Source organism: Moschus berezovskii, chromosome 1 (genome assembly GCF_049115385.1).
Source record: "Moschus berezovskii isolate FMDL1 chromosome 1, NW_MosBer_1.0, whole genome shotgun sequence".
NCBI classification, from domain to species: domain Eukaryota; kingdom Metazoa; phylum Chordata; class Mammalia; order Artiodactyla; family Moschidae; genus Moschus; species Moschus berezovskii.
Window position 1 is genome coordinate 95766609 of NC_142460.1, and position 288358 is coordinate 96054966.

General features: G+C 40.6%; 2 protein-coding genes across 16 annotated transcripts; one reads left to right on the top strand and one right to left on the bottom strand.

Moving 5' to 3' along the window:
* Positions 1 to 13545: 13545 nt before the first annotated feature.
* ATP13A5 (ATPase 13A5) lies at positions 13546 to 138399 on the top strand. Of its 2 annotated transcripts, none has more exons than XM_055407746.2 (30): positions 13546 to 13776; positions 34860 to 35033; positions 35725 to 35871; positions 36234 to 36304; positions 36410 to 36490; positions 45649 to 45718; positions 48417 to 48551; positions 61952 to 62024; positions 62944 to 63072; positions 70716 to 70886; positions 73670 to 73827; positions 76492 to 76680; positions 80520 to 80581; positions 85009 to 85159; positions 89183 to 89272; positions 89927 to 90083; positions 92557 to 92674; positions 96311 to 96435; positions 97220 to 97380; positions 99681 to 99806; positions 100920 to 100999; positions 103294 to 103336; positions 105216 to 105325; positions 108280 to 108376; positions 110366 to 110438; positions 125567 to 125741; positions 128098 to 128300; positions 133868 to 133956; positions 136106 to 136186; positions 137818 to 138399. In XM_055407746.2, exons 1-30 carry the CDS (start codon positions 13714 to 13716, stop codon positions 138076 to 138078), a joined length of 3663 nt encoding a protein of 1220 aa, XP_055263721.2. In that variant the 5' UTR covers positions 13546 to 13713; the 3' UTR covers positions 138079 to 138399. The 2 variants fall into 2 exon arrangements, with proteins under 2 accessions (XP_055263721.2, XP_055263729.2); XM_055407754.2 differs by having other exon boundaries at positions 13549 to 13776; positions 89186 to 89272; positions 137818 to 138398.
* On the bottom strand, positions 99800 to 168314 carry PLAAT1 (phospholipase A and acyltransferase 1). 14 transcript variants are annotated; one of them, XR_016037883.1, is made up of 8 exons: positions 168167 to 168314; positions 160525 to 160658; positions 159786 to 159924; positions 149048 to 149316; positions 118114 to 118211; positions 114968 to 115017; positions 112384 to 112458; positions 99800 to 105975 (listed from the first exon to the last, which is right to left on the bottom strand). XR_016037883.1 is itself a non-coding variant. In XM_088838153.1 (6 exons), exons 2-6 carry the CDS (start codon positions 160585 to 160587, stop codon positions 105939 to 105941), a joined length of 558 nt encoding a protein of 185 aa, XP_088694279.1. In that variant the 5' UTR covers positions 160588 to 160658; positions 168167 to 168314; the 3' UTR covers positions 99800 to 105938. The 14 variants fall into 14 exon arrangements, 4 of the variants coding, with proteins under 4 accessions (XP_088694279.1, XP_055263756.2, XP_055263742.2 ...); XR_016037890.1 differs by having other exon boundaries at positions 114968 to 115747; XR_016037879.1 differs by lacking the exons at positions 112384 to 112458; positions 118114 to 118211 and having other exon boundaries at positions 99800 to 101381; positions 105829 to 105975.
* Between the last annotated feature and the right edge of the window lie 120044 nt (positions 168315 to 288358).

Sequence of the window (288358 nt, forward strand, 5' to 3'; positions counted from 1 at the left end):
TCTTGCATTTGTCTTCATAAAGACTAATCTACATTTTTTTTCTGCCATCTCCCGCAGTGTTGAGATATTTTGTGGCATGTTTCCTTTGGAAATACTATGTCACTGCTATATTCTTGACTCTGTGTTAAAAAGCAGTTCCTGGTGGGAAGAAAGCCTGTTGACAGACTTCTCTCCTTTTGAGATGAGCTCATTTATCCCTGCTCTTTGTTAGAGTACTAAGTACTCCATTCTTGATAAAACAATCACCTGCTGGCTAAGTTCAGTGGGAGAGCATTGCCACTAATCAAAAGCAAAAATGTAGAATGGTGTTTAATACCTTGCATTCTTGAAGTTAGTTTGAAAATATATGTAAAACCTCATTCCTTAAGGTATCCAATCTAATCCATCCTTTAGATGAGGAAGAAAAAGAATAACTGATCCTGGACCATGCCCAGATCTGAGTATACTCATCTCTCCACCCAGGTTAGATCATCTAGAATTGATTAATAAGGAATCAGTTTGCTTTAGGACATGAATTTAGAGGGTTATATTCTTCTTAGGGTAGATCCTGGGGCCCAGCTCACTTTAGAATGTCTAAGTCCATTTCTCATCTTTGTAACCGTCCCATATCATCTCAGCTGTTTTCTTTCTGGGAAGCCTCTTATATTGACAAATGTTATTGAACCTCTGTTCTTTGAGCAGTGACAACATCAATTTTAGAAATGCCATTGTTCTTCTGGTCAGTATCTTTATTTGGTCTCAGTGGTCAATAACATTTTTAGCTGCGAGGGGAGCAGAGATACGAGTTTAGTGTTCACCAAGATATTGATCTTGAAACCACAATTCTTGGATGGGACTTGAACCCAGGCACACCTCAGATAGGGGATTGAACCTATGACTCCTGAACTTAGAAAGGGACTTGAAACCACTGTCTTTTAATTAAAACAATTCATCTAGTGTCAGGACTTACTGACACTCAGGTTCCTTTGTCTTGGCCCAGAAAGAATTTAGCAAGAGGCAAAGTGATAGGTAAGAAGTGGATTACATAGTATAGGATGCTTAAGAGAGATACAAATGGGCAGGCAAGAGAGTGCTGCTCTGAGAACTGAGAACTACAGTTTCATAATCAAAGGAAAAGTTGGGAGGAGGAGGAGATCACTTTTTTACTCATTCTTCAGTAGACTTTAAACTTCCAGCATCAGCTCCTCCTCCACACTGGGTGGGGGAGTTTTCTGTTGTACATGGTCAACCTGGGACTGTCATCAGTTCAGTTCAGTTCAGTCGCTCAGTCATGTCCGACTCTTTGCGACCCCATGAATCACAGCACGCCAGGCCTCTCTGTCCATCACCAACTCCCGGAGTTCACTCAAACCCATGTCCATCGAGTTGGTGATGCCATCCAGCCATCTCATTCTCTGTCGTCCCCGTCTCCTCCCACCCCCAATCCTTCCTAGCATCAGACTCTTTTCCAGTGAGTCAACTCGACGCATGAGGTGGCCAAAGTATTGGAGTTTCAGCTTTAGCATCAGTCCTTCCAATGAACAAAAAGCCTCTTGATGAAAGTGAAAGAGGAGAGTGAAAAGTTTGGCTTGAAGCTCAACATTCAGAAAACGAAGATCATGGCATCTGGTCCCATCACTTCATGGGACTGTCATGGAGTTATTCAAATCAGTAGAAAGGTGGTAACATATGCTAAAACATTGCAAATCATCTTTAAGTTTCAGTGTAATGAAGATTTTCTACTTTTGAATGTCACCTTTCCCCTATATTTTTGTTTTTAGTGTGTTCAGAGAGCATGTTCTAGGAATCATTAATTTACTGACCTCAACCACAGGATACAGGCGTCATTGACTTGTTCTATAGTTTTGTTGTTAGTTTCGTTGTTAAGCAAGCCTGCTTAGTTTTGTTGCTAAGCAAATCTGTTTTCTTGAATGATCATTAACTTATAAGGGTCGTCCATACTTCTCTCTACTTATGATCCCCCAGTGAGATTATTTAACCAACTACCCTGTCCCTTTATTCTGTCTCTGTCAATCTCACAGCACTGGGATATCTTTTTGGCCACTAGTCAGACACTGGTAGGTGACTTAGCCTGACAAATGCAGTTAGCAGTTGACAATCATTCTCACTGACATTTCCAGTAGTCAGCTGACAAGCCATGCACCTGGCAGTTTGTGTAGATTTGTTCTTGCGGCCAGTCATCTGGAAAGCCCTCCAGAATATGAAATTAAACAGACATTCTGGTCCTATCCTGCTACTAAACACACAGAGGGCTGGGACAATGTGGCTTAAGCTTAGCCAGGCCTAAAGTCCTTGACAAGAGTCAATACATTTCCAGAAGCATAAAATGAGCTATTGAGTTCTCCTGGAACAATCTTAATACCTTAGGCAGAAAGAATGGCTAGACCAAACTCAGAGAAGTTGAATGAAAAATTTTAAATTAGGGAGAGAACAGGTTTTGAAGTGAGGTATCAGGAACTCCGGGAGTTGGTGATGGACAGGGAGGCCTGGCGTGCTGTGATTCATGGGATTGCGGAGAGTCGGACACGACTGAGCGACTGAACTGAACTGAACTGATTAGGTAAGAGCCAAGTGAAAGAAAACAAAGATGAAATCTGCTTATCAGTGAGTAATTCCCCATCTCTTCCCAAAAGAAATGAGTTCCTTGATAGATCCAGAATAGGGGTTACAATATTAGGAACCCTTAGCTCTTTTCTGGAGTTGAACTCCCCAGAAACAGACACTAAGCCATGGATTCATATGCAAATATTTTATTAAGGAAGTATTCCCAGGAGAAACTGGTGAGGGAGAAGATAACACAAAGGAGAATGTTATTTTTGGCAAAGTCTTAACCTCAACCCGATACTACCAGGCAGCTTTAGAATGTAAACTTTACCTCTGTGTGCCAACTCTTAGCGAAGAAGAAGAGCTTCAGGCTTCAGCCTTAGTCATTGGTCAGGGCTGTTTGGGCCAGGTGGGTATGGGGAATAAACTCCAGGTACTTTTGTTTCTTTGCTGCTGCTGCTGCTGCTAAGTCACTTCAGTCGTGTCCGACTCTGTGTGACCCCATTGACGGCAGGCCACCAGGCTCCCCAGTCCCTGGGATTCTCCAGGCAAGAAACCTGGAGTGGGTTGCCATTTCCTTCTCCAATGTGTGAAAGTGAAAAGTGAGAGTGAAGTCGCTCAGTCATGTCTGACTCGTAGTGACCCCATGGACTGCAGCCTACCAGGCTCCTCCGTGGGATTTTCCAGGCAAGAGTACTGGAGTAGCTTGCCATTGCCTTCTCCGTTGTTTCTTTGCTAGGGCAGGCTAAAGGGTTCAAGGGCAATCCTCTGCATAGAGTTGCAGGTACCTCAGAAGAAAACACATAAATGCATTGAAGAACATTCAAGGGGATTTAGACAGACCACGGATATCTCCTATAGTTCTGTTTTCCACTCTGCCATTGACCATCCTAAAGGGAAAACTCTGTAAGCATCCACCTAATCTGAAAAATACAATAGTATAAAGCAGTTTCCCCAAGCAAGAAAGAGTGATTTATTCATCTACAGTATTTATTGAATGCTTGCCATTTCTTCCACTCCCTGAGCTAAGTGCTTGGATTTGAAGATGAATGATTCTTTCCCTTGAGAGTGTTAAGAGCCATTATTGACTTATGTATAAAATGCTATGGGAATAGTCCCCAAATCAAAGTCACTGGACTCGAGGGCAGTGAGGGCCACCAAGCCTGGGACATATAAAGCATTAGGAAAATACTAGAGTATAATAGAGTAAATAATGTAATAAATAAATGATAGAGTAAATAAATAGAGTAAATACTATATAATAGAGTAAATAAATGAACACATTTAATGACTGAAGAGACAACATTTTAAAAATCTCAAACAGGAGCAATTAACTACAAATTTAATGCTTCAGTGATCCACAGAAAATCACTGTACCTGAACTGCATAAAGTAAGTTTTACAATAAAGAAGAAGTAGAGCCTTGCATTAGATACAAATTCTCATACTTGACTCCCACGAGGGCCATGGAAGAACTAGGTCAGCTACCTGACTTGTTTCTCTGCCTTTACAAAGGGCAGATGGAGGGGCAGTAATGCCTAAAATAGGAACAGAAATGAGAACCCCAGAGAAAAGCCATTAACAGAAGAGGAGGAGCCTTTTTCCAGTTGACCAGGTCACAGCAGTAAGTGGTCAAAGTGGAATATTTCTTTCCCTTTTGATTCAAATGTTCTAATCAGAAGTCCCTGGGGTGCCTTGTTCTATTACAAGTTCAGATATTCCAACAATCAATCATTTTCAAAAGTCACAACTTCTGTCAATAGATTCTGAACTACCTAGTTTCTATAGGAGGTAGATACCTCAAACACTCCAGCTAAGCAATGGATGGTTTACGCATCCAATGACAAGCTAAATTTGAGCTTGTCCATGAGAGATGAGTTCGTCAACACTCCCTGGGACATGGGTCCTAAGAGAAACTGGAGGGAAGTGGAGAATATGGAAGATTTTGGTTCTAGAGCATGGCTCCAGTAAACTGAGCTCAAGGACAAGGCTCCAATCTCAGTCATGACGATTTTCATCTGAGGGCCTAGAACAGTGCTTTGCATGTGGCAGCTATTTATACATGTGGGCAGAATTGGGTTGAGAAGAGCTTAGGAGGTTGACGAGCTACGGTTACAACTCCAAAGGCTGCTTTTTGCCAACCATGTAAATCCAACTTATTACCTAGAGAGTTCAGATTTCCACCCTTGGGCTTTAATTTGTGTGCTTAGTCGTTCAGTCATGTCTGACTCTTTGTGACCCCATGGACTGTAGCCCACCAGGCTCTTCTGTCTAAGGAATTTCCCAAGCAAGAACACTGGAGTGGGTTGCCATTTCCTCCTCCAAGGGATCTTCCAGACCCAGGGATCAAACCAGTGTCTCCTGCATTGGCAGGCAGATTCATTACTACTGAACCACCTGGGAAGCCCAGGAATATTGAAGTGGGTATCCTATCCCTTCTCCAGCTGCTTATCCAGTTTTTACTTCCTCAGTTTTTCTTCAAAAAGAATAAAACAGAGTGCACAATGCAAACTGAAATACTGTGTTTGGTAAGTGCAAATTTTAGTTTATACTTGAAATATTTTACCTAATTTGAATATCCTTAAAATCAAATTTATTTTTCTTTTCAATTCTCAATTGTTCATTATAAAACTAAAGAGTGGGTCAAGAAGATAAAATTTTACATCACATGGAACAGTTTGATAATTACCCAAATTTTACCTTTCACGGCAGTTTTGGTTTTATTAAAATTCATGTATTAGTTAACACAATATCACTATTAATTACATGAATTTTTTCTTTTGTAAAAATACATTAATAAAATTTTAAAACATATTCTCTCCTCATGCACAGTAATATTTATTTATTTACTTTAAAAATGCTTTACTTGTGTAATTACATATACAAAATCCAATACAATATTATGTTGGCCTCTGTGTTTATTTTCTGTTTGTTGTTCTCACAAGTGAAAATCACTTGTCACATAGAGGAGGAAGCAAAAAGAATGAACTGCTCAACAAGGACAAATATGTTATAGCATCACTTATATGTGGAATCTAAAAAATACAACAAACTTGTGAAAGACAGAAAAGAAAAACACTCTCAGATACAGAGAACAAACTAGTGGTTGTCAGTGGGAAGAGGGAAGGGGAAGGGGCAACTTAGATGAGTAAGAGGTACAAACTATTAGGTATAGAACAAGCTATAAGGATGTATTGTATAATACATGGATCAGAGTCAATATGTTATAATGACCTCAAATAGAGTATAACATTTAAAAATTGTGAATCACTGCATTGTACACCTGTAACATATAATATTGTACAGCATCTATACTTCCAGTAAAATAAAATAAAAAATAAAAACTATCTGCTCTAGGTGCCAAATACACCAGGCCCCCAGTACTGCATCTCTACCTCCTGTCCCATGGCCCTGTCCCTTGTAGAAAGAGGGCTGGGCACACTGACTTCCTTCCTGGCACCCAGCTTAAGCATTTGGACACTTGCTATTCCCTTTACCCAGAGCTCTCTTGGCCCAGATAGCCATATGCCTTCAGTTCAGTTCAGTTCAGCTCACTTGCTCAGTCGTGTCCAACTCTTTGTGACCCCATGGACTGTAGCATTCCAGGCTTCCCTGTCTATCACCAACTCCTGGAGCTTACTCAAACTCTTGTCCATTGAGTCAGTGATGCCATCCAACCATCTCATCCTCTGTTATCCCCCTCTCCTCCTGCCTTCAATCTTTCCCAGCATCAGGGTCTTTCCAAAAGAGTCAGTTCTTCATATCAGGTGGCCAGAGTATTGGAGTTTCAGCTTCAGCATCAGTCCTTCCAATGGATATTCAGGACTGATTTTCTTTAGGGTGGACTGGTTGGATCTCCTTGCAGTCCTAGGGACTCTCAAGAGTCTTCTCCAACACCACAGTTCAAAAGCATCAATTCTTTGGCTCTCATCTTTCTTTCTTTTTTTTTATATAGTCCAACTCTCAAATCCATACGTGACTACTGGAAAAACCATAACTGTGACTAGATGGACCTTTGTTGGTAAAGTAATATCTCTGCTTTTTAATATGCTGTCTAGATTGGTCATAACTTTCCTTCCAAGGAGTAAGCGTCTTTTAATTTCATGGTTGCAGTTATCATCCACAATGACTTGGAGCCCCAAAAATAAAGTTTCTCACTGTTTCCATTGTTTCCCCATCTATTTGCCATGAAGTGATGGGACGAGACGCCATGATCTTAGTTTTCTGAATGTTGAGCTTTAAGCTGACATTTTTACTTTCCTCTTTCACTTTCATCAAGAGGCTCTTTAGTTCTCCTTTGTGTTCTGTCATAAGGGTGGTGTCATCTGCATATCTGAGGTTATTGATATTTCTCCCGACAATCTTGATTCCAGCTTGTGCTTCATTCAGCCCAGCATTCCTCATGATGTACTCTGCATATAAGTTAAGTAAGCAGGGGGACAACATACAGCCTTGACCTACTCCTTTCCTAATTTGGAGCCAGTCTGTTGTTCTATGTCCAGTCCTAACTGTTGCTTCTTGTTCTGTATACAGATTTCTCAGGAGGCAGGTCAGGTGGTCTGGTATTTCCATCTCTTTCAGAATTTTCCACAGTTTGTGGTGATCCACACAGTCAAAGGCTTTGGCATAATCAATAAAGCAGAAGTAGGTGTTTTTCTGGAACTCTCTTTCCATTTTGATGATCCCATGGATGTTGGCAATTTGATCTTTGGTTCCTTTGCCTTTTCTAAATCCAGGTTGAACATCTGGAAGTTCACGGTTCATGTACTGTTGAGGCCTGGCTTAGAGAATTTTGAGCATGACTAGTGTGTGAGGTGAGTGCAATTGTACGGTAGTTTGAACATTCTTTGGTATTACCTTTCTTTGGGATTGGAATGGAAACAGACCTTTTTCAGTCCTGTGGCCGCTGCTGAATTTTCCAAATTTGCTGGCATATTAAGTGCAGGACTTTTACAGCATCATCTTTTAGGATTTGAAATAGCTCAAGTGGAATTCTATCACCTCCACTAGCTTCGTTTGCAGTGGTGCTTCCTAAGGCCCACTTGATTTTACATTCCAGGTTGTCAGGCTCTAGGTGAGTGATCACACCATCGTGATTATCTGGGTGATGAAGATCTTTTTCGTATAGTTCTTCTGTGTATTCTTGCCACCTCTTCTTAATATCTTCTGCTTTTGTTAGGTCCATACCATTTCTGTCCTTGTCACCTTGTCAGCATATCTTCCCTGCCCAATTTATTTAAAATACAACTCCACATCTCCTTCTGTTTTCTGCCCCCTCACTCCAGATACCTCTGACATGCCTAGTCCCATTTTAACCTTATTTCCCTCCACAACCATGTCACTATTTTCCCATTTATGAATTTTACTCATTTACTTGTGTTGTCAATCTTTTCCCACTGTACTGTCATCTCCTTGGGCAGTGACTTTTGTCTGCTTTGACCCCTACTGTCCTTCTAACACCTTGAACAGGACCTTTTAGAAAGGAAGCCCCCAGTCAGTATTTGTTTAACAAATTCATGAAATATGAAATAAAGCGATGGACCTGATAATGGGTAGGTAAATCTGATGTAAGTAAAATTTTATGCATGTGTATAGATAGATGTATTATTCTTGGGAGGAGAAAAGTTTTGTAATTCTCAAAGTTCTCTGTAACCCCACCAAAGTGAGTAAGCTCCCGGACGAAAGATGTTTGTCATTCCTTTGCTTTCAAGGATTCTGAACTCTTCTCACTTTTCCAGCCATTTCTCCCTCTGTCCCCTCTGGCTTATTTCATGTTTTCCCCTAAAGCAGAGTCACATTTTTGACTCTTTCTTTACAGGACTGTGAACTCACTAAGGACAGGATTGTGCTGCGTGCTCAGTCATTTAGTTGTGTTTGACTCTTTGCGACCCCATAGACTGTAGCCCACCAGGCTCCTCTGTCTATTCCCAAGCAAGAATACTGGAGTGGGTTGCCATTTCCTCCTCCAAGGGATTGTCCAGACCCAGGGATCAAACCCATGTCTTCTGCATTGGCAGGCAGATTCTTTACCATTGAACCATCTGGGAAGCTCCAAAGACAGGATGAGAGTGATTCATTTCCACTCCTCCTTCAATCCTAACCCTGATCTGAGTGCTCAGAAGCTGTTTTCTAAATGAATTAACAGGATAGAGAGAAGCTGAGGGGTAAAAAGGGAAGGTCCCTTTTTACAGTTTGGATTCTTTTTTTGTCCTCAGATAAGATACAATTTTATTTCTACTCATCTAAGTTTTGACACAATCACAAAATTCTTTATTTGCTGATGATCTCTGAATAGAAATTTAAAGTAGAGAGTGGGAAAGAGAAAGCATACCTTCACCATATTTGTGTTTCCTAAACAGAGCTCCCTCTGCCCTGATTTGTTCTATGGGAAAAGTGTGGGTTGTTCTGGTAAAGTGAAGGCTGGGCGTGGAAGGAGCAAGTTTAGGGAAGGTCTGCCTCTCAGCAGACTGAGTGCAGTTAGAGTGGACATTTGCCTACATTCTTCAATCTATATTTCAGAGAGCAGATTAGTCATGTACAGAAGTTCAAGTATCTTCTTAACGTTGTGGTCATAACAGAGTGCTTATAAGGTCCCTTAAACAGATATTATGTTAATAAGATTAGAACTAGTAGCAAGACCCCTGAAAAGTCTAGTTGTGTAATAGGGATGAAATGGAATTTTTTTGGTGTTGGATGAGATTTCCGTAGGTTGTTGGAGCCTGTTTTGTGGAGGAATCATAGGGTGTGGCGTGTCCTGTGATATAATATAATGATAATAGGGCCTCTTATGTGTGCTCCTCCTTAGTCTTCAATAACCCAGGCCACTGTCACTTCTTGTGTTGCAATCATCTCTACATGGCTTTGCCACTTTCATCAGACTCTGAGTTTTCTGAGGAAAAGCATCTGATCTGATCCACCCCTTTATCCCTCACTGGGATCATCACAGGATCTATGCGGAAATCTTAGCTCTTCAAAGACTGCTGGATGACCACCAAGTTCATATTTTCTTCTTGGCACGTAGGTAGACCACATACCCTAATCACCTTGCAGTTAGGTGTGGTCATCTGACCCAGTTCTAGCCTATCTTTTGGCATAAGTACAAAGTATTTCTTCTAGGACTAGTCCATAGACACCTTCATTAACTCTCCCCCATCTTTCATACAATCATAGCAGCCTCAGACAGCTTGTGTTGAAGATGGTGGAGATGCAGGATGGAAGAACCCAGCTTTCAGAATCATTGTTTGGAGGAGACCCCCCCTTGATTACTCCACCAATGCCCTCCCATTATTATAGACTTAGACCTACACTTCTGCTGTGTTAAACCACTGAAAATTTTTACAGTTGTTGTCATTATAGCAGTCACGGTTTTACCCATGTAGGTGTCCAACAATGTTTGTGCAATGGGATGCTTCAGAAAGGCTCCAGTGCAGTAGAGAAATCTAGATAAAACATCTAAATCTGCACTAGTTTTCCCTCTAGGTCATGCAGAAGTGGGGGGAAGGAATCTTGTCCCTGCCATGTAGGAGTGTGATGCATGGTTCTAATACATTCCACTCTGCCTGTTGCTTCTTCATTTCTAGGCTTCATGGACTAGAGGCGGAGACATTTCCTCTACCTTAATCCATGTAATCCCTCATGTCCTTCACCTCTCCAGAACCACGGCAGAGTTCTAGAGAAAATACAGCATTAAAGGAGGAAGCATTGTATTTCCTGGTTGAAATAAACTGGACTAGAACCAAGAGACCTGGCTCTGTGTCCTGGATCTGCCAGTATTTTGCTGTGTAGCTTTGAGCAAACAACTTCCATCTCTGTGTTTCTTATTCATTTTCTGGAAATTGTGTTTTGAGTTAAGGATTGTCCAGGGAGATATTCTCTCAGTCATTTACTTCCTCTGGCTTCACTCTGAACAGAAAGACCCCTTGAAGAGCTAAGACTTGTCTTGAAGGGCGTTAATCACTTCCTCAGGTCCTTGTGTGAAGTGAATACTTCACTCTATTTTGCTTCCTCCTTTGGCTCTTCCTTTTCTTCCTGTCTCTGGAGTGAGTGAGTGAGTGAGTGCTATGTTGGTTCAGTCGTGCCTGACTCTTTGCGACCCCATGGACTATATAGCCCATCAGGCTCCCTTGTCCATGGAATTCTCCAGGCAAGAATACTGGAGTGGTTGGCCATGCCCTCCTCCAGGGGATCTTCCCGACCCAGGAATCAGACCCAAGTTTCCTGCAGCTCCTACACTGCAGGTGGTGTGTCTGGAGGGCCCTACCTTACAGAATGTGATGCTTACAACTTCTCATGAGTAGGAAGTTTGCCTTTTTGGTTCATCAGGATGACTGCATTCTGCTTCCAGTCACAGGCAATCAGGAATCTGGCCTCTCCAGATGGAAAAGATTGGAAGAGTGTCAACTTAAGTGGCAACCTCTACCTCCTCAGCTCCATGACTAAACAACCCCTAGGAGGTCCTCCCACCATGACTGAGTCAACTTCCTTGCTATCCTCACCCCCACACTACTAGCCGCCACGCCCCACAAGTCTCTTTCTCTCATGGGCCTTCAAGGAGCTGGCTAAGCTACTGAGGTGTGACTGGCTCTCTCTTGCTTATGGGCGTCTCTCAGCAGATCCTTTAAGCTTTAATATCTGTTGCAAATCCTCCAGGAGGTGGGATTTAAACCAGGAGTGATTATTTTCTTACAGAGCATGTCCTCTGGTGGCTGAAGCAAGGGCTCAGTATTTATCGAACTTCATGATCAACTAGTTTAACTCGGTTTACAAGCTCTTCGTGGCAGGCACATCTGTTTTCATTCCAAGCTTATTGCCCAATATTCTTCCTCATTCCCTTGGTTCTCAAGCCTTACTTTGATATCTCTTGGTACCCCCAAATAAGCTATATTTTCTCACCTCTCTTGAACATTTTCACACGTTTTATGCTTCTGTCTCTGGTCAAGAGTGTACTCACCATCCATTACTATCCCCTATTCCTTCCACCTAGTTAGCATGTGCTCCTATTTGAGATGTCAGATAGGTGTCACTTCCTTCAGGAAGCTGTTATTATCCCATTAAGCCTCAGTTTGATGCCCTTCCTATTTAGGAGGCTGTTTACTTGCCTGTACCCCAAGCAACTGTAAATGCCCTTGGGGTGGTGACTCTCTGCTTTTCACCACTGACTCCCAAGAGTTCAGCACAATGTCTGGAATATCTGTTGTTCAACTCAAAATTGCTGAATAAAAATTGAATGGAGCTGCTATGAGTGTTATGTTTTGTATCTTTGGGCTGTAACAGAAACAACCAATGGTGAATTTTTGGGAACATTTCATTATATGTTTAACAAGGTGTCTAGAGCTAGGTGGTCCCAGGGTAGCACTGTGGCTCAGTGAATTGTAAGGATCTAATCTCTGGATGGCATCACTGACTCGATGGACGTGAGTTTGAGTGAACTCCGGGAGTTGGTGATGGACAGGGAGGCCTGGCGTGCTGTGATTCATGGGGTCGCAAAGAGTCGGATACGACTGAGCAACTGAACTGAACTGAAGCTCTTTTATCCTTTTCTCTACCATCATTAACTTGACTATTTTCATCTTTTTCATGATCTAAAGATGGCTGTCATGCATGGAGTACTGCATTCTCATGTATCATCTTTAAAGGAAGGAAGAAAAAAGTTCTCTCTCTTTTCTCAATAGGACATTCTTTCCCAGAAGGCTCCAGCTGTCTTTCCCTTGTATTTTACTTGAGAACTGGGTCCTGTGCCCATGCTAAGACACGTCCTGACTCATCGTTGGTGCCTTTACCTGAAGTCATGCTGCCTAGAGTAGGACAATTTCTAGCCAAATATATGAGTAGATAACAGATCAGTAAGAAGTGAATGATGACTGTCCTTCAAGTCTTTCACTAGGTTTTACTAAAATGCTGGGCTCTTTTTTCTGAGTCTGAGCTCTGCTTTAGATTGGTGTCACTTAAAATACAACACCTGTGATGGCAAGTTCTTCTTTCAGTAGCCCCTCTGCCATGAAATATTATACTTGTCTGTTTATTCTCATCAGCCACTTTTTTCCTGAGGCAGAAAACATATTGACTTCTCCTGAACTTCAACGTGGGCAATGGTGCCCCCTCAAGGCAATCAACAATTATCATCTTCCAGTAGTGTTCATTCCTAGAAAATTTTCTTCCATGGCCAAAGCTGCAAGAATTTTGTTCAGTTATTGCATCCTGATATTATTGCACCAGGACTAGATGGAACAAAAAAGCAATAAGATGATAAAAATTTTTATTGTGAGCAAATTAACCAATTCCTGAATAGATCACAATGAACCTAATTTTTTGTTAAAATATAAAATTCAGGGGTGATTATACAATTGTTGAAATCTAGATGACATTCCCAATATTTAGCCTTTCTAGATCCATCTACTTTTTTTAATCTGTAAACTTTTTAAACTAAAAAGTGAAAGGAATATGTTTTATTATCACAATTTACTTTTAGAAAGTTTGTTTCTTCTTGGTTAGTGTGACTATGATGATCTCTTATGGAGTGTGACACATGCTATAGCTGGACTTTTATCAACATTATCTTAGATCTTCATGTCAACTCTATCCTTCCTGTTGACATGATATATAATAGAAATCTACACTTCAGATTTTAAGTGATTTGTCCAGAGTCATCAGGAGAGCAGGGATTAGAATTCAGATTTTCCCGATTCCAAAATGATCCCTACATTCCCTGTCAGGAACCAAAACCCGTTCCTTCAATTTTCATGGTCACAATACGCTCATTACTTTCCCAAAGTCCATAAGGTTTTCAGTCACCTGTCACTGGTTAATCCTTCTGTCTCAGGTTTTTGGCAAAGTGACCATTCACATTCATTGGCTGAGATATTTATGGACAGCACATAAAATGATTTATCTTCCTAGTTCAACAATTTAAGTCTGGAGGTGCTTATATTTAGTTCGGCAAGTAAATACTAAGAATTTAAAAAAAAAAAAAAAGGATAGATGAACAGACCAATCCTGTGGCTGAGGAAAGTATTTCCTCTCTTTCCTTTGTTAGTCTAATAGGTAAGGCGTGTGCTAAGAGATTTTAAAAGCGCCTGAGAACAGCAATGACAATTAGTGGTTGTTCTGAGTTCACTGAAGCCCTGGCGGGTTTGACATTTCCCCAGGGAATTAGTTTGGCTGTCCTGTTCAGATGGAGGAGGAGAGTAGAAAGGGCCATCGGGCTTTGCTCAACCCAGGAGAGGAGAACGAACTGGTGAGTCTTCTCTTCTTTTTATTATAGTTTCTCAAAAGTGTCTGAGCCTGTAGGCTACTTGGGGTGGTGCTGACTTTAGGAGCTGGAGAGGTTGAAGTCTGATAAGGCTCCTGGAGATCCACAAGGCACACTTTTACAGCAGGGGAGCCTTCAGGGGAGAGAAAGTTGTGTCTTCTAGATGATGACCACGTGTCTTTTAGCTCTTGCCATCCTGATGTGCTTTGATTGGACCCGTCGAGTTCCCTCCTCAGACATTTTGCAGAGTAATGGTTGTACACACCCACAGGGTACTCATGGAGGCATTCCCACTTATCATCTGGCACTCTATATAATTAGACAAATGCAGGCAAAAAATGAAACTCTTTTTTTAAAAAATTTCTTTTATTTTTAGTGCTCTGGGCTGAAATCATGCCTTAGAAGAGCCAAGAGAGAGATTTTAAGTACCAAGTACTGAAGAAAGACTAGAGTGTAACCATATTAAAAACTAACAAACAAACAAAAAACAGTTCTCACTTCTTTGATTCTTTTTCCCCACTGCCCCTTCCACCAAACACATATAAATCTTGAAAAGTAATTATGAAAAGCTCGAAAACTCCTACAATATTTCTTTGGTACTGAAGAGTTTACATTTATTATTTTATTTGATCCTCAGAACTCATGGAAGGAATTCATCCTATTTCAGAGACAAGAAACATGAGACTTGGGAGGTTAATCAACTTGCCCAAGGTCCTCAGCCTCCAGGGGCCAGCCTAGGAAGCCAGTCCACTCCTCCCCGCTCCACACCCTGTGCTGTTTACACTCTAGCGAGGCAATGAGAAATGGAGATTAAGAAAAAGAGGGGATGGCACAGAGAGGGTGCACTGGAGGGCAGAAAGGAACCCAGAGGACAGGGTTCATATATCCAAAGGGTATCAATTTTCTGCCTGGTTCTTCCGGTTCCCTATGAAATCTGTGGGAAATTCGTATCCACTGTCTCCCCACTTACTGTGTCTGTGAACTTACGGAAAATAAATGATGCCATTTGTACCTGCACTGGCCACATATGGCTTTAGAGAAGTTGATGCTGTTTAGTCTCTTAGTCATGTCCAACTCTTTTGCAATCCCATGGACTTCAGGCTGCCAGCCACCTCTGTCTGAGAGATTTCTCAGGCAAGAATAATGGAATGAGTTGCCATTTCTTGACCCAGGGATTGAAACCTTGTCTCCTGCATTGGCAAGCAAATTCTTTACCACTGAGCCACCAGGAAAGCCCCTTTAGAGAAGTAGCTGATTTCAGCTGAAATGTGCTTTAGTGTGTTAATAAAACTACACATAGGTTTTTGAAAGTTTACTAAAAACAAAGTGTAAAATATCTCATGAATAATTTTTATATTGGTTACACATTGAAGTAACAATATTTTGGGTAGGTTGGGTTACATAAAACATTAATAAAATTAATTTCACCTGCTTTTTGTTTTGTTTTAACTTCTTCAACGTGGTTGCTGGGAAATTGAAATTACAAAAGTGGCTCACATCAGTGGCTTGCATTTTTCTGCCCCACAGATCTTGACAGTGGTATAGTGTTCTAAAATCCTCAGACTGAAGGGATGCAAAGAACTAAAACTTACGTGTGTTCACTGCCAAACAACTCTGTACCAGGTCTGCTGCTTCTTTTCAGTATGTCGATGAGCGTGCAAAAAAAAAAAAAAATCTGTTTTCTCTTCATTGTTCTTTAACTCAGTGCTGTATTTTTAAAGTTTAGAGTCTAGTATTTTACTTCTATTAACCACACAGGGTGCATGGGTATCAAAGGATTAAATAGCAGGAGTCGCTTTTCTTTATTGGTGAAGAAATTGTTTGGTGATCAAACAGTTCTAGTGAAATCCACCAAAAAACACCTCTGTTAGGAACTCCCACTAGGTTTAGGGGAGGGGGAGAAGGAGCAGCTGTTGATCTCTCTTTCATAAATCTTACTCAAGAACTTAGGCAGATAGCACAGATGCAAATCCTATTCAGGTGAGCCAGGAAACTTGGCTAGTAGGCAAGCTACAGGGGTGACCTAGGTCCACAGCTGACAGGAAGCTGCCACCTGCCTCCAGGCAATTGCCATTCTAGATGGCGCAGGCCCAGTGCTGTCAGATCTTTTGAGTTTGAAAAAGAAACCAGATATCTGTATGCTTATGTAAAATAGCCTTATAATAAACTCTAGAATTTTTTCTTTCTTAGATAATCAGTAGGCCAATTCAACCAGGGCCTGGTCTAATCCCAGCCTTTGCAACCTCTCAGCACTTGCTCTTTCTTTCCCAAAGGTTTCCTGGAGCCCAGACTTGACTTCTTGCAGTCATCATTTCCAGTGAACAAGCGCTGTGATTGTGTGAGAGGGTGTGAGGTGGAAACTACCTCCATGGGTGGAGAGGGCCTGTGAGGTGATCCACGTGCAGTTTTGGGTCGCTTTCCTGAGCTCATCTCAGATACGAGGTGTGGCCGGAGTATCACAGCCGAACCTTGCCTTACCATTTCCTGTTCTCCAGCCCCTGCTCCTACCTCCACATGCTTCCTGTGTGGGTGCTGTGCTGGGTGTTTGATAAGCAATATTTCACGTTACCCTCACAACAGCTCATGTGATAGGTACCACCACTGTACCAGCCTTGACTGTCCTCCCCAATCTCCTGCCTCCTGCTCCCCACCCCCACACCACCACCTGGCTCCAGTGGTCTCTTTTTCCTTCACTTTTCCCCCAAAAGCGTCTCCTTTCTTCTGCCCAAGTGTTTCATCAGCCTCTCCATTTGCAGTCAGCTTTTCTTGTCTCCTCTTGTGATCTTCTCAGGACCCCGCCGTTTCAATCACAGCCCACAGCATCCTTCACAACCGCAGAACCTCACTGAGTCTGGAGTCTGCACAGTTCATGCCTAATGGACAGGGATTTGTTCTCAGGCAGGCCTGGGCTTAGATTCTGGTTCTGTTGGGTAAGTTATTTAACCTCGCTGAGTTATTTGTTAAATGAGGCTAGTAATACCAACCATTTGGAATTGTGGTGAGGATGAAATGACATTTCCAAAATATCTGCCTTTCCAAAAATATCTTCTGTTGTACAATATTGTTAATAGTATTTACTATATAAAAACTCTCCCTTATCTCCCTAGCAATTAAGTTTGAGGAAACAGGCTGGCCAACAACTTCAGGGCCTCTCAGCGCCTTCAGTACACTGTGCCTCACTGTGAATCTACACGAAGGGCATTACCGTGTGCTCTCTTTTACACATGCGTACACGTGGAATCCTTTCTTGGGGGGCAGATTCCCTCATAACTACTGTTCCACGGAACCTCTGTAAGCAAGGATGTTGTCAATGAACAACTGGTAGCATTTTAGCATCGTGATTACTGGGAGAAAAATGTCATATTTCTCTTCAGCCAGGTGCATCACGAGGCATAGGAGGTGCATAGCAGCCTCTGTTTTGGGGTCCTCTCGGGCCTCACTTGTTGCATTTACTTGGTGGAGATGAGACAGATTCTGCCCATGAGACAGAAGTGCTGCATGAGTCACATTGGTTGTCAAGCCCAGCCATTCCCTCGGTGCTCCTGTCTGCACAGATGCCCACCACTCTAGTGTCAGAATCACAAACGGGAGCAGCCCAGAAGGCAAAATGGCTGCTTGGAGTGGAGGACACAGGCTTGATAGGAGAGAACTTCCCTGCATGATAACTTTTTTCTGGAAAATAGTGGGGGAGCCATAGACTTAAGGCAGCAGATCTTAGTCAAAGCTTCACAGCTGACTGGGTGGCTATGGACACCTTATGGGACCTTGTTAGTTGTCTGAGAATGACATCAATTACCCCTTCTGACTTACAAGGTTTGCAAGGGTCATGTAGGAAACATGGAAAGTGCTATGAAAATATAAAGAGTAAATTTACATGCAAGGAGTCAGGGGTTCTCACGTGGCTTTAAAAATTACAGAAATAATGTAATAGATGAATTTGATGCTAAGGGTATTTCCTCTTCCTCTGTTTAAACTTGGGGAATGATAATTGTTTGAGGTCTATCATTTGAAAAATAATATGTAAAGAGTTGGTAAGAAAAATCAGAAATTTTGAACATCTGAATTGTTTTAAACACTATCACATACTCCTAATCTTCCATTAAAGGACAAACAAAATAAAACTCAAAGGACTAACTTGGAAACTTTTAAAAGTGAGCCTTACTGTCTCTTTCTTATTTAGTCACCATTTACATTATAGATTGACAAGCTTATCTAATCTTCAACTGGCACCCCATTATGAGGGAGAAAGAACAGTATCAGTGACAGAATCAAGATTTAAAAAGTTCTCTGGGGACTTTCCTGGTGGTTCACTGGTTAAGAATCTGCCTTGTAATGCAGGGAACATATGGCAAAAAGGGATTTACAAACAATAAATGCTGGAGAAGGTGTAGAGAAAAGGAAACCCTCCTAAACAGTTGGTGGATATAACCTGGTATTGCCACTGTGGAAAACAATATGCAGGGTCCGCAAAAAATTAAAAATAAAGATACACAGCTAGAGACAAAAAAAAAAAAAAGAGAAATAGTCACCACATGACCCAGCAATCCCATTCCTAAACATATATCTAGAAAAGATGAAAACTGTAGTTTAAAAAAAATACATGCACCCCAGTGTTCACAGCAGCACTAGTTACAGTCACCAAGATATGGAAACAACCCAAATGCCCATCAATAGACAACTGGTTTAAGAAGACAAAGTATATATGCATATAATGAAATATTACTCAGTCATAAAAAAGAATGAAGCATTGTCATTTGCAGCAACATGGGTGGACATAGAGAATATTATACTAAAGGAAATGTCAGGCAATGACAAATATTATATAATATCACCTATGTGTAGAGTCTAAAAAATAATAAAAATGAATGTATGTACAAAACTGAAACAGACCTAGAAAACAAATCAATGTTTACCAAAGGGGAGAAGGAGGGAGGAATGGGCAAATTAGGAGTTTGGTATTAACTATATATAAAACAGATAAGCAATAAGGATTTACTGTGTAACACAGGAAATTATATTCAGTATCCTACAATAACCTATAATGGAATAAAAAAAAATAACTGAATCAGTTTTTTGCACACCTGAAACTAATACAGTCTTGTAAATCAACTATATTTCAATTAAAAAAGAGAGAGAAAGTATCTGGATAAGCCTGACCTACTCAGGTGAGCCCAGAAAACAAACTGGACATTTTCTGAAGTCAGAGAGATTTAAAGCATGAGAGAGATATGAACAAAGGAGGCTTTACTTTGCACCTTTGAAGATGGAAGTTTCCGAGTAGTAAGAAGATCTTAGTAATCTGTAAGAACTGAGAACTGAGAGTAGCTTTTGGCTGACAAACAGTAAGAGAATGGGGACCTTTGTTCTAAAGCTACAAGCAACTGAATCCTACCAACAACTATGTGATCTTGAATGAAATCTTTGATCTCCAGAAGGTGCAGAGTCCAGACAATACCTTATTTTAGTCTTATGAGACTCTGAGTGGAGGACCCAGCTAGCCAGACCCAACTCATGGACACTGTGAGAGACAATAAATTTGTGTTGTTTTAAGCCATTGGTTATTCAGTGATAGAAAAATGAATATGCCATCACAGCTGTCCAACAAGTGAAGGTGCAACCCTGCCAGGTAGTGAGTAGTCTGTCTTAAGCAGACAATGGATGTTCGTCTGTGAAAGATGGTGTACAGCTATTTTTTTTTCCAAGAGAGAAATTTGAGCCAAATAATTACTGAGATACCCCTCCTGTTTAGTGATGCTCTTACTCCACAAATAACTTTTAACAGAATGTGCCATGTTGCCCCGCGCCTTTGACATAGGGCCAATTTTGGTTCTTAAAATTGCTCCTGGTAATCAGCCTATGCATTTCATTTCCTTTTGATGTGTATTTAGTGCTCTCTAACCATGAGCCTCCTCAAACAAAAGTCCTTAGTTGTACTTTTACTTCTGGGCAGATCATGTGTTTCATTTTTATTTTTCTATTTTGTCAACAGGTCTACATTTCATTTTATTTTGTTGGGGAGAGTTGGCAAAGATTTTTATTTTTGATTATTTATTTATTGAAGTATAGTTGATTACAATATTGTGTTAGTTTCAGGTGTACAGCAAAGTAATTCAGTATATGTATATATGTATGTATATACACATATATATATCAACGCACATATATATATATATATATATATATATCCTTTTTTAGATTCTTTCCCCTTGTAATTATTTGTAAGGCCTCCTCAGAGAGCCATTTTGCTTTTTTGCATTTCTTTTCCATGGGGATGGTCTTGGTCCCTGTCTCCTGTACAATGTCACGAACCTCCGTCCAGAGTTCATCAGGCACTCTATCTATCAGATCTAGTCCCTTAAATCTATTTCTCACTTCTACTGTATAATCATAAGGGATTTGATTTAGGTCATATCTGAATGGTCTAGTGGTTTTCCCTACTTTCTTCAATTTAAGTTTGAATTTGGCAATAAGGAGTTCATGATCTGAGCCACAGTCAGCTCCTGGTCTTGTTTTTGCTAACTGTATAGAGCTTCTCCATCTTTGGCTGCAAAGAATATAATCAATCTGATTTTGGTGTTGACCATCTGGTGATGTCCATGTGTAGAGTCTTCTCTTGTGTTGTTGGAAGAGGGTGTTTAATATGACCAGTGCGTTCTCTTGACAAAACTCTATTAGCCTTTGCCCTGCTTCATTCCATGCTCCAAGGCCAAATTTGCCTGTTACTCTAGGTGTTTCTTGACTTCCTACTTTTGCATTCCAGTCCCCTATAATGAAAAGGAGATCTTTTTTCGGGAAGAGAAGGGGACGACAGAGAATGAGATGGCTGGATGGCATCACTGACTCTATGGACATGAGTTTGAGTGAACTCCAGGAGCTGGTGATGGACAGGGAGGTCTGGCGTGCTGTGATTCATGGGGTTGCAGAGAGTCGGACATGACTGAGCGACTGAACTGAACTGATTCTTGTCACCTCTTCTTAAAATCTTTTGCTTCTGTTAGGTCCGTACCATTTTGGTCCTTTATTGTGCCCATCTTTGCATGAAATGTTCCCTTGGTATCTCTAATTTTCTTAAAGAGATCTCTAGTTTTTCTTATTCTATTGTTTTCCTCTATTTCTTTGCAATGATCAGTGAGGAAGGCTTTCTTATCTCTCTTTGCTATTCTTTGGAACTCTGCATTCAAATGGATTATTTTTCCTTTTCTCCTTTGCCTTTCACTTCTCTTCTTTTCACATCTATTTGTAAGGCCTCCTCAGACAACCATTTTGCCTTTTTGCAGTTCTTTTTCTTGGGGATGGTCTTGATCACTGCCTCTTGTACCATGTCATGAACCTCCATCCATAGTTCTTCAGACACTCTATCAGATCTAATTCCTTGAATCTATTTCTCACTTCCACTGTATAATCATAAGGGATTTGATTTAGGTCATACCTGAATGATCTAACAAAAGCAGAAGATATTAAGAACAGGCGGTAAGAATATACAGAAGAACTATACAAAAAAGATGCTTTCTAAGGCCCACTTGATTTCACATTCCAAGATGTCTGGCTCTAGGTCAGTGATCACGTTATCATGACTATCTTGGTCGTGAAGATCTTTTTTGTACAGTTCTTCTGTGTATTCTTGCCACCTCTTCTTAATATCCTCCAATTCTGTTAGCTCCATGCGATTTCTGTCCTTTATTGAGCCCATCTTTGCATGAATTGTTCCCCTGGAATCTCTAATTTTCTTGAAGAGTTCTCTTGTTTTTCCTATTCTGTTGTTTTCCTCTTTCTTTGCGGTGATCATTGAGGAAGGCTTTCTTATCTCTCCTTGCTATTCTTTGGAACTTTGCATTCAGATGCTTATATCTTTCCTTTTCTCCTTTGCTTTTCACTTCTCTTCTTTGCACAGCTATTTGTAAGGCCTCCTCAGAGAGCCATTTTGCTTTTTTGCATTTCTTTTCCATGGGGATGGTCTTGGTCCCTGTCTCCTGTACAATGTCACGAACCACCGTCCAGAGTTCATCAGGCACTCTATCAGATCTAGTCCCCCTTAGAAAGCATCACTACGAACAAAGCTAGTGAAGGTGATGGAATTCCAGTTGAGCTATTTCAAATCTTGAAAGATGATGCTGTGAAAGTGCTGCACTCAATATGCCAGCAAATTTGGAAAACTCAGCAGTGGCCACAGGACTGGAAAAGTTCAGTCTTCATTCCAATCTCAAAGAAAGGCAATGCCAAACAATGCTCAAACTACTGCACAAGTGCACTCATCTCACACACTAGTAAAGTCATGCTCAAAATTCTCCAAGCCAGGCTTCAGCAATATGTTCACCGTGAACTCCAAGATGTTCAAGCAGGTTTTAGAAAAGGCAAAGGCAACAGAGATCAAATTGCCAACATCCGCTGGATCATGGAGAAAGCAAGAGAGTTCCAGAAAAACATCTATTTCTGCTTCATTGACTATGCCAAAGCCTTTGACTGTGTGGATCACAATAAACTGTGGAACATTCTGAAAGAGATGGGAATACCAGACCACCTGACCTGCCTCTTGAGAAACCTGTATGCAGGTTAGGAAGCAACAGGCAGAACTGTACATGGAACAACAGACTGGTTCCAAATAGGAAAAGGAGTATGTCAAGGTTGTATATTGTCACCCTGCTTATTTAACTTATATGCAGAGTACATCATGAGGAATGCTGGGCTGGAAGAAGCACAAGCTGGAATCAAGATTGCTGGGAGAAATATCAATAACCTCAGATATGCAGATGATACCACCCTTATGGCAGAAAGGGAAGAGGAACTAAAAAGCCTCTTGATGAAAGTGAAAGAGGAGAGTGAAAAGGTTGGCTTGAAGCTCAACATTCAGAAAACAAAGATCATGGCATCTGGTCCCATCACTTCATGGGAAATAGATGGGAAAACAGTGGAAACATGTCAGACTTTATTTTTGGGGGCTCCAAAATCACTGCGGATGCTGATTGCAGCCATGAAATTAAAAGACGCTTACTCCTTGGAAGGAAAGTTATGACCAACCTAGATAGTATATTAAAAAGCAGAGACATTACTTTGGCAACAAAGGTCCGTCTAGTCAAGGCCCTTGTTTTTCCCATGGTCATGTATGGATGTGAGAGTTGGACTGTGAAGAAAGCTGATCACCGAAGATTTGATGCTTTTGAACTGTGGTGCTGGAGAAGACTCTTGAGAGTCCCTTGGACTGCAAGGAGATCCAACCAGTCCATTCTAAAGGAGATCAATCCTGGGTGTTCATTGGAAGGACTGATGCTAAAGCTGAAACTGCAATACTTTGGCCACCTCATGCGACGAGTTGACTCACTGGAAAAGACTCTGATGCTGGGAAGGATTGGGGGCGGGAGGAGAAGGGGACGACCGAGAATGAGATGGCTGGATGGCATCACCGACTCGATGGACATGAGTTTGAGTGAACTCTGGGAGTTGGTGATGGCCAGTGAGGCCTGGCGTGATGTGATTCATGGGGTTGCAAAGAGTCGGACACGACTGAAATGATATGAAAAAGCTATTCATGACCCAGATAATCACGATGGTATGATCATTCACCTAGAGCCAGACATCCTGGAATGAGAAGTCAAGTGGACCTTAGGAAGCATCACTACAAACAAAGCTAGTTGAGGTGATGGAAGTCCAGTTGAGCTATTTCAAATACTTAAAGATGATGCTGTGAAAGTGCTACACTTGATATGTCAGCAAATTTGGAAAACTCAGCAGTCGCCACAGGACTGGAAAAGGTCAGTTATCACTCCAATCCCAAAGAAAGGTAATGCCATAGAATGCTCAAACTACCGTGTAATTGCACTCATCTCACATACTCTCTAAGTAATGCTCAAAATTCTCCAAGCCAGGCTTCAACAGTGCATGAAACGTGAACATCCAGATGTTCAAGATGGATTTAGAAAAGGCAGAAGAACCAGAGATCAAATTGCCAGTATCTGTTGGATCACCGAAAAACAAGAGAGTTCCAGAAAAACATCTACTTCTGCTTTATTGATTATGCCAAAGCCTTTGATGCTATGGATCACCACAAACTGGAAAATTCTTAAAGAGATGGGAATACCAGACCACCTGACCTGCCTCTTGAGAAACCTGCAGGTCAGGATGCAACAATTAGAATTGGATATGGAACAACAGATTGGCTCCAAATAGGGAAAGGAGTAGGTCAAGGCTGTATATTGTCACCCTGCTTATGTAACTTATATGCAGAGTACATCATGAGGAACACTGGTCTGAATGAAGCACAAGCTGGAATCAAGACTGTCGGGAGAAACATCAATAACCTCAGATATGCAAATGACACAACACTTCAGGCAGAAAGTGAGAAGGAACTAAAGAGCCTCTTGATGAAAGTGAAAGAGGAGAGTGAAAATGTCAGCTTAAAACTCAACATTCAGAAAACTAAGATCATGGCATCTGGGCCCATCACTCCATGGCAAATAAATGGGAAAACAGTGGAAACAGTGACAGACTTAATTTGGGGGGCTCAAAAATCACTGCAGATGGTGACTGCTACCACAAAATTAAAAGATGCTTACTCCTTGGAAGGAAAGTTATGACCAACCTAGATAGCATATTAAAAAGTAGAGACATTACTTTACCAACAAAAGTCAGTCTAGTCAAGGCTATGGTTTTTCCTGTAGTCAGGTACGGATGTGAGAGTTGGACTATAAAGAAAGCTGATTGGTTTTCTGTGAGCTGTAGTTTCTGGGAAGTGAGCAGCTCTCATTCCTGTAACTCTTGTAACCCAGTCATTCGTGTGCCTCCTTCATGAGGATTCAGTGCAGCTGTGGTGCTGTTATCCCTCTGATAGGAACTCTAACTCGGTGTAAAGCCCCAAGGATCTGTTACTTATTTTTATTTTATATTGTACTATATTTTATTTATAGTGTTGTGTTTGTTTTAGGTGTATAGCAAAGTGATACAGTTATATATATATATATATATGAATTAACAAAAGCAGTTCCCATCTTTTGATGGGGTGCTCATGGTTTATAACATAAATGGCATTATTTTGAGAGAGGGATAACTTAGGTATGGGTTTTTTTTCTTTTTGCAGCTTGAGGCAGTTGTAAAATAACTTAATGTAGCTTTTTATAGCTGTGTATTCTATAGTATATTTTTATTTGGTGAAATTTTAACTGTTAATATTTTTGGCATTGTGCTTTGTACCATTTATTAAATAAAAATTTAAAAAAAGAAGAAGAAAAAAATAAAATGCTACAAAAAAAAAAAGAAAGAAAGCTGAGTGCTGAAGAATCAATGCTTTTGAACTGTGGAGAAGACACTTGAGAGTCCCTTGGACTGCAAGGAGATCCAATCAGTCCATCCTAAAGTTAATCAGGCCTGAATGTTCATTGGAAGGACTGATGCCAAAGCTGAAACTCTAATACTTTGGCCACCTGACGCAAAGAACTGACTCATTTGAAAAGACTCTGATACTGAGAAAGATTGACGGCAGGAGGAGAAGGGGACGACAGGGGATGATATGGTTGGATGGCATCACCAACTCAATGGACATGAATTTGAGTAAACTTTGGGATTTGGTGATGGACAGGGTGGCCTGGCGTGCTGCAGTCCATGGGATCACAAAGGGTCAGACACGGCTGAGCGACTGAACCGAACTGATACAGTTGGTGCTTGTGGGTCATCTATTTATATATAGTAGTATATGTATGTAAATCCCAAACTCCTAATTTATCCCTCCCCCATAAAACTCAGTTTATCTGATCTATAAATGATAACTTACAAATATTATTATTAATAATACCCATTTGAATACATAATAATATGTATTTCATAGGATTGTTGTGAAGATTAAATGACACCCAAGTAAATGTCCAGAAAGGTTAGTTTTTATTGCCATTTGTGGACAAAAGTGAAAGTACTCATGACATTTTATCCTTACCCAAAGGGTACTCCATGGCATGAATGCAGGACAAAACACAGAAAGCTATAATTAACAATGCTTGGTGACTAGTGATAGCTAACACAAATTACTACATGTGATCACACCAAACCAGTAATAGTAGGATGAGGAACAATAGCCACACGAACATGATTCATTGCCTACAGACAATATTATCGTAACATTAAAGAAAAGAACTTTGAAACATGGCAGAGTTAGAGATAAGAGAGCAGTTTTAAGAATATCCTCCCATTTAACACATAAAAGAGCACAATTTGGCATGTCCAGATAAAGACAGCAAAGGGTGGACTGTGAATAATGAACAGAAACCTGGAGCTGTGATTGTTGTTTTAAGTAAAGAAGATAAAACATGATGAATTCTAGCTTCATAAAAGGACACAGAGACATTATCTCTTTGGCCGTGATTCGAAGGACTAAAAGTTTGAGACCTACAGAGAAAAAACTAACTTACTCTAATGTTATTGAAAAATTCTTACTTACGGAAAAACCTAACTTGTCACAGCAGGAAGCTGGCATTGCCATCCACGAAAGGTAACTGAAGTAATGAGAGTTATTTATGTCATGTCTTGTTTGAATAAATAAATTTGTAACTTTGAGCTGTAATAATCTGGCCTGAATAAATGAGAATGTTATGAACTGTAACCCAAAATACCCATTCCAAAAACCTTGAATCACTATTGTGCTTTTGCATGGTGGTTATGCGACAAATATTTCAGATGGATAAATACATGAATGGTGAACATAATAGACAGTTTACAAAAACTGAAAAAAGACCTGTTCACAAGGCCAGGGGTTCATAAATTCCAGTGCTCCAGATGCAATGAAAATTCCAGAACAAGTAGGAAGGAAACCCTTGGGGATAGTTCTATGAGACAAAGAAGACCCCACCAAAAGGGAATTTGGGAAGAAATTATGTTTAGATGAAGCTGGGCCCTGTAACTCTCCGTTACTAAGTAGCGTGGCCAGTCTTGGTTCTGTCTCTGATGGTACCTACACAAACTACCTGTAAAGAAAAGAAGAGATAATTAACGTCCTCTGTGCTTTAGTGCTTCACCTATGTTCTCACTGAATCCCCATGAGCTCATTACTCAGACACCAGTTTTACAGCTGAGAAAACTGAGCTCAGGGAAGTAAACATATCAAAGATCATATTATGTCAGCATCAGAGAGAGAATAATCTGGTACGCTGTTTACCTCCCATACTATGAAGGGTGACTGTGATGGTGTTTATGTGTGCATTGGGATACTTGTGTATATAGTTACTACACCTAGTGGGTCTTTGAATCAATCTGGTGTTTATCTTTCTCCTAGTCTCACAGATCACAAAGGTGAGCAGTTTTCTCTTTAGCCTGCATTTGATTTCAGTTTTGACAATTTGTGCTCTCTGGAAAAAGCAAAAATTCCACTTAAGCCACTTTTAGAAGCACAACTTATGGTTTTGGCAAATAGCATTTAGCTCTGAATATTGCCTATGGTCAAATCATTTCACAGCCAGTTCAACAAGACTGGCCACTTATAATCCACTGAAATTTTGTTGGATGGTAAATTAACCAAGCTAATGTTTACTCTCAACATATACTGAATGTTCAAAATGTTCAGGAACTGTATTAAGTGCATTGCGTGCATTATCTCATTAGTTATTCTCATAATAACCCAGAAAAATAGTTAATGTTTCTATTTTTATTTATGAAAGAAGAAATTGAATCATCCCAAGTCATGTGGATTTCCCAAGGGTTAAGTGCTTAAGTGATAGAGGCATGATTTGAACTTGGTTTTCTCATGCCCTATCCCCAGCTTTTAACTGTGATGTCAGACAACTTCCATTGTTTTACAACCAGCCACATTTTTCACACAAGGAATCTAAAGTTCAGAGAATTAAATCATTTACCCAGATCACATTAACTGGCAAGTGATGGAGCAAGAAATAGGAGTGAGGGCTTCTAGAAGGTAACAGAGTAAGCTGTAAAGAATAGAGGCTCTGCTGACAGACTTGGATAAGGCTCTAAATTGTGACCTTAGAGAACAACCTCCGTCAAAAGGCACCTGCATACTTCAGTTACTCCTAGTCAGGACAGAGGCTGCCTACTCTGTACTCTGGGTCTAGGAAAGGACATTTAAGGTTGTGCCACCTCTCCTAGTATTTGAAATACAGCATTCTGTTGGGGAACAAAGAAGTGAGGGAACATTACTGCTTCAAGAAACTACAATTCAAGTTTATTCAAAGGTGGGCGCAACCTCTGTGCTATTCAACTCCAGTAATAAGTGGCAGGTCTGGGGTCCTCAGCCAATGGAATACAGCCTGTCTCTATTGCCAAACTTGACTCAGTATATTGTAACTCAAAACTGAGTCACCTCTCTTCCTCCTTTGACTGAAAAGTGGGAGTGTTAATTGCTCAGTCATGTCTGACTCTTTGCAACTTCATGGACTGTAGGCCACCAGGCTGCTCTGTCCATGGAATTCTCCAGGCAAGAATACTGGATTGGGTTGACATTTCCTTCTGCAGGGGATCTTCCTGACTCAGGGATCAAGCCCAGGTCTTATGCATTGCAGGCAGATTCCCTACTGTCTGAGCCACTAGGAACCTATTATCAAACCACTGCTAACACTGACTGAGCACATCCTTTGTGCTCAGCACCTTACACTTCTTGTTTAACCTTCACAACTATTTGTCCAGGTGTGTGTTATTAATATCCCCTAAGTACAGAGATGGAAATTTACAAAACCTCTGCATTCTACTTGTCTTCTGATTATGGCTCACATAATATTCCTGGCTCTCTCATCTAGCCTGCATTTCTTAGTGGATTTTACTAGAACTGAATCAGTATTTAGGAGAAATCTGAGTGAATCTTACTGTATTGAAGAATAATCATTTAGAACAATCAAATTTTAATTGAGATTAATTGGTTAAAATGGAAATATGATAAACTCGAATCACACAAACATTGACAAACCAATTGAGACCAGATTGAAAGAGTGCCAAATAAAGTAGTGATTCTTTTAGCTGAGACCTCAAGTTCCATATCTAGTCACATAAACTCTAGGAAAACTCAGAAAGGATAGAAAGGAATTTTATTAAGATTGATGAGGCCAGTTATCAAGGAAGAAAAAACATTCCTTATGCTCATCTTTGCCCAAGGAGCTACATAGTTCTGAAAGTTACTCTGACATTTGCAAGGTCTTTTATTTCTGTCTATCTATTATCTATTTTTCTACTGATTTTTTTTAATAGATCAGGGAAAAAGTTGTTGATATTGTACTACTGAGCTGTTTCCAGCCATAAGCAATGTTTTTCACAGAAATTTATCTTGGTTATTAGAGATGTAATTTTTAACTCTGCTCCTATGTATCTTGGCACTTTCCAGTCATCCACAGCTCAAGACAACTACTGTCTTCCCGGGTCACCAAACTTCCTACTTTCCGTAGAAATCCTTTCTATGGTCCTTTTCTTTTATCATTCACTTCCCAAATTTTGCTGTCATTCTCTCTTTCTCAATTCAATCACACTAAAGTGAGTAAAGTAACTTCCACCTGCTTGCACATCTAATAACAAACTCAACTTTTGTTTTATTTTTATCGACATATATACATACAGTGATGTCAAAAAGTACACTGATCTTCATTGTACAGTTCCATGAATTCAATCATCAGTTAGTCAAATGGAATTGCTAATGGTTAGTCCTCAAACTTAATAAACCTCTCTATTTGTATCTTTGCTCTCAGTAAAAATATGTAGTTTTCAATTCAGAGGTCCTGCACAATTTTGATAGAACTATTACAGGATAATTGATTTTTTCCCCTTGATAGTACTACAAATGATATTTAACTTTACTCTCAAGTTGTTTGTTACTAGTATATTTCAATACAATTGGTTTTTCTATATTGACACAGTATCCAAAAACTTTGATAATTTCACTTACTAACTCTGATAATTGTTTGCACATTCTTTTGAATTTATGTATGTAATCACATTATCTACTCATAAAGAGAGTTTTACTTCTTTTTTCCAAAGGTATTGAGATATAATTGACATATAAAAATTTGTAGGTTTAAAGTATGCAACATGTTGATTCAGTTCAGTTCAGTTCAGTTCAGTCGCTCAGTCGTGTCCGACTCTCTGCGACCCCATGAATCACAGCACGCCAGGCCTCCCTGTCCATCACCAACTCCCGGAGTACACTCAAACTCATGTCCACAGAGTCGGTGATGCCATCCAGCCATCTCATTCTCCGTCGTCCCCTTCTCCTCCCGCCCCCAACCTTTCCCAGCATCAGAGTCTTTTCCAGTGAGTCAACTCGTCGCATGAGGTGGCCAAAGTATTGGAGTTTCAGCTTTAGCATCAGTCCCTCCAATGAACATCCAGGATTGATCTCCTTTAGAATGGACTGGTTGGATCTCCTTGCAGTATAAGGGACTCTCAAGAGTCTTCTCCAACACCACAGTTCAAAAGCATCGATTAGATATACTTAAATACTGTGAAATGATTACCACCATAATATTAGCTAACACCTCCATCACCTCACAGAATTATCACTTCTCTTTTGTGGTGAGAACATTTAAGACTTCTTCTCTTAGCAACTTTCAAGTATATAATACAGTATTATTACTTTCCATTTATTATTATAAACATTATTTCATTTTATTGTCTTATGCAATGGTTAAGATTTCCAGTACTACATTGTATACTAGTGATGATTGCTGGTAACCTTATTTTGCTTGTCACTTCAAGAACAGTAATATTTTATCATTAAGCATGATCTTAGCTGAAAGGTGTTCTTATCTGTTGCTAGGTTGCTGAGAGGTTTCTTTCCTTTTTAATGTATTGGTATTAAATTTTATGAAAATTTCTCTGTATCAGATTATCATTTTCCTCCTCAAGTTAATTTACCAAAATACATCGATTTTCAAGTTCTTGTAATCCTAGAATAAACTGCATTTGATAATGACACATCACTTTTTAAATAGTTCACTGATTTAGAAAATGTATTTCAGGATAATTTCATCCATGTTTCTTATAAATCCTAGCCTATAAGTTTTTTTTTTCTTATTACATGCCTATCTGATCTTGGTATCTGAATATGCCAGCCTCATAAAATGAGTTGGAAGCATTCCTACCTCCTCTATTTATGACAGTTTGTGAAAGACTGATATTGCTTCTACCACAAATATTTGAAAGGATTCACAAGCCATCTGGGATTGAAGATCTTTTTTTTTTTGGTATTACGGCTTTTAGTTACATATTCATTTTCTTTAATAATCATAAAATATTCAGATTTGAGTTTATCAATTTTATTAACCCCTCTAAGTACAAATCTGGCATTATTGATTTTGTCTATTGTATATCTGCTTTCTATCTTATTCATTTCTCTTCCTATCTTTATTATTTCCTTCTTTATGTTTTAAAATCTCCAATAATGAGAGTAAATTTAAGTTCTATCAAGTATGCTTTACAAGTTTTGAAACTGTGTTTAAAGATGCACAAAATTTTAAGATTGTTATGTCTCTTTGTTGAATGAATCTTTGTCCTTTTTCTCTTATTTGTTTTTTTTAGAGTCTATCCTGTCTGCTATTAATATAGCTTTACTGATTCTCTTTTCTTAGTGTTTGTATGCTATGTTTTCCCCTTCTTTATCCTTTTAATCTATCTGCTTCTTTACATTTAAAGTATGTCTCTTTTAAACAGCATATACTAGATCTTTTATTGTCTAGACTGATCATCTTTGCCTTCAAACATAGAATTAAGACCTTTTGCATTTAATGTAATTACTGATATAGTTAGGTTAAAGTTCATCATGTTGCTATTTGTCATCCATCTATTTTATCTATTCTTTTCTTCACTTAACATTATATCATATATCATATCATGCCCCGGAGAAGGCAATGGCACTCCACTCCAGTACTCTTGCCTGGAAAATCCCATGGATGGAGGAGCCTGGTAGGCTGCGGTCCATGGGGTCGCTAAGAGTCAGACACGACTGAGCGACTTCACTTTCACTTTTCACTTTCATGCATTGGAGAAAGAAATGGCAACCCACTCCAGTGTTCTTGCCTGGAGAATCCCAGGGATGGGGGAGCCTGGTGGGCTGCCGTCTATGGGGTCGCACAGAGTCGGACATGACTGAAGGGACTTAGCAACAGCAGCAGCATATCATGCCCATATTTCTACAATGAGTTCATACATTTTGTTTTAAATGGCTCCACAATAGCCCATTGTTTTGACTCACATCTTATTGAACTGTTAGCTATCATTTATTCCAATAATTTTGCTATTACAGGTAATGCTGTGCTGAAATCTTTATATATATCACTTTCTGTATTATTTCCTTAGGGTGTATTTTTGAGTGTGGAATTACTGATTCAAGGGATAGAAACATCTTTATAATTCTTAATACAATTTATCACCTTGCTTCCTCTAAAGAATTACTCACTTTATAAGGTTATTGGAAGTATGTAGCTGTAGTGATTTCACTGAAGTCTTGATAGCATTGTGAGTTACTTTTTTAACAAACAAATTGTTGTGTAGAAAAGACCTGATGGAAAACCAGAATTATGATTACCAACGCCATTGCTGTATGTAAGTAAATAGAAAAAAGTTATGTTGTCTACAAATGTGCTCATTTCAGCTAAAAGCTGGACTAAAATTCCAAACTCTTCTGCTTCTATTTTGCGTACTCTTGGGCTTTGGAAATAAATCCTGTAAATAACTTTGTGAAAGAATGAATATTGGGCTTCCCTGGTGGTCCAGTGGTAGAAAATTCACCTTGCAATGCAGGGGACAATAGGTCAATCCCTGGTTTGAGAAGATCCCTCATGCCATGGGGCAACTAAGCCTATGTGCCACAACTCCTGAAGCCACACACCTACAGCCTGTGCTCTGCAACAAGAGAAGCTAATGCAAAGAGAAGCCTGCACACCGAAACTAAAGAGTAGCCCTGGCTCCCAGCAACTAGAGAAAGTCACTTGCAGCAACGAAGACTCAGCCAGTCCAAACAAAAAAAAAAATAAATAAATTTTAAAAATTTGAAGCTAAAGCTATTCCATTTTTTAAAACGCAAAAGAATGCATATTTATGACATAATATGTGTACTGGCATATACTTTTTATTTGAGTCTAATAAACCTAATGTAACTGACAAATAAAACCAAAGCAGGTTTACAGAATCAGAGGAAAGATAGGAGAGAGAAAGGAGCTCTAACTGAAAATATGCTTAAAGCAGAGTGAACACATGTTTCTAAGACACATGTAAAGCTTATCGTGAATAATTTCCAAATAGTTGCATCACGAAACTTAATGGATAATTTTTCCCCAAGTAGGTGATCCTATTGAGGAGTAGTGGAAAGAAACTCTTAATCTTGTAATTACTTTGCAGAACACTGAAGGTGACATTATCTCATTTGAGTCCAAGTGCTCTGTAAGGTACATATTTCTAATTGTTTTTGTAGAAGAGTAAATTGGGATTCCCTAGAAATGAAATGATTTACCTAAGTTTACATAGTTGGAAACCAACAGAGTGGTGACTCTAACTCACGCGGAAACCAACAGAGTGGTGACTCTAACTCACGTGTTTGCTTCTTAAGCCTGGGAACTTTCAATACATTTAAGGGTTACTTTCATCAACTTTTATTGAAATCTTGATCTGCCAGAGTTCTTTATTAGAAAATATTAATTAAAATGATTATTTTGAAGATGAAAACTTTCCCAAAGAATTAAGCCAAAAGATTTATTATAAGCATGATGGCTAAGGCGGTAAAGTGTCTGCCTACAATGCAGGAGACCTGGGTTCAATCCCTGGGTTGGGAAGATCTCCTGGAGAAGGAAATGGCACCCCACTCCAGTATTCTTGCCTGGAAAATCCCATTAACGGAGGAGCCTGGTTGTCTACAGCCCATGGGGTCGCAAAGAGTCGGACAAAACTGAGACTTCACTTTCACTTTCTTTTACTTTCAAACTGTTGTAAGGACTTCTCTGGTGGTCCAGCAGTTAAGAATCTGTCTGCCAAGGTAGGGGTTCAATCCCTGATTCCACATAGTGCAGGGCAACTAAGCCTGCAGACATATCTACCAAAGCCCTTGTGTCCTAGAGGCTGTGCTCCACAACAAGAGAAGCCACTGTGATGAGAAGTCCCCACACCACAACTAGAAAAAGCCCACATGCAGCAATAAAGACTCAGCACAGTCAGAAATAAATTTTCAAAAGTAAACTGGCATAAAATTCAGGAGATCCCATCACTGAAAGTGCTGTAGAAAAACCTGCTTTCTTGATATTACACTCCTATGATCTGGACCCTGGATTTCAGTCATAGAAAACACGCACCCCCACACAATAACAGCAGAAAGTAAAATAATGGTAGAGTAACAATGTCACTCATAATCAAGAGCCCTCTGGGTTTTCTAAATACACTAACCATCTAGGTTTTTGAAATTTAAAAAACAATACTGTGAAATTTCATGGTAGGTAGTGGAAACTAGAAATTAGCCTTAATTAAGCAAATCTATTGTTTTTGGCTATTTATCTTCCCCTAAAACTACATCTCAAGTCTTTACGCAATTCATGACAAGTGTTAACTAATCAATTATTAAAAACAGAACTATTTCAGCATGTTACTCTCAGGATAAATACCTATAAGCTGTCTGTTGAAAATCTTTCACATGTACAAATAATCTCTTAGTTTATATCACCCTACTGTTTTACAAAGCAGTACATTTATGTATACTTTCATTCGTAAAACAAGATATGAATCCTATTGGCCATAATTTATCATCTTCCCTCAATAAGTTCACATGAATAATTTTTAAAAGCCTTTTATCTAAAGGAAGTAAATCTGATCTAAAACATAGGTATTTTATATTAGTAAATCTGAGGTGACTCATGAATATTTAGAACCAAAAATAAGTCCACCTATTCCTTGCTCCTAACATTTTAGTTCCATATGCCAGGATAGCAAAATGAGTCCTTCCTTCTTTTCCTTTTCTTATTGTATCAGCTGACAGCTGTAAGCAATGGATCTGATCCAACCAACCAAAACTAGATTCCTCTCCCAACCCAACCTACACCTAAAGTTTGTGTGTCTGGAACAAAATGTGTGTTTATTATGTGGGGAAAAAATAGAGTGATTTTTTATTTACTCTCCAGGAGGTGTTTGGTTACCAGACCCAGAAGCGACGCAGAATTCTCTTCCTTGTGACATCCGTGCTGACCTGTGGGGTCCTTCCCCTGTTATTCTACTGGAAGCCCCAGTGGAGGGTATGGGCCTACTGCATCCCATGCTCCTTGCAAGAAGCAGACACTGTTTTGCTAAGGACAACGGTGCGTGCCCTTCTGTGTTGCATCTAGTGCACAGCCTGTGATGATCAGCATTCCAGAGCAGATCCTCCTCTATTTAAGAGTGTCCCTGCCCCCAGATATGACATGGCAAAACCATCTCTGCCATCTATTTGCTACATCTTATTTTGACCCAGGAATGTAGGACATTTCCTCCACATCTGCCTGGAGAAATTTCTACCATGTCAGGCTAATTGTAAGTGCTCTTAGCCGTAACATGAGCAATGGCTGTCAGTGTTATAACTCTTAAACATATACAAGGGAATTACTGTTCAGTTTTTCAAAAACATGTGTTTTGAGGGATATTATACATTTTAAACACCTAGATGTCATTTTAGGATAGCTGGAGACAATTTCCTGGATATGAACTTTCTTGCAAAGTGTATTTTTCTCTTTTTTCCCTAGCACAGTGGTTCTCAAATTTTAGTGCAATTCAGAATTACCTGGAGGACTCTTTAAAACATGGACTGTTAGCCTCCCAATAATATCTGATCCAGCAAGTTTGGGGTGAGACTAAGACTCTTACATGTCTAGCAAGTTACAAGGTAATACAAATGCTTTTATCAGTAGCCCAAACTTTGGCAACCACTGGTCTAGGACTTGGCAGGTATTTGGTTGACTGAGTGCTTTATGGAATAACACTGCAGAATTTCATGCGCTAAATTGTCTTCTCTAGGATGAATTTCAAAGGTATATGAGGAAGAAGGTAATCTACCTCTACTTATCCACACTGAAGATTCCTTTAAGCAAGAACACAGAAGAACCCCTGGTGGCTGACTGCCACTCAGTCATAAACAAAGCTGTATTGAAGCCAGAATTAAAAGTAAGTGATTTGACTTTAAGAGTACAATGTTACAGCATGTTTTCTTTGCAAAAGAATAATGTATTTATTGGATGAAAGTTCTGAAATTCACACTGCTGGGCTGGAAATTATAGCTCTATGTCAAGAAAAGTGAAAGCTGTTTGAGGACCTGGACTAACCAACCCTCACCTTCCTTAATGGGCTTTACTTTGTGAATGACATCTGTTCTATCAGGGCTTCCCTGGTAGCTGAGTTGATAAAGAATCTGCCTGCAATGTGGAAGACCTGGGTTTGATCCCTGGGTTAAGAAGGTCACAAACAGACACAGCTGAGCAGTTTTACTTTCTTTTCACTTTTCTGTTCTATCACATTTGTACTTACAGTTGCGATGTATCCAAGTGCAGAAAATCAGGTATGTTTGGAACAACTTGGAGAAGAAGTTTCAGAAAGTTGGGTAAGTCTGACTTTTTTCCTCAGCACTCATCAGAATATAAGGGAAGAACACTGATTTGTTAAGTACCATGAATTCACGTAGGTTCCTGTCCTGACCACATCCTAGGTTGCTGGAAGATAGCAACAGCTGCTATGACATCCATCACACGTTTGGACTGGGTCTTACCATTGAAGAACAAGAGATCAGGTAGGGTTCGGGGTACTCCAGAGAAAATTTTTGCTAGCATAAATGGAAATGTTGCATGGCTTAAGATGAGTGAATTGTTGGCATGAGGCTACATCAACTTCATATAACCCCAGTTCATTTACTGGCATCAGAGTGTTCTAAATTATTCTCAATGTAGGCACACTTATTAAAAAGGGAAGACTAAAAGAACAATGCAATCAAATAACATTTGATCTTTTCTCTCAGGATTATAGAACAGTATTCTCTGTGTTGTCTCTTTTCTTTCCTCAAAAAAACTTGAGTCATTTCATAAACATCAGCATCTTAATCCTCCAGGTCCTCTGAGAGACAGAAAGACAATATAATGATTGCATTTTACTAGGAGAACTGGCCCTGGAGATGAGGATTTTGTTTGCTCAGTTAATTATGTCATTCACCACTATTATTTACAGAATCTAGAACAGTGCCTGATTCATGGTAGAAGCTCAATAGACTTGTGTGGAAGGAATGAATAAATAAATGCATTCATTGATCTGTGAACTAAACTCGTCTAATATGCCAGGCATTTTGCAAGGCACTAGGGATCTAAGGATAAATAAGACTTAGTCATGGTCCAAGAGACATTAACTGACGGGTGGGAAAGAGAGACAAAGAATAGAGGTACAGTTGTGAGAATGAGATCTATAAAGGCACATAGGTTAGGAAATGATAGGATAATAGCAGTGCAGGAAATGCTTAGGCTTCTCATTAACTCACAGTGACCTAGAGTCCCTGCTTCACTTATCTGTAATTTAAAACGGTGAATCCTGGTGACTCTGAAAGAAAACCATTGCAAGTTTTCCCAAGAATTTTAATAATCGCCTATATTTCTTGCCCAGTTTTAGGGATGAGAAGAAGGACTTGCCTGATCTTCTTCACACTTGGTCAAAAACACAAATTCTCAAGTAAAGGAAGGAGCAATTCAGTCCTTAAAATATAGGTTCTTGGGTTCTTCTCCATAATTCTGATTTAGTAAGTAGAAGCTAGGGTGGTGGTAAGAGAAAAACAGGATTTTTAGCAAGCATCTCCATGATTTGTATTCACACCAAGCCTATGAGTTATGGATCTATTATTGTTTTCAAGTTTTCCCTCTGTTTGAGCACTATGAAAAATGAACTGGGCATCTAGATTCTGACAATATTCCAAAATGCCTTAGAAACAGGGTATCATTATATAAGATTTCAGATACAATGCTTAAATACTGAAGTACAAAAAGTTTTCAAAGTCATTAAAAAACACATTTCTTTCCTAGCACTAGGCACAAGACATTTAAAGGATTGATCTATTTAGGAAATCCAGTTGATGAATACAGATATACTCAACCTAAGAAACCGTTTCCCCAGATTTCCTGTCCATGTAGCTACCTCATGTTTATTTATTTATCAGGTGCCAAGCTTTAATAAACATCATACATAATTAAATTTAAATTTGGTCCACACAATAAAGAACTTGACAACCTAATAAGCAAGATAAAGTATATAGTTTCCCAAATATGAAGAATAGAGGAGATAATCTACTTAGAAATATATAATCATATTTTATTTTGTGAGTTTTTCCATTTGGAGAGTAAAGAGAGAAAGTAAAATATGGAGCATTCCTCACCCATCCACAGATTTCCCCTTTTATTTTTTTAATGTAAGACTAAACACTTTTTCCAAAAGTTAAATATGATGGATTGGTCAGTTGAGTGATAGCTTAACAGTTTCCTCAGTGAATTTGAGCTTACTTGATGAAAAGCAAGGACCCAATATAAGAAATAAAGAAAGAGGGATACACAAAAATTTCATGAAAAGTCATCAAAAATACAACCTCCTTTTTCAGTCTTCCTAGCAGCCAAGAAAAGAGAGAAAATGCAAAGATGAACATAGTTCTCACTTTTCAGTAGCAAAAAGCAAATGAAGACATCAAGAGTGACACATTTACCCTGGAGAGAAACTGTCAGAGGGTATCAGGAGGATTGAAGCTGGGTCTCTTGCATAATAGGTGGATCCTTTACCGTCTGAGCCACCAGGGAAGCCATCAAGAGGAAAGCAGGAAAATTATTCAAGAAGGTTCCTTGGTCTCACCTTCACTCATCCATGAACTGAACATAACTTGCCATCTTAATGACTGTCCTAGACAGGTACACAGACACTTGGAGTAATTCTCTTACCTCATGGACACAGGGCCCTGTGAAAAAACACACCTACCTCATCCCCCATCCATCCAAGCTGTCTGCGTATTAGAACAGCTTTTTTTAGTTGAGTGATACTTCATCTCCTCACTCAGCCCTCCCTGTCCCTGCCTCCTCTGTTTAGCCTCCTGAAAACATAAGAACTTTCTGGCAGAAGAGATCCAGCTACCTCCTAACTGGGGGTTAGCTCCAGACCAATTACCTTGTTGGTATCCCAGAACTCTGGAAGGAAAAAAACAGAAAAGCTTTGATGGATAGACTTTATCAATTTCTATAATAGGGATACTCCAACCATGGCTGATTCCAGTGTGACATCACTGAATGTGGAGCTGTGGAGTGGTATTCACAATTGGCTTGGTGATTCTGTAGGACCAAACTTAATTCTCAACACTCGTTACACCACGGAGAAAAAAAGGCATGCTTGTTAGTGCCAGAGGAAAGAAATCTGAGTGGACAGCAGCAAAAGAGGATGGGTTTGCCTTCAATGCTCAGCTCCAAGCTGATAGAAGCTTTTCCCAGAGAATAGAGAGAGAAAAAATAAGCAAGGGGAAGGCAGGGGAGAGAGAGATTGGGGTTGCTATGAAATCCTATCCTTTTACTCCTCAGGTCTTGTGAGAAGCCGATGTCAGAAAAGAAATCATATCTATATACCACTACCTTTATCTTCTTGGAAATCTCCATCTTTAGAAATACAACCCAAGTGTAGACACTTGTCCATCAGATCAGTTCTTTGGAAAAGAACAAGGAAGAATTGTTCAGAGTGGAGGAGACAGGCTTCACTCATTGTTCTGGAAGCCGATAAGATTGTCTCAAATCTTAGCATTAGATTAGAAGTCAATAACATACTTAAAAATATAACTCATGTTTCTGTGGTTCTGGGTCCACTGAAAGTATAAAATCACTTAACTCCAATGCTTTGTTTCAGAGCAAAATATTATGAAAGCACAAGTAAGCCTAAGATCCGAATCTCCCTGGTGAAATAGTCCTGGGATTTCTCCACCCCCACCTCCATTTAGATGCCCTCATGGTCCTCTGTGTTCTGGATCTTCGTGCCTGGGAATGCTCTGTGCACGTCCCCACAAACTAATTGAGCAGCACCTCAATTAGCTCACGTACAGGGCATGAAACTCTGCAAGAACTTGACTTTCCCTGAGGTTATCTGGAAACATGCTTTAGGAAATGAAAGAAAGGAACAGGTCACAGATGAAGACTAGTGTGAAAAAATAAAATGACTTTTGTCATTTATAAAATGAATATTCTCTGTATAAATTATAAAGTATAGAAGCAGTCTCTGCACTGCTAAAATGGGGAATTTTTTCCCCTGAAAACAATTTCTCAAAACATGCTAATATTACTTTTATTATTATTTTAAAATGGGAGGGCTCAAAGACTAACATACCTGTTATACTCTACGACATACCCAAATGCCAGCAATTGGATGCCATTTCTCTGCATCTGTGAATTTCTCAGGTTTCCTTTTCTTCTCAGGTCTCTATTAGGAGAGCGAGGGATTAACTAGCAGAATCACCTGGGAACTTTTTTTCAAACACTAATAAAGCTGCTCCCTAAAATCCCAAATTTCATGGAAATGGATCATGCTAGAATCCCCTGGCTTAGTATTAACTCTTTGGAAAACCTCAGACCTCCCTCCCTGCCAAGGACGCTATTGATGGCTTATCAGAATGGAAACAGAGTGATGATATGAAGATGGAAAATGCTCACCAGTGATTCTGACATGGCCTTCCTTCTTCTTTGAGGACTCTCAGCCTAGTCTTCACCATCCGGAGCCTAAAGGGCCCAGCAGACAACATATTCTCGATAATTATTTGGTGAATAAATTGACAAATGAATGAATGAACAAATAGTCATATTGAGAAGAGATATAGACCATTGCCAAAGAAAATATTCCTAATCATTCCTGCTTGGTTTTTAAGAAATAAATAACTTTCAGCACATTTACTAATATCTCATGGTTGAAAGAAATCTCAGTGCTTCTTCAAGCATAGCCCATAGCCAGTGCAGAAATGCCTTCATAACTTCCCTGTTAAGAAACGCTTCAATCTCTTTTGAAGAGAGATCTTCTACATCCAAAGTAATTATTCCCTTAATGAATGGTTCTGAATATTAGGCAAGTCTACTTAATTTCATTTAGACTATTGAGTTTCATGAGGCCATCTGGAATTGTTCTAGGGCTTCCTTTCCCTGCCAGCTCATCAGATTTTTAAAGTCAGGGAATGTCAATTCCTTTGTTCCTTGGAACTTTGCTAATGTGACCCAGCTCAAACCTCATTTCTTCTTCTGGTTTTCAACCAATGATCAATATCCCTGAAAATTCTGTGTGGTTCATTCTGAGATTGAGATGAGTACATGATCTCTAACCACACAATACTTTTTGGCAAGAGATAGTGGGAAAAGTGAAATATCAAGGGGCATGCCAGTTTGTGATTCAAACATGGTTGTTATCTGACAACATAAAAGTTGAGAATCATGTTTTATTTGACAGACATTCCGAGGACTTTAAGCCAGTGAGAGAGGACTCTCAGATCACTCTGAGGGACTGCTTCAAAGAGGTGAGGGGTTGAGGAGCCAGGACATATAGGAATTTTTGCAACAAAGACCAGGTAGTCAGAACTTCAGATTTCTGTTAACTGAAGAAAACCGGAGGTCTCAAGTTTAAGCACGCAGTGCTTTTCTGTGTATGGGAAGATGCAAGAATCTGGGCTCACTGAAATGATTGCTTTGGTATGAATGTTAGCTATCTGGAGCCAGTATCCTGTGTTTGATCATCCTGTCTCTCCTCAGCGTGCACCATCTGAGGTGGCTGCAGCAGTTGGCTGCTACAGGGCGTGCTAAGTCATTTCAGTTGTGTGCGACTTTTTGCGACTCTATGGACTGTAGCCCTCTAGATGGCGGGCATCCAGTTTCTATCCTGAGTTCCCTCGGGATGAAACTTCAGGGTGGCTGTGGCAATGTGATGGTCAAGTGGCTACAATGTCTTTTATTTACTGATATGACAGGCAGTATTTTTTATTCACATTTCCAGATGTCCCCTAAAAGGATCATCACAGGCCAGTATGAACCTACAGGATCTCAGTTCTCATCAGAGCTGGGCACCTCTCCCTTAATGGTAACATTAGAAACTGTCTCACCTGACAAAGAAAAAGGTCATAGGGCACTTGGCTTGCTTCTTTCTAAACTGACTTCCACAGCTGCTATCGTTCTGTAAATTGGGTTTACAGCCTTGTTAGGGGAGACAGTATTCTAGTCATGGTTCATGAAGGTCCTCATTAATTAATTCCAATATTTAGGGAGCATTCTCTGTGACAGATACTGTGCCCCTAGATGTCAGAAAAATAGAGCTGAGAAAGCTACCTCTGCCATTAAAGAGAGCCTAGGAAATTCAAGGTAAAAGACATGTAAATATATGTTACAATTCAAAGAGGTCACTAAGAAATGAAAGGTTATTGGGGACAAGAAAAATAATTAATAATTAATTAATACAGGAATGGAGACTATGTCAAATATAGTTGTTACTTATTAAGGACTTGTCATGTTCTAGGTGGGTTTCCCAGGTGGTGCTGTGGTAAAGAATCCACCCACCAATGTAGGAGATGTAAGAGACACAGGTTTGATCCCTGGGTGGGGAAGATCCCCTGGAGGAAGAAATTGCAACCCAATCCAGTATTCTTTGCCTGGACAACTCCACGGACAGAGGAGCCTGGCAGGCTATAGTCCATGGGGTAGCAAAGGGTCAAACACGACTGAGCATGGTACATGTTTTAGGCACTTGGGCTAAATGCTTATTTATTTATATCTTTTGCTACTAATAACAATTTTATTAGGCAGGTATTATCAACCCATTTTATGGGTAAGAGAACCAAGGCTCACACTTCATTCATCCATTCACTCATTTAACAAATCATTCCTCAGTACATTCTATGAATTAGGCCCTGCTTTAGGCATTCAGAATATACCAGTGACCTCTAGATGCTTATATATTAGTGGAAGATACTCTATTGTTTGCATGCCGATTAACATGTAAGAGATAAGGTATAACTTCAGATTATCAAACAGTCTAAAAAGAAAAATGAGTTAGGTTAAGGAGATAAAGATAATCTGATTTGGTGGTCAGGGTAGCTATTTTAAATAGAATTGGAGAAGAGCCTCCAATAAGAAGATGCCGTTTAAACAGAGGCCTGAATGAAATGAGGGCATGAGCCATGCAAAGATGCGGGGGAAACTGGTTCCAGGTAGAAGCAGCAACAAGTACAAAGGCTTAGCAGTACCCAAGTCTGTTGAATCTCAAATTTCTTAACCCTGAAACCACAGAATACACTTCAGAGCTTGGTGGAGTTCAACCTCGTTATGTCTTGGCTCAGAAAGTATTCAGTGAGAGGCCAAGTGATAGATGAGAGTGAGTTATTAGTACAGGACACTTGTGAAGGATACAAGTGGACAGGGCAGAGGATTCTACATAAGAACTTAGTGGGCTACATTTTTTATAATCAAAGGGAAGTGGGGAGGGGGAGAAGACTACCTTCTTCCTCATCCTTGAGTAGACATCAGGCTTCCCTCATCAGCTCCTCCTCTACATCAGGTGGGGGAGTCTTCTTGTCCCTCCACAGTCAAACCCAGGCTGTCATGGAGCTATTCAAATCAGTAGAAAGGTGGTGGTGGTGGTGGTGGTTTAGTCACTAAGTCGCGTCCGACTCTTGTGGCCCCACAGACTGTAGCCTGCCAGGCTCCTCTGTCCATGGGATTCTCCAGGCAAGAATACTGGAGTGGGTTGCCATTTCCTTCTCCAGGGTATCTTCCCAATCCAGGAATCAAACCCAGGTCTCCTGCACTGCAGGCAGATTCTTTACCAACTGAGCTATGAGGGAAGCCTAGAAAAGTGGTAACATATGCTAAAATATAGTAAATTATCTCAGGGTTCAGTATAAAGAGGTTCTTGTACTATAGAATGTCATTTCCCCATATATATATGGGACATTATCTTACCTCAGCCAGCAAGATGCAGGTGCCATTGACTTGTCCAGTTTTGTTATTAAGCAAGCTTGCTATATTTACAATGTCTGGATTGTTTTCTCAAGTGATATTAACTTACAGTTGTCTCCTGCTGCTGCTGCTGCTGCTAAGTTGCTTCAGTCATGTCCGACTCTGTGCGACCCCATAGACGGCAGCCGACCAGGCTCTGCCGTCCCTGGGATTCTCCAGGCAAGAACACCGGAGTGGGTTGCCATTTCCTTCTCCAATGTGTGAAAGTGAATAGTGAAAGTGAAGTCGCTCAGTCATGTCTGACTCTTAGCGACCCCATGGACTGCAGCCTACCAGGCTCCTCCATCCATGGGATTTTCTAGGCCCCCTAAATTTCCCTCTCTATCTATAATCCCATAGTGGGATTTCTAAACTAACTGTTTGGTTATCCTACTCTATCCGTATCACCACCAAGCTCTATTATCAGATTTAGCTCTCAAAGGCTAAGCAGACCTTAATAAAGTGAAGGATGTGGGGAGGGTATTCCAAGGAGAGAGAGAGGAAAAGCAAGTTTAGGATTCTGAGAAGTTCTGAATACTTGCCAACAACAGGTTATTTTGATGGCTTTTAGAAAAGGATTTTAACCACTAAAGTGGCTTGAGTTATGGTCCTTTCTCAGTGTGAGACTTAGGGACTTCTGAAGTCCCTTATATTAGTACATGCTATTTGACTTCACTGTTTCTCAGCATCTCTGAACCACAGTGTTTTCACACGTGGAGTCAGAAGACCTTGGTTTGAGTCCTTGCAATCCCTTGCAAGTGATATTTGCATTTGGAATAGCATGGCTTAGAAATCAGTCAAACTTGGACTCAGCTGTCTGTCATAGACCAAAGGTCCATCAGGCAGATTTTCACATCCATCTTTACTGAGGGAGAGAGTAAAGTGGAGTCATAGAGACCATGGTGGGAAGCCTGGCTCTGCTGCTTTCTCGCTCCGAGACTCTGGCAATGTTACTTAGTTTCTCTGAACTTCAGTTTTCTTTATAATAATGATGATAATATAAAATCTCACAGGGAAAATGTATACAAATGGTTAAATGCAGTTTCTGACACTGTCATCTCTGCTTAAAAGTTCCATTGTGATGATTAATGTTAGGTACGTGCACCTTTGTCAAAATACCCATATTGAATAGTTCTTCCCATTGGCAAAGTGAGAATATCAGTTCTTTCTTTTTTTAAAATTATTTTTAATTTAACTTTTATTTTATATTGGAGTACAGTTGATTTACAATGTTATGTTAGTTTCAGGTGATTACAGCAAAGTGATTCAGTTATATATGTACATATATTCATTCTTTTTCAGATTCTTTTCCCAGATAGGTAATTACAGAATATCGAGTAGAACTTTAGGTGCTACATAGTAGGTCCTTGTTGATTTCTTATTTTATATATAGTATTATGTATATGTTAATCCCAACCTCCTAATTTATTCCTCCCTTAGGGCTTCTTATTGTAATGTACATGTGTGTGGATTTACAAAGTGTTAGCCATGAAAGCCATATACCATCTTCCACTCCATTGGTTCATTCCTTCATGTATCCATTGAGTTAAAAAACTAAAGACCTGTCTAGGTGCTAGAGATACCAAGGTAAGACAGATATGATCTGCAGCATCAAGGGCAATCTAGAATTCCCAAGAATTCTAGGAACACTGTCATATCTATCTCTTTTTAGCTGCTCTTAGAATATAATCAATTTTTTTTTTAAAGCTCAAAATGCCTTTCTAACTTCATTTTGATTCATGAGTTATACTGTACTTAGGGTGTATTTAACAGAAAAACAACTTGTCCACCATGTGCTTTCATTTACAAATACAGTAGTATTTTGAGATTGGCATATTAATTTTTAATTGAAAGCAAAAAGTCCCTTGAGGGTACTCACTTATTGATAAGCATGTTGGTGTGACACTAATAGATGATCAATCTCCTACAGAAGATTAGTGTGCGGGCCAAATGCCATTGAGGTTGAAATCCAACCCATATGGAAGCTGCTTGTTAAACAGGTAACTGTTTTCATTTATTTTAAAAATAAAATACTGTTTTTTTCCTTTTTCATTTCTAGCACGCAGGGAAATCTTAAAAACATGGATACTTTGACAAGGACAAAAATCTGTATTTTGTGCAACTTTCTTTGGTTATTCCCATTGACTTTAGTTTCTACTTTTCCTGTCTATTGAGGTTTTCTTTCTTATTATTATTTTAATAAATATATTTTTTTATTCCAGGATTTCTAACTGGTCCTTTTCAATAATCACTTGTTCTAAATTCAAATCTGCTTTAAAAAATTCCTTCCCAGTGTGAGGGACAGATTTTCATTTCATAATCTCCTCTTTGTTTTCTTCAGTTTTTTGATGATGGCTATAGTGGGGAGGGGGAAGGTTTGTTATCATTTCATGATCTCTTTGAGGATTTAAAAAGCATTATTTGATCTCTTTTTGCTTTGTTCTATCACTCTATTATATCCATTCTCTTGATAGTGACATCTTTCTTTTTTAGTGTTTCTGTTTGTTTTAAAATATTTTCTCTGTATGCTGTGGAGTTTATTTATTTTAGTAAGCTCAGCTTAGGTGGGACTTTCCTTCCTCCATTTATCCCTCTCTGTGCTCACTTTCCTTCTTTGGGTCATACTGGTCACCAGGGGTCCCAAGTTCAGAACTGGAGCCTGTATTGGAGGTTTGTACTCTGTCCATCATGGATCTGTAGGATGCAGGCCCTGAGTCAGCTTGGTGCTTGGCCAGAGTCACAGCTGCACCACGAACTTGTCTCTCCTATTCCGCCCTCTGCTGCTGGTGAACCCTGGCTGGTTGTGACTTTTCTCAGCCTCTCCTCTGGGGCAGGGCATGTCCAGGAGCTATTGCTGTTATCTTTAGCAAGCCTGGTTATGTCTCCTGCCACTTGTGGGATACTTATTCCCCCCAGCATTGAGCTCCTAACCATTGATCTCCTGTCTTTGTGTAAAACCTAACAGACTGATCAATCCGTCCCCACTCCGTGCTACATGTTTCCAGTCTATTTCTAATTCACAAAGATGGTCATTTTGGTTTTTACATGGCCATTTTTTTTAAATAATTTTTTATTAGACTTTTTTGTTTAGAAGAGTCTTCAGTTCAGTTCAGTCGCTCAGTCATGTCCGACTTTTTGAGACTTAGGTCCACAGAAAGATTGATCGGAATGTACTGAGATTTCCTCTGTATCCCATGCCTCCACATAAGCACAATCTCTCCTACTGTTAAAAAGCAGATTGCTTTTAAAACTTCTTATTCAATTACATTTTCAAATTACCAAAGACTCTTTCAAGTGTCTATTTAGTTTACTTTGAAAAAGTGCTAATATTTCCTGACACTTACTTACTAGGTCTTTAGTAGAAAAAAATAACAAGAAAAACTATGTCTTTACATTTGGTTTCAAAAGAATATTGAATAAGAGAACTAAATTAATTAGGATGGTTTTGTTTCTTCTACAAGAAGTATTTAACCAATTTTCTACTGAGTTTATACAAACTCAAAATCGTATTACTAGAAATGCATAATTTACAATTAAAGCATTTTATGCCAGACAGAAGAGCTATAATTTGTAAGAAAAGCATGTTGCAATGGAAATAATTTAAAAGTTAAGGAACACAAGCTTTCTTAACCAACGAAATACGGCCAAGGGTTTCATAAACTTTTAAGTTATATCCTATTTACTTATGAACGAGATGTCAGTTTATTTTTAGGACTCAGGTAGAAATTTATTTAATATATTAGAAAATTATAGAAGATAGAGGTCAGAAAGAACAGCACTGATTTTAAAAAATATTTCATCTAATTCATAATAATTGTAAAGAGCACTTTACCAAGAAAAAAAAATCTTTGTCCTGCTCAGAAAGTGTCTTTAATTCAAGCTAAGTGTGTAGGTCATGTGACCTTCTCTAGCTTCCTGGGGTTTGCCCTCTCTGCTATTATTATTAATAGTAAAGTCAGCAGGACTAAAATGGGGATAATTGAGGGAGCAAAAAAAGTCCAAGATATTATTAAGAGACTAAAAATACCTGCTTTGAACTGGTGATACATTCTGCAGGTAATTCTCACTGCATCTTTGAATAAGACTTTTCTCTTTCCTGAGTAAGACTATCCCTCCTTGTTTAAGAGAAGGTCCATGCTCTCAGAGGATCTTGCCAAGACCTGTGACATGAGAGTATTATTTTTAAATGAATTATTTGAGTAAAAGCGAAATCTTTCATCTTCATTGCACAACTTGACTACATCTGTAGCATGTGATTACATGAAAAAGAAACCTGCAATACAATGTTCAAATTGAAGTTTGCTGTTAAAAGAGTCTGAATCATGTTTCTCCTCCAATATGGGTACATCTGTTTAAAACAGCAAACTATTAGATTTTGTTATTGGTAAAATATTTTTAAAAGTTCAAAATAAATAAGAAGGATCAATTTGTGAGCATGGTTCTGAACGCCTAAAATAAATTTACTTCTACCATATCACATTCTATGAGCTTGACATTGTCTCTACTGAAATTAATGGAGCTCTAAGGGGTCACACAGAGTTGGACACGACTGAAGTGACTTAGCAGCAGCAGCAGCAAGTGCATTCTATTGTTTTATGTTGCAAAAATGAAAGAAAAAAAATCCTATAAAGAAATGACATCATCTTGACTACCACTAAGGTCCATGCAGTGACCCAGAATCTCTTTTCATACCTGCAGGTTTTAAATCCTTTCTACGTGTTTCAAGTCTTTACCCTCACTTTGTGGCTGTGTCAAGGTTACATTGAATACTCAGTGGCCATCATCATCTTGACTGTTCTCTCCATTGTCTTAAGTGTGTATGATTTGCGACAGGTAAGAACAGAAATCATAGTTGGATTCTATTTAGCCTCAGGCTGCATGAGAAGTCAAACATATGCCATTTCCACTGAGAACAATGAGTTGCTTCGTTAAACATAAGTCATAACAACGCAAAAAGCAAGGGCTTACTAAATCTGGGATCTCAGAAGGAGGGTTTCAGGAATGTCAGATAGATTTAAACATCTTTGTAAACTCTGGTTGTCGACTGAAGGCTGCATTGAGTAACTGTTTAGAAGGACTCTGAGGCTGTGTCTGAGTCTGATAGAAAAATGATGGATTAATGATGACAGTATAGCACCTTTCTGTCATCTTCCATCATTGTTCATCTTATAGCCAATTAAAATCTTCCTTTTAAAGAAAATCAGTCTTATAAATGATATAACAGCGCATTCTGAAGTGGATGGCTTCCCTGGTGGCTCAGACGATAAAGAATTCATCTGCAATGAATTGAGACCTGGGTTCAATAGCTGAGCCAAGAAGATGCCCTGGAGAAGGGAATGGCTATCCACCCCAGTATTCTTGCCTGAAGAATTCCACGGACAGAGGAGCCTGGTGGGCTACAGTCCATGGGATCACAAAGAGTCAGACAAGGCTGAGTGACTAATGCTTTCTGAAGTGGAATCTAGCTGAATATTACTTATAAATCCACAGCCCCTCTAAATCTCTGTTTCCCACTGCACCTTTCAGGAAAATGTTCTGCTACTTTGCTCACGATTCATCAGGCTAAATTATGAGGCAACTTCTCAATATGTCTCAATGTATTTGTTGTATATTTTTGAAAACTTGATTGTGAAATTGACTTTTTAGACATGGGAAACAGTGGTACTTGTATCTGTCAACTCTGTCGAACTTTTAAAATCACCTGGTCTCAAACTTCATCCGTCACCTAGAGAAGAGGAAGCTAAGATACAGGGGGTTGGTTTGTGTCATAAAGTGATTTTGTGACAGAATCAGGGCTTCTGGTCCCCTGTAAATGAAATTCTATTACATGAGTGATATTTCTTTAGCAGAAGATCCTTTCCAATGTAGCACATTGCTGGGGAAGAAAAGTCAGACCTACGTGTGAGAGGAGAGATGCCTTCTAGCTGTCAGAACTCTGGGCACACGTCAGTAAAGCACATCTGGAAGCTTTAAACAAGTCCAATCAAAAGAGATTTTTATTCTTACTCTGTTTCAATCACTCAGCAAATATGAGGTCTAAGATTGGCTTTTTATCAGGTTTTAGATTCTACAAATTTTGAGTTATGAAGTGTTTGATGAGAAATGAAAAAAAGGCAATATATTTAAAGAATTAGAAAGGAGGACTTAAAAATGAAAAGTTAAATGAATGGAGACACTTTGAGCTAGAGAGTGAAGACTCGAGAGGTTTCTTTTGTCTATGGGTTTTTGTTTGTTTTTACTTTTTAAAAAATGAGTGGCCTAGTGTGTTTCTTCATGAGCTAATTTAGAATCACAAAAACTACACAAATATTAATAATGACCAGTAACCTGCCTTTTGTGGTGACAATTTCTTTGTGTCTGGCTGCCAAGTCAAGGAGAAGAGTGACTGTCCTGGTGAACTCTCAGCATGTGAACAAAAGTAGGAAAATAGACACCAGGACAATAAAGGATCTGCCAGATTCTGTTCAGCCACAGTAGGAAACAAATTATAGTTATTTTACTTTTGTCATTTGATAGAGGTATGTAATGTGAAGCCCCAAATCAAATTTCTAGCTCCTGGGTTTTGAGAAATCTTTGTTTAAATAGAATGGATAATTTGATACCTGCAAACCACTCATGTGCTTTCTGGCTGATGTCAAACATCAGTGAATGCAGTTCTTCTGTGTGCTTCCATCTGTTGGGAAGACACATACTCAAAATATACCTGAATATATCATCGCTGACCATCTCAGGGTTCTAGGAAAAATAAAGAAAGATCTGAGGACTTTGGCAGGGAGATCTTTTCAAGTTAAAATCCTCCCTCCCCACACACACTAATCTTATTTGTATTACTTGACACAATTTGTTACTGGACAATTTAGTAGTCAGTTTCATTTTCTGTGAGATGTGTGACTGTGTGTGTTTGTGTTCACTGTTATAGTTAAGTTCAGTTCAGTTGCTAAGTCATATCCGACTCTTTGCGACCCCATGGACTGCAGCACACAGGCTTCCCTGAACATCACCAACTCCTGGAACTTGCTCAAACTCATGTCAATCAAGTCAGTGATGCCATGTATATAGTAGAGAAAGTAAATGAAACAATGCATTTGAATTACCTGTGTTCCTAGTCCATAACAGGCACTCATCAAACGTTACTTTTTGTTACCGCTGATATGGTTGTTGCTGTTTTTACTGTTTTTCTTGGAGTGGAGAAACTAGATTATGGAAAGATGGGAGGCAGCCTAGAGAGGGAAGACAGGTCTTCTAACTTGAACAAGGAAGCAGTGCAGGAAAACCCCGACTGAGCTTCTAACCACTACTGATTCATCCACTGTGACTCTGGAAACTCTTTCTCCTCTCTGGACTCATTTTCCTCAGCTGTAGATCAGTTCTTTTCAGTCGCTCAGTCATGTCTGACTCTTTGTGACCCCATGAATCACAGCACAACAGGCCTCCCTGTCCATTACCAACTCCCAGAGTTCACTCAAACTCATGTCCATCGAGTCGGTGATGCCATCCAGCCATCTCATTCTCTGTCGTCCCCTTCCCCTCCTGCCCCCAATCCCTCCCAGCATCAGACTCTTTTCCAGTGAGTCAACTCTTCGCATGAGGTGGCCAAAGTATTGGAGTTTCAGCTTTAGCATCAGTCCTTCCAATGAACACCCAGGATTGATCTCCTTTAGAATGGACTGGTTGGATCTCCTTGCAGTCCAAGGGACTCTCAAGAGTCTTCTCCAGCACCACAGTTCAAAAGCATCAATTCTTTGGCGATCGGCTTTCTTCACAGTCCAACTCTCACATCCATACATGACCACTGGAAAAACCATATCCTTGACTAGATGGACTTTTGTTGGCAAAGTAATGTCTTTGCTTTTTAATATGCTATCTAGGTTGGTCATAACTTTCCTTCTAAGGAGTAGCGTCTTTTAATTTCATGGCTGCAATCAGCGTCCACAGTGATTTTGGAGTCCAAAAAAGTAAAGTCTGACACTGTTTCCACTGTTTCCCCATCTATTTCCCATGAAGTGATGGGACCAGATGCCAGGATCTTAGTTTTCTGAATGTTGAGCTTCAAGCCAACTTTTTCACTCTCCTTTCACTTTCATCAAGAGGCTTTTCAGTTCCTCTTCACTTTCTGCCATAAGGGTGGTGTCATCTGCATATCTGAGGTTATTGATATTTCTCCTGGCAATCTTGATTCCAGCTTGTGCTTCTTCCAGCCCAGCATTTCTCATGATGTACTCTGCATATAAGTTAAATAAGCAGGGTGACAATATACAGCCTTGACAAACTCCTTTTCCTATTTGGAACCAGTCTGTTGTTCCATGTCTAGTTCTAACTGTTCTTTGTTCTAACTATGTTCTAACTGGTTCTAACTAAGTTCTAACTGTTGCTTCCTGACCTGCATACAGGTTTCTCAAGAGGCAGGTAAGGTGGTCTGGGATTCCCATCTCTTTCAGAATTTTCCACAGTTTATTGTGATCCACATAGTCAAAGGCTTTGGCATAGTCAATGAGGCAGAAATAGATGTTTTTCTGGAACTCTCTTGCTTTTTCGATGATCCAGTGGATGTTGGCAATTTGATCTCTGGATCCTCTGCCTTTTCTAAAACCAGCTTGAACATCTGGAAGTTCATGGTTCACGTACTGCTGAAGCCTGGCTTGGAGAATTTTGAGCATGACTTTACTAGCATGTGAGATGAGTGCAACTGTGTGGTAGTTTGAGCATTGTTTGGCATACCCTTTCTTTGGGATTGGAATGAAGACTGACCTTTTCCAATCCTCTGGCCACTGCTGAGTTTTCCAAATTTGTTGGCATATTGAGTACAGCCCTTTCACAGCATCATCTTTCAGGATTTGAAATAGCTCAACTAGAATTCCCTCACCTCCACAAGCTTTGTTCGTAGTGATGCTTTCTAAGGCCCACTTGACTTCACATTCCAAGATGTTTGGCTCTAGGTGAGTGATCACACCATCATGATTATCTTGGTTGTGAAGATCTTTTTGTACAGTTCTTCTGTGTATTCTTGCCACTTCTGTTAGGTCCCTACCATTTCTGTCCTTTGTTGAGCCCATCTTTGCATGAAATGTTCCCTTAGTATCTCTGATTTTCTTGAAGAGATCTCTTGTCTTTCCTATTCTGTTGTTTTCCTCTATTTCTTTGCATTGATCTCTGAGGAAGGCTTTCTTATCTCTCCTTGCTATTTTTTGGAACTCTGCATTCAGATGCTTATATCTGTCCTTTTCTCCTTTGCTTTTCACTTCTCTTCTTTTCACAGCTATTTGGAAGGCCTCCTCAGACAGCCATTTTGCTTTTTTGCATTTCTTTTCCATGGGGATGGTCTTGGTCCCTGTCTCCTGTACAATGTCACGAACCTCCGTCCAGAGTTCATCAGGCATTCTATCTATCAGATCTAGTCCCTTAAATCTATTTCTCACTTCCACTGTATAATCATAAGGGATTTGATTTAGGTCATACCTGAATGGTCTAGTGGTTTTCCCTACTTTCTTCAATTTCAGTCTGAATTTGGCAATAAGGAGTTCATGATCTGAGCCACAGTCAGCTCCTGGTCTTGTTTTTGCTAACTGTATAGAGCTTCTCCATCTTTGGCTGCAAAGAATATAATCAATCTGATTTTGGTGTTGACCATCTGGTGATGTCCATGTGTAGAGTCTTCTCTTGTGTTGTTGGAAGAGGGTGTTTGCTATGACCAGTACGTTCTCTTGACAGAACTCTATTAGCGTTTGCCCTGCTTCATTCCATGCTCCAAGGCCAAATTTGCCTGTTACTCTAGGTGTTTCTTGACTTCCTACTTTTGCATTCCAGTCCCCTAGAATGAAAAGGACATCTTTTTTGGGTGTTAGTTCTAAAAGGTCCTGTAGGTCTTCATAGGACCATTCAACTTTGGCTTCTTCAGTGTTACTAGTTGGGGCATAGGCTTGGATTACTGTGATATTGAATGGTGTGCCTTGAAACGAACAGAAATCATTCTGTCGTTTTTGAGATTGCATCCAAGTACTTCATTTTGGACTTTTGTTGACCATGATGGCTGCTCCATTTCTTCTAAGGGATTCCTGCCCATCAGTTCAGTTCAGTTCAGTTCAGTCGCTCAGTCGTGTCTGACTCTCCGCGACCCCATGAATCACAGCACGCCAGGCCTCCCTGTCCTTCACCAAGTCCCGGAGTTCACTCAAACTCATGTCCACAGAGTCGGTGATGCCATCCAGCCACCTCATTCTCGGTCGTCCCCTTCTCCTCCCGCCCCCAACCTTTCCCAACATCAGAGTCTTTTCCAGTGAGTCAACTCTTCAATGAGGTGGCCAAAGTATTGGAGTTTCAGCTTTAGCATCAGTCCTTCCAATGAACACCCAGGATTGATCTCCTTTAGAATGGACTGGTTGGATCTCCTTGCAGTACAAGGGACTCTCAATGGTCATCTGAGTTAAATTCACCCATTCCAGTCCATTTTTGTTCACTGATTCCTAGAATGTCGATGTTCAGTCTTGGCATCTCCTGTTTGACCACTTCCAATTTGCCTTGATTCATGGCCCTAACATTCCAGGTTCCTATGCAATATTGCTCTTTACAGCATTGGACCTTGCTTCTATCACCAGTCACATCCACAACTGGGTATTGTTTTTGCTTTGGCTCCATCCCTTCATTCTTTCTGGAGTTATTTCTCCACAGATCTCCAGTAGCATACTGGGCACCTACCGACCTGGGGAATTCCTCAGGGCCAGTTTCTCGTGGCCCTGGAGCTGCCAGCTGTAGATACTGGAGGTTAAACTGTATTTTTAAGTCCCACCATTTTAGGATTCTATCATTTTGTCAGGGCTACCAGCGAGGCACAAATAAGAGCCCTTGAAAACTTGAAACATTAATTAAGAAATTGGCTGGCCATGGGGAATGTGGTGACATGTTCTGTAGACTGGAGTCAATTCTATAGAACCCTGTTAGTTTTAAACTGATTTATCACATAAACTACTCTGTCACGAGTGGACAAATAATAGAAGACCATTTTAATTCCTTTCATCATAAAGGGAATATATATTATAAATACACACCAGTAGCTCATAGCAAATAGATGGGGAAACAATGGAAACAGTGGCAGACTTTATTTTTTTGGGCTCCAAAATCACTGCAGATGGTGACTGCAGCCATGAAATTAAAAGACACTTACTCCTTAGAAGGAAAGTTATGACCAACCTAGACATATTTAATATCTGCAAAAAGCAGCGACATTACTTTGCCAACAAAGGTCCATCTAGTCAAAGCTATGGTTTTTCCAGTAGTCACATATGGATGTGAGAGTTGGACTATAGAGAAAATTGAGCGCCGAAGAATTGATGCCTTTGAACTGTGGTGTTGGAGAAGACTCTTAAGAGTCCCTTGGACAGCAAGGAGATCCAACCAGTCTATCCTAAAGGAAATCAATCCTGAATATTCATTGGAAGGACTGATGCTGAAGCTGAAACTCCAATGCTTTGGCCATCTGATGTGAAGAACTGACTCATTTGAAAAGACTCTGATGCTGGGAAAGATTGAGGGCAGGAGGAAAAGGGGATGACAGAGGATGAGATGGTTTGATGGCATCACTGACTCAATGGACATGAGTTTGAGTAAACTCCGGGAGTTGGTGATGGATAGGGAAGCCTGGCGTGCTGCGGTCCACGGGGTCACAAAGAGTTGGACATGACTGAGCAACTGAAATGGACTGAACTGAGCTCATGGAACCCAAGGACATAAAGCATAGATGGACTTCACCAGGGGGCTGAGCCGAGGAACTTGGGTTCCTCCTTCCAGTCTCCTATTCTATGGCAAGTATGCAATGAAGCAAACATATTTTGGAGAAAATGCTGCACCCTCCCTCCTTTTTTTTCTGAAATCTAGGTGTACCTAGAGCTCTGGCAGCCCACAGATGGTTTGTTCCATGTGGCTTTCTCCTTCCACTGGCACAACTAGTTGGAAAGGGGTCATCTGATCTGGTGGAAGCTGACTGGAATCCTTCTGCCTGGGATCCTGGAATAAAGGCTTGAAGCTGCTGGTCATATTCTGTTAGGAAAGTGATCTATGATGTATAGCTAGGACCAGGGTGGCCACCCTCTATCCCTGCATATGGACTAGCAGAGAAACACACACACACACACACATTTCCTCAGAAAAAGTAGGGGAAAGAGTGAACAAAATACACAGTGAGACATACAGGTAAGCAGTAATCAGTCCAACAGAGACAGAGTAACCTGTTTCTCACAGCGTGTTCCTGTTCCTAGTCTGGAAACTCCCTTAGGAGACTTGGCTGTGCTTCCCACCTTAGGTTCAAGAGACATTTCTGCATCTTCATAAATTCTCAACTTCTGCTTAAACCAGCCTGACAAGCTTCTGTTCAGTTCCGTTCAGTCGCTTGACTTTCTCTAGTTGCTGGGAACAGGGCCTACTCTTCCTTGCAATGCATGGACTTCTCAGTGTGGTGACTTCTCCTATTGCAGAGCACAGGCTCCGGGCACATGGACTCACTCAGTTCCTCCAAGGTGTGTGAAATCTTTCTGGACCGAGGCTCGAACTGATGTCCCCTGCACTGCCAAGCAGATCCTTATCCACTGTGCCACCAGAGAAGTTCCTTGATGAATTTCTTAATTTGTTTTTAAGCAAAACAGAATTGTCCTAAATGAATTAAACTGGAACTGGCATTTTTCTCTTTACAATTTATATAATGGCCAGCCACCATAATAAATAATTCTAAACTATGTCTAAAAATAATGATGTGATATTCCATGGCCTACCATAATTTATTCAACTGCTTTCCTCTTTATGGAAAATAAGGGGTTTCTTCTCTACAACACATATATTGAATTAAAACTAACTACAATATAGTGTATCCTTACATATTAGTGTTTGTGTCTCTTTTTTCAGCAAAACAAAATTTGTATATTTTGGATGTTAATAAATACTGTAGTATTATTTTCCCTAAATGGAATAATTCAGTCTCTATTGGAAACATATGAGAATATCTATTTTCCCAGATCCTGACCAGCATTAGGCGTTATACCTTGGTATTTAAAATTTTCCATCTAATACATTTTTGAAAATTGTGTCTCACTGATGTTTTAATTTATACTTCCCTGATTCCTAGTGAGATTAGACACACTTTCCTTTGTCTAAAAGAGATTTGCACTTTTATTTACTGTCTTTTTATATCCATTATATACGTGAAAAAGTTCTATTTTTAAAATCTTCTTTATCTTGACCTTGACTTTTGCTAGATTTAAAAAATATGTCTATTCAAATATGTTTATTTTTCTTTATTGTTTCTGGGTTTTTGTTTTAAAAGTCTCCTTTTTTTGTTGTTAAAAGTTCTCCTTTTCCAAAATTAGGTATTTTAATTTTTTCTATTTGTCATTTTCTTAATATTTACTTTAACATTATTCATAGAATTTAAATATTCAGATCCTACAACTTAAAAATCCCTGATTGCCTTCCTTTACTCCAAACAGTAGCATGGAAATTTCAGACTTGATGGCAATATTGCAAAAGACTTCTTTGAAATGACGACACTAAGCCTCACTGGAAAAGACTCTGATGCTGGGAGGGATTGGGGGCAGGAGGAGAAGGGGACGACAGAGAATGAGATGGCTGGATGGCATCACCGACTCGATGGACCTGAGTTTGAGTGAACTCCGGGAGTTGGTGATGGACAGGGAGGCCTGGTGTGCTGTGATTCATGGGGTCGCAAAGAGTCGGACACGACTGAGCGACTGAACTGAACTGAACTGAAACCCATTAGCAGTTCAGTTCAGTTCAGTTCAGTTCAGTCGCTCAGTCGTGTCCGATTCTCCGCGACCCCATGAATCACAGCACACCAGGCCTCCCTGTCCATCACCAACTCCCGGAGTACACTCAAACTCATGTCCACAGAGTCGGTGATGCCATCCAGCCATCTCATTCTCCGTCGTCCCCTTCTCCTCCCGCCCCCAACCTTTCCCAACATCAGAGTCTTTTCCAGTGAGTCAACTCGTCGCATGAGGTGGCCAAAGTATTGCAGCTTCAGCTTTAGCATCAGTCCCTCCAATGAACATCCAGGATTGATCTCCTTTAGAATGGACTGGTTGGATCTCCTTGCAGTATAAGGGACTCTCAAGAGTCTTCTCCAACACCACAGTTCAAAAGCATCGATTCTTCGGCGATCAGCTTTCTTCACAGTCCAACTCTCACATCCATACATGACCATGGGAAAAACCATAGCCTTGACTAGACGGACCTTGGTTGGCAAAGTAATGTCTCTGCTTTTTAATATACTATCAAGGTTGGTCATAACTTTCCTTCCAAGGAGCAAGCGTCTTTTAATTTCATGGCTGCAATCAGCATCTGCAGTGATTTTGGAGCCCCCAAAAATAAAGTCTGACACTGTTTCCACTGTTTTTCCATCTATTTCCCATGAAGTGATGGGACCAGATGCCATGATCTTTGTTTTCTGAATGTTGAGCTTCAAGCCAACCTTTGCAGTTAGTTAATAAAAGCTTATCTGACCCCACCTGCAAGGCCTCTTGTAACACTATACAAAAAGGGCCAGTTTCCTGAAACTATTTGTAGTTTAAATCACAAGTCCTCAGCAATTAATATTGTTAATTAGTTGCTATATTATTAATTAATTAAATAGTCCTCAGCTAATCCATTTAGTGCTTTACAATTTGCAGTGGAATCTGACGTTTATAATGAAGGTGCTTGTATGAGGCTTGGCAAACTGTGAAATGACACAAAAACGAGAGGGAGGGATAGGAGCAATCAGGGAGGAAAAGTGATTTAATCACATGCACCCTAGGAAGGGCGGCTAGAGACCTCCATCCCAGGTTTCCTTCATCCCAGGTTTCCTGACTCCAAGTCACTTTCCCCTTGAGCAAAATCTCCAAGTAACTTGTGAGTTTCCTGTGGCAGTAAATGATGTTTTGATAATTTATAACAAAAAGCTGATTTGGGCAGGAGAGCTGGGAGAAAGGGAAGAAAAAACATCTACTTACTGCCATTTCTAAATTATGCTAAATAAATACATGCTTTTGAAAACTGCAAAAGAGAAGAATGTTGTCAAAAGTGGAATAAGAATCCCCGTGCATCCACTCTAGCCACTGACAATGTCGCACAGAGAGAGGTTACCTTGACTAGGCCAAGAAACACCCCAGTGCAACATGGTCCCTTTGTACCACTTTTGACACAGATATGAGCACAAACCTTGGCACCCAATTGCATCTCCATTGAACTGTACTGCACGCTCCACTGCCGGCTCCACGGGTGGCTGCTGTCAATAGCATGGATATAGCTGGCCCATAGTTCTCTGCCTCATTCAGGACTGAGCTGGGCTCAGGAGACACCTGAGTTAATGCCCTCATTATTCATCTCTGGAGGGAATCCAGCCACCGCAAACACAAGGACACACAGCAACAGATGCCGAATAATAACAATATGCAAATTCGTTTTAGAAGCGAATCCTGGTCTCACTGAACAGGGACTGGAGAAACCAAAGGGGACCTAATGAAAATCAGGCAGTGAGCTTGGAAATCATGGCAAGCATCACAGTGCTGGCTTTCTCCTAGCTGGTTGGTTGTCATAGAAACCTGTGTGTGTAGCGTTTCTGAGTACATTAGCTCAAAGAGGATGCTTATATTATCCTACTGCAGAATTGTTGAGCGAAGTAGAATTACTCAGCTTGGTTAAAAAAATATTTGCTGAGGGCCTACTATGCGAAGGCCACAGGGGATACATAGATGAGTATGTAGTCCCATCTTTGAACCTCCTGACTTGGAGGGGAGACCTGACAAGAAAACAGATAGCTCTAGTGGAATGGGATCTATGCGCTAATACAGGAGAAAACACAGAGAGTGGAGCAACTAATTCTTCCTGCGAGTGTTAAGGACTTATGGATTGGAGATAGTTCAACAGGGCTTTATGTACAGGAATAGAAAGAGTTGGCTAGTAGAAAACGGGGGTGAACATTCTAGGGAACAGCTCAAGCAAAGACAGGAGAGCTTGGCAGGTTATGCAAGATGCTAAGTTTGATAAACAATTCAGCATTATGCCTTCATGAGTTTGCAGAATTATAGTCAAGTATTGTTGACTCAGACTTCACCATTTCCAAATGTGTTACCCTCCTCTTAAGCGAAGTTGAAATTGACATCGACTAAAGGAGTTTGCTATGCAAGAAAATAAAGGAATTTGTAAGGAAGGATGTTTCTCTTCTTAAAAGACAAAAGCTGCTTTCAAGCACTTTCAGAGAACATTTTCACCCACAGAAAAGGCTTTAGTCAGATTAACTTTTTGTTGTTGTTGATTTTCATACATAATAAGTGAGTGATTGTGGGCAAGTTACTTTAACATTTTTAAGCCCCTGTTTTTTGTTTTATTGTTTTTGTTTTTAGTTATATGTACACCGGAGGTAATAGCATTTTCATCATAGGATTATCTTGACGATTAAAAAAATCAAGCAACATATTCCAAGTGCCTAAAATAACACCTGGCACTTGGTGACTGAATAAAGTTTTAAACTATTTAAAAACAATAATATGAGTCATTTGTTATACTATGAATATTTCTCCTATGAAGCCTTGGAAGTCTGAATGAATCTTTGATATGCAAAATAAATCAGTATCATGTTTTTGTAGAGCTTGAAGGGAACCTGAAAATGATCCAATTCAATGTTGTCTGTTGACAAAGGAAACTGATACCTTATATGGTAAAATGTGTTATATAGGGGTATCTGATTGGCTGGTGGGTAAGCCTGACCCACCACTCAGGAATCCTGACTGAATCCAGCGGTCTTGCTACCAAACCATGTTCTCACCGTCATCCATAATTAAATGAATGCGCCAACAGGCAAGCCTGAGGAAGTCAATTTAGGCCAATGAATATGTGCCCAATAGTGATATCACTTCTTCCACTCAATTGGCCCAAATGATTGTAGTTTTTCAAGCAAAACTGAAATAAATAATAGATTGTTCTACATGAATATTAATACCAAACTTACCAAACTCACTATGCTCTCTCAAGAGGAAAGTTGCATAATTGTGTGTAATTTTTGTCTAATGCTGGTGACATTTATAACATTAAACATTATCAACAAAACAGACAAAAATAATTTAACATCTAAAGAGAAGTTTTATTATATCTGAATTAGGTAAGCTGTATGCTAAGCTAAACTATAGTGTTTAAGTACTGTTGACAGTATTTAGACCTCTTCTACTTAGAGGTATCTGAGTAACTGACACCCATACAGAGCCTTCCAGGGAGGCTCCGGTTGGTCTGGCATCGCACTCGCCTCTGGCTGGTGGCCTAAGAGTCAGTTTAGATGACTCTGTGGATCACATCCTCTCTCACCTCTGTTTTCTCATCCCCTGAGTTATCCTAGGAGATGCTTCCTCCACTTCTCCAGGCTGCTTCCATTCCCTCCACTTTGCCAGGGTCTTATCTCAATGAATCCCACTTCAAGTGAATTTTTTCAGCTGATGTACTAGAAAAGTGCTTTGTTTTGTTTTTTTAATGACAATTTTCTTATTAATCATCAACACTCATCGAACTCTTACTATAGTAATGAGTACTATCTGAAGTGATAAGTAAAACAAGCATAAAGTAATTTAAAACAACCGTATCAAATAGATACTGTTCTTACCCGTACCTTTAGATGAGGAAAAGGGAGTTAAACAGGCTGAATAACTCAAAAGTGGTAGCACCAGAATTCCAAAGAGAGCAGTATGACCCCAGTCTTCAGAATTATCCAAAATGAAAATCCACCGGTTCATAGAAGAGGTGATGGTTGTTCCACATGCAATCAAAATACAACCTAAATATTCAGAGGCTCTTACAATGGAAACCCCTTGCAGATCAAATTCAGCTTTGCTTTTTAGAGACAGGGCAACAGAGACACAGAGAAGGGGACTAACCTGTTTGTGGTCTTATTGGTTTTCTCCAGTCTAATCATTCATCCTCCGGAAATGAAGTCTCAGTTCCTTAGCTGTAACCCATGAAACAGTGGCTGTGCATCATTTTTACTGGGATTGAAATAGTGTGAAGCTAATGAGCATACTTACTGCTCGAAATAGGGAGTTGAGTGAGGTAGGGGTTGAAACAGGAAAGCAGGAGCTTGGAAAGTAGACTTGAGTCTTTCCCAGAGACAGTTTGACTGTGGCAGCAGGTTCAGCATTTACTGTATTGAGATCAGGTGGTTTTCAGGATATGGACTATCTAATATTGAAATGCTGACTTTAAATTTACAGCAATCAGTGAAGCTGCACAACCTCGTGGAGGATCACAACAAAGTCCAGGTCAAGATCACTGTAAAAGGCAAAGGTAAGTGATGTGTTTTGCTTTCATCAGCATCCTAGTATTTGGAGTGGAGTTGGTCTCATTTGTTTTGATGATTAGTCAGGAGGAAAAGTCTGTTTTGATTATACTGAGGACTGGGGCTGTGAGGCAAACAAGTCATCATAGATTGAAAATTTAAGGCAGCAAGGTTGTGCCTGCAGGATACTGAGAGTGAGCCCCTTGTTGAATTCTGTACCGTAGGTGCCTGGCATGCCTCACCCTGACCCCAGCCCTGATTGAACTGTTTCTCCTCAGTGTCTGGTTTATTTCAAATTCCCTCTGTACTCCATATCTCACTCATTGGAATGTTACCGGGTAAGCCTTCTTAAGGCTTTTTGATTTGCTCACTAACCATCTCAAACAGACCCAGCAGCATGTATTTCTGTTATATGGAAACCAGACCTGTATAATGCTTACGGATGGCTGGATAGACAGTGGGCATTTGCTCCGAGTTACCTGGGCTGAGGTGACCACGGCTCTCAGCAAGAAGTGAGGAACCGTACTCCAGAGCAGTGGAAGTTGTCTGGAGTGTTTACATGGGCCCCGATCCAAGTACTGAGTGTGCTGTAGGGGGTCAGGATCCCAGCTAAAGGATATAAGCAGACACAAAGGGGCACTCTTCCATGGACAAATGCGCTTAAGGGTCTCCTGTGGGCAGAGCGCTGTCCCAGGTACTAGGATCAAGATGGGATCTTATTGCTGAGCAAATCCTTCCCTAAGACCCAGACACCAATTCCCTAATCCTAGTTTTCTGGGAATCTGCAACTGAGTGGAAAGAGGCTGGAGCAGGTGAGCATGCAGGGTAGTTCTTGACCAAAAAGTTGGTAAGAGTTCTCAGCTGTTTTTATTGTTAGGTAAAAACAGGAAAAGTTCATCTGATCATGAAAATGTTGCTCCTGTATAGGTTTGCAAGAGCTGGAATCCCGTCTCTTGGTTCCCGGAGATGTTCTTATTCTTCCAGGAAAGCTTTCATTGCCTTGCGATGCTGTTCTGATCGATGGAAGTTGCGTGGTGAATGAAGGCATGCTCACAGGTAGGCATTTGTCATGAAGCTTCCTCTTTCTTTCCTTCCAACAACCAGGCCAAGTGAGCAAAGCAGATCAGTGTACACTTACCTGCTTTATGGACATAACTTAGTGACCAAACAACAGCAACAAAGGTACTGAGAGAGATGGGGAAGACACATCCAGACTATTCATGTGAATGGAAACAATATATGTAGATAAGAAATTATCAGAATGGAAACCACGATACACATGAAGCTAGAAGAAGAGACTGATACAACTTGGGATTAATTAATTACCCCATGAGTGAGATGAATACGATGCTTTGAGTTCAGAGGTGGGTGAGAGGACCCTACTATTGGATGCACAATCTCTTTATAAATATGAGGATGCTTTATACATCTGTTCGAACAAAACATAGACTAAAACCGTACCTCACAATTGACAGGGCATAGAGATTATATCCAGCCCTGTATTCTGTAGATGGAAAACTGAGCCCCAGTTTTCAGTGGGAGAAAGATTGAGTTGGGTCTTCCAGAAAGGCAGTAAAACAGTTCTGTTCTTTAGAATCGTGTTTCCAGTTGATCTCACTGAGCATAAAACTGGTTTTCTAGTTATGGCTTGAACTGTCCTTGTCCTCATTTGTACTTTGTACAGTCCATTTGAATTTGTGTAATTAGTAAGGCACTATCTATAACATATTCTTTAAGCCAAAAGAAAAAAGAGGAAGAAAATACACAGGGCATCTTATTAATAGAAGGAAAAAACCATATGGAAACACAAAAAATAAATTATTGGTCTTTTGTGTTTACAGTTGGTGCATTTTTATGTTTCCAAATAGTGTAAAGACAAGGAAAAGAAAAAACACATGCACAAAACTTTGTAACATCACCTAAACATAAAGAGAGTCATTCTCTAATTCCTAAATTGTTCAACAGAAGCATATTTCCCATTAAAGATGAGCCTGCTTAATTTAAAACTGAGACAAGAAAATGCAGGAAACATAAATATGTGCAGTATAATTACAAAATACCCCTTTAATGTGTTAAGATCTAACTGCCTTGTAAAGGTAGTGAAGAGGATTTGCATACTGATCATATCTCTCATCCAGAATGTTGCCATAGTACCTCAAGTACAAACCTCACACCCAAGAAAACCGTGCTGTTCACTCAGAGGCAATGACGGTCTCTCATTCCCAATAGCCTCACAACCAAGAACAGTGTCTCTGAAGGCAACAGAGAGCGTGGCAGTGAGAATAGTGAGGGGACACACATCAGGGTTTACTCCCCTGGGTCTACTGACCTGGAGGATCATGTTTGCCTGATTCTTAGGAAAACTCAGTAAGTCCTAGAGAAGCAGCAAAGGCAAAAATGCCACCTTTTAACAAATGTGCAAAGTTGACCTAAAATGACCTCAAATGGTCAGTGGCTTTTCTGAGGGAGTGTTTCAGGAAAAATAAAGTCATCAGCATTAATATCTATGCAGCCTAAGTACTGATAAAGTCAGCTTTAGAGATAAACACATAAAACAGAAATATATCCATCTTTCTCATTAATTTCTTGAAATAGACCTCAGTACCAGCATGCTTTGGATATTTTATTACAGAGCTTGCCTAGATCCTCCCACTCACTATGTATTCCTGGGAAGGATCCTGATGGAGTAATTAGATTAAGGTTAGATTCCTCAAACTGCAACTGTATTTCTTGAGTATGTGTTCACAAATGTGACTCAAGTAATATCCTCCATGTGCAAAAATAATCCTTTACATATACAGAAGTCTTTATGTAAGAAGAGTAGCAAATATTCCTAGCATCTCTATAGCAATTTATACTTTCATAAACGACTTTTATATCTCACTTCATTGTAGCATAAAACAGACTAGGCGCTATTATAATACCCAATTTACAGATAGGGAAACTGAGGTGAAGAGACTAGGGCTGCTCAGCTAATGAGTGAAAGAGTCCGAGTTGGAGGTGCATTGGCTTCCAGGCATGAGGGACCACAGGAGTGAAGACAGTGATTCGAGGATGGGTACAGCTACTGTTTTTTTGTGTGTGTCTCCTTGCCTTTTCCTTTCTCAGGATTAGTCCCATGTATAGCACATGCGCATTGCAGAATTTTCCTTAGCGTCATCTTAACCTCATCCTCTCGGCATAAACTCTGCTATGCAAAAAGCTCAACTTTATTTTATACCTACACTTCATTTTAATTTTGACTTCAAATTTGTTCATTCTTGAAAGTGTGTGGTGTGAAGCATCTGGTATAAGTCAGGTATCCCAGCAGTTAGCAGGAGCTCCGCCCCCGCGCCCCGCATTCTAGTCTGGCCACAGAAGTTGCCCCAGGTACTGGGGAGAGGCCTCTGGTCTGGGACACACTCCTCTCTGAGGTTGCCTCTCGCCACTTAGAGCGTGGGAATCATCGGCGACCTATCTACCAGGAAAATGAGGCAGACCCCGGTGACGTTTGCTCTCAGTTTCCACAAACTTCTAGAATGTTTCCATGTCCTATTTTGGTTCCGGCCCCTTCTCTCATAGACATACAATAGCCAAGCTCTCTTTAGACTTTCTTCCAATTCCTACTCCTTGGATTTTTATTTGGCTAGAAAAGTAGTAAAAGAAAGACATGATGAGCAGAAAAGCTTTGTTCTTACTCTAAGGTGGTCTCTAAAATTCACGGTAAATTTATGAGTGGCTTTGGAAACTCAAAAGCCAGTCCCTTGCTCTTTTCCTGTGCTTCCTGAGACAGTGATCCCCTTCCAGATTGAGGCCTGGCGTACTGTGATTCATGGGATCGCAAGGAGTCAGACACGACTGAGCAACTGAACTGAACTGAAAGGGTCCAGAGGAAAAAGGGAGTACCATGGGGAGAAATTTTTTCCTGGTAGCAAGAGCTACTTTTTCTTAGCTCTCATAAGTATTAGGTGTTATGCTAGCATTTTACACATGTTTTTTTCCATTCAATCCACAACTCTGTAAAGTGGGAGAATCTGAGGTCCAGAGAGGGTGATTTATTTGCCTGAGGTTACACAGCTTGGAAGTGGTAGGGCTGAAGTTAGAATTCATTTGTTTATTCGTTCATTCATTCATCCCACAAATGTGTATTAGCCCCTGCTATCGAGCAGCGGAGAAGGCAATGGCAAGCCACTCCAGTACTCTTGCCTAGAAAATCCCAGGGACGGGGGAGCCTGGTGGGCTTCCGTCTGTGGGGTCACACAGAGTCGGACACGACTGAAGTGACTTAGCAGCAGCAGCAGCAACTATGGAGCAGATGCTCTACTAGGTGCTGGGGAGACAGCAGAGAACCGGCAGATTTCTGCCCTCATGGAGCAGACTCGAGGGGGAGGACAGAAAACATGAAGCTAGATAAATGACACAAATTCCCAATAACAGTAAGTTATATGAAGAAAACAAAATACTTAAACCCGGTCATTTTGTCCCCAGAGCCTACGCTTGCAACTGCCGTTCCTCGTTCTTCTAGGGGTAATTATGAGGGGGAGGGGTAGCTTTCACTCTGCCAGGGTCCCCCGCTCTCCCTCTGCTCATTAGAATTACTGCTCTATTTGAAACGTGTGTGGAGAATCATGTAGTGGAGAATTCCCCTGAGAGGTTATTTTATGTTTACATCCTGTCAGGCAAGCCTGTAGTCAGTGGATAGATCGGATCTTCTCAGCTCTTCCTGTTTTCCTTTCTTCTCTGTCACTCTGTCTTCCTTTCATGTATCCACTCGTTCATCCGTTTACTCACGAAAGTTTCAGAGACGCCTGCTGTGCCTGCTTTGTGCCAGCACTGCGCTCGAATCAACAAGAGAAATGAGAAACTCCCTCCCTCAAGTAGTTTAGAGTCTGATGGTCCCAGACGTATAAATAAACAAGGACCTGACCTTTCAAAACAGTCACCCTGTGGAGACATCTGGCTCATTGTGGACAAAGGAGGGAGTTTCAGTTTCACAGCAGCCAGGATCTTCCGGTCTCAGAAGCCAAGTAAACAGTTGTCTGTGAGTATCTTTCCTTCTGAAACCCTCTCCAGCCTACATAGATCTCCAAACTTTCGTTTGGAGAATCCATCCTTTCCTGGGATCCCTGGGAAAATGCTGAATATAAAAATTTTAAATGTCAAAGTCCTTGCCCTCTGATATTACCTAGATCATGAGAAAGAACCTAAACTTGTATAACTATAATCAGTACAACTGTATTTCCAAGTAGGAAATATGGCATTATCTTGCTAATTAAATAGCAAAAATCTGATGACAGTTTCAACTAATCCTAGTGCTTTTTAAATCTATGAGTTGAGAAGTGTTATTGGCATTTTTATTTTGTCTCTGAAGCTTATTCTTTTTTGAACTCCAAGCTGATTTTCTTTGTATCTGAAATATCTGGTTGTACATTAGGGAAAGTAGAGGAAGAATACTGGCAAAGAATGGGAGTCAGTTATAGAATACATCCATGGCTGAGTTTAGCTGAAGTCTGTGTAGAGTGATAACAGCCACGGATGCTCAGATGGTGGTGGCTCTGACAACCTAGCAGGAGAGTTTGAGGCTTATTAGTAATGGCAGTTGAAAAGGTTGAAGGATTTTTGAGAAAAGAATGAGATAATAAAGAGGCCTCTGTTAGGATTCATCTGGAAATGGTTTGGGAAGACTGAAAGGGGGGTCTGGAGGGGAGGAAGAGTTAGGAGAATGGGAGATACGAGAAAATAGATATATTAGTCTCTGACCCAGTTCCTGGCACAGGGCTCTTGAAACACTTGTAAATTCCTACTTGATAAAAGCACTAGGAGCGTCTCTTGTTCTAATGAGGCTGCTGTTGGTGGTACCTGGATGGCTCCTGGATGGGGGCTGGTTCCCAGAAAAACCAAACCATGATTAGAAATTTGGAATTTTCAACCTCAACCCCCATTCTCTATAGAGGGAAGAAAGGCAATGAAGTTGATAATGAATCATATCTACATGAGGAAGCTTCCATAAAATCCTAATAGTATGGGGTTCAAAGACCTTCCAGGTGAATGAGCATACCCACATACCAGGAATATGATGCACCCAAACTCCAGGGGGACAGGAGTTCCTGCACTCAGAACTCTCCCAGACTGTTCCCCAGGTATCCCTTCACCTGGTTGTCCATCTGTGTCTTTTATAATACTCTTTAGTAAACAGCTAAATGCAAGTAAGTATTTCCTTGAATTCTGTGAGCTGCTTTATAAAATTAACTGAATCCAAGGAAGGGATCATGGGAACCTCAGATTTATGGGTCATGTTTCAGAAGCACAGATAACAAATGGGATTTGCAACTGACATCTGAATGGGGTGGGAACAGTCTTATGGGACTGAGCCCTTAACCTGTGGAATGTGACACTATCTCCAGATAGATGGTATCAAAATTGAATTTAATTGAATTAAATTATAGAACAATCAGCTGATGTCACAGTGTTGCACGTTGTGGAGGAAAAGACCCTGCACATCTGGTGTCAGAAGCTTTGTGAGGATGGTAGTAGGTGCCAGACTGAAGACAAAACAGACAAGGAAGGATTGGAGCTTTTCCTAACTCAGGACTTCAAAGCTGAGATGCTTATTTATAGAAAAGATCTGTTAGTTCCATTGTAGCCTCAGATTACCCAGAGGGTATGTTTGCACTTCAGAGAGCTAAACAAATCACAGCTAATCCATTGTTAATGCAAACACCAAGAACCAGACAGCGACTGCCATGTAAGCCACTGGGACCTAGATGCAAGAGTCCAAGAATGACACTCACAGGAAGGTATATTAGGACTTGGAAAATCCTTCTGTGTAAAGGCAGATTATGGAAAGAGGAGGAATGAAAATGGTTCTGAGATTGTAAACTCAGAATTGAGTTGCTGATTGTGACTCAGCAACAGGGTAAGACCATAAGAGAAACAGAAATCTCAAGAGGAAATCTGGGGCTAAAAATATTGATACAGATTTTAGAAATGCTGGGTTCCAGAGGCTAGTAGAATATCCAGGTTGGGATGAACAGCCAACAACTGGGAAGCACCAAACAAGGGCCCAGGAGAGAGGAAAGATGGAGCTAGGCATTACTGGTATATATTTTTAGACATGCTAATTAATGGAAGTACAGCTGAAGTCATCCAGAAAGAGGAAGAGGAAACAGAGGTCCTATCTTGTTACATTAATTTCTCTTTCACTGCAAGCTCCAAAAAAGATCATGAAGAATTTTTTTTTTTCTTTGAGATTTGAGATGTAATTAACATGAAGCACTGTATAAATGTAAGGTGTATAGCGTGACCTGACTGACATCATGAAATGGTTACAAGTTCAGTGAACATCCGTCATCTCACAAAAAATAAATAAAAAATTAAAGAGATAAAAAAATTTCTTATGATGAGAACCCTTAGGATTTATTCTCACAACAAATTTCATATATAGCATGCAACAGTACTGGTCATATTCAGTGTTAATCATATTTATCATGTTTACATTACATCCCTACTACTTATTTATCTTATTGACAAGTTGGTACCTTTTGATGATCTTCATCCGTTTCCCTCTCCTTCCACCCCAGCATGAAGAGTACTGAGAATATTGTACAGATTTCCTGCAGGCATCATTACTCACCCATTTCTGTACTTCCAGGGCTGCTTTCCTCTATCCCAAACTCATCATTCTGAACACCCTCAGCTGCCATTAATATCCAGAGCACACCATGCTTTTTCTCTTAGATCTCCTAAGAACATGCTCCCCTCCTCCTCAAGCTGACCGAGCTTATTGCCTTTCAGTTGTCACCTGTTACTTGCACACAAAATCTTTCCTGATCTTCCTTTTGGGTTGGATCTTCAGATCACCTGGTTCTGCTACCAAAATATTTATCACACTGTGTTTTAATTATTTACTGATATTTACTGGCCTGGGTCCCTGAGCTTTAGGAGGTCAGAATTTCTGTCTTATTCATTATTACATTGCCAGCATCTAGAGCAATGCCTGGTATGGAATAAGCACTTAGACATCTTTGCCAAATCAATGGATGAATGAACAAATAAACAAGTGAATAAGAGGCAACATTGGAAGGACTGATGCTAAAGCTGAAACTGCAATACTTTGGCCACCTCATGCGACGAGTTGACTCACTGGAAAAGACTCTGATGCTGGGAAGGGTTGGGGGCGGGAGGAGAAGGGGACGACCGAGAATGAGATGACTGGATGGCATCACCGACTCTGTGGACATGAGTTTGAGTGAACTCCGGGAGTTGGTGATGGACAGGGAGGCCTGGCGTGCTGTGATTCATGGGGTCGCGGAGAGTCGGACACAACTGAGCGACTGAACTGAACTGAACTGAATAATAACTATACACATGCTTTGTAGCTTCTTCATGCCTAGAGTAGTGCTGAGCTTAAAGAAAACTTAGGAAAATGATTAAGTGGCAACTCCTTTCTCTAAAATGGGATGCTTTTAAAATAAAAAACAGTAAACCATACTGGCCAGGTATAGGAAAGATAGGCAAATCTTAAACAAATATTTGAAATATAATCAAGTATACCACTGCTTGCACATCACTAGCATCCTTAAGAATAGTCATCTGACTCTTGAGACAGGAATGAACAACCAGATTAACTGTGGTTTCTATCCTTTCTTGAAACTGGTGAATACCAGTTCTAAATTACTACCCAAGTTCACACAAAATCAACAAAATACCATCTTCTTTAGGAGAAAGTATACCTGTTACAAAGACACCACTGCCCCACGCGGAGAACACCACAGCCTGGAAATCCCACAGCTTGGAAGATTATCGGAAACATGTCCTTTTCTGTGGAACAGAAGTTATTCAGGTCAAGCCCTCTGGGCAGGGGCCAGTAAGAGCAGTCGTTTTGCAAACAGGTCAGTAGATTCCATTTTTGTAAACACGGTCCATGATTAGAGGTGGGGGAGCTGGATTAGGGAAATCTTGTTTACAGTCATGGAGTTTGCCACATTCTGGTTTCCAATGAAATGCTTATTATTCCAGGTTGCTGCCATTTCCAACTGAACTGTTCATTGTGAATACTGTTGTTTGTGATGAAGTGCATACAGGGATGAAGTACGCTTCCTCAAAGGCAAAACTGTGTTCTTGGTTTTACTATGTGTCCATAGACTTCTTGTCTTTTCACTCTGTGCTTCCTCTAAGTGATTACCAAGAAAATAGTTTCAACCATGATCACTTAAGAAATTTTTCTTTTCAAAGAGTCACATGCCAGGCTGTTATCTCAAGGTTTTTACTGGATGCCTTCACAGGTCCAAAGATGCTTCAAAGTCAAGGCATCTACAAGGGGACTCATCCTCCTCTAGTGCCTCTTTCTGTAGACATCGTCACCATCTAGCAAGTTTCTTCATATTGTGTTTACTCCTCATTTTCTATCCTACCAACTAGGGTACCACATCCTACAGGTTCTGCAAATACCTCCTGCGTCCTGTCTGCCTCCCTCTTCTTCATCCTCATAGTTGGTATTATCTAAGCTATCATCCGGAGAAGGCAATGGCAACCCACTCCAGTACTCTTGCCTGGAAAATCCCATGGACAGAGGAGCCTGGTAGGCTGCAGTCCATGGAGTCGCTGGGAGACTGAGTGACTTCACTTTCCCTTTTCACTTTCCTGCACTGGAGAAGGAAATGGCACCCCACCTCAGTGTTCCTGCCTGGAGAATCCCAGGGACGGGGGAGCCTGGTGGGCTGCCGTCTATGGGGTCACACGGAGTCGGACACTATTGAAGAGACTTAGCAGCAGCAGCAGCAAGCTATCATCTCATGTGTAAATTATTACAAAAGAAATATTTATTTGAAAGTATCCCTTTAACTTTCACCTTAAATATTGTTTTTTTATGCTTTGCTCAATTTTTCTCTAACCTATTCCTCAATCTGTCACCAAGTCACACTTCTAAAACATAGTTTGGAGCAATTCATAAATACAATGCTTAAGAATGTTTCAAGACGACCCATATTAGTCCCACTCTTTCACATGACATTACATGATCAATACCTTCCATGATTTGGTCTCAGCTCTCTGTATTCACCCCTGACCTGTGTTTCTGCCACCCACATATTCATAGACCCAAAATACATCTTGCATTTTGATATTTCTATGCTTTAGTTTAGTCCATGATTCAACTGTTCTACCTAGATTTTTAATCAAAAATATCAAGGTTTGAGGGTTTTTTTATGCTCAAAGTAGTCAGTGGGCATGAGAATATCCCTCAAACTGCTGCCTAAGAAAAAGCTAATGGGTGGAGATCATGGAAACTCCTGATCTGAGCTTGTAAAATGCTAAAGCAACAGGTTAGAGAAAATTCGGCTGTTTTCCTTCAAAGTCTACAAAGCCATGTTTGAAGAGAGCAGATGTTCATCAAGAAGTGGGATTAAAGCATGCTTTATACTTACAATACTGATTCATGTCTGGAATATATAGTAGTCAATCTTTTTGCAAGTACTTTAGAGGAGAATGAGTATCTACTAAGTGCTATGCATAGAGGGCTAAAGAAAAGCAAATGTGAGATACTCTGTGCCCTCAAAGAAGATTATGATCTGATACAAGAGACAGATAGAATTATAGCTAACAAAACACAGTACATAGAGGGATGTCATATGACCAAGTGGTTTTTATCCTTTCTTAAAACTGGCAAATATTTGCTCTAAATTACAGACAGAGGGAGGAATTAGTTTGATTATGAAATATGGGAGTCGAATTCTGGAAATACTTATTTGGAGAGACTGTATTTTGAGCCAAACCTGATACAATGGGAGGGATTTAGCCAATCACATCAGAGAACTGGAAAAATAGGCTCATTTGTGTCTAAGAAACATAAAAGAAGGAATGCATGGAGGTCTTCTGGGACCAGGGAGCAGGGACTAGGGATAAGCCTAGTGAGGCTGCTGCTGCTGCTAAGTCACTTCAGTTGTATCTGACTCTGTGTGACCCCATAGATGGAAGCCCACCAGGCTCCTCCATCCCTGGGATTCTCCAGGCAAGAACACTGGAGTGGGTTGCCATTTCCTTCTCCAATGTGTGAAAGTGGAAAGTGAAAAGTGAAAGTGAAGTCGCTGAGTCGTGTCCGACCCTTAGCAACCCCACGGACTGCAGCCTACCAGGCTCCTCCATCCATGGGATTTTCCAGGCAGGAGACCTCAAATGCCATGCCTACAAATTTGAACTTTATTCTAAAATGTGTGTGGCCTGGAAGGTTTTTAAGAATAACATGACTAGTGGCATATAAAATTACTTGCCTTGTGCTTTTACTTTTCTCTTAATTTTCCATTACTTTCAACACATATTTTTCTTTAAGTCTTCTTCTCTCAGCATCTCTTATTCTCTGGTCATTGCCTTCATCAGCTCCTTGGTCCTTTTCTCAGTCCCATATGTGAAGTGAGGGTTACATTGTTTGAGCCATTGAAGCACTGACCCCCAGAGCAAGAGAAATTGAGAAGGGCTAAGTGAACACCATTTATTATTCCTTGCAACTTGGAAGAATAATAAATGTAAAACTGTTAGGTCACAACAATGCTGCTTTAATTCCATATTCAAATGACTCTATTAACCAATTTTTAATTCAATGCAAACCATTTTTTTCTTTTTGGTTTTAGGGGAAAGTGTATTAAAGGACCTTATACCACTTGTGATTATCTTCGTGTAGGTTACAATACAGCCAAAGGGGACTTGGTGAGATCCATCCTCTACCCCCGGCCTCTGAACTTCAAACTGTACAGTGATGCCTTCAAGTTCATAGTGTCCCTGGCCTTCCTTGGAATCATGGGTTTTTTCTATGCCCTTGGTGTATTTATGTACCATGGAGTAAGTACTTGGGGGTAGGGCTTTTTAATAGGAAAACTTTCTCAAGGAACTTAACCTAACTAAAGGGTTAGAATCAATGTCATACAAAGAGCTTTCTAGAAAGATGAAAATATTCTATATCTCTACATTGGTCAACTTGCTAGTCGTTAACTATGTGTTCACTGAGCACTTGAAATGTGTTGGTGTAATAAAGGAAATACATTTTCAATTTTTTAAAATTAAAATAGCCACATGTGATTAGTGGAAATTATATTGGAAGGCGTAGCTATTAAAAGTTGTGAAGTTCACAGCTCCTTTCACCGCCTGGATGGGAGTGAAAGGTTACTGAGTGTGTGGCATTTATGATATCCAAGCCCAGAGGAATACATGTTCCTTCAGAGGAAATCCATGCTTCTCAGCATTATAAGATGGGGAAGATGTGGTCTTAAGATTAGAAAGCAGTAAGAATAGACACATTTGAATGACAAAAATGCCAAGGAAGAAAAACACAAAGGAATTCTGGAACTTGAAAGCAGTTATGAGATAAATCTAATAATATAGGATTAGATCAGATGAAAAGGGATATTGAATGCCATGCCTAGATGTTTGGACTGTTTGAAAGTGTTGATGTATTTGACTGTGTACATTGTCAAGTGAATACTCAACACACCATGCAGTCAATGAGTTTCCTTGTGTTCTTGTTAGGTTCTGAGATGAAATTGAATGTCTGCTTTTACAGAGCCATGTACTATATGGGTCCCTACTTCCCTTTATAAGCTTCATGATGTCTGGTTTTGTTTGGATGTCTCTCTGAATAGTTGTGATGGCTGTACAGGAAAGAGTTGTCACAAATTACCCATGAGGTCCTTTCTGGTCCTGAGCATCTGAGTCTGTTATGAACTTTGCAGTTTCTTCTATAAAACATGCTGGGATCTTAGCAATGTGGGCTTATAGGGAAGAATAAAACATTGTGAATAAAAGGATCCAAACACAGGTATGAAACTGGGAATGAGTGGACTCTTTAAAATTCCCAAACTGATGGCATTGGTGATGGCATAGAAAAGTGTGTGTGTTGAGTGTAGGAGCGGCAAAGGCAGTCATAAGAATTTTTAGGCAATGTTCATGTTCAAACCTGAGCTCTGCATAGTCATTGCAATCTGAAATACACTCCTAGGGAGCATTTCTAGGGGGAAGGAGGTTAGAGGAGGCCAGGGCACATGGGCACCAGTAGAATAGAGTCTGGAAAGAGTGAGGCAGAAAGTCAAAACCAGTGCAGCTGGAATTTGAGACAGTGTGCCAGTTTCATCTGGGGAACATGAGCACTGAGCAGGAAAACAGGCAACAGCCCTCTCCCCTGGTGGTGATAGCATACGTAGTTTCTTGGGCAAGACTCAATGTCCAATACATACCAAAGCAGCGTTCTCATTGCACACCCCAGCTTCTTGTAGGTCTGGACCTGCAGACCTTTTGGCTGCTTCTATCTGCACTGGCTCAGTGTTAGGCAGGGCTGAGTCTTCAGGGTTAAAGCTCCTCTGTGGCTGGGGTTGGAAAAATCAGGAAATGATGGACTTCATGATAAACTAGAATTGGCCCAAAGATGTGCCAAGTAGCCATTGTTACTAAACTTGAATCTATGTTTCTAATGCTGAAAAGAGAACTTTATGGCTAAAATCAAGGTAATTTCATAAAAACCTAGGCAAAGTTGTAGAGGGAAAGCCATTAGTTAACAGAGCATGGGAAAATTATGCAGCCTATGCTTTGATCTCGGCTCTGCCTTTATTAGTCCTGTGATCCTTGGTAGATTGCCTGGAATCCTGATTCTGTGAGACTTGGCTTGGTAATATGACATATCAGCCACACATTTGTGCTCTCCCTCTAGATGAATAGATTAGGGATTATATCCTTACCATTTAACCAGCTTGTGGCCTTGGGAAAGTTGTTTACTTTTTTAAGTCTCAGTTTCCACTTCTGTTAAATGGAGGAAACAACAGTATTTACATTGCAAGGAGGTTGTGAGGAGTAATAAACAGTGTGTACATAGTGCTTATTCCAGGGTGTGTATCCAGTGAGAACAAGCTAGTTTTATTATTGGCTTACCCAGAGCAGTGAATATATGCTGAGATCTTGGCAGAATCCTGGTCCTAGCTTTCATCAGGTTTCCAGGCACTCCACATGTGTGTTGAGCACCTTCTCTGTGTCAGAAGGTGCTAGGCTCTGCATCTGGTGTCGAGTAAGATGAATTCCAAGATGACTTCAAAGATGGAGGAGGCATAGCTGCTATGATGGAGGAGTTGGTAGAACTGTTGAGAAAGCAACAGTCAGGCCATGTGTGAAATATTATAACTCCAGTCTAGTCCCAGTGACAAGCAGTCCAGAGGGTGTGCAAATGCCTGATGGGCCAAGAAGGGGTGGTCCTCTAGGTGGAGAGAAGGCTGAGTGGAGAGAAGCTGGGTCAGGAAGGACAGTAGGATGTGGGGTGGGGGTCCAGGGTGTCATTTCCTCTGCAGTGGGTGACAATTTGTTGATTTCTCAGACTCGGCCTAGAGAATACTCAATCCAACCAAGACAGCTGGCTCATGATGACTATTCTGAACCTCCAGAACTCCATTGGTGCAACAGGAGATGGAGCCTGGAAGGGTGTGCACGCTTTCTGCCAGGCTAACCTTTGTGTCCCTCCCTCCCCAGGCCTCTCCACAGGACACCGTGGCCATGGCCCTGCTCCTCCTCACCGTGACGGTCCCTCCTGTGCTGCCGGCTGCCCTGACCACAGGCATCGTGTATGCACAGAGGAGGCTGAAGAGAAAGAGCATCTTCTGCATCTCCCCTCAGCGGATCAACATGTGTGGGCAGATCAACCTTGTGTGCTTTGACAAAGTATGAGCTCAGCTCCCCAGGTTGTAATGATTTAGGGACCCAGCTGAGCCGGGAAGGGCCTCAGAGACTGTCTAGCCCAGCACCCTCCTGGGACAGATGGGAGCATGGAGGCCTCAAAGGTCACACAACGGAGCTGGTGGGAGAGCATGTTCTAGAAGCCCACTCTCCCGAGTCCTGAGGAAGTGGTTTAGCCGTCACATCAAGCATTTCTTTCCTGTCAAATTTAATATTTTCATGCCTGTTTAGGGTTTCAAAACAATCTCTTACTGTAATCACTTTTATGAGTGAATGGCTTTTTTCAGGCAAAAATAATATGAGGAACATCTCTGTTCCCTTGGTGCTTTGTCCAGAGCTTAAGGGAGCATATTCATTTCTCCTCCGCTGCTTCTTTTCAGGAACTGGAAAGCAGCGGCTGTGACCTGTGTTTACACACTCTGGTCCCTCTTTTCCCCTTTGCTTCCCAGGATGTCGAGCCTCAGGACTGGGGCAGATTGTCTGTGCATAAGGCCTGGAAAGGTGGCAGAAGGGAAGTATGTTCAGAGGAGGGGACAGCTGTTCTGGGACAGGTTCCAGGACCCCTCTCTGTGGCTCCTGTGGGGGACCAGGCAGGGCTGCAGTATCAGTCACCTCACCTGGGCACCCAGTTTACCAGCTCTAATGCAGGGGTCTGGTCTGGTCCCTCCATGTCTTCACTTTGTTTTCATGAGAATAAATGATGAAGGTTTTGCTGCTTTTTAGATAACTGACGTTGGCAGAGAGCCCCATTAATGAGATGTTCCGGGCTCTTGAGAGGCTCACGAGCTAGTTGAGAAAGCAGGTAACAGGGAAGCTTAGATGATGAAAACACAGTGAAATGCATGTTAAATAAGTATGAACCAAGCACTGGAGTGTGGTTACCTGCCTCAAGTGGGAGTCACCTCTGAGCTGTGCCTTTGGCTGTCAGGCAGAATGGGCCCCAGGTTCAGCAGTGAGCAGCCCAGCAGCACGCAGATACCAGGGCTGCAACAGGCGGGGAGCCAGACTCTGGGTGGTGAGAACGTGGCTGTGTGGTCAGGATGCAGCTGGAACCAATAAGCCCAGTTGCTCAGGGCTTCATGTGCTCTGAAAAGATGGCTCCTGGTCCTAGACAAAGAGGGACAGAGCAAAGGCCATTCTGGAGAGACACCCTGATCAGCCCTGACAAGTCCTGGTCCCCAGGTAGAAGTGGCATAGCTCTTACATCGTTTCAGTTCTATTCTTTTCTAGTTTCCTTTGACAAAGAAACCTGTAAGGTTAACTTAACAGTAGCTACCTTTTAGATTCAGGGCCAGAGAACAACTCTTGACAGCAATTCCTGTTACTGACCCAGCAGCCTCACCAGTGTTTAGAATGTAGGAGGGAGACTTACAAAATGTGTTCATTACATATCTGTTTCTAAAACTAATTTTTCCAGAGGTGTTCCCTTTCCTTCCTGTAGAAAGCTTTTCCTTCCACATCCTCGTGCTCCTTTGCTAGACTGTCTTAAGGATGCTCGACAGCAGACTTGGCCAGACTCCATATGTCGTGATGGCATCTTATTATGCAAAGATTCATGATTGGGAATCAGCGAAATGGGAAATCTAGTCATGAATTTGACACTGTTTCTGTGTGACTTTTTAAGATAAGATAGTTGAAGTACAATTCTGTTTCTTTCTAGCTTTCATATTATAAAACTCTACCACCATGATGTTAGAATAAAGCCCTCCACGATTAATTGAATTTCCATCTAGTGTTATTTCAATTTAGAAGATATTTACCACTGGGCTTCTGAATATATTTATTCCCATATAGTTCTAGTTTTACACTGGTTTCTTACAAGTTGTTTAAAACAAGTTCTCTAAAACAAATTCTCTCTCTCTCTCTTTTCTATTCAATTCAGTCTAAACCTGGACTAGTATTTATACTAAGAAGTTTTATCTTTCTATCTTATTTGCTTTAGAACAGCAACTGTAATTTAGTGCTTTTTCCATTTATGGCTAGTTTTATTGTAAAGGGTTATTTTCATGTAGAGAAATAACTTTGTCCCTTATCTATTTTTGCTACGGTATCATCTCTGTTTTCATGTTCAAGATATTGATGTTTTAAAACATATCTAGTCATCAGGAAAACAGTTTGAATTAAGTTGCTAACTCTTGCTGAAACGGAGCAACTCAAGAGTCTTTGGAATTTAATCCCACAGATTGGAGTCCTTATAAAAGATAGGCGGTACATGAAACAAGAGGTGTTTTGCTTTTTTCTTTTGCTGTTGTTGTTCTTGAAGGAATAACCTACATGAAGCATGTTAGCTCTCCTTGAAGTCCAAATTAGTTAATAAAACAAACTTTCCTTGTTTCTTTAATCCAGAAGCTCAGTACAGACGTTGTCTCTCCACATGCTTTTCAGAATTCATTTAACATTTGTCTTCTGGTGGAAGTCTCCAAACAGGCTGGATTCTGGTTCTTTCTCTCCAATCTGTGTGCCAGTGGACCCTTGGACTGCTCATTTCACCTTTACACTGAGACTGTCTGTACCCTATTTACATAGTTGTAAGAAGAGAAAGCACTGCAGACACTTCACTGTAAAGCATGGTGCTAATGCAAATGTGCTATGATGATAAAAGATAGCATTTGATGGAAAACTGAGAACTTCAGTGTCTTATATGGTGATGATTTTAAAGAAAAAAGTGTCAGAAACATGGGTGTCAGTTTTGAAAAGGACATTCCCTATCACTTTGCAATGCATTACTGACAGTTAGAGTTGAGCCAGCGGTAGCCACCTCCTTACTCTGACTGTGTGTAGACCAGGCCAGATGCCATTGGCCTACTGCACAAAGGCACTAGGGTCTGTGATTCATAACTCACTGTGAAGCAATGGGCGAATTAAAAGTGCTGTGATAGCGCTCAGCCCTAGTTGCTTTCTCTGCTACATTATCTGACAAATCCTTTCCCCTGATACAGCAAATCAACTCTCCCCACCATTTTCCTCTTGATCTAACAGTCAAACCCATTCCTGGGCATTCATTAATATTTATTATGAGCACTTCACTTCTTTCTGTAGTCTCAAAGCCCTTTATCAACATTTCATTATCAATCTGGACAGTCACCATGTCACCCATATTTTTAGGAAATAACTGTAAACCATATGGCAGACTAGGAACTGAATAGTTTTGCAAAGAAAGAAAAAAATTCTGACCTCTGCTTTAGAAAGACAGCAGGTGCCAACTGAGAAGTCAGACATGAGCTGGTTCTTGTTGGATTCCTATTCACTGAACCTTTCTAATTCAGCAGCAGCAGTGGTCATGGCAGTAAACAAACAAAATGAAACGCTTGCATTTGGTAATAATGACTAGACTCAACCTAATTTTCAACGTGGTCTTTTGGGAATTATTTGTCACCGGCTGAATCTTTCCTTCAGGTGCTCTTCTCTGATTTAAAATTTGATGCTTGCCAGTAAGGGCTTGGCCAATATTTTATAATAAGTATATAACCTTTAAAAATTGTGAATCACTATATAGTACACTTGTAACTTGTAGAATATTTTACATCAACTGTACTTTAATAAAATATAAAAAACAAATTTTAAAAAGAATCATTGAACAAATGGAAAATAAAAATTTAAAAGTCTGTTCTTAGAAGAAAATAAAAGAAAACTAAAGGAGAGCTGAGTATCACACTACAAATATAAACAATAATGAAGAAAAATTTTAATAAAGCTCTAATGTAAAAAGAAAGGGCTTGAAACAGCTAAACGTATTTTGGTTTCTTAGGAGCTTGGGTTTTGTGTAAATTATAATTAAAAGCTCTAAATCTTCTGCTAAAACCCATTCTGATTTTTTTTTGCAGACTGGCACTCTTACAGAAGATGGACTGGACCTCTGGGGGACTGTCCCCACTGTTGACAGCTGGTACGCACTGTAATGAAGCCAGAGTGTGTGGCTGGCAGGGCTACCTTGTGACACTCGAGTCCATCCTTCCAGTGTTGAGGGATGCATCTCACATAAAATATACGTAATAATTGGCTGGTACTGGCTCTCCATTAATCTCACTTGCTAAATTAAATGAGTTCTAAATTCGGAATCAGAGGAGGAAAGTAGATCTTCAAACTCCACATGAAAAATGGAATAGAATAAGGTGGACGATTAGGGAGTTGAGTGAATAAAACAAAAAGCAAAGAGTGAAATCAGGACTGTGCTTAATTTAAAACTGCATAGACTTCCTGGGTGGCTTGTGAGGTGGGAAATGCAGAAAGGAAGACCTCCATCTCCCGCCTCATGGAGTTCACACTCTGGTGAGATGAAAGGTGCAAACGGACCCATCTGCAATGCACCACATGGGCGGGAAGAATTAAGGCACAGATGTCACAATAGAGAGGAAGACACAATAGTGACTGCTTGATAAAAGACCCAGCCCTGATTCTATAACATAGTGGATAAAAGGTAGAAATTCATTTTGAAAATGGATAGATCAAGGAGTACCACCTGGAGGAGATAACAAACGAGATGGGTTTTGAAGGGAGTATAGCTACAAATTTTACAGATGCAGTTTAAAAGCTGGCACTAGGGAGTGAAGCTGAAGCTGAAGCTCCAATGTTTTGGCCACTTGACATGAAGAGCCAACTTACTGGAAAAGACCTTAATGCTGGGAAAGATTGAAGGCAGGAGGAGAAGGGGGTGACAGAGGATGAGATGGTTGGATAGCATCACTGACTCAATGGACATGAGTTTGAGCAGACTCTGGGAGATACTGAAGGACAGGGAAGCCTGGTGTGCCGCAGTTCATGGGGTTGCGAAGAATCAAACATGACTTAGTGACTCAATGACAACAATAGGGAGTGGAGAGGTCAATTACATAAATACGACCCCCAAAACAGAGCTAGAGACAGGAAGGAGTGCCCATCCTCAGACAATGCCCCCTGCACTCCCTTCCCTGCAGGGCTGGGATCCACCTTCTCAGTGGCGATACTTCTGCTCTTGAGCTCTGGGTATACCACCTGGGCTCCAAACAGTGGCTGAGGCTGCTGTCACTGAAGGAGTCATGCAGGGGCTCTACAGGTTGGTGACAGGGTCCTGGGTACAGCCCTGGCACAAGGGAACAGTTGTCAGGCAGTGTGACATTGCAGAAGATTCCTGGGCTACGTGTCAGTGAACTTCCTGGGCTCCTATTAATGTGCCTCTGCTCCTGGGTACTTGGATGCACAGATCAGGTTTTGGTCCAGACAGGCAGACCTCTACTGACCAGAGCAGTGAAAGGGGAAAGGGATGTTTGCAGTTTCCATGCCTTCTTTCTCTCCTTTTCCCCTAGTACTCTGAGACTATGAGAGAAGTAGAAACCTTGGATACAGTTTTTATTCAGCTGTAAGATGGGAGGAGAGAATGTCTACTGTCAAATAGGGAAATGAGTTTTTGATGCTAGATATCCATGCCAGAAGTTTTAAGAAACAGGGGTGAAAGCCAAAGGGCTGACTTGTGAGAACAATTTGAATCCATGCCTGCTTTTTTTTTTCTTTATTGTCAGTCAGTTCAGTTCAGTTCAGTCGCTCAGTCGTGTCCGACTCTCCGCGACCCCATGAATCACAGCACTCCAGGCCTCCCTGTCCATCACCAACTCTCGGAGTTCACTCAAACTCATGTCCACAGAGTCGGTGATGCCATTCAGCCATCTCATTCTCGGTCATCCCCTTCTCCTCCCACCCCCAACCTTTCTCAGCATCAGAGTCTTTTCCAGTGAGTCAACTCATCGCATGAGGTGGCCAAAGTATTGCAGTTTCAGCTTTAGCATCAGGCCTTCCAATGAACATCCAGGATCGATCTCCCTTAGAATGGACTGGTTGGATCTCCTTGCGGTACAAGGGACTCTCAAGAGTCTTCTCCAACACCACAGTTCAAAAGCATCAATTCTTCGGCGATCAGCTTTCTTCACAGTCCAACTCTCACATCCATACATGACCACGGGAAAAACCATAGCCTTGACTAGACGGACCTTGGTTGGCAAAGTAATGTCTCTGCTTTTTAATATATTATCAAGGTTGGTCATAACTTTCCTTCCAAGGAGTAAGCGTCTTTTAATTTCATGGCTGCAATCAGCATCTGCAGTGATTTTGGAGCCCCCCCAAAATAAAGTCTGATACTGTTTCCACTGTTTTTCCATCTATTTCCCATGAAGTGATGGGACCAGATGCCATGATCTTTGTTTTCTGAATGTTGAGCTTCAAGCCAACCTTTTCACTCTCCGCTGTCACTTTCATCAAGAGGCTTTTGAGTTCCTCTTCACTTTCTGCCATAAGGGTAGTGTCATCAGCATATCTGAGATTATTGATATTTCTCCCGGCAATCTTGATTCCAGCTTGTGCTTCTTCCAGCCCAGCGTTCCTCATGATGTACTTTGCATATAAGTTAAATAAGCAAGGTGACAATACACAGCCTTGATGTACTCCTTTTCCTATTTGGAACCAGTCTGTTGTTCCATGTACAGTTCTGACTGTTGCTTCCTGACCTGCATACAGGTTTCTCAAGAGGCAGGTCAGGTGGTCTGGTATTCCCATCTCTTTCAGAATGTTCCACAGTTTATTGTGATCCACACAGTCAAAGGCTTTGGCATAGTCAATGAAGCAGAAATAGATGGTTTTCTGGAACTCTCTTGCTTTCTCCATGATCCAGCGGATGTTGGCAATTTGATCTCTGGTTCCTCTGCCTTTTCTAAAACCTGCTTGAACATATGGGAGTTCACGGTTCACATATTGCTGAAGCCTGACTGTGGGAGACTGTCAAAGGAGAATTTTGAGCATGACTTTACTAGCGTGTGAGATGAGTGCAATTGTGCGGTAGTTTGAGCATTCTTTGGCATTCCCTTTCTTTGGGATTGGAATGAAGATTGACCTTTTCCAGTCCTGTGGCCACTGCTGAGTTTTCCAAATTTGCTGGCATATTGAGTGCAGCACTTTCACAGCATCATCTTTCAAGATTTGAAATAGCTCAACTGGAATTCCATCACCACCACTAGCTTTGTTCATAGTGATGCTTTCTAAGGTCCACTTGACTTCACATTCCAAGATGTCTGGCTCTAGGTCAGTGATCACATTATCGTGACTATCTTGGTCGTAAAGATCTTTTTTGTACAGTTCTTCTGTGTATTCTTGCCACCTCTTCTTAATATCTTCTGCTTCTGTTAGGTCCATACCATTTCTGTCCTTTATCGAGCCCATCTTTGCATGAAATGTTCCCTTGATATCTCTAATTTTCTTGAAAAGATCTCTTGTTTTTCCTATTCTGTTGTTTTCCTCTATTTCTTTGCATTGATCACTGAGGAAGGCTTTCTTATCTCTCCTTGCTATTCTTTGGAACTCTGCATTCAGATGCTTATATCTGTCCTTTTCTCCTTTGCTTTTCGCTTCTCTTCTTTTCACAGCTATTTGTAAGGCCTCCTCAGACAGCCATTTTGCTTTTTTGAATTTCTTTTCCATTGTACTTATTCATTAAATTTTTGGGCCATGCTGCACAACTTGGGCTTCCATGCTGGCTCAGATGGTAAAGAATCCTCCTGCAATGTGGGAGACCGGGGTTCAATCCCTGGATGGGGAAAATCCCCTGGAGAAGGCACAGCAACCCACTCCAGTATTCTTGCCTGGACAATCCCATGGACAGAGGAGCCTGGCGGGCTACAGTCCAATGGGTCTCAAAGAGCTGGATACAACTAAGTGACTAAGCACAGCATAGCACAGCATATGGGATCTTAGTTCCAAGACCAGAAATTGAACCCACGCCCCCTGAGTTGTAGGGGTAGAATCTTAACCACTGGACTGCCAGGGAAATTCCCCATCCATGCCTGCTTTTACTTGAAGAAGAATGGAGCCATCAGGCAGGCTTCCTTTCCATCCCTCTTACCCCATTGGCCTGGAGACTTCTTGCCTGGTCGTTTTCTAGAGACAGCTCTGCAATTTGCAGATGTCAGCTCTGAGCCTTCCCACAGTCTACCTTTCCACAACACTGCCACACTGTGGGCTGGCTGCAGGCAACCTGACAAAAGGCTCTGTTGTTCAGTCACTAAGTTGTGTCCAACTCTTTGCCATTCCATGAACTGCCACATGCCAAGCTTACCTGTCCTCCATTATCTCCTGGAGTTTGCTGAAACTCATGTCCGTCGAGTCAATGATGCCCTGTCATTATACCCAAACACTCAGAATTTATCACAGAAGGTATGGGGGGGAGGGGAGCTAGTGAAGGTTTTGAGCATAGAGGTGAGGTATCAGTAAATTTTATGTCAGTAAAATTGAAGGGCAGGGTGTGCAAAATGATTTTGCTGAAGACCTTAACTTGCTAATTATTTTCTCTACCAGTTTCCAGGAAGTCCACAGCTTTACCTCAGGCAAGTCTCTGCCCTGGGGCCCACAGTGTGCGGCCATGGCCAGTTGCCATTCACTGATCCTCCTCGATGGGAACATCCAGGGAGATCCACTGGACCTCAAAATGTTTGAGGGCACTGCTTGGGTAAGGTGATTATTTCTTGGTTCAGGTGAATGAGGAAAATGTGAAGAAATATCCAGTACTCACTGGGAGTGCCTAGGCTTTCCTAACTGTGGTTGAAACCCAGAGAATCATAGCCGTATATGAATGAATGAAGGTCTGATCCTACCTGAATCTCCCAATCTCTGCTCCAAAACTCTATAAACCTTTGCAGCATGATATAGGGGTCTACCACCAAATAAATTTGGGAACTGATATTTAAACAAAGATAATTTGATTTCTTGACTATAGAATTTCTTTAATGTTAATGTACGGTGGTGTATTGTGAATATTCAAGAGAGGATATAATATGCAGCATTTACTAAACCTGTTTCACCACAAAAACCTTGACAGGCCAAACCATAGCACAAACACCCCTGGAGAAACACTCATCCAAAGAGTGCTGTAAATGCAGTAGCCACTAGCCACCCTGGTTATTGAGCATATGAACAGTTGGTTTGCAACTTAAGAACTGAATTTTAAATTTTTAAATTTTAAATAATTGATATAGCCACAATTGGTTGGCAGCTGCTGCGTTATTAATAGACAGTATAGGTCTTAACAGTGTCAGTAGGCTTAGTCATGTCCCACTCTGCAGCCCCACAGATTGTAGCCCCCCAGGCTCCTCTGTCCAAGGAATTCTCCAGGCAAGAATACTGGAGTGAGTTGCCATTTCCTTCTCCAGGGGACCTTCCCAACCCAGTAAAAGGGTTTGAGACCAGAATGGAGGCCCCTCAATCCAGTGGGTTCCATTTCCTCAGCTGAGTGTGAATGACAGCTGAAGGATATGAGGTCCTACTGGCAACAGTCATGACGAGATGGGGAAACTACTTGACTCCACCACTCTCTAGCTTTCTGACCTCAAATCCAGAACAAAGATTCTGAATCATTCCCTCATATGTGTATTTGGATAACAATGACTCACTTCTGGAGCTTTGAAACTGTGAGCCTGAAGAGGCCAAGCATTGTAAAGTGTCCAAAGAATGGAGGGTATTCATTCATTCGTTAGTTAGTTAATTAACCACATCGTTCTTCCCTTAAAAAAAAAAAAAAAAGTTTTTTTTCTAAACTACTTACATGAAATGCAAAACAGCATTTAAACAGAGCTGTAAAGAAGTGAAAACAAACAGTTGTAGGGACCTATAGAACCCCTCAACAGAGTGTGTGCTCAGTCATGTTCTCTGACCCTTTGTGACCACATGGACTATAGCCCAACAGGATCCTCTGTCCATGGAATTTTCCGCCAAGAATACTGGAGTGGGCTGCCATTTCCTACTCCAGGGTATCTTCCCGACTCAGGGATCCAACCCATGTCTCCTGCGTCTTCTGCATTGGCAGGCAGATTCTTTACCACTTGCCACCTGGGAAGCCTGAAGGACAGTTCACAAAGAGGCTAATTTAAAGATTTATTGTAGGAAAATTGTGGATTTCTAGAGGCCAAAGTAATAAAAGGGGAAACCTGGTAAACAGGGAAATTTCTGATAGAAGTAAGTAAAATTAGAGCATTTGCTGTGGAGAAATGCTTGATACTGCTGATTGGAAAAAATAAAAAATAAAGCACAGCCTAAAAGTTGAGTTATGTTTTATTTGACAGACAAAACTGAGGACTTAAGCCCAAGACACAGCATCTCAGATAATTCTAAGAGACTGCTCCGAAGAGGGTAGAAGGGGTATGTAGCTAGGATATATGTATAGGATGTTTTGCAGCAAAGACAAGGTAGTTGGAATTTAAAAATTACTGTTAATTAAAGAAAATCACATATCTCAAGGAATTTAGTGCTTTTATTTGTATGGGAAGATGCAAGAGTCTGGGCTCACTGAAATCTTTTCTTTGATATGCATCTCAGCTGTCTGGGGTTAGTGTCCTGTGTTTTCACATCCTGAATTCCTCAGGGTACACTGTTGGAGGTGGCTCTGAGGCTCTCTGCCCATAGGATATTCCTCCTCCAGGGGATCTTCCCGACTCAGGGATTGAACCCATGTCTCCTGCATCTCCTGCATTACAGGGAGATTCTTTACCACTGAGCCATCAGGCATCCTGAGTCTCCTAAGGGTGCACTGTAGCAAGTGGCTGCCATGGCAGGCAGAGTTTCCATCCTGAGTTCCCTCAGCGTTCACCATCCAGATGGCTGGAATGTGATGGCTTGATGGCTGCAACATTCTTTGTTTGCTGATATGGAAGGCAGTATTTTTTATTTGCGATATAAAGGCAAGGCAGAAATCACTTTCCTGGATCTTAATAAAGAGGAATCAGTGTAATTATAAGCAAGCAGCACCAACGTCCTTACCAGCATCGCTGGTGCTGATGCAGTGAGGAGTTCCACATGGTCATTATTACTCTATATGACTTTGATCCTGGTTCTAACACTGCTCCCCCTTCTCCAAAAGAGGAGGCTTCCTCTCTTATGTACAAGTGACATACGAGTTGGGATCTTATGTGGGGACATAAATCTTTAGTATTAGCTCTGTAAGAACTGTTTTTAAGACCAGTTGTATCCGCTCCAAACAGAGCTATTACAGTGAGATTGTTCACCGAGTTTAAAGCTGGATAAGTCTCTAGTTAAATATCTTTTGGTTATTGAGAAACTGTCACTGAGCATAAAGGGGAGTGAAAATGTTCTTATAGACTCTAAGAATATTAGCAACCATAAGGAATGTCAGATTTAAGATAAGAAACTGAGATTTGGAGAAACAAAGTGATGTCCCCAAGGTTGAACAAGTAAGTGGTAGAGCAGAGACCAGATGTTGTCTCTTATTTTCTGACTTCTACTATTTATTTTTATCTGACTGCCTTTCCCATATTTTAGCTAAATATTGGTTCTTCAGATGGTATAGCTTATAGTGTTGTAACATCCAAAGAATACAAACTGTTTTCAAATATGCTTTCTAATTTGCTAACAGTCTAGTCAAGGCTATGGTTTTTCCCATGGTCATGTATGGATGTGAGAGTTGGACTATGAAGAAAGCTGATCGCTGAAGAATTGATGCTTTTGAACTGTGGTGCTGGAGAAGACTCTTGAGAGTCTCTTGGACTGCAAGGAGATCCAACCAGTCCATCCTAAAGGAGAACAGTCCTGGGTGTTCATTGGAAGGACTGATGCTAAAGCTGAAACTCCAATACTTTGGCCACCTCATGCGACGAGTTAACTCACTGGAAAAGAGTCAGATGCTGGGAAGGATTGGGGGCGGGAGGAGACGGGGACGACAGAGAATGAGATGGCTGGATGGCATCACCGACTCGATGGACATGAGTTTGAGTGAACTCCGGGAGTTGGTGATGGACAGGGAGACCTGGCGTGTTGTTATTCATGGGGTCGCAAAGAGTCGGACACGACTGAGCGACTGAACTGAACTGAACTTGTAACTCTCTAGCTAACCAGTTAGGCTAGTAGCGTAGAAGTAGCATAAGAAGTAGTTCAAGATTCAATCCTCTGTCATCTGGGAGCTAATGTGCTCAGTTGTAATGGAGAATAGGTCTCCACCCTCGTCCATTTACAAGACATACCTTTTAGGAAGAGCCAGTGGGCTGCAGTTAATGCTTCCTCCATCAATTATTGCTGGCTTCCCAGGTAGCTCAGAGGTAAGAATCTGCCTGCCAAAGCAGGAGATGCAGGAGACACTGGTTCAATCCCTGGATCGGAAGATGCTCTGGGAAAGGAAATGACAACCTACTCCAGTATTCTTGCCTGGGAATCTCATGGACAGAAGAGCCTGGGAGGGCCACAGTCCATAGGGCTTCAAAGAGTCGGACATGCGCACACACACACACACAATAAGTTACTACTTAAAATGTAATCACAATAATTCTGCTCTCTGACATTTTACAGTAAGATCCTTAATATGAATCAAAACAACAGAAATTTGATAATGATGGTATTAAAATAATTGGCTTAGAAGAGAAAAAAATGTAAAAGGGGTTTTGAAAAGATTAAAGTGATGTGCAAATGAGAGGTATTTCTTTCTTATTATTTTTCTCTAAGGAATCTTATGAATGTTTTCATTTGAAAGCAGATAATCGAAGATTGCAATGCAGACTACTGTGAACTTGGGATATCAAATTCAAATGTAATAATAAAGCCAGGACCAAAAGCCAGTCAGGTATAGTTTGCTTTTTAAAATTATATAAATCTTTCCCCTTAAAATTGGTGAAATTCCCCTGCCTTTTATATGTTTTTATATTCCTATTATTTTGTCTTATCCTAACTGTATCTACAGTTGGTTTGCTCATTCCTTCATTCCTAAATTTGTTGGTTAGTTTATTCAACAAACACTCACAAAATACCTATGTATACTCAAGCTCTATGCTAGGTGCTAAGAGATAAAGTGATTTCAAAACTAGACGTGTTGTGCTCTGTGCTGGAGGAATACACGGACTGATAGAAAAATCAATACCAGTGCAAACAAATGCAATACAATGTGCCAAGTGCTAGAATAAAGGCTGAAGAAAGAGCAGCAGGAGTCCAGAGGTGAGAGTGAGTAGTGTTGCTGAGAGAGAAGCACCTCAGAGAAGGTGACCTATGAGCTTGGCCTGGAAGATGATTAGGATTTCTCAGGCAGCCAAGGGAAAGGGCTTTGTAGACTAGACAATTTGTTGAGGGAACCGCTTTAGACGCAGCTAGAAAAATATCAATGTTGTGACTATATGGCACCTCACGTCCCTGGGCCCACTGCAGCGTAAAGATTATTTGTTGGTGTACATCTGCTAAATCTTCCTCAATAGCTTCTTAAGCTCCCCTCTCTTTGTGCACTTAGAGTCCTGTGGAAGCCATCATCGTCCTGCGTCAGTTTCCATTTTCCTCCAGCCTGCAGAGGATGTCTGTGGTTGCTCAGCTGGCGGGGGAGGATCATTTCCATGTCTACATGAAGGGAGCCCCAGAGATGTTGGTTCGGTTCTGCAGACCTGAAACAGGTACTAACTGGCACTTCCCTCTTTCAGGTGGTGAAAATGCTTAAAAACTCAAACAGACAGAGCAAACCAGCATAAATCAATGAACATGGAGCTGGTTGTTTTCTCGGTAGGTGGAAAGTGGGCCCAGCAGATCTGCTAAGGCAGAGGTTATCATTTCAAAGCAGAGAAGCAGACAGTCAATATCAGACTATGGTCCTGCCAGAAAAGCCCAACCACAATGCGACATTAGAGAAGGAGATGTGAAACAAGCGTCAGGACAAATCAGGAAACTACACTGGGGTCAAAGGACCAGGGACGGTGAGAATGAGGAGCGTTCAGAAGGAACCAAAGAGACAGATCTGAACACCAGACTCATTCTGCAAACAGGGATGCTCTGTCACCCACCTCCTGGGAGCTGGAACCACTTATGGTGTCTCAGATCAGTGGGAGGAGAATATAAAAACAATAAATCTTTTAGGGAAAAAAAAGTGATTAGAGTAAATTAGGTAGTATTAGAGCAAGGTAATTGATCATTTTCACAGCAATTTCATCTTTCTGGCCAGATTTTAAGCTGATTTATATTGTTTCTTCATCTTAAAAACATATACTCTCTAAGCTGCAGTCCAGATTTGTAAGTATATTGTTGCATTCAAATGAGTTCATTTGTATAAAATTGGCCTTTTTTTCCCCTGATTTTCATCTATATTCTCCTTACAATTGCTGATAGCCATCAGCTTGTGCATAGAATTTTAAGAATTGGCAAATGATTGCTTTCATTTCCTCCTCTACTTGGAGTCTTTTTTTAAAAAATAATTCCCTCTATTTTTCTGACGTTGATCTTCCTCATTGCTCCCATTAACTCAATCCTTTACAGACTGTTGGTCTATAGTTGGCTGTTATTTTTTTAGGTGTCATTTGCCACTGCTTATTCGTCTGGTCAGTCTAATTCTTTTTATTGTCCTAACTTCTGATCCTTGACATATGATAATATCATATTCAGAGATTTATTTTTTCTTCTTGTGTTTAAGAAATAGAAAGTTAGCAGCTTCCTTGAAATAGATCCTCACCTCCAGAATTATTGATATTTTAGAATTACAGAAAGTCTGTGCTGAGTAGGAGCATGGGCATCTATAACCTCTTCATTTTATGGATGGGAAGATTAAGATGCAGAAGAGAGGCTTAAAATGCCCAAGGTCAGGAAGCTAGCTGGCAGCACAGTGGAGACTAGAACCTAAGCTACTACACTTCTTATTATACTATTCTTTCCCTTAATATCTTTGTATAACCATACATACATAAACCATACAAATTTTATAGACATATTAACCTTAGTTATGATTACCACGTCAAAATACACAAAGGTTGGCCCTATGTCATCCATTATCTAAACTGGCAAATGTTTCTGCAAAGAGCCAAGTAATAAATATTTTAGGCCTTTCAAGCTACACCATCTCTGGCTCAACTGTACAACCCTGCCATTGAAACCTGAAAGCAGCCATTGGTAACGAACAAATGGACATGGCTGTGTTCCAATAAAACCTTAATTACAAAAACAAGCAATGGGATAGATTTGGCCTGCGGAAAGAAAGCTGATCGCCGAAGAATTGATGCTTTTGAACTGTGGTGTTGGAGAAGACTCTTGAGAGTCCCTTGGACTGCAAGGAGATCCAACCAGTCCATTCTAACAGAGATCAATCCTGGGTGTTCATTGGAAGAACTGATGCTAAAGCTGAAGCTGCAATACTTTGGCCACCTCATGAGATGAGTTGACTCACTAGAAAAGACTCTGATGCTAGGAAAGGTTGGGGGCGGGAGGAGAAGGGGACGACTGAGAATGAGATGCTGGATGGCATCACCGACTCTGTGGACATGAGTTTGAGTGAACTCTGGGAGTTGGTGATGGATAGGGAGGCCTGGCGTGCTGTGATTCATGGGGTCGCAGAGAGTCGGACACGACTGAGCGACTGAACTGAACTGAACTGAACTGACCTCATTTCATTTGGGTAGATGGTCCTGAGGTCTGTCTTTACTGAACTCAGCTAATGTATGTGACACCCAGTTGATGACCAGTACATCTTTGGCATTTATTTCTGTTAGATTATAAGAATAACATAATTTTATGAAGTTGTTTGTGGCCTTTAACTGAAGTTATAGTGTTTCTATTTTTTTAATATATTTTTTATGTGAACCATTTTTAAAGTCTTTGTTGAATTTGTTACAATAGTGCTTCTGTTTCATATTTCGATTTTTTGGCTGAGCAGCATATGGGATCTTAACTCCCTGGCCAGGGATTGAACCCATACCCCCTGCCCCAAACATTGGAAGGTGAAGTCTTAACCATTGGACCCCAGGGAAATCCCTGTAGTGTTTCTATTAAAGCATTTTTATGGAGGGAAAGTTAAAACAAAGTACAGTGACTGTATCAAGAATTTTGTTTAGGAGTTGAGCCACCTTAAGTGGGACCTGCACTTACCTCTCTTTTCTCTCTTGGCAGTGCCCAAGAATTTCCCAAAGGAGCTAAGAAATTATACAGTGCAAGGCTTCCGTGTCATTGCCCTTGCCCATAAAGTCTTGAAGATGGAGAAGCTTTCAGAAGTGGAAAGTTTAACCAGGTAGGGAGCTCAGAAATTGGCACCGGGGCAGGCTCTGTGTGCATGAAGAGAATGAGCCCTGGAGATGAATGGATGGAAGCCAGATCACTAGGAAACCTCTTAGAGATGGAGAATCGCTCATCTAATGCCTTGCTTTAGAGAGGCGCAACTCTAAGCCACATTGGGGAGGACTTGCTCAGGCCACAGTGCTGGCTGGTGATGAAACAAGGATGGCAGTTGAGATCTCCTGACTCTCAGATGTCACTGAGTTATCTCTGCCCATAATCCACCCAAACAACCAACCCCCCTTCAACTTTGGAGCATCATGTGGCTGACAGATTAAGGGTCCCCTAGAAAAAAGGGGTTCAGAGAATACAGTTGTCACTTTGAATGACCTCCAGATATTTTTAGACTTGATTTCATTCAGCAATCAGTAGTATACCCCCTCAGAGCTGGAGGAGTGCAAATTGAGTTCCTTATATGAAATAGAATTCAAGGGGTAAATTGTCCTCTGCAGAGGGTAATCTGTAAATATTTTTTCTTTCTAAGTTTTGCAGTTTTTAAAGGTTGTTGTTGACTTGTTTATGACAAAAGAGTAAAGAAATACTGTGGCAAATTGAATAAGAGATCATATATGTTACTCATCTTTGATTTTGTTTTGCTGACAGAGAGGTTCTCACTTAACACAATTTTTTAAAATTATCTGCCCATCTGCATAGATGTAGTGTGTTACTATTTACAACCTAAGTCCATCTACTCTAATATAATTAATAATCACATCCCTTCCTTACACTGTGTCTATTTCCCCCAACTATAAAATGTGGAATTAGATGATCTCTAACGAGTCTTTCAGTCATGACATTTTAATCTTCTAAATAGAATCACAAAACTCATTTTGAAATATATGAATGGCACTCTCAGGTTTAGTATTCAAGGTGTTAGCTATTCTTGAGCAAACATAAAGACTCATAACACAGGATTTTGTAATTTTTCAAGATACACATTTTAATAATGAAAGTTAAGGTCATATTTGAAGACAAGATGTATTTTGCTTGAAGTGGAATGTAGCCACTACCCAGCTGCTATATATATGGATGCAACTGTGATACTCTCATCTAAAAACTACCAGTGAGATAGACATTATTATAAATATAACAAAAAAGAAAATGAGGATAAATATGCTAGATTTCCAACCATCTCAGGTTTTCCCAAAGAATATCAGGAGCCTATTTATCCTGCTTCCTAGAATATAGTTATTATTTTCAAACAGGGTGAAAGAATAGGATTTTTTTTAGAGTCAAATTATATTTAGGAGAGGTTTCCAATTAGGAAAATTAAAAATGTTTAAAAAGCTGGCATCATAATGAGGAAGTAGAAGAGTTTCTTAGGATGGCTTAGGGAAAAAAAGACAAAATAAAAACAGAAGGAAATTCCTTAACAAGACTCACCCTTTCAGGTGTTTAGCCCATTTCTATTGAGCTTGGCTATTATTAGATGTCCCTCAAGGCACTGAGGATTCAGAAGTGAATAAAATCAAATCCTTGCCTTTGCAAGGCTTATATCCTACTTGGGGGAAACAAATAATAAAGTTAATCTATAACATATGGTCAGGCAGTGATAAATGCCCTGAAGGAAAAAATAAAGCAGGTTAAAAGGATTTTTTTAAATGACAGGAGGGTGGTATTTTACATGGGGTGATCGGGGAAGTCCTCCAAGGAGGTAACATTTGAACAGAGATCTGAGTAAAAGTAAGGGAGTAAGGCATACAGATATCCAGGGCAAAGCACTGCAGACGATAGGAACAGTGGATAATGCAAAGGCCTTGATGCAGGATTTTGCTGGAATGTTGTAGAATCCTGAGAGGCCCAAGTACCTGAAGCAGTGAACAAGGGAAGAGTCATAAAACAGAGATCCAAAATAGAATAAATTGATGAGAAGATTTTGGGATCTTTCTTTCAGTTCTAGTTAATAACATTAATCCAATTTTTAATAGAAAGTTGTGAAGCTAAATGATGGGAATTATAATATTCTCTGAGATTGCGATGGCAGAATTCATATCTGATTATCTGAGTGTTCACCAACATGCCTAATGTAAGATCTAAAGTAGTGGTTTAGTGACTGGACTTTTGAATGGAGGATGCAGCTACTCACTCTACTCTAGAAAGATGTTTCTTCAGTGTATTCTTATCCAAAGGTGAATTATTTCTCATCAAGAGATTCAACTCTATTCTTTCTCTTAAAGAAGTTTACTGACCACGTGATCATTTCCCTCCCAAGTCCTACTAATACAATAGAAAAGAAATATTATCAAAGAAAACTAGAGAAGCAGTAAGTGTAGATGAGAGATTTCTACAAATTTCTATAAGATGTAACTGGAAGAGTGGTAGCTGAATCAGCAGGATAGAAGAAACTGTCGCCTATATCATGCCAGAGAGAGAGATTCTAAGAGGAAGGTTGGCTCACCCTGTAGAACCTGAGAGGATGAGCCTCTGATATGTCATGTACTATGGAAAGTAGGGGCTTCCCTGGTAGCTCAGCTGGTAAGGAATCCACCTGCAATGCTGGAGACCCTGGTTCAATCCCTGGGTTGGGAAGATTCCCCTGGAGAAGAGTTAGTCTACCTCCTCCAGTATTCTTGGGCTTCCCTGGTGGCTCAGATGGTAAAGAATCTGCCTGCAAAGCAGGAGACTTGGGTTAGATCCCTGGGTTGGGAAGATCCCCTGGAGAAGGGAGCGGCAACTCACTCCAGTATTCTTGCCTGCAAAATCCCTATGGACAGAGGAGCCTGGTGGGCTACAGCTCATGGGATCGCAGAGTTGGATACAACTGAGCAGCTAAGCATAGCGCAGCATATGGAAGGTGGACCCTGAACATGGGGGATGAGCTGAGAGCAGGCACAGAGATCGGTACCCTAGGTCTCCCTCTCCTCCCGCTTCCTCTCCCTGCAATCGTAACTCCACTTTGGACAGAAAAAGGAACAATAGAGGATCAAGAAAGAGCTCTTGGCCCCCAAATTTACTTTCTAAAAAACATCTGAGATTTATTTTTGAGGAGAAGTCTCAGATAACTAATGGAACACAGTTAGACTCCAAGCCTCCAATTTCAAATTCTGAAAACTAAATTCTTGACTGATGTCATTCATGTATTTACTGGAGACAACAGATGGAGGCTGAAATAAATGATTCCATATTCAGCTATTACTATAATATCTGGTATTCAGTATGTACTTAATAAATGTCTACTAAACTAAAATGCTTACAAATTTAAAAATACATGCTTACATGTCAGAGTATATACTTACAAATTTTAAACTGCTTATATACTTGCAAATTTAAAATATATATGACTAACAAAAAATTTTAAAAACCAACAGAAGAATTGGAAGATAAATACATTGTTTTAAAAGAATGGAGTTGAAAAACATGGAAAGAGCGGCTAAAAGATGTAAAGTGGTCACATCTGGGAAGGAGAAGGGGGAAGGTGCTGTGAAGACAGGGGCTATAGGTTTTTTTTATTATGAACTTTTGGATTCTTTATGATTTGTTAAACCTGTGCATGTATGACATTGATAAAACTTAGAAATGTTAAAAAGAAATAAATCCAACTGTTGAGACTATACGGATACACTTTAATATTGACTTTCTCCCAAACCCAAAGAGAACATGTGGAGTCAGAGTTAACATTTCTGGGACTTCTCATAATGGAGAATCGCTTGAAAAAGGAAACCAAACCAGTCTTGAAGGAACTGAGTGAGGCCCGCATCAGGACTGTGATGATCACTGGTATGTGTTTCTGGAAGCCTAACACATTAAATCCATCCTCGGCATAAGCAAAAGTCCATGTGAGCTGAGTGAGTCCCTGTGGCTGAGGCAGGAGCAACGATGCTTTGCTGTCAAGATTGTTACTCTCTGCTCCAGTTACCTGGGGACTCGGGGAGCTCCCCTCAATGACTGTGAGCTTCGGAGGCAAGGGCCATGTCTCATTCTCTTTGCCTAAGGCCCTCTGTTCCTATGCAGGGTTTGTTCAGGGCCAATAGGCTCACAGCAGATATTGAAAGATGAGAATGGGGTTCTCATGAAGAACCCCAGTGAGACCTCTGTGTAAAGGCGTGAGACTGTCCTTCAGGGAGGTGGGGTAGGCATGGTTTGTGATGAGTAAATTCAACATGGCTGATCATAAGTGCTTTTTTTTTTTTAACTTAATTGGAATCCAGATCCCAGGAATAGGGTTATGTTATCCGACCAAGCCTATACCTTCACCACTGAAAATTGTCAGTCTCCTGAGGATGAGTTATAAAGCACTTGAACATTTATTTACTCATTAGGGCATATTTTGGAAATATGTGATGTTCATGGACTTGATGCTAGGATGAAAAGGAGAGGCAGACATAATGTTTGACCACTAAGGACAGACAGGCTTGATAAAACATTATGAAAAAATGCAGAAAGTGTTAAATGCCCCCAAAGAGCACCAACAACATGGTATGGTTACTTAGAGGAGGGAGCGTTCAGTCCTGGATGCTGAGAGGTTTCTACACAAATCAAGTCCACTTTCTTTGTCATCTAGGTGACAACCTTCAAACAGCCATTACCGTTGCAAAGACTTCTGAAATGATTCCTCGAGGGAGCCAAGTGATCCTTGTTGAAGCCAACGAACCTGAAGAGTTCGCCCCTGCTTCTGTGACCTGGCAGCTGGTGGAGAACCAGGAGAATGGGCCTGGAGAGAATGTGAGTGAATGTCAGAAAGCCCCTCCATGGACCAGACCTGATGCAATACAGCCCTGGCCCTGGGCAGCCCTCTTTCGGCATTAGAAGTCATCACAGTAATAATCTCTCCCGTCTGCCCAGAGTTTTACAGTTTGCAAAGCTTTTAGCATTTGCACTGACACTCCTCAGTCTTGGCTTCACGTAGAAATTACCCAGAAGCATTTTCAGGCTTCCAAGGCTAAAGCTAGAGATTCAGTCAGAATCTCTGGGCTGGGAACTGAGTCCTTCTCCTAGTGATTCCAGTGTACAGATGTGGCTGAGACTCACTGATTTGCATCCATATCCGATCCTCAGTTCCCCTGCACAGTTGAGCAAAGTATTCATTTTACAAATGAGACAACTGAAGCCTAGAGGTAAGCTTGCCACAACACACACTGGTGAGCTACAGAGCCAGGAATCAAGTTCGGTCTGTTTGATCCCTGCTCCCCTAATTCATGGTCATTCAGATTGTACTGGACCTGTGACCTGACATGAACAGATGTCGGGCTTCTCTAGGTAGCAAGTTTCCTGTGCACTTCCCCCAGGACAGCTCTTTCTTGTGAAGAGAATGGGCTGCAGTCTGACGTCTCGTTACTAAATGGATCGCTTCTACCTTTGTGTAAATTCAAAGAGATGGTCCTCAGGGTGATAAATTACAAAAACCTCCCTTCCTTCAGGCTGACCAGCCCTTCAGATTGCTCGGTGTCAAGTATTTCTTTGTGCAGCACACAAGCTACACAGCTGTATGGGGTGGCCCTGCCCCTACCCTGTGAAGATGTGTGTTAACTTGGCTCAGATCCATTGTGCGGGTTGTGAAAGGTGACAGCTCGCTCTCTGCTTTCAGTGGATTTCTGGTGCTGATTTCCTTCTATACTCACTTGCCTCAGCAACTACATGTATTGCCTCAACTGCACTGTGTGACAAAACTCAGATCCTCACTAATTTTTTAAAAGTGCCTAACATTATTCAATAAAATTAGTTTACATGTACATATACAGATTTTTAAAGAAGGATGGTGTATTTTTTAAAATGTATTTTAATGAGGTATAGTTGATTTCTAGTGTTGTTCAGTTCAGTTCAGTTCAGTCGCTCAGTTGTGTCCGACTCTCCGCGACCCCATGAATCACAGCACGCCAGGCCTCCCTGTCCATCACCAACTCCCGGAGTACACTCAGACTCATGTCCACAGAGTCGGTGATGCCATCCAGCCATCTCATTCTCCGTCGTCCCCTTCTCCTCCCGCCCCCAACCTTTCCCAGCATCAGAGTCTTTTCCAGTGAGTCAACTCGTCGCATGAGGTGGCCAAAGTATTGGAGTTTCAGCTTTAGCATCAGTCCCTCCAATGAACATCCAGGATTGATCTCCTTTAGAATGGACTGGTTGGATCTCCTTGCAGTATAAGGGACTCTCAAGAGTCTTCTCCAACACCACAGTTCAAAAGCATCAATTCTTCGGCGATCAGCTTTCTTCACAGTCCAACTCTCACATCCATACATGACCACGGGAAAAACCATTGCCTTGACTAGACGGACCTTGGTTGTTAGTTTCTGCTATATAGTAAAGTGATTCAGTTATACATATATATTCTTTTTTCATATTTTTCCATTATAATTTATTACAGGAGACAGATTTTCAATAATTTTTAATAACGAGTCCAAACACTTCCCTGGCAGCCCAATGGTTAAGACTCTGTGCTCCCAATGCAGGGGACATGGGTTCAATCCATGGTTGGGGAACTAAGATTCCAACTGCCATGCATAGTGCTTCCAAAATGATAATAATAATGTGCAGGGACACAAGGTGGAAGGGGATCTGGGCACCTTGAGGGAAGTGTTGGGCAGAGGTCAGGTGAGGCCCTGAAGAAAGGGTCTACCTATTTTACAGGGAAGAAATCTGGGCATTATTTCTGAATGAATGGTAAGAGATCTTAGGAAACAAAAGGTTGCATGAAGAGAAGGAAGAGAAGGGAAGAATGTTTCCTCTTCCTCCCTGGAGTCACTCATTGGAACCTTGGAATGATTTCCACAGTAGCCTGACATCACACATATTATCTCCTAGACTAGGATCCAGAGCCTCATGTTGCCAAAGTAATCTCTGTTCATTTAATTTGGGGGGAACATTTTGAGTGTCTTCTTTATATGAGTCTAAGTTCTGTGGGCAAATTCTACATCATATATTTGCTGGTTCTCACACTGTTGCGTAACACTGTTCCTTCCATAAAATGTAGGAAAACAGCGACATCCTTAAGAGCCAAGGTAGAAATAATGCCCTTTTGATTTTAGGAAACCTGCATCAACATTGGAAACAGGTCAGTGCCTGTTGAAAAAAAAGGGAGCTGTTACCATTTTGCAATGAGTGGGAAATCATACCAAGTGATACTGCAGCATTTCAACAGCTTGCTTCCAAAAGTAAGTACTGGAGAAATGGCATGTTTTGTTTTGCTCCTCAAATTAGTGAGATAAAAAAAGGGTAAGAGAACAGTGAAGGTGATGATTAGCAAGGTTATCTGAGGCTTAGGAAATAAACCCCCTCACAGGGGGCACTGTTTCTTCAAGAGGTTTCCCTTCATCACTCCTCTTATGTCACTCATCACACATCCACGTGTCCAAGGCCTCCTATTCAGAGCCTGAGGCTGGTGCTGCCCCTCGCCCTGCCCGCCATGGCCAGTCCCATCCCAGTTTTCCTCCTCCCTGCCTCCCCAACAGAGGGAACCTACAGATAGTTCCAAACACGCTGCCTGATTTTGGGAATTTGCTTTTCTCTGAAAGCCACTAACTCATGTCAGGCTGAGCTCTATTCCCATACCTGTCTGGATTCTTAAATTACAGCAGGAGGAAACAAAGGCTTTATGGTTTATTTTCAAAATCATTTGTTTTCTTGTCTCTGTGTGTCTATTTTAAAAAAGTGCCGTGCAGAGCGGTGCCATTGGTGGGAAGGAAACAAGTGGAGTGGCAGCAACCATCTGTTAGCAGTGTCTTGAAAGTCCTGTCACCTTTCCAGTCAAGGACCATAGAGTCTAGACCCCCACGGTGTCTAGAAAGCTGTTAGTGCAGTTCCTCACTGAAAAGATGGGAAAGCTGAGACTCAGAGACATTGTCATTTGCCTAAGGTCTTCACAGTCTGGAACAGAGCTGTAATAGAACCTTGATTCTCAACTCCCAATCTATTGCTCCTTCCTCTGCAATTGTGGAGATGGTGTTTACTGAAAAGAACTGTAGTTGCCTAAGCATTTTAATCTTATAGACTCCTCTGCTTTTCAGTTACTATTATTCATTAGAGCTTATCCCATCTTGGGAAAATGATCTGGAACAAAGTAATAGACTTGTGATGGAGAACCAAAAGTGAAAGTTAAATATGAAACTGTTAAATCCCCCTTTTGCCCTTTCCTGATATTTGGTCTGATGTTATACCACCCAATGCTGTATTAAAATGGTGGCCAGGAGTAATTTTTCAAGACTCCTCTTTTATTTTAAAAGTGTTCTTTGTTCTAATCTTATTGCAATTGCTATTTTTCTCTTTAGATTCTGGTGAATGGAACGATTTTTGCAAGAATGTCCCCTGGGCAGAAATCTAGTCTTGTTGAAGAATTTCAGAAATTAAAGTAGGTTTTAGTGCATGAAAGGAGGGTGTATTTGTTATCAATTGTTGTGTAACAAATTATCCCCGAAAGACAGTGGCTTAGAATAACACCATTTATTTTTTTTACGTTACTGTGGGTCAAGATTTCAGGTGTGCTTAGCTAAGTCTTCTGGCTCTAGTCCCTCTCAAGGTGTCATCAGGTGTCGACCAGTCCTGCAGTCATCTCAGCACTTGGTGGGGAAGGATCTGCCACCAGCCTCACTCCAGGTGCCGTTGGCAAGATTCAGTTCCTTGTGGAAAGTTAGGCTAAGAGTCTCAATTTTTCACTCATTGTTGGGCACAAGCCACACTTGTTTCCTTGCCATGAGGTGATTCCATAGGCATGCTCACAGAGTATCAGCTAGCTTCAATGAGAGTTAGCAAGCAAGAGGAATCAGAGAGAGAGAGAGAAATGGCTATTTTTTATATCTTCATCTTAGAAATGACATCCTATCCTGTCACTTTACTCCTTTCATTAGAAGCAAATCACTCGGTTGGTCCACACTCAAAGGAAGGCATTAGATAACCTCATGAATTCCAGAAGGTGGGCCATTTTAGAAGCTGTCTGCCCCAAAGAACATTCCTTCTGTGGCTGGTAGGGCTTATCATAAAGGAAGATCCCCCTGCTTGGATACAGAGACTAGAAACAACAGCATTCTGTACAGCTCAGAATGGGGCGGAAAAAATGAGGAAGCATGTGAATATCACCTGGAATTATTTGAGGTTGGTCCATTAGAAGATACATTTCAGATCTTCCAGGAAAGAGAAGAAATTATATTTTTACTGTTTTAGGTATAGAGGCAAAATTTAAAAAAAGGAAAAAGTTCTTTCTTATCTCCTTCAAAAATACAGATGACCAAGTCACATCAGAGTGAAATGGTTCTTCTTGAGACCAGACCTACTTATTACTTGCTGGGAAGGTTACAGCTTCTGGACTCAGATTTCTAGAAAGTTAAGTAAGGAATGAAGAGTAGTAAAACTTTAGATAATTGCTTATAGGTAGTAGGTAAACTCAAGAGACTGCTTTTGACTATTATTTTTTGTTGCCTAAGCATACTTAGGGACGTTTCCAAAACTGCCTATTAACTCCCATAATGCCTTGAGGCTGAGTTAGTAACCAGTGTCTAAAATTGGTTACTACATGGTCATTATATGATATTGGCTGAAGAAAGTAATTTTGCCCTTCTCAAATACTTGAGAAATGTTGCCAACTTAAATGCTCACTTTTGAAAAGCTGTATTTCCCTAAAGAAAAATCAATTCAGGATGATATATGCTATCTCAGAAAAAGTTATCCTCTCAATTTCCTGATCTCACTCTTCATTCAGACAACACTAGAAGATGTAAGATTCCTCCTGTGATATAAAGACTAAATATGTACTTTATGCCTGAAGAAAGGAAGCCATTTTCAGCAAATGTATAGTCTTGACACGTACATCAGCACAATGTTTACCATGTGATTTTCATATGTACTTACCAAAGAGTAGATTGAACCTACAAACTTGTTTACATTTGGCCATATTTGACCTATAAAGATGGCCATTTTTTATGTTAACTAATAATAAGGAAATTCTCTGAGAATTTCATTTTCTCCTATATTGTATGTGTTTTTGGCAAGTTACCACTGAGCCTTTAATAATATTGCCATTAATCAATACCTCCAATGTATTATTTACTTAGAACACAGAATGTGTCTTGCATCATAAATTCCTTTAGTAACAGCTTTAAAATTTACTCTTCTCTTTATACAGTTGTGCCTGCACATCACACTGGTATAGATGGGAAGCATGCTATCTTATTTTCACTCCAAGATGCATCTAGAATATGTATATACATCTCTAGTTGTTATCTGTTAAACCATTTCCCAAATGTTTCTTCTCTTAGTGTCTACATGCTAAACTTTCAGCAGCAGTGAGCAACCAAAACACAGATGGACTAGGTTATGACCTGTGCCTTAGGGTGTGAGAAACACTGTGATTATGACAGTACTCAATTCAACTTGGCCTTGGTGGATATAATCCAACAGGACTTCTTTTGAAGTGTGTGATCATCTTTGTGGATGTCCTTGGCAGTATTGTCATCATTTCCATGTGATTGATTGAAACAAAATACCAGAGCTTTATTCCTCTGGGAATATTTCTCTCCAAGTTGTTTTCCTTCAGCTTGATTCTACATGTGCTCAGGAGACATACATACACACATCATGGATGGTAGGTGTGATGAAAATTACTCAAGTGAGGCATTAAGCTATTAATGTTTCTTATCCTTTCCCTCGCAGTTATTATGTAGGCATGTGTGGAGATGGAGCCAATGACTGTGGGGTGAGTAGAAATGACTTCTTCTAATGCAAGGGGTGCATTGATATCCCTCTTGAGGACCCCACGTCCCCTGGGGTCTGACTCTTCACCCTTCTGCCAACAACCATATCACTTAGTCATTTTGATGTTTATATTCACTTCTACAAGAGTATGGGTTGGATGTGGTGAAGAGTAAAGTGAGATGGGTCACTTCAGCTGTTTTCTAGCAACCTTTAGAATAATAAAGACAAAGAAAGGCTACAGAGGCTCCCATATTTCAGACCCAAAAGGGACTTTACAAGACTAGGTGATTTAAATCTCTCCTGTTATAAATAAGGAAATGAGCCTCAGGGAGGTAAATTCTTTTTTAATTTTTTTCTTCCTGTCTTTCCCTAAAGTCACACAGCTGGAAAAGGCTTAGTGAAGGAAAAATTTGAAACTGATGATAAAGGTTTGAATTACGTGTAAATCGTATTGATTCCTGCCAGATTCTCCACCAGGGTTACTTTATACAATCTGGATTTACTCCCAAATTTTCACACTCAGAAAAATCATAAACCAAATTATTTGGTTATTACATACAATAGCGAACTGAAATTACAAGATTCTCAGCAGATTACTTCTCTGATACAATAGAAGGCAGTCCATGTTTTATAATCTGAGTTTCAAAGACACAGTTGAAATAGTAGCTTACCTTGAAGATTTATGTATGTCAGAAAATATTTTGGGAGCCAATTTGTGGGAGAAGTAATGAAGAGAATTGTTTTGTATTTCAAAAGCCTATTGTATACTTAAGGTCTGTGTATTTGTTTTATTTCTTTCTTAAATATTTTCTTCAAAGTTCTATGATAAATTAAGCTCATACTTAGATAGCGGTTACGAATTTTTCTGCCTCATACTTTGAGAAGGAGCTAGCTGTCAGTCTGCTCTTCAAATCTAGGGTGAGTACACATTCTCACTAATTATGCGGAATTTAAAACAAAACAAATAAATCAGATGTTATACGGGACATAGTCTCTGCCTCTGAAAAGTTCATTACCTGGTTGGGAAAAAAATCAAGAATAAAACTAATCCTAACCATATAAAATAGATGGTCCTAAATTACATAGTAGAGGTACAAAGTACTAAGGGAAAAATGAGGAAGAAGGAAATATTCTAATATTCATTGAACATGAACTTAGTGTATACTGGCCATGGTTACCAGGAACTTTGCAAGTACTATAGCAGTACAGAAATAGAAAATCTCATTTTATGTTCATACACTTCTTGTAGGATTAGGGACTGGTTGACCTGCTCATTGGCTGCTGTCTGCTCAGGGCACTCTCTGAGCAGTTTTCAGTCTTGATGAGAAAAGATTTAGTCCTTATTTCAGTGAGACATCATATACCTTGGAATGATTCTCTGATGAGTGTAATCTGGTCCCTGTCCCCAACGAAGGTACTCTATGTCCCAAATTTCATCCCAGCAGTTAGCTGATTGGCTGGATCAGGCAGCCTGGGAGAAGGTGGGCATTAGATAGTTTTTCCTGTAGTTCATGAAGCTGACCTGTTAAGTATAAAACTGTGATGGTAAAGGCCTCTACAAAGGTCCATCCAAACGCTGTCATCTTTTTAATTGATTTCTCAAATGAGTCCTTCCACTTTCTTAGCCTGTCTACATCCCCTCAACCAACACACACACACACAGACACACACACACACCTTCTTCTACCACTGAGTCATTATTGGTGCCTCTTTAATTGGTAACTTCATGTATCCAAGTGGAGGGGCAGCCTAAACAGAGATCCAGCGGTGGAAGGGTACAATACTATCAACTCTATAATGTGAAAAATAGCCTTGAGGTGTTTGAACAGTTAGAGCCTGGCCTGAGGAGTCATGGGTATAACATGGATTTATCATTCTAGGCTTTGAAAATGGCTCATGCAGGCATTTCGCTGTCAGAGCAGGAGGCATCTGTGGCCTCCCCTTTCACCTCGAAAACAACCAACATTGAGTGTGTACCTCATCTCATCAAGTAAGCTACTTCTTCCTCTTCTATCCTCTGACTGTCTGGCTCACTGTTTGGCTCCAGGTGGAATTCAACTCTAACTAAAAATGACAAATGTCACAGCAGAAACTTGGTTAAAGTGCTGTTGAGAACCAATTAAGGGGAGGGGGCTGTGAGTGCTGCCTGAGAATGCTGATAAAATCAACAGAAAGGTGACTTTTGCTGAGTTTTAAAGAATACATGGCGGTGAATGCTAGTGTTGATATTTTAAAGCCAACTGTATATGTCACTTTTCCTCTCCTTTAGTTTTTTATGTTGGACGCTTACTGGAACCTTTCTCTCAGGAGTTGGGGATGGAGAAGAAGCAGAAGAGGAATCCTCTACGACATAGCCTTCTCCTAGCAGTAGTATGTCTCCAAAATACAGATTAGTGAATATCCAAAATGACTGCACCTATGTTTACTATCACCATTGCTTTAACCTGCTTTGTGTCATGGAGACTACAAAACAAGAGTGCCCAGGACACTCACCTCACTCATGTGGTTCTTTTTAAATATTGTTCTTGAAGATGTGGTGTATTAAAAACGAGACAGAACTTTGCCCTGGAGGACTCACATTCCAGTAAGGGCTATAGAAAGATCTATGCAGATATAGTCGCGTAACACAGAATCTTCTGCCTGAGGAATGAGAGGTGATCAATAAATTAGCTTTCCATAAATGAACGTGCAAACAATACAGTCATCATGCCAGTAGTTCAGAATGATAACTCAAGCTAGGAGGGACGGTTTCAGAGGTAGGCTGCAATTTAAAGGATAGATGGGATGTATGGAAACACTAAGGAGGTGGGAGGGAATTCCAGATAAAGGAAATGGAGAGCCATGTTTAGAAACGGGGCTTTCATTGGAGAGTGCAGAGGCCTGATTGCTAAACTGAGCTGGAAGATTTCTCAGATGGAAGCTGTGGAGGTGAAACTGGAACACCAGGTGTGGAGACCTCACATAGGGGATTCAGACTCCTGGACGGTTGGTCCAAGTGCATACTTGACTCATCCAAAAGGCAGTAGCACTTGAACTTCAGATGCTCTTTCTTATGCAAGTTGTGTGATGCATTTATGATTGCAATATGTTGTTTTAAAATACAAGTTAGGATGCAAATTTTCTCTAGTGGCAGATGGCTTAGTAAGTCTTCATGATAGAAACTCTCTTCTTTTATACTTCACAAATTCATAAAAATACAGAGTTCAGCTCTGTTATGCTGAATTTACCCTTGCTATTCTTGATGCTTGCCTAGTCCTGAGGAAATATCCTTTAGAGGAGCGATAATGTACAGTTTTCGGTACCTGGGTCTACAGGTTTCCATTATTATTCTTTGAGACATGATTGGCTTGTTATAGTTCAAGTCCTTTAGGGCAAGGACTGTGGCTTATTAGTTTCTATGTCGTTGTGCCTCCTATGACACATCAGAGCCTTCGATGAACGTTTGTGGAATGCATTAAGTAAATGAATGAACCACTTAAAATTCACATCCATTAGGAATAGCAGTCATTGTGGAGGCCTTGCAAACATTCTTTATGTTTTACCACTTTGGATTTTTGCACTTTTGTTTCTTTTTTTTTGATCTGGGTGTCCATTCTCTGGGAAATTCATTACTGACTAGACCCAATTAGAAGAATAATAGTTCAAACAGAATTTTTAAAAGAATATTTACCTTTTCCCTTTTTTATTGGAGTATAGTTGACATACATTATATTAATTTCAGATGTACAACATAGTGATTCAACATATATGTATACTATGAACTGATCACCATGATAAATCTGGTAACCATCTGACACATTAAAAATTATTAAAATATTATTGACTAGGGACTATTTACTTTTGATGCTGCAATTTTTACATTTGTCTTTATCTCTTTGTGTTCCCAAACCAATTCCCATTATTACCCTGGGTTCTTCCTGGTGTACTGAAGCCAACAAAGCCCATTTCATCTCAAATATTGGCATCACATCTACTTTCTTCCTATAATGTGAGAGCACCCAGTCCTTATCATCATGACTCTGCTGCTGCTGCTAAGTCACTTCAGTCGTGTCCGACTCTGTGAGACCCCATAGACGGCAGCCCACCAGGCTCCCCCGTCCCTGGGATTCTCTAGGCAAGAACACTGGAGTGGGTTGCCATTTCCTTCTCCAATGCGTGAAAGTGAAAAGTGAAAGTGAGGTCGCTCAGTCATGTCGGACTGAGTGACCCCATGGACTGCAGCCTACCAGGCTTCTCCATCCATGGGATTTTCTAGGCAAGAGCACTGGAGTGGCTTGCCATTGCCTTCTCCAGCATCATGACTCTAAGGGACTCTAAAACATACACAAGGAGCAAGTGTTGCCAGGATGAAGTGAAGCACAAGCCAGTCAATGCTTGACAAGGTTGTCACAGTGTATTGTGTTTATAATCTTCTTAATTCATTGGAAGCTTGTTGAAAATAAGGACTGTGCCTGATTAATATCCTCTGTGACTCTGAGCATAATGCTGGTAGTCTTACAAGCTGTAAGTAGAAGTGAGCTTAAGAGTCAAGGGGTGAGATGATGGTTGAAGGAAAGAATGAGTGAATGAATAGTTAAATGAATCATTGAGAGGATGAATCAGTGACGAATTGAATGTATATATCAAAGAAAGAAAGTGAAGTCACTCAGTTGTGTCCGACTCTTTGTGACCCTACGGACTGTAGCCTAACAGGTTCCTCTGTCCATGGGATTTTACAGGCAAGAATACTGGAGTGGGTTTCCATTTCCTTCTCCAGGAGATCTTCCTGACCCAGGGATCGAACCCACATCTCCCGCCTTGTAGGCAGAAGCTTTACCATCTGAGCCACCAGGGAAGTCCAAGTATATATCAACAGGCCATTAAAATGAGCGCCTTTGAAAATATAAAAGAGACTGGGAGATATGTATCATATAAAACCAATTATTTTTATTTTTTCTTAAACAGAGAAGGCCGAGCTGCTCTTGTTTCATCCTTCGGGGTATTTAAATACTTGACCATGTACGGCATAATCCAGTTTATTGGCACATCGCTGCTCTATTGGGTATGAACCAAATTAATTTCTTCCCAGTTCTAATTACATTTACATCCCCTGTTTATTTTAGGTGGGGGTTCAGTTCCTACACAGGATTTAGTGTTTTATAAATAAATGACTTTTTTCAAAATAGATGTCCTCAAACTTGAGAACTTGGTATAACTGTGCATGAGACACAGAGCTAGAAATGAGTAGATGTGGCTCAGTTTCTGAGAGTGTTGTTTTTCTCTAGATAGCCTGAGACACTTGACCTCCTCAAGCCTCTGCTTCTTGACTTAGAGTATGGAGAGAGCTTCAGAGCAGCCTAAATATAACTCAGCAGGAAATGCATCAGTCTCCAGTGGTGGAATATTTTTGGCAGACTAAGAAGAGATTAAAAAGAGAGAGAAGTTGTTGAATTTGACTTTGAAGGACTAAAAACTGGATAGATTCCCATACCAGAGCTTTAGTTCTGAACCTGCCCAGAACCTCTACATGTCATTAGTAAAGGATTAGCAGTTCTGTAAAAAATGCTTGGAAAAGACTTTTGAAATGAAATGATAAAAATAATCATCTAAAAATTAACTAGCTATATGGAAGAAATATGTATAGGTTGAAAGTAATCTGCATCAGGTCAGTCATAACTTGGTCTACAGTAAAATAATCCATCAGGCTCAGGGAACACTGGGGGCAAGGGGAATTAATTTGCTGCTTTCCTGAGACATAGTGATGAAAGCAAGGAACACAGGCCTCCACCCTCAGGTGGGCTATTGATTGTGAGAGGTACATAGAGGCTAAGGGGCAACCAGGTGGATAGAGACAAGCCAAGAAACCTGGATTCAAGTTCTACTTCTGTCCCTAAGAACAAATTTGTTCTTGCCCTCGGCTGAGCTTTTACCCGCCTCCGGGAAGTCAGGCTGACTGATTTCTAAAGCCCTCCATAGTTCTCTGAAAACTCCCAAAATAAAAAGTAAAACTGCCTTTGAAAAGTTCTCCCTATTCCATCTCACCCTGCATGTATAATGTTACCATTCTGAGGGGAAAAGAATATGAGATGGAAATGTAAAAAAGACAGAGAAAGAACTGCAGGATGAGAAGAACTCAGAAACCATTTGCATTCTCTGAAAGTTAAGAAATACAGAATTTCAGTTCCAAAGTCTCCATGGATAGAGTTGATTGAAATCAGTCTACTCCAAGTCATACATTCTGATGGTATAGATCTAAGTTAAGAGTGTTCTCCAAGAACCTTTGTCTGGAAATATCTTGGCCTTGAGTTCACTTTCTAAGGGGACAGAAATATTTTCATTGGCATCAGTGTGATCTGGTAATATGCATAGAGCCAGATTATGACTTAGTGCTCAGTCAACAGCTATGAAGAAAAACTGACCTGTCGGCAAAAGGTATTGCAAGGCAAGTTCTTGCAGAGGACTTAGCCAACTCGAATATTTAAATACTTTCAGTGTAAACTGAAAGGAAGTTCTATGTCTACACAAACCTTAGAGAGGCAGGTGTACCAGAATGAAGTCTGCAATGGACTTACTTGGGGTAGGGAACTTGTTCAGTTTGTGAAAGTAAATGGGTTTCAAGAGAATCATGTGAACTCAATCCATGGATAAAGACAGAGAGAAAACCCTGTTCAATGATTTGAAGCCTTGATTTCAAATTTTAAATGTAAAGTTCCTAGCAAAATTTTCAGCTTTTAACATCTTCTGTTGAGAGTTCAACTACCCAGGCTGTCTGCAGCTGCCAAAATCACTGTGACCAATAAGAAAGTGTTTCTCAACTGACTGATTTCTCATTGCAATTAATAATATGGAATTAAGTTAAACACTGCAAAAAGAGTGATTTGGTTTTATTCTATTCAACAAGATGCTAAAGAGCTTAGGTAAATCACTTTTTTCCTAAAACGGGGAGGAAAATAACACTTGCTTCCTGACTGATTTCAAGAAGAGTGTTGGGGATGGTGAAGATGTTGTGACGTCAGAATCCTCACTTATCTTTATTTTTCTTCATTTTCAGCAACTACAACTGTTTGGGAATTACCAGTATCTCATGCAAGATGTTGCCATTACATTGATGGTCTGTTTAACAAGTAAGATCTTTAGCAAAGTAAACCATATTGTTTGTATTTATCCATAAAATTCTAGAAATACTCATATAAATAAGAGCTTCTGAGAATGACACTTTAACTCCCAGATCTCACCGTGTGTGTGCGTGCTCAGTCGCTTCAGTTGTGTCTGATTCTTTGTGAACCCATGGACTGAAGCCCATCAGGGTCCTCTGTTCATGGGATTCTCCAGGCAGGAATACTGGAGTGGGTTGCTATGCCCTCCTCCAGGGGATCTTCCCAACCCAGGGGTTGAACCCCGAGTCTCTTGTGTCTCCTGCATTGGCAGACAGATTCTTTACCAGTAGTGGCACCTGGGAAGCCCACCAGACCTCATTACCTATGAACTTTTTGAAAGTGGTGTTGGTAATAAGGTGAGGCTTGAAGTCCTCAGACTTGGCATTAATATATCCTGATAGAAAATAGGTGTTAATTTCATAAAATTGTCAACATATTCTGAGTTCTTTGTAGGTTTATGTCTTATACACAGAAAAATGTACAAGAAATCCAGGAAGGGAAATCTTTAAAACCGAAAGGTCATTTTCCATTATTCAGCTATACTTCTCATTGACATGAAACCAGATTTTTGCTAAGGCCTTTGATGTTTGAGAACAAATGCTAGCATTTTAGTCTAGTGGAATTCTCTCAAAAGCAAGGTGTGGCTTACAGCAACTATTGCTCATTTCCTTCCTTTGAGATGACACTGATAGAGTATTTCCTATCAAGGAACTCAAAGCTTGATACTAACTCTTAATAAGTGAGAAAGGTGACTGACTGCCTTAACAGAGAGCAAAGAAAAAGAATGACACACTCATCTCTTCTTCCTTGTTCAACAATAGAAGTGTTATGAAAAATAACAGATAAAACATCCAGCATGCAGGATATTAATAACCTTGAGAGTTTCATGTAGCATCATAAAACATGAAACTGATATTGAAGTCGTTTATTACATCATCGCAGTGACAAAATTTACCAGTGTCAGAGATTTAAGTAATATCAATTTTGATTCTTAGGATTGAAGTACCTATTCATAGCCCATTAAAATACTAAGTGTTATTAATATTCATATGACTGGATAATTTTGAATCAGATAAATGGATGGATAAATTTGCTTCTTCAATGTTGGCTATATTTTAAGCAATTTGCATGATTTTCTTCTGAAAATCATGGACAATGATATAAAAAAGAAAAGAGTACCAGGAGGTTTCAAGAGCTAAGCTAGCAGGCAGAAGCATGAAAATGAAGGCTGTGGCCATCCTCCATCATTTCCTATCTCTGTGACCTTCGGCGAGTTACTTACTAAATAAATCACTGGGGCTTCTCAGGTGACTCAGTGAGAATCTTCCTGCTACTGCAGGAAACACAGGAGGTGTGGGTTCAGTCCCTGGGTCTGGAAGATCCCCCAAAAGGGAATGCAACCAACTCCAATATTCTTGCTTGTCAAATTCCATGGACAGGGGACCCTGGCAGGCTACAGTCCATGGGGCCACAAAACATCAGACACAACTGAGTGACTGAGCACGCACGCACACCCAAAACTGATTCATGTGAAAGGTCCTTACAGGGTTATGAGGATCAGATAACACAGTGCACGTAGTGTATAGCACAGTGCATGGCACCCTATAAGCATTCATTACAAGATGAATGATATTGCACTACCCCCACCCCTCATTTTTTTTTTGAGATGATTGACTAACTTGTTGAGCACTTGTAAAAACTTAAGACTGTGTACACGTAGACTATTGTATTAAAACTTCAAAAATATGGGTGGAAGCTTTGCCTCAGAATTGCCAGATGACCTCAAGCAAGTTGTTTTGAGCTTTTGCACACTTAATTTTCATTTTGGTCATGAATTTGACTCTCAAGGTGATGAGTATACTTTACTGTTTCCCATGGCAAGAGTCTAAGAACTCTGATACCAGCTGCTCACCCTGTGAAACAGCCTCTCATCTCAGTGCAGGCTGAGTGGGAGAGTTGGGATGACTCAGAGCAGGACCACTGTTACCTGTGGGAGTAAAAAGAAGGGTGATAGATCAGAAGCATAGTGTTCTTTCCAAATGAGAACAACTTCATTCAATTACTATGCAACAAATGTGTAACTGGCTTACTAAATCAGCTAGACTGATGAAGGTGAGAAACACAGGGAGGGTGGAAATACCTTTTTTTGGTCTCCTTTTACTTTCTGCCTTGAACACTATCACTTTCCCATCCCTGTGAGTTCAGTCATACTATAGGCAGATCATTTCCTGGTCATTTCCAGGTATTGAAATGATCTCATCTTTAGATGTGATCCAAGTCCAGGTATTATAAATTAACATTTCATATTCTCATCCAATTCAAAGTTTTCTTCCCCCAGTGAAGCCTGACCCATGGCTTGGAGTAGGTGGTGTTAGAGAAGGCCACGGACTCTGTTTTCCTTGTGTCAGCTACTTTCAACTCTGCTTCGGTGAATGCAAGTAGCAAGAGCCCAGGACTTTCTACTTAAACGGGGGTATTGTACTTATCACCTGTCGAGTGTGTTCTAACAAGTTAGGCATCTAAACTCAGGCTCTTTGCATGGGGCTCACTAGTGAGTTCCTGAGTTCTTTAGAGATTCCCTGTGGATTGCCTGAACCAGACCACTTCCTTACATAGGTGGTGCTCTCTCCTCTAACCCCTCAGGATTCCTTTCATTAACTGCCTTCTGGTGGTGCATATCAGTTCAGTTCAGTTCAGTCACTCAGTTGTGTCCGACTCTTTGCGACCCCATGACTCACAGCATGCCAGGCCTCCCTGTCCATCACCAACTCCCAGAGTTCACTCAAACTCACGTCCATCGAGTCGGTGATGCCATCCAGCCATCTCATCCTCTGTCGTCCCCTTCTCCTCCCGCCTCCAATCCCTCCCAGCGTCAGAGTCTTTTCCAGTGAGTCAACTCGTCGCATGAGGTGGTCAAAGTACTGGAGTTTCAGCTTTAGCATCAGTCCTTCCAGTGAACACCCAGGATTGATCTCCTTTAGAATGGACTGGTTGGATCTCCTTGCAGTCCAAGGGACTCTCAAGAATCTTCTCCAGCACCACAGTTCAAAAGCATTAATCCTTTGGCAATCAGCTTTCTTCACAGTCCAACTCTCACATCCATACATGACCACGGGAAAAACCACAGCCTTGACTAGATGGACCTTTGTTGGCAAAGTAATGTCTCTGCTTTTTAATATACTATCTAGGTTGGTCATAACTTTCCTTCCAAGGAGTAAGCGTCTTTTAATTTCATGGCTGCAGTCAGCATCCACATTGATTTTGGACCCAAAAATATAAAGTCTGATACTGTTTCCACTGTTTCCCCATCTATTTCCCATGAAGTGATGGGACCAGATGCCATGATCTTTGTTTTCTCAATGTTGAACTTCAAGCCAACCTTTTCACTCTCCGCTGTCACTTTCATCAAGAGGCTTTTTAGTTCCTCTTCACTTTCTGCCAGAAGGGTGGTGTCATCTGCATATCTGAGGTTATTGATGTTTCTCCCAGCAATCTGGATTCCAGCTTGTGCTTCTTCCAGCCCAGCGTTCCTCATGATGTACTCTGCATGTAAGTTAAATAAGCAAGGTGACAATATACAACCTTGACGTACTCCTCCTTTTCCTATTTGGAACCAGTCTGTTGTTCCATGTCCAGTTCTAACTGTTGCTTCCTGACCTGCATACAGGTTTCTCAAGAGGCAGGTCAGGTGGTCTGGTATTCCCATCTCTTTCAGAATGTTCCACAGTTTATTGTGATCCACACAGTCAAAGGCTTTGGCATAGTCAATGAAGCAGAAATAGATGTTTTTATGGAACTCTCTTGCTTTCTCCATGATCCAATGGATGTTGGCGATTTGATCTCTGTTGCCTTTGCCTTTTCTAAAACCTGCTTGAACATCTGGAAATTCACAGTTCACATATTGCTGAAGCCTGGCTTGGAGAATTTTGAGCATGACTTTACTAGCGTGTGAGATGAGTGCAACTGTGCGGTATTTTTAGCATTCTTTGGCATTGCTTTTCTTTGGGATTGGAATTAAGACTGACCTTTTATCACACAGCCTTTTTCCTCTGCTGGTCCTTCTAACCTCAGCTGACTGCCTCATTGGGCAAATTCCTTCTGAGACTGCTCTAGCCTGGCTAATTTACAAAGCTTCTGCTTGACCTTCTAGACAAATGTGGCATGTGTTCTCACTGCTGTCCCCTCTCTCTTCTTTTTGATATTACAAGCAGGACAATGAGCGCTAATCTCCACCATCACCACTTCAGGACTTTCCTACAGTGGTTCTTATGATTTGCTGTGATGCTGAGACTAAAACCAAAGTTCTTACTGCTCCTAACAATTCCTGTTAAGGAATCTCTTCATCATCTCCATGGTTTTATCTTATATAGTCTGTATATAGCTAACTGGGCAAGGGAGGATGACCTGTTTGCCATTGAGGGACCAGTATGAATCCCTCTTAGTAGGTATGATAGCAACATGGTAGTCATCTTTCTTGACATTAAATTGGCACTTACCTTTCATTGTCCTTGAACTTCCCTCGTGGCTCAGATGGTAAAGAATCTACCTGTAATGTAGGAGACCTGGGTTCAATCCCTGATTTGGGAAGATCCCTTGGAGAAAGTATTGGCTACCCACTCCAGTATTCTTGTCTGGAGAATTCCATGGACAGAGGAGCCTGGCAGGCTATAGTCCATAGGGTCCCAAAGAGCTGGACATGACTGAGCAACTAACACTTTCATTTTCACTTATTTTTTTCTTTTCATTGTCCTCAAATATGAGGCTCAGCAAAATTCCCCAGACAATGGAGAATCTCCACTCAATGTCATCTCAGAAAACTGTTCATCTCCTACTGTGTGCTTGGCACATAAGTACCTGGGCATCAAAATGTTGATCATTGACATATAGAGTTTAGTGGAGATTCACATACATTAATGGATGAAATACAAATCAAAAATAGTGAGTATCAGGAAACAACAGATGCTCTGGGAGTTTTGGAAAAGGGGAGTCTGTTTTTGATGATCTGTAGTTAGGGATGACGGAGAAGGCGATGGCACCCCACTCCAGTACTCTTGCCTGGAAAATCCCATGGCTGGAGGAGCCCAGTTGGCTGCAGTCCATGGGGTCGCGAAGAGTCGGACACGACTGAGTGACTTCACTTTCCCTTTTCACTTTCATGCTTTGGAGAAGGCAATGGCAACCCACTCCAGTGTTCTTGCCTGGAGAATTCCAGGGACGGGGGAGCCTGGTGGGCTGCCGTCTCTGGGGTTGCACAGAGTCGGACACGACTGAAGCGGCTTAGCAGCAGCAGCAGCAGTTAGGGACGAGACAGCAATGGAGAAAAGAGAGATACTGGGGTTGGCTTCATGGAAGAAGTAGCATTTGCACCAAAATAAGAAGACTGAATAGATTTCAAATGTCTTTTACCAAAAGAAGGGCATTTCAAGTAAAAGGAAGCAGCATGAGCAAGAGAGAGCTGATAAATATAGGGCATGAGTTTTCAATTTGACCACACTGTAGGGTATGTGGAAAGAACAGCAGGAGATAAAATTTGAAAAAGTAGGTTGGGTCAGATCACAGAATCTTGACTACTAGGCTGAGAACTGTGAACATCTATCTGCCGACATTGAGTCATGGATGATCAATGTGAAATCACTCTCATCAAGCCATCTACATTTCCAGGTTCCCAGGTTAGAGCTTTGATTTTCAAGACTGAATTAGTAAGGGACAAAGATAATGCCATCACAATATGCTAAGTGAAATAAGACAGAAAGACAAATACTGTTGCTTATACCTGGAATCTAATCTATAATCTAGTGAATATAACCAAAACAAAGCAGACTCACAGATATAGAGAAGAAACTAGTGGCTACCTGGGGTGGGGTGTAAGGTACACTACAGGGGTGGGGGTGTAGGAGGTACAAACTACTGAATGTAAGAGAGGCTACAAGGATAAATCGTACAACACTGGGAATATAGCCAATATTTTGTAACAACTGCAAATGGAATGGATTGTGACACTTAAAAATTGTATCCACTCCGTCGCTCAGTCGTGTCCGACTCTTTGCGACCCCGTGGACTGTAGCCTACCAGGCTTCTCCGTCCATGGGATTCTCCAGGCAAGAATACTGGAGTGGGTTACCGTTTCCTTCTCCAGGGGATCTTCCCGACCCAGGGATCGAACCCGGGTCTCCCGCATTGGAGGCAGATGCTTTAACCTCTGAGCCACCAGGGAAGCCCCAAAAATTGTATAAAAATTGACAAAATTAATATAAAAACCATAATGAAATAAATCTACCAGTATATTCTCTTGGAGAATGTTTTAAAAAGATAATACTATCATATTATTTATTTATTTACTTGCTTATCTATCCACACCCCATGTTGTCCCCACAAGATTTTAAGGCAACATACAAAGGCTGCTAATAAGACAAGATGGGCTTCCCTGATAGCTCAGCTGGTAAAGAATCTGCCTTCAATGCAGCAGACCCCGGTTCAATTCCTGGGTTGGGAAGATCCCCTGTAGAAGGGATAGGCTACCCACACCAGTATTCTTGGTCTTCCCTCATGGCTCAGATGGTAAAGAACCTGCATGCATTGCAGGAGACCTGGGTTCGATCCCTGGGTTGGGAAGATCCCCTGGAGAAGGGAAAGGCTACCCATTCCAGTATTCTGGCCTGGAGAAGTCCATGGACTGTATAGTCCATGGGGTCACAAAGAGTCAGACACGACTGAGTGACTTTCACCACCACCAGTAAGATATAATATATGAAGGAAAAATCTAGGACAAAAGTTAGATGGAGTCAGAATAGTCAATTAAGAAAATGTGTGTCTTGGGAATTCCTTGGTGGTTAGGACCTGATGCTTTCACAGCCAGGGACCTAGGTTCAATCCCTGGTTGGGGGATTAAGATTCTTCAAGCTGCACCAGTGCGAAAAAAGAAGAAAGAAAGAAAAAAAAAAAAGCATCTCTTGAAGTCCCATTTGACCCTCTTAGGTATAGAAGCCATCTTGAAAGGAACTTGTTTAGCTATGACTCTGTTTTCTTCAGCTTCAACCTCTCAGTGTCATTTGCAAATTGTTTAGAAAGAAAACTGATCACCTTCACTTGGGTAAGTTGCCCACTCTAGGTCAATTACTTTTATGAATGAGGGAAGAGTCATGTAACTCAGCTCCATTTGGGCAATCACTCCAGCACATGGGAGAAGGCAGTGTACAGAGGAGGAGGCTGTAGGGAGGATTTATCCATCACATAAATACATCTCTTAAGTTTCATCTGTGCTTCAATGAGTCCTTTCTGGGTCTTGGGCCTCTTGAAGGATCTAATGAAAGATAAAGATCTTTTTTCTCCTTAGAAATTTCCTGACACATGCTCAAAATTTTGCATTAAGTTTGGGTGGGTTCATTAGCCTCCTAAAATTTGACTTACATGACTTGAAATGTCCATAATAAAAAGTAAGCCAACTATTTAGGAGAAACATATATACATAATATCCAGATGATGATGAGCAATTAAAAACTAAACTTTGAGAATAGACTTTGAAGCTGCTAAGTCCTCACATACAGTAGGCTCTGTGCTAGGTTCAGTAAAGGACAGACAGTAAGCAAGACAGGATTTCTTTCCTCAGGAAGCTCACAGTAGGCTAGGTACATGTATACTTTACCATTTGAGCCAACATGAAGCTTTACAATCAGACAGACATCACCACCATGTCCCTCACTAAAGCAAGGATTCTACTTCTCCAAACATCAGTTTCTTCACCTGTAAAGTAGGAGATAAATACATATTATGCATTGTTTCTTAAAGAAATAATGATAATATTTATAAAACACTCAGCCCAGCCTCTGGACCTAGTAAAAGGACTTCCCTGGTGGCCCAGACAATAAAGAATCTGCCTGCAAAGCCAGAGACCTGGGTTCAATGCCTGATTCAAGAAGATCACCTGGAGAAGGGAATGGCTATCCACTCCAGTATTCTTGGCTGGAGAATTCCATGGACTAGTAGGGACTCTAAAATGGTTGTCATTCAGTTCACTTCAGTTCAGTTGCTCAGTAGTGTCCAACTCTTTGTGACGCCATGAACCACAGCACGCCAGGCCTCCCTGTCCATTACCAACTCCCGGAGTTCACCCAAACCCATGTCCACTGAGTTGGTGATGTCATCCAACCATCTTATCCTCTGTCATCCCCTCTTCCTCCTGCCCTCAATTTTTCCCAGCATCAGGATCTTCTCAAATTAGTCAGCTCTTCGCATCAGGTGGCCAAAGTATTGAAGTTTCAGCTTCAACATCAGTGCCTAAATGGACACCCAAGACTGATCTCCTTTAGGATGGATTGGTTGGATCTTCTTGCAGTTCAAGGGACTCTCAAGAGTCTTCTCCAACACCACAGTTCAAAAGCATTAACTCTTCGGCGCTCAGTTTTCTTTATAGTCCAACTCTCACATCCATACATGAGCATTGGAAAAACCATAGCCTGACTAGACGGACCTTTGTTGAGAAAGTAATGTCTCTGCTTTTTAATATGCTGTCTAGGTTGATCATAACTTTTCTTCCAAGGAGTAAGCGTCTTTTAATTTCATGGCTGCAATCACCATCTACAGTGATTTTGGAGCCCCCCAAAATAGTCAGTCACTGTTTCCCCATCTATTTCCCATGAATGACGGGACCAGATGCCATGATCTTAGTTTTCTGAATGTTGAGCTTTAAGCAAATTTTTCATTCTCCTCTTTCACTTTCATCAAGAGGCTCTTTAGTTCTTCTTCATTTTCTGCCATAAGGGTGGTGTCATCTGCATATCTGAGGTTATTGATATTTCTCCCAGCAATCTTGATTCCAGCTTCTGCTTCCTCCAGCCCAGTGTTTCTCATGATGTACTCTGCATATAAGTTAATTAAGCAGGGTGACAGTATACAGCCTTGACATATTCCTTTTCCTATTTGGAACCAGTGTGTTGTTCCATGTCCAGTTCTAACTGTTGCTCCCTGACCTGCATACAGGTTTCTCAAGAGGCAGGTCAGGTGGCCTGGTGTTCCCATCTCTTTCAGAATTTTTCACAGTTTATTGTAATCCACACAGTCAAAGGTTTTGGCATAGTCAAGAAAGCAGAAGTAGATGTTTTTCTGGAACTCTCTTGCTTTCTCCATGATCCAGCGGATGTTGGCAATTTGATCTCTGATTCCTCTGTCTTTTCTAAAACCAGCTTGAACACCTGGAATTTCATGGTTCACGTATTGCTGAATCCTGGCTTGGAGAATTTTAAGAATTACTTTACTAGCGTGTGAGATGAGTGCAATTGTGTGGTAGTTTGAGCATTCTTTGGCGTTGCCTTTCTTTGGGATTGGAATGAAAACTGACCTTTTCCAGTCTTGTGGCCACTGCTGAGTTTTCCAAATTTGCTGGCATATGGAGTGCAGCACTTTCACAGCATTATCTTTCATGATTTGAAATAGCTCAACTGGAATTCCATCACCTCCAATAGCTTTGTTTGTAGTGATGCTTCCTTAGGCCCATTTGACTTCACATTCCAGGATGTCTGGTTCTAAGTGAGTGATCTCACCATTGTGATTATCTGGGTCGTGAAAATTTTTTTGTACAGTTCTTCTTTGTATTCTTGCCACCTCTTCTTAATATCTTCTGCTTCTGTTAGGTCCCTCCCATTTCTGTCCTTTATCGAGCCCATCTTTGCATGAAATGTTCCCTTGGAATCTCTAATTTTCTTGAAGAGATCTCTAGTCTTTCCCATTCTATTGTTTTTCTCTGTTTCTCTGCATTGATTGTTGAGGAAGGCTTTCTTATCTCTCCTTTCTATTGTTTGGAACTCTGCATTCAAATGGGTATATCTTTCCTTTTCTCCTTTGCTTTTCACTTCCCTTCTTTTCACAGCTATTTCTTTTTTTTTTTTTAATTTATTTTATTGGAGGCAAATTACCTTACATTAATATATTGGTTGGTTTTGCCATACATTGACATGAATCCACCCCGGGTGTACAGGTGTTCCCTTTCTTGAACCCCCTCCCACCTCCCTCTTCCCCATATCCTCTCTCCAGGTCATCCCCGTGCACCAGCCCCAAGCATCCTGTATCATGCGTCGAACCTGGACAGGTGATTCATTTCACTATGATAATATACATGCTACAATGCCGTTCTCCCCAATCATCCCACCTTCACCCTCTCCCACAGAGTCCCAAAGACTGTTCTATATACCTATGTCTCTTTCGCAGTCTCGTATACAGGGTTAAGGTTACCATCTTTCTAAATTCCATATATATGCATTAGTATACTGTATTGATGTTTTTCTTTCTGGCTGACTTCACTCTGTATAATAGGCTCCAATTTCATCCACCTCATTAAAACTGATTCAAATGCATTCTTTTTGATGGCTGAAAAATACTCCATTGTATATATGTACCAAAGCTTTCTTATCCATTCATCTGCAGATGGACATCTAGGTTGCTTCCATATCCTGGCTATTATAAACAGTGCTGCAATGAACATTGGAGTACATGTGTCTCTTTCAATTCTGGTTTCCTCGGTGTGTATGCCCAGAAGTGCAATTGCTGGATCATATGGCAGTTCTATTTCCAGTTTTTTGAGGAATCTCCACATTGTTCTCCATAGTGGCTGAACTAGTTTGCATTCCCACCAACAGTGTAAGAACGTTTCCTTTTCTCCACACCCTCTCCAGTGTTTATTGCATGTAGACTTTTGGATAGCAGCCATTCTGACTGGTGTGAAATGGTATCTCATTGTGGTTTTGATTTGCATTTCTCTGATTATGAGGGATGTTGAGCATTTCTTCATGTGTTTGTTAGCCATCTTTATGTCTTCTTTGGAGAAATGTCTGTTTAGTTCTTTGGCCCATTTTTTGATTGGGTCACTTATTTTTCTGGAATTGAGCTACAGGAGCTGCTTGTATATTTTGGAGATTTATCAGTTGCTTCATTTGCTATTATTTTCTCCCATTCTGAAGGCTGTCTTTTCACCTTGTTTATAGTTTCCTTTGCTGTGCAGAAGCTTTTGATTTTAATTAGGTCCCATTTGTTTATTTTTGCTTTTATTTCCAATATTCTGGGAGGTGGGTCTTAGAGGATCCTGCTGTGATTTATGTCGGAGAGTGTTTTGCCTACATTCTCCTCTAGGAGTTTTATAGAATCTGGTCTTACATTTAGCTCTCTAATCCATTTTGAGTTTATTTTGGTGTATGGTGTTAGGAAGTGTTCTAGTTTCATTCTTTTACAAGTGGCTGATCAGTTTTCCCAGCACCACTTGTTAAAGAGACTGTCTTTTCTCCATTTTATATTCTTGCCTCCTTTGTCGAAGATAAGGTGTCCATAGGTGAGTGGATTTACCTCTGGGCTTTCTATTTTGTTCCTTTGATCTATATTTTTGTCTTTATGCCAGTACCATACTGTCTTGATGACTGTGGCTTTGTAGTAGAGCCTGAAGTCCGGCAGGTTAATTCCTCCAGTTCCATTCTTCTTTAAGATTGCTTTGGCTATTCGAGGTTTTTTGTATTTCCATACAAATTGTGAGATTATTAGGCCTTGTCAAACAGCCATTTTGCTTTTTTGCATTTCTTTTTCTTGGGAATGGTCTTGATTCCTGTTTCCTGTACAGTGTCACAAACCTCTGTCCATAATTCAAGTATACAGGTATATTTCCCTATCAGAAAGCAGAGCCACTCTGCTTAGGATGTAGATTAGATAGTCTTGGTCCAGGTTCTGGATTTAACTGAGGTTTGTTTCACAATTTTCTTTCTGAGGCCAGGCTGAATAGACAGACCTGGGCATGTTATCAGTATAGATCAAAGAGAGCAGAGTCAGAGAGCAAGCCAAGCTAAGCAAGCACGCCTCAAAACTCTGCTAACACATACATTCCGTTCCGTTCAGTCGCTCAGTTGTGTCCGACTCTTTGCGACCCCGTGGACTGTAGCCTACCAGGCTTCTCCGTCCATGGGATTCTCCAGGCAAGAATACTGGAGTGGGTTACCGTTTCCTTCTCCAGGGGAATCTTCCCTACCCAGGGATCGAACCCGGGTCTCCCGCATTGGAGGCAGAAGCTTTAACCTCTGTGCCACCAGGTAAAATAGATAGCCAGTGGGAATTTGCTGTATGATTCAGGGAACCAAAGCCAGTGCTCTGTGACAACTTAGAGGGGTGGGATGGGGAGGGAGGCTCCTGAAAGAGGGGACAATAGTATACCTGTGGCTGATTCATGTTGATGTGTGGCAAAAACCATCATGATATTGTGAAGTCATTATCCTCTAATTAAAAATAAAAATAATAACCCTGCTAACATCTCTTTGGCCAGAGAAAATCACACAGTAAAAAAACATTAAGGGGAGATAAAGTACACTTTTTCACAATGAGATGAGACCAATAATTCAGTCTCTCACAGTTCCTGTGTAAAAGAAAAAGGAGAAATTACAATGAGCTCATCCAAAAAGAGAAAACCAAATAGGTAGAAAGCAGATGCACAGAGATGCAATTACATGTCTCTCCAGTACCCACAGCCTCTCCATGAACACTGTGGTCACATTCTACCTTGGGTATTGGGCGACAGAGAGGACTCCAAGCACTGAGGCCTCTGCCTTCTGCTGCCCCAGTCTCCTTGCACCCCTTCTCAGCATTGACCGCAGGCTACCTCGTCTGCCTTGTGCCCATGCAATAACTTCTGGCACCAATTACCTGGAGTTGGGCCAAACCTCACAGCCTTCATAAGCCTGCCTGCACTTTAGATATCAGCTGTAAGTTTGAGAGTCCCTATGCTATGAACACCTCTGATCTGCTGGTTATTAATGTAGGGGTTCTTACTAGTCCCTCAGAATTCAATCATGCATAGCAACAACTCACAGAGCTCGGGAAAGGGCTATTTAGCTTATTACAGCTTTATTATAGCAAAAGGGTACAAAATAGAGCCAACCAAAGGGAAAGACATAAGGGCAAGGTCTGGGAGGATCTCAACATTTCCATTGGTCTCTCCCTCACAAGTCAGGTTGCCTTACTCTCCTACACAGTGATGTATGACCATATTCAGAATATTGGGGAGGGGGGTGGAGAGAGACACTCATCCTGAGCTTTAGTGTAGGAAATTTTTACTGAGGTTTCATTAAATAGATATGATTGACTGAACCATTGGCCATAAGGTTGAACACAAATTCCAGCTCTCCTCTTTTCCCCTGAAGGTTGAGTTGATAGCAAGTGGCTCAAACCCCCCAGCCCTCTAATCACACAGTTGGTATTTTGGGCATGGCCAACTCACACATCCTGAGTCATCTCATTAGCACAAACTCTCTTCAGGCCCACTGTGAACAAAAAAGATACTCCTATCAATTAGGAAATTCCAAGAATTTAGAGGATATATTCCAGGAAATGAAGACAAAGGCCAGTCAAACTCCTCACTCCAAGAGTCCAGAAGTGACCTCCCAGGAATCTGAGATGGAGACTAGTCACTTTCTTTATTACACACCCCATGTGTTTCCCAATGGGACTCAAGCTCTTTGGAAGCAAATGAGATGTCCTTCTTACTTTTGCTTACCTCGGAGCCTCTAGCTCTACACCCTTCTGGAAAAAATTGATTAAATTAGTAAAGTTAAAGCTTTAGACAGCCAGAGAGCTTTAGATAAATGAGCTGCAAGATCCTTTGGAAACCATTTAGACATTCCCACACATCTGGTAGCCCCAAAGGAGCTTCCCAGGTGGCACTAGTGGTAAAGAACCTGCCTATCAGGGCAAGAGACATAAGAGACATGCGTTCAATCCCTGGGTTGGGAAGATCTCCTAGAGGAGGGCAAGGCAACCCACTCCCGTATTCTTGCCTGGAAAATCCCATGGAAAGAGGAGCCTGGTGGACTACAGTCTATATAGGGTTGTAAAGAGTTGGAAATGACTAAAGCGACTTAGTATGCATGCGTGAGAAAATGAAAGACCAAAGACTGTCTGTGGTTACCCCAGAACATGCACTGAGCAAACTAAAGACTCACTGTAAACTTTTACTATCCAGCACTGGATGCTCATTCCCCAGTGCCCTGTCCCCACAGGAATGAACACAGCCCTAAGGATATATATCCCTCTTTCTTACATCAAAGAAAGCAGTCATAAGCTATGAAAGAAAATAAGAGAAGTGACAGATGTAAAGAACTGAAACATCCTGACCTCTCCAAGCTTCTTTCCTGCTCTGCCCTGAAGAGTAAAGTACATTCCATTTGCATCAGTTTGCTAGAATATGAGACTTCTAAGACAGACGTAATCGTCTTTTTTTTTTGGTGTGCAGTGTGTGCTTAGTCACTCAGTTCTGTCCAACTGTTTGCCACCCTATGGATTATAGCTCGCCATGCTCCTCTGCATGCAATTTTCCTGGCAATGATACTGAAGTGGGTTGCCATTTCCTCCTCCAGGGGATCTTCCCGACCCATTGCAGGGGATGCTTTCTTGCTGAGCCACTGGTGACTGCCCATTGCCAACCCCAAATGTTAAAAAACAAATACTAGGACCAAAATATATTTTAACACTCCCATCTAAAGGCAATATTTTAAGTTCCTTTTCCTAAGTCTAATGCCCTCTAGCAGTCCTCCATTTGCACACTTCTTCAGGAGATAGAACACACCTGTAGCATCTATCCTGGTACACTGAAGTGCTCAAAGAATGTTGGCTGAATGAATAACAGAGTGAACGTTTTTTGCTTTTTGAAAAATTTCCCAGCATATGAACCTTAGTCCAACTAGATGCCTCCTTACTCTCTACAGCTTAACTCTCCACTTCCCCATCGTCCTTGAGAGATAACAGTACTCTTATTCAGGTGGGAGGCCATCTTTTGTACACCATTCCTGACCAATCTGGTTGTAAAGAAAATATCTGCACCATGCAATATGGTACATGTATTAATTATAGAACTTTTGAATCCATCACTTTTCATTTCTGAAGATGAAACCAAAGCATGGAAGAGGCCAAGGTTGGTAGCACTGGTGTGCAGCTGGGCAGTGAACTTACCTAGATGTAAACGCTCAGTGCATGTTTAATGTGTCTGAACCCTAATGCAAGACTCAGAATAACATGCCTCTCAATCCTTTATTCTCCATAATGAAATTCGACCTAGGAAAACGACATTTGTCTTTCAGTGAGCGCAACGCATGCGTACCCGAAGTTGGCTCCATACCGACCATCAGGACAGCTTCTCTCTCCCCCTTTGCTGCTGTCAGTTGTTTTGAACACCTGCTTCAACTGCATTGTGCAGGTCTGTGCATTTCTTTTGTTGAAGCAGCAGCCCTGGTATTGTGAGGTCTACAGATACAGGTAAAGTTTGGTTCCTTAGTTTTCCTTTCTGAGGGTGGTACAATGAATATCTAATGACCTTGTTTAGTTTGAAACATATTCAAAAATTTTAATTAACCAAAGTTGTTTCTGTACACAAAACATCAGTGATGGGCTGGAACACAGGACAGAGTCAATGGCTGGAGTCCTGGGGTGAGCTATGTGGAGTGGGTGGGGAATGATCTCCACGTTGGCTGTTGATATACAGATGTAATAGTTCCTTGACTGGATGAATGTATTCACTCCCTGGTGGTTTGGATGCCATATAAACCAGAAGTTGGCAAACATCTTTAGTAGAGAGCCAGGTAGTAAAAATTTGGGGCCTCGTGGGCTCTGTGGTCTCTGCTGCAACTACTCAACTCTTCAGTTGCAGTGAAAAAGCAGCCAGAGACAACACATAAACAAGTCAGTGTGACAGTGTTCCAATAAAACTTTATTGAAAAAAACAGGCATCTAGTCAGATTTGGCTGATGGGCTTAAGTCAACAGGCCCCTGCTAGACAAAACAGATTTGTTTATATTAGATTTAGTTTTTCAAATGAATGTTAAAATTAAAATATTTGTTGATGGTATCAGTGTTCTGATTTTACTGTAGACTCAGGGCAAATCTCTTCACCTCCCAGGGCTTTAATTTCCTTAACTATAAATTAAAAGTAAGATGAGGTGAACTTACATGCTCAAACTGTTTTTTTCTGACAGAGCCTGCCCTATCTCCAAAAGAGAAAGGCAGAAAGAGCTAATCTTTTTGGAGTAGGGCTTGTACAAATTCCCCTTCACTCCTCTATCATCCTGAAGGCATCAGAGCCCCAGGGATCAGTGGAGAGATCGGAAACTACAAAATGATGTCTAAGATTGTCATTTAGAACCCAAATTCAGCAATTCAAGTATTACTTAGAGTATAGAGTTCATTTTTATTTCAAAACCAAATTTTTCCACAAATTGGAGCACATGTATTCAGAGAAGTAAGTAGCCTTCTGATTGAATCTAGGAGGCAACTTGGGGTAACTAAAAGGGTGATGGATGGGTTGTCCTGACTTTGTCATTAACTACTCAACTGTCTTATCTGCCATGCAAGTTTATTAGATTAGATATATTTTGGCGTTAAACTCTGTAATTCAGGCCTTCTAGTCTATCTATTCCCTTTGTGCTAGAAAGCTTTGTGACTGTTGATTGCTTGCTTCATTAATGTATTCTGCAGGCACCAACTGAACATCTACTATATGCAAAGCACATTTTGGGAGCCTAGGAAGTCTAGGATAATAAGACTTATGCCCTGCATTTGAATTCACAATTGAAAAATGAATTTTATCTATAAACAGTTGTAATAGTAGCACAAAGTTTGAAACTAAACAAGAAAGCTGATGAAAACAAATTTCTTTGTGGGTTTGACTATTGAAAAAAATGAAGATTGCAAATGGATCAGTCAACACTGGGAAGGTCCATATGTTAAATATTTTTCTGAGAAAATATCATGTGGCATCACTGTGCTAGATTTTAAGAATTTGTTATATATTTGAGTAAAACAAACAAGCAAAGGGAAATAAAACCAGAAGTAAAATTTCACATTCAAAGAACTCTCATCCCAAGAATGGAAAATAAAAATATGTGAAGGAATAATTGCAAAACAATGAGCTAAATCCATCACTAGAGAGAAGACTGAAGGGCACTAGTTATGCTCACCACTGAATGTAAAGAGTTTCAGATAGAAATAGGATGTCTGGACTCAGAGGTGTCCTAAGGGGAAAAGGAATATTCCCCTATGATTGGAGTATAAGGAGCATGGGAAGTCTGGCAGAAGATAAGGCTGGAAAGGTTGACTGGGACCAGAGTTTGAAAGTCTTCTGGGCCTGCCTGAGAAGTTTGAGTTTAATTTGTTAGCAAAACAGAAACACAGACACTCATAAGCAGGAGATTGTTCAAATCCTCATGGAGAGGTTTTGGTTATGTGAGGAGAGTGGATCGGAATAGGCAGATTCCAACTCAGGACACATGTTAAGAGATTTATATCAGTCCACAAAAGGAAACACACCAAGCATGCATACATACCCATAGAGTTCCTATGCTCTGAACTGAAAGGAATTTCACAGGAAATTGTCATCCAAGCCCTTTCAAGACAGATCATTTGTTCTGGATAGGCTTCTGGACAAAGAACAGTCCTGACTTCCTCTGCAGTTTATCTCTGCTTTGCCACTGCAAGAGGTGAACAAGATATATCCTGGTAGCTATTTGCTGGACCAGCCTGCAAGGTGAGGTCCCTGGGTCATGATTAGTTAAGTTTTTCCTACTGGCTGGATAAAAATACAATGAAAGTTCCATAAATGCTGGTTATTCTTTTCCAGTAATTGCTTTCTGGACAGCCAGAGTAATTTCTCAACGAATGTGAGTTTGTCAAGAAACCGGACTGGAAATGGAGCATTGCTTCCTGGTTCAGTTTTAAGCTTTGAAAGTACCACGCTGTGGCCCATCACCACCATCAACTGTATCACAACAGCATTTATCTTTTCTAAGGGCAAGCCATTTCGAAAACCTGTCTACACAAACTGTAAGTGTGAAAATTAATTTTTCTTTCAAATATGTTTTTTTCTACTCTCCCACTATCCCCAGAGTTGCAATTTACTGGTGAAGTGATTGGTCAAGAAGGAAATAATTGCATTACTCTAAAATTGAGTATAGAACCATAATTATCACAGGTGGTAAAAAGCCCAAGGGCAGAAACATGTTTATGTGCAGATAAGCATGTGCTATATTGATTAGTCATGAGTCATGTCCTAATTTGAGTATTATTAATTTATTCATACTTTCTTTTATGTCTCTTATTAAATATGTATGGCTTTCTCCATTATAGATCCTATGCATTTATTTTAAAAATAAATCTTCTGCTTTTTGTGTTTTTTAATACAGTGATTGACTTTTTCCCATTTTATTTTCTAATCAGTGATCACAAATACATGTGCATGATATAGTGCTGTTTATAATGTTTATTTTCTACTCAGAATCCTTTCTGAATTTTGCTATTAGTCTTTGCTATTTGAGTGTTCTAGAAAGGTAATTACTATCATCTGCAATTAATAATGTTCCACAAGGAATTTCTTGATAGTCCAGTGGTTAGGACTCTGCTTTTCCATTACAGGAGCCACGGGTTCGATCCCTGGTTGGGGAACTAGGATCCCACAAGCCGCATGGCATTACCAAAAAAGAAAATAATGTTCCTTCTTCCTTTCCAATAGCTATAATGCTTATTTATATTTTCTGTTTTAGTGTACAATCCAGAATTTCCAGGACAATGTTAAGTACTAGTGGAAGCAGCAGATAGTTCTACTCCTTCATAAAAATACTTATAGTAATTTTTCACTTGTAAATATGGTTTTGAATATTGGTTCAAGGTGGGCCACATCATGTGAAGAAAAATACCTTTCTATTTCCAGTAAATCAAGAGTATGTTTTAAAATTATAAAATAGGAGATGTATTTCATCAACTGTATTCCTTACATCCTGCCCTTCATCCTTCCTACTAGGATGATTATACTTTTCTATTTTGACCTATTGCTAGAACACGTTACATTAATAAACTTATTAAGTATTTCCATATTCTTGAACAAATTTTACTTATTTGTGGTGGATTTCACTTTTAGTAAAATGAATCCTACTGTTTTTTAATATTGCTTTTAATATCTACATCTTGTCTGGGATTGGTCTGAAGTATTTTGTGTTAGAGATTTTTTAGGTTTGGAAAATTCTTGAACTTTTTCTTTCCTTTGAAAAATATTTTATAGTTAGAAATAGTCTATTCCTTCACTATTTATGAGAGCCCAGTAAAATCATCTGGTTCCAAATCTTTTCATTAAAAGAATTAATTTCTTGAGAATTTATTTAGATACTCTTTTTAAACTGTTTTTTAAATTAAAAAAAATTAACCCATAATTCCATTTCATTGAGATTATTTTTAGGACAGGATTTTGAATGATATTGTTGTAATTTTAATGCCATCTACAACTTTTAATATCTTCTAATATTAATTATGTTTATGTGCACTGTGTTCATTTATTCTTACCAGAAATGTACTTTTATGGGTTTTCTTTAAATAACCAGCTCTCAGATTTAATACATCTGTATGTTTTCTATTTTCTAATTTATTCATTTTTGCTTTCCCCATTTCCCCCCTCTTCTTACTTTCCTTGGAAAATTCTTTAATGTTTGAACTGATTTTATAATCCATGTATTTTCTTTTATTCCTATAAAATTAGAAAAAACATCAAGACCAATAATTGTAGTTTGGGTTACATTATTTACATTTTCATATGTCTCTTATTATGACTTAATTTCCTCTTTGACCCACTAGTTACAAGAATAGTGGTTTTCAATTTTCAAGTGGGAAAGGATTTTGTTTTCATTCTCTTACTCTTTTTCTTAATAGCTTCCAAATGGACTTAGTTTCCTTTTTGACTCAACAAATCTTTAGAATTTTGATTTGTATGTGAGGAGATTTTTCCTTTAAATTTAGTTACTAATTTCTAGTTTTATTTTCATGATCAAAGAAAACCTAGCCTGTAATATTTCTGATCTGGAAATTTTACTCCAATTTTATATATCACATGTCATAAATTCTAATTTCTAATTTTCAAAAAGAGTCATAGATATTAGAGAAGAAGGTCTCTTATTTCTAAATTAAAAATTAATTTATCATATAAAACCAGTTTTAGCAATTATATTATTTACATGCCTTCTGTTTTCATCCCCCCCACACCATTTTCTTTTGTATAGCTGTTTTGTCAGAGGTTTTGAGAGCATGCTAAAATCTTGTTTTAATTACAGTTTTTACAAATTTTTTCCTGAATTTCTTATTTTTGTTCAAATTTTTCTTAATTTTGAAATAGTATCTGATAATGTCCCTGGCTCCTGTCAAAACAAATCAAGATTCTATTTTATGTTTTCAGGTTACTATTTTTTTTTTGTAAATATATTTTACAAGTGTAAATATATATTACACTGGCTAGTACGTTAATTTGAATAATAGCTGCAAAGTCATTCTAAATATAATGAGTTAATTAGAGCTGAAGTAGTTACATCATAGGGACTTAAATTTTGTCGGTAAATTAAAATCCCTGTGTCAAACATAACTGGTAATTTTAAATGAAAAAAGTTTTTTATAAACATATTCTAACAAACATAATCTTATAGTAAATCATATACTCTCAAGGTTACAAGTCAAAAGTTCTCAGAATGGCTATTAAAATACACAATCCTATTTTAATGTAACAGAAAAGTCTTTACCTTTTTTAACAGTCTTTGACAGATCAACTTTATGATGATGAGCTATAGAACAAGTACAGATTTAATTTTTATGGAAACATGTGTGAATATTTATTAAGCCTCTTCTTATCTGAGAATAGTCTATAATGGCTTGCCCAGGGCTTGTCTTCCCAAATCACCTGTGCAAACAGAACCCCATTCATTCCAGTTTCCTCATCATTAGTAATTAGTTATAGGAGGGCAACATTCACTTCAGTTCTGTATGAAGTTGTCCAATCAAAGCTGAATTAAAGAAGAGAGCCTCATCATTTTGTTTCCATTCTGCTCATTTGCGCCCTAGCCTGGTCTGCTTTTCAGACCCCTAGTCTGAGAGCAGTGTGACGTGCACAGTACTCAGCCCAGTTTCAGTGAGCACTTCATCAGGATGGACACTTGGGGCATCATCTTCTTCCCAACATCTGGGTCCTTGGGACCTGGAAACACTGAAGGAAATGAAAAATCCACACAGCCACCTCCTAGGGCCTTCTTGTCACCAGTCACCAATCTGCTCAGGTTGCTTGATTTTAGGAGATGCAGCTCCCTCCTTTCTTCTCTCTGCCTCACACTCCTCTCAAGCAAGCATGGGTATTCTTCTAAGAGGTGCTACATCTAGTTGTATATGGATGGCATGGATGGATATGAAGGTGAGAGTAGGTGGCGAGGGTTAAAACAGAACTCTTGTGACTTCAAAACATAGGGCCTGCTGTAGTGGGACAGTTCCTCTGATTTCTGTTTAATGTAGATCTATGCAAAGGTGGGGGCCCATAAACCATCAACACTGGAAGAAATGAGGTAGAGAGAATACAAGAGAAAATCTAGCTTGTTTTTAAAATTTGAAGACCGTAAGTATCATACCACAGCAACACTGATTAAATGCTGCTGTTTGGGCCTGAAGGTACTAATCCCATTGAAAAGCATATATAAAGCACTGTCTACAAAGTGCCTAGAAGCTGATGGCCACAAGAGGGGATGGGGTTGGGGAAATAAGGACAGGGATGTTGGCACTGTGCATCCTGAGAAATTGAGCATCCCAAAGTAAAGCCACCTGGGCAGGTTGGAGAGAAAGAAGCCAGCAGATATGCATGCTGGTTTCTCACTTCCACTTCCGATTGGAGTCCCAGAGAAGCAGATCAAAATCCCTTTCAGGTGGTTATAACGTATTGAATATATATATGAAGACCACGCAAAGCAGAGTGATAAACACCATATGAAATAAAACTTGGTAAGGAAAAATTGGAGAGTCTTTAAAAGAAAGTGGTATTGGAACTGGGCTTTTTAAGAAAAAGTGGGAACTTGCCAAGACTGGAAGACTACCATCTACACAGGGTATTTTGTGAACAAAGGGCATGAAAGCTAGAAGGCATTGATTGGGTCTCTGTGAGTAGCAGCTTTATGGTTTAACTTTCCCGGAACTTGAGGAAGAGCAACCAGAAATCAGTTCAGAAAGGCTGATTGCAACCAGACTGTGGAAGGCCTTGAACATCAATCATTCAAGACCCTTGTACTTTATTCTCTAAGCAGTGAAGAAGAGTGAGGGGCCACTGAGAAGACTGACTGTGTAAGTAATTTATTCATGAGTGACTCACTAGACCCGAGGTGATAAAGCATCAGGAACTCTCTGGTGACCATTTACATGAGCTGGTCACTGCAGGGTTTCCCAGCCCCAAGGACTCCTCAGTTGAGGTAACTTCTTCATGGAGTTTCAGTTCAGTTCAGTTCAGTTCAGTTCAGTCGCTCAGTCGTTTCTGACTCTTTGCGACCCCATGAATCACAGCATGCCAGGCCTCCCTGTTCATCGCCAACTCCCGGAGTTCACTCAAACTCACGTCCATCGAGTCAGTGATGCCATCCAGCCATCTCATTCTCTGTCGTCCCCTTCTCCTCCTGCCCCCAATCCCTCCCAGCATCAGAGTCTTTTCCAGTGAGTCAACTCGTCGCATGAGATGGAGTATTGGAGTTTCAGCTTTAGCATCAGTCCTTCCAATGAACACCAGGATTGATCTCCTTTAGAATGGACTGGTTGGATCTCCTTGCAGTCCAAGGGACTCTCAAGAGTCTTCTCCAACACCACAGTTCAAAAGCATCAATTCTTTGGCGATCAGCTTTTTTCACAGTCCAACTCTCACTTCCATACATGACCACGGGAAAAACCATAGCCTTGACTAGACGGATCTTTGTTGCCAAAGTAATGTCTCTGCTTTTTAATATGCTATCTAGGTTGGTCATAACTTTCCTTCCAAGGAGTAAGCATCTTTTAATTTCCTGGCTGCAATCAGCATCTGCAGTGATTTTGGAGCCCCCCAAAATAAAGTCTGACACTGTTTCCACTGTTTCCCCATCTATTTCCCATGAAGTGATGGGACCAGATGCCATGATCTTCGTTTTCTGAATGTTGAGCTTCAAGCCAACCTCTTCACTCTCCTCTCTCACTTTCATCAAGAGGCTTTTTACTTTCTCTTCACTTTCTGCCATGAGGGTGGTGTCATCTGCATATCTGAGGTTATTGATATTTCTCCCAGCAATCTTGATTCCAGCTTGTGCTTCTTCCAGCCCAGCATTCCTCATGATGTACTCATGGAGTTTACTAGAATATATTTAATTATCAACTTTCTACACTCAGTCTTTGAAGGAAAGATTTTTAAGATATCACCTTTTTCTTGTAAGGATTAGAACATATTTTAAAACATATGAGGATATATCAAAACATCTAAAGATGTACCCAGTGTTTGCCCGACAAAGATAATTGATACTGAAACATGTATGCCAAATTACAGAAAACATTCCCTCAGCATCTAAAAATAATGTTTGCTGTTTCTTCAGATATATTCTCATTTTTGCTGGCGTCTGCCTTGGGCCTCACAATTTTCCTTCAGTTTTCTGATTTTCAAGATATATACCGTGGAATGGAGGTATGTGGAATCTGTGACTCCTATGTGCAATGGGACTGTATTTGCATTGTATTGATAATTTACAAGTATCATCATTTGGGTTCATTTATTCTGTTTATACATGGAACACTGTGTTTGGATATTTTATTTTCCTATGTTATAGTAATACAATGAAATTAATGCATTAATACAATAATTAATCCTCCAACTTTAATTTTTTAATCATATAAGTCCTTTATAATGTAGTTGTGAAGAGTAAGAAAATGTTGACTGTAAGCCAGTCATGTTTTGTCTGTAAGACACTGACGATGGGGGATCTTATTTCAAGGGTTAAAATTAAATTTATTAAGTTATTGAGCCTATTTTTGGACCTAGCATTGTAGGAAAAAATAGAAAGACAAAGATTGACTCTGGCCCTCTACCTATAGTTTAGTTTGAAAGATGAGCCATACCCAGTGAAGTGATGGCATGGCCACCTGAGGCCGTCCATGCTTGAAGAGAGCAGAAAACAGAGAGAAGTGGGAGGGACATAGGAAGGAGGAGCTCTCCCTGGGCCCTGTGGCTTCCACAGGAGGCTTCATGCAGGAGATGCAACTTATCTGGTCTGGAAGGATAGGTTCAACTTTGCTAAGTAGGAGGTAGGGATATTCCCAACTAGGAGAACAGCCTAAGCACAAGCAGAGAGGGCTGGACCAATCTCTTTCGTTTTGGAAATGCAAAAGAATGTAGAATGGCCGAGAGAAAAATTCAAAGCAAGATTTGTTTCACAGACCACCTGGAAGGTTGCTAAGATTGAGCCAGTAAGTTGTGAACGAGACGCGCGACGGGGATGGAGGAAGCCAGACAATAATGGTTCAACGCTATGCTGAGAGCAATAGGAGGCACTGAAGACCCGAGAGCAGGTGTTTCAGTGGAGCACTTCTTAATCTGTCTTACAGATTCGTTAGATGGCAGCAGGAATGCTGGTGTGAGAGAAGACAGGCTGTGGAGAGAGAAGCAATTAGGATATGAAAACCCAGACCATTCAGTCACTTACAAAGCATTGTGAAGCTTCAGAGTGGGCTTGGCACTGGGGTTACAAAAATGAGTAAGATGTAGTCACCACTCTCAAGTAGCTCAGAAGCTAGGAGGGGAGAGCATCACAGAAGATAATTCCAAAGTGATGTGACAAGTGCCTTCCAGGCCAAGGCATGGAGAGGTGACCTCCCAGATCAGGGCGGTAGCAGGATGAGGGAAAGGGCCAAGTGCTCCACTACCGTCTGACCCACTGCTGGATCTCACAGCCCTCTCCAGACCACCCTGCTAACCAGCAAGCCTATTTCACATCCTTGAGAAAGGCTGTTTCCACTTAGGAGGAAAAATAGCATGTTATTACTTTAAATAACCTACGAGAACAGGAATAAGAATCAAAGGTGAGCATTTAAACATTATGGAGGGTCTGTGGTTTTAGTCCTAAATGGAGTTTAGCCTCTACACAGTCATCCTACCTTTTAAGGTCAAAAAATGAATTTCATAATTGATTTTTTTGCAATGGATGTATCTATGGGAAGTTGTAGATCTCACACCTATTCAATAAGTGTATTTGGTGGTCAAGGGTACTCTTTAATCCTTAAAAGGAGATAGATTGAGCCAGTTCAGCTTTCATCAAGGCATTAGATTTAGGGCTGAGAATATATATTCAAAAATTATTCACTGAGTGTCCACCAAAATAAACTTGAACCTCTGTCTACCTTTTATTTCTTTTATTCATATGTCAATGTTACTGAACAAATGAGCTCCAAGTAGATTTTTGCTTTGGGAGCATTAGAAGTAATATGATTTAATCTTTCTTGTATTTGAGAAGATAAAAATGAAGAGAGAGAACATAGGCTCCAAAGCATCCTGTCTCAAGTCTTTGATCCAGGGCACATTTATTCCATGTTTATCATCAGGCAGTGGAGGGAGCACTGGGCGAGAGGCAGTCAGACTTTATTTGAATTCTGACTCTGCCATTTATTTCTTGGTATTGAGTCCTAGGGCAAGGTATTGACCTTCTCATTTGTAAAGCTGAGAGAGTAACGTCTACCCTCTAAGCCCAGAGAGTTGTTACAAATATATATAAATTAAGTAAGAGAATGTGTGTTCAAGTGTAAAGTATGCAAAGTATAAAGTAGTATTTCTTTTTCAACAGTTTGTCCCGACTGTAACATCATGGAGGGTTTCAGTTTTGGTGGCAGCTCTCACCCAATTCTGTGTGGCCTTCTTTGTAGAGGTAAAGAAGTTTCTGTATGGCTTCTTATCTGGGGGGAAGGATGAATAAAGGGCTGACTCTTAACAGATGCTTATTGTTTATAGCAACCACTTTTATCCCCCGAAGTAATAGTTATTAAGTGTTTGTAAAAACTCTACATGTTCTCTTTGGGGGAAATGAGAATGATTTAAAATTCTTTGAAGGCTGCAGAGAAATGCTCTCGGTATCTGCTGCGCAGGAAGCAAAACATCAAATTAGTTAATTTTGTCTCACATGAAGGCTTTATATTGTACTTTCCTAGCAGTCTTAATAATCTGGTAGAGACTAGATCAAATGACCTTCCAGCTCTAAAATGCAGTGAGACCTTTTAGAGTGAAGAACTGTCTAGGAGGGCTTCTTTAATTAAGAGAGAAGGGAAGCCATTGCTCATTCTAGTCAATTCTTACCCTTGACGGTCTTCTCCTATAGCATTTCTCTTCTATTCAGTGTCACTAAATGAATTTACCTTCTCAGTGAAAAGCTCAGGTACTATTTTTTAAGGGTCAGTTTAAAAGAAAAGATTCATGAAGTTCCTTGAGAAAAGGTATCTACCAAATTAAGAAAAAATATGTGTATATACCAACATTCCATTGTATACAATGCATGTAAAATTTCTCATACTCTTAAGGAATTCCTTTTCTGGGATTTCATTTAAAAAATAACTTAAAAAGAGAGAAAAATTTACCTGTATGAAGATTTTCATCACAGTATTATCTACAGTGATAAAATATTAGAATCAAGTGTTCCAAAAGTAGAGGTGCTGTTAAATAGTAATATAGAAATTTGAGTAAATGTTATACAATCATTAAAAATGATTATTGAGAAGATGGTAGCTATAAACTGTATATGACAGAGAAAGTGGAATGCAATATTTAATCACTTCTATTACTATAAATGCATAAAATTGTGTGTGCTTGTAATCATAGAAAAAAGATAACCCCCAAAAATGAAAGCAAAGGGCTTCCCTGGTGACTCAGTGGTAAAGAATCTGCCTGCCAATGCAAGAGACGTGGGTTTGATCCCTAGGTGGGGAAGATCCCCTGGAGTAGGAAATAACAACCCACTCCAGTATTCTTGCCTGGGAAATTCCATGGACAGAGGAAACTGGCAGAGCCTACAGTCCATAGGGTCGCAAAACAGTCGGACAGAACTTAGCGACTAAACAACAAAAAATGGAAAGCAAAACCCATTTGATTTTTAGAGTTCATTCATTCATTCAACAAACCATTACTTGATGCCTTCTTTGTAACAAGGAGCAAGTAACAGTGATTTTTTTTTTTTCTTTTCTTGATTTTGAGTACATTATTTTGCTGTTTCATTCTGGCAGTAAAATAATTCTGAGTGACTCTCCTGTCAGAATTGAACTAGGAAATCTGTGGAAATGAAAGACTGTAAGCTTTTGGCAGATTTCTATGAACACAAGCTCACTCAGTTCTCAAGGAAATGAACCCAGGAAGCTGCTAGGCTTCATGGGACTGCAAGAAGAAGTGGCCACTGAGCATAAATAATAAGCACATTTAGAGGAAGCCTGGGGGAACAGGGTAGCAATGAGCAACCTGGCTGCCAGGGAAAATAGGTGATGGTTTGATTGTCTTTTCCACCTGATCTTCCAGGATGCCATCCTTCAAAATCGAGCACTCTGGCTATTGATCAAGAAAGAATTTGGAATCTATTCTAAAAGTCAATATAGGATCTGGCAAAGAAAACTGGCAAAAGATCCAACCTGGCCTCCTACAAACAGGACAGATTATTCAGGCGATGGCAGAAATGGATTCTACATCAACCAAGGCTATGAAAGCTCTGAACAGATTCCAAAAGAAAAACTTAATTTGGGAGGCCAAACTACAGAACAACATTTCTGGACCAGACTGTAATCAGAATTGTTAAACAGCATCCTCCTTTTACCAGAATCTAAACACTGCAGAGAGGTGGTAATAGTCTACCCTTTTCTTTTCTTCCTCCATCTGAAGATTCAAAGTGCATTTCTCAGTGCACTGAACCTTGCAACAAAGGACTTTACATATGTTTATTTTGACCGCATCCTCTATCATTAAGAAAAATAATGCATTTTCTAAAGTATCATTTTTTTTCTAACAGGTTTTATTCACAATGTATAGCGTTGACTTGCTTCAAATGCACAGCTCTTTAGGGTAGTAAAATTAATGGTATGGACATCAACAGAAGAAAGAAAAGTTGAAGGAGAATTTAATTTTGAAAGTTTCACCAATGTATTTTTATTTTCATCTACTGAAATAAAAGAATCTATATATTAAAAAAATCTTCTCTCAATAACTTGTCACACATTTACTTAATCTTATATTCACTTGCAAAGAACATCTATGCATATATCTCTTCTCCAGGTTACAGAATTCTTCTTTTTGGTTCTTTATATGGTTTTAATAGAGAAACAAGAATTGAAATTTACTTCAGAAAATTCACCCCTGTTGTTAAGTGTGGCAGTGGAGAAAGATGGAGGTGTCTGATAATTGTTTATAACCTTGGCTTGGGCACAGCTAAGCAAACTCTACTGAAACTGGCATCTCCCAAAGTATATTGCTTTGGGGCTAGTGAGCTAGAGGTTCCAGATTAGATCACAAAAATAATGAAACTATTAAAATGTACTTTTCACTCTTAAGAAGTATGGTACCTTTATTTGCTTTTTATTACTGACAAGGAAAAATCTCAAGTCCTAACTCTAAAAGTTGGCCCAGACTCATCATTGCTCATATGAAAAAAACCAATCCCAGGGAAGGAACCCATAATGTTTTTATCTACAGCATGACAATTCTCAGAATATTAAACAACCTTAAGTTCCATTTCATCTTTTCATAATCTAAATCAATTATTAGATGCACATTAATGATCACAAGAAAGGGTACATCCTTTACAAATACGTTCTGCACATTATTACCTTTAACATATATCAACCTCACTGTGACCTTGAGAGGATATTTATTCCTAGTGAACATTTTAAATTACCTACTACATTTTCCTTGTAACCATAAATCTAATTTTGCTAATTAAATGGATCTTTAATGGGTCATAGGCAATTAGCTAAACAGTCCCATTCCATGAGTGCCAATTACATGCCTAATACTGTGATATATGGATTCAATCATGTCTTTACAATTATGAGATCTTTGGGACTGAAAAAATTTATCAACATTTTAGCAATTCATTGCTGTAAATAGTACCATAAACTTTGCTACACAAGCCAGCAGCATAAATGCAAATTCCTATGAAAACAAGCATTTTATGTTTATATTTACTTTTTAACCTTTTCTTGGATGCACAGCTCTTGGAGAGTGATAATTTTTAAATGTGTCTAATTTAGTGGATACCAATAAAAGAACAAAATATCAAAAATATTTTTAGCTAAAGATTAAGAAATATATCAACCTAAAACATACAGCAGCTCAGGTTCCTTGAGCTGACATATCTCTATTTAGTAATTTGACTTTTAGAATGAGAGGATTCAATTGATACTCTAGTATATCTAGATAGCATAAAAATATTTTTTAATCCTTTTTCAATAAATGTTTAGCTTCTCTCAGTTTCTTCAACAATCTATTAGGTATCTGATAGGTGATATCTTTATTTCACATATCTTTTTGAAAGGTGGGGATGGGACATGATAAATTAGGTCTCTGCACTAGACTTTGATTTAATCTAGTCTAATACACTAAAAATACACTCAGAGAAATGTTTACTAGTTTTGCAAAAAGATGTTCGATAAAAGCATAATGAACATGGCCACATATAAATGGACAGGCTGAAGCTGCCCATCACCAAGAGTGGTCATTTTGGGGGGAAACTGATGACTTTGTGTGCTTACACTTAAGGCTGAACATTACTAGGGCCCTGAACACTATTTGTGAAAAAAATGAATCCACGAATTTAAAAGTGGATTTGTAACAATTATTCAGTATTGCTAAGATTGTCTTCTGGAGTGGGCGTTTCCAGTTATCCAGAATTTTGATTTAAGGGTCCTCAAAATATTCTCTGTGTTGCCAATTCCATTCCCTCTGTCACAGGCAGTGTGGTAATTCCACCACACCCAGGTCTCCTGTTCAAAGCTACGATTTGTCCTCTGCAGGCATGTTTACTAAAAAGTAAGCATATCCTGGGGGACGTAACACATAAAGATGCTGCCAGTTCTGCCCAGACTTGATAATACTAGGAAAGAGCCCTTTTTTTTTTTTAAATGTTACTGTTACTTAAGAGTAGGACATAATAGGAATAAGAAATTGAATTTAGAATAAAAATGAAAGGATAACTTTGGACCATGCTATCAGACAGAAGACACTTACTATTATTCCCAGAGGAACAGTGGAGGAATACAGAGTTTTGGGGTTTACCTGGAAAGAGAATTGGTGCCATAAGAAGGAGAAGGAAATGGCAGCCCACTCCAGTGTTCTTGCCTGGAGAATCCCAGGGACGGGAAAGCCTGGTGGGCTTCCGTCTATGGGGTCACACAGAGTCGGACACGACTGAAGTGACTTAGCAGCCATAAGAAAGGGAAGGGATAGTCAGGGAACAGGAGGAAAGATAGGGTCTCTATGGGCCCTGATGGAAGCACATGACCCTTTCTTGTTATCATTGTTCTTAATCCTACAATTAGATTGTAAAGACTTTCTGGCCCAGGAGTAAAATCAAATCAGTTTACTCCGTCAAAGACTTTGAGGCAGCTGTTTTGTTACCTTTATCTACCATATTTTTGTTTCCCTCCCTGCACCACAACCCTCCTATTTACTTAAACTTTTCCTTTATTTAATGTCATACTTTTAGCTGTGATACAATAAAGATGTCACTGACTAGCCATGTGGTTTGGAGGGTAATGTTATAATATCTGATATAATCCCAGGATAGAGAGACAGTCATCCATTTTCCCCCATCTGCTACCAAACAAGAATTCCACTGGAAAGGTATTAAAAAGTAGTTTGTTTCATCCAACACACAATCAATAAAATGCAAGAATAAAATCATGAGCCTCTCCCTGACTGAAAAAGTAAAAGTGTTAGTCACTCAGTCATGTCCAACTCTTTGGGACCCCATGGACTGTAGCCCACCAGGTTCCTCCATCCATGGAATCCTCCAGGTAAAAATACTGAAGTAGGTAGCCATTCCGTTCTCCAGGCGATCTTCCCAACCCAGGGATTGAACCCAACTTTCCTGTATTGCAGGCAGCTGCTTTACAGTCTGAGCCACACCCCTTGACTTCTAGTAAAAGCCATAAAAAGTAATATAGGATATTGTTTGCTAAATATGGCACCTTAAACCTATGTTTAATGATGCCTTACTCAGGCTTAAAGGGCCAAACTCTTCAAATACTTCAAAATCCAAAGGGAACAATGGAACTCTGTAGCAGCAGCAGTCCATTCCTGCTTGTCACATACTCCTGACAGAGGGGCTGCTTCCAGGGAAATCACTGGATCCCAAACACTGGAGCCAAGAGCTCCTTCTCCCACTCGCCTCCTGCTCACACCTGCACCGGGGCAAGGAGATGAGTACCCACTCCCAGATGGTTTATTAATAGAAGATTCTTAAGCTGCCTAACCAAATGCTTTATTTCTATATTTCTTCTTCACCAGAAAAGGAACATGAATTTTGATACCAATCCAAACAATTAAGGGTTTTCAACATTTTTTTTTTTTGTCACATATGAAAGGTTCTTAATTCCTCTGGCAACATAGTTACCCTCAGGGAAAAGAAAAACAATATTTATAGAAGAAAAAGGAGAAATGCTGATGTGATATCAAGATCCGCTGCTGGTTCATTCAAAAGGCCACTGCTTCTTGTTCAAGCTACCACATGAATCTACACTACTAAGGGAGAAAAATTTCCAGGGCTCAATGACGAGATAATGTCAGTAAGCAATTTATTAAAGAGTCTGCCATCCATCACTGGAATTTGGAACAATAATGATGCAGTGAAAATAAGTATTCACCACAGGTTACTTTTCCTCCTTACAAATTCCTTCAGCTCCAATATCTCTTCAGTAAATTAATAGAATTTTGCTCTTAGTCTTTTTGGAAACAAGCCCAGGAAGGAGAAGGCACCAGCAGCAGCTGTCACAAACCCAATGGTACTTATCGCTCGGCTGGCCTATAAGGAAAAAGGAATCAAAAACACATCTTATTCTAAGAGCATCTTAGTGTCCTAAACCTCAGCTTTAGCTTGTTTCCTAAATCAGAGACTCATTTTAATGTACGATGGACGAACTTAAAGCTGAATGCAAAATTAAAATTTTGTACGAAGATGAAATAAATTTATAATTATTATGACAAAGATATAAATACACATAGGTATATAGTCCTATTTTTATAGCCTCTGACAGTTTACAAACATTATGCCATAATTCCTAATAATCATCATGGTACACCTGGACAGTATAGCATTACTGTTTTATACAATTTGAGAAGTTAAAAGTGATTTGCCCAAGGGAGGTAATAGCACCAGGGTGTTTAGATATAGTTTAGTCTTGAACCATGTGTTCTCCCCCTATACAACTGCTACTCCTAAGCACATACTCATTTGACTGGGTCTGTACCAAGGTGAAGTGTGTGTGTGCGTGTGTGTGTGTGCATGCGCGTGTGTGTATTGGTCGAGGGAGTGTAGACAAGATAAGAAAGCAGGAGTACTCATTCAAGAAAAAGATGACAGCTCCTGGATGGACATGTGTGTGTGCATGTGTATGTGTTCCCTGACTTAAAGCTGTTAGGAAAATAATTCAGGAATGTGATCTGAGCTAAATACCATACACTCTTACTTGGTAGATATACTTTCTATTCCAATAAACAAACTTCAAGATAAGTCAATACTAATGTTAACTATTATGCAAAAATTAATTTCTCATGTAGACAAACAAAAGTAAATCACTCTCAAGTTCAATTATCCATAAAGGAGTTCAGACATTTATAGCTTTAAGGGTATTAATCATCATCATGATGAGGGAACTGATGAATATTCATGGTTGCATGGCACTCAACTAATATTACCTTCCATCTGCAAGGGTCTGAGTGCAATTTTATGACCCAAAGGTCACATTCAGATACTTGTGTCATCAGGTATTTGGAAAACAAAGAGTTGTTTTCTAAGAGTTAAGAATCAGGCTTTCAAATAAAGCAAAACATTTTTCCTAAACGACTCTGGGGACCAGCCCAAATGCTGAAAAAACCTGACCCAGCTAACACTGGAGCATGCCCTCTGTCTAACCCATAGCCCTCCACCACTGAGCCTGCCACCCCCATATGCAACATAATGCTCCCTCCCTAACTGAGGCTTCCCTGTGGGGAACAGGCAGCAAGGGCTCTGGCCAGGAAAGCAACACAAAGGTAAGAGTATTCACTTCATCACACCACCCTGTGGTCTGTAGGGACACGGCCTATAATTTAACTCTCTCCTCTGCCACCATCCCTAATTGCAAGGGAGAATGACATTGGTAAACAATTGAAAAATCCTATTTTAGTTTACAACTCTTAATTTTATGTATTTGGTTGGTTGGCTATTTCTTTTATTTGTAATTCTTAATTAGTTGCTACCTAAATTGTTTCTGAGCAGAATTTACTGTAGCAGAGAAGTACCCACATAGCACACAGGGAGCAAAAATGGGGTGGGAGATACAAGATACTTGGCAGAATTCCAAAAAGGGGCAGAATCAATAATCAGACAGGGATCAAGGATTGCAAACCAAGTCCAAACCTCATGCAGTTCAGATCCCAAGGAGGTCTGACATAGGAAAAGTGGCAGGCAGTGAAAAAATTGGAAGGTATAATTGGTGTCTGTAAACAGAGGTGTCAATCGGCAGCAGGGGAGAACCCTGGGAAAACCTGCAGGATCCTGTGGGGGAAGGGGGACAGCTAGATGCAGTCCTAACTCACTGGATGTCTTTCAGCCACTAGAAACAGAACATGTGGGAGAAATCTCATACATCAAAGAGACCTGCGGAGAGGACAGACAACTCAATCCTAAATCAAAATTCCCTGAGACTGCACAGGCAAGATACAATTATAATAAACCACTCTCAGTGTGTAGTTCCCCAAATCCTAAACATTTATTTCAAGTTGCATTCTAAATGGAAAATTCCCACGTAACTTGGACAATCCCTTAGTTACGTGTAACAGGATCAATCTGCAAGATTAAAAAATCCCAGGATGTCTGTGGTGAGCCAGCAAGAACAAGAACTTTGTGTGACTGATTTAGAATTATCAGATCACCAAATCCTATCCTGCACACTTTGTCCTATACAGGGCTTTCAGATGTTTTGGGGATAGGGGCAGGCATGATAAAGACCTCATTTGAGGATCTATACATGCCCAGTGAAATGTTAGCTACAACTGAAGCAGCTAGGTCTAGGCATCAGTGAAGCTGGGTCACAGACAACTACAGTGGTTATCAAAAATCTCTCTAAGGCTACAGCGCTGCAATGAAGCATAGTCAGGGTGTACTGTGTCAGCTGGTACAGGCACATTCAAGGGTGCTGCCATAGTTCACAAAGACAGGCATATTTTAGTAACTTGTTTAGACTCTAACAGTGAGAAATATTGATTTTAAGAATTTATAAAGACAAGCCATAGGCTGGAAGAAAACATTTGTAAAAGAAAGGACTGTTTTCCAAAATATGCTAAGAACACTTAAAACTCAAAAACATGAAAACAAGTAAGCAACCCAATTAAAAATGGGCAAAAGAGTTTGAGACACATCACTAAATATGATGTGCAGACAGCAAATAATATATGAAAAGACGGTCAACATCACACATATTTATGGAATTGCAAATTAAAACAATGGTGATATCACTATGTACCTATCAGAATGGCTGACCTCCAAAACACCGTCAATGCCAAATGCTAAAGATGTGGAGCAACAGGAACTCTCATTCATTACTGGTGGGAATTCAAAATAGTACAGCCACTTTGGAAGCTAGCTTGGCAGTTTTTTTTTTTTCTTTTAGCAAAACTAAACATATTCTTACCATATGATCTGGCAATCATAAGCCTTGGTGTTTATCCAAATGAGTCAAAAATTTACATCCTCAAAAAAGCTGCACACAATGTTTCTAGCAACTTTATTCATAATCACCACAACGTGGAAGCAATCAAGATATCCTTCAGTAGGTTAGTGGATAAATAAACTGTAGTGCGTCCAGAAAACGGAATATTATTCAGTGATAAACAGAAATGAGCAATCAAACCATCTAATGAAAAGACACTGAAGAATTTTAAGTGCATTTTGCTTTGTATGATTTCAACTATATGACATTCTGGGAAAGATAAAACACAGGGCAGTAAAAAAAGTATTAGTGATTATCAGAGGTTTATGGAGAGGGAGGAATGAATGATAGGCAGAGTATAGAGATTTTCAGGGCTTGGAAACTATTCTGTATGATATTGCAATGATGGATACATGTCATTATATATTTGTCAAAACCCACAGAATGTACAACACAGAGTGAACCCTAATGTTAACTATTCGAGGAGAGGAAAATTCTTTTCTTTACCCATCTTAAGTTCTCAGCTGAGGCTCTGTAATAAAAGACAAATTAACAAGAAGTAAATGAACAGAAGTTGATTAACATGCACATCTCATACACTCATGGGAGAAATCCAGGGAAGAAGTAACTCAAAGAGGTGGCTGAGAATTCAGACTTATAGAGCATCTTCACCAAAGAAAAATAAATTTGTAGAGAAATGAGGGAAAAGTGGTTCGTCTTCCACGGGCAACAACCTGTGGGAAGCTAGGAAACTAATGGTATATAGAAGCCTGTAAGTAGTTTGTTAAGTAGATTCCTCTAGTGCCCTCTCCAGGCTGCTAAGCGTCTTACATTAAACATGGGTTGTCCCGGATGATTACCTTTTGTCCTTCCTGGTAGAGTGGGGAGGGGGGACACCTTTGAAAATTTCTGTCCTACTTTTAGAAAAATAGGGGGAAGGCAGGAAGCTTTATTTTCTTCTGCTCCTACTCAACTGCTTCTCAATTGCTCAAAATAATCCTTATGCCAAAGTAATATATTTGGGGTGGTATGCTCTGCTTTCCTTCAGTATGAACTCTGGTTGATAATGATGTATCAATGTTGGCTCATCTTTTATAACAAATAATCCACACTGCTATGGGATGCTAACAGTGGGGAAGGATATGTGTGTGTGTGTCGGGATGGGGGGTAGAGAATATGTGGGAATTCTGTATATACTTCCAGCTCAATGTTGCTGTGAACTTAAAACTCTAAAAAGCAAAGTCCATTAATTTTTTCAAAAAGTACAGAGAAGTACAAAGAAGAAAAGGATAGGACCCACAATCCTTCCACCTTTCTAATCTTTTTATCATTTACTGTTTTTTTTTTAACTGGGAAATAGATGCGGAGTCAGTGGAAACAGTGACAGACTATTTTTTGGGCTCCAAAATCACTACAGATGGTGATTGTAGCCATGTAATTAAAAGATGCTTACTCCTTGGAAGGAAAGTTATGACCAACCTAGACAGCGTATTAAAGAGCAGAGACATTACTTTGTCAACAAAGGACCGTCTGTCTAGTCAAGGCTATGATTTTCCCAGTAGTCATGTTTGGACGTGAGAGTTGGACTATAAAGAAACCTGAATGCCGAAGAATTGATGCTTTTGAACTGTGGTGTTGGAGAAGACTCTTGAGAGTCTGTTAGACTGCAAGGAGATCCAACCAGTCCATTCTAAAGGCGATCAGTCCTGGGTGTTCATTGGAAGGACTGATGCTGAAGCTGAAACTCCAATACTTTGGTCATCTGATGTGAAGAGCTGATTCATTTGAAAAGACCCTGATTCTGGGAAAGATTGAGGGCAGGAGAAGGAGACGACAGAGGATGAGATGGTTGGATGGTATCACCGACTCAATGGACATGAGTCCAGTAGGTTCTGGAGTTGGTAATGGACAGGGAGGCCTGGCCTGCTGCAGTTCATGGGGTTGCAAAGAGTCTGACATGACTGAGCGACTGAACTGAACTGAACTGAACTGGAAATACACAGCCATTTTCCACACAAACTGTTCTATGCTCAGGATCCCTGAGCCTTAAAGGGACCCCAGAAACAAATCTAATATTAGCTATTATTAGTACTATTATTGATAGTAATAAAAATAATAATTCAAATGCTGCAGTTTCTGTTAGATCAACAGACTATTACTGAAGAGTATCAACAAAGACATATAAAATTGCTAAAATAAAAAGTAATATCTATGGAAGTATACCTTTTATTGGGATGAATAATATTTAATAGAACATGCTAAGAAACTTTAACAATCTCTTACAATCTATGAAACAACTTTGTTTGATAGATTAGGAAACTGATAAACATGTCCAAAGTTATCCAGGTTAGAAGTGGTAAAGATGGGGTTCTAGCTCAGATTAGCAGAATTCCAAAGCTCAGATGTGTCTTTAAGGCTGTTACTACACCCATAAGAACCTGCTAGAGAAGAGTTCTACCAGTTCTTGAAAGATAGTTACTTTTTCATGGATCTTGATCTGGGTATAAAAGGTGAAAAGACGACAGAGTACAAGTGAGAGTCAGAGCAAAAAGAGACCTGTAATATCTTTTGATGTAGTCACATTTTAAAAAATTGCTGATTGAGTATTGTGGATAACTTTATCATTAACAAACTTTATTTCCTACCACTACTTTTCAATGCAAAAATGAGCAGATGTTTATGTCTGTATCCTCTGTTTTAGCTCAAAAACAATTTATTGCTACATGTGTATAGTTTATTATAGTAATGTATTTCCTAGGAAAAATGAATTTCCAATTAAATTATTTCTTAATAAAAACAAATGTATCCTTTCATTATGTGATATTTTCCATTCTTCCAAGCTTTCGTGAGCGGAGTTATAATTTCAATCCTTAGAATAAACATATATACAACAGATCTACCGTTTCAAGATACTGGGACCCTTTATATATTCATTTTAATAAACCTTTGGGTTAAAATATCAATGATGCAATTGAATTGGTGGGAAGGTAAGTAGGGAAAGGGTAACTGAATCAAGCTTGCTTTCAGTGAGGAATCTGCTACACTACTGAACAGTGGTGGTAAATAACAAAACTATAAGCTTCTTTAAAAATAAAGTCAATTAATCCACTAAAAAATCATCCAAAAGCTCAATGAATCAAAAGTGAAAGTGAAGTCACTTAGTCGTGTACGACTCTTTGCAAACCCATGGACTGTAACCTACCAGACTCCTCTGTCCATGGTATTTTCCAGGCAAGAATACTGGAGTAGGTTGCCATTTCCTTCTCCAGGAGATCTTCCCAACCCAGGGATTGAACCTGGGTCTCCCTCATTGTAGGCAGACACTTTAGTGTCAGATCCACTTAAAAGCACAACATTTCTTTGAAATTAGTGTTACAAGGAAATTGAAGACACCCACAAATCTATGGTATTAGTTAGCCTCTTTCAGTTAATGGAAAAGAATCTCAGTACTACCATCTATGTTTTTGGCAAAGGAACTCCCACTCAAAAAAGTCAACATTCTTTTCAATATATATAGTTACTGATTAAACTGCAGCATGGTAGGGTAATGAAAAAAGAAAAAAAACAAAACAAAACACTGAAGGACAGGGCGTATTAAGACAGACAGAAAGCCATGGTCTTGACTCTGCTTCAAGTCCCTTCTAGCCCCAGATTCATGACACAAAATGTTCTCGTCTGTTTGGTCATGAACTTTCTGGGTGACCGTCAGTAACTCAATTCCCTTCTTTGTCCTTCAGTATTCTCATATATTCTTGTTCTTTTCCATTTCTTTGAGGCCTGAAAACTTGATCAAGATTGGGTAGTTATCTTCGCAATGTAAGAAACTTTTATTTCTCCTAAAAAAAACTCACCTGCTCTGAAACTCCTTCTCCGTATCGAAGCAAAGTCACAAAATGCTCACAGTTGTTGACAAGTATGTCATACTCCACCTCTTGCCCAATAACAAACTCTGACCGTTGGATAACTTCTTCAACAGGGAGAGGGGGGTATGTATCATCATATTTATTGTTTATTCTGTATGTGTCTTTTCCAACAACATCCTTCAAAAGCTGCATCTTCACCAGGGCCTTTCTGCTGAATACAGACTTGGCACTTGTAAACGATGCGGAAATGCCATCCTCTATAAGGAGAATTCTGGTTAGCAAAACACAGCAATCCAGCCCAGTGAACTCCAATGCCATCCTAACTTATCCTCAAACCAGAAACCACTTAATCTTACTAACCATCAACACTCATTCTCTAATTTATCAATAACACTTATTCAATACTGTAAGAGTGAGAATATAAGAACACTTTTTGAAAATTTCTATCTCCCCATTGGGATTCCCTGGTGGCTCAACAGTAAAGAATCTGCCTGTCAATGCAGGAGACATAAGAGATGAGGGCTTGATCCCTGGGTCGGGAAGATCCCCTGGAGCAGGGCATGGCAACCCATTCCAGTATTCTCGCCTAGGAAATCCTATGGACAGAGGAGCCTGGTGGGCTATAGCCCATGGGGTTGCAAAAGAGTCGGACAAGACTGAGCGACTAAACAACAACAAACAGAACAAACTGGGTGTGAAAGATCTACTCATTCTTGAGGAATAAGTTCTCTATCAATTAGTATTATTATTAGGGATTTTGGCATATGTTTCTAACATAGTACAGAGAAGATCACTGCCCCCTTCTATTAAGCCCCTGTTTTTTGGCATTAGAACCCTTCTAAACTAGTATGCTCGGGCTTAGCAGCAGAGTGTGAAGATTGATGCTCTCCTCTTACGACTAAGCTGCACTTCTTACAGCCACTTCTCTTGCTTTTACACTTGTTCTTTTAATCAGGCTTTACTTTGAAATCTGCAGGGGCCCCAACGCATTTGACAGGATCAGTTGGGATCAGCTGGAGCCCTGTCTTTGTTTTGCGAGTTCTTTAGCCAAGAAGCAGGAAGTCCTAAAACTGAACCGAATGCAGCAGGCACTATGTGGTCCTTTGCTCTGCTCCAGCCACCGGTTACAATGCCCTGTGCCCCACCTCTCCATCTGACTGCCTCTATTGGTAAGCCTTTGCCTAGACAGCCCCAAATCTCTGTACCCTGACTTGCCATGGTTGTCATCTGAGACTGGAAAAGTGATTCCTTACTGTCCAGCTTTAAGGCCAGGCCCTCGGCCCTCTCTATCCGCCCAAGATTGCTACGCTTGGCCATTGTTAAGTAAACCATGAGATGAAGGGCTGCTATACAACCAGTGTTTAGACACTTTTCCTTTCAGTAATGACTAAAAGCAAACTGTTTTGCCTACTCCTCTTTTTTTTCACTCCTTTGAACTCCTTTTTGTTGGAGTAGCATTTTCAATTAATACCTTACATATTCCAAATTCTTACACAGTACAAGTTCACGGAACATGTATATCCTAGTTAGAATTACTCATCAACTAGTTTGAAGCAATCAATTTATTGATGACAAAATCAAAGCTTGGAGAGAGAAACTGGCTTGTGGAACATCACACAAGTAGTTAACAGAAACAGGAATTTAATTTCAGTCAAAGTTCAGTCCTTGAACCATATTAGTATGGAGCTTAAGACGTGAAAAAAAGGAAAGAGCGTAAAAGCCTTATATTGTTTTCTAAATGTGAAAGTTGAAGAGATAATATAAAGAATTCCTTAGTATTAATCACTAGACTCTGCAGAATGAATAGCTGTGTATCATAAATGTCATTTTATTTGCCATTTCCATTTCCAGTATTCTAGAACAAGTGGCAAATAGCTCAAAATCTCGCAAAAATTATTTCATTAAAACTTCTCAGAAGCTCTCAAGATAGTAAAACTTCAGCCTGTAAACACTTCTTTTTAAAGATATCTTGAGGGAATGAACTGTGGTGTTGAAGAAGACTCTTGAGAGTCCCTTGGACTGCAAGGAGATCCAACCAGTCTATTCTAAAGGGGATCAGTCCTGGGTGTTCATTGGAAGGACTGATGCTAAAGCTGAAACTCCAATACTTTGGCCACATCATGTGAAGAGTTGACTCACTGGAGAAGACTGATGCTGGGAGGGATTGGGGGCAGGAGGAGAAGGGGATGACAGAGAATGAGATGGCTGGATGGCATCACCGACTCTATGGACATGAGTTTGAGTGAACTCCAGGAGTTGGTGATGGACAGGGAGGCCTGGCGTGCTGTGATTCATGGGGTAGCAAAGAGTCGGACTCGAATGAGCAACTGAACTGAACTGAGGGGAAAAATATTCTAGGCTCTTTGTTATTTGCATACATTTTTTAATAGCTTGTACTCATTTCTAAACATGTAGAAAATACAGAAAAGTACAGCATAAACACTAAATATAAATTACCTGCTATCCTTCCAGAAATAACTATCATTATTAATGTATTTATACTGTCTTTATCACTTGCAAACATACATGTATGTGTTTGCATTAACATGTATGTGTGTATATATGATTTCTTTGCAAACTTGGTACCATATTACATATTGCACTTTTAATCTGTAATTTGCCAATAGTTACAAGATCATCTTTCATGCAATTAAAGATATCTAGAAATAACTTTCAACTGTTAAAGTGGCCATTGTTTTAGTCTGCTTAGCACCTCATTCTACCACTTCTTCTTTCTTTCTAGAAAAGACTCTGTCTAAGCCAGTCATACTGTCCCATTCCTGGACACAGTGATGGTTCAGTAATGGACAGGAGACCCACACCAGACAATCAAGAGTCATTCTCCATGATTTTTCTAACTTAAGCAGACAAGGAGTATCTCTCTCCTGTGGGTCACCAGCCTACAAGGATGTGAGCCTAAGGATGCCTAGGGTCATCAGTTCAGCCTCTTAGACATAGCCTGGGAAAATAAATAAAATATATACAAGAAGAATGCAGGTGTGGGACAAAGAGTTTTGATAGTGTTTAAACTTCTAGATCCAGGTATCCCTGGACCAGCATCATCTCTACCCTTCCTGTAGTTTCCTTCAGTAAAGCAATAAATTTGCCTTTTGTCTACACTAATTTATGTTACTTGCAACTAAAAAGTTCTACCAAACACAAAATCCGAATATCTGACTAAATCATAATTCATTTAACCATTATCTTTTTAATCTTATTAATGCATTGTCTAAATTTTTTACCCACCATAAAAAAATCAATTTACTTTTTTTCCCTATTTTTTCCCATTGTTCTTTTTTTAAACCATTATAAATGAGATAGCAGTGAACACTCTCATATACAAATACTAAATAAGTTCTCTAAAAATATTTCCCAAGAATACATTCATAGAGGTAAAATTACAGGGTCAGAGCAAGGGAACTCTTTTAAGACTTTTAATGTGCATGATACCAAGTCACTTCAGTCACGTCCAACTCTTTGCAATCCCATGGACTGTAGCCCACCAGGCTCCTCTGTCCATGGAGTTCTCCAGGCAAGAAGACTGGAGTGGGTGGCCATGCTCTCCTCCATGGGATATTCCCAACCCAGGGATCAAACCCATGTCTCCTGCAGCTCCTGCATTATAGCGGATTCTTTATCACCCAGCCACCAGAGAAGCTCAAGACTCTTAATACATCTTGCTAAATTGTTTTGGGGAATGATTTTATCAACTTGTATTTCTATCAATAATATCCTGTGTTCATTATACCTTTATCAAAACTGATTTTCATTTTTTAAAATTCTGCTAATGTGAGAGGCATAAAATCTATCATTTTATAATTCCTAGATGACTAAAAAGCTGAATGCTTTAAAAATTGGTATTGGAGTTTCATCTTCTACAAACTGTCCACAATCGTTTACCCATTTGTTTGTTGGGATTTGAGTATTTGCTGTTCCCTCAGATGCAGAAATTCTTGCCCCAAATATCATGTACTGGGTTTCCTCACCTCTTTCAAGTTTTCTCAAATGTTACTTTCTCATGAGATTATCCCGACCTGCTAATTTTCAACTGCAGCAACTACAACTCCCCAGCACTTCCTATCCTGCTTCTATGATTTATCTTCTCCATATCACTTATCTCTAATCTAACATTGCTTTCTGTATTCTGTTCATACTCCCTCTCTCAGGCTCTCTGTCTCCTCTCTCTCTGACTCTGTCTCTCTCTCTCTCTGTCCACTAGAATGGAAGTTCTACTGTGGAGGGATTGGTTTATGTATCCCTAGCATTTGAATAATATTTGGCACATACAAGAAAAATCTATAAATAGATGTTAAGTGATTGAAATAATCTGTTTATATTATATATAAAGACATTGAATCTTGTCACATTTGTGGCAAATATTTTGCACAGTTGATTCAGTTTAGTTCAGTTCAGTTGCTCAGTCATGTCCAACTCTTTGCAACCCCATGAACTGCAGCACACCAGGCCTCCCTGTCCATCACCAACTCCCGGAGTTTACTCAAACCCATGTCCATCGAGTCAATGATGCCATCCAACCATCTTATCCTCAGTTGTCCCCTTCTCCTGCCCTCAATCTTTCCCAGCATCAGGGTCTTTTCAAATGAGTCAGCTCTTTGCATCAGGGGGCCAAAGTATTAGAGTTTCAGCTTCAACATCAGTCCTTCAAATGAACACCCAGGACTGATCTCCTTTAGGATGGACTGGTTGGATCTCATTGCAGTCCAAGGGACTCTCAAGTCTTCTCCAACACCATAGTTCAAAAGCATCAATTCTTCGGCGTTCAGCTTTCTTTATAGTCCAAATGTCACATCCATACATGACCACTGGAAAAACCATAGCCTTAACTAGACGGACATTTGTTGGCAAAGTAATGTCTCTGTTTTTTAATATGCTGCCTATGTTGGTCATAACTTTCCTTCCAAGGAGTAAGCATTTTTTAATTTCATGGCTGCAATCATCATCTGCAGTGATTTTGGAGCCCAGAAAAATTAAGTCAGCCACTGTTTACACTGTTTCCCTATCTATTTGCCATGAAGTGATGGGACCAGATGCCATGATCTTAGTTTTCTGAATGTTGAGCTTTAAGCCAACTTTTTCACTCTCCTCTTTCACTTTCATCAAGAGGCTCTTTAGTTCTTCTTCACTTTCTGCCATAAGGGTGGTCTCATCTGCATATCTAAGGTTACTGATATTTCTCCCAGCAATCTTGATTCCAGCTTGTGCTTCCTCCAGCCCAGCATTTCTCATGACATCTGCATATAAGTTAAATAAGCAGGGTGACAATATACAGCCTTGACATACTCCTTTTCCTATTTGGAACCAGTCTGTTCATTGACTTTTTAATTGTGTGTTTTTTTAATCCATAAGTTTAAAATCCTAATGTTACTTGGCTTTTGTGATTTCTTCAATGCCACTTTAGCCTTAGAATTGTTCACTGTTGTCCAGTCGCTAACTTATGTCCAACTTTTTGGGACCCCATGCACTACAGCACACTAGCCTTGCCTGTCCTTCACTATCTTCCAGCATTTCATATGATGTACTCTGCATATAAGTTAAATAAGCAGAGTGACAATATACAACCTTGACATACTCCTTTCCCAATTCTAAACCAGTCCACTGTTCCATGTCCAGTTTGGACTACTGATTCTTGACTTATACAGCATACAGGCTCCTCAGGAGACAAGTAAGGTGGTCTAGTATTCCCATTTCTTTAAGAATTTTCCACAGTTTGTTGTGGTCCACACAGTCAAAAGACTCTAGTGTAGTCAATGAAGCAGAAGTAGATGTTTTTCTGGAATTTCCTTGCTTTCTCTATGATCCAGTGGATGTTGGCATCTGTACATCTGGAAGTTCTCGGTTCACTTCCTGCTGAAGCCTAGCTTGAAGGATTTTGAACATAATCTTGGTAGCACGTGAAATTAGTGAACTGTATGCCTCTTGAGAAACCTATATGCAGGTCAGGAAGCAAAAGTTAGAACTGGACATGGAACAACAGACTGGTTCCAAATAGGAAAAGGAGTACGTCAGGCTATATATTGTCACCCTGCTTATTTAACTTATATGCAGAGTACAACATGAGGAACACTGGGCTGGAAAAACACAAGCTGGAATCAAGATTGCCGGGAGAAATATAAATAACCTCGGATATTCAGATGACACCACCCTTATGGCAGAAAGTGAAGAGGAACTCAAAAGCCTCTTGATGACAGTGAAAGAGGAGAGTGAAAAAGTTGGCTTAAAGCTCAACATTCAGAAAACAAAGATCATGGCATCCTGTCCTATCACTTCATTCAAATAGATGGGTGGAAACAGTGTCAGACCTTATTTTGGGCTCCAAAATCACTGCAGATGGTGATTGCAGCCATGAAATTAAGACACTTACTCCTTGGAAGGAAAGTTATGACCAACATAGACAGCCTATTAAAAAGCAGAGACATTACTTTGCCAACAAAGGTCCATCTATTCAAGGCTATGGTTTTTCCAGTGGTCATGTATGGATATGAGAGTTGGACTGTGAAGAAAGCTGAGAGCCGAAGAATTGATGCTTTTGAACTGTGGTGTTGGAGAAGACTTTTTTTTTTTTTTTTGGTTTCTCCAACTATGTTAGTTTATTAGACCATGTAATTTCACATTAAAAAATCTAAATAATTAATATATTCACATAGTTCACATTTCAAAAAGAATTTTAAAAATGCAATGAAAGATGTCCTTTACTTTTTCCACTAAACACCCAGAATCCCTCTTATAAGTAAACCATGTTATTAGGTTTACATATATATTTTTAAATAAATTTATTTTACAATATTGTATTGGTTTTGCCATATATTGACTTGAATCCGCCATGAGTGTACATGTGTTCCCCATCCTGAGACCCCCTCCCACCTCCCTCCCCATGCCATCCCTCTGGGTCATCCCAGTGCACCAGCCCCGAGCACCCTGTATCATGCATCAAACCTGGACTGGCGATTCATTTCACATATGGTATTTTACATGTTTCAATGCCATTCTCCCATATCGTCCCACCCTTGCCCTCTCCCACAGAGTCCAAAAGACTGTTCAATACATCTGTGTCTCTTTTGCTGTCTCACATACAGGGTTATCATTACCATCTTTCTAAATTCCATATATATGCATTAGTATACTGTATTGGTGGTTTTCTTGCTGGCTTACTTCACTCTGTATAATAGGCTCCAGTTTCATCCACCTCATTAGAACTGATTCAAATGTATTCTTTTTAATGGCCAAGTAATATTCCATTGTGTATATATACCACAGCTTTCTTATCCATTCATCTGCTGATGGACATCTAGGTTGCTTCCATGTCCTGGCTATTATAAACAGTGCTGCGATGAACATTAGGGTATACGTGTCTCTTTCGATTCTGGTTTCCTCAGTGTGTATGTCCAGCAGTGGGATTGCTGGGTCATATGGCAGTTCTATTTCCAGTTTTTTAAGGAATATCCACACTGTTCTCCATAGTGGCTGTACTAGTTTGCATTCCCACCAACAGTGTAAGAGGGTTCCCTTTTCTACACACCCTCTCCAGCATTTATTGCTTGTAGACTTATGGATAGCAGCTATTCTGACTGGTGTGAAATGGTACCTCATTGTGACTTTGATTTGCAATTCTCTGATAATGAGTGATGTTGAGCATCTTTTCATGTGTTTGTTAGCCACCTGTATGTCTTCTTTGGAGAAATGTCTGTTTAGTTCTTTGGCCCATTTTTTGATTGGGTCGTTTATTTTTCTGGAATTGAGCTGCAGGAGTTGCTTGTATATTTTTGAGATTAATTCTTTGTCAGTTGCTTCATTTGCTATTATTTTCTCCCATTCTGAAGGCTGTCTTTTCACCTTGCTTATAGTTTCCTTTGTTGTGCAGAAGCTTTTAATTAAGTCCCATTTGTTTGTTTTTGCTTTTATTTCCAATATTCTGGGAGGTGGGTCATAGAGGATCCTGCTGTGGTGGAGAGTGTTTTGCCTGTTTTCCTCTAGGAGTTTTATAGTTTCTGGTCTTACATTTAGATCTTTAATCCATTTTGAGTTTATTTTTGTGTATGGTGTTAGGAAGTGTTCTAGTTTCATTCTTTTAAAGCAGTTGACCAGTTTTCCCAGCACCACTTGTTAAAGAGATTGTCTTTTCTCCATTGTATATTCTTGCCTCCTTTGTCAAAGATAAGGTGTCCATAGGTGCGTGGATTTATCTCTGGGCTTTCTATTTTGTTCCATCGATCTTTATTTGTCTTTCTGCCAATACCATACTGTCTTGATGACTGTGACTTTGTAGTAGAGAATGAAGTCAGGCAGGTTGATTCCTCCAGTTCCATTCTTCTTTCTCAAGATTGCTTTGGCTATTCGAGGTTTTTTGTATTTCCATACAAATTGTGAATTTGTTTGTTCTAGTTCTCTGAAAAATGCCATTGGTAGCTTGATAGGGATTGCATTGAATCTATAGATTGCTTTGGGTAGTATACTCATTTTCACTATATTGATTCTTCCGATCCATGAACACGGTATATTTCTCCATATATTTGTGTCCCCTTTGATTTCTTTCTTTGATTTCAGTGTTTTATAGTCTTCTACATATAGGTCTTTTGTTTCTTTAGGTAGATATATTCCTAAGTATTTTATTCTTTTTGTTGCAATGGTGAACGAAATTGTTTCCTTAATTTCTCTGTTTTCTCATTGTTAGTGTATAGGAATACAAGGGATTTCTGTATGTTAATTTTATATCCTGCAACTTTACTATATTCATTGATTAGCTCTAGTAATTTTCTGGTGGAGTCTTTAGGGTTTTCTATGTAGAGGATCATGTCATCTGCAAAGAGTGAGAGTTTTACTTCTTTTCCAATCTGGATTACTTTTATTTCTTTCTCTGCTCTGATTGCTGTGGCCAAACTTCCAAAACTATGCTGAATAGTAGTGGTGAGAGTGGGCACCCTTGTCTTGTTCCTGATTTTAGGGGAAATGCTTTCAATTTTTCACCACTGAGGTTAATGTTTGCTGAGGGTTTGTTATATATAGCTTTTATTATGTTGAGGTAATTTCCTTCTATTCCTGCTTTCTGGAGGGTTTTTATCATAAACGGATATTGAATTTTGTCAAGGGCCTTCTATATATCTATTGAGATAATCATATGGTTTTTATTTTTCAATTTATTAATGTGGTGTATTACATTGATTGATTTGCAGATATTGAAGAATCCTTGCATCCCTGGGATAAAGCCCACTTGGTCAGAATGTATGATCTTTTTAATATGTTGTTGGATTCTGTTTGCTAGAATTTTGTTAAGGATTTTTGCATCTATGTTCATCAGTGATAATGGCCTGTAGTTTTCTTTTTTTGTGGTATCTCTGTCAGGTTTTGGTATTAGGGTGATGGTGGCCTCATAGAATGAGTTTGGAAGTTCACCTTCCTCTGCAATTTTCTGGAAGAGTTTGAGTAGGATAGGTGTTCTTCTCTATAAATTTTTGGTAGAATTCAGCTGTAAAGCTGTGTGGTCCTGGGCTTTTGTTTGTTGGAAGATTTCTGATTACAGTTTCAATTTCCGTGCTTGTGATGGGTCTGTTAAGATTTTCTATTTCTTCCTGGTTCAGTTTTGGAAAGTTGTACTTTTCTAAGAATTTTTCCATTTCTTCCAAGTTGTCCATTTTATTTGCATATAGTTGCTCGCTACGAGTCGGACATGACTGAGCGACTTCACTTTCACTTTTCACTTTCATACTTCGGAGAAGGAAATGGCAACCCACTCCAGTGTTCTTGCCTGGAGAATCCCAGGGACAGGGGAGCCTGGTGGGCTGCCGTCTATGGGGTCACAGAGTCGGACACGACTGAAGTGACTTACCAGCAGCAGCAGCAGCTGATAATAGTCTCTTATGATCCTTTGTATTTCTGTGTTGTCTGTTGTGATCTCTCCATTTTCATTCCTAATTTTGTTGATTTGATTTCTCTCCCTTTGTTTCTTCATGAATCTGGCTAATGGTTTTTCAATTTTATTTATCTTGGAGAAGACTCTTGAGAGTCCCTTGGACTGCAAGGAGATCCAACCAGTCCATCCTAAAGGAGACCAGTCCTGGGTGTTCATTGGAAGGACTGATGCTGAAGCTGAAACTCCGATACTTTGGCCACCTCATGCAAAGAGTTGACTCACTGGAAAAGACTCTGATGCTGGGAGGGATTGGGGTCAGGAGGAGAAGGGGATGACAGAGGATGAGATGGCTGGATGGCATCACCAACTCAATGGACATGAGTTTGGGTAAACTCCGGGAGTTGGTGATGGACAGGGAGGCCTGGCATGCTGCGATTCATGGGGTTGCAAGAAGTCAGACACGACTGAGCGACTGAACTGAACTGATGGTAGTTTGAAAACTCTTGGGCATTTCTCTTCTTTGGGATTGGAATGAATTTTTCCAGTCCTGTGGCCATCGTGAGCTGTCCAAATTTGCCTGCATACTGAGTGCAGCACTTTCACATTATCATCTTCTAGGCTTTGAAAAAGCTCAGCTGGAATTCCATCACCTCCACTAGCTATGTTCGTAGTAATGCTTCCTAAGGCCTACTTGACTTCACACTCCAGGATGTCTTAGAATATCCTTCCAAAAATCTAGATCAGCTGGATTTACCTGTTTTCTACATTGTATTTCTGGTTTATTTTATGATTTTGTTCATGATTACTTCTTGTACCAAGAAAGCTAAAAAACTCCCAGCAACTTCAGAAAGCAAAACTTACCTAGAGGTGCTATGTTGATAACATACCCATCACCCAAGTACAGTGCCCAATGTTGATAACAAGGACGAAACACTTCAATCAAATCCCCTGGCTGAGGATTGCCAGGATAGCTCAAACTAAAGCAATCATTAAATGCCATCTGCAATGACAGACACCAAGATCTAGCTGATATGACTTGCCAAAAAAAATCAGTTCAAGGCTTCTATTGAAACATAACAATACAGACTTTTTTGGGATTGCATCCCTTATTAAATATTTAGACTTACACCACTATCCTTTGAATGATTCCAACACAGAATTATGTGTGCACATACAGGCAAGTGGAGAAAGAATTTGTCTACTATTGCTTAATTTTCTACAGCAATGCTTCTCATACTGATTAACCCCAGGGCTCCTTTGTTATAGTAAGCATTTCATAATTCTCTCTTTAAATCCAGAAATTCATGGATAATGTAATTTACCTATACACAAGATTTAAAAAATTAATATGATGTCCTATTTGGAATAGAAAGGGGAAGTAAATTTGTAATAATATTTTACTGTGTAAATGCTCAGTTCATGAATACCCAAAAATATAATAAAGCACTTATAATAAAGAAAAGTCAGGGTTTAGAAGTAGAACATCAGAATCTTTCAGCCTTTCATATAGCAACATAGTAAAATAAAAAAGAAGAGGTCTGGGTAGACATTAACATTCTGTGCAAAAAAAAAAAGCAAAAACTTGAACTGCAAAACTTACTCTGTGTTTTAAGCAGACACAAGTTCCAGGCTCAGATGAGTGTCCAGTCTGATATCCAGGCATACTGTAAGACACAGGACCTTTCTTCCTTGTGCTGAACTGTGCTGTGCAGACCTAGGCACACTTGCCTCCGCCTGAAACCATATACAATTCCCTGTGTCACTGTCTTTTGAAGTAAAAGTCTTTTGCTTTGTCTGAATCTCCCAGACCTCCCCTGAGTCTCAAGAGGCTGGCTCAAGAATTAATGATTAGGTGTATGGCATAAACCAACACAACACTGTAAGCCAACTATCCTCCAACTAAAAATAAATTTAAAATAAGTAAAGAAGTAGTTGGCACATAACAAGTAGTATATATGTCTCAACTGTCTCAATTAAATAGCTAATCTTTGGGACGTTCCCCACAAATACTTTTTTGTTATAATTTCTATTCAAAAAAAGAGTTAATGAATTTAAAGGAAGAGTTAATGATTAGGAAATGTGAAAAGGTAGAAAAAAGGAATAGCTGTTGAGTGGGGAAACTGGTAACAATTTAGACTATAAATCAGTCACATGGTAGTCACCAAACTTCTAGTTCCCTGAAAGATACAGATAAAGATCTGACACATTCCTAAATTGTTTTTACAGGTGAAAACTACTGACCTCAAGCATATAGACCCCCAAATGGTTGAAATCACAAGATTAATCATCTTTGAAACTTCACATGGATACCATCCAATATAAGAATTAAGCATAAGCTGATCACACAGCCTATGGCCCACTCCCTCACCTTGCCTTTAAACACCCTTCTCTGAAAGCCACTGGGGAGTTCAGATCTTTTCAGTATGAACTGCCCATTCTTCTTGCTTGGCACCATGCAATGAATGCTATTCTTTCCTCCACCACAACCCAGTCTCAGGAGATTGACTTTGCTGTATGTCAAGCAAGAGGACCCAAATCCAGGTTCAGTAACATACCCACTAAATATCAGCAAACGCCCCTTGTTACTGTGACAACCACAAACACCCTCCAGATTTCCACCACTCCTCAACTGCCCTGCTTAGTGTCTGATTCTTCTTTTTTGAATCCTAAAACAGTGCAAAGTAGTTGAGGCAGAAAGGAGACAATTTTGAAGTTGGAGGGGTTCATCATATTGATGTGTATGAAAATTCTCAGTTTGGTGATTTTTTTCCTTTGAAGACAGTATTTTTAAGAAAGAATATATAAGTCTCTGATGGGTGATTTTTATGGAACGTTACATTTCCTATGTATAGCATTGAAGCAGAATGACTCAGTAAAAGGAAGTTATGTACATTCATTGATAATCAAAAGGGGATTTCATGCTATATCCATGTTGAACATCTAATTGACAACAGGGTATTCCTCAGCATTTCTCACTCTAATGTAGATACTCATTTACAAAATAAACCCCAGTGCCAGAAAGGGAAACTTCCAAATCATCTAAATTATAATTATAATAGCGTAGGCAAAGGACTTGGGAATACAGACTATTATTTCCCTGGCACGCTAAAAGTCTTTTTTACATCAATTAATATTGGGAGGGTGTTTTCCCAAGTATTTGTATGCCATCTGTTGAAAAGTTCAATCATCACCCTGTCACAGAAATGAGGCCAAATGTAAGCTATCCATCTGTTGAAAAACAACTATTAAAACAACTTTATGGAAACCGTTAAGTTTAACCACCCTCTCAAATATGTTTGAGTCTTATTAAAATGGCAGTTCAAAATTTGGCCACATGGGCACTAAAAGGAAAAATAGATACTATACTATGATATAAACAAACACATTCCCCATGAATAGGAAGCAGGAAGCACACACAGCTGCCTGTTAGCATTCAGAGACCTAGCCAAGCTTACAATAATAACTACTATTTGAACAGAAAGTACATTGTAGTGTAACATGTTTTTTTTTCAAGTGCACTATCTCAATTAACCCTAATTAATTTTTTTAAAAAATCTACCACGATTTGAGTCTATTATGTTATTATCCCATTTTACAGCTAAAATGATAGTAGCAAATGCCAATTTCTGAAAAATACTCACTGAAATCCTTGGATTATAAAACATGGAGAAAAAAAATAACTGGCCTAGGTGTGAGAGATATGATTTCTTGTTTCAGGTCTTCTCCATGCTATTTCTGTCACTTTGGGACTTATATGCAAAATATAAAACTATAAAACATAAACAAGAAAAACAGATAGGAGGAAATCCTCAGGCTCCAGGGTAAACAAAGATTTCTTAGACTTGATACCAGAAGTGTGCATATTTGTGCTCAGTCATATCCAACTCTTTGCGACTCCATGACTGCAGCCCGCCAGGCTCCTCTGTCCATGGGATTTTCCAGGCAGGAACATGGAGAGGGTTGCCATTTCCTTCTCCAGGGAATCTTCTCGACCCAGAGATCAAGCCAGCGTCTCTTGTGTCTCCTTGCATTGACAGGTGGATTCTTTAGCACTGCTCCACTTGGGAAACTGATACCAAAAGTACTATCCATAAAAGGGAAAACTGACAAATTTGATGTCCTCAAAATGTTAAACTTTTGCAACACAAAAGATCCTGCTAAAATGACAAAAAAGATAAGCTATGGAGCAGAAGAATATTTTTGAAGACCACATATCCAAGAAGGGACCAGTATCAAGAACATAAAAAGAACACTCAAAACTTAACAATTAAAAAGAAAAGACTACAATTAGAATCTGAGCAAAAGACACAATGACACATTTTGTCAAAGAAGAGACAGATGTCAAGCAAGCCATGTTACATCACTAGCAATTAGGGAAATTTGGATTAAAACCATGATAGCACTACTTACCTATCACAATAGCTAAAATAAAAAAACTGTGATCAGAGAAAAGGCTCACAGGGATGTAGAGTTACTGAATCATTCACGCAGTGCTGGTGAAAATATAATATGTTGCAGTCACTCAAAGCGGTCTAGAAATTCCTTTAAAAACGTAACTCATAACTACCACGTGTATGTGCGTAAGTTGCTTTAGTCACATCCTACTCTTTGCAACGCCATGGACTGTAGCCCGCCAGGCTCCTCTGTCCATAGGATTCTCCAGACAAGAATACTAGAGTGGGTTGCCAAGTCCTCCTCCAGGGGATCTTCCCAACCCAGGGATGGAACCCATGTCTCCTGCATTGCAGGCAAATTCTTTACACTGAGTCACCAAGGAAGCCCTTATAACGACCATATGATCCAGCACTTGCACTCCTACATATTTATTCCAGAGACGGAAGATATTAGACTTATATTTACACAAAAACCTGTATAAAACCTATACAAAAACCTATTATAGCATAATAGCCCCAAACTGGTAACATCCCAGATGATCTTCCATGGGTGAACAATAAACAATTTGTGGCACATCCACAATATGGAACATTACTAAGGAATAAAATGGAACAAACTTCTGATAAATGCAACAGCATAACCAGGATGAATCTCCAGGGAACTGTGCTGAGTGAATAAAGCCAATGACACAACATGTTATATATATAATTCCATCTATATACAACATCCTTGACATGACCAAATTATAAAAATAGAGAATGAATAGTGGTTGCCAGGGGTTAACAAAGTGGTAAAGAGGAAGTGCGTGTGACTATAAAAAGGCAACATATGAGAGATGCTAGGGGTGGTGGGATACTCTGCCTCCCTATGGGGTCCATGTCAATAACCTGTTTGTGACACTGCAGTGTAGTTTTGCAAGAAGTTACCACTGGGAAAAAGCAGGCAATGGTACAAGGGATCTCTCTGCATTATTTCTTACAACTGCATGTGAATCTACAGTTACCTCAAAATAAAAATCTTTAACAGGAAAAGTCACTGTATTTTTTCCCACTGAGCATAGAAGAGGATCAGTATGTGGAAATTATACTGAGACAGCTATTAGCTGTATATGAGGAAAATTCTTCTTACATTGAAGGTGATCTAACAATGAAATGGAGGACCTTGTACAGATAGCAGTCCCTGTCACTGAGGATCTTTAAACACAGTCACAGTCAATAAAAAGATTTCCACGGGAGGTGGGGAAGATGGTGGTAGGGTAAGGAGACCTTCCAAGTTCTCTTTGATCTCCAGTGTTCATCTCATTCTATTTCCCAGTAACTGTGCAATCGTCAAACCAAACCAACAAAGTAGATATAATTATTTCCCCCGTTTTAAAGATGAGGAACCTGACTTTCACCACAGTTCAGGGACTCATACAAAGTCACACAGTGGGAAAGGGCGGAACGCACATCTGGACTTAGATTAGCCTACACTTAGGTCAGGCTCTTCTTCATCCTTAACTGCTTGTCCCCATGTGCACTATATCTCCTCCCTTACTGACCTTTGAGACTGGGTGGCATTTGTGACCTGATTACCATCACCTTTTTACAGATGAGGAAACAAGAGTCTCATATGATTTAAGTATCAGAACTAAAGTCACACAGATAGTGACAGAACTATAATTGAGTCCCAAGTGTCTTCTTTTTCCAGACTGCATGTTCCTTCCTTACATCACAGATTAACATCATTAACCAAAGGAACTGCTACAAAACAAAATTTCATTTTCCCCTATCCTCAAATATCCATCAGATAAAGAAGCTGAAAAAGCATACATAATGTGTATTTCATAAAACAACATAGGAAGGTTTTAAACATTCATACACGGAACCAGTGAGTCATTGGAAGTGGAGCCTTAGGGAACCCTTGCTCTTCTGGGGGGGAGCTGTCAAGATGAGAAGGTTCTAGATGCATTTAGAAGGTTCCCAGACTCATACCTTAGAGAAATGTCTAAAACCTGTCTGCCTGAATAATTTTATTTTCATGGCCATCCACCCATTTCATTCAAGCCCAAGTATGTCATGTCGTGCTTCTGAAACACAATAATTTAGAACCAATTAAAGATACATTTTTAAGTCCTCTGCTGAAAGCTGTATGTGTCACCTTTAAGGTAAAAATACTTCATTTTACCTTCATATTCAGTTCAAAAATACTTCAGTTCATCTGCACAGAATTGTTTGACTAGTTTATAATAAAGAGTGACAAGAAAGTAAGTCCGTAATCTTTATGCAAGAAATTTTCTCTTTCAACTGCCAAAACAAGCTGCCCTGTTTATAGCTCCCTGTTGGTCCCCGGGGATACATCAAAAGAAATAACAGCCCCCTGCACAGAGAAGGACAGGCTGATTAACTGCTGCTCATGTCCACGGAGCCACCTGTGCTACAAGAATACTAAGAGCACTTTTTCGCAAACTACTCCCAAGGACGCTATCAGCAGTCTGAAACATGATCACGGGCTATCCTTATAGTCCAAAAGTCTCTCAATTCAATTTGGACCCTTTCCCACTCCAGCAGCACATTTCATCCAGAGCCCTGCCACACTGAGATGGTTCCATGAATCTCCCTGCTCCCAGATTAGCTACTTCACAACTCAGAGATGCAAGGATCCTTGGTCCAATATCCTCTCACTACAGCTGAGGGTTCCACCTCCCAGTCTGATGAACCTTCCTCAGCCACTGCCCAGTCATTCCTTGTCTGGAAGCCCTCCATGGATCCTCCTGTTGAGTGTGCATCACACCCGTCTGTAATCTTGGACTCCTTATTCATCCCTATGTTCTAAGCAAACCAGACCATTATTCCTCACTCTCACCTGGAGTTACGTTGCTAATAACGAAATTTCTGCTTGGCATTTGCTGATCATTTCCAAATGACCCACTCTTAAAGGTCCAGAGCAGATGCCGTCTCCTTCCCAGGGTCTTCCTCCACTCAGCCAGAACTGACTGTGTGCTTCCAAATTACCACTGCTCCTTTCTCTAACACCCACTATGTTCCGACACCTGCATCACTTATTGGTGTCTAGGGAATTTTCTGCTCCATGGAGAGGGCCAGTTCCTGTGTATCTCTACACCTTCAGTTTGCTGCAGAGCTTATCTGGCACAAATAACTGCCCAGAATATTTAATAAATGAAGGATGAGGATCCCAAGCTCAGGGAGAAGAGAATGGCTGGGCTTTTCCAGCACATAAATTACATTAACAGTCCTGAATGCCAAAGTGATATCACCATTGGTTGTACCAAAGCCTAACATAGTATAATAACAAAGGTTTATATTATAACTCATTTCCATGAAGATCTGATGCTGGAACAGATTGAAGGCAGGAGGACAAGGGGACAACAGAGAACGAGATGGTCTGATGGCATCACCAATTCAATGGACGTGAGTTTGAGCAAGCTCTGGGAGATGGTGAAGGACAGGGAAGCCTGGCATACACGGGGTTGCAAAGAGTCTGAGAGACTGAACAGCCACAGTAATAAAGAACTCGCCTGCCAATGCAGGAGACATAAAGTGATGCGGGTTCCATCCCTGGGCCGGGAAGATCCCCTGGAGGAGGGCATGGCAACCCATTCCAGTGTTCTTGCTGGAGCCTGGCAGGCTACAGTCCATAGTGTCGCAAAGAGTCGGATACAACTGAAGCTACTTACCACTCCCCTGCGCACCCCACGACCACCCCCAACACACACACAAGGGATAGAGGCCTTGGTAAGCAAGACCAGGTATCCAGCCCCTGTTCTGCCATTTGATAGCTGTGTGACTGGGGAAAGCGAGTCTCTCCCTGTGGCCTCAAAAAAAAAAAAAAAAAGATGTGGGTGAAATTACATGCTCTCCACTGGTTCTTGGGGCTCTCGTCTGACAGTAGGTTCAGCAAGGCTGTCTGGGGGCCTAGCAGTCTTCCCTCCCCATCCCCAGGACACCTCACTCTGACGCCGGCTTGGGGTCCCCTCCAGTGGCAGCGGCGAGGGTCCTGGGGTCGCGCCGGCCTCACCGCTGCTGCCCCTCCCGCTAACGGCCGGGGCTCCACTCCATGGGGGGAGGTCAAGGCTGCAGGGGCCATCTACCGGTAACCAGGGCGGCCTCCGGCGCCAACGCTACCCTGCCGCGCGGAGACTCCCCGGCGCCCGGCGCTGCCGCGCACGCACGCTCCGCTCCGGCCGCCCGCCCCCTCGGCCCGGCCCGCGCCGCCGCCGCAGTGCCCTCCGCCCGCCGGCCCCCGGCTCGCACACGTCTCTATCACCGCCAACGCCGCGCCCCGGAGCCCCCACAGAACACCTGCTCCGCCCGCACAGGCGCACACACAAACCCGACAGCCGAGGCGCAGCCCCAGCGCGGTAACTAACCGCGGACGCGCGCCCGCCACTGGGACGTCCGGGCTGGTCAGGGCGCGGAGGTTGCACAGTTAATTTGTCTTGTTGAGCCCAGAAATGTGAGCATGAATACACACTGCATCCGCTCGAAGTCCGCCCCCTCCTAGCTCTATACAGACCCTCGGAGTCAGCAGAAAGGGTCCTGGTCCCTGGGCCCTGAGAAAGCACCTCAGTCTAAGCTGGGGGTTTGGGGGGGAGGGAAAGGGGAGAGGGAGGAAGCAGTGACCTTAAAAAACCTTCCTCCTTCCCACCACACAGAGCTGCAAAACATGGTGTATTCTGTGAGCCCGATCCAGCGCCCATGACTGTGGACACGCGTGGACCCCCCACCCAGTTTGGCCTCCTCCCTGTCGCCACCCCGCAGCCCAGGATCAACTTCAGAAGTGGGCGGAGTGGGGAACGGAGGAAGGAAGGGTGCACAGGTACCCGTTTCTTCCAGTGGGACATTTACCTGGCTCCGATGCGGCCTTCCTTAAGGCTTTCCGAGGCAGCCAATTCCCCTGCCCCACATCCGCTGCCCTGCCCCTGACAAGGGTCTGCTTCTATTTAGAGGAGCAGAGCAGGTCTTTTATTCAGTGTGACCTGGGTGCATGTGACAGGGCAGCATTTATCTGACTCTCTTTCAGGCCATAGGCCAACAGAGGCCTCCAGGAATAAAGCCATGAGAATTTAAAAATAAAGCTGGGCATGAAGGGTATCCATTTTCTCCTTGCTAAAAAAGGGAGGCCAGGAAAACAAACCAGCTAAGTAAGGAAGGCCCACAGACTGCTAAGTGAACCTTCTGGAGCACAGCACAAGGACTTGCCTTCAAATAAGTCGTCCTAACCTAGATTTTTACTCTGATATAAATGGACTCTCAGCTAAAAGAAAGGATTTTTTCCCTACTGATTCAAAGGCTGAACTAGCTCACTAATTTTATGTTTTTTTGTCCCAATGGAATAAGAACTACCTAAAGATGCAGCCGCCTTTATAAAGGAACCAGGTTCTGTGGTGAAGGTTAAGGGTGAATCTGCAGTTTTTGAGAAGGAAATGGCAACCCACTCCAGTGTTCTTGCCTGGAGAATCCCAGGGACTGGGGAGCCTGCTGGGCTGCCGTCTATGGGGTCGCACAGAGTTGGATACGACTGAAGCGACTTAGCAGCAGCAGCAGCAGTTTTTGAAATTGGGGTCTGGCTTTGACATCTTTGGAAATTAATCAGTAGACATTGAAAACACGTGGAATCTGGATATATTTATTGATAAAGTAGAAACTCGAACACTTGAGAGTGTAGCTTTATTTTTATGAGTTAATATTTTTCCTGTATGTTCCCTATTTAGTGTATTTTTAGAGTTATAAACTGAATTAGATATACCTTTCAGTGTTCTTTTAATGTGTCAAAAAGAGATCCATAAACATGCCTTTGCTTTATGTTCCCCAACTATTTCAATTGAGTCATCACCGAAGGCTGTGGTTCATGATTTTATGCAGGAGAGTTATTGTGAGCATTTATAAAGCCATCCTGCTTATGAGCTAAATTTATTATGTTTGCCAGGTTAATCTGTTTTCTCTAATCGGACACTTAATCATCTGCTTTCCTCCCTGCATTATAGATTCATGAATGCGAACCAAGGAGGGTTGCTCAGTCAGAACAAAATGATAAATTATCTTTTCATTTTTTTGGGTGTATTTATGATTAAATGCATCATGATAGAATTAAAATGGAATAAATCTTGTAATTTTACTTCTAAATCCCTGCCAGGTATAGATAAAATTCGGTTAAGAGTAAATGCAATTTGATGCCTGAATGGAATTTGTAGGAGAAACAGAGAAAGCTTTGTCATTCAGAAGAACTCTTGAGTTCTCTCTTCCTTTCTACAGATTGGAGAGATACTTAAGCACTCCTCAGTGGTACTGTATGGATGAACAGTACAGAATTAAAATTTCCATCCAGAAAGAATGAGGAGTTAGCGTAGGGTAGTCATAGCCAGTTTGCCTGAATCCAGAGTTGTAGTCCTGGGATGTCAAGGGCTGTACATGATATGTGATGGGACCAGGTGTTAGATTACAACCAAATAACTAATTCCCATTATTTTGGCTATTATATTAAGTGAAGCGCCACATGGATGACACTTTAAGTTGCTGCCTATTTAGGTTGAAAGGGTTGAAACATATTGAAGTAAACATAATGGAGATACTTTTGTCATGTTTGTTGTAAAATGAATAAAGTCCAGCAAAAACCCAGTGTTAACAAGAATCATTATTTGCCTTTTTTAACATATGGACTCTAAAATCAATTGGCAATGTGTGATGTTACTCCTCGAAAGAACTCTGATTTGGTTTGGTTTTTAATTGAAGAAGATCTGATTTACGACGTTGTGCTAATCTCTGCTGCACAGCAAGGTAACTCAGTTGTACACATGTAGACATTCATTTTTTATATCCTTTTCCATCATGGTTTATCACAGGATCTTGAATATAGTTTCCTATGCTATACATTAGGACTTTGTTGTTTATCCAGAAGAACTCTATTTTTTAATGCATATTTTACAAGTAGTAAAGCACTTTCCTATACTTTCTCTCATTTGAGCCTGACAACAAACCCATGATTCCTTAGGTTCTGGCAGTCACTCTGAGGCCTGAGCCATGGAGTTCCTCACTCAGGGCCTCCCCCTGGGAAGGGTCCAGATCAGGTCTCTTAGTCAAGAGCTCTTCCTCACAGCCTAGATGTCCACTGACAGATGAATGGATAAAGAAGTTATGGTACATATATACAATGAAATATTACTCTGCCATAAAAAGAAATGACTTTGAGTTAGTTGAACTGGGGTAGATGAACTTACAGCCTGTTATACAAAGTGAAGTAAGTCAGAAAGAGAAAACAAATATTATATATTAACATATATACGTGGAATCCAAAAAGATGGTACTCATGAACCTCTTTGTAGGTCAGGAATAGAGAAGCAGACATAGAAAACAGACTTGTGGACACAGCAAGAGAAGGAGAGACTGGGATGAATTAAGAGAGTGCACTGAGACATATACATTGCTGCTGCTGCTGCTAAGTCAATTCAGTCGTGTCCGACTCTGTGCGACCCCATAGACGGCAGCCCACCAGGCTCCCCCATCCCTGGGATTCTCCAGGCAAGAACACTGTAAAACAGCTAGCTAGTGGGAAGTTGCTGTATAACACAAGAAGCTCAACCTCGTGCTCTGTGACAACCTAAGAGGTGGGATGGGGGCAGTGGGATGAAGGTTCAGAAGGGAGGGAATTTATGTATACTTACAGCTGATTCACACTGTTATACAGCAGAAACCAGTAAAACATTGTAAAGCAATTATCCTCTGGTTAATAATGAATTTAGAAAAGAGCTCATCTTCTCCCCAGACTCCCTCTTTTGTTAGATATTAGAAGCAATGTCTTCCTTTTAGGTGGAAAAACTGCAAAAACAAAGTGAAGTGAAGTCGCTCAGTCGTGTCCGACTCTTTGCGACCCCATGACCTGTAGCCTATCAGGCTTCTCCGTCCATGGGATTTTCCAGGCAAGAATACTGGAGTGGGTTACCATTTCCTTCTTCAGGAGATCTTCCCGACCCAGGGATTGAACCTGGGTCTCCCGCAATGTAGGCAGACACTTTACCATCTGAGCCTCCAGGGAAAGGCCTATACAAATACACAATGAATGAGACTTCATGCAAAAATGGTGTTGTGATGATCTCATGACCTTAACTGAGATACTTGCTGAAACGACGCAGAGGTTTTTGGCTACAGGAGCATAACGTGAGAGTGGAGACAAGCATATACTTCCAATGCTGCCCCCAAAGTCAATGCTGCAAAAAATAAAAGCTTTTTTCTCTACTTGTCTGTCCAGGCAACATATCTGCTCAGACTGCATTTTGGTATAGAGTTCTTGAGCCTCTCATTCAATGAGTTTTGTACGTTCTTGGTCAATATGGTTGGAACTAGAAATCTGTTTCCCTACTGAGTCCTTATGCAGTGCATATCCAGGCTGTGTGATGTCTCTGTGACTCTGCTTCCCAATGGTTATGTGCACGTGAAATTACTCAGCTTGGTGTGTTAAGCTGAACCAAGTATCTGAGGCGGTTAAGGGGACTGAATGATTGGAAAACGAGTAGAGAAAGGGAAGATTTAATGGAGCCAAGGTCAGAGGCACAGAAACCTATCAGCATGTGGCAAGGAAGGAAGAACAGGGGCAACCTTCTATACAGGAAGTTGCCTGTTTTCTGCCCAGGTAAAAGACAGTGGAAAAGCCCTGGACAATGAGTTAGGAGTCTTGAATTCTAATTCCAGTTTCTTCCACTTGCTAGCTGTGTGACACAGGGTATGTTCCTTAAACCTGAGCCTCAGTTATACGCATATGAAATGAGAAAAGAAATGACATAGCCTTCCATGTTCACAGATTTACAAAAAGGTCTTTTAATTATACAAAAAAAAAAAAAAACACCTGAATATAAGAAAGAGTGCATTCAAACAATGATTGGTCAATAGATGTGACACAGAGGTGTCCTTGAAACTGACACTTATATTTCACCCTACTGTTCTTGCTTTCCTATTCGCTTTTTTCTGTTTTAAATTTAGAGCCAACTGTCTTATTTATTAATTGTAACATTTATATACTATAAATATCTGTCCCTTAAAAGTGATACTGACAATGCAGTTAAGCCTTTATTGCCTTTTATTAGTCTAATAAAGAAAAGCTCATCCACAAATGTAAATGATTTCAGGGACCTTGCGCTAAGGGGAAATCATATAAAGCATTTGGGAAAAGGCACTTCTGACTCAGTCCTCTATAAAATGCTAAATTTCTGAACAAAATCTTAAAGCACAAGTGTTTACAGGACTCTCGGTGACAAGAAAAATGGTAGTAAATATGCCTTAGCACTAAAATTCTGGTATCCATGGAAACCTGTGAAATTCTGTAAGTGCGGGCACATGGCCTGTGTATTTACTGAAGGTCTGAGGCAGTGATCGGTGGGTTACTATGTTGTGAAAAGCTGACAGATTCCAGGGAGCCACTCAGCACAGCCCCCTGATAATCGTAATTACAGAGAAATTCAAAATCTTAGTCATTACCAATAAAAAAGATGTTTACATATTTATATTTACTTATATCTCTCAGAATATAGGAAACTAAATCAGATTTTAATTCAGAAAAGTCTTGAGAAGCCATCAGAATTTCCCTCTCCCCACATATTTGTAGCTACTTTAGAAACTCTCTAGGTTTTTCATATGGTCATACTCAGATATTTCTCGAATGTTGGGAAAGGTCACAGTTTTTATCAAAATGATTATTCCTAGGACTTTAAATGTGTTCCTGGTCAATGTGTATAGTCGCTTTAAAGGCAATGAACCTAATAATATTGGAAAGAAAGAATTATCTACAGATTTCTGAAGTGTTTATTTAACCAGGGACCAGGAACCAAGATTCTAATAAAACAAGAAAACACCACTATTCATATCCATAGAGGCATATTCTTACACTGCTCTATATTTTTTAAACCCACATATCATCTCATTTAGTACGTATATCAACTTAATGGATATTCAGTTCAGTTCAGTTCAGTTCAGTTGCTCAGTCGTGTCCGACTCTCCACGACCCCATGAATCACAGCACGCCAGGCCTCCCTGTCCATCACCAACTCCCGGAGTACACTCAAACTCATGTCCACAGAGTCGGTGATGCCATCCAGCCATCTCATTCTCCGTCGTCCCCTTCTCCTCCCGCCCCCAACCTTTCCCAGCATCAGAGTCTTTTCCAGTGAGTCAATTCGTCGCATGAGGTGGCCAAAGTATTGGAGTTTCAGCTTTAGCATCAGTCCCTCCGATGAACATCCAGGACTGATCTCCTTTAGAATAGACTGGTTGGATCTCCTTGCAGTATAAGGGACTCTCAAGAGTCTTCTCCAACACCACAGTTCAAAAGCATCGATTCTTCGGCGATCAGCTTTCTTCACAGTCCAACTCTCACATCCATACATGACCACGGGAAAAACCATTGCCTTGACTAGACGGACCTTGGTTGGCAAAGTAATGTCTCTGCTTTTTAATATACTATCAAGGTTGGTCATAACTTTCCTTCCAAGGAGCAAGCGTCTTTTAATTTCATGGCTGCAATCAGCATCCGCAGTGATTTTGGAGCCCAAAAAAATAAAGTCTGACACTAACTCCATTTTCCCTTGAATTTGCAAGACCTGGATTTTTTTTCAAATATTGCTCTAGATTTTATTGATTTAAAAATGATCTGTATTTTGGTTATGAAAGTGTTAGTCACTCAGTCATCTGACTCCATAAAATGGAGTGACCACATGAACTAGCCCACCAGGCTTCTCTGTCCATGAAATTCTGTAGACAAGATTACTGGAGTGGGTTGCCATTCCCTTCTCCAGGGGATATTCCAAAACCAGAGATCAAACCTGGGTCTCCTGCATTGCAGACAGCAGGGAAGCCCATACATTAAAACAGGTGAAATTATTAATGAGTTTTAAAAACACAAACTTACAGAAGTTTTCTAATAAAAACATTTCTTTTCATGTTTGTTTCTCTGAAAATATGTTGTTCGATATTCTAGCCATATTAGTGGCTCCTGGGCGCTTGAAATGTGGCTTGTGTCACATGTCAAAATGACAATATATGAATATATTCAGTTAAGTAAAATATGACCTTAATTTGACTTGTTTTTACTTTTTTAATATGCTTACTAAATGCTCTAATGAAACTATCCAGAGCTTTCCAAAGAGGTCTGTTTTTGGTCATTTCCAGCCTCACTCAGTCTCAGAATTCACTTGCCATATGTTTCATCGGAATAAGGAGGTTAGAAGCACTGATTGTTTCCTTGAAAAAGAAATCCTTTCAACCATACTTTCCTTTCTTGGTCGAGTTTCTTTCTCACCCATGTGATTCTCCATGGCAAAATCTCAGTAAGCACATCTTACTTACTTACATCTTCTCCTCTGTTGTTGCCTCCAGGGAGGCAATGAGGCCTTTGCATATGCTGTTCCCTCTTCCTGGAGCACTCCTTCTCACTCCCACCCCCAATATCTGCCTGACTTATTCCCTCACTTTCTTTAGGTCTCTTAAATGTCACTTTATCCACCTATATATAATATCACTCCATCACTTCCCAGACCCCTTATCCTTCATAATTGTTCACCATAATTCTTAACTCTAGTTGATGCATATTTATTATTGGTTGTCTTTCCTCCTGTAAGCAGGGACGTTGTTTATTTTGTACATATGAACCCTCTATCATAGTACAGTGCCTGGTGCATGATAAGCTTTCAACAAACAGTTTTTGAGTGAATACTTCAACTGAATGATAGCAACCCCTCTGTCAGTGTCTTTGAAATTCTCTCGGCCTTCTTCTTGTTGCAAGATGGCTACAGCAGCTCCCACCATCATGTCCTCACATAACCACGTATAGAAGTAAGAAGCAGTGGGGAGAGAGCCTTTTCCTCCTGCACTACTCTCTTAACAGGGAGAAAACAGGGAGAAGATTCTTCTAGAATTTTCCAGCAGATTTCCCTTCATATTTTATTGACTAGAACTGGGTCAGGGGTTACTTCTATTTGGAAAAGAGGCTGAGAAAGTGAGTATTTGGCTTTTCTAGGCTTTTAAGGAAGGACACAAGCAAGTGAGAATCATATGACTAATAAAACCACCATGATGATAAAATTATGTGCTTCATATACTCCAGTTATATCACACAGCTGATTAGAGACTTAGTAAACCAGAAGCACTCAGTAAGCACTTTCACCCTGTAATGCCTGTTTCTTCCACCCTTCACATCTTGAAAATGTAGCCATCTATATGACTTATCTTTCCAATTTAATCACAACTTCATTAAATGAAAATATTTTCATATAATTATGTGGAAAAAATTACACATGTAATTCTGTTAGAGAAGGTTGGTAGAAGGGTATAACAAGGGAGAGAACTGAATTGTTAAATAAAGGAAAATGGCCAAAGGGACAAGACCAGAAGAGCTGAGACAAGGTCTGCTGTGTCACCGGTGGGAGTTGGGGAGTAAGGACAAAAGCCAGAAGCCATATTTTCCTACTTGATATCACATACTTATTAGTGATTTGCAAAAGAATAAGACCAGGTTTTGATGTAACATTTGGACATATCTTTCTCTCTTTAAATAATTTACCAAAACTTGGTTCTTGGCAGGTTGATACTATAACCCAGGACGGTGTCCTTCAAGTTCCAAGGGCATCTGGAAAAGACTCAGATTTTGATGCCAGATAAGCTCCCTTCTTCACATCTTTTATGAGCAATCGGTAGCATAATGTATCAACCAGAGAGTGAAGACATAATTCAGGTCTCGTATGCAGGGCAATAGATGAGAAATCAATCTGTACAGAACACCAAGTGGGGAGGGAGAGAGAAAGCAAGGAAAACCTTCTTACCTTTTCATCTCAAGCACTTTGCGTCCCATGCTTCTAGTTCTCTGCTGCAAAAGAAAATAATGGCTTTGAATCTCGGAGTCCTAGAATCAGGTCTGGAAATGTGGACCTTAAGATTACAGATGATAAGGAGATCCAACCAGTCCATTCTAAAGGAGATCAATCCTGGGTGTTCATTGGAAGGACTGATGCTAAAGCTGAAACTGCAATACTTTGGCCACCTCATGCGACAAGTTGACTCACTGGAAAAGTCTCTGATGCTGGGAAGGATTGGGGGCGGGAGGAGAAGGGGACGACCGAGAATGAGATGGCTGGATGGCATCACTGACTTGATGGACATGAGTTTGAGTGAACTCCGGGAGTTGGTGATGGACAGGGAGGCCTGGCGTGCTGTGATTCATGGGGTCGCAGAGAGTCGGACACGACTGAGCGACTGAACTGAACTGAACTGAACTGAACCCTCCCGAACTTTCGAGTAAGTCCTGTATAATACGATCATAAGACACTGTGTAACCCACCTGCATTCTCTTGCAGTCTTTTATTTTTTTTTAATAAAAATTTTTTATTTTTTTTCATAATTCTTGCCCTTTTATTTATTTATTTATTTATTTTTATTGGAGGCTAATTACTTTACAATTTTATATTGGTTGGTTTTGCCATACATTGACATGCATCCACCCCAGGTGTGCATGTGTTCCCCATCTTGAACCCCCCTCCCACCTCCATCCCCATCCCATCCCTCTGGGTCATCCCAGTGCACCAGCCCCGAGCATCCTGTCTCATGCATTGAACCTGGACTGGCGATTCATTTCACATATGATAATATACATGTTTCAATGCCATTCTCCCAAATCATCCCACCCTTGCCCTCTCCCACAGAGTCCAAAAGACTGTTCTATACACCTGTGTCTCTTTTGCTGTCTCGTATACAAGGTTATCGTTATCATCTTTCTAAATACCATATATATGCGTTAGTATACTGTACTGGTGTTTTTCTTTCTGGCTTACTTCACTCTGTATAATAGGCTCCAATTTCATCCACCTCTTAGAACTGATTCAAAAGTATTCTTTTTTATGGCTGAATAATACTCCATTGTGTATATGTACCAAAGCTTTCTTATCCATTCATCTGCAGATGGACATCTAGGTTGCTTCCATGTCCTGGCTATTATAAACTGTGCTGCAATGAACATTGGAGTACGTGTGCTTCTTTCAATTCTGGTTTCTTCGGTGTGTATGCCCAGGAGTGCGATTGCTGGATCATATGGCAGTTCTATTTTCAGTTTTTTAAGGAATCTCCACACTGTTCTCCATAGTGGCTATACTAGTTTGCATTCCCACCAACAGTGTAAGAGGGTTCCCTTTTCTCCACACCCTCTCCAGCATTTATTGCATGTAGACTTTTGGATAGCAGCCATTCTGACATCTCGTTGTGGTTTTGATTTGCATTTCTCTGATTATGAGGGATGTTGAGCATTTATTCATGTGTTTGTTAGCCATCTGTATGTCTTCTTTGGAGAAATGTCTGTTTAGTTCTTTGGCCCATTTTTTGATTGGGTCATTTATTTTTCTGGAATTGAGCTGCAGGAGCTGCTTGTATATTTTGGAGATTAATTCTTTGTCAGTTGTTTCATTTGCTATTATTTTCTCCCATTCTGAAGGCTGTCATTTCACCTTGCTTATAGCTTCCTTTTCTGTGCAGAAGCTTTTGATTTTAATTAGGTCCCATTTATTTATTTTTGCTTTTATTTCCAATATTCTGGGAGGTGGGTCATGGAGGATCCTGCTGTGATTTATGTCGGAGGGTGTTTTGCCTATGTTTTCCTCTAGGAGTTTTACAGTTTCTGGTCTTACATTTAGATCTTTAATCCATTTTGAGTTTATTTTGGTGTATGGTGTTAGGAAGTGTTCTAGTTTCACTCTTTTACAAGTGGCTAACCGGTTTTCCCAGCACCACTTGTTAAAGAGACTGTCTTTTCTCCATTTTATATTCTTGCCTCCTTTGTCAAAGATAAAGTGTCCATAGGTGCGTGGATTTATCTCTGGGCTTTCTATTTTGTTCCATTGATCTATATTTCTGTCTTTATGCCAGTACCATACTGTCTTGATGACTGTGGATTTGTAGTAGAGCCTGAAGTCCGGCAGGTTGATTCCCCCAGTTCCATTCTTCTTCCTCAAGATTGCTTTGGCTATTCAAGGTTTTTTGTATTTCCATACAAATTGTGAGATTATTTGTTCTAGCTCTGTGAAAAATATCATTGGTAGCTTGATAGGGATTGCATTGAATGTATAAATTACTTTGGGTAGTATACTCATTTTCACAATATTTATTCTTCCAATCCACGAACAGAGTATATTTCTCCACCTATCAATGTCTTCTTTGATTACTTTCAGCAGTGTTTTATAGTTTTCTATGTACAAGTGTTTTGTTTCCTTAGGTAGATATATTCCTAAGTATTTAATTCTTTTAGTTGCAACAGTGAATGGTATCGTTTCCTTAATTTCTCTATTTTCTCATTATTAGTGTATAGGAATACAAGGGATTTCTGTGTGTTGATTTTATATCCTGCAACTTTACTGTATTCATTGATTAGCTCTTATAGATTTCTGGTAGATTCTTTAGGGTTTTCTGTGTAGAGGATCATGTCATCAGCGAACAATGAAAGTTTTATTCTTACTTTTCCAATTTGGATTCCTTTTATGTCCTTTTCTGCTCTGATTGCTGTGGCCAAAAATTCCAGAACTATGTTGAACAGTAGTGGTGAGAGTGGACACCCTTGTCTTGTTCCTGACTTTGGGGGAAATGCTTTCAGTTTTTCACCATTGACGATAATGTTTGCTGTGGGTTTGTCATATATGGCTTTTATTATGTTGAGGTATGTCCCTTCTATTCCCATCTTCTGAAGGGTTTTTATCATAAATGGATCTTGAATTTTGTCAAAGGCTTTCTCTGCATCTATTGAGATAATCATATGATTTTTATTTTTCAGTTTGTTAATGTGGTGTATTACATTGATTTATTGGCGGATATTGAAGAATCCTTGCATTCCTGGGATAAAGCCCACTTGGTCATGATGTATGATCTTCTTAATGTGTTGTTGGATTCTGATTGCTAGAATTTTGTTAAGGATTTTTGCATCTATGTTCATCAGTGATATTGGCCTTTAGTTTTCTCTTTTTGTGGGATCTTTACAAGGTTTTGGGATTAGGGTGATGGTGGCCTCATAGAATGAGTTAGGAAGTTTCCCTTCCTCAGCAATTTTCTGGAAGAGTTTGAGTAGAATAGGCGTTCAGTTCAGTTCAGTCGCTCAGTCGTGTCTGACTCTTTGCGACCCTATGAATCACAGCACGCCAGGCCTCCCTGTCCATCACCAACACCCGGAGTTCATTCAAACTCATGTCTATTGAGGTTGTGATGCCATCCAGCCATCTCATTCTTTGTCGTCGCCGTCTCCTGCCACCCCCAATCCTTCGTAGCATCAGACTCTTTTCCAGTGAGTCAACTGGTCGCATGAGGTGGCCAAAGTATTGCAGTTTCAGCTTTAGCATCAGTCCTTCCAATGAACACCCAGGACTGATCTCCTCTAGAATGGACTGGTTGGATCTCCTTGCAGTCCAAGGGACTCTCAAGAGTCTTCTCCAGCACCACAGTTCAAAAGCATCAATTCTTCGGTGATCAGCTTTCTTCACAGTCCAACTCTCACATCCATGCATGACCACGGGAAAAACCATAGCCTTGACTAGATGGACCTTCGTTGTCAAAGTAATGTCTCTGCTTTTTAATGTGCTATCTAGGCTGGTCATAACTTTCCTTCCAAGGAGTAAGCGTCTTTTAATTTCCTGGCTGCAATCAGCATCTGCAGTGATTTTGGAGCCCCCAAAAATAGTCTGACACTGTTTCCACTGTTTTTCCATCTATTTCCCATTAAATGATGGGACCAGATGCCATGATCTTCGTTTTCTGAATGTTGAGCTTCAAGCCAACCTTTTCACTCTCCTCTTTCACTTTCATCAAGAGGCTTTTGAGTTCCTCTTCACTTTCTGCCATAAGGGTGGTGTCATCTGCATATCTGGGGTTATTGATATTTTCCCCAGCAATCTGGATTCCAGCTTGTGCTTCTTCCAGCCCAGCGTTCCTCATGATGTAATCTGCATATAAGTTAAATAAGCAGGGTGATAATATACAGCCTTGACGTCCTCCTTTTCCTATTTGGAACCAGTCTGTTGTTCCATGTCCAGTTCGAACTGTTGCTTCCCGACCTGAATACAGGTTTCTCAAGAGGCTGGTCAGGTGGTCTGGTATTCCCAGCACTTTCAGAATGTTCCACAGTTTATTGTGATCCACACAGTCAAAGACTTTGGCATAGTCAATGAAGCAGAAATAGATGTTTTTATGGAACTCTCTTGCTTTCTCCATGATCCAGTGGATGTTGGCAATTTGATCTCTGGTGCCTCTGCCTTTTCTGAAACCTGCTTGAACATCTGGAAGTTCACGGTTCACATATTGCTGAAGCCTGGCTTGGAGAATTTTGAGCATGACTTTACTAGCGTGTGAGATGAGTGCAATTGTGCGGTAGTTTGAGCATTCTTTGGCATTCCCTTTCTTTGGGATTGGAATGAAGACTGACCTTTTCCAGTCCTGTGGCCACTGCTGAGTTTTCCAAATTTGCTGGCATATTGAGTGTAGCACTTTCACAGCATCATCTTTCAGGATTTGAAATAGCTCAATTGGAATTCCATCACCTCCACTAGCTTTGTTCGTAGTGATGCTCTCTAAGGCCCACTTGATTTCACTTTCCAAGATGTCTGGCTCCAGGTGAGTGATCACACCATCGTGACTATATTGGTCATGAAGATGTTTTTGTATGGTTCTTCTGTGTATTCTTGCCACCTCTTCTTAATATCTTCTGCTTCTGTTAGGTCCTTACCATTTCTGTCCTTTATCGAGCCCATCTTTGCATGAAATGTTCCCTTGATATCTCTAATTTTCTTGAAAAAATCTCTTGTTTTTCCTATTCTGTTGTTTTCCTCTATTTCTTTGCATTGATCGCTGAGGAAGGCTTTCTTATCTCTCCTTGCTATTCTTTGGAACTCTGCATTCAGATGCTTATATCTTTCCTTTTCTCCTTTGCTTTTCACTTCTCTTCTTTTCACAGCTATTTGTAAAGCCTCCTCAGCCATTTTGCTTTTTTGCATTTCTTTTCCATGGGGATGGTCTTGGTCCCTGTCTCCTGTACAATGTCACGAACCTCCGTCCAGAGTTCATCAGGCACTTTATCTATCAGATCTAGACCCTTAAATCTATTTCTCACTTCCACTGTATAATCATAAGGGATTTGATTTAGGTCATATCTGAATGGTCTAGTGGTTTTCCCTACTTTCTTCAATTTAAGTCTGAATTTGGCAATAAGGAGTTCATGATCTGAGCCACAGTCAGCTCCTGGTCTTGTTTTTGCTAACTGTATAGAGCTTCTCCATCTTTGGCTGCAAAGAATATAATCAATCTGATTTTGGTGTTGACCATCTGGTGATGTCCATGTGTAGAGTCTTCTCTTGTGTTGTTGAAAGAGGGTGTTTGCTATGACCAATGTGTTCTCTTGGCAAAACTCTATTAGCCTTTGCCCTGCTTCATTTCGTGCTCCAAGGCCAAATTTGCCTATTACTCCAGGTGTTTCTTGACTTCCTACTTTTGCATTCCAGTCCCTCTTCTCTAAATTTTTGGAAGAATTCAGCTGTGAAGCCGTCTGGACCTGGGCTTTTGTTTGCTGGAAGATTTCTGATTATATCATCTATTTCCGTGCTTGTGATAGGTCTGTTAAGATTTTCTATTTCTTCCTGGTTCAGTTTTGGAAAGTTGTACTTTTCTAAGAATTTGTCCACTTCTTCCAAGTTATTCATTTTATTGCCATATAGTTGTTGATAGTATTCTCTAATAATCCTTTGTATTTCTTTGTTGTCGGCTGTGATCTCTCCATTTTAATTTCTAATTTTATTGATTTGGTTCTTCTCCCTTTGTTTCTTGATGAGTCTGGCTAGTGGTTTGTCAATTTTATTTACCTTCTCAAAGAACCAGCTTTTGGCTTTGTTGAATTTTGCTATGGTCTCTTTTGTTTCTTTTGCATTTATTTCTGCCCTAATTTTTAAGATTTCTTTCCTTCTACTTACCCTGGGATTCTTCATTTCTTCCTTTTCTAGTTTCTTTAGATGTAGAGTTAAGTTATTTAGTTGACCTTTTTCTTGTTCTTGAGGTGTGCCTGTATTGCTATGATTCTTCCCCCTTAGCACTGCTTTTACAGTGCCCCAGAGGTTTGGGGTTGTTGTGTTTTCATTTTCATTCATTTCTATGCATATTTTGATTTCTTTTTTGATTTCTTCTATGATTTGTTCGTTATTCAGCAGCGTGCTGTTCAGCCTCCATATGTTGACATTTTTAATAGTTTTTCTCCTGTAATTGAGATCTAATCTTACTGCATTGTGGTCAGAAAAGATGCTGGGAATGATTTCAATTTTTTTTTGAATTTACCAAGGCTAGATTTATGGCCCAGAATGTGATCTATCCTGATAAAGGTTCTGTGTGTGCTTGAGAAGAAGGTGAAATTCATTGTTTTGATATCTACAGGTGAAATGTCCTGTAGATATCTATTAGGTCTAACTGGTCTATTGTATCATTTGAAGTTTGTGTTTCCTTGTTAATTTTCTGTTTAGTTGATCTATCCATAGGTGTGAGTGGGGTATTAAAGTCTCCCACTATTACTGTGTTGTTGTTAATTTCCCTTTTCATACTTGTTAGTAATTGTCCTACATATTGCAGTGCTCCCATGTTGGGTTGTTGGGTGCATAAATATTTATAATTGTTATATCTTCTTCTTGGATTGAGCCTTTGATCATTATGTAGTTTCCTTCTTTGTCTCTTTTCACAGCCTTTGTTTTAAAGTCTATTTTATCTGATATGAGTATTGCTACTCCTGCTTTCTTTTGGTCTCTATTTGCATGGAATATCTTTTTCCAGCCCTTCACTTTCAGTCTGTATGTGTCCCTCATTTTGAGGTGGATCTCTTGTAGACAATATATATAGGGGTCTTGTTTTTGTATCCATTCAGCCAACCTTTGTCCTTTGGTTGTGGCATTCAACCCATTTACGTTTAAGGTGATTATTGATAAGTATGATCCCATTGCCATTTTCTTTATTGTTTTGGTTTTGAGTTAATACACTCTTTCTGTGTTTCCTGTCTAGAGAAGGTCCTTTAGTATTTGTTGGAGAGCTGGTTTGGTGATGCTGAATTCTCTCAGCTTTTGCTTGTCTGTAAAGCTTTTGATTTCTCCTTCATATTTGAATGAGATTCTTGCTGGGTATAGTAATCTGGGCTGTAGGTTACTTTCTTTCATCACTTTAAGTATGTCTTGCCATTCCCTCCTGGCCTGAAGAGTTTCTGTTGAAAGATCAGCTGTTATCCTTATGGGAATCCCCTTGTGTGTTATTTGTTGCTTTTCCCTTGCTGCTTTTAATATTTGTTCTTTGTGTTTGATCTTTGTTAATTTGATTAATATGTGTGTTGGAGTATTTCACCTTGGATTTATCCTGTTAGGGACTCTCTGTGTTTCTTGGACTTGGGTGATTATTTCGTTCCCCATTTTAGGGAAGTTTTCAACTATTATCTCCTCAAGTATTCTCTCATGGTCTTTCTTTTTGTCTTCTTCTTCTGGGACTCCTATAATTTGAATGTTGGGGCATTTAACATTGTCCCAGAGGTCTCTAATATTGTCCTCATTTCTTTTAATTCTTTTTTCTATTTCCATCTCTGTTTCATTTATTTCTACAATCCTATCTGCTAGCTCTCTTATCCTATCTTCTCCCTCCGTTATTCCACTGTTCGTTCCCTCCAGAGTGTTTCTGATCTCATCTGTTGCATTATTCATTGTATATTGACTCTTTTTTATTTCCTCTAAATCCTTATTAAAACTTTCTTGCATCTTCTCAATCGTTTTCTCCAGGTTATTTATCCGTAACTCCATTTTGCTTTCCAGATTTTGAATCATTTTCACTATTAAAATTCGAAATTCTTTATCAGGTAGATTCCCTATATCTTCATTTTTTGTTTCTGTTGGTGGGCATTTATCCTGTTCCGTTACCTGCTGGGTATTTCTCTGCCGCTTCATCTTACTTATATTGCTGTGCTTGGGGTGACCTTTCGTCTTCTGACAGTTGGTGGAGTTCTCTTAATTATGTCGTTTCCTTACTGTGTGTGGGGTTGGACAGGTGGCTTGTCAAGGTTCCCTGGTTAGGGAAGCTTGTGTCAGTGTTCTGGTGGGTGGAGCTGGATTTCTTCTCTCTGGAGTGCAATAGAGTGTCCAGTAATGAGTTTGAGATGTCAGTGGGTTTGGAGTGGCTTTAGGCAGCCTGTATATTGAAGTTCAGGGCTATTTTCCTGTGTTGCTGGCAAATTTGCGTGGTATATCTTTCTCTGAAACTTGTTGACTATTGGGTGGTGCCTGGTTTCAGTGTATGTATGAAGGCATTTGATGAGCTCCTATCAGTTAATGTTTCCTGGAACAGGAGATCTCTGGTGTTCTCAGGATTTGGAGTTAAGCCTCTGCCTCTGGTTTTCGGTCTTATTCTTGCAGTAGGCTCAAGACTTCTCAATATGTCACATCCAAGGCAGTTCTCTCTGTTTAAGCTCTTCTGTTTGCTGGTCTCTTCCGTATCTAATTCCCACCCTGATACACGGGTGCGGTGGTGGGCATTTTAATACGTTCACCTGTTCAGATGTGCTGTGGGGAGGGAGGGACGCCGCTAGCAAATATCCTTGGCATCTGTGGGGAGTGTGTGCAGTGTCTTGGCTACACTGGGATTGCCCCCACTCGCGGCGTGTGTGCTTTCCCTGTTTATGCTGCTCCGGCTCTAGGTTGCTCTTTTGGGAACTGTCTGCGGCCAGCGCTGGGTTGCATGCACTTCCCAGGTCTGAGAGACTCAGGTTCAGGTCCTCGGGTAATCTACAGAGGAGCAGACTTGGTTGGGTCTGCGTTTTGTGCCTTCCCTGGTCCGGGCAGCTCAGGTGACCAGGCGTTTAGTGAGCACGGTCGCTGGGACTTATCACCTCCCCAGTCCCTGCCGCTCGGTTTTCTGGGTGTACAACCGGCGCGCCTTCTCAGGCAGATATTGACCGGCCTGAACCCAAGAAGTCTTGGTTAGCAAGGAAGCCTGCCTGCAGCTTGGTATGGGAAGCCTCTCTGGGGCTGCGGCTGCCCTTTCCAGCGCTGGCTGCCCTCCCCTGCCTGTCCCGGCAGGGGCTGGGGGATGGGTCACCCGCAGCCGGCTCACTCTTCTCAGTCCTTTGTCCTGTGAGTGGGGCTGGCGGAGTCTTCAGTTCAGTTCAGTTCAGTCACTCTGTCGTGTCCAACTCTCCGCGACCCCATGAATCACAGCATGCCAGGCCTCCCTGTCCATCACCAACTCCCAGAGTTCACTCAAACTCATGTCCACAAAGTTGGTGATGCCATCCAGCCATCTCATTCTCTGTCGTCCCCTTCTCCTCCTGCCCCCAACCTTTCCCAGCATCAGAGTCGTTTCCAGCGAGTCAACTCGTCGCATGAGGTGGCCAAAGTCTTGCAGTTTCAGCTTTAGCATCAATCTTTCCAATGAACACCCAGGATTGATCTCCTTTAGAATGGACTGGTTGGATCTCCTTGCAGTCCAAGGGACTCTTAAGAGTCTTCTCCAACACCACAGTTCAAAAGCATCAATTCTTCGGCAATCAGCTTTCTTCACAGTCCAACTCTCACATCCATACATGACCACGGGAAAAACCATAGCCTTGACTAGACAGACCTTTGTTGGCAAAGTAATGTCTCTTCTTTTTAATATATTATCAAGGTTGGTCATAACTTTCTTTCCAAGGAGTAAGAGTCTTTTAATTTCATGGCTGCAGTCAGCATCTGCAGTGATTTTGGAGCCCCCCCAAAAAAAGTCTGACACTGTTTCCACTGTTTTTCCATCTATTTCCCATGAAATGATGGGATCAGATGCCATGATCTTTGTTTTCTGAATGTTGAGCTTCAAGCCAACTTCTTCACTCTCCTCTTTCACTTTCATCAAGAGGCTTTTGAGTTCCTCTTCACTTTCTGCCAGAAGGGTGGTGTCATCTGCATATCTGAGGTTATTGATATTTCTCACGGCAATCTGGATTCCAGCTTGTGCTTCTTCCAGCCCTGTGTTTCTCAGGATGTACTCTGCATATAATTTAAATAAGCAGGGTGACAATATACAGCCTTGATGTACTCCTTTTCCTATTTGGAACCAGTCTGTTATTCCATGTACAGTTCTGACTGCCGGCCCCGGCGGCACAGACGCGAGAGACGCCGTCCCCCTGCGGCGCAGACGCGAGAGACGCCAGGCCCGGGCAGCACAAAGAGGCGCGGCCGTTAGGAGCTACCACACGCCTGAAGCCAGGGCCGGCGGCCGAGAGGAGCTGCCCCACATCCAATAGGCAGTGGCTGCGTGGGCGCAGGAGGCCCAAGAGGAGCTACTCCACATTCAAGGTCAGGAGGGGCGGCCTTGAGTAGATACACCTCATCCAAGGTTAGGTGCAGTGGCTGCACTTTCTTGGAGCAACTGTGAAGAGATTTTCCATGCCCAAGGTAAGAGAAACTCAAATAAGACAGTAGGTATTCAAGGGGGCATCAGAGGGCAGACACACTGAAATCATAATCACAGGAAACTAGTCGATCTGATCACATGGACCACAGCCGAATGTGGTCCACTGGAGAAGGGAATGGCAAACCACTTCAGTATACTTACCTTGAGAACCCCATGAACAGTATCAAAGGGAAAAATGTTAGGATACTGAATGAGAAATTCCCCAGGTCGGTAGGTACCCAGTATGTTACTGGAGATCAGTGGAGAAGTAACTCTAGAAGGAATGAAGGGATGGAGCAAAAGCAAAAACAATACCCAGCTGTGGATGTGACCAGTGATAGAAGCAAGGTCCGGTGCTGTAAAGAGCAATATTGCATAGGAACCTGGAATGTTAGGTCCATGAATCAAGGCAAATTGGAAGTGGTCAAACAGGAGATGGCAAGAATGAACATAGACATTCTAGGAATCAGTGAATTAAAATGGACTGGAATGGGTGAATTTAACTCAGATGACCATTATATCTACTACTGTGGGCAGGAATCCCTTAGAAGAAGTGGAGTAGCCATCATGGTCAACAAAAGAGTCTGAAATGCAGTACTTAGATGCAATCTTAAAAACGACAGAATGATTTCTGTTCGTTTCCAAGGCAAACCATTCAATATTACAGTAATCCAGGCCTATGCCCCAACCAGTAACGCTGAAGAAGCCGAAGTTGAATGGTTCTATGAAGACCTACAAGACCTTTTAGAACTAACACCCAAAAAAGATGTCCTTTTCATTATAGGGGACTGGAATGCAAAAGTAGGAAGTCAAGAAACACCTGGAGTAACGGGCAAATTTGGCCTTGGAGCACGGAATGAAGCAGGGCAAAGGCTAATAGAGTTTTGTCAAGAGAACGCACTGGTCATAGCAAACACCCTCTTTCAACAACACAAGAGAAGACTCTACACATGGACATCACCAGATGGTCAACATCAAAATCAGATTGATTATATTCTTTGCAGCCAAAGATGGAGACGCTGTATACAGTTAGCAAAAACAAGACCAGGAGCTGACTGTGGCTCAGATCATGAACTCCTTATTGCCAAATTCAGACTTAAATTGAAGAAAGTAGGGAAAACCACTAGACCATTCAGATATGACCTAAATCAAATCCCTTATGATTATACAGTGGAAGTGAGAAATAGATTTAAGGGACTAGATCTGATAGATAGAGTGCCTGATGAACCCTGGACGGAGGTTCGTGACATTGTACAGGAGACAGGGACCAAGACCATCCCCATGGAAAAGAAATGCAAAAAAGCAAAATGGCTGTCTGAGGAGGCCTTACAAATAGCTGTGAAAAGAAGAGAAGTGAAAAGCAAAGGAGAAAAGGTAAGATATAAGCATCTGAATGCAGAGTTCCAAAGAATAGCAAGGAGAGATAAGAAAGCCTTCCTCAGTGATCAATGCAAAGAAATAGAGGAAAACAACAGAATGGGAAAGATAAGAGATCTCTTCAAGAAAATTAGAGATACCAATGGAACATTTCATGCAAAGATTGGCTCAATAAAGGACAGAAATGGTATGGACCTAACAGAAGCAGAAGATATTAAGAAGAGGTGCAAGAATACACAGAAGAACTGTACAAAAAAGATCTTCACGACCAAGATAGTCACGATAACATGATCACTGACCTAGAGCCAGACATCTTGGAATGTGAAGTCAAGTGGGCCTTAGAAAGCATCACTACAAACAAAGCTAGTGGAGGTGATGGAATTCCAGTGGAGCTATTTTAAATCTTGAAAGATGATGCTGTGAAAGTGCTCCACTCAATGTGCCAGCAAATTTGGAAAACTCAGCAGTGGCCACAGGACTGGAAAAGGTCAGTCTTCATTCCAATCCCAAAGAAAGGCAATGCCAAAGAATGCTCAAACTACCGCACAATTGCACTCATCTCACACGCTAGTAAAGTCATGCTCAAAATTCTCCAAGCCAGGCTTCAGCAACATGTGAACCATGAACTTCCAGATGTTCAAGCAGGTTTTAGAAAAGGCAGAGGCACCAGAGATCAAATTGCCATCATCCGCTGGATCATGGAGAAAGCAAGAGAGTTCCAGAAAACTATTTCTGCCTCATTGCCTATGCCAAAGCCTTTGACTGTGTGGATCACAATAAACTGTGGAAAATTCTGAAAGAGATGGGAATCCCAGACCACCTGACCTGCCTCTTGAGGCGGAGTCTTAGGTTGGGGCTTTTCGGCTTTTCACAGGCTTTTCACCTTTCGCGGGGTCGCTATCCCACTGTCTGCTTAGCTGTCTCCCGTTAGCGCCCTCAGATTACCCTTGGGGCATTCAGGCCTGGTCATCTCTCTAAGCGCTGCCGCAGAGCCTCCCTACCCAGCCCCCACTTGCTAGTGGGGGGTGCGGGCGGTTGTGCCGCTTGTCCACTGAGAGTTTCCTCTGAGCACTTAGTCTGTGGGTTTTAATTATTTATTTCTTTTCTCTCCTGGTTATGTGGCCCTCTGAGGTTCCAAGGCTGGCCACAGACTTGCCAGTACTGTTTCCAGGCGTTTGGAAAATTCTCTCTCTCTTTTTTAAGCCTCCCTTCCCAGGACGGAGCTCTGTCCCTCCCTCTTTTGTGTCTCTTTTTATCTTTTATACTCTTTCCTACCTTCTTTTGAAGACACAATGGGCTGCTTTTCTGGGTGCCTGATGTCATCTGCCGGCATTCAGAAGTTATTTTGTGGAATTTACTCAGCGTTCAAATGTTCTTTTGCTGAATTTCTGGGAGAGAAAGTGGTTGCCCCGTCCTATTCCTCCACCATCTTCTATCCTCCCCACTCTTGCAGCCTTTTAAAGAATAAGGAGAGGTGGGTTTTTTTGTTTGTTTTGTTTTCTGTTTTGTAATGATATTTGTGATGACATGTGACACATGCATTTTGAGCTGTGTGATATTTGAATGCTTAGCCACTTGGATCTCTTTTGCAACAAAGCATGGATGGGAAACAGGTAAAATAAAATTATAAAAAATGAGCACTAGCTGTGAAATCTTTCGTCAAATGTGACATCTGGCATAAGGACCCAGGCCTGTTGCCCCCTGGTTCACATATAGTACATCTTATCAAATTGCCATGTTCTCCAGTCTATTAGAAAATGGCTTTCCATTCTTTTTGTGGAATAATCAACAAAGAAAAGAAAAAGATACTGGATATTAAAGGTGAGCACTTTGCCCTTGAGTTAACTTGATTTCCATCAAACTCTAGTGCTTGCTGTATATGAGTCCCTGGCCAGGCTGCACTCTGAAAGGTAAGAAGGACAGATTGCCTGAGGTGGGCTCCAGCTCTGCCATGTGTAGCACTGTGTGGCAGATTACTAAATCTCTCTGTTCCCAATTTTCCCAACTTTTATGAAGACCTATCTTTTTAGATTAATGTGAAGATTAAACAAATTAATAAATAGTAAATACTTAGAAAGTGCTCTTTGCTAAGTTGCTTCAGTCGTGTCTGACGCTATGCAACCCTATGACTGTAAACTACCAGACTCCTCTGTCCGTAGGGTTCTCCAGGCAAGAACTGAGTGGGTTGCCATGCCCTCTTCAATACTTAGAATAGTACCTGACAAATGCTACGTAAATGTTAGCTATTATTGTCATTGTCCCTACCCAAAGTAGACATGTGGTCAGTGAGTAGACACTTGGAAGGATGTAGTGGAGGCGGATTTTTGATTTAAGGACACGAGAAAAACATAAATATTTTATTTCCAAATTAAAAAAGAATTGCAAAAGAAATTATAGCATGATATTTGCTTCCATATGTCTTACTTACAAAAGACATTACCTTACGTAAGATGGATCACAGATGCCCATATATCTCTAGCTGGGACCATTCACAAAACTTGACTGCCTGGAAAATTGTGCATATTCATGTGTGTATGTAAAATTAGACATAAGAAAGTGACTTCAAGCCACTGAACTACCTGGAAAATTTATGCAGAAATCAGTCATTCAACTCAGGAAACGAAATTGTTGAAATCCAGTTTTTGGCTCAGGTACCCTTTTCTTTTTTTCTTCTCTGTCCATACTTGTCTGATTGATTGCATTAGGATGACAAAACCAGCTGAACAGATATCTTCTGGGCTGCCTAGAAGAGCTTCCCTCCCCACTTTTTTTTTTTATTTAGCAGATTACTAATCTTAACTCTGCCCAGGGCTGCCTGAAACTCTACTTCTTAATGTTAAACTTTGAATAGTGATTCTCTGTGGCTTATTGCTACAGGAAATGTCAAGAATCCTCAGACTACTGATTCTCAGTGTCTGTCTTATCCTGCTAAGGCTGTCCTTTTAGAGGCCAGAACCTGGGATTTTGCACATAAAATACAGAGCTGTTATATCCGAAGCAAAATGACCTGCAATGGGTGGAGAGGCACAGACATATGAAAATGCGGTGGATGTTTCCTGATGGGGTTGCCGCAAAGGAGTGCCCCCATGTGTGCCTGCAGGTCTCTGCAGTAGGTACCTCAGTTCAGTTCAGTTCAGTTACTCAAACGTGACCAATTCTTTGTGACCCCATGGACTGCAGCACACCAGACCTCCCTGTCCATTACCAACACCCAGAGTTTACTCAAACTAACGTGCGTTGAGTTGGTGATGCCATCCAGTCATCTTATCCTCTGTTGCCCCCTTTTCCTCCTGCCTTCAATCTTTCCCAGCATCAGGGTCTGTTCCAGTGAGTCAGTTCTTTGCATCAGGTGGCCAAAGTATTGCAGTTTCAGCTTCAGCATCAGTCCTTCCAATGAATATTCAGGACATATTTCCTTTCAGATGGACTGGTTGGACCTCCTTGCAGTCCACAGGACACTCAAGAGTCTTCTCCAACACCACAGTTCAAAGGCATCAATTCTTCTGCGCTCTTCTTTCTTTATAGTCCAACTATCACTTCCATACATGACTAATGGAAAAACCATAGCTTTGACTAGATGGACCTTTGTTGGCAGAGCAATGTCTCTACTTTTTAATATGCTATCTAGGTTGGTGATAACTTTTCTTCCAAGGAGCAAGCATCCTTAATTTTCATGGCTGCAGTCACCGTCTGCAGTGACTTTGGAGCCCCCCTCAAAAATAAAGTGTCTCACTGTTTCCATTATTTCCCCATCTATTTGCCAAGAAGTGACACGACCAGATGCCATGAAATTTGTTTTTTGAATGTTAAGTTATAAGCCAACTTTTTCACTCTCCTCTTTCACTTTCATTAAGAGACTCTATAGTTCTCTGCTTTCTGCCATAAGGGTGGTGTCATTTGTGTATCTGAAGTTATTGATATTTCTCCTGGCAATCTTGATTCCAGCTTGTGCTTCATCAAGCCCGGAATTTCGCATGATGTACTCTGCATATAAGTTAAATAAGCAGGGTGACAATATACAGCCTTGATGTACTCTTTTTCCTATTTGGAACCAGTCTGTTGTTCCATGCCCAGTTTGAACTATTGCTTCCTGACCTGCATACAGATTTCTCAAGAGGCAGGTCAGGTAGTCTGGTATTCCCATCTCTTTCAGAATTTTCCCTAGTTTGCTGTGGTCCAGACAGTCAAAGACTTTGGCATAGTCAATAAAGCAGAAGTAAATGTTTTTTCTGGAACTCTCTTGCTTTTTTGATGATCCAACAGATGTTGGCAATGTGATCTCTTGTTCCTCTGTCTTTTCTAAATCCAGCTTGAACATCTGGAAGTTCACAGTTCATGCATTGCTGAAGCCTGGCTTGGAGAATTTTGAGCATGACTTTGGTAACGTGTGAGATGAGTGCAATTGTGCAGTAGTTTTAGCATTCTTTGGCATTGCCTTTCTTTGGGATTAGAATGAAAACTGACCTTTTACAGTCCTGTGGCCACTGCTGAGTTTTCCAAATTTGCTGGCATATTGAGTGCAGTACTTTCACAGCATCATCTTTTAGGATTTGAAATGGCTCAACTGGAATTCCATCCATCACCTCCACTAGCTTTGTTCGTAGTGATGCTTCCTAAGGCCCATTTGACTTTGCATTCCAAAATACCTGGCTTTAGGTTGGTGATCACATCATTGTGATTATCTGGGTCATGAAGATCTTTTTTGTACAGTTTTTCTGTGTATTCTTTCCATTTCTTCTTAATATTTTCTGCTTCTATTGCTTCTGCTGATAAGTCACTTCAGTCGTGTCCGACTCCATGCTACCCCATAGACAGCAACCCACTCAGGCTCCCCTGTCTCTGGGATTCTCCAGGCAAGAACACTGGAGTGGGTTGCCATTTCCTTCTCCAATGCATGAAAATGAAAAGTGAAAGTGAAGTCGCTCAGTCGTGTCCTACTGTTAGTGACCCTATGGACTGCAGCCTACCAGGCTCCTCTGTCCATGGGATTTTCCAGGCAAGAGTACTGGAGTGGGGTGCTATTGCCTTCTCCATCTGCTTCTGTTAGGTCCATACAATTTCTGTCCTTTATGGTGCCCATCTTTGGATGAAATGTTCCTTTGGCATCTCTAATTTTCTTGAAGAGATCTCTAGACTTTCCCATTCTATTCTTTTCCTCTATTTCTTTGCACTGATCACTGAGGAAGTCTTTCTTATCTCTTCTTGCTATTCTTTGGAATTCTGCATTCAAATGGGTATATCTTTCCTTTTCTCCTTTGCCTTTCACTTCTCTTCTATTCACAGCTATTTATAAGCCCTCCTCAGACAAACATTTTCCTTTTTTGCATTTTTTTCCCTTGATGATCTTGATCCCTGCCTCATGTACAATATCACAAACCTCAGTCCATTGTTCTTCAGGCACTCTGTGTATAAGGTCTAATTCCTTGAATATATTTCTCACTTCCACTGTATAATCATAAGGGATTTGATTTAGGTCATACCTGAATGATCTAGTGGTTTTCCCAACTTTCTTCAATTTAAGTCTGAGTTTGACAATAAGGAGTTCATGGTCTGTGCCACAGTCAGCTCCCAGTCTTGTTTTTGTTGACTGTATCTTTGACTGCAAAGAATATAATCTGTTTTTCGTATTGACCATTTGGTGATGTTAATGTGTAGAGTGTTCTCTTGTATTGTTGAAAGAGGGTGTTTTCTGTGACCAGTGCATTCTCTTGACAAAACTCTATTAGACTTTGCCCTGCTTCATTCTTTACTCCAAGGCCAAATTTGCCTGTTATTTCAGGTGTTTCTTGACTCCCTACTTTTGCATTCCAGTCCCCTATAATGAAAAGGACATCTTTTGGGGGTGTTAGTTCTAGAAGGTCTTGTAGGCCTTCATAGGACTGTTCAAGTTCAGCTTCTTCAGTATTACTGGTCTGGGCATAGACTTGGATTACCATGATAGTGAGTGGTTTGTCTTGGAAACGAACAGAGATCATTCTGTCATTTTTGAGATTCCATCCAAGTACTGCCTTTTGGACTCTTTTGTTGACTATGATGGCTACTGCATTTCTTCTAAGCGATTCTTGCCCATGGTAGTAGATATTTTGGTCATCTGAGTTAAACACACCCATTCCAGTCCATTTTAGTTCACTGATTGCTAAAATGTCATTGTTCACGCTTGCCATCTCCTGTTTGATCACTTCCAATTTGCCTTGATTCATGGACCTAACATTCCAGGTTCCTATGCAATATTGCTCTTACAGCATCGGACTTTACTTCCATCACCAGTCACATCCACAACTGGGTATTGTTTTTGCTTTGGTTCCATCTCTTCTTTCTTTCTGGAGTTATTTCTCCACTGATCTCTAGTAGCATATTGGGCACCCACCAACCTGGGGAGTTCATCTTTCAGTGTCCTATCTTTTGCCTTTTCATACTGTTCATGGGGTTCTCAAGGCAAGAATACTGGTTTGCCATTCCCTTCTCTAGTGGACCACATCTTGTCAGAACTCTACACCATGACCCGTCTATCTTGGGTGGCACTACACTGCATGGCTTATAGTTTCATTGAGTTAGACAAGGCTGTGGTCCATGTGATCAGATTGGTTAGTTTTCCATGACTGTGGCTTTCAGTCTGTCTGCCCTCTGATGGAGAAGGGTAAGAGGCTTATGGAAGCTTCCTGATGGGAGAGACTGACTGAGGGGAAAATTGGGTCCTGTTTTGATGGGCGGGGCCATGTTCAGTAAATCTTTAATCCAATTTTCTGTTGATAGGTGGGGCTGTGTTCCCTCCCTGTTATTTACCTGAGGCCAAACTATGGTGGCTCAGAGGTTAAAGCGTCTGCCTCCAATGAGGGAGACCTGGGTTCTATCCCTGGGTCGGGAAGATCCCCTGGAGAAGTAAATGGTAACCCACTCCAGTATTCTTGCCTGGAGAATCCCGTGGACGGAGAAGCCTGGTAGGCTACAGTCCACAGGGTCGCAGAGTCAGACACGACTGAGCGACTTCACCTCAAACTACGGTGGAGGTGATGAAGATTACGGGGACCTCCTTCTAAAGGCCTTATGTATGCACGGCTGCACTCAGTGCCCCCAGCCCAGCAGCAGGTCACCACCAGCCCATGCCTCTGCCTGAGACTCCTGGACCTCAGGACTATTTAAACACATCTTTAATGACTCATGTTAAATGGTAGTATGGTCTGTCATGAATATTCATGTTGACCATTGGCTATGACTCCTAAACTAGTTGGAAACAGCACTGATGTCTCCAGAATGCCTGTAAACTACTGGGGAAGCAAATACATAAAATAGTAGAAGCAAATTTAAGGGGAAAAACATACAAAAACATCTATCCTATCCAGGAAACATCCATTGCTTTACTGGGTTACATTTTCATGCCTGCCTAGCATCACTTTTCTGGGTTTAACCTTCATTGTGAACCAGAATTGTTTCTAAGGCAGCTCTGATTATGTCACTCTCCTGATTAAACCTTTCTCTTCCACCTGTGAGATAAAATGTAAATTCCCCAGCCCTTCACTTCTTGATGTCAGATTCCATTATACCTTTCAGACTTCATCTCTCACCTCTACTTCCCTCTGCCACCCCTCCAGCCCCAGTCCCTACACCATATGTTTTAGCCACAATGACCCACTTAGAATTCCCTGACCATGACACTTGTCATCTTGTCTCCTCATCCATTATGCCTTTATGACTTCTGTTTCAGTGATAAAAGCTCCTCATATCTCAAGGGGTAGTTTAAATATTACTACACCAAAAATGAAGCAGCCTGTCCCTCTTCTTACAATTTCTGTATAACTTTCTAAGACAGTACTTGTCAGAGGTGCTTCGATCTCTTTCTCAGTTGATTGTGAACACCTCAGAATCAAAACTATTGATAGTTTTGTAGTTTATTATTCATATTTTGTTCCTAATACCTAACTCAGGACTGCAGACGTATGAATAGTGGTTAAATTAATTTTAGCAGGATGAAAATATGAAGGAGCTTGTCTTTGTTTTATGTTCTATCTCTCTACCATCATTTGGCGCTTCTCCCCAGGGATTCATTTTGTTAATCACAGTGTCAGTTCCCATTGCTCCAGTACCACATAGCAGGAAAACCTCGGATGCCAATGAAAGTAAGGTGACTCTCACTAACTCCTCCAGGGTAAATGAAGGATGTTCTGTGGAAGCTGCTAACACAGAATTACAACCTGATAAAAACAGCTGCCCTGTCTCACCTGCTGTCATCACTACCATTCCAGAAACTGCTGGCAAACTCGGCTTTCTGACAACTAGAAGCTGTTCGGCATCCTCCCTGCTGATTTGCTTTCTGGCGGAACTGAAAAGGCACCAGCTTGTAGTCAGAAGGCCTGAATTCTGGTCTTGGCTCTGCAGCTTGAAATGCATATAACTTCATGTATGACACTGAGAGCTGTGTCTCTGTTTCCTTGTGTTCAAAACAAGAAAAAGGATCCTTTCCCCACTCGACTGACCCTGCTGGATTCCTATGAAGTTTAGAGAATGTAAAGAATTAGAAATCCTTTTACAAAATAGTAAACTCATCAGATAGCATATTAAAAAGCAGAGATATTACTTTGCCAACAAAGGTCCATCTAGTCAAGGCTATGGTTTTTCCATTGGTCATGTATGGATGTGAGAGTTGGACTGTGAAGAAAGCTGAGTGCCAAAGAATTGATGCTTTTGAACTGTAGTGTTGGAGAAGACTCTTGAGAGTCCCTTGGACTGCAAGGAGATCCAACCAGTCCATCCTAAAGGAGATCAGTCCTGGGTGTTCATTGGAAGGACTGATGCTGAGGCTGAAACTTCAATACTTTGCCCACCTCATACGAAGAGTTGACTCATTGGAAAAGACCCTGATGCTAGGAGGGATTGGGGGCAGGAAGAGAAGGGGACAACAGAGGATAAGATGGTTGGATGGCATCACCAACTTGATGCATGTGAGTTCGGGTGAAATCCAGGAGTTGGTGATGGACAGGGAGGCCTGGCGTGCTGCGATTCATAGGGTCGCAAAGAGTCGGACACGACTGAGTGACTGAACTGAACTGAACTGAAACTCATCAGAGGGATGGTGGTGGTTTAGTTGCCAAGTCGTTCATGTTTGACTCTTGCAACTCCATAGACTGTAGCCCACCAGTCTGCTCTGTCAATGGAATTTCCTAGGCAAGAATATTGAAGTGGGCTGCCATTTTCTTCTCTAGGGGATCTTTCCCACCCAGGGATCAAAGCCAAGTCTCTTTCATTGCAGGCATTCTGGTGCACTGCAGGTAGGTTCTTTACAGCTGAGCTACCAAGGCTTCCCCATCAGAGGAATAGTGGGTAGTAATACAGTATTATTTACACTTTAGCCCTGGTGGTCTGATTTTCCACAATGGTGTTCTTTAGGAAAATCAAGTACAATGTCTAAAATACAGGAATTTCTGCAAGAAGGTCAAACTGAATACAATGCCTGATAAGATAGCCAACAACTTCTTTATCCATCCACCTGTTGATGGATGTTTGGGTTGTTTCCAGTTTGGGGCTATTAAAAATAAAGCTTCTGTGAACATTCATGTACAAGTCTTCGTATATGCTTTCTTTTTTCTTGGGTAAATAACTAGGAGTGGAATGATTGGATGATACATTAAGTGTAGGATCATGATTTTTTAATGGCTGTACAGAGGTCCTTTATTTAGCTGTTCATAATTTTTAAGCAATATTCCATTGTTGAAAATTTAGACCTTTCTGATTTTTCACTATTGTAGCAAGTAATATATGATTTTTTGATTGAGGAATGTGGTTATAGATATTCAACTTGAGGAAAAAAAAAACACCTAAAGTAATGAGTAAGAAGGCATTGTGAAGGAAACCTGAAGATGAAGAGTATGTTAGATAATTCTGGGTTTTTCAGTGATTGCAAAGCAAGAATTTTGTGTTGTTTACTGGGAAGCAAAGTGGCATGAGACTTTAAATAAACCAAAATTTGAATTTAAAGTTTATTTCACTGTTTTGTTGTCAAGTTTATGGAACCATGATTTTATCATAATATTCCTTATGAGGCAACTGGAATAAACTTAGGTGTGGTCTTTTGTTTCTGGAAGCTATAATTAGCCATCTGGTATACTTTTAACATTGTGTTAAATTAAAAAAACCTTAAAACATATAAATATAAATAAATAAATACAATGCCTGAGATGTATTCTGTGATTCAGGTAAAAGACCAACCTCTACCACCATAACCCAGGACCTTTGCTAGGCGGTCCCCATTCAAAGCACATTAGCCAGTTGTCACCAGAAGCACCATTTATATGTAAGACCACATGTGCAGACTCAGTTTAGCCACAGGAGACTAGAGTCCAAAGAAATGCCACATCCTAAAAATACCTGTGCACCCATCAGAGAGGTGACTGACTAATCTGTGCAGACATTTCTGATGCTATTTCTTGAGTAATGAGGTGGTTCCATGTCATTAGACATAGAATAGGACATAAAGTCTTATTCTACTGAGAATAGGACTATAAATCTATTTTGATTAGAGTCATGAAAAGTCATGTGGGATAAGTGATAAGGAAAGTTGCTGTAGAGAATTGTTAAAGGAATAGCTAATAGAATTCTCTGGGGAGAGTAGCTAATAGTGCGATCAGTGTGTACCAGGCACAATCCTCTGGGCTTGTCCTGGAATCTCTTAACCCACAGTCCTTTGAGGCAGAGTTCCCTGACAGTCCTATTTTGTAGTTGAAGAAAATGAAGTCATATACTCAGAGAGTGTAGTGCAAGGATTCAAACCCATTCTCTAGCCTGGATGTTTAACTCTCAGTCAGGTCCTGGTCTGTGTGAGGTCCACTAGCAGCTAGAATTTCCATGAGGATTATTGAGAATTATTTGGGTAGAAGTGTCAGGTGTTCATTTACTCTGTTTGGTTTCTCTGTACAGTCAACTTCAATAAATCGAGGTGAAAGGAAGCACCTGGATGCTTATTTTTTTAGATTGCTGTCCAATGGCTACTTGCCTATCCAAAAATTTCTCTACTTCTTGTTCAATAAAGAATCCCACTTTTATATGAACTTGCAATGTGTCCATCTACAGCTTATAACTATCAGACTCCTCTAACGCATGTATAATGATGTTCTGAGCAGGGAGGTGGTAATGGAAGCATTACTATGGAGTAATTTTGTGATTTTTCCATAAAAGGGAGTTAACACAGCTAGGACTTGCACCTTCTTCCATCCTGCTTCTTCTTTTCTGTTGCGTGAGCTGCAGACACGGTGAGCTCTCCAGTGGTTGTGTTGGACCATGAATGCCTTCAAGGTGAAGCCAAAGGCAGAGAGAAAGAAGGACTCTGACTTTCTAATTATTCATGTCAATACAGAAGAGCCTATTCTACTTCCTTTTCTATTAGAAGACTAAACCCTGAGTGCTTCCGGTTATGTTGGTTTTCCTTTCATACAAAATCAGAAGTAATCCTAACTGTTAAAGATTACTTGGAAACTTTCTGAGTTTGTCTCTGTCCTACAGACATAACACTCTAGATTAACACTCCAACTATACAAAGAACTTATATGATTAATTCCATTCTCTTTCCTTGGTTTTTAATAAAATTTGGAAAAAGATATTTTAGAAAAAAACTGAATTTATTGATTAAAATGAAATCTGTAGGTTCACTTCTTTTCCTAGTTCTAATTAAAATAAACCAGCCAAGAGATATTGGATTTGAATCCAACAGAGAGGAACCATCTTTCCTCTTCAGTGCTCCAGAAGACAGGCACACGGTGGGAGGTTTGTCCTTCCTTAGATTGTACATCAGATATACTTTCTATACTATTGTAATAAATCTTCTAAACCACCCACATTGAGCCTGGTTGTGTGAATTGATTACTACAGGCCAAAAAGTCCAGCTGGAATTTGTCAGGGTCTAGGATAAATCACAAAATTTATAAAACCCAAGGCATTTCAGCACATTGTGAAACGTATCCATTGAAAGTGCTCTGAGGAGACCAACTTCCTGTGTCCAATGACCCCGGTGACCCCAGTGACAATTGTGAAAAGTATATTTTGAAAAGTAAAGCTCCTAGAAATGGTCCTAAGGGCAAACATTGTTTCTTTCCACAAATTCCAATTCTGTTTTTAAATTATATTCACCTTTTGTCTATTACATTTCCACCCGTTGACTTGAATGCAAGAATCTTAGAGCCTAATGAATGTAGCAAGCCCTTCAACAAGTAAAATGCTCAGCAAGGTGAGTAGCCACAGTAAGAAAATAACCAAAAACTAGCAGCTCCCATCATCACAAGACCCACCATCGTTATCACCTCCACCACCGTCAGGTGCTTAACTTCTCTGTGCCCCTCTTCTGCTTGGTCTCTGCTGTGTTTTACCTGAATTTATCTCAAATTGTTCCACAGCGTGGAGTTAAATGACTCTGCTCTGTCTTGCTTGATCGTAACTCCCTCCTTCGCGCTTCTGATTCTCCAAAACGAAATGAAACCTTAATTGAAAGTTCCTGTGGTGCACGTGTGCTCAAGTTGCTTCTGTCACGTCTGACTCTTTGCGATTCTATGGACTGTAGCCCACCAGGCTCCTCTGTCCATGGGATTCTCTGGGCCAGAATTCCAGAGTGGGTTACCATGCCCTCTTCCAGGGGACTTTCCTGACCAAGGCATCAAACCTGTATCTCTTACATTGTCTCCTGTATTGCAGACAGATTCTCTACTGCTGAGCCACCAGGGAATCCCAAAAGTTCCTGTTAAAAAAGCTGAAACATGATTTTGCTATATGTAACTATCACTGAACCCCAACTCAGGCATTTGAATAAATATTTTCTATTTTTGTAATGTCTAAGTGTTGACTAACTTCACATTAAATTAATCATTAAAGCAAAGCTCATTAAAGTGCAGATATAAAAAGTTTTGCTTTGATTGCTTTTGAACAGTAGGAAAATTAATTTATCTCAATATTCAAAAGAGAAGGTAGTATGAAAATACATATGAAGAAAGTCAAATGACCTTAATGTGCCAAAATAAATGCTTCTATTTTATAAATATTGGCATCTTTTATGAGGAGGTGAACAGGAAAGCATTCAGTTGTCAAGAAGAGAGGATGTTACATTTTTCTAAACTTGAATGGTTTTCCAGTGAGTAAGGTTTACTTCTTAGCACTTGGATGAATTTGACTTGAAGTAGATAGAATGATGCAGATTTAAATGGTGAGCAACTCACAAACATTTTCCTGGAATGTATTCATTCACAAATTGCATCATCTGAATCTAATGATTAAAGAAAAGGCTAAGATCAATTGGTAACCGCATGATTAGCGTACATTATTTATATGTAACTTACCAAAATATGTCACAGTTGAATTGGGTTTTTTTAGGTATTTGTACAGCCACATTTTTTCACCAAAAAATAGCAACAATTAGAATTCCTATCACAGAAAACTGGTTGATCTGATCACATGGACCACAGCCCTGTTTAACTCAATGAAACTAAGCCATGCTGTGTGGGGCCACCCAAGATGGACGGGTCATGGTGGACAGGTCTGACAGAATGTGGTCCACTGGAGAAGAGAATGGCAAACCACTTCAGTATACTTGCCTTGAGAACCCCATGAACAGTATCAAAAGGCAAAATGATAGGATACTGACATGATGGACAGGGAGGCCTGGCATGCTGTGATTCATGGGCTTGCAAAGAGTCGGACATGACTGAGCGACTGAACTGAACTGAAGGTTTACTTCAGTGGAAACTTCAGTGGAAATGGAAGAATATTCTATTTGTTCTTGTGGTGGGGTAAAGGAGATGAGACTATGGTCACATTTTAGGAACAAATCAGAGAGAACTGGAGAATCTGAAAAACAGATATTAAAAATTAGAGAATTGTACCAGGAGAAGGAGTTTAGAATAATGGATAATATGCAAACCGCAGTAATCATGTGCAGGGCTTTCTGATGTTAATTGAGATTGTACACACGTTCTTTTTCTTTTTGGAAGGATGTAGGGAATAATAATAATTAATAATAGCAACAACAAGAACTACAACAACTAGCTCTGAATGTTTAAAATGTAGGTATAATCTATGTTCTTTTCAAATATAGCATCCCAGCAGCTCTGTGAAGATGGATAATTAAGCCTCTTTCCTAGATGAATAAACTGTGCACCTACAAAAGTTGGGAGACAATCCTCCACGAGTCTCTTGTGTTTTTGTACTTGTGAGCAGAGGCACTGGCGGGTTTTTTCCAGACTATCTATTCAGGAAAGGTTGTATAGCAAACAGGCTGGGGAAATAGAGATAACATCTCCCTCAGGTGCAAAGGGCAAGTTTATTGATTGTCCTGTGTAATAAAGACAGATCTTTCAGAACAAAGTTCAGGCAAGCTTACTGCCCACTATAAAAGATTCAGGTTCCGTACACTTGAGGTTCCTCTCTTGTGGACACAATCCATGGCATGTATAGGCATCTCTTACTCTCTTTTTATTGTCCTGTAACAACTGGGGCTGAGGGGACTGGCACAAATGCTGGCACTTTAGCCACTGCTGTTGCCATGAGTAATCAAGTTCTTTGTCGCTGACTCAAAAGTCTCATATCTTCTTCCAGTATCCATGAAACTGTGACAGGGCTGACTTTTTGGATGGCAAGTGGGGAAACATCTCAAACTCCTTGCAGTTGTGATAAGAGATTGACAACTTATCTAAGCCCACTCTGCTAAAAAGTTGATAGTGCCAGGAACTGGACCAGCACACGTAGTTCCACTTCCTAGCACATGCTCTCCCCCATCACATTCAGTTCAGTTCCGTTCAGTTCAGTCACTCAGTTGTGTCCCACTCTTTGCGACCCCATGGACTGGAGCACGCCAGGCTTCCCTCTCCATCACCAACTTCTGGAGCCTACTCAAACTCATGTCCACCATGTCAGTGATGCTATCCAACCATCTCATCCACTGTTGTCCCTTTCTCCTCCTGCCTTCAGTCTTTTCCAGCATCAGGGTGTTTAAATGAGTCAGTTCTTCCCATCAGATGGTCAAAGTATTGGAGTTTCAGCTTCAGCATCATATACTGAATACTCACTTAATACTCCAGTGAGTATTAAGGACTGATTTCCTTTAGATTTGACTGGTTGGATCTCCTTGCAGTCTAAGGGACTCTCAAGAGTCTTTTTGCAACAGCACAGTTCAAAAGCATCAATTCTCTGCACTCAGTTGTCTTTATAGTCCAACTCTCACATCCATACATAACTACTGGAAAAACCATAGCTTTGACTAGCTTTGACTCTCCTTTTTAATATGCTCTTTATGTTGGCCATGGTTTTTCTTCCAAGGAGCAAACATCTTTTAATTTAATGGCTGCAGTCACCATCTGCAGTGATTTTGGAGCCCGCAAAAAATAAAATCTCTCACTGTTTCCATTATTTCCCCATCTATTTGCCAAGAAGTGACAGGACCGGATGCCATGATCTTTGTTTTTCAAATGTTGAGTTATAAGCCAACTTTTTCACTCTCCTCTTTCACTTTCATCAAGACGCTCTTTAGTTCTTCTCTGCTTTCTGCCATAAGGGTGGTGTCATCTGTGTATCTGAGGTTATTGATATTTCTCCCGGCAATCTTGATTCCAGCTTGTGTTCATCCAGCCCGGCATTCTGCATGATGTACTCTGCATATAATTTAAATAAGCAGGGTGACAATATACAGCCTTGAGGTACTCCTTTTCCTATTTGGAACCAGTCTGCTGTTCTATGTCCAGTTCTAACTGTTGCTTCCTGACCTGCGTACAGGTTTCTCAAGAGGTTGGTCAGGTGGTCTAGTATTCCCATTTCTTGAAGAATTTTCCACAGTTTATTGTGATCCACACAGTCAAAGGCTTTGGCATAGTCAAGAAAGCAGAAATAGATGTTTTTCTGGAATTCTCTTGCTTTTTTGATGATCCAACAGATGCTGGAAATTTGATCTCTGGTTCTTCTGCCTTTTCTAAATCCAGCTTGAACATCTGGAAGTTCATGTTTCACGTGTTGCTGAAGCCTAGCTTGGAGAATTTTGAGCATGACTTTGGTAGTGTGTGCTGCTGCTGCTGCTGTTGCTAAGTCACTTCAGTAGTGTCCGACTCTGTGTGACCCCATAGATGGAAGCCCACCAGGCTCCCCCTTCCCTGGGATTCTCCAGGCAAGAACACTGGAGTGGGTTGCCATTTCCTTCTCCATGGTAGCGTGTGAGATGAGTGCAATTGTGCGGTAGTTTGAGCATTCTTTGGCATTGCCTTTCTTTGGGATTGGAATGAAAACTGACCTTTTCCAGTCCTGTGGCCACTGCTGAGTTTTCCAAATTTGCTGGCATATTGAGTGCAGTACTTTCACAGCATCATCTTTCAGGATTTGAAATGGCTCAACTGGAATTCCATCACCTCCACTAGCTTTGTTTGTAGTGATGCTTCCTAAGACCCACTTGACTTCACATTCCATGATGTCTGGCTCTAGGTGAGTGATCACACCATTGTGGTTATGTGAGTCATGAAGATCTTTCTTGTATAGTTCTGTGTATTCTTGCCACCTCTTCTTAATATCTTCTGCTTCTGTTAGGTTCATATCATTTCTGTCCTTTATTGAGCCCATCTTTGCATTAAATGTTCCCTAGGTATCTTGTGAGCACCAGGACCCAGGAGAAAGGAGCAGTGATCCCACAAGGAACTGACCCAGAAATGCCCATGAGTGTCCAGGAGTCTCCAGCAGAGGTGTGGGTCGGTGGTGGCCTGCTGCAGGGTTGGGGGCACTGAGGTCAGCAGTCCATGCATCAGACCTTTTTGAAGGAGGTTGCCATTATCTTCATTACCTCCACCATAGTTTGGCCTCAGGTCAAGCAACAGGGAGAGAACACAGCCCTGCCCATCAACAGAAAATTGGATTAAAAATTTACTGAACATGGTCTTGTGCATCAGAACAAGACTCAGTTTCCCCTTCAGTCAGTCTCTACCATCAGGAATCTTCCATAAGCCTCTTACCATTATCCATCAGTGGGCAGACAGAATGAAAACCACAATCACAGAAAACTAATCAAACTGATCACATGGACCACAGCCTTGTCTAGCCCACCACATTGAAAGACTCTGAGTGACATAATAATGTAATGGAAAAATACCTTGATCTAGTACATTGAATTATTTTATATTTTGTATTTACTATGATCTATAGAATGTACTTTGCTTTTACTTATTTAATTTGACTAATGACAAAAAAAAAAGACTCCAAGTGGTCAGAGTGACATAATAATGTAATGGAAAAATACCTTGATCTAGTACATTGAATTATTTTATATTTTGTATTTACTATGATCTATAGAATGTACTTTGCTTTTACTTATTTAATTTGACTAATGACAAAAAAAAAAGACTCCAAGTGGTCAGAAGACATGAAGATAATATTTAAATATGTCACATTATATAAAAGTTAATAAAATATGTATGTATCCTTAATAAATCAGTCCAGCTATATTTGATATAAGCTGACTCCACTCAATTTTAGAGTGAAAAAAAATGTATCCAATTGGCATAATTTGATATCAGGCAGAAATGCTCTCCATCCTGTCCTAACAGTTATAAACCTCCCATTCTCTACTTTCATAATTATGCAAAGATGTAATTTAAAATACTGTATTGTGCATGAAGCCCCTCCAATTCCCTCAGTAAAAGCTAATGCTACATTTCTCTGAAATCAGGAACATTTTGCATCTCTGGATGGCATCACCGACTCGATGGACATGAGTTTGAGTGAACTCCGGGAGTTGGTGATGGACAGGGAGGCCTGGCGTGCTGTGATTCATGGGGTCGCAAAGAGTTGGACACGACTGAGCGACTGAACTGAACTGAACTATATCAACACAGCAGAGTGATTAAAAACATGGACTGTGGAGCCAGACTGTCTCGATTCTAATCTTGATCCTTCCACTTCTAAGCTATATAACCTTGGGCAATTATTTTAAGCTCACTGGGGCTTAGTTTCCTCACCTCTAAAAATGGGAATAATATTTTTGACAGCATCTCTAGGTACAGTTATGATAAAGCAAATGAATCTATATTACTACATCCCTATAGCTTAAGAAAAAACCCACACATTTTCTATGAAGATGCTTTGACTTCTTTTTATTGGCTTTGCAACCTACAACATGAAAGCCTTGTGCTACAAGATTTAATGAGTTTATCCATTTAAAGCACTCTGAATACTACCTGATACATCATTAAGTTCTCAATAAATATCCACTGTCATTATCGATTTCTTGTGGTTGTTTAGTTGCTCAGTTGTGTTCAACTCTTTGTGATCCCATGGACTGTAGCCAACCAGGTTTCTCTGTCCATGGGATTTCCCAGGCAAGAATACTGGAGTGAGTTGCCATTTCCTTCTCCAGGGGCTCTTCCCAAACTAGGGATCGAACCCACATCTGCTACGTTAGCAGGTGGATTCTTTACTGCTGAGCCATCAGGGAGGACCTCACCCATCTATTATGTCTCTTTTAAATTCTCTCTGACTTAGTGGCTACATAAGTGTGTTACCTGAGAGTCTCAGGCTTCTGCAATTGGTAAGCGTAGTTCCATCTATTCTACCATCTATTCTATTCTGATGTGATCTATTGATCAGATAAATGACTCTGATTCTCTGCTTGATTATTTTAGAAATGCAACAGTAAAATCACAGTTTCTTCTCAATTATCCTCAAGGCTATTGTCATATTTCTTTAATCAAGTTCTGATTAGAAATCATCCCCTCAGTCAACCTGAGCCCCACAGTTACTCAGAGGTGTTACTTGGATTTGAAATTCTGCCCCCACCAATGCCACTGCCATCATAGGAGACCCAGTGGAGCTGGGAAGCTGCCATGTCCATTGTTGATGGATAGGGAACAATTTGATTTAAGAGATCCCTACCATCACCCTTATAAAGTGTAAAGGATGACACACATTCTGTGTGACTTGTGGGTGAAAAAGCCCCTTAGCAAGGTGGCTCCCACACTTCGAGTACTTCAGACTTCAGGGAAGGAACAACTGTCGTGCATGCATGTGTGTCTTGTGTAAGGCCTGCAAATTGGCTCAAGATGCGTTTCCTCACCACCACACTGTCTCCGGGACTGAAAGTCTTCTCTGGCTCCATTCCTGAGTCTGATTCCCGCTGACACACTCTTTTTTCCTTTATGATACATTTTTTTCCAGGGCTGCATTTTGTCTCATTCCATATATAAGTCTGAATGGAAATGATAGGTGGAGTTCAAGGTTTTTTCCAAAGAGGCTACCAGCCTCTCTGTAAATCAGTATATATGTGGATATAGAAAGATACTTTTGGAATGACCAAAATTAAAAATATTTACTATACCAAATATTGTCAAGGACATGGAGCAACTAGAACTCTCATACATTGCTGGTAAGAATGCAAAATCATGCAACCATCACGGAAGACTTTAGCAGCTTCTTCAAAAGTTAAGCATTCACAGATCACGTGACGCTGCTGTTCCACTCCCTGCTATTTACTCAAGGTAAATGAAAGCATATGTCTGCATAAATAAAGACTTGCACGTGAATATTTATAGCTTTATTTGTAACAGTCAGAAATTGGAAGCAACCCAAACTTCCAATGACAGATAAATGGATAAACAAATTGTGATATATACATATATATTAACTGAATAAAGTATGTACATATACATATAATATTTATTTATATTATAAATATATTTATAGATAATATTTATACTGTCTATATATATTATATAAGTATTTGTACTATATATTTATTTTTATATATTTATACATTTATTCGGGTTCGATCCCTGGCTTGGGAAGATCCTCTGGAGGAGGCCATGGCAACCCGTTCCAGTATTCTTGCCTGGAGAATCCCATGAACAAAGGGGCTTGGCAGGATCAGTCCATAGGGTCACAAAAAGTAGGACACAACTGAAATGACAGCACACACACATGCACACATTTACTATATTTTACATATATATTTATATGTATTCAGTGGAATATTACTTAGCAATAAAAAGAAGCAAACTGTTGATACACACAACAGTGTAAATGGATCTCAAGATAATTATGCTGTGACAAAAGCTAAACAAAAGAGAGTCTGTTGATCCTATTTACATAAATTATAGAGACTGCACCTAATTTATAATGACAGAGAGCATTCCTTGTTTTCTTGGGGGCTGGGTTATAACGTCAAAAATGAGTGAGAGGAGGGGATTACGAAGGGCAGTAGCAAACTACAGTGTTGTGGATGTTATCATTTTGACTTGACTTTCATGGATGTTTACATTTGTGAAAACATATTAAATTGTTCCCTTTAAATATATGAGGTTTATTGTATGCCAATCGTATGTCAATAAACGCTACTTTTAAAAATGGATATATAGGGAAATTGTATTAGATAAACTTTTCCTCCAGAAACATCTTGCTTCTCTCCATTCCTACAGAATCAAAATACTCTGCTGAAAATCCATTTCTTAGTGTTTCTTCAGTTCAGTTCAGTTCAGTCGCTCAGTCGTGTCTGACTCTCCACGACCCCATGAATCACAGCACGCCAGGCCTCCCTGTCCATCACCAACTCCCGGAGTTCACTCAAACTCATGTCCACAGAGTCGGTGATGCCATCCAGCCATCTCATTCTCCATCGTCCCCTTCTCCTCCCGCCCCCAACCTTTCCCAGCATCAGAGTCTTTTCCAGTGAGTCAACTCGTCGCATGAGGTGGCCAAAGTATTGCAGTTTCAGCTTTAGCATTAGTGTTTCTTAGGTGACCAGAAATTAGCTCATTCAGGGCAGACTTGGACTTATTCACCTTTGGGTTCTTCATGAACCACACTATCTTACCTACATCACAGGCAATAAATATTTACATATGAAATGAGTAAAGAATGAATTAACTAATTAATTGAATAATTGATTATCAACTTTAACCATCTTTACATAACTATTGTTTATATGCAGTTCTACAGTTGATAACTTTCATCTGTCTAGGATAAATGCCTTTTTTGGACAAGCCAATATTTCTCACTCCAGACTCTTAGGCAGCAAATCTTTGTTTGATGAAGATCTATGAGTACAAAGGAAGCAATTCATAAAAGAACCCAAGGAGCACTATTTTTTCTCCTCAAATAGAGCATTGAACTTGCCTCTTCAGTGTCTTTTCAGCAGAGTTAAATTTTAGAATTGTAGTTGAAGACCTATTGGATTCAGCTGACAAAATGTCTATCAACATTCAGGAACCTCACTGTAAACAGAGAAATACTTACAAATAAGAGGAAAACTCTGAACCAATCCTGAAGCTGACATTTCTCTAGCTGTTTGAAACTGGCTAAATCACTTCATCATTCTTGGGCTTAGTTTCTCAGTACTCAAAACGAGGGATGAAGCAAAAATCATTCATGAAATTTTCCTGTCTCAATATTCTGTGATGTTGTGATTTTCAAGAAGGATCTATTTAGGTTTGACCAGAGTTTAAATGAACCGTTTTGGGGAGGGAACAAAATGAGTTAGGCAGTTGAGGGATTAGGTAGAAAAGGAAAGGGTTAAATCTGCAAGGAATATTAAAAAATTCTTGCACATGGTTGGAAATATTAAGAGTCAGTTCTTTGCCACTGAACTTTCTACTTGGAGTATACCTCTCATATCATATCATAATTCCTCTTCTAGGAAAAACATAATAGCTTTAGTTTTTGTGTCCCTTGTGGATAAATTGTGTAATGAAAAAACATGGTGTTTTGTTCTAAAGGAAGCATGAGCTGAGCTACTCAGTTGGCAATTTTTCTGTGCCTGTTTCATATCCAGGGACAACAGGCAAAGATTTGGCATAATCTATGTTCAATCACTGTCAGAGACTGGAATTGCATTTTCTGCCCCTGCTTCTGCTTGGCAAGAGTCCTTTTTGTGCTGATGCCTAATGGGATGCAGTCTCCAGAAGAGTGATTGATTGCCAGGTGCAGGCATGATTAAGCCAGTGCAACTGTGGGCCACCCCATCCCCACAGTGGAGGAAGAAAAGCATGCATTTTCTATGAGAACACTGTCTCTTTCTTTGGCTCTGCAGCTCAAGACAGAAATACCCTAGAGTTAAAAAGAAGTAATAATAACCTATGTATATACTGAGCAAGCTGGGCTCCTTCATGGATACAGAAAATGGGTAAAACAAGCTACTATCAGGACTTAGGGGCGATTTTTAATTGTAAGATGAAAGTATAATGCTTGTTTTAAAAGACTGATGTATTAGTGGTATCTTCACTATGCTGTGCTTATTTAGCCAAATAAATGTGATATACATATAACACTGTCATATCTTAACCATTTGCTCTGCCTTAAAACCTCTCTCTGTCTGGGGGAAAACATTAAATAAAAAACAAATCCATCTCTGAAAGTTTTGAAAAATATTCAAGGTTTGCTAAAGATTTGAAGAAGAGGAAAAGGAAAATTGAATGAGTAAATATAGAGCATAACTTCCTAAAATCTTATTTATCCATCTGTTCCCCAAAGCTTCACTTGCCTTCCTCCCAAAATGAGACAGTCCAAAGTCCCATCTTACCATCTCTAAGGCCAGAATCTCTTGGAGATATGTGTTTCTTTCTCTCTCTTCTGCTTATGGCATCATGACTTTGGGAATATAGACAAGAAGTTTCTGCCACTGGACACTTAGCCCACCACCCAAGGGCAGTCCTGGACAGAGCAACCAAATGAAAGTTTCTTTTCTGGATAAGGAAGTAAGGCCAAATAGGAGGCAGTGGTTCATGGAAAGGAAGGGATTCTGAGGGATGGGTCTTATGAAGAACACTTATTCTATAGAGGAGAAAATACTTAATAAACCTTGTATCTTGCTTCTTGGATGAACTCCCCAGTCTATAGTTTTCTATGGTCCCTATCTCTATCTTCTGGGAAGATGGAGGCTCAAAGATTTTTGCTGCCAAGAATTTTTAAGGCCAAGCTTACCCTACAGTTTTTGTTTTGTTTTGTTTTTAGCAGTGTGTTTCTTCCAAAAGGGCTTCCCTTGTGGCTCAGATGGTAAAGAATCTGCCTGCAATGTGGAAGACCTGGGTTCGATCCCTGGGTTGGGAAGATCCCCTGGAGAAGGGAACAGCTACCCACTCCAGTATTCTGTCCTGGAGAATTCCAAGAACTGTATAGTTCATGGGTCGCAAAGAGTCAGTCACAACTGAGCGACTTTCACTTTCACGTCCTTCAAAAGCGCTAGGCTTCTGATCTGGGTGTTCCCTGTCCATTCCATCAATGACCAATGACCATACCCAAAGTTCCTTCCTGGACTTTGTGCTCCAGCTGGCTGTATATCTTTATTTTTTCACCTATGCTGAATTCTCTCAAACTGATAGCAATCTTAATCTGATCTGTGCTATAGGACTGAGTTTCTTCATTAAATTGGTAAGTTTTTACAAACCTCAAAAGCTCAAAGCCTTTATGTTTCTTCCAATTTGGAATCCAGAAGCAGTGAACTTTTCAGACCTAAATTTCTACATCTCTCTCAAGTTTTATTTCTACTTTTAAACCAGCCAATTCTTGTACAGGTTCACTTCTTCTTTATAATACCTCGCTAAATGCACTAAAACACACAATAGACGTGAAAACATTCTTGCGTTTTCTAACCTATTCCCCTAGGACTGAAAATGTAGAAGATACTTGTTCTAGCTTCCAGGTCAATGAAGGTGAAAATATGACCTGTCATTTTGCCACTGTATAACGTGATATATCTGTTTCCTCTTGAGCAGATGCTTGACCACTAAGTCAGATCTAAATATTTTAGGGTTTTGTTATAGCAAAGTCCCACTTATGGGATCAGTTTCTGATTGGTGTTGGAGAAATAATCCAATGATCCAATCTTGCCAACAATAATTCAGTCCTTCTATGTAGGAGAGAGAGAACACGATCTATTATTGAGTGAACATTAAAATATTTATATGCACAAAAGGTAGAAAAGTGACTACAAAGTATGAGCAGAGTTTCAGTCAAATTTATACAGCAAAATGGTGGGAAAAAGCAATTAAAGCTTTTTTATCTTCTTGAGAGACAAAAGGGCTGAAGCTTGTGACAGTCTCATTTCATCTCATGAGAGGCCCCTAAGCTAAGGTTGTGTGGCCCATGGCTTTGAACGTATCTCTATGTTATAAAAACTGTAGCCTGGGCTTAATTCCCATGGAGATTTGTCTTTATTCCAAAGGTTAGAGCAAAACCTCAGATTCAGTGCATCTCAAAAAAAAAAAAAAATACTAAGAGGAAAAAGGGGGAAATGGTCTCTTTGACCTTTGTACATAGAGAAAATAATGTTCATTTTCCTTACAGTAGGGTCATGATATTGAATTGATGTAACACAAACAATGGCTCCAAAAATCTGGTTTTTGTTCACATTAATAGTCCAAGGTAGATGTTCCTGGTCTGCAGTTCAAACTGTAAAGTCATTCAGGGACCCATGCTGGCAATGCATCTGCCTTCTTTAACTTGTGATTTATAAGATCGGCCTGGGGGTTGCCATCCCAGTTAGCCATAAAGGGGAAAGAGCATGGAGGCGGCACTTCTGTTTCTTAAAAGCCTTAGCTTAGAAACCATACCCATCACTTGTGTTCATATTCCACTGACTGAGTCATATGACCACCCCTATGAGTAAAAGAGTCTGGAAAATGTGGTCAAACTCTGTCCACAAACGTTAATTGCCAGAGAAAATTAATTTGGTAAACAGCTAGCCACGTCTATTACAAGAGATTATACCAAGAAATATGAAAGGCAGATTATAGGAATCTGTAGATAAATTGGAAAAAGGCAGTGCCTTTTAAAAGTGCTCACTTTTTAGGTTACCACAGAGCACCGAGGTGAGCTGCCTTAAGGGGGTGGGGAGAGGGAGGTCCAAGAGGGAGGGGATATATATATACATATAGCTGATTTACTTCATTGTACAGCAGAACATCGTAAAGCAATTATACTCCAATTAAAAAAAAACAGTGGTCACCTTTTTCATTGCTTGTATAGACTCCCCATCCACCTGGTTCATTCTACCTCTACCATTCATGACCTGGCAACACCACAGGTAGGATTACTGCAACTGTCTTTGCTGCGCTGAGGTCCTCTGGATCATTTAGAAATCGGTCTCAGTCTGGATGAACTCAGTGCTGAGAGAGTCACCCACGATTGCCCTTGCCCCGACCTGTTCTAAATGGGTCTATTCTAGATGGTCTGAGCTCTGAGTTTCCAAGAGCTTAGCTTTCCCTGGCCAAGCCTCTCTCTACTTCAATCACCAGCCTCAGCCTATGGTCAGATATGTTATATTTTTGCTAGCCTTTTAGTAAGCTTGAGGATTCCCACTGCTTCTCCCCAGGCATTAATTCAACGCTAAAAGTAAGAGTATTGAGAGCAGGGGTCTCCATGCATCACAGAAGCTTCTCAGTAACAGCTACTGAAGCATTTTTGTTTGGAGATATAAATGACCCCCAGTCTATTCCATCAGTTTCCCATAGTTTTCTTCTTTCTTACTTGTAATAACCATATCTTTTTATTTTCCAAATTCTGACGTTTTGACACAAGTAACCTTGATGACACTGAAGGGACTGCTGTCCCAGGCCTAACCAGTTCCTAGAGGTAGGAACCACTCTCCTGGGAGGGTCCTTTTTGAATGCAAACCAACCAATCCAGAGCCTACATCCCCAGCCGCTTCCTTTACACTCACACTCCTGGCTGCTATCCATCTGTCCTAATCACCCCATGTCCAGTGAATTAGTCAAGCTTTCGTTGAGCCAGAAACAATGGGATGTGTGTGTGTGTGTGTGTGTGTGTGTGTGTATTGTGAAGAAAGAGAGGGAGAGAGTTTATTTTAAGAAATTGACTCTTGTGGTCGTACAGATGTGGTAAAAATCTGCAGGCAGGTTGGTAGGCTGGAAACTCAGGGAAGAGTTGCAATGTGAGTACAAAGGCAGACTTCTGGCAGAAATACTTCTTGCTCAGGGGAGATCAGTCTTTGTTCTAGTCAGGCCTTCAGTTGATTTGATAAGGCCCACCCACATTATGGACAGCAATCTGCTTTACTCAGAGTCCATGGATGTAAATGTTAATCCCATCTAAAACAAAACGAAACAAAAACACTGTCACAGAAACATCAGAATAATGTTTGACTGAATACCTAGGTACCATGGCTCAGCCAAGTCAAACCTAAAACTATCAGAGCCAAATAGCAGATAACTGGTGACAGCCCCTAAATCTTGGAGCCTGCTGCAATTACTCAAATTAACCAATTTTAAGCCTGTGAAAGGTTGGGGGCAGGAGGAGAAGGGGATGACCGAGAGTGAGATGGCTGGATGGCATTGTTGGGCCAGCCTTTGCCCAAACCAACGTCTGGGTGGGTGACCCTGGGACCCAAGCACCACGCCGACAGATGCAATCAGCAAGAGGATTTTATTGAACGTTTGCGCAAACGGGCCCTCCGCATCAAAAGCGAGCCGAGGACCCCTAGCAACAGTTACAGACAGGTTTTAAAGCCCAAAATTTACATAATTAGCATATCACACGGGTATGCAGCTCAGGGACTTTCCTTGCGAAACCTTTTTTCCTTCCGCAAGGCGCTTTTGGTTGCTCAAGTCCCAGGAACTTGTGAAAGTGTGAGCAAATGTTGGATTGCCCAAGTCCCAGGAACTTGTGAAAGTGTGAGCAAATGTTGGATTGACGTTTACGGGGGTGGGGGGGGAGGGTTCAGCATCACCGACTCTGTGGACATGAGTTTGAGTGAACTCTGGGAGTTGGTGATGGACAGGGAGGCCTGGCGTGCTGTGATTCGTGGGGTCGCGGAGAGTCGGACACGACTGAGCGACTGAACTGAACTGAACTGAACTGAACTGAAGCCTGTTTACCCTGATTCAGCCTTTGTTGTTGTTGTTGTTTTAGTATAAGTCATATCTGATTCTTTTGTGATTCCATGGACTGTAGCCCACCAGGCTTCTTTGTCCATGGGATTTCCCAGGCAAGAATACTAGAATTGGTTGCCATTTCCTTCTCCAAGGAATCTTCCTGACCCAGGAGATCAAACCCATGTCTCCTGCTGGGTAGGTGGATTCTTTAGCCCTGAGTCACCAGGGAAGCCCCCTGATTCACACATTCTATCCTACAAAAAACACAACAAAGCCTCTTACTTCTTTCTATCTGATTCCTAATTGGCCCTGGTACTACTCCGTGTGGCCCAGCTGATTACCTGTGTTCCTAGTCCATAACAGGCACTCATCAAACGTTACTTTCTGTTACCGCTGATATGGTTGTTGCTGTTTTTACTGTTTTTCTTGGAGTGGAGAAACTAGATTATGGAAAGATGGGAGGCAGCCTAGAGAGGGAAGACAGGTCTTCTAACTTGAACAAGGAAGCGGTGCAGGAAAACCCCGATTGAGCTTCTAACCACTACTGATTCATCCACTGTGACTCTGGAAACTCTTTCTCCTCTCTGGACTCATTTTCCTCAGCTGTAGATCAGTTCTTTTCAGTCGCTCAGTCGTGTCTGACTCTTTGTGACCCCATGAATCACAGCACACCAGGCCTCCCTGTCCATTACCAACTCCCAGAGTTAGCTCAAACTCATGTCCATCGAGTCGGTGATGCCATCCAGCCATCTCATTCTCTGTCGTCCCCTTCCCCTCCTGCCCCCAATCAGCATCTGCAGTGATTTTGGAGCCCCAAAATATAAAGTTTGACACTGTTTCCACTGTTTCCCCATCTATTTCCCATGAAGTGATGGGACCAGATGCCATCCATGATCTTTGTTTTCTGAATGTTGAGCTTCAAACCAAACTTTTCACTCTCCTCTTTCCCTTTCATCAAGAGGAGTTTTAGTTCCTCTTCACTTTCTGCCATAAGGGTGGTCATCTGCATATCTGAGGTTATTGATATTTCTCCCAGCAATCTGGATTCCAGCTTATGCTTCTTCCAGCCCAGTGTTCCTCATGATGTACTCTGCATATAAGTTAAATAAGTAGGGTGACAATATACAACCTTGATGTATTCTTTTTCCTATTTGGAATCAGTCTGTTGTTCCATGTCCAGTTCTAAATGTAACTTCCTGACCTGCATACAGGTTTCTCAAGAGGCAGGTCAGGTGGTCTGGTATTTCCATCTGTTTCAGAATTTTAAGGGACTATATCTGATAGATAGAGTGCCTGATGAACTATGGACGGAGGTTCGCGACATTGTACAGGAGACAGGGATCAAGACCATTCCCATGGAAAAGAAATGCAAAAAAGCAAAATGGCTGTCTGAGGAGGCCTTACAAATAGCTATGAAAAGAAGAGAAGCCAAAAGCAAAGGAGAAAAGGAAAGATATAAGCATCTGAATGCAGAGTTCCCAAGAATAGCAAGGAGAGAAAAGAAAACCTTCCTCAGCGACCAATGCAAAGAAATAGAGGAAAACAACAGAATGGGAAAAACAAGAGATCTCTTCAAGAAAATTAGAGATACCAAGGGAACATTTCATGCAAAGATTGGCTCAATAAAGGACAGAAATGGTGTGGACCTAACAGAAGCAGAAGATATTAAGAAGAGGTGGCAAGAATACACAGAAGAACTGTACAAAAAAGAGCTTCACGGTCAAGATAATCACGATGGTGTGATCACTCACCTAGAGCCAGACATCTTGGAATGTGAAGTCAAGTGGGCCTTAGAAAGCATCACTACTAACAAAGCTAGTGGTGGTGATGGAATTCCAGTTGAGCTATTTCAAATCCTGAAAGATGATGCTGTGAAAGTGCTGTACTCAATATGCCAGCAAATTTTGAAAACTCAGCAGTGGCCACAGGACTGGAAAAGGTCAGTCTTCATCCCAATCCCAAAGAAAGGCAATGCCAAAGAATGCTCAAACTACCGCACAATTGCACTCATCTCACACGCTAGTAAAGTCATGCTCAAAATTTTCCAAGTCAGGCTTCAGCAATATGAGAATGGTGAACTTCCAAATGTTCAAGCAGGTTTTAGAAAAGGCAGAGGCACCAGAGATCAAATTGCCAACATCTGCTGGATCATGGAGAAAGCAAGAGAGTTCCAGAAAAACATCTATTTCTGCTTCATTGACTATGCCAGAGCCTTTGACTGTGTGGATCACCAGATACTTGGATCACTCTTATTAAATGATCTCTACTTTTCTCCTTTCTCTCTAATATTCTGGCCATTCATCCATCCTGCCATCTACTAATTCACTAACCCATTCAAAATTATTAAGAATTACTATATGACAGAGGATAGGCAAGACTAAAACAGGGTCTGCGTCATCAGATCTACAGTAGAGTGGTAGGGAACAACATTTAGAAAAGGAAAATAGCATAGAAGGTGGTGCATGCCATAAGAAGAAGTATGGACAGCACATGGTGGGAGCCTGTTAGTGACTAGCTGCCTTCCCGCCCACCTCCTGCCTTTCTCTGGTTCCTCTCTGATCTTCTGCATTATCCTCCACCAGTTCAGCTGCCGATCCCAAGCCTGCTATTTGCACCACTACTGACATGCCTTCTTCTATTCACCCATCTTTTCTCTCTCTTTTCCTTGCCTATGAAATGAGATTCCACAAGAGATACATTAAAATGTGATAGTAATTCCAGGGGCAGGGCTTTAAACAAGATTTTGAGTGACTGAGTCTCAGTGTGGAAAATTTGTATCAGGATAATGAGTTGTCTGTATACAGATATACCCTACTGTAGAAGACCAGATGAAATGAAGTGCCTGCTATAATTGCTTCCTTTGGGAAATTCTATGAGAGACAGGACAGAGTGATATTACTAATCTGTTGGCCCAGCACCATGAATTTTAAAATGTTTATGTGTAAAAAAAAGAGATACCATTACAGTCCCACACACATACAAAAAAGACCTGGACCAAAGTGCTGGAGACTACAGTTAGTTAGTGTTAGTCACTCAGTCATGTCCAATTCTCTGTGACCCCATGGACTATATAGCCCACCAGTCTCCTCTGTCCATGGAATTTCCCAGGCAAGAATACTGGAGTGGGTTGCCATTTCCTTTTAAAAGTAAATACATTTGCCTACATCATGTGAGCCATATGTCAGTAACATGAATGCTCAGGCACAGGTCAAAGTCTGTCAACTTGGGATGCCCCAGTGTTTGGTGGCTGCATGACCCACCCTCACAGAGATGGAGGCAGGCTGTCCAAGAGTGCTAGTCAGAAATTCTTTTATTTATTAATTCACTTATTTATTCAGCAATTATAAATGAAGTGGCTACATGTGCCAGGTACTCTACTAAGCTGAAGATACAACCATGAACCTTAAGGATACAATCTGAGCCCTCTTGGAGCTTACCTTCTAGTAGCTGCTAATAGCTGGAAGCAGCAAAGCTAGAGGATAGAAGGATGTGACTGTAGTATTTCTAACATTGAACTTTGGCAAGTCAGGTACTTAGTGCTTTACCTGCCTTCATTCATTCAATATACTTCTCATAATCTTATGGTTAAGTTTATTATCCTCACCTCTTTTATGTTTTAAATTTATCATCCTCATCTTACAGAGGAGGAAACTGAAGTTCAGAGGATTTCAGTAATTCACCCCAGTTCATATTGTTAGTAAGTAGCTGTCCTTGTCATAGACTGTGCTTCGCCACTATGCCCTGTGGGAATAGTGAGAAAGTGGAATCAATGGCCCAGTGAGGGGCCGTCTTCCTTATATTAGACCTCAAATCTCTTCGCTGCCCCTCCCCCGGTTCATGGACTTGCCTTGCCCCTCAGGGCTAACCTTTCTGCATTTCTACTTGTGGGTAGTCTCCAGTCTGCACCACCCTTAGCTAAGGTGCTCCAGCTCTCTGGGGAAATGCATTGCCTCAGGACCTGAAGCTCTGCAGGTTTACCTGTCCTTAGTTAGGACAACAACACAGAGCATCCCATGGTATATAATGCTCCTAGAGATATATACACTATCAGATGCATCTGAGGCTCCAGGGAAAACAAAGGCGAAATCTTTGATTTTTCCCCTCTGCTATACTCTAAACCAATAATGCAATTGAAGGTAATATACAGTTGTATCAGGAAATCCTTTTTAACTTTGTGCTCAGCTTGGCTAATGGAAAGTAATATAGCAATGATTTTTTTTCCTTCTCTGCCTTTGTTAGCAACTAAAACCAGAATGACTTATTTTTTCCCTCCTGACTTCATTTAGGGATTTAAAAACCTTTTGTTCTAGTTCTCTGCAAAATCCCATTGTATTTTTGCGGGAAAAGCCTCTCTCCTGCTTTATAATCTTCTGCTATTGGTAGGAAGGAACATGGAATAATGTTCCAGGAGAAAAGCCATCACCTCTGTCACTTGACAAGAACTGAAATGATAGGTTTTGACAGATAACAAATTGATAATGATAGGGGGGAATTATTTAAGTCATGAAGGCCAAATATGAGTGGTAAGAATTTTTCAGTTTATAGACATAAAGCTAAAATGAACCCACAAGTTGCTTGACAGACATATTTTCCAGTGTTTTCCAGAACACATCTCTTGTACTCCAGGCAGAAGGAATGCTATCTAGAAGTGACATTTGGCGACTAAAAATGATGTACAACTTGAGAGCTGTGAGTTAAGTTTTATTTGGGGCAAAATGAGGACTGCAGCCTGGGAGGCAGCATCTCAGACAGCTCTCAGAGACTGCTCCAAAGCAGCAGTGGGGGAAAGTCAATATATAAGGTTTTGATGATGGGGGAGTTCAATACCATGAAGCACTCAATTTACAAAAGGTTTTTTGTTAGTCATGAGGATCTGATGTCACCATGAAGGGATTTAATGTTTCTCTAGATATTAGGAGATGCAAGGATTGAGATCATCAAATCTGTTCCTAAAAACATCCAGCTATCTAAAATTATTCCCATTTGAATGCAGAGTTCCAAAGAATAGCAAGGAATTATAAGAAAGCCTTCCTCAGCGATCAGTGCAAAGAAATAGAGGAAAACAATAGAATGGGAAAGACTAGAGATCTCTTCAAGAAATTTAGAGATGCCAAGGGAACATTTCATGCAAGAGTGGATGCAATAAAGTATAGAAATGGTATGGATCTAATAGAAGCAACAGATATTAAGAAGAGGTGGCAAGAATACACAGAACTATACAAGAAAGATCCTCATGACCCAGATAACCATAATGGTGTGATCACCCACCTAGAGCCAGACATCCTGGAATGTGAGGTCAAGTGGGCCTTAGGAAGCATCACTACAAACAAAGCTAGTGGAGGTGATGGAATTCCAATTGAGCTATTTCAAATCCTGAAAGATGATGCTGTGAAAATGCTGCACTCAATATGCCAGCAAATTTGGAAAACTCAGCAGTGGCCATGGGACTGGAAAAGTCAGTCTTCATTCCAATCCCTAAAAAAGGCAATGCCGAGGAATGCTCAAACTACCGCACAATTGCACTCATCTCACACACTACCAAAGTAATGCTTAATAATTCTCCAAGTCAGGCTTCAGCAATACGTGAACCATGAACTTCCAGATGTTCAAGCTGGATTTAGAAAAGGGAGAGGAACCAGAGATCAAATTGTCAACATCCGCTGGATCATCGAAAAAGCAAGAGAGTTCCAGAAAAACATCTACTTCTGCTTTATTGACTAGGCCAAAGCCTTTGACTGTGTGTATCACAATAAACTGTGGAACATTCTGAAAGAGATGGGAACACCAGACCACCTGACCTGCCTCTTGAGAAACCTATACGCAGGTCAGGAAGCAACAGTTAGGACTGGACGTGGAGCAACAGACTGGTTCCAAATAGGAAAAGGTGTACGTCAAGGTTGTATATTGTCACCTTGCTTATTTAACTTATATGCAGAGTACATCATGAGGAACGCTGGGCTGGATGAAGCACAAGCTGGAATCAAGATTGCCGGGAGAAATATCAATAACCTCAGATATGCGGATGACACCACCCTTATGGCAGAAAGTGAAGAGGAACTAAAACACCTCTTAATGAAAGTGAAAGAGGAGAGTGAAAAAGTTGGCTTAAAGCTCAACATTCAGAAAACAAAGATCATGGCATCTGGTCCCATCACTTCATGGGAAATAGATGGAAAAACAGTGGAAACAGTGTCAGACTTTATTTTTCTGGGCTCCAAAATCACTGCAGATGGTGATTGCAGCCATGAAACTAAAAGACACTTAGTATTGCCTAGAAAATCCCATGGATGGAGGAGCCTGGTAGGCTGCAGTCTGTGGGGTCGCTAAGGGTCAGACACGACTGAGCGACTTCACTTTCAATTTTCACTTTCACACATTGGAGAAGGAAATGGCAACCCACTCCGTGTTCTTGCCTGGAGAATCCCAGGGACGGGGAAGTCTGGTGGGCTTCCGTCTACGGGGTCACACAGAGTCGGACACGACTGAAGTGACTCAGCAGCAGCAGCAGCAGCAGTCCTTGGAAGGAAAGTTATGACCAACCTAGACAGCATATTAAAAAGCAGAGATATTACTTTGTCAACAAAGGTTCGTCTAGTCAAGGCTATGGTTTTTCCAGTGGTCATGTATCGATGTGAGAGTTGGACTGTGAGGAAATCTGAGTGCCCAAGAATTGGTGCTTTTGAACTGTGGTGTTGGAGAAGACTCTTAGGAGTCCCTTGGACTGCAAGGAGATCCAACCAGTCCATCCTAAAGGCGATCAGTCCTGGGTGTTGATTGGAAGGACTGATGCTGAGGCTGAAACTCCAATACTTTGGCCACCTCATGAGAAGAGTTGACTCATTGGGAAAGACCCTGATGCTGGGAGGGATTGGGGACAGGAGGAGAAGGGGACAACAGAGAATGAGATGACTGGATGGCATCACTGACTCGATGGACATGAGTTTGAGTGAACTCCAGGAGTTGGTGATGGACAGGGAGGCCTGGCTTGCTGCGATTCATGGGTCACAAAGAGTCGGACCCAACTGAGTAACTGAACTGAACTGATCTAAAGACCTGTCCCATCAGATTCCCTGGAGCACAGAGTGCCTTACTCCTCCTGAACTCCCTCAGGGATTGTTGAAGGTCAACAGCTATAGCAGCATGGGTTTCAATCTCCATAGAGGCAGGTGGCAATTTACTTTGTTGTTAGTCTTTGGCAATGCTCTTGGTAAGTCTAATTTGTAGTTGACCCATTCTTACTGCCTACAATGCAGGAGACCTGGGTTCCATCCCTGAGTCAAATATCCCCTCGAGAAGGGAATGGCTATCCACTCCAGTATTCTTGCCTGGAGAATTCCATGGACAGAGGAGCCTGGTGGGTTACAGTCCATGGGATTGCAAAGAGCGGGACACAACTGAGTGACTAACACACTCACAGTATTATTCAAAGCTTTCCAGGTGGGGCTAGTGGTAAAGAATCTGCCTGCTGATTCAGGAGATACCTGTTTGATGCCTGGGTCAGAAAGATCCTCTGGAATAGGAAATGGCAACCCACCCCAGTATTCTTGCCTGGAGAATCCCATGGATAGAGGAGCCTAGAAAACTACAGTCCATGTGGTGACAAAGAATCAGACTTGAATGAGCATCTGAGCACAGTATTATTCAACAAGATCCAGAGAATGTAAGCGTTAGAAGCAAATTCTGAAATTCCCTAGTCCAAGGAGCTCATTGTCCTGTTGGGGAAACCAAGGTCCAGAGAGGGACCCTGCTTGACTGACATAAGCAAAATAATCAGATTATACCCTGGGCCTTGAATGTCCCTCAGTCAGTTGTCTTCATGTCTGTTACCTCTACTGTTGTTGTGTAGTCTCTAAATTGTGTCTGACTCTTTGCGACCCCATGGACTGCAACCTACCAAGCTCCTCCATCCATGGGATTTCCCAGGCAAGAATATTGTACTGGGTTGCCATTTCTTTCTCCAGAGGATCTTCCCAACTCCTGCTGTTTCCATATAATTCCTAGACTTGTGGCAGCTAGGAACTGCTGTCAATCAGACCAGCTGTATCCAGATCTTTGTGTGTGTTGGAGGAGGAGGACAGCTCTGTAAGAAACTCTTAAAATAGTTTAATTATTAATGGTAAAGAAGAGATCTCACAGCTGCTGCTGCTTCTCCTGAAGGCTCATCATTCTCATAATTTATTGACACCTCATTTATCAAATAGCACAATAAGATGATAACTTCAAGGAATGAAAAATACTGACTTAATCTTACAGTATCAAAAAATGCCTTTTTCTTTTAAGAAATACATGTTTCCATAATATAAAATTATACTTATCCTTTTAAAACTATTCTTTTTTCATGATACATAAAATATTAAAAGGGCCCAGCTGCAAACTTAACTATTGGGAATCTATGTATATGTACACATGTATTTCCCTTGATGTCTTGAGGACTTCTTGGAATAATTTTGGTTGGAAGTGTGTTAAGGAAAGGAAGAAGAAACTGAGCTTACTTTCCATCTAAAAATTAATTTTAGAAGATAGTTATAACCATACTTCCTTTTTAATTAGGTGCATAAATTTTTAATAAAATTAATAAATAGCAGCCACAGAGCATCACTGCCCAAAAAGTGGTCCATTGTCTAGAACTACCATAAGACAATTTGTTAAAAAATGGATTCTGTGGTAAAATGAGTTTGAAAAATGCAAATAATGTAGTCCCTTGAAAATGTGTAATCCATATTAGTTTTTATGGCTCTGAGGTGTCCTGTTGTCAAGATAAACGCATTTTCCAAGCTATTTTAACACAGTCTTTTTAATTTTTCATGGAACACACTTTGGGAAATCATACCACAGATAACACTTTTTAAAGGATCAATAAGTATTTAAAATTTTTTGAATACACTGAAAACAGAGAAGTAAAGGCAAACAAATTAGTCTTTGTTTCTGGTACTGACAGGTCTAGACTTGTACTTTAAACAAATATGAAAGTGGGCATAAAACATGAAGACAGTGTTTTCAGACATTGGTTAATGGGTGGCTCAAGAACTTGACTCCTGAGGAAAAAAATATGCATTAAGTGAGCCTTTGATGGATGGGTGGGCTTTAGCCTGAGTCACCTCTGGGTGGGAGAGGGGAAGCCCCAGCTGAGCAGTTTCCCTGAGTTGACAGGAGAGCAGATATCAGAGTTGGGATGCTGAAGGAGCTGGGGCTTGTGGGCCAGGGTACCGGGAAGAGGGAGTCACACAGACAAGGAGTCCGAGGAACCCACCTATTGGTCTCTTGCTGCTGCTGCCGCTGCTGCTGCTAAGTCGCTTCAGTCGTGTCCGACTCTGTGTGACCCCATAGATGGCAGCCCACCAGGCTCCCCCGTCCCTGGGATTCTCCAGGCAAGAACACTGGAGTGGGTGGCCATTTCCTTCTCCCATGTGTGAAAGTGAAAAATGAAAATGAAGTCGCTCAGTCGCGACCCCATGGACTGCAGCCCACCAGGCTCCTCCGTCCATGGGATTTTCCAGGCCAGAGTACTGGAGTGGGGTGCCATTGCCTTCTCCGATTGGTCTCTTATCTTCACCTAAATATGGTTCTTACAACGCAGCTCAGTGAAACTGGCAGAAAATAGCTACAGGGGTTCTGTGAACTCTTGGGAGGTTTTGAACTTCCCATAGAGCTTGACCATCTCAATTAAAGAGACCATTGAAGACTACAGACTTCCCACTGGGAACCAGGGAGACCAGGCTCTCCACTAAGGACTGCATTGGACCCCATTTGACGATGATGAAGATGATTTAGTCACTAAATCGTGTCCAACTCTTTGTGATCCCATCAACTGTAGCCCACCAGGCTCCTCTGTCCATGGGATTCTCCAGGCAAGAATACTGAAGTAGGTTGCCATTTCCTTCTCCAGCGGATCTTCCCAATCCAGGGATCGAACTCAGAGCTTCTGTGTTGCACACAGACACCTCACCACTGAACCACCAAGGAAGCCCTAGACCCCATCAAACAAAGCTTAAAAACAAGCCTCCAATGGAATTTGCTGATCTGGCAGTCAATTATCCCTGCCAAAAAAAAATTCAACACTCCTTCTTGGAAGAAAAGCAACCAGACTCTTAAAAATGGAGCCTTGCCAATGTCTAGCATATAATTAAAAAATTTTAGATAGCTATCTTAAAAAGCCAAAAAGGTGTCTGTCACCCATAACAGGGCGAGTATGTGGTAGTCAATAGCAACAGACCCAGAGATGACTGAGGGGGTGAAATTAACAGACGGATGCTTAAAACAGCTCCTCTATTTAGGTTTATAGGTTTCATGGAAGATAGACATATTAAGTGAATAAATAGAAACATACTGAAAACTCCCAATAGGCTTGCAAGTACATAATAAAGACTTTTTAAATCATCTAGTTATTAATCATGTTCTATAGTAAAGTTTTCAATTTTACTCTATACTTGAATTTTACAGATTCTGAGGATTTTAAAGAACCCTCAGAGAAGTTTTTAAAAATCCTATAAGCTGTGTCTGAAAAAAGACATAGAAATTATATCCAGATATAAAAATTAGAACTTGGATATTAATGGCAAGTTATAAATGATTCATTAGCTGCTAACTATGGGGAGCCAAATAGAATAGTATCTTAGTGAGAAGCAATGAAAGAAAATATTTCAAAACTAAAATACGAAGCAAGAGCAAGTCGTTGTCAAAGATAGGCCACCATATAAAAGAAGTTTCATAAAATTTCATCTTTAATCACAGCCAATTCTTCACATCCCAGAAGATGCTGGCCTCCCCAGATTTGATCTTTCCATATTCTGTCACCCGTCAGCACAGCAGAATTCCAACTTTACTTGACAAACTTCTGTCAAAAATCTTATAAGATCCTTTAGATCTTGGGTAAGAAAGGTAAAAAATGTATTGCCAACTGAGGGGTGAGTGTGGTGTGTGGATGTATGTGTGAAGAGGAGTTGTGTTCTGTAGCCTGTAGATTGTCCTTGCAGGACTGAAGTTCTACTTCTATTCCTAAACACTACGATACATTGATATAACAAGGACGGGGTAGTATATGAACACTGACCTTGACCTACAATCACTAGCACTTGGTAATAATAAAAAGCAGATGGTCTTTTGGTTGGTTTTAATATTTTTAAAATTCTCTATAGGCATTATTGAGATCTCTTCAAGAAAATTAGAGATACCAAGGGAAGATTTCATGCAAAGATGGGCTCGATAAAAGACAGAAATGGTGTGGACCTAACAGAAGCAGAAGATATTAAGAAGAGGTGGCAGGAATACACAGAAGAACTGTACAAAAAAGATCTCCACGACCAAGATAGTCACGATAACGTGATCACTGACCTAGAGCCAGACATCTTGGAATGTGAAGTCAAGTGGGCCTTAGAAAGCATCACTATGAACAAAGCTAGTGGAGGTGATGGAATTCCAGTTGAGCTATTTCAAGTCTTGAAAGACGATGCTGTGAAAGTGCTGCACTCAATATGCCAGCAAATTTGGAAAACTCAGCAGTGGCCACAGGACTGGAAGAGGTCAGTCTTCATTCCAATCCCAAAGAAAGGCAATGCCAAAGAATGCTCAAACTACTGCACAATTGCACTCATCTCACACGCTAGTAAAGTCGTGCTCAAAATTCTCCAAGCCAGGCTTCAGCAGTATGTAAACCGTGAACTCCCAGATGTTCAAGAAGGTTTTAGAAAAGGCAGAGGCACCAGAGATCAAATTGCCAACATCCGCTGGATCATGGAGAAAGCAAGAGAGTTTCAGAAAACCATCTATTTCTGCTTCATTGACTATGCCAAAGCCTTTGACTGTGTGGATCACAATAAACTGTGGAACATTCTGAAAGAGATGGGAATCCCAGACCACCTGACCTGCCTCTTGAGAAACCTGTATGCAGGTCAGGAAGCAACAGTTAGAACTGGACATGGAAAAACAGACTGGTTCCAAATAGGAAAAGGTGTATGTCAAGGTTGTATATTGTCACCTTGCTTATTTAACTTATATGCAGAGTACATCATGAGGAACGCTGGGCTGGAAGAAGCACAAGCTGGAATCCAGATTGCTGGGAGAAATATCAATAACCTCAGATATGCAGATGACACCACCCTTATGGCAGAAAGTGAAGAGGAACTCAAAAGCCTCTTGTTGAAAGTGAAAGAGAAGAGTGAAAAGGTTGGCTTGAAGCTCAACATTCAGAAAACAAAGATCATGGCATCTGGTCCCATCACTTCATGTGAAATATATGGAAAAACAGTGGAAACAGTGTCAGACTTTATTTTTTTGGGCTCCAAAATCACTGCAGATGCTGATTGCAGCCATGAAATTAAAAGACGCTTGCTCCTTGGAAGGAAAGTTATGACCAACCTAGATAGTATATTAAAAAGCAGAGACATTACTTTGCCAACCAAGGTCTGTCTAGTCAAGGCAATGGTTTTTCCCGTGGTCATGTATGGATGTGAGAGTTGGACTGTGAAGAAAGCTGATCGCCAAAGAATCGATGCTTTTGAACTGTGGTGTTGGAGAAGACTGTTGAGAGTCCCTTGGACTGCAAGGAGATCCAACCAGTCCATTCTAGAGGAGATCAATCCTGGATGTTCATTGGAGGGACTGATGCTAAAGCTGAAGCTGCAATACTTTGGCCACCTCATGCGACAACTTGAGTCACTGGAAAAGACTCTGATGCTGGGAGGGGTTGGAGGCGGAAGGAGAAGGGGATGACAGAGAATGAGATGGCTGGATGGCATCACCGACTCAACGGACATGAGTTTGAGTGAACTCCGGGAGTTGGTGATGGACAGGGAGGCCTGGCGTGCTGTGATTCATGGGGTCACAAAGAGTCGGACACGACTGAGCGACTGAACTGAACTGATAGGTATTATTTCCACTGCTCCCTCCCCAACAACTTATCCCACTGCCTGAATACTTTGCGTGTTACTTTCAAGGGGCATCCTATATTTAATTAGGTGTTAGTCAATTGGAATAGTGCTCTTAGTTGCTTTGCTCTACAGCAAACTTCTTTAAAGGACTGAGTTTATCTCCAGGGCTTTAATCTGTATTATATGGACCTATTTTTAACTGTCTTCACCAGATAAAATGTTCCCATGCATAGATTCTACGAATGATTTTATAGAAAATCTGGTAAATTTAATAGAGTTCTATTTATATAGTAATATTGAAATCATTTAAAAATTTATTTCACTTAAATCTCTTAGTGGCTTTCTATCCTTATAGACAGATATAGATGGATATTATTATTTTCATTTGACACATGATTAAACTAAGGCCCAGAAAGTGACTGTCTAAAGTCCCAAAGTTTCTTAATGACAGTGAGGGAACTAGATAGACTCTAGCCCTCTGTTACCCACCTGTTTTCTTTTTATTGAATTATACTATGTCACTTATATGTCTATTCAAGTTAATTTTCCTTTTTAATTAGAGAGTATCAATAAAAGTATTTTGCAAATTTAGATCCCCTGGAGAAAAAAATGTCAACTCACTCCAGTATTCTTGCCTGGGATATCTCATGGACAGAGGACTCTGGTGGGCTATATATAGTGCATGGGGTCACAAAATAGTTGGACACCACTTAGCAACTAAACAACAACAATGTTGCTGACGTTATACTTTTTAACCCCCTGCAATACTTAATATATTGTATTTCCAAAAACAAAAACATTCTTCCCCATTACCTCAGCACAACTATTAATCAGGAAATTCACATTGATAACCTGGCCACCATTTCATCTTCAGGCTCCATTCAAATTTTCACTAATTGCCAGAATAATGTCCTTTATCCTTTATAGCAAAAGGATACAGTACAGAATCACACAATGCATGTCTTTTTAATTATTTCTATATGAAACACTCAGTTCAGTTCAGTCGCTCAGTCGTGTCCGACTCTCCGCGACCACATGAATCACAGCACGCCAGGCCTCCCTGTCCATCACCAACTCCCGGAGTTCAATCAAACTCATGTCCACAGAGTCGGTGATGCCATCCAGCCATCTCATTCTCTGTCGTCCCCTCTCCTCCCGCCCCCAATCTTTCCCAGCATCAGAGTCTTTTCCAGTGAGTCAACTCGTCGCATGAGGTGGCCAAAGTATTGCAGTTTCAGCTTTAGCATCAGTCCTTCCAATGAACACCCAGGATCGATCTCCCTTAGAATGGACTGGCTGGATCTCCTTGCGGTACAAGGGACTCTCAAGAGTCTTCTCCAACACCACAGTTCAAAAGCATCAATTCTTCAGCGATCAGCTTTCTTCACAGTCCAACTCTCACATCCATACATGACCACGGGAAAAACCATAGCCTTGACTAGACAGACCTTGGTTGGCAAAGTAATGTCTCTGCTTTTTAATATATTATCAAGGTTGGTCATAACTTTCCTTCCAAGGAGTAAGTGTCTTTTAATTTCATGGCTGCAATCAGCATCTGCAGTGATTTTGAAGCCCAAAAAAATAAAGTCTGACACTGTTTCCACTGTTTCCGCATCTATTTGCCATGAAGTGATGGGACCAGATGCCATGATCTTTGTTTTCTGAATGTTGAGCTTCAAGCCAACCTTTTCACTCTCCTCTTTCATTTTCATCAAGAGGCTTTAGAGTTCCTCTTCACTTTCTGCCATAAGGGTAGTGTCATCTGCATATCTGAGGTTATTGATATTTCTCCCAGCAATCTTGATTCCAGCTTGTGCTTCTTCCAGCCCAGGGTTCCTCATTATTTACTCTGCATATAAGTTAAAAAAGCAAGGTGACAATACACAGCCTTGACGCACTCCTTTTCCTATTTGGAACCAGTCTGTTGTTTCATGTCCAGTTCTAACTGTTGCTTCCTGACCTGCATACAGGTTTCTCAAGAGGCAGGTCAGGTGGTCTGGTATTCCTAGCCTTTGACTGTGTGGATCACAATAAACTGTGGAAAATTCTGAAAGAGATGGGAATATGAAACACTATCATGGCCTTAATGTTTTTGAAGGTTACTGCCTAATTATTTGGTAGAATATCCCCCGATTTATGTTTTCTGATGTTTCCTCACAACTAGATCTAGGTTATTCATCTCTGGAAGAAATATCACAGGAGTGATGCTGTGTTCTTCTCAATGCATCTAATCTTCAGTTCAGTTCAGTTCAGTCGTTCAGTCATGTCCAACTCTTCACAACCCCATGGACTGCGAGGACTCCAGGCCTCTGTCTCCATCACCATCTCTGGGAGATTACACAAACTCATGTCCATTGAGCAGGTGATGCCATCCAACCATCTCATCCTCTGTCATCCCCTTCTCCTGCCTTCAATCTTTCCCAGCTTCAGGGTCTTTTCAAATAAGTCAGCTCTTTGCATCACATGGCCAAAGTATTGGCCTTTCAGCTTCAACATCAGTCCTTCCAATGAATATTCAGGACTGACTTCCTTTAGGATGGACTGGTTGGATTTCCTTGTAGTCCAAGGGACTCTCAAGAGTCTTCTCCAACACCACAGTTCAAAAGCATCAATTCTTCAGCACTCAGCTTTTTTTATAGTCCACCTCTCCCGTCCATACTTGACTACTGGAAAAACCATAGCCTTGACCAGACGGAACTTTGTTGACAAAGTAATGTCTCTGCTTTTTAATATGCTGTCTAGGTTAGTCATAACTTTTCTTCCAAGGAGTAAGCGTCTTTTAATTTCATGGCTACAGTCACCGTCTGCAGTGATTTTGGAGCCCCCCCCAAATAAAGTCTTTCACTGTTTCCATTGTTTTCCCATCTATTTGCCATGAAGTGATGGGACCAGATGCCATGATCTTAGTTTTCTGAATGTTGAGCTTTAAGCCAACTTTTTCATTCTCCTCTTTCACTTTCATTAAGAGGCTCTTTAGTTCTTATTCACCTTCTGCCATAAGGGTAGTGTCATCTGCATATCTGAGATTATTGCTATTTCTCCCAGCAATTTGGATTCCAGCCTGTGCTTCCTCCAGCCAGTGTTTCTCATGATGTACACTGCATATAAGTTAAATAAGCAGGGTGACAATATACAGCCTTGATATACTCCTTTTCCTATTTGGAACCAATCTATTGTTCCATGTACAGTTCTAACTGTTGCTTCCTTACCTTTGTACAGGTTTCTCAAGAGGCAGGTCAGGTGGTCTGGTATTCCCATCTCTTAAAGAATTTTCCACAGTTTGTGATGATCTACATATTAAAAGGCTTTGGCATAATCAATAAAGCAGAAGTAGATGTTTTTCTGGAATGCTCTTGCTTTTTTGATGAGCCAACAGATGTTGGCAATGTGATCTGGTTCCTCTGCCTTTTCTAAAACCAGTTTGAACATCTGGAAGTTCACAGTTCATGTACTGTTGAAGCCTGGCTTGGAGAATTTTGAGCATTACTTTACTAGCATGTGAGATGAGTGCAATTGTGTGGTAGTTTGAACATTCTTGGCATTGCCCTTCTTTGGGATTGGAATGAAAACTGACATTTACCAGTCCTGTGGCCACTGCTGAGTTTTCCAGATTTGCTGGCGTATTGAGTGCAGTACTTTACAGCGTCATCTTTTAGGATTTGAAATAGCTCAACCAGAATTCCATCGTAGTGATGCTTCCTAAGGCCTACTTTACTTCACATTCCAAAATGTCTGGTTCTAGGTGAGTGATCACACTATCATGATTATCTGGGTCATGAAGATCTTTTTTGTGTAGTTCTTGACACCTCTTCTTAATATCTTCTGCTTCTATTAGGTCCATACCATTTCTGTCCTTTATCGAGCCCATCTTTGCATGAAATGTTCCCTCCGTATCTCTAATTTTCTTGAAGAGATCTCTAGTCTTTCCCATTTTATTGTTTTCCTCTATTTGGCTTTCTTATCTCTCCTTGCTATTCTTTGGAACTTTGCATTCAAATGGGTGTATCTTTCCTTTTCTCCTTTGCCTTTTGTTTTTCTTCTTTTTAGCTATTTTTTAAGGCATCCTCAGACTGCCATTTTGCTTTTTTGCATTTCTTTTTCTTGGGGATGATCTTGATCCCTGTCTCCTGTGCAGTGTCAGAAACCTTTGTCCGTAGTTCGTCAGGCACTCTGTCTATCAGATCTAATCCCTTGACTCTATTTCTCTGATCTTCAGTTTGTTCCATTACTGATGATGTGCACTTTGATCAGTTGATTAGAGTCTGCCAATCCACTGTAAAGTTACTATTTTCCCATTTGTAATAACAAGCATTTTGAGGTACCTTGAAACTATGTAAATATCCTCTTCTTCCCCACGCTTTCAGTTGATTCATTTACTGATTCATAATCAACATGTATGTAATATGGCTTGTAATTCATTACTATCATTGCTTATCTTGATGCTTTGTGTCCTTTTAATGTGTCTCCATAGACAGGGAGGCCTGGCGTGCTGTGATTCATGGGGTCGCAAAGAGTCGGACATGACTGAGCGACTGAACTGAACTGAACTGATCATCCTTTGAGCACTTCCTTAGCTTTCTAGCACAACCAGATGTTCTAAGTCCTGACATCTAACCTACTTGGACCCACCAGTTTTTATTCAGGATTGAGTTGATCAGAAAGGAAAAGAAAGGAAGAAGATGAACTGGCAAGTTCCAGGCTCAAACAGACAAGCTAATTTCTGTTCTCATTAGCTCCTATCCAATGTGTGGAATTTAAAAGGAGACAAAATCGACTGTTAACCCTCTGCTAATAGGAACAAGAGTGTGAGGAAATTTAAAACCTTGCTACCTGTATCTTACAAAGGAGAACTGTGTTCACAGCTCCCTGAGACTGTCAGTTCCTGAGCTGGTTACTCTCATCACACCTCTCATTCATTCTTCTGTGATGTTTAGCAACCTATCTTTGAAACAGAGCAGTAACATGAACCCGTTTTAAGATCCTTAATAATGGAAGAACTAGGAGAAGGCAATGGCACCCGACTCCAGTACTCTTGCCTGGAAAATCCCATGGACGGAGGAGCCTGGTGGGCTGCAGTCAATGGGGTCGCTAAGAGTGGGACACGACTGAGTGACTTCATTTTTACTTTTCACTTTCACGCATTGGAGAAGGAAATGGCAACCCACTCCAGTGTTCTTGCCTGGAGAATCCCAGGGATGGGGGAGCCTGGTGGGCTGACGTCTATGGGGTCACACAGAGTCGGACACAACTGAAGCGACTTAGCAGCAGCAGCAGCAGCGACACAGTAATACTTTTCTAATGTCAGTTGTAGGAAGGTAGAATGGAGGAGTCACCAAAAAGATAAATAAGCCTCAAACTCTAGAGTCTAGAGAAGAACCAACGATGGAGAAAACTAAGACTTGTCCAGAACTAAAAGGAGACTTGGGCTTAATAAGCTTGAGAAGCAGGAGACAGTGTGGCCTCTGATAGCTGCCTGTCACTACTTCTCCACTGTGAATATTTCCTAGAGATTATGAGGCAGGGCTGCGGGTGGTTGGGGCAAAGGCAGCACTTAGGACTTCCGCACTCTCAAAGGACCTGCTTTTTAAAATGAACGTACACCCTGGGAATAATAAAATTTTAACAATATTTCTTCTCTAGATAATGGCATTTTGAAAGTTATTCATTATCTAACTTTTTACATATCTGATATGTCAGAATTTTTACTAAGTATGCATTATTTTGTAATCAGAAAAATGGCAGACATACAGGAAATAATAAAATAATGGATGAGGAAATAGGTAGTTTCATTAAAATATTCCATATTTTCTTTTTTCTGAAATATAATGTTATACTCAATAAAATATATAAACTTAAGTGTACAAGTGCAGGATTTTTACATGTTTACACATGCCAGCAATCATCATCCAGATTTGGACAGAGAATAGAGTGTCCTCCTACCACTTCCAAGCCAGTTCCCCACCAAAGTCAACACTATCTTGTCTCGTGTCGCATAGATGAGGGTCAGGACACAGCCTTCAGTTCTGACTCAACCACTAAGGTATAGTGCCAGTCTATACATGTCCCTCTTCCTCTGTGTGTCTGAGGAAATATACCGGATGACCTTTATGAGTCCTTTCAGTTCTACTATTCCAGGAAAGAAATGCTAAGTAAGGTCTTTTCCCCAAGGGTCCTTAAAAAACGAACAGTAAAAAACTTCTCCTGACTTCCAAGCTAACTCCATCTACTAAGCCAGAGGGCTTCTGCATAAATTAGTTTCTAAAGCTGAATCAAGTGGAGTTTATTTAAAAGAGAAGATGATAATAATTAATTCTGAAATAGTAGACTAATGCCTAAATCATTCCTTTTTTTTTTTTTCACTATTTACTAGAGTATGTTGCCCAGGTGGCTCACTGGTAAAGAATCTGCCTGTCAATACAGGAGACACTGGTTTGATCCCTGGATCAGGAAAATCCCCTAGAGAAGGAAATAGCAACCCACTCCAGTTTTCTTGCCTGGGAAATCCCATTACAGAGGAGCCTGGTTGAGCTACAGTCCAGGGGACTGCAGAGTCAGACACAACTGAGCGACTGAACACGCACACGCACATGGAACATCACTTTGGCAAGTAATTGGCTCAGCTCAGGAGGCAATGATTATGAAATCAACACCAGCTCCTTGGTCTAGTGAAGGAATGAAAGCACATACTTAATCTCACTTACATGTGGAATCTAAAAAACCTGAACTCATTGATACAGAGAATAGATTGGTTATCAGTAGTTTGAGTTGAGGATGGGCAAAACGGGTGAAGGTGGTCAAAACTTCCAGTTATAAAATAAATAAACCCTGGGAATGTTTACAACATAGTGACTATAATTAATAACTTTATATTGCATATTTGAAATTTGCTAAGAGGAAATATCTTAAAAGCTCTCATCACAAAAAAAATTCTGTAACTTTGTGAGGTGATGAGCATTAACTAGAATTATCACGGCAATCATTGCAAAACACATATATATATCAAGTCATTATGTCATATGCCTTAAACAAATATTATATGTCAATTCTATCTCATATAAGATTGGAAGAAGAGAAAAAAATGAAACACACATCCAAATGGCTGTAATAGAAGGAAGAAATTCTATGGACCTCAAGAGAGAAACCAAGTTCTAAGAAGGAAGACAACTCACTTTCAGTTGGATACACAGAAACAAAGCTTCATCCAAAATGTGCTAATCTGACAGAAGATGATATGCTCCTTTCTCCAGAGCATTCACAGAGTATTCATTTCTCAGCAAGATTAATGGTTCTGTGCTGAGGTCTTCATAGATTTTACATGATTTATATCTGCAAGTAAACAACTCCTCATTAGGAAAACCATGTTTGTGTAACAGATTGACATCAACAATTCCTTCATACATATTGTCAAAAAATCAAGATAGAGAAAATCATGTTTTATCCATAGAGCCTGCAAATCAGTGATTCCATTCACAACTCTCTAGGCTATGTTGTGTCCACCAAAAGGGCTCTAAGGTTTTCTTGTTTGGCTGGGCAGTAGGTGACTTTTACCAAAGCCACCAGGAGGAAATAGTTCATCATAAATTCTGTCTCTTCCTTATATTGCTAGTGTGAGAGCTTCCTTCATGATCTGACATTTGCGTTATTGACTCTGAAAACACTGAGCGACCTGAGACCTCACTTTCTCACCAATTTCCATGTCAAAAACCATGCCCTAAGATCTTCAGATTCAGATTCATATGGGATGCTCCTCTCTGTGTGGACACAGTCCCTTTATGAAGGCAATGAATCAGCAATTACATGGCTGAGCTCTCCAGGGAAGATTGGGGAAGCACAAGTCACAGGGATTGGTTTTCTCCTATCTATTCATTTTAAATAATACAGTTTTAAAATTATTAACTCTAGATTAGCCACAATTCAAATTGCATTATCTGAAACTCTTTATTACTAGTAAAAGGAAATCATTTCCTTTTTAACAAATATGTATAGAACTCTACTTATGTGCTAGGAGTTGATATGCTATAAAAATTCAAAAGACCATAGTTTCTCAGCATCATGTATCAGTATTCTTTGAACAGTTATTAAGCATCTTTTATGTCTAAGACATTTTTCTAGATGCTGCTAGATTACTTTGCTGACAAAGGTCAGTATAGTCAAAGCTATAGTTTTTCCAGTAGTCATGTATGGATGTGAGAGTTGGACTATAAAGAAAGCTGAGTGCTGAAGAACTGATGCTTTTGAACTGTGATGCTGGGGAAGACTCTTGAGAATCCCTTGGACAACAAGGAAATCAAACCAGTCAACCCTAAAAGAAATCAGTCCTGAATATTCATTGGAAGGACAGATGCTGAAGCTGAAGCTCCAATACTTTGGCCACCTGATTTGAAGAACTGATTCATTGGAAAATACCCTGATGCTGGGAAAGGTTGAAGGTGGGAGAAGGGGACAACAGAGGATGAGATGGTTGAATGGCATCACCAACTCAACAGACATGAGTCTGAGCAAGCTCCAGGAGTTGGTGATAGAGAGGGAGGTCTGGTGTTCTACAGTCCAAGGGTTGCAAAGTCAGACATGGCTGAGTGACTGAACTGAACTAAACTAGATGTTGGGGAAAATGATCAGTGAATTAGAGACCCTTGGGGTATCTCTTACAATTCTCCCAGTTTTTGGATGAATATATCATAGTTCAGAGAGGTTATTTAATTGTACCAAGATCACATAGCTAATAAGTTGCAAATTCCAGATAAGAACATTCTCTCCTAGATTAGTAGTTTTCCATGACAAAAAAAAAAAAAAAAACTCTTTCATAGGAATAAAAGCAACGTGACAGATGTTTTCCTGAAATGGATCTATGGCTTCATAGACTTGAAACTGTTGACTAAGGAAATTACATCATCTCATCTCAATAAAACAGTATGGATGACATTGGATCCATCTAGACTTTGCTCCACGGAATCAGTTTTCACAGGTTGGATGGGAAAGTCTTCTCACCCAGATCAGTCCATTAGGAAAGAATACATATTGCTTAGAGCAGGACATTCCACTGTAGGATTCAATTTGCAAGAATTTATTTATAATAACTAAAAATGGAAAGAACCAGAATATGACGTGTTACTAAAAGAAACGCTTTCTATGCATTGTGTAGTGGTGATTGTCAGCTACATAACATCAGAAATAGTTTGGAGCCACCGACTTGATGGACATGAGTTTGAGTGAACTCCGGGATTTGGTGATGGACAGGGAGGCCTGGCGTGCTGTGATTCATGGGGTCGCAAAGAGTCGGACACGCCTGAGCGACTGAACTGAACTGAATCAGTGTTTATTTTCCTTCATTTTCTACCCATTTCCATCAGTTGAAATGTGACTGCTGTCACCATTCAGGCTCTCTGTTTATCCTCTCCTTTCCCCAGCTTGGGTATTGTTTAAAGAGGAAGCTAGCCCTCCTTCCTCAGACAGCAGCCTAAATATGCATAGAACAATGTATTACTTTTTAAAACCTTGTTTTTTATGTTATTTATTCACTTACAAAACTCTGATTGAGCATCTACCATGTAATTAAGCATCACAGGTATCACATAGGCCTCAGTTAGAGAAAAGTAAGCAAGCTCTTTATAACAAGTATCACCATAAGGATAATCTTTGGTGCTGGAGGAGAATTTAGGAGTCATCTCTGACCCAGACTTGGAGGTCAGGGAAATGAATTCTCTTTCATTCTAATTCTGCCACATGACTGCAAGACAGTTTGATTTTTCTCCCTTTGTTCAAAAGAAGAAATCAAGTTTCATAGAGTTTAAGTGACCAGCAAGAACATTTGAGGAACTACTAAGTATCAGGCACTGTTCTTGGCACACAGAATACAGTAATGAAAAGAGAAGATGAAATTCCTGTGCACAGATTTCACATTACTATTAGGGAGAACAATTGAACAAATATAGCGAAGGACAGGGAAGACTGGCATGCTACAGTCCATGGGGTCGCAAAGAGTCAGAACAAACTTAGCAACTGAACAACAGCATATGTAATGTATTGGATGTTATAAGCTCTTGGAAGCAACTAAAACAGGTTACAAGGTGTAGAGAACAAGGTTGGCAGCAGATGAGGAGGGGGATGTTGTATCTTACAGAGACTAGTTGTGAAAAGTCTTTCTATTGAGATGACTGAGATTTGAACTGAGACTTGAAGGAAGTGAGGAAAGAAATGGGAAATAGATCATGTTGGGCTTTATGGACATTATTTTACAAACAGGAAACCCAGGAACAAAGCCTTGAACATTTCTTCCAGGCCACACAGCTAGTTGCAATAGACACAGGTTTGATCCCCTGGAGGAGGGAAGATCTCCTGGAGGAGGAAATGGCAACCCACTCCAGTATCCTTGCCCAGAAAAACCTCATGGACCAAGGGGTTTGGCAGGTTATAGTCCATAGAGTTGTGAAGAGTAGGACACACCTGAGCACATGTGCACACAGCTTGTAAGTGATCGAGCTGGGATTAGAACCCAAGCAGTCTCACCCATGCTGCAGACAATAGTCTTAACCGTCAGTGGTAATTTAATATATGTGAAGAAATCAGTAAAGATTTGGCCTTAATGCTATGTGAACCTCATTTCCAAGGGATAATAATAGCTCCACTGGATGTTGGATCTGGATTAGTGGGTGGGTCACTGAAATATCACATGGCAGGCAGAGCTTGAGGAAGGGTGAAAACCCTGGGATAGGGAATGCTAAGCAGCAAGCCATGGAAAATCACTTCTGCCGGAAAGTCCCACAGGTGAACATGAATCAGGGTGAGGGTCAAGGTCACAAAGCAAGGAAAAGAGTGAGTAAAGTTTATGCTTCTGCCTCATCCCGTCTAAGAGATCAGTCATCTCTCAACATCGTGCTCCCTGCCTTTCTGGTTCTCAAAAGTGAAAAGTGTTAGTCACTCAGTCATGTCCGAATCATTGTGACCCAATGGACTGTAGCCCCCCAGATTCCTCTGTCCATGGAATTCTCTAGGCAAGAGTACTGGAGTGGATTGTCATTTCCTTCTCTAGGGATCTTCCCGACCCAGGGGTCGAACCTGGGTCTCCTGCATTGAAGGTGGATTCTTTACCATCTGAGCCATCAGGGAAGCCCCTGATTCTCAAAGGAGGTTCTTAATACTCTAGGGGTCACATCTGCAGGGGAGCCTTTGGTTGATGAGAAAATATTCCCTCTCTCCTTCCTATTTCATCCAATCAAGAGTGACTGAGCGAGAAAGAGGATTCCAGAAAAGTAACATGAAGATGGCTAGAATACCCAAGACTCAATTTCATTTACTAAAGGATGCAAGGTTTACAGGCATCCCCAATGGTTTAAGGGGTAAAGAAATGCCTGCAATGCAGGAGACACAGGAAATGCAGGTTTGTTCCCTGCGCCAGCAAGATCCCCTTGAAGAGTAGATGGCAAGAGATTCTAGTATTTTTGCCTGGGAAATTCCATAGACAGAAGAGACTGGTGGGCTACAGTCCATGGGGTCACAAAGAGTTGAACATGACTGAGCATGCACCCACCAAAGCAATGCAAGGTTTATAGGTGGCACACCTGGTTTAATGGCATCAGGTGAGAGAAAACACCCACACCAGAGTAAAATTTGTAATAATTAACATGCTTTACTTGGTGGATTAAACAATCACATGCTCAGAGTAAATTTTGCAATAATGCATTTTACTCAGTGTATTAAACAATTACACATGGTTTGTAGATTTTAGCTTGAAGAGTCTTTTAAGTGACACAAAAATTCCTAAATGTACATTTATTAAAATCAAATATAAAGACCAGAATCAATGAAGAAAAAAAGTCAAATGATACTCTCCTGAGCACAAATATCATTTATAAAAATTGGGGAAAAGGCAAACTCTATTTAGTACAATTAGATACAATTTCCACTTTCTGGACAATGTAATTGCAAAGTAAAAGGGAAATTTTTATATATGAGAACCCACAGCCTCATCTGCCATGGCCACATACCCTCTCTCTGTCTCCTCCACTAAGATGGGTTGGGCCTCACAGGGTATATATTATGCACATGAAGTAAGGAATGGTAGAAGAGGAAACTCAGAAAATCTTTCTTGATTTATACTGGAAAACGATTATATAAAATGGACTTCTTCCTCAAAAAATATCTTCGAAGACCCCAGGATGCCCTTTCCAATTCTGAGGTAGGAGGTAGATGGGCTCCAAATTTGACATTTACAGCTGACTTCCAGTTTGCATTTCATGGGGCACAAAGTGGGCTTCAGGCTAGATACTTACAGCTTGATTCCTGTTTGCCCTCCCTGAGGCAAGAGATAGGTGGGCTCCAGTTGAGGAATTTACCACCAACCTCCTGTTTGCCCTCAAAATGGAAGTAACAACAGAACAAGGTGAATACTCAGTCTTTCTCTCTTGTAAACACCTAGGATAATAGCCACGATGACAGTCAAGGTACTAGTCGTGGCAAGGAAAGTTCAGTCCAGTTCAGTCACTCAGGCATGTCTGACTCTTTGCGACCCCATGAACTACAGCACACCAGGCTTCCCTGTCCATCACCAACTCCCGGAGCTTACTCAAACTCATGTCCATTGAGTCGGTGATGCCATCCAACCATCTCATCCTCTCTCATTCCCCTCTCCTTTTGCCTTCAATTTTTCCCAGCATCAGGGTCTTTTCCAGTGAGTCAGTTCTTCTCATCAGGTGGCCGAAGGATTGGAGTTTCAGCTTCAGCATCAGTCCTTCCAATGCATATTCAGGACTGATTTCCTTTAGGAGTGACTTGTTTGATCTCTTGCTGTCCAAGGCACTCTCAAGAGTCTTTTCCAACACCACAGTTCAAAAGCATCAATGCTTCGGTGCTCAGGTTTCTTTATAGTCCAACTCTCATATTCATACATGACTACTGGAAAAACCATAGCTTTGACTAGATCAACCTTTGTTGGCAAAGTAATGTCTCTGCTTTTTGATATGCCATCTATGTTGGTCATACCTTTCCTTCCAAGGAGTAAGTGTCTTTTAATTTCATGGCTGCAATCACCATCTGCAGTGATTTTGGAGCCCCAAAAAACTGAAGTCTCTCACTGTTTCCATTGCTTCCCCATCTATTTGCCATGGAATGATGGGACCAGATGCCATGATCTTAGTTTTCTGAATGTTGAGCTTTAAGCCAACTTTTTCACTCTCCTCTTTCACTTACATCAAGAGGTTCTTTAGTTCCTCTTTGCTTCTGCCATAAGGGTGGTGTCATCTGCATATCTGAGGTTACTGATATTTCTCCTAGCAATCTTGATTCCAGATTGTGCTTCATCCAGCCCAGCATATCACATGATACACTCTGCTGCTGCTGCTGCTGCTAAGTCTCTTCAGTCGTTGCAACTCTGTGCGACCCCATACACAGCAGCCCACCAGGCTCCCCCATTCCTGGGATTCTCCAGGCAAGAACACTGGAGTGGGTTGCCATTTCCTTCTCCAATGCATGAAAGTGAAAAGTGAAAGTGAAGTCGCTCAGTCGTGTCCCACTCTTAGTGACCCCATGGACTGTAGCCTACCAGGCTTCTCCATCCATGGGATTTTCCAGGCAAGAGTTCTGGAGTGAGGTGCCATTGCCTTCTCCAGATGTATTCTACATATAAATTAAATAAGCAGAGTGACAATATACAGCCTTAACATACTCCTTTCCTTGTTTGGAAACAGTCTGTTGTTCCATGTCCAGTTCTAACTGTTGTTTTCTGACCTGAAAACAGATTTATCAAGAGGCAGGTTACCATCTCTTGAAGAATTATTTTCCATAGTATGTTGTGATCCACACAGTCAAAGACTTGGTGTAGTCAATAAAGCAAAAGTAGATGGTTTTCTGGAACTCACTTGCTTTTTCGATGATCCAACAGATGTTGGCAATTTGATCTCTGGTTCCTCTGCCTTTTCTAAAGCCACCTTGAACATCTGCAAGTTCACAATTCACATACTGTTGAAGCCTAGGTTGAAAATCAATTTGCTAGTGTGTGAGATGAGTGCAATTGTGTGGTAATTTGAATATTCTTTGGCATTACCTTTCTTTGGGATTGGAATGAAAACACATTTACCAGTCCTGTGGCCACTTCTGAGTTCTCCAAATACGCTGACATATTAAGTTCAGCACTTTCACAGCATCATCTTTTAGGATTTGAAATAGCTCAACTGGAATTCCATCACCTCCACTAGCTTTGTTTGTAGTGATGCTTCCTAAGGCCCTCTTGACCTCACATTCCAGGAAGTCTGGCTCTAGGTGGGTGATCACACCATTATGGTTATTTGGGTCATGAGGATCTTTTATATATAGTTCTTCTGTGTATTCTTGCCACCTCTTCTTAATATTTTTTGCTTCTATTAGATCCATATCATTTCAATGCTTTATTGCATCCACTCTTGCATAAAATGTTCTCTTGGCATCTCTAAATTTCTTGAAGAGATCTATAGTCTTTCCCATTCTATTGTTTTCCTCTATTTCTTTGCATTTATGACCCAGGAAGGCTTTCTTATCTCTTCTTGCTGTTCTTTGGAACTCTGCATTCAAATGTGTATAGAAAGTGAAATCGCTCAGTCGTGTCCAGCTCTTTGCGACCCCATGGACTGTAGCCTACCAGGTTCCTCAGTCCATGGAATTTTCCAGGCAAGAGTACTGGAGTGGGTCGCCATTTCCTTCTCCAGGTGATCTTCCCAACTAAGGGATCGAACCCTGGTCTCCCACACTACAAGCAGACGCTTTACCATCTGAGCCACCAGGGAAGCCCATTTCTCCTTTGCCTTTAGATTCACTTCTCAGCTACTTGTAAAGGCCTCTGCAGACAACCATTTTTCCTTTTAGCAGTTCTTTTTCTGAGGGATGGCCTCGATCACTGCCTCCTGTACAATGTCAGGAACCTCTGTCCATAGTTCTTTAGGGACTCTGTTTCAGTTCAGTTCAGTCGCTCAGTTGTGTCACTCTTTGCAGCCCCATGAATCACAGCACGCCAGGCCTCCCTGTCCATCACCAACTCCCAGAGTTCACTCAAACTCATGTCCATCGAGTCGGTGATGCCATCCAGCCATCTCACTCTCTGTCGTCCCCTTCTCCTCCAGCCCCCAATATTTCCCAGCATCAGAGTCTTTTCCAGTGAGTCAGCTCTTTGCATGAGGTGGCCAAAGTATTGGAGTTTCAGCTTTAGCATCAGTCCTTCCAATGAACACCCAGGATTGATCTCCTTTAGAATGAACTGGTTGTATCTCCTTGCAGTCCAAGGGACTCTCAAGAGTCTTCTCCAACACCACAGTTCAAAAGCATCAATTCTTCGGCAATCAGCTTTCTTCACAGTCCAACTCTCACATCCATACATAACCACTGGAAAAAGCACAGCCTTGGCTAGACGGACCTTTGTTGGCAAAGTAATGTCTCTGCTTTTTAATATACTATCTAGGTTGGTCATAACTTTCCTTCCAAGGAGTAAGCGTCTTTTAATTTCATGGCTGCAATCAGCATCCGCAGTGATTTTGGAGCTCAAAAAAATAAAGTCAGCAACTGTTTCCACTGTTTCCCCATCTATTTTCCATGAAGTGATGGGACCAGATGGCATGATCTTTGTTTTCTGAATGTTGAGCTTCAAGCCAACTTTTTCACTCTCCTCTTTCATTTTCATCAAGAGGCTTTTTAGTTCCTCTTCACTCTCTGCTATAAGGGTGGTGTCATCTGCATATCTGAGGTTATTGATATTTCTCCCAGCAATCTTGATTCCAGCTTGTGCTTCTTCCAGCCCAGGGTTCCTCATGATTTACTCTGCATAGAAGTTAAATAAGCAGGGTGACAATATACAACCTTGACGTACTCCTATTCTTATTTGGAACCAGTCTGTTTTTCCATGTCCAGTTCTAAATGTTGCTTCCTGACCCGCATACAGGTTTCTCAAGAGGCAGGTCAGGTGGTCTGGTATTCCCATCTCTTTCAGAATGTTCCACAGTTTATTGTGATCCATACAGTCAAAGGCTTTGGCATAGTCAATGAAGCAGAAATAGATGTTTTTCTGAAACTTTCTTGCTTTCTCCATGATCCAGTGTATGTTGGCAATTTAATCGCTGGTGCCTCTGCCTTTTCTAAAACCTGCTTGAACATCTGGAAGTTCACCATTCACATATTGCTGAAGCCTGACTTGGAGAATTTTGAGCATGACTTTACTAGCGTGTGAGATGAGTGCAATTGTGTGGTAGTTTGAGCATTCTTTGGCATTGCCTTTCTTTGGGATTGGAATGAAGACTGACCTTTTCCAGTCCTGTGGCCACTGCTGAGTTTTCCAAATTTGCTGGCATATTGAGTGCAGCACTTTCACAGCATCATCTTTCAAGATTGGAAATAGCTCAACTGGAATTCCATCACCTCCACTAGCTTTGTTTGTAGTGATGCTTTCTAAGGCCCACTTGGCTTCACATTCCAAGATGTCTGGCTCTAGGTCAGTGATCACACCATCGTGAGTATCTTGGTCGTGAACATCTTTTTTGTACAGTTCTTCTGTGTATTCTTGCCACCTCTTTTTAATATCTTCTGCTTCTGTTAGGTCCATACCATTTCTGTCCTTTATTGAGCCAATCTTTGCATGAAATGTTCCATTGGAATATCTAATTTTCTTGAAGAGATCTCTTGTTTTTCCTATTCTGTTGTTTTCCTCTATTTCTTTGCATTGATCGCTGAGGAAGGCTTTCTTATCTCTCCTTGCTATTCTTTGGAACTCTGCATTCAGATGCTTATATATTTCCTTTTTTCCTTTGCTTTTCGCTTCTCTTCTTTTCACCGTTATTTGTAAGGCCTCCTCAGACAGCCATTTTGCTTTTTTGCATTTCTTTTCCATGGGGATGGTCTTGGTCCCTATCTCCTGTACAATGTCATGAAACTCCGTCCATAGTTCATCAGGCACTCTATCTATCAGATCTAGTCCCTTAAATCTATTTCTTACTTCCACTGTATAATCATAAGGGATTTTATTTAGGTCATATCTGAATGGGCTAGTGATTTTCCCTACTTTCTTCAATTTATTCTGAATTGGCAATAAGGAGTTCATGATATGAGCCACAGTCTGTTCCTGATCTTGTTTTTGTTAACTGTATACAGCTTCTCCATCTTTGGCTGCAAAAAATATGATCAATCTGATTTCTTTGTTGACCATCTGGTAATGTCCATGTGTAGAGGCTTCTCTTGTGTTATTGGAAAAGGGAGTTTGCTATGACCAGTGCATTCTCTTGGCAAAACTCTATTAGCCTTTGCCTTGCTTCATTCCTTACTCCAGGTGTTTCTTGACTTCCTACTTTTGCATTCCAGACCCCTATAATGAAAAGAACATCTTTTTGGGGTGTTAGTTCTAAAAGGTCTTGTAGGTCTTCATAGAACCGTTCTACTTTGGCTTCTTCAGCGTTACTGGTTGGGGCATAGGCTCTGTTTATCAGACCTATCCCATGTCCAAGGTAAAGAGTGGTGGCTGTGCTTTGCTGGATCAGCCGTGAATAGATACCCAATCTACAAGGTAAGAGAAACCAAAGTAAGATGGTAAGTGCTAAGTGAGGGCAACAAAGGGCAGACAGACTGAAACCACAATCACAGAAAACTAGCCAATCTGATCACATGGACCAAAGCCTTGTCTAACTCAGTGAAACTAAGTTATGCCTTGTGGGGCCAACCAAGACAGTCGGGTCATGGTGGAGTGCTCTGACAAAATGTGGTCCACTTGAGAAGGGAATGGCAAACCACTTCAGTATTCTTGCCTTGAGAACCCCATGAACAGTTCAGTTCAGTTCAGTGCTCAGTCATGTCCGACTCCTTGTGACCCCATGAATCACAGCACACCAGGCCTCCCTGTCCATCACCAACTCCCAGAGTTCACTCAAACTCATGTTCATCGAGTCGGTGATGCCATCCAACCATCTCATTCTCTGTCGTCCCCTTCTCCTCTTGCCCCCAATCCCTCCCAAAATCAGTCTTTACCAGTGAGTCAACTCTTCGCATAAGGTGGCCAAAGTATTGGAGTTTCAGCTTTAGCATGAATCCTTCCAATGAATACCCAGGACCGATCTCCTTTAGAATGGGCTGGTTGGATCTCCTTGCAGTCCAAGGGACTCTCAACAGTCTTCTCCAACACCACAGTTCAAAAGCATCAATTCTTCAGTGCTCAGGTTTCTTCACAGTCCAACTCTCACATCCATACATGACCACTGGAAAAACCATATCCTTGACTAGACAGACCTTTGTTGGCAAAGTAATGTCTCTGCTTTTTAATATGCTGTCTAGGTTGGTCATACAGAGAAGGCAATGGCACCCCACTCCAGTACTCTTGTCTGGAAAACCTCATGGCTGGAGAAGCCCGGTAGGCTACAGTCCATGGGGTCGCAAAGAGTTGGACATGACTGAAGTGACTTAGCAGCAGCAGGTTGATCATAACTTTCCTTCCAAGGAGTACACGTCTTTTAACTTCATGACTGAAATCAGCATCCACAGTGATTTTGGAGCCCAAAAAAATAAAGTCTGACACTGTTTCCACTGTTTCTCCATCCATTTCCCATGAAGTGATGGGACCAGATTCCATGAACTTAGTTTTCTGAATGTTGAGCTTTAAGCCAAATTTTCACTCTCCTCTTTCACTGTCATCAAGAGGCTTTTTAGTTCTTCTTCACTTTCTGCCATAAGGGTGGTGTCATCTGCATATCTGAGGTTATTGATATTTCTCCCAGCAATCTTGATTCCAGCTTGTGCTTCTTCCAGCCCAGCGTTCCTCATGATGTACTCTGCATAAAAGTTAAGTAAGCAGGTGACAATATACAGCCTTGACACACTCCTTTTCCTATTTGGAACCAGTCTGTTGTTCTATGTCCAGTTCTAACTGTTGCTCTGTTGCTTCCTGACCTGCATATAGGTTTTTCAAGAGGCAGGTCAGGTGGTATGAAAAGGCAAAAAGATAGGAAACTAAATGATGAACTCCCCAGGTCAGTAGATGCCCAATATGCTACTGGAAATCAGTGGAGAAATAACTCCAGAAAGAATAAAGGGGTGGTGCCAAAGCAAAAACAACACCCAGCTATGGATGGGACTGGTGATAGAAGCAAGGTCTAATGCTGTAAAGAGCAATACTGCATAGGTACCTGGAATGTTAGGTCCATGAACCAAGGCAAATTGGACGTGGTCAAACAGGAGATGGCAAGAGTGACCGTGGACGTTCTAGGAATCAGTGAACTAAAATGGACTGGAAAGGGAGGATTTAACTCAGATGACCATTATATCTACTACTGTGTGCAGGAATCCCTTAGAAGAATTGGAGTAGCCTTCATAGTCAAAAAAGAGTCTGAAATGCAGTACTTGGATACAATCTCCAAGACGACAGAATGATCTCTGTTTGTTTCCAAGGCAAACCATTCAATATCATGGTAATCCAAGCCTATGCCCCAACCAGTAACACTGACGAAGCTGAAGTTCAATGGTTCTATGAAGACCTACAAGACCTTTTAGAACTAACACCCCAAATAGATGTCCTTTTCATTATAGGGGACTGGAATGTAAAAGTAGGAAGTCAGGAAACACCTGGAGTAACAGGCAAATTTGGCCTTGGAGCATGGAATGAAGCAGGGCAATGGCTAATAGAGTTTTGCCAAGAGAATGCACTGGTCATAACAAACACCCTCTTCCAACAACACAAGAGAAGACACTACACATGGACATCACCAGATGGCCAACACTGAAATCAGATTGATTATATTCTTTGCAGCCAAAGACGGAAAAGCTGTATACAGTCAGCAAAAACAAGACCAAGAGCTGACTGTGGCTCAGATCATGAACTCCTAATTGCCAAATTCAGACTTAAATTGAAGAAAGTGGGGAAAACCACTAGAACTTTCAGGTATAACCAAAATCAAAACCCTTATGATTATACAGTGGAAGTGAGAAATAGATTTATGGGACTAGATCTGATAGAGTACCTGATGAACTATGGACAGAGGTTTGTGACATTGTACAGGAGGCAGGGTTCAAGACCATCCCCCAAAAAAGAAATGCATAAAATCAAAATGGCTGTCTGAGGAGGCCTTACAAATAGCTGTGAAAAGAAGAGAAGTGAAAAGCAAAGGAGAAAAGGAAAGATATACCCATTTGAATGCAGAGTTCCAAAGAATAGCAAGGAGAGATAAGAAAGCCTTCCTCAGCAATCAATGCAAAGAAATAGAGGAAAACAATAGAATGGGAAAGATCTAGAGATCTAGAGATCTCTTCAAGAAAATTAGAGATGCCAAGGGAACATTTCATGCAAAGATGGGTTCAATAAAGGACAGAAATGGTATGAACCTAACAAAAGCAGAAGATATTAAGAAGAGGTGGCAAGAATACACAGAAGAACTGTACAAAAAAGATCCTCATGACCCAGACAATCACGATGCTGTGATCACTCACCTAGAGCCAGACATCCTGGAGTGTGAGGGCAAGTGGGCCCTAAGAAGCATCACTACAAACAAAGTTAATGGACGTGATGGAATTCCAGTTGAGCTATTTCAAATCCTGAAAGATGATGCTGTGAAAGTGCTGCACTCAATATGCCAGCAAATTTGGAAAAGTTAGCAGTGGCCACAAGACTGGAAAAGGTCTGTTTTATTCCAATCCAAAAGAAAGGCAATGCCAAAGAAAGCTCAAACTACCACACAATTGCACTCATCTCACACACTAGGAAAGTCATGCTCAAAATTCTCCAAGCCAGTCTTCAGCAATACATGAAACATGTACTTCCAAGTGTTCAAGCTGGTTTTAGAAAAGGCAGAGGAACCAGAGATCAAATTGCCAAAATCCACGGATCATTGAAAAAGCAAGAGAGTTCCAGTAAAGCATCTATTTCTGCTTTATTGACTATGCCAAAGCCTTTGACTGTATGGATCACAATAAACTGTGGAACATTCTGAAAGAGATGGGAATACCAGACCACCTGACCTGCCTCTTGAGAAACCTGTATGCAGGTCAGGAAGCAACAATTAGAACTGGACGTGGAACAACAGACTGGTTCCAAATAGGAAAAGGAGTGCATCAACCTGTATACTGTCACCCTGCTTATTTAACTTATATGCAGAGTACATAATGAGAAATGCTGAGCTGGAAGAAATACAAGCTGGAATCAAAATTGCCAGGAGAATATCAGTAACCTCAGATATGCAGATGACACCACCGTTATGGCCAAAAGCGAAGAAGAATTGAAGGGCCTCTTGATGAAAGTGAAAGAGGAGAGTGAAAAGTTGACTTAAAGCTCAACATTCAGAAAACTAAGATCATGGCATCCAGTCCCATCACGTCATGGCAAATAGATTTGAAATGGTGGAAACAGTGGCTGACTTTATATTTTGGGGCGCCAAGATCACTGCCGATGTTGACTGCAGCCATGAAATTAAAAGACGCTTAATCCTTGGAAGGAAAGTTATAACCAACCTAGACAGCAGATTAAAAAGCAGACATTTGTTAACAAAGGTCCTTCTAGTTAAGGCTATGGGTTTTCCAGTAGTCACATATGGTTGTAAGAGTTGTACTGTGATGAAAGCTGAGCTCTGAAGCATTGATGCTTTTGAACTCTGGTGCTGGAGAAGACTCTTGAGAGTCCCTTGGACTGCAAGGAGATCCAACCAGTCCATTCTAAAGGAGATCAGTCCTGGGTGTTCATTGGAAGGGCTGATGCTGAAGCTCCAATACTTTGGCCCCCTGATTCAAGAGCTGACTCCTTTGAAAAGACCCTTATGCTTGGAAACATTTGGGGCAGGAGGAGAAGGGGACAACAGAAGATGAGATGGTTGGATGGAATCACCAACTCAATGGACATGAGTTTGGGTAAACTCTGGGAGTTGGTGATGGACAGGGAGGCCTGGCGTGCTGCAGTTCATGGGGTTGCAGTGAGTCAGACACGACCAAGCAACTGAACTGAATCCCTTGAATCTATTTGTTACTTCCACTATATAATCGTATTGGGTTTGATTTATGTCATACCTGAATGATGTAGTAGTTTTCCCTACTTTCTTCAATTTAAGTCTGAATTTGACAATAAGAAGTTCATGAGCTGAGCCACAGTCAGTTCCAGCCTTGGTTTTGCTGATTGTATAGAGCTCTCCATCTTTGAGTGCAAAGAATATAGTCAATCTGTTTTCAGTATTAACCATCTGATGTTGTCCATGTGTAGAGTCTTCTCTTGTTTTGTTGGAAGAGTGTGTTGGCTGTGACCAGTGCATTCTCTTTGAAAAACTCTGTTAGCCCTTGCCCTGCTTCATTCCGTGTTCCAAGGCCAAATTTGCCTCTTACTCCAGGTATCTCTTGACTTCCTACTTTTGCATTCCAGTCCCCTATAATGAAAAGGACATCTTTTTGGGTGTTAGTTCTAAAAGGTCCAGTAGCTCTTCATAGAACTGTTCAACTTCAGATTCTTCAGCCTTACTGGTCTGGGCATAGACTTGGATTACTCTTATATTGAATGGTTTGCCTTGGAAACAAACAGAGATTATTCTGTCGTTTTTGAGATTGCACTCCAGTACTGCATTTCAGAGTTTTCTGTTGACTATGATGGCTAATCAATTTCTTCTAAGTGATTCTTGCACAGTAGTCAATATAATGAAAGATGAACTTCCCAGCTCAGTAGGTGCCCAATATGCTACTGGAGAAGAGTGAAAAGATAATACCAGAAAGAATGAAGAGACAGAGCCAAGGCAAAAACACCACCCAGTTGTGGATGTGACTGGTGATGGAAGTAAAATCTGATGCTGTAAAGAGTGATACTGCATAGGAACCTGGAATATTAGGTCCATGAATCAAGGTAAATTAGAAGTGGTCAAACAGGAGATGGCAAGAGTGAACATCGACATTTTAGGAATTAGCCAACTAAATGGACTGGAATGGGTGAATTTAACTCAGATGACCATTATAGCAAGGACAAAGGGAGGCAAACCCTGTTTGAGTAAAGGATTAAGGTACCTCGGAAAGTGAAAGTGAAAGTTAGTAACAGTCATGTCCAACTCTGTGCAATCCCAAGGACTGTAGCCTGCCCAACTCCTCTGTCCATGAAATTCTCCAGGCAAGAATACTGGAGTGGGTTGCCATTTTCTTCTCCAGGGGATCTTCCCGACCCAGGGATCGAACCCAGGTCTCCTGCATTGCAGGCAGATTTTTACCAACCAAAGGGAGACACTATACATTCCAGAAAGGCTCCTTGGTGTCAAAAACCAGGGGATAATTCCAGGCCATAATGAATCTTGCTCTTCCCAGAAGGCCTCACTCCGAGATCAATCTTGGCTGAAGGGTACATGCACACCTCAGGGGAGGGTCTTGAGACAAATTAACGAAGGGGAGACAAAGCAAGATGATTTGCCTGAGGGAAGACAAAGACCCAGAAAACTTTTTAAAGTTTTAAAGGATTTAAACTTCCCCAAAACACGACTCCGTTTGCCCATGTACCTTTCCTCAGTAATTTTCTTTTCAATTAAATTTTTACTTTACGCCTTACCTTCTGCTTTCTCACCTGAATTCCTTCTTGATTAGGCAGGCAAGGACTGGGAACTCTAGCCCTAGTTAGAACTGCTGGCCCCTGTGGTACAGGAGTTAGAACTCCCTGTCCAGGAAACTAAGACCCTGCTTCCAGCTACGGCTCACGGCTGCTTGTTGCAAGCTACCGCTTACAGCATCACATGTCCGAAATCAATCCCACTTCCATCCTACAAAGGTCACCTACAAAGGTAAGCTCCTTTTTAATAGTTTTACCATTTTTATATTTCTAAAAATACATTGCTTACTTTTGTATGTTTTGTGCATTGGGTGAATGAAGTCAGATTATACAAGCTCTTCTGCAGTGTGCTTTGTACACACCCTCTCAATTCCTAAGATTCATCTGTGTAGCTGGAGTCTTTCTATTGTGTAAGATTCTACTATGGACCTCATGCACATTTTCTTTGTTCATTCTCCTTTTGACACATTTGAATGGTTTCAGTCTTTTGCTTTATACGTGATGATTTCTGTGAACCATCTTGTACATAAGACTTGGTGCATACATATATGAATAACTTCCAAATATGTATCAGGGACTAGCATTGCATGGCTGTGAAGCACGTCTTCAGCTGCACTCTACAATGTCATTTGCTTAATCAATTACTGAGAGAAATGAGCTAAAATCTCCCACAGTGATGATGAATTTTAAAATTCCTGTCTGCAGTTCTAGCAATTTTGGCTTTATAGCCTTAAATTGAGAGACGGTTCCCTTCACATTTACTGTGAATTTATGAATAACAGCCAGTTTGAGTTTCTTTATATTGCTTTATTATCTTATTTTTGCTTTTTCTGTGGACCTTCCCCCATCTTTTCTTGACTTCTTTTTGATTTACTGAAATTGTAAAGGGTTTTTCATTCAAAATATGATACAATTAGGTCTTTCCCTATAAGCAAATCCCTTTGTGAATAAGATTGCAATTCCTTCTATTAATATTCAGAGCTGAAAGAGAATCTAGTGCCAGTTCTAAGCCAAGGCCAGGGGTCAATAAACTACAGCCCACTGGCTAAATATTGGCTGCAGCCTATGTTTGTAAGTAAAGATTTATGGGAACACAGCCAAGTTCATCCACTTACACACTGGCTATGGATGCTTTCTTGACAAAATGGCAGAGTTGTGGTCTAGTCCACAAAGTCTGAAATTTTCACTGTATGGATCTTTACAGAAAACGTTTGCCAATCTCTGGAGTAGGCTTTCACTCATTCTATTGGAATTTGACTAGATGCCAAGTGATAAGAGCAGGCCAATCTGCTGGAGGATAAGAAACCACATAGATCAGAGATAAATCTTCCTCAGTAAGACTAGTTCAGACTAGCCAGCTCCCAGGGACAAAGAATCTGATAGCATGGCATAAGCGATTTAAGAACAACTAAACTAACCCAGTTTAGAGGAACTGTCTGATTAATTCACAGGCTCATGAGCAGTAACAATTGATTGCTATCTTGAGGCACTATGTGTTAGGCTAGATTTTTACACAGTGAATATAGAAGCTTTAGTTTGGTTTGGTATTTTCCTCTTATTTTATTTTTCCCTTTAGCAATTCAAAATTTTACTGCCTTTTTTTACTCTGTTAGTGCTCAGTATAAAAATTTTAATATGCAAAGTTTAATCATTATCTTTTCCTTCCTCATAAACAATGAAAGAACCTCAGATGACTGCAACTCTAATCAGCTTCTTCCCAAGTGATTACTATTATTGTACAGCATTTTGACTCCACCTTATTCATTTAACTCTATAAGTTAGATGTTATTACTATTAAACTGTTATTTAATATAAATAACAAATTGTTAGTAATATTGTTATTACTATTATTATACTGTTTATTTTTTGTTTAGATTTATATTTATGTTCAGCATATTTATATTTATCATATATTTATGTCTTTGCTCATTATCAAACCTCCCACCTTTTTTAATAGTTTTTACTTAGAGTTTGTTATTGTCCCATTCTCTCAGTTTTTTCCTGAAAAGGTTTTATTTTGCTCTCATTATTGGAAGATATTTTTATGACATGTACAATTCTAGAATGTTAGTTATTTTCTCTCAATACGTTGGAGGTGTTATGCCAGTCTTTTCTGGCGTGCTTTTTTTTTTTTCCTTGAGAAGCTAACTGCCATTTTAATATTTATTTCTCTTGGGAAATCTATCTTTTCTCTCCATATCAATAGGTTATCTGTCTTCTCCTTTCTTGTCGTGTTCTGCTGTGCTGAGTCTACTTGTGGATTTTTTCTTATATATACTCTTCAGAATTTTTTAAGTTTTCTGAAATGAGGACTGTTTTTTTATTTTAAAATATATTTGAGTCTCCCTTCTTTTTTAAAATACACGCTGACTCCCTTCTATTGCCTCTCGGCTCTTCTTTTGTAGTTTAGTTAGAGGTTTGCCAAGACTTCTCACTTCCTTCCATATCACTTATTCTCACTTTCAATTACTTTTCCTCTCTGATAAGCATTTTGAGTAATTTCTTCTATCTTCCAGTTTACTGATTATTTTTTGTTTACAAAATAATCTGCTATGCCATATATTTGGAGGAGGACATGGCAGCCCACTCCAGTATTCTTGCCTGGAGAAACCCCATGGACAGAGGATTCTGGAGGGCTACAGTCCACGGGGTCTCAAAGACTTGGACATGACTGCGCGACTAAGCACACATGCCATATATAAAAGTTAAAAAAACTTTTCATGACCTCAAGAAGAGATCCCATACCTGTGAGCACTCACTTCCCTTTCCTCTCTCCCCTAGACCCTTGCAATCATTAATTTACTTTCTTCCTCTACTGATTTGACTCTCCTGGGCATTTCACATAAATGGAATCATGTAACATATGGTCTATTTTGTCTGACTCTTTCAGTCAGCATTATTGTCTTCAAAATTAAACCATTTTGTACCATGTATCAATATTTCATTCCTTTTCATTGCCGAAAAATATTCTATTGTATGGATTGATCGCATCTTGTTTAGTTATTTGTCAGTTGATAGGCCCTTGGGTTGTTTCTACTTTGTAGCTATTATGGTTTTGATTGCTATGAACGTTAATGTACAAGTTTTTGTTTGGACATATGTTTTCAATTCTCTTGGGTATATACATAGGAAGGCAATTGTTAGATCATATGGTAACTCTATGTTTAATTTTTAAATTACTCCCAGGTTGTTTCCCACAGAGGCTAGCCATTTTACGTTACCTTAGCAGTATAGGAGGGCTCCAACCTCTCTATATCTTTACCAAGACTTGTTTCTTTTCACTTTTTTAAAAACAGCCTTCCTACTCGTCAAGAAGTGGTATCTCGTTGTGGTTTTTATTTGCACTTCCTTAATAAGTAATGACATTGAGCATTTTTTCATGTGCTTAGTGGCCTATTTTCTTTGAGACAATGTCTATTTCAGTGCTTTGCCCATTTTTAAGCTGGGTTGTTTGTCTTTTTTGGTTGTTATATTATTTTTTTATATAATCTGGATACTAAATCCTTACACATATATGCTTTTCAAATATTTTCTTTCATTCCATGAGTCGTTCTTTCACTTTCTTGATTGTGTCTTTTAATTCACAGATGTTTCTAATTTTGATGAGATCTAATTATTTTTTCTTTTGTTGCTATGCTCCATTGAAACCACTAGACTGTAATATGCCCAAAAACTGTTTCCATTGTATAACTTCATGTTTTTTCTACACACAAAGAAAGATTTATTCAGTTATTTGAAAGAATTATTAGTTGATCAAATAAGGAAATGCTTAACTTTCAGAACATTTGTATCAATGAATCAAGTGTGATAAAGCTCAGTCATATCTGACTCTTTGCAACCCCATCAACTGTAGCCTGCCAGGCTCCTCTGTACATGGAATTTTCCAGGCAAGAATACTGGAGTGGGTAGCCATTCCCTTCCCCAGGGGCTCTTATAGACCCAGGGATCTAACCCATATTTCCTGCGTTGTGGTTATGTTCTCTACCACTGAGCCACCAGGAAAGCCCCCAAAAGTTACAAAAGCACTATAAAAAGACAAAAGGGGACTCTGAAAATTAAAGGAACTATTTTCATTACCAAAGTATAATGTTGAAATTGATAACATGTAATAGTCAAATAAGCACTTGGCATTTATTTTTCTTCTTTGGTGCAATTATAAAGCTAAGAAAGTAATATTTTGAAGATTTTCTGTAATTATTGCAACATTTCTAACATCCTTTCCTTTTACCTGGAGAGCTAATAAAGTCCTGTAACTGAGTACACAAGAAACTCCAGTAGCATTCAGGGAAGTAAGAGCTTATTGTGCTTTTAGCCCTTAAGAAATTAGCAAATTCACATGCCGTGAAGAGGTGGGGCTGAATCTACAGCATGCATTCACAACTCAGAATGTGTGCTGTGAGGATAGAAAAGGAAAAAACCCTAGGCCAAATAATTAAGAAATGACTCATATTTTAAAAACTACCTGCCGCTGCATGTTGCTGTATGTAAATTGCTCTCAATATTTTTTGAATGTGGCATGGGGGAAATCCCCATTGTCTATATTAGGCTCTACAAAAGTTTCCTTGAAAGCTCTCCCCAAGGAGTACTTCTGTACTTTGTCTTTGAACTCATGCTCCGGGGTGGTAAATGGATTAACACAGCAGTCTCTGAAAGCATGATGGATGGAGTAGAAAGAGTGATTTTCTAAACACCCTTTCTCTACTTGATGGATGTTTCCATTGCCATCTCTTCCCTCTTGGCTCTTTGTGCGCAATATCTCTTCTGAAAGGAGTTTTCTCTCATTATTAGTACCAAGTGAATTTACGATGTCCTCTCATGCAAATATCCTGCCATTCCGTCCGTAGAGTCTGCTCTGACAGTCTGTGCAAAATGACATCTTAGTTCTGTGATCAACAACCTCCACTGTGTTAATATTTTAAACTATGAGACACAATTGAGATTCAAAAATTAACACTCATTTTCTCCTAATTAGACTCAAGTGCAGCCAAAACTCAAGCCATCTAGAGAAGCACCTACCTTCTTAGACTTTTAGCCAAATCTTATGACACTCCTTTGTTACCACCAGGACCTCCATCAACAATCTTATCGGGTTCCACCATAAACAGGAGCTTGGGCCAGAGTGTAAATTTTTATTATACTAGTCAGCATGTGTTTCTCCTCCATGACCCTTCTCCTTTGAACCCTGAAGTATATGGGTCCCTTTGAAGGTTGAGAAAAAGTTGTCAATGGGCAAAGACATCATATTTGGGAGGGAGGGTTTTATGGAAAAATCAAAGATGTATGTGTAAGGTGGAGAATTTGAAAATAGTTACCACCCATCTGAATCAGTATTTTTTCTTACTTTTTCTCACCTTGTTTATAAAAAGAAATCTCTGGTAGCAGAGAGTTGGGTTAGGTGTTTAAATAATTGGGGATTAAAAATAATGGGCAGGTGACACAGGGATAAATACTCTTGAATTTTTTGTTGTTGTTAACTCACAAATGGTAAGGAAAAAGATCCAAAATGTCATGCCCGTAAATAAAATATGGAAATTTACTGAAGGTGAGAGCCATTACCTGGCCAAATTTCCTTAAAAGAAGAGAGGAAACTTGCAACTGAAAGGGTATGATATTTCAGTCACTGACTGAAATCTTTTATGTATCATTCCTGGCACAGAGTCAAGAAAAGCACCACATTCTTTTCTTGCACAGCAGTCACCATGCAAGACCAAGAGGACATTCCAAATATATTAGTGGCAGAAGCCATACTAGTGTTGTCAAGGACCACAAGTTCACCTTCACTCCTCCTGCCCATCCCTGCAATATACATCTCCTTGAGTCCAAACACTATCCCTGAAGGAGGTGGAGAAGAGAGAAGAAACTTGAATTGACAATCAATAAGCCGTGCAATGCAAAATGAGATCAAATTGAGTTATAGAAATAATGTTCACCTTAGTCCTTTGGATTGTAGTAACTGTGAAATTTAAGATGCTAAAATTTCTGTTTTTTGGGTTCCTAAAGAACATAATGGGTTTCACAAAGACATCAAAATGAAATAAAATAGACATTTTAGAGAAAATGTGATGTTGGAAAAGATTCTTGAGAGTCCCTTGGACTACAAGAAGATCAAACTAGTCAATCCTAAAGGAAATCAACCCTGAATATTCATTGGAAGGACTGACACTGAAACTGAGGCTCCAATACTTTGCCCACCTGATGTGAAAAGCCTACCCAATAGAAAAGACCTTGATTCTGGGAAAGATTGAGGGCAGAAGGGAAGGAGACAACAGAGGATGAGATGGGTAGATGGTATCCATCAACTCAATGGACATGAGTTTGAGCAAACTCCGGGAGATAGTGAAGGACAGGGAAGCCTGGTGTGCTACAGTCCCTGGGGTGGCAAAGAGTCAGACATGACTGAATGACTGACCAACAATAACCCTTGACACTGCATCCCCTCCCTTCCCTAATTAGCATCTGCTTGAACATAACTATTGCAATGCAGAAAAGGTTGTAAAGGCTGTGTGCATGCTCAGACAGTATTTAGTAGGGATAACCTATGCATGGAAGCTGAATGAAGCCTATCTCCTGCTAACTAGAAAACAGAAACACAAAAAGGCTTTTGTGCCCAGGGATCCCAGAAGGGTCCTGCTTAGTATCAGTGTAAGATAAGAAATTCTTAATTGCAAACAAATATCTTCTGTTAGATACTTCTCAAAGTCATGTTTTATTGAATGTTATCATTTTACCTTCTTCACTTGAGACAAAGCAAGACCCTGTGGGGCTCCTGGGCATGGAAACATTTTTGTCCCCATTTCTTGTAGGCAAGAATCTAGCTTGTGTGATCTTTCCTGCATTCCAAAAGATAGATTAGAACAGTTGCTAATCAAGGGAAAAGCAGCTGATAAACCACCTGAAGCAAGATTAAAAGGACCTAAGAAGCTCATCAGCAATTGATGCTTTTGAACTGTGGCGTGGGAGAAGACTCTTGAGAGTTCCTTGGACTACAAGGAGATCCAACCAGTCCATTCTAAAGGAGATCAGTCCTGGGTGTTCCTTGGAAGGACTGATGCTGAAGCTGAAACTGCAATACTTTGGCTACCTGATGCGAAGAACTGATTCCTTAGAAAAGACCCTGATGCTGGGAGAGATTAAGGGCAGAAGGAGAAGGGGATGACAGAGGATGAGATGGTTGGATGGCATCACTGACTCAATGGACATGAGTTTGAGCAAGCTCCAGGAGTTAGTGATGGACAGGGAAGCCTGGCGTGCTGCAGTCCACTGGGTCGCAAAGAGTCTGACATGACTGAGTGACTAAACTGAACTGAACTGAGAAGCTCATCAAGATTAGAAGACCACCTGAGATGAGATTAAGGGTGTGCCTGCAGACCCTGCATACAACCAAAGCTTGTCAGCACCCCACCCTTGAACTATTGCTGTAAAACTCCTTATGAAAACTCAGTCTTTTTGAGTCAGGAGCCTGCTGTGCCCCCCTTTGCCTGGCAAAGCAATAAAACTATTCTATTCACCCAAAACTCTGTCCCTGAGGTTTCGTTTGGTGCTAGTGTTTGAGAAGCTGAGCTTTCAGCATCATATTCAGGAAATGTTGGTTTTCAAGCCTGTTTTCATTGGCCTGTGAAGAGTGAAACAGTAATTATTTGAAAATAACTTCAGCTCTGGATTTAATAACCAGAAACTCAATTTCTCAACATATTATAATGAGGCAGAAGGCAGATGGACACCCTCCTCCCCCTGGGTAAAGCAATTGGAGACATTCTCTGTTGACCAAAATTCCAAAACAAAAATAGCAGGATAATTAAGGGAGGAGGCTGGGCCCTGCTCAGATCACATATCTCTTATTGTCGAAGTCAGGAGACCTCTTTGCCCACACATGCACGGAAAAGGCTCATTGGAAGTCAAAGGTGAGTTATGTCAAATGATGTTCTACCCAGTTGCCTTTTCGGTAAAATCCACCTTGGCTAAGAGATGTGTGCACACACGTGGGAGGATACTGAGATACACCAAATATGGACTGTGAAACAGGCAAATCAAATGATTTATCAAAGGAAAACCAGAAGAAATACCCCATAAAAGTAATTCAAACTGTTAGGTAGTTAGAATAGGAAAAAGGAGTCCAAAATGGCGGTGGCTAAAAGACAAAGATAGAGAAAAGCCCGTGAAAATGGAACAAAAGATAATCGGTGGACTGGAGTGAGAACTTCAGGTGAAACAAACACGCCCCCTTCTTGGCTAGCCTGATTAGGATAGGGCAGGCTCAAGGAGGGGAGGAGACAAATATGTAAAAGGAGGAAGCCAAGACAAATTGAGGCCTCTCTTTATGGAACAGCCCACCCTCACACCTCGAGGGTGCAATATCCTTTGCTTCCTGAACAAAACTGAGTTGTAACTGAGCTGTAACACTGGTCTGCCCATTTCAAATGTTTAATGCGAGAGAGAAACAAGGAAATTGCACACACACCCAACAAAGCTACTACAGGGCACAACTCAACGACTCTCTCCCTGTCTATCCACACTTACTGTACTGTTTTTTCTTCATAATAAATGCTTTACTGCTTTACTTGCTTTACTGCTTTCCATCTTTTTGGAAATTCTTTTCTGCAGAGCCAAAGGCCAGGACACTTGTCACTGACCACTTGTCTAGTGGTTAGAATGTGCTGTTTTCACTGCCAAGACCCAGCCTCAATCCCTGGCTGGGAATTCAAGCCCCGTTCCAAGCAATTGAAGGCCGAGGCCACTCAAGATCATATCTAGAACAGCAACTGGAAATTTCACAGTTTGTCTTTTTGAAAACCCTAATTTCAAAATTAATGCAGCTGGTTGGCTTTTATTTGTAAGAATGGGTTAGCATAAGAATGGCCATCTTAGAGGCCGGAAAAACCATTTTTACTGAGTATGTGACTTGAGGGAAGAAGAACTAGATAAAACCTGGGGGACAAGTTAATCTTAAGTACCAAGAATGTGGGCGGCTGTGACACTGAAAATTAGGTAAACAGGTCTGATAAGTTTATCTTGTTAAGACACCAGGATAGAGATATGCACAGCTGTGTGTGTGTGTGTGTGGAAAATTCCTGTGAGTTAGGTAATTTAGAAATATCATGATTTGAAAATGCTATATAACCCCTTGGCTCTGAGTGCTCGGGGTCCTTGTTGAAACCCGCTGCGTCGGGCAGCAACTTGGACCCCAGCTAGCTTGAAATAAACCTCGCTGTGTGTCTTGCATTATCGTGAGTGTCCTCTGTTCCTTTGAGGGAAGGGCGACTCCAGACCCTAACATTATTTTTGTCTTGAATATTTTTATTTTATTTGTGTATTCCATTATCTTCTGTTTTCTGAAAATTAAGGAAGGGAATGAAATAAAGTAAACCCTAAAATGTTATCTCAAATGAACTGTAGACACTTCTACATTTCTTGTAAGTTAACTCCATTTGTTACTAAAAAGTGAAACTTACAAAATACTATAAGAAAATTTCAGTCCCTGTTGCCTCCTTTCATTAGAAGGTAAGAGCCAGTTCCTCCACTACTATTTTACATGACAAGGTTGCTTTTCTGGGCAATAGATTAAAAGCCTTTGGTTTGGGCCCAAGGGAACATGTTTTTCACCATTATATGGAAACTATTGCAAAGTACTGAAGAAATCTTTTACACCTCAGTACTCTGAATAACACACTCCCCATCAAAATATACTCAATAGCCAAGGAAGCATGGCAGAAAACAATACTACTAAATGATCTCAATCACCAACCCTTTCAGATTTACTTCCTGAGTGCTTGAAAAATTAAAATCACAAAGAATTTTTCAAAGAAGAAACATCTTTGTCCTTTACATTTGTTTTCAAGACCTTAACATATGGTGAGAGTGCTAATTCAGTGCTTTATTATTGTAATCAGTAGTAACAAACACAAAACGAAGTCCAAAGAAAACTCAAAACAGAGTGAACCATTGGTAAATGAAAAGGCTTTCAAAGGTAACTAGACATAATGGCAAGTGGAGTGACTTCGTTTCTTGTGATTCTCACATCCTGTCCCTTCTCCTTCCTTCCACTCCAATCTCTGCTTTCCCCTCCTCTTACTGAAAAAAATAAATAAATAAAACATCTGCTCTATTAGGAATTTCCTGTCTCCAAGATCTCTTCCAATAGATTTTATAACTCTTTTGTTTCCCCCAAACATACTTTTACCATCCTATTTTTCAAACGGTTAATTTAGACTAACAAAAAAAAAAAGTTTATAGATTCCTTCATGGAACTCTCTCAAGCTAAACCTCATTTTAAATGAAGGCCCAGAAACGTAAGATTAAAGGACCATCATCACAACTGGTAAATCTTTACAGGAAGAAGTTAACAATGGCCCCATGAAGTGCTAAGTTTTTCCTGTCATTCATGGCTCTCTGAAGTCTCTCACCCCCTTTTCCCCAACTTCATTTCCCATAATCTCAACACCTATCTCTGACACTCCTGCTTTCCTCCACTGTAATCCCTATGTAAAACTTTCCCAAATACAATCAATAATAATTAATTGGTAGAAATATTGTTAGTACATTATAGAATAATTTGATTCAACTTCTGTGCAGAATATACTTATGTTATGCCCTGAGTCCGGTCCCCCCATACTGGTAGAATAAGACACTCGCAGCAATGCAAAAGCAAGAATGGGGTTTATTTCTAGCTCGAGCTAGGGCTCATGCCTCCTCCAGCGCAGTGGAGTGGGACAAGAGCCCCGAGCCCAGGTCACAGAGGTTTTTATAGTCTCAGGTTACATAAGCACCTATTTCTGTTCAAAAGATCAAGCTGGCAGAAGCTCATTGGCCAGTTTATACGCGCACAGGGTTTTTCTGGGGGATTTCCCTTTTTACTCAGATTGGCCCCACTTTTGGCGCCGGTGGGACTTTTCTAGGGAGGAGTTTCTTAATTATGGCGCAGGCGGGATCTTCTTAGGGAGGAGTTTCTGTGGACTTAGCCTCCACCCTCTCTCTAGGAAATCAAAACTTAGGCCTAAGCAAGGTCTCAGGCCTATCCTGGCTACTCAGATGTTAGGGCTCCTAACACTTATTATAATATTATAATTAAAACCCTCATATACCCTTTTTAGAATCCAGGCAAGTAACGGCTCATCAGAATTAAGACTATTGACTAGAAATACGTTGAACTTGTTGCCTTTCTATTCTAAATCAGAGGAACCATGTATTTGCAAATTTCATGAGAGTGAATCTGAGTAATGTAATATAGTTTATTTCAGCCCAACAAACATTCAGTGTTTACTATGCAAAAATGACTATACTGGCCAAATTGGAGACTACAAAAATGGCTAATGTGAAGCTTCTGTCCTTTAAGAATATAAAAGCAATTGGAAGAATGATGCAAACGTGAATATTAGTTAATACATCCACTGGAGAAGGAGAGAGCCGAAAGAGAGGTTTATTTTGACTAACCAGAGCACTTAGAGATTCTTGGGGGAAGCAGGATTTGAGCTGGCTTTAAAGGATTTGCAGGATTTTATAAGGCAAGGCAATGCTGACAGAGACAGATTTGAGGGTTTTTTCCCCCAGAATTACATCATATTGTAACTATTTGACACTATTTAAATGTCATTTTTTTACTGGCCAAAATATTGGCCTTCTCTGCCCACTGAAGCTGAATGAAAAATATGGACACAAAGTTTGGAGGAAATAGAAAAGTGGCTTTAATTCTCAGTTGGCAGAGAGGGGAACACAGTAGGCTCATGCATCAAGAACTGTGCCCCCATTCCATGAGAAATCTAGGGGCTTATATAAGAGAGTCGGACATGACTGAGCGACTGAACTGAACTGATATAAGATGAGGACTTGCATTCAGGGGTCAGTGATGAGAAGCAAAGGTGTTAGGATATTCATTTCTTCCTCTTGCATTGTTTCAAAGACAGTCATAGATGGGCATCAGTAACCCAGTAATTGAGTCTGGCAGTTTGATGCCTCTGCAGCATTCTTTCTGATTTGTAACTACAAGGGGAAGTGTGGTGTAAGGGTAAACACCAGATACAGGATGTATTTAGCATGTAGTCAAAGGAAAATTTGCATACTATTCATGGTGTTCTCAAGGCAAGAATGCTAAAGTGCTTTGCCATTCCCTTCTCCAATGGACCATGTTTTGTCAGAACTGTCCACCATGACCGTCCATCTTGGGTGGCCCTAGATGGCATGGCTCATAGTTTCATTAAGTTAGACAAGGATCTGATCCATGTGATCAGTTTGGTTAGGTTTCTGTAATTGGGGTTTTCATTCTGTCTGCCCTCTGATGGAGGAGGATAAGAAACTTGTTCAAGCTTCCTAATGGGAGGGACTGGGTTTAGGGGGAAATGGGTCTTGCTTGCTTATTTAACTTATATGCAGAGTACATCATGAGGAACGCTGGTCTGGAAGAAGCACAAGCTGGAATCAAGATTGCTGGGAGAAATATCAATAACCTCAGATATGCAGATGACACTACCCTTATGGCAGAAAGTGAAGAGAAACTCAAAAGCCTCTTGATGAAAGTGAAAGAGGAGAGTGAAAAGGTTGGCTTGAAGCTCAACATTCAGAAAACGAAGATCATGGCATCTGGTCCCATCACTTCATGGGAAATAGATGGAAAAACAGTGGAAACAGTGTCAGACTTTGTTTTTTTGGGCTCCAAAATCACTGCAGATACTGATTGCAGCCATGAAATTAAAAGACGCTTGCTCCTTGGAAGGAAAGTTATGACCAACATTGATAGTATATTAAAAAGCAGAGACATTACTTTGCCAACCAAAGTTCGTCTAGTCAAGGCAATGGTTTTTCCCGTGGTCATGTATGGATGTGAGAGTTGGACTGTGAAGAAGGCTGATCGCCGAAGAATCGATGCTTTTGAACTGTGGTGCTGGAGAAGACTCTTGAGAGTCCCTTATACTGCAAGGAAATCCAACCAGTCCATTCTAAAGGAGATCAATCCTGGATGTTCATTGGAAGGACTGATGCTAAAGCTGAAACTGCAATACTTTGGCCACCTCATGCGACGAGTTGACTCACTGGAAAAGACTCTGATGCTGGGAAAGGTTGGGGGCGGGAGGAGAAGGGGACGACAGAGAATGAGATGGCTGGATGGCATCACCGACTCTGTGGACATGAGTTTGAGTGAACTCTGGGAGTTGGTGATGGACAGGGAGGCCTGGCGTGCTGTGATTCATGGGGTCGTGGAGAGTCGGACACGACTGAGCGACTGAACTGAACTGAACTGAACTGGGTCTTGCTCTGTGGGCCAGGGCATGCTCAGTAAATCTTTAATCCAATTTTCTGTTGATGGGTGGGGCTGCGTTCTCTCCCTGTAGTTTGGCCTGAGACCAAACTATGGTAGGGGTAATGGTGGTAATGGCAACTTCCTTCATAAGGACCATTACCAACATACCAGGACTGCTTAATAGTCAGTGCCCCTGACTCTGCAGCAGGCCACTGTCAACCCACGCCTCCGCAGGAGACTCCTGAACACTCCCAGGCAAGTCTGGCTCAGTCTCTTGTGGGGTCATTGCTCCTTTCTCCTGGGTCTTGGTGCAAACAAAGTTTTGTCATTCCCTCCAAGAGTCTGCTTCCCCAGTCCTGTGGAAGTTCTGTAATCAAATCCCACTGAACTTTGAAGTCAAATCCCTAGGGGTTCTTGGTCCTTTTGCTGGCTCCCAGGTTGGGAATCCCAGGAACAGGTAAGCCTGATGGGCTGCCGTCTATGGGGTGGGAAATCTGTTGTGGGCCCAGGAGATAGGCTGTCAGACAAACTGTTCTGAAGAGGATGCTGTGTCCGTCTCATATTAGTTTTATTTACAGAGCACCATTTTGAATTGTGTTGAGAGCTTGGGTAAAACAGTTTTTAATTTATTTGCTTCCTCCAATCCATCTGTTTTAGGTGAAGAGCAATTCTCACTTTTCTGTGAAGTCCATTTCCTTTGAATTGCAGTTTTAATTTTGCCCAGATTCTGTGTTTTTACTAATTATTCCTCCACAGAGAAGAAGGTCTATGCTTTTTCAGAAATAGCTTATATCCCCAAAAGAGTAGATGGTGCATTCTGTCAAAATTTCTGGGTTCTTGACCCAAACTTTAGGGTCCTTCAGCTTCAGATAATTCTGAGATTCCTAGAGGCATCATCTGATCTGACAGTCTTGAGGTGGTAAGTCCTCAGTCATGTTACACTGAATTCAAGCAGAGCAAACCAAGAAGATGTGGCTGAGGAAAAGCTTATAAATAGATTCTGAATATGAATCCTATGGCAAAAAAGAAGGGCTTGATAACTGGAGATAAGACTGCAATAGAAGCAGTGATGAGTACTTAGATGGATTTATTACCCTCCCTTATAAAAGTCAAGGGAAGAATCTATATTATTTTACCCTCCCAGATTATTTTTGTTTAAAATTCAATCTAGTCCATTTCATTTGAAAATAATTAGCAGACATCTGGTGTTCTATAGCTATTTACCTCCCCATGATATAGATTCTTCTCACTTGGCTGAGCATTAATGGGATTCCCCTGTAGTGGGCTGCTCCTTTCCAAGGAGGATTTCTGTATGTAGAAAACCACAGTTGAATGGGGTGCTCTTTCTTATACAATGGGATGATCTACTGTGTTCATCTATAGCTCCAGTCATAAATGTGAGTTCACAATGCCATTGTAACTGCCACTGATCCTGATAATCACAAGGGTGACTTTGCAAATATGTTGAATTTTAAGATGTAAAAAGAAAGTAATAAATCTATTCATTTTGTCATTTCTCTCCTTCTTGATAAACACCTGGAAATTAGTATTTTGAACTGAGGCAAGAGGTATTGAATCATGGGTCCCAGAATTATATGAAAAAGATCATCTTTACCAAAACCTGTACAGAAAGTCCAACTGAACAATTGATTTGAAGAATCAAAGTGAAGAAGCAGTATTGAGTTAGGTGATAACGAACAGTAGAGCATGACAGCGAGGGTCTCTGGTAGTGACTACACCTTGAGAGGTTCCCTGAGATCCAGACTGAAGTCCCAGATCCTAGTGTCAGAGTCACTAGGCCCTTAACAGGATTATCAATCCTACAATGACATCCCCCTCCCTTCATGGTCTCTACTCTGCTTCTTTCCAAAAGCAGTTTACTGCATGAAAGATTGCATTATATATGTGAGAGAAGAAGTTGTGAGCAGAATTAATAGACATTACTATTACCTGATACAAACTAATAACTATAATTGAGCAAGAAGTTTGTCTTAACTTGTTGGTAGTTGAAACAAGTGAAAAGTGAAAGTGTGAGTCATTCAGTCATGTCTGACTCTTTGTGACCTCATGGACTGTAGCCCACCAGACTCCTCTGTCCATGGAATTCTCCAGGCAAGAGGAGTAGGTAGCAATATCCTTCTTCAGGGAATCTTCCCAACCCATAGATCAAACTGCAGGCAAAGTCTTTACCTTCTGAGCCACCAGAGAAGCTCAAAAGTGAAACAAAAAAAAATACTAAAACCACTGGTTTAAACTTGTGCATGGTGACTTTCCTCTTGTGATTATATTGGTTTGTGGGCATCATCGGTGGAACATCTAGCACCATAGCAGAAGATATCATTGTTCTTTGTGAATGTGAAATGTTTCCATCAGTTCCTAAAATCTCTCAAGCCATTATCTCAGTGAATATCACCTGTTGGCTGGGGGAATCCTGCGTAGCCCAGATTGAAGTTCTGCATTTGTTTCTGCAAGATACACAGGGTATTATTGGTCTGGAATAATTTTGAAACTAATTTTTTTGTTTGAAAGTGTCCAGACTACAGAGGTAACATAATTGTGAATGAGATAAACTCTAAGTCCCTTTCTTGTCATTGAATTATGCTAATAGGTCAACCATTCCAACCCACTCTTGGACTAAAGGAAGACTAGTGTCAGGTAGTGGTGGAAGTTTTGGAATCAAGCTGAGAGCAGTTGTTATTCTGGAATTCCTTGCATTCACAGTAGTAACATTCTCCCATCCTCAACAGCAGAAATAAGATTCGGAAGCAAGGTCCTACCCTTAGATGCAGGACTCAGGCTCAGTCTCACAGGCAGCACCCAAGAAAAACAGACCCCTAAAACCTTTACTTAATAATACTTCTGGATTATTTGTTTTAAATCTTCACTCACTCATCTGGCTCCCTGGCTTCTGATGACCTTTGTTTTTGAAACTTTGAATAATTTCTTTTTCTTTTTCCTTGAATAATTTATTTTTTACTTACACTGAAGTATAGTTCATGTGGGTGTTCCTGGTCTCTCAGTGGTAAAGAATCTGCCTGTAATGCAGGAGCCAGGAGCTGCAAAATTTTGATCCCTGGGTGGGGAAGATCCTCTGGAGGAGGGCATGGCAATCCACTCCAGTATTCTTGCCTGGAGAATCCCATGGACAGAGGAGTCTGGACAGCTACATTCTGTGGGGTTGCAAAGAGTCAGACATGACTGAGGCAACTTACCACACACACATAGTTCATTTACAATATTGTGTTAGTTTCAGGTGTACAGCAATGTGATTCACTTATATATATCAGGTGTTAAGCTATTTGGCCTCTTAATGGACACAGAGTTTCAGCTGGGGAAGATGAAAATGTCCTGGAGATGGATGGTGATGATGGTTGCACAGCAGTGTGACTGTACTGAGTGCCACTAAACCATATATTTATAAATGATTAAAATGGTAAATTTTGCTATGTAAATGTTAACACAATAAGAAAAATGTAAAGAGAAAAAAGAAAAATAAGAATTGGGACTGGGTGGGTGTAGGAGGAGTAGGTGACAGATATCCTGTCTGCTAAGGAAAAGGGTCATCCTTGAGATAAAGAGATGGAGGTCATTTTGAATCTAGCTATGAGGGGTAAGAGCAGATAGTTAGAGGAAAGTTAGAGGGTTCGGTTCTTCATAAACATCAGATCAAAAGGCCAGAAATAGGTGAATAGGTTCCACAAATATTCTACAATTCTTGCATTGATTAGGGAATCCTGTCTGATCTGTTCACATATCTCCTAACCTCCTTACCACATACACGCAGACATTACATGTGTGTTGCTCCTTGAAGGCTTGTATAATCCCATCTTACTGAGCCATGGAAATTTGCACTTACTATACCCTTGTCTCATTTAGCCTTGTCATCCATGTGTGCCTGTATGCTCAGTTGTGTCTAACTCTTAGCAACCCCATGGACTATAACCCACCAGGCTCCTCTGTCCATGGGATTTCCCAAGCAAAATACTGGAGTGGGTTGCCATTTCTTACTCCAGGGGATCTTCCCAACCCAGGGATCAAATCCAGATCTCCGACATTGCAGGTAGATTCTTTATCAACTGTGCCACCTGGGAAGTCAGACTTGTTATCAGGGATGCCCTTTTGAATGCCCTCAGATTCAAAATGTAGAAATACAGCCCAACTCACGTGGATGAGTAAGTGGGCAGGTCAACAGGAGAAGGAGTGCTAGAAGCAACCAAGAAATGCCAGGAATGATGGAAACTCACAGGATTTGACTCAAGAGCCTCTTTAAGCTTGTGTTCAGTGGTCTCCTGTCAACACTGAAATCAGATTGAATATATTCTTTGCAGCCAAAGATGGGGAAGCTCTATACAGTCAGCAAAAACAAGACCAGGAGCTGACTGTGGCTCAGATCATGAACTCCTTATTGCCAAATTCAGACTTAAATTGAAGAAAGTAGGGAAAACCACTAGACCATTTAGGTATGACCTAAATCAAATCCCTTATGATTGTACAGTGGAAGTAAGAAATAGATTTATGGAACTAGATCTGATAGACAGAGTGCCTGATGAACTATGGACAGAGGTTCGTGACATTGTACAGGAGACAGGGAACAAGACCATCCCCATGGAAAAGAAATGCAAAAAAGCAAAATGGCTGTCTGAGGAGGCCTTACAAATAGCTGTAAAAAGAAGAGAAGCGAAAAGCAAAGGAGAAAAGGAAAGATATAAGCATCTCAATGCAGAGTTCCAAAGAATAGCAAGGAGAGATAAAAAAAAGCCTTCCTCAGCGATCAATGCAAAGAAATAGAAGAAAACAATAGAATGGGAAAGACTAGAGATCTCTTCAAGAAAATTAGAGATACCGACTGTGTGGATCACAATAAACTGTGGAAAATTCTGAAAGAGATGGGAATACCAGACCACCTGACCTGCCTCTTGAGAAACCTATGTGCAGGTCAGGAAGCAACAGTTACAACTGAACATGGAACAACAGACTGGTTACAAATAGGAAAAGGAGTGCATCAAGGCTGCAAATTGTCACCCTGCTTATTTAACTTATATGCAGAGTACATCATGAGAAGCGCTGGGCTGGAGGAAGCACAAGGTGGAATCCAGATTGCTGGGAGAAATATCAATAACCTCAGATATGCAGATGACACCACCCTTCTGGCAGAAAGTGAAGAGGAACTCAAAAGCCTCTTGATGAAAGTGAAGGAGGAGACTGAAAATGTTGGCTTAAAGCTCAACATTCAGAAAACAAAGATCATGGCATCTGGTCCCATCACTTCATGGGAAATACATGGGGAAACAGTGGAAACAGTGTCAGACTTTGTTTTGGGGGGCTCCAAAATCACTGCAGATGGTGATTGCAGCCATGAAATTAAAAGACACTTACTCCTTGGAAGGAAAGTTATGACCAACCTAGACAACATACTAAAAAGCAGAGACATTACTTTGTCAACAAGAGTTCATCTAGTCAAGTCCATGATTTTTCCAGTGATCATGTATGGATGTGAGAGTTGGACTGTGAAGAAACCTGAGCGCTAAAGAATTGATGCTTTTGAACTGTGGTGCTGGAGAAGACTCTTGAGAGTCCCTTGGACTGCAAGGAGATCCAACCAGTCCATTCTAAAGCAGATCAATCCTGGGTGTTCATTGGAAGGAGTCATGCTGAAGCTGAAACTCCAATACTTTGGCCACCTCATGCGACAAGTTGACTCACTGGAAAAGACTCTGATGCTGGGAGGGATTGGGGGCGGGAGGAGAAGGGGACGACAGAGAATGAGATGGCTGGATGGTATCACCAACTCGATGGACATGAGTTTGAGTGAACTCTGGGAGTTGGTGATGGACAGGGAGGCCTGGCGTGCTGTGATTCATGGGGTCGCAGAGTCAGACACGAATGAGAGACTGAACTGAACTGAACATAGAACTTTGACCTCCAAATTAGCCAGTATCTGCTCTTCAAATTTGGCTTCAGCCTCAGCCTTTAAGAGACCAAATGGCTGAACTCCCAGTTTTAGTATCATTCCTGGCATCTCTGATAATAGGTGTGATCTCAATGATCATGAGATTGACTAAATTACCCTCATGTGTCAATGTGTCAACATCAGTGTAACAGAAATAGGACATGTCACTTAGACATATTGTTCTCAGTTCTATATTGTTAGAATTTTCAGTTTCAAATATGGGTAAGCATTTTAGATGTAAGACTACAGTTTCCTCATATGTTTTAGTCTTTGAGATCCTATCAGTTGAAATATAGATATATATTTATGAATTCAGAGTGAAATGCTGCAATAATTATGTTGATTGTGAACAACACATTCATTTTATACTGAAAAATAATGAAAGATTTTTCCAATAGTTAAATAGAGAAATATTCAGTTTGTGAGCTTTCTTCAGTGAAATTGCATCATTATCACTGACTAAATTATCAAGCACAGGAGTTGAAAGGAATGAAAACTTCACCTCCATCATCACTATCAGAAAATATAGAAAGTTGAACATCTTGGTTACCACGTGTTAGAGTAGTTGCCTGTACCAGTGGAGTTAGCCCAAATGATCTTTCTCTTCCACTTATTTCAGTTGGAAGTAAAGATGTGCTCACAGCTTAAAAGTACAGTTCACTGACCATACTTGTGATCCAAAAACTGACAGTGTTGAGAAATTATTGTCTCCACAGTAGGTCAAACTCCTACATTTTGACAGCTGAAAATTTGAACAATTAAAAATTTTATGACACTTCCAATTTTCTTATTCTCAAGATATTCCTTATTTGAAGATAAGAGTGACCAGCATATCCTGATTTGCCTGCAACTGAGAGTGTCTCCTGGACACATGACTTGATTAAATCAAGAAAGTCTAGGACACAAGGGAATGAGCAGTGTTATATTCTGCCTCAGCCTTGGATTTGAGTCTATATTGTCTTTATTATTTAGCCAAAAATCTGTATTTAGTGTATTTATGCCACTAAAATCTTGCAGTGTTTTTTGACACATATACACCAAGTAATATTTGAAGATCACTTCTGCATAGGAGCAGCTAGGAGACCAGGTCTGGAGAGAAAATGGAGAGGTCTACGTGACTTATTTGCCTGGACATGGCGGACTCAAATCCCAGGGCCTTATGGACTGACCCCAAATCCTGGGACCCCAGGAATGACCCCGACACCATGCTTTTTACCCATTTCAGCATTTTCTACTCTTCTTATGGGCTTCCCAGGTGGCCCTAGTGGTAAAGAACCCGCCTGCCAATGCAGAAGACTTAAGAGATGTGGGTTTGATCCCTGGGTCTGGAAGATCCCCTAGAGGAGGGCATGGAAATTCACTCCAATATTCTTGCCTGGAGAATCCCATGGACAGAGGAGCCTAGACTGCTGTAGTCCATAGGGTTGCAAAGAGTTGGGCAGGACTGAAGCGACTTAGCATGCAAACACTTTTCTTATGATTTCTATGGTTGACTTTCTTATAAGTCAGGGAATCTGCCTAGGATCTTACTTCTTAGCATGCCTGATACGCCAGTTTTTATTTGCCAAGCCGTATGCCTCACCTGAGTCTTTTAAATAAATGTTTTTGTTAGTTGAAGACAAGTTAGAGTGTTGCTTTGGAGTTTTTAAACATTGCCTAGATTAATGAGCCAAGACCAGTAGTACTTTGCTTCCTCAGTGTGCTAGAACACAGTACAACAGCTCAGTAGGCATGTTTCTGCCCTTGAGATGGCTTTTTCGATATAAGATTATTTGGTTGAAATTCAACCTTTAGTTTGAGAAGAAAAAAAACTGGTCAAATGTTCAATAAGATGATAAGTCTGTATTTGGGGGATTTAAAAAGATTTCTTTCTGAAAAAGATGAGGAAGATGTTGATGAGATGATGATAAATAACTAGCATTTATTATGATAATGTTCTGAATACTTTACTTGTTTTAACCTATTTAATCCTCACAGCAACTTAGTTATGTACTGTTATTGGCTAGGAAACTGAGACAGTAGTCACAAAGCTAGGAATTGGTAGAATCATGATTTGAACCCAAGGTACCCAAGCTTCAGTACACTCTGGCATTTTTTATGATGGATAAAATATGGTCTTTAATATTTTAGTAGCACAATTTTGTAGTTAGTATATGAAAGAATATTTTTCTCATTGCAACTTTATTTTTCATCAGAGTTAAACTTAATTTTTCATCAGAAATGAATTTTTCTCACCCAAGACTTTCCAAATAAAAATTCACGTGAAAAGTTGAAATCTTGAAAAGTTACATGAGATTCAGCAACCAGCTGAATCAATGCCAGTGTTCTCTTATTGGTAAAAAAACATGTAACCCATCCTATACAGCAGGAGAGACTTCCCTGGTGGCTCAGTGGTAAAGAATCCACCTGCCAACAACACAGGAGACTCAGGCCTGATCCCTGGGTCAGGAAGATCCCCTGGAGACGGAAATGCCATGGACAGTGGAGCCTGGTAGAATACATTCCATGGGGTCACAAAAGAGTTAGACACTACTTAACAATAACAACAACAAAATACAGTGGGGAAAGGCAGGGAGGATGTAGAAGAACTATCAGGGAGGTTAAGTGGAAACCAAAGAAACTGAGGCAATTTGCTTTGAACATTGTTTTCAACTAAGAGAAGAAAAATATCACGATCACATTTCTAAAATGACTCTGCACCCATATTATAATAATGACTCAAAACTCACCATCTAAATTTTAGGTGTAGATCAGCCTTATATGTATGCCCCCTCAAAATCATCTGCCCATCATTGTAGACCCAAAGATACTTAGCAAAATATGAAAGACATAATGATCTCACGAATCCTTCCTGCTCTAGAATTTGATGATTCTAAATCAGACGCTTCACAGCTCGACTACATTCTCTATTGTTCCATACAGCAAAAAAAGGCAAGAATCCAAGGGGTTTGTTTTCTACACCAGTTGGACTCATACTTAGGCTAAAAATACCTAACCTATAAAATGCTATTTTTATTGGTCATAAATAGATCAAGATGACTTACCACTGTGAAAATTAATAGAATACTTCTGGCTGTATTAGAACTTGTTTGAGATATATAAATCACTCTCATGGAATTATTAAAGGCTCATAACAATCCTGAGAATTAAGAGTTATCATCTGTGACTAATAAGTAAAGAAAAGGAGAAATAGAAATGCCAAGGGTTTCCTTAGAGTCACACAGTATTTTGATTGCAACTTTTCACTATATATAGACTGATAATTACACATGCATGATTAACCAAAGAACTTCATATTTGTGATATTAGAGGAGAGCATCAGAAGAAATAACCAATACTGTGGCATAAAGCTAATTTCAAAAATGACAAACCAGGATTTAAAAAATCCTGTCATTAATTTCTGCTAACACTGTTTATCCCTCACAAAAATATGAATAAAAATCTCAAGATTCCAGGAATTTGTATCAGATCAGGTATGTTTTTATTCTCTTACTCTCTCTCTAATACACAAATATATACATATACATATACATATAGTGCAATACTTGGACGCAATCTTAAAAGTGACAGAATGATTTCTGTTCGTTTCCAAGGCAAACCTTTCAATATTACAGTAATCCAAGCCTATGCCCCAACCAGTAATGCTGAAGAAGCCAAGGTTGAATGGTTCTATGAAGACCTACAAGACCTTTTAGAACTGACACCCGAAAAAGTTGTCCTTTTCATTATAGGGGCCTGGAATGCAAAAGTAGGAAGTCAGGAAACACCTGGAGTAACAGGCAAATTTGAACTTGGAGCACAGAATGAAGCAGGGCAAAGGCTAATAGAGTTTTGTCAAGAGAACACACTGGTCATAGCAAACACCCTCCTCCAACAACACAAGAGAAGACTCTACAATGGACATCACCAGATGGTCAACAACGAAATCAGACTGATTATATTCTTTGCAGCCGAAGATGGAGAAGCTCTATACAGTTAGCAAAAACAAGACCAGGAGCTGACTGTGGCTCAGATCATGAACTCCTTATTGCCAAAATCAGACTTAAATTGAAGAAAGTAGGGAAAACCACTAGCCCATTCAGATATGACCTAAATCAAATCCCTTATGATTATACAGTGGAAGTGAGAAGTAGATTTAAGGGACTAGATCTTATAGACAGAATGCCTGATGAACTATGGGCGGAGGTTCATGACATTGTACAGGAGACAGGGACCAAGACCATCCCCATGGAAAAGAAATGCAAAAAAGCAAAATGGCTGTCTGAGGAGGCCTTACAAATAGTTGTGAAAAGAGAAGCGAAAAGCAAAGGAGAAAAGGAAAGATATTCCCATCTGAATGCAGAGTTCCAAAGAATAGCAAGGAGAGATAAGAAAGCCTTCCTCAGTGATCAGTGCAAAGAAACAGAGAAAAACAACAGAATAGGAAAAACAAGAGATCTCTTCAAGAAAATTAGAGATACCAAGGGAATATTTCATGCAAAGATGGGCTCAATAAAGGACAGAAATGGTATGGACCTAACAGAAGCAGAAGATATTAACAAGAGGTGGCAAGAATAACAGAAGAACTGTGCAAAAAAGATCTTCACAACCAAGAAAATCACGATGGCGTGATCACTGACCTAGAGTCAGACATCTTGGAATGTGAAGTCAAGTGGGCTTTAGAAAGCATCACTACGAACAAAGCTATTGGAGGTGATAGAATTCCAGTTGAGCTATTTCAAATCCTGAAAGATGATGCTGTGAAAGGGCTGCACTCAATATGCCAGCAAATTTGGAAAACTCAGCAGTGGTCACAGGACTGGAAAAGGTCAGTTTTCATTCCAGTCCCAAAGAAAGGCAATGCCAAAGAATGCTCAAACTACCGCACAATTGCACTCATCTCACACTCTAGTAAAGTCATGCTCAAAATTCTCCAAGCCAGGCTTTAGCAGTATGTGAACCGTGAACTTCCAGATGTTCAAGCTGGTTTTAGAAAAGGCAGAGGCACCAGAGATCAAATTGCCAACATCTGCTGGATCATGGAGAAAGCAAAAGAGTTCCAGAAAAACATCTATTTCTGCTTCATTGACTATGCCAAAGCCTTTGATTGTGTGGATCACAATAAACTGTGGAACATTCTGAAAGAGATGGGAATACCAGACCACCTGACCTGCCTCTTGAGAAACCTGTATGCGGGTCAGGAAGCAACAGTCAGAACTGTACATGGAACAACAGACTGGTTCCAAATAGGAAAAGGAGTACGTCAAGGCTGTATATTGTCACCCTGCTTATTTAACTTATATGCAGAGTACATCATGAGGAACGCTGGGCTGGAAGAAGCACAAGCTGGAATCAAGATTGCCAGGAGAAATATCAGTAACCTCAGATATGCAGATGACACCACCCTTCTGGCAGAAAGAGGAACTCAAAAGCCTCTTGATGAAAGTGAAAGAGGAGAGTGAAAATGTTGGCTTAAAGCTCAACATTCAGAAAACAAAGATTATGGCATCTGGTCCCATCCCTTCATGGAAAATAGATGGGGAAACAGTGGAAACAGTATCAGACTTTATTCTTCTGGGTTCCAAAATCATTTCGGATGCTGATTGCAGCCATGAAATTAAAAGACGCTTACTCCTTGGAAGGAAAGTTATGACCAGCCTAGATAGTATATTAAAAAGCAGAGACATTACTTTGCCAACAAATGTCGTCTAGTCAAGGCTATGGTTTTTCCCGTGGTCATGTATGGATGTGAGAGTTGGAGAAAGCTGATCGCTGAAGAATTGATGCTTTTGAACTGTGGTGTTGGAGAAGACTCTTGAGAGTCCCTTGGACTGCAAGGAGATCCAAACAGTCCATTCTAAAGGAGGTCAATCCTGGTTGTTCATTGGAAGGACTGATGCTAAAGCTGAAACTGCAATACTTTGGCCACCTCATGCGACGAGTTGACTCACTGGAAAAAACTCTGATGCTGGGACAGTTTGAGGGCTGGAGGAGAAGGGGATGACAGAGAATGAGATGGCTGGGTGGCATCACTGACTCAATGGACATGAGTTTGAGTGAACTCCGGGAGTTGGTGATAGACAGGGAGGCCTGGCGTGCTGTGATTCATGGGGTCGCAAAGTGTCGGACCCGACTGAGCGACGGAAGTGAACTGAACTGAACTGATAGCTTCTCTGATGGTGGTAAAGAAGTGAAGTGAAGTAAAAGTCGCTCAGTCGTGTCCAACTCTTTGTGAGTCCATGGAATCCTCCAGGTCAGAATACTGGAGTGGGTAGCCTTTCTCTTCTCCAGGGGATCTTCCCTACCCAAGGATTGAACCCAGGTCTCATGCGTTGCAGGCAGATTCTTTAACAGCTGAACCACAATGGTGGTAAAGAATCTGCCTGCAATTCAAGAGACATATGCAGGAGACATGGGTTTGATCCCTGCGTTAGGAAGGTCATCTGGAGGAGGAAATGGCTATCCATTCCGGTATTCTCACCTGAAAAATCTCATGGACAGAGGAACCTGGTGGGCTACAATCCATGGAGTCACACAGTTGAACACAATTGAGCATGCAAACATATGGGTTTAATTTAATTTTAAGGTAGGCAGAACACCTACTTACAGAATTATATACAATGAATGATGCCTTTGTTTAACTCTATTAGAAATTGAGGTGCTTTGTTTATGGAATGTACTTCACAGAGATATTCATGCTAATGAAATTGATTGAATGAAAGTCATGCACTTTCAAGAGTTATACCCATATTATTTATTAAAGAAAAAAATTCTATTTGCTGAAAATGTAGAAAACAGCTATTCATTTTTCAATATGTCTAGATAACTATTGCCAGGGATGTCTCTTTCTTTTGATTTCTATCCAGTACATATAATGCACATTAAAACTGGAAATTCACAGAACAAAAAATATTTATTGTCATGTTTATATTTGGGAGGTAAAGGTCTACCATTTGGTTGAGAAAGGAAGATTGATGCCATGATAACATTACTGATAGAAGAAATTCCCCAGCCTAAAACATTTTTTCCTTTTTATTCTGTCACTAGACTGGAGTGACTTGCCAGTATGGCCTGAAGTTGGAGCTCCGGCTGCACCAGTTATATTCACCCTTGGGTAAAGAAACCCATTTATAGTTTAACCTCAGTTGAAAATCAGCAGAAGCCAAATAAAAAGTAATTAAGAACAGAATTCAGCTTGTTTCTTTATATTTATATATTTATATTTTTCTTTATATGTGCTTGCTGTTTCTGTTTATTTATTTATTTTAAATATACTTATTCACATGTCTCTAGTCTCATATATTTGAAAGAATGCTGTTCAAAAATACTATTCTCAGTTCCTGAGAAAAAGATAAAGTTATGGCAGCCTTAGCCACTACAAGATCACTTTGTTTACTAGGACTAGAAACGTAAGAAATTCCAAAATATGCCATGGCTTGAAAAACGAATCCATTACCTGTATATCTGGGGTGGATTTTAGTCAGCTGGACAAATGATTGTGAACTTCCCAATAGTTCCCATGACTGATGCTAACTCATTAAATTGTAATATCAAGGTTTCCATTTTTGTGTGTGTCAGAAATTATTGTAGTTGAGGGAAATATTTTTTCTTTGATTACTCATAACTATGATATGGCTATTGGAGAAACTCAAACAACATTTTCAAGGGTATAAAAATCCATTATAGTCACAAGACTATGATAACTAAATTTTAACCCTGAAACTGATTCTAGTAGCTTTTTGTCTTTTCACAAGACTTTTTCCTTTTCAGATAAAAAAAATCATCCATGAATCATGCCTCAATCATATCCATTAAGAGATAAATTATATTGTATCCATGGGTTGCATGTTAAAAAGGCATTCTAACTCATCATAATATTGGATTATCTATTCTCAGCATTGGTGACTCATAGACATGCACATATTATTCATCAGTACTGCCCACAAAACCTAGCATAATGCTTTGTACATAGAAGGTGTTTATTTATGATTACTGTGATGATTATATCTTTATTTATCATAATATATTGAATCCATAAGCTAACACTCTCCATCTTCCCAGTATTTATAATTCTCTCCAGATAGACTTGGGTAAGGGCAAAGAGTCGAACACGACTGAGCGACTGAACTGAACTGAACATCTGCTAATGAGAGACATTTATTCACATAAAGTTGCTTTCAAACTCTTACCCTTGATGATACAAGGAGTTGGAATTTGTTGTCATATTTAAAATAATGTATGTTTAGAATAACAATGATAAGTAGGCAGTAGCCCAGGACACATGGAAGGCCATGGGTTACAGTTCAGTTCAGTTCAGTCGCTCAGTCGTGTCCGACTCTTTGTGACCCCATGAACTGCAGCACGCCAGGCATCCCTGTCCATCACCACTCCTGGAGTCCACCTAAACCCACGTCCATTGAGTCGGTGATGCCATCCAACCATCTCATCCTCTGTCGTCCCCTTCTCCTCCTGCCTTCAATCTTTCCCAGCAGCAGGGTCTTTTCCAATGAGTCAGCTCTTCCCATCAGGTGGAAAAACATTGGGGTTTCAGCTTCAACATCAGTCCTTCCAGTGAACACCCAGAACTGATCTCCTTTAGGATGGACTTGTTGGATCTTCTTGCAGTCCAAGAAACTCTCAAGAGTTTTCTCCAACGCCACAGTTCAAAAGCACCAATTCTTCGGCGCTCAAGTTTCTTTATAGTCCAACTCTCACATCCATACATGACCACTGGAAAAACCATAGCCTTGACTAGACAGACCTTTGTTGGCAAAGTAATGTCTCTGTTTTTTAATAGGCTGTCTAGGTTGGTCATAACTTTCCTTTCAAGGACTAAGTGTCTTTTAATTTCATGGCTACAATCACCATCTACAGTGATTTTGGAGCCCAGAAAAATTAAATCAGCCACTGTTTCCCCATCTATTTCCCATGAAGTGATGGGAATGGATGCCATGATCTTAGTTTTCTGAATGTTGAGCTTTAAGCCAACTTTTTCACTCTCCTCTTTCACTTTCATCAAGAGGCCCTTCTGTTCCTCTTCACTTTCTGCCATAAGGGTGGTGTCATCTGCATATCTGAGGTTATTGATATTTCTCCCGGCAATCTGGATTCCAGCTTGTGCTTCCTCCAGCCCAGCGTTCCTCATGATGTACTCTGCATTTAAGTTAAATAAGCAGGGTGACACATGCAGCCTTGACGCACTCCTTTTCCTATTTGGAACCAGTCTGTTGTTCCATATCCATTTCTAACTGCTACTTCCTGACCTTCATACAGGTTTCTCAAGAGACAGGTCAGGTGGTCTGGTATTCCCTCCCTTTCAGAGTTTCCCACAGTTTATTGTAATCCACACAGTCAAAGGCTTTGGCATAGTCAATAAAGCAGAAGTAGATGTTTTTCTGAAACTCTCTTGCTTTTTCCATGATCCAGTGGATGTTGGCAATTTGATCTCTGGTGCCTCTGCTTTTTCTAAAACCAGCTTGAACATCTGGAAGTTCGTGGTTCACATATTGCTGAAGTCTGGCTTGGAGAATATTCCGTTCCGTTCCGTTCAGTCGCTCAGTCGTGTCCGACTCTTTGCGACCCCGTGGACTGTAGCCTACCAGGCTTCTCCGTCCATGGGATTCTCCAGGCAAGAATACTGGAGTGGGTTACCGTTTTCTTCTCCAGGGAATCTTCCCGACCCAGGGATCGAACCCGGGTCTCCCGCATTGGAGGCAGACGCTTTAACCTCTGAGCCACCAGGGAGAATATTAAGCATCACTTTTCTAGCATGTGAGATGAGTGCAATTGTGCAGTAGTTTGAGCATTCTTTGGCATTGCCTTTCTTTGGGATTGGAATGAAAACTGACCTTTTCCAGTCCTTTGGCCACTGCTGACTTTTCCAAATTTGCTGGCATATTGAGTGGCAGCCTTTTCACAGCGTCATCTTTTAGGATTTGAAATAGCTCAACTGGAATTCCATCACGTCCATTAGCTTTGTTTGTAGTGATGCTTCCTAAGGCCCATTTGACTTCACATTCCAGGATGTCTGACTCTAGGTGAATGATCACACCATCGTGATTGTCTGGGTCGTGAGGATCTTTTTTGTACAGTTTTTCTGTGTATTCTTGCCACCTCTTCTTAATATCTTCTGCTGCTGATAGACCCCTACCATTTCTGTCCTTTATTGAGCCCATCTTTGCATGAAATGGTCCCTTGGTATCTCTAATTTTCTTGAAGAGATCTCTAGTCTTTCCCAATCTGTTGTTTTCCTCTATTTCTTTGCACTGATCACTGAGGAAGGCTTTCTTATCTCTCCTTGCTATTCTTTGGAACTCTGCATTCAAATGGGTATATCTTTCGTTTTCTCCTTTGTTTTTTGCTTCCCTTCTTTTCACAGCTATTTGTAAGGCCTCCTCAGACAGCCATTTTGCTTTTTTGCATTTCTTTTCCATGGGGATCGTCTTGATTCCGGTCTCCTGTACAATGTCACAAACCTCCGTTCATAGTTCATCAGGCACTCTATCAGATCTGTTCCCTTAAATCTATTTTTCACTTCCACTGTATAATCATAAAGGATTTGATTTAGGTCATACCTGAATGGTCTAGTGGTTTTCTTCGTTTTCTTCAATTTCAGTCTGAATTTGGCAATAAGGAGTTCATCATCTGAGCCACAGTCAGCTCCTGGTCTTTTTTCGCTGACTGTATAGAGCTTCTCCATCTTTGGCTGCAAGGAATATAATCAATCTGATTTTGGTGTTGACCATCTGGTGATGTCCATGTGTAGAGTATTCTCTTGTGTTGTTGGAAGAGGGTGTTAACTATGACCAGTGAGTTCTCTTGGCAGAACTCTATTAGCCTTTGCCCTGCTTCATTCTGTACTCCAAGGCTAAATTTGCCTGTTACTCCAAGTGTTTCTTGACTTCCTACTTTTGCATTCCAGTCCCCTATGATGAAAAGGACATGTTTTGGGGGTTTTAGTTCTACAAGGTCTTGTAGCTCTTCATAGAGCCATTCAAGTTCAGCTTCTTCAGCGTTACTGGTCAGGGCACAGACTTGGATTACCGTGATATTGAATGGTTTGCCTTGGAAACGAACGGAGATCATTCTGTCATTTTTGAGATTGCATCCAAGTACTGCATTTACAAAAGAATGGTAAATATTGACCTTAACTTCATAGATACAGAATTACTCAAGGTTCTCTAGAGAAATGAAACCAACAAGGTAGAGTGAGAGAGAGAAATAGATTTGTTACAAGGAATCAACTAACATGATTATGGAGGCTGAGAAGCTCCAAGATCTTTAGTAAGTAAGCTGGAGACACATAAAGTTGATTCTTGTCCCAGCCTGCATCTGAAGTCTTCAGAACCGAAGAGACAATGCTGTAAGTGCTATTCCCAAAGCTTCAAGTTTGAGACCCAAGAAAATAAAGAAAAACTGAAGTATTACTTTAAGTACAATGGCAAGAGAAACACCTATGTTCAAAATCAAGAAATCAGACAATTTGTTGTTATTTGGTCACTCAGTCTTGTCCATCTCTTTGCAAACCGATGGACTGCAGCACACCAGGCTTCCCTCTCCTTCACTATCTCCCAGAGTTGCTCAAACTGATGTCCATTGAGTCAGTGATGTCATCCAAACATCTCATCCTCTATCATCCCCTTCTCCTCCTGCTGTCAATCTTTCCCAGCATCAGGGTCTTTTCCAATGAGTCAGTTCTTCACATCAGGTGGCCAAAGTATTGGAGTTTCAGCTTCAGCATCAGTCCTTCCAATGAATATTCATGACTTATTTTCTTTATGATTGACGGGCTTAATCTTGCAGTCCAAGGGACTCTCAAGAGTCTTCTCCAAAACCACAGTTCAAAAGCATCAATTCTTCAGCACTCAACTTGCTTTATGGTCCAACTCTCACATCCATATATGACCACTGGAAAAACCATAGCTTTGACCGGATGGACCTTTGTTGGCAAAGTAATGTCTCTGCATTTTAATATGCTCTCTAAATTGGTTGTATCTTTTCTTCCAAGGCACAAGCGTCTTTTAATTTCATGGTTACCATCTGCAATGATTTTGGAACACAAGAAAATAAAGTCTGTTACTGTTTGCATTGTTTCCCCATCTATTTGCCATGAAGTTATGGGACCAGATCCCATGATCTTTGTTTTTTGAATGTTGAGTTTTAAGCCAGCTTTTTCACTCTCTTTTTTCACCTTCCTCAAGAGGCTCTTCAGTTCCTCTTTGTTTTCTGCCAGAAGGGTGGTGTCATCTTCGTATCTGAGGTTATTGATATTTCTCCCAGCAATCTAGATTCCAGTTTGTGCTTCATCCAACCCAGCACTTCACATGATGTACTCTGTATGTCAGTTAAATAAGCAGACTGAAAATACACAACCTCGACATAATCCTTTCTCTATTTAAAACCAGTCTGTTGTTCCATGTCAAGTTCTAACTGTTGTTTCTTGACCTGCATACAGATTTCTCAAGAGGCAGCTCATGTGGTCTGGTATTCCTTTCCCTTGAAGAATTTTCTGCAGTTTGTTGTAATCCACACAGTCAAAGGCTTTGGCATAGTCAATAAAGCAGAAATAGATGTTTTTCTGGAATTCTCTTGCTTTTTAGATGATCCAGCAGATGTTGGCAATTTGATCTCTGGTTTCTCTGCCTTTTCTAAAACCAGCTTGAACATCTGGAAGTTCATGGTTCATGTACTACTGAAGCCTGGTTTGAAGAATGTTGAGCATTACTTTGCTAGCCTATGAGATGAGTGCAATTGTGCAGTAGTTTGAGCATTCTTTGGCATTGTCTTTCTTTGGGATTGGAATGAAAACTGACCTTTTCCAGTCCTGTGGCCACTGCTGACTTTTCCAAATTTAATGACATATTGAGTGCAGCACTTTCACAGCATCATCTTTTAGGATATGAAATAGCTCAACTGGAATTCTGTCACCTCCACTATCTTTATTCATGGTGATGCTTCCTAAGCCTCCCTTGACTTTGAATTCTGGGATGTCTGGCTCTAGGTGAGTGACCACACCATCGTGGTTATCTGGGTCATGAAGATCTTTTTTGTATAGTTCTTCTGTGTATTCTTGCCACCTCTTCCTAATATCATCTGCCTCTGTTAGGTCCATATCATTTCTGTCCTTTATTGTGCCCATCTTTGCATAAAATTTTCCCTTGGGTATCTCTAATTTTCTTGAAGAGCTCTCTCATCTTTTCCAATCTGTTTTTTTCCTCTACTTCTATGCATTGATCACCAAGAAAGGCTTTCTTATCTCTCCTTGCTATTCTTTGGAACTCTAGGTTTAGGTGGGTATATCTTTCCTTTTCCTCCTTGCCTTTTGCTTCTCTTGTTTTCTCAGCTGTTTGTAAGACCTCCTCAGACAACCATTTTGCCTTTTTGCATTTCTTTTTCTTGAGGATGGTTTTGATCACTGCCTCCTGTACAATGTTATGAACCTCCATCAATAGTTCTTCAGACACAATCAGGAGAGCAATCTGTTTTACTCATTCTACCATTCTCATCAAGAAATACCCCACTTAGTTAGGGTGTGCACACTGAGCCACTTAAGTTGTCTCCGACTGTGTGCAACACTATGGATTGCAACCTGCCAGGCTCTTTTGTCCATGGAATTCTCAGGCAAGAACACTGGAGTGCGTTGCCATGCCCTCCTCCAGGGGATCTCCCTGACACAGGGACTGAACCTGCATCCCTTACGTCTACCCATATTGGCAGGTGGGTTTTGTTTTTGTTTTTTTTTTAACCACTAGTGCCACCTAATGGAGAAGGCAATGGCACCCCACTCCAGTACTCTTGCCTGGAAAATCCCATGGACAGAGGAGCCTGGTAGGCTGCAGTCCATGAGGTTGCTAAGAGTCAGACACGACTGAGAGACTTCACTTTCACTGTTTACTTTCATACATTGGAGAAAGAAATGGCAACCCACTCCAGTGTTCTCGCCTGGAGAATCCCAGGGATGGGGGAGCCTGGTAGGAGGCCGTCTATGGGGTCACACAGAGTCGGACATGACTGAAGTGACTTAGCAGCAGCAGTGCCACCTAAAGATCCCACCCTTGCTGGTGGTCCAGTGGTTAAAAATCCTAGTTGCAATGCAGGGCACATCGGTTAAATCTCTGATCAGGGAACTATGATCCCACATGACTTGGAGCTGCAACCACTGAGCCTGTGTGCTCTAGAGCCTGTGTGTCACAACTGCTTAAGCCCACATTTCACAAGTAGAGAGTACATGCATCACAGTGAAACATTCCAAGTGATGCAGCAAAGATCAGCAACTAAGACCTGGCATGAAAAGAAAATAAATATTTTTTTAAAAAAAGAAATACCCTCACCAGCATGCACAGAATGTTTGACCAAATGCAACCATGGGCCGCTGAAGTCAACACAAAAAATTAATCATCACAGATATTTAGGATTTCAACATTCCTTTCACATATAACTCCATGTCATTGATAGCTCTTCAACAGGACAAGTTTATGTCTAGCCTTTAGCATGGCCTTTGCCTATGTTTTCTCAGTATATGTACACATGTAGATGTATATTTTATATTGAATACATTTTTATATATTTATATGGACTGTGAAGAAAGCTGATCGCCGAAGAATTGATGCTTTTGAACTGTGGTGCTGGAGAAGACTATTGAGAGTCCCTTGGACTGCAAGGAGATCCAACCAGTCCATTCTAAAGGAGATCAGTCCTGGGTGTTCATTGGATTGACTGATGCTAAAGCTGAAACTCCAATACTTTGGCCACCTCATGCAACGAGTTGACTCACTGGAAAAGACTCTGATGCTGGGAGGGGTTGGGGGCAGGAGGAGAAGGAGATGACAGAGAATGAGATGGCTGGATGGCATCACCGACTCGATGGACATGAGTTTGAGTGAACTCCAGGAATTGGTGATGGACAGGGAGGCCTGGCGTGCTGTGATTCATGGGGTCGCAAAGAATCGGACACGACTGAGCGACTGAACTGAACTGAATGTGAATATATTTATATATTTTATATTTATACTTAATAGTATTAATAGATTAATTCTCTCTTTCTAAAAAGAGAGATAACAGTTATAATTTTCAAGGTACCATGAATGAGCTATGAAAGATAGAAAATTGTCTAAGAAAGAATTATTGCCTCTAAGGTAACTTACATCATCACTGGGGAGACAAAACACATGCAGTAGGAAAGAAAATAACTAGTACAAAGTAGCTTCTTTTGTGTTATCATCACAGACAATGAGTTTGTTTTAGAGTACATTTTAGCTCACAAATAGTCTTAAATATATATTCTATAATAACTTTGTCAAGTTATGAAAATCTGATCTACCTGAGAAATGTTTAAATTTGAAGTAGCTTTATATTTATAAATATATAATATTCATAAACCTCTAAAGAAGAGAGCAAATGTCACTGGAAATTTCATAACTTGGAGTTAATAACTTAACATTTTTATATAACCTTCTGTATTTCTCTAAACAAATACAGATATAGATATCAGTTCAGTTCAGTTCAGTCGCTCAGTCATGTCCGACTCTTTGTGACCCCATGAATCACAGCACGCCAGGCCTCCCTTGAATTTAATTACACACTATTTTCTGACCTGCAACTACATTATATTGCACTCAAAATACATTGAACAGTTGCAACACATTGTGAATATTTCTTCTGCTGCTTAATTTTTTTTTAACATTCTTAGCTTCAGAAATCAAATGGTATTACAAAGTTTACAGTGAAAGGCATTGGTTTCCAGAATACTTTCCACACACTGACTCTCACTCTTCATGAGTTCAGTTTAGTCGCTCAGTCGTGACCGACTCTTTGTGACCCCATGGACTTCAGCACACCAAGGGACTCTCAAGGGTCCTCTCCAACACCACGGTTCAAAAGCATCAATTCTTCGGCACTCAACCTTTCTTATAGTCTAACTTTCAGATTCTTACATGACTGCTGGATAAATACAGCTTTGACTAGATGGACCTTTGTTGACACAGTAATGTCTCTGCTTTTTAATATGCTGTCTAGGTTGGTCATAGCTTTTCTTCCAAGGAGAAATCTTTTAATTTCATGGTTGCAGTCACCATACACAGTGATTTTCGAGCCCCCCAAAGTAAAGTCTGTCACTGTTTCCATTGTTTCCCCATCTATTTGACATGAAGCAATGGGACCAGATGCCATGATCTTAGTTTCCTGAATGTTGAGTTTTAAGCCAACTTTTTCACTCTCATTTTTCACTTTCATCAAGAGGCTCTTTAGTTCTTCTTCAATTTCTGCCATAAGGGTAGTGTCATATGAGTATCTGAGGTTATTGATATTTCTCCCAGCAATCTTTATTCCAGCTTGCGCTTCATCCAGCCAGCATTTCACATGATGCACTCTGCATATAAGTTAAATAAGTAGAGTAACAATACACAGCCTAATGTACTCCTTTCCCAATTTGGAACCAGTCTGTTGTTCCATGTCCGGATCTAACTGTTGCTTCTTGACCATCATACAGATTTCTCAGGAGGCAGGTAAAGTGGTCTGCCAAGCCTCACTATCTATGCTGCTGCTGCTGCTAAGTAGCTTCAGTCGTGTCCGACTCTGTGTGACCCCATAGACAGCAGCCCACCAGGCTCCCCTGTCCCTGGGATTCTCCAGGCTGAACACTGGAGTGGGTTGCCATTTCCTTCTCCAATGCATGAAAGTGAAAAGTGAAAGTGAAGTCGCTCAGTCGTGTCTGACTCTTATCGACCCTGTGGACTACAGCCTACCAGGCTCCTCTCTCCATGGGATTTTCCAGGCAAGAGTACTGGAGCAGGTTGCCATTGCCTTCTCTGTCACTCTCTATAGAGGACCATTTTTTACATTTTTAGATATTTCTTTTAGCACATATCTCCATATTTCTAAAGCACAAAATTAGAGTGTTATTTCTTTGTTTTTTAACATGTTGATTTCCCAAAAGATGAGAATTTTATTCATTTTTATAGTCTTTTTAAAAATTAATTTATTTATTTGGCTACATCACAGGGCATATGGGATCTTACCCTGACCAGAGATCAAATCTGTACTCCCTGCAGTGGAAGTGCAGAGTTTTAATCACTAGACCACCAAGGAAGTCTGAGAATTTTATTCTTTATACTCTTTATCTCAGTCTCTCTCCACAATATAGTTATGTGATCTTTCTTTTGGTTCAAAAAGTCTTAACCTGCTTTCTCCTGTAAACAGTACTTAAGGCAGTTTTCCATGCTAACGCTTTATTGCATCTTCCATCCCAAGATGCAAGAGGAAGGAGGCAGGGCTAGAAAGGAAGAAGCAAATGTAAGGGGTGGTACACTCCTGAGCAGCTGTAGTTTTTTGGGAAAACTGGTCAGTTGCTTGACCATATGCCAAGTCTCCAAAATGAGAGATTAGAACTAGTTAACCTCTGGAGGGTAAAGGATTTATTAGCTTATTCCCTTCTCCTGCTTTTTATGAGTCATCAAAATTTCCCCTTTGGGGTCTCAGCACAAACAAGGAATGTTACCAGCTCTTCTGTGGGGATGTGATGTCCAGCTCTCATCCCCGGGAGAAGCTGACATCAGATGACAGCCTAGGAGTCAGGACTCCGCACTGACCACATAGCCATATAAACTGGGCCCCATACAATCCACATTCAGTTCAGTGCACTTCAGTCACTCAGTCATGTCCGACTCTTTGCGACCCCGTGAACCACGGCACGCCAGGCCTCCCTGTCCATCACCAACTCAGAGTCTACCTAAACCCATGTCCATTGAGTCGGTGATGCCATCCAACCATCTCATCCTCTGTCGTTTCCTTCTCCTCCTGCCCTCAATCTTTCCCAGCATCAGGGTCTTTTCAAATGAGTCAGCTCTTCACATCTTCAGATGGCCAAAGTATTGGAGTTTCAGCTTCAACATCAGTCCTTCCAATGAACATCC

What these genes read in the sequence shown, in the direction of transcription:
- PLAAT1 (XM_055407767.2), bottom strand. Translation starts at nt 160,587, where the DNA reads ATGCCTGGATATCAGACTGGACACTCATCTGAGCCTGGAACTTGTGTC. An exon ending in GTGTCTGCTTAAAACACAGA is followed by an intron (nt 159,925 to 160,524) that starts GTAAGTTTTGCA and finishes CTGTCATTGCAG; the next exon opens with ATGGCATTTAATGATTGCTT. An exon ending in TATCAACATAGCACCTCTAG is followed by an intron (nt 149,317 to 159,785) that starts GTAAGTTTTGCT and finishes TTCTCCTTATAG; the next exon opens with AGGATGGCATTTCCGCATCG.
- ATP13A5 (XM_055407746.2), top strand. Translation starts at nt 13,714, where the DNA reads ATGGAGGAGGAGAGTAGAAAGGGCCATCGGGCTTTGCTCAACCCAGGA. An exon ending in TGTTTGAGGGCACTGCTTGG is followed by an intron (nt 85,160 to 89,182) that starts GTAAGGTGATTA and finishes TTCATTTGAAAG; the next exon opens with CAGATAATCGAAGATTGCAA. An exon ending in ATGGAGCCAATGACTGTGGG is followed by an intron (nt 103,337 to 105,215) that starts GTGAGTAGAAAT and finishes TTATCATTCTAG; the next exon opens with GCTTTGAAAATGGCTCATGC.